At 44.6% G+C, this 268,781-nt stretch overlaps 6 protein-coding genes across 11 annotated transcripts; 2 read left to right on the top strand and 4 right to left on the bottom strand.

The window, feature by feature from the left end:
- Positions 1-531: 531 nt before the first annotated feature.
- LOC144504578 (uncharacterized protein C6orf118-like) lies at positions 532-41,403 on the bottom strand. Of its 4 annotated transcripts, XM_078230147.1 has the most exons (12): positions 41,246-41,383; positions 38,556-38,612; positions 35,937-36,669; positions 33,424-33,546; positions 25,049-25,108; positions 21,846-21,970; positions 16,950-17,008; positions 12,499-12,689; positions 9,875-9,928; positions 4,441-4,502; positions 1,192-1,284; positions 532-883 (listed from the first exon to the last, which is right to left on the bottom strand). In XM_078230147.1, exons 3-12 carry the CDS (start codon positions 36,648-36,650, stop codon positions 754-756), a joined length of 1,611 nt encoding a protein of 536 aa, XP_078086273.1. In that variant the 5' UTR covers positions 36,651-36,669; positions 38,556-38,612; positions 41,246-41,383; the 3' UTR covers positions 532-753. The 4 variants fall into 4 exon arrangements, with proteins under 4 accessions (XP_078086273.1, XP_078086274.1, XP_078086272.1 ...); XM_078230148.1 differs by lacking the exon at positions 38,556-38,612 and having other exon boundaries at positions 41,246-41,403; XM_078230146.1 differs by having other exon boundaries at positions 761-1,284; positions 38,264-38,612; positions 41,246-41,389.
- Positions 41,404-46,446: 5,043 nt separating this feature from the next.
- polr3f (polymerase (RNA) III (DNA directed) polypeptide F) lies at positions 46,447-68,751 on the bottom strand. Its single transcript, XM_078230150.1, has 9 exons — positions 68,097-68,751; positions 62,062-62,179; positions 60,797-60,864; positions 58,621-58,688; positions 56,201-56,313; positions 55,144-55,287; positions 53,158-53,265; positions 48,094-48,285; positions 46,447-46,963 (listed from the first exon to the last, which is right to left on the bottom strand). Exons 1-9 carry the CDS (start codon positions 68,150-68,152, stop codon positions 46,886-46,888), a joined length of 945 nt encoding a protein of 314 aa, XP_078086276.1. The 5' UTR covers positions 68,153-68,751; the 3' UTR covers positions 46,447-46,885.
- Positions 68,752-79,356: 10,605 nt separating this feature from the next.
- Positions 79,357-161,272, top strand: dzank1 (double zinc ribbon and ankyrin repeat domains 1). Of its 2 annotated transcripts, XM_078230151.1 has the most exons (21): positions 79,357-79,449; positions 81,582-81,709; positions 87,127-87,280; positions 91,098-91,227; positions 95,226-95,325; positions 97,727-97,848; positions 102,695-102,780; positions 105,087-105,204; positions 106,325-106,438; positions 106,931-107,023; positions 111,693-111,815; positions 113,874-114,038; positions 120,599-120,824; positions 136,761-136,864; positions 141,356-141,430; positions 142,627-142,726; positions 145,324-145,418; positions 156,737-156,817; positions 157,206-157,333; positions 160,035-160,109; positions 160,608-161,272. In XM_078230151.1, the coding sequence occupies exons 2-21, from the start codon at positions 81,601-81,603 to the stop codon at positions 160,771-160,773; spliced, it is 2,364 nt and encodes a 787-aa protein (XP_078086277.1). In that variant the 5' UTR covers positions 79,357-79,449; positions 81,582-81,600; the 3' UTR covers positions 160,774-161,272. The 2 variants fall into 2 exon arrangements, with proteins under 2 accessions (XP_078086277.1, XP_078086278.1); XM_078230152.1 differs by lacking the exons at positions 120,599-120,824; positions 136,761-136,864 and having other exon boundaries at positions 160,608-161,265.
- On the bottom strand, positions 161,264-206,398 carry kat14 (lysine acetyltransferase 14). Of its 2 annotated transcripts, none has more exons than XM_078230153.1 (10): positions 206,098-206,398; positions 193,096-193,217; positions 189,609-189,730; positions 183,598-183,779; positions 177,021-177,437; positions 172,311-172,876; positions 170,544-170,680; positions 167,753-167,928; positions 164,256-164,446; positions 161,264-163,366 (listed from the first exon to the last, which is right to left on the bottom strand). In XM_078230153.1, exons 1-10 carry the CDS (start codon positions 206,363-206,365, stop codon positions 163,193-163,195), a joined length of 2,355 nt encoding a protein of 784 aa, XP_078086279.1. In that variant the 5' UTR covers positions 206,366-206,398; the 3' UTR covers positions 161,264-163,192. The 2 variants fall into 2 exon arrangements, with proteins under 2 accessions (XP_078086279.1, XP_078086280.1); XM_078230154.1 differs by having other exon boundaries at positions 206,094-206,363.
- A 149-nt stretch (positions 206,399-206,547) lies between these two features.
- On the bottom strand, positions 206,548-219,436 carry pet117 (PET117 cytochrome c oxidase chaperone). The gene is made up of 2 exons (XM_078230160.1): positions 219,272-219,436; positions 206,548-206,712 (listed from the first exon to the last, which is right to left on the bottom strand). The coding sequence occupies exons 1-2, from the start codon at positions 219,365-219,367 to the stop codon at positions 206,548-206,550; spliced, it is 261 nt and encodes an 86-aa protein (XP_078086286.1). The 5' UTR covers positions 219,368-219,436.
- Positions 219,437-241,541: 22,105 nt separating this feature from the next.
- On the top strand, positions 241,542-256,475 carry LOC144504585 (transcription factor Ovo-like 2). Its single transcript, XM_078230159.1, has 4 exons — positions 241,542-242,197; positions 243,142-243,344; positions 244,211-244,397; positions 255,347-256,475. The coding sequence occupies exons 1-4, from the start codon at positions 242,098-242,100 to the stop codon at positions 255,658-255,660; spliced, it is 804 nt and encodes a 267-aa protein (XP_078086285.1). The 5' UTR covers positions 241,542-242,097; the 3' UTR covers positions 255,661-256,475.
- Positions 256,476-268,781: the final 12,306 nt, after the last annotated feature.

The raw sequence follows: 268,781 nt of genomic DNA on the forward strand, positions 1-268,781 counted from the left end.
GCCAATGGCTTTAGTATCCTGCCCATGAAAGTAGGCTCCATCATTTACTTGGATGAGGAGGATAGTGAGGGTCAACATGCGGAGGAGGAAGGGCCTCGGACGATGGCCAGGGCCCACGTGAGGCGCAGGACTAGGGATGCCTGCATAGCTTCTTGGTTTGGGGACAACCAGGATTAGGGCAATAAGACCTCTCCCACCATGAGGTCTCACATCTGCTCACCACTGTGGTGCCTGTGGGCCATCTCTCTGGAACAGCCAGCCACCCTGACAGTCACGTCTCCATAACCAGTGGCCTTGAACTTCCATACAGCTCATCCCTTCTGCCCTCATATTGATGCCTGCATGTGGGGGTTCATTCTCACTGCAGTCGTCCACCCCCCAGATAGAGTTTTCAGGCCTCATGAGGCAGGGAGCCACCACTTGTTAGTCCCCCACTCTGCCTATGCAGGCTGGCCTCTCATGGGACCCCACCCAAGGATCTCACAGTCACCCCCCCCCCCCCCCCCCCCCCCCCAACCCCATGCTGGCCTTCTGGATTCACCTGCTCCCACCCACTCTTCAGCTCCCACTCTGGAACAGCAATCCCTCAGTGGCTATATCACTACAAACGCAGCAAGGAGGACACAGGAGGTGCTGCCTGCAAGCCAGCCACCAGACCCTTTTAAACCTCGAGACGCCCAGACATGCATGGCCGCTAAGGCCTGTGAACAACCCCTCCCCCGAGACGCCAAAACCGAGTGTATTAAACTAAAGTCACCGGCCTTCCACAGCGTGTTTCTGATTACGCCGCCTGCAAAGGGGGTTGAGAATCGTGATCTCGCCGGTGAGAATTGCATTTCCCAGTCTTGTGCCTTCGTTGGCATTCCAGCTGATCGCTAACATCCTATTGGTAGCAAACATTAGTTGAAAATATTTCTGCGAAATGTCTTGGGGCATTTTACTATATCAAAAGGTACAATATAAATGTAAGTAATAGTTATTATCATTAGGAAAGAATTCTCAGAAACATATAGTACAGAGGATCGAATTTGGAAATTCATTGAGTGATGATACATATACATGATAGTTACATTCTCCCTCAAATTTTAACAACTTTATGCCAAAATGCATTTTCTCTAATCCTTTCATCGCACACACATTTAGATCAATAAAGGTTTTGTGGGAGTTGCAATATTATGGAGTATATTTTACTTGGGGACCCATTCGCAGACCCATTCCTTAGGGCTCAGGGCAGTTTTAATGTCAGCGGGATCCACAATGCCTTTAATCATGTTCCATAAGTGCCTGAAAGAGAGAGCAATGCTTGGATCAGAAAAATATTTCGCAGTATAAACTCCTACCCACATTATCCCCTCATTTTATTAACACTAACATAGTCTTAGTGATTCTACATCACATGGGATCCGGGGTGAGGTATCTAAATGGATACAAAATTGGCTTCGAGGGTGGTTGTAGAGGGTTGTTTTTCAAACTGGAAGCCTGTGACCAGCAGTGTGCCTCAGGGGTCAGTGCTGGTTCCACTGTTATTTGTCATTTATATTAATGATTTGGATGAGAATATAGGAGGCATGGTTAGTAAGTTTGCAGATGACACCAAGTTTGGTGGCATAGTGCACAGTGAAGATAGTTATCTCCGATTGCAACAGGATCTTGATCAATTGGGCCAGTGGGCTGATGAATGTTAGATGGAGTTTAATTTAGACAAATGCGAGGTGATAAGAACATAAGAAATAGGAGCAGGAGTAGGCCATCTCGCCCCTCGAGCCTGCCCCGCCATTCAATAAGATCATGGCTGATCTGATAGTGGTTTAGTTCCACTTACCCGCCCGCTCCCCATAACCCTTAATTCCCTTATTGATCAGAAATCTATCTACCTGTGACTTAAACATATTTAACGAGGTAGCCTTCACTGCTTCAATGGGCAAAGAATTCCAGAGATTCACTACCCTCTGAGAGAAGAAGTTCCTCCTCAACTCTGTCCTAAACTGACTCCCCCTTATTTTGAGGCTGTGTCCTCTAGTTCTTGTTTCCTTTCTAAGTGGAAAGAATCTCTCTGCCTCTACCCTGTCGAGCCCCTTCATTATCTTATATGTCTCTATAAGATCTCCCCTCAGCCTTCTAAACTCCAACGAGTACAGGCCCAATCTACTCAATCTCTCCTCATAAGCGAACCCCCTCATCTCCGGTATCAACCTGGTGAACCTTCTCTGTACTCCCTCCAAGGCCAATACATCCTTCCGCAAATAAGGGGACCAAAATTGCACACAGTACTCCAGTTGCGGCCTCACCAGTACCTTGTACAATTGCATCAAGACCTCCCTGCTTTTATACTCCATCCCCTTCGCGATAAAGGCCAACATTCCATTTGCCTTCTTGATCACCTGCTGCACCTGCAAACTGAGTTTTTGCGATTCATGTGATGCATTTTGGTAGATTGAACCAGGGCAGGACTTACTCAGTTAATGGCAGGGCATTGGGGAGAGTTACAGAACAAAGAGATCTAGGGGTACAGGTTCATAACTCCTTGAAAGTGGAGTCACAGTGGACAGAGTGGTGAAGAAGGCATTCGGCATGCTTGGTTTCATCGGTCAGAACATTGAATACAGGAGTTGGGACGTCTTGTTGAAGTTGTACAAGACATTGGTAAGGCCACACTTGGAATACTATGTGCAATTCTGGTCACCCTATTATAGAAAGGATATTATTAAACTAGAAAGAGTGCAGAAAAGATTTACTAGGATGCTACTGGGACTTGATGGTTTGAGTTATAAGGAGAGGCTGGATAGACTTTTTTCTCTGGAGCGTAGGAGGCTGAGAGGTGACCTTATAGAGGTCTATAAAATAATGAGGGGCATAGATCAGCTAGATAGTCAATATCTTTTCCCAAAGGGAGGGAAGTCTAAAATTAGAGAGCATAGGTTTAAAGTGAGAGGGGAGAGATACAAAAGTGTCCACAGGGGCAATTTTTTCACACAGAGAGTGGTGAGTGTCTGGAACAAGCTGCCAGAGGTAGTAGTAGAGGCGGGTACAATTTTGTCTTTTAAAAAGCATTTAGATAGTTACATGGATAAGATGGGTATAGAGGGATATGGGCCAAATGTGGGCAATTGGGATTAGCTTAGAAACTTTTAACTTTTAAAAAAAAGGGCAGCATGGATAAGTTGGGCCGAAGGGCCTGTTTCCATGCTGTGAACCTCTATGACTCTATCTCTGAGGCCTCCTAGGTCATGAGAAGCTATTTACTTATTAAGCAACAGTTCTATATCATTTTATGGCTGTGATACAGGTTTCAGCAACTGAAGATCAGCGGGTGATGGACACTTTCCCACATGACTTCTTTACAGAATAGCTGATTGCAAAATATGAATTGGACTAAAATGAAGTTATTTCTAAAACACAACACTGTCTGAGAATTTCGAGGGGAGGCGATGGCTTAGTGGTATTATCGCTAGACTATTAATCCAGAAACTCAGCTAATGTTCTGGGGACCCGGGTTCGAATCCCGCCATGGCAGATGGTGGAACTTGAATTCAATAAAAAATATCTGGAATTAAGAATCTACTGATGACCATGAAACCATTGTTGATTGTCAGAAAAACCCATCTGGTTCACTAATGTCCTTTAGGGAAGGAAATCTGCCATCCTTACCTGGTCTGGCCTACATGGGACTCTAGAGTCACAGCAATGGGTTGACTCTCAACTGCCCTCTGAAATGGCCTGGCAAGCCGCTCAGTTGTATCAATCGCTACAAAGTCAAGGGCGGAAAATGCTAGCCAGCCAGTGCTGCCCATGTCCCACAAATGAATGGAAAAAAATGTCTACTTTATGTATGTGGGCAGCTAGAAAGAGAGAGAGAGATCCTCCTCATATTCGACCTCAAGCCGCAACATCAGCTGGCCAGCGAAGAGGAACGAAATAGATTTCTTAAAGTTAATATGTTCCTTTTGGTTGAAAACTGAGTATTTTTGAATTGAATTTTAACTGGAACTGGTTGCTTTGCAGTGGGCAATTTATAATTGGATTAGAAGCCATTTACAGTGGTTTGTGATCAAACACCTTATTTCACATATTTAACTGTTACCATAACGGGATACAATTATGGCATCTCACTAATTACTTATTGCACAAAGACTAATGTAAAAGAATTAGCTGGAATGTTCTGGCCATTCCCACCAATGGGATCTTCCAGTCCCGCCAACTGCAAACCCCTGTCGCGGATTTCTCGGTAGCAGAGGGTGCATACAAAAGGAATCCCATTGATAGCGGCGGGGCCAGAAGAGCCCGCCTCTGTGAAACACACCACGGAAGGCACGGAAAATCCCACCCATCATATTCAATTGAAGCTAGTTCTATGACGTGACGACCAAATTTATTACCGGCAAAAAATACTGAGTTAATTCCACTGTACGAGAAAACATACAATGACAGACAGATACTCACTCTCTATCCTCTTTGTTCACTTTATATTTAATAAAGGTTGTCTCTATATCATTTTTCTGAGCCTGAAGACAGAAAGTTGGAAAATGTTTTTTATTTTTTTACTCATGAATAAAAAGTGATATAAACCATATTATAGAAAAGAACTTGCATTGTATACAGCCTTTCAAGAACTCCAGTTATCCCAAAGTGCTTTCCAGTGCTTTTGAAGTACAGTCATTGTTTTAACATAGGAACTGTTGCAGCCAGTTTGCACACAGCAAGCTCCCACAAACAGCAATTTGTTTTGGTGATGGGAGTTTGGGCGATAAAAATTGGCCAAGAGACAGGGTAAAACTCCTCAGGTCACCTTCAAGCATTGCTATGAGTTCTTTGATGTCCACCTGGGAGAGCAGATGGCTCTCAGTTTAACATTACATCCAAAAGATGGCACTCCTGACGGTACAGAGCTCCCTCAGTACTGCATTGGAATATTAGCCTGGCTTTTAGGTTTTTGTAATGGTACAGTTCTTGCTGGTTTAACCTTTCTTTGTGCTCAACAAAAGGAAGCAGTGGGGAAGTGCTCGTTGCAGCACGATCATCAAGCAGGTCAAACAAGCACAGGCCATAATGCTTCTTCTGCTTTGGTCAGAAAGCACGTTGCAACACCAACCTCAGAATAATCTCCAGTTGCACCAATGTGAGATTTTCCCATTCCTATACCAGCCAATTTTAAGAATGCAATGTACTGCTTATGTAACCCCTCTTTCATCCTTCTTTACCTGTTTCACTCAAAAAAGTCAACAACTCCATCCTTTTCCTCTGTCTCTCCTTTGTGTGCTGCCCTAGCATGGTTCCACTCCTACCTGAACCGGTGCAGCGAGTGCCTCTCCTGTATTGGTTTTTGGTCTATCTACAAGGCTCAATCAATAGCCCCCTTTTTTTTCTTTGGTCGCATAAATTCATAGGCATGATGTCAGTTTGCATCTATATGCACATTGATGAGTCATGTTTCTTTCATTCTGCACCACTCCTGACTCCTCACCCTCTATGCTGTTGTACGACGGCTTAGTTGATATCAAATAAATAAGAGCCTTGGGGTATTTTTCTCATTGATAATACGAACATATGAGTTAGGAGCATGATTAGATCACTCTGCCTCTCAAGCCTGCTCTACCATTCAATAGGGTCATAGCTGATCTGATTATAATCTCAACTCCACATTCCCATCTACCCCTAATAACCTTTAACCCTCTTGCTTACCAAGAATCTATCTACTTCAGTTTCAATAATACTCAAGGATTCTGCTTCCACTGTCTTTTGAGGAGAAGAGGTCCAAAGATTCACAATCCTCTCAGAGAAACAATTTCTCCTAATCTGTCTTAAATGGACAACAACTTACTTTTAAACATTGACACCTAATTATAGATTCTCCCACAAAAGGGAACATCCTTCCCACATTCACTTTGTCAAGACCCCTCAGGATCTTATATGTTTCAATCAAGTCACATCTTACTCTTCTAAATTCCAGCAAATACCAGCCTCAGAAGACAACCCTTCCATTCCAAGTGTTAGCTGAGTAAACCTTCCCTGACCTACTTCCAATACATCTACATCTTTCCTCAATTAAGGAGATCAATATTGTACACAGTACTCGAGATCTGATCTGATCATAGAATCCCTACAGTGCAGAAGGAGGCCATTCGGCCCATCGAGTCTGCACCAACCACAATCCCACCCAGGCCCTATCCCCATAACCCCATGTATTTACCCTACTAGTCCCCCTGACATTAAGAGGCAATTTAGCATGGCCAATCCACCTAACCCGCACATCTTTGGACTGTGGGAGGAAATTGGAGCACCTGGAGGAAACCCACGCAGACACGGGGAGAATGTGCAAACTCCACACAGACAGTCACCCAAGCCGGGAATCGAACTCGGGTCCTTGGCGCTGTGAGGCAGCAGTGCTAACCACTGTGCCATCATGCCATCCCCTGTGCCACCGTGCCACCACCATGGTCTCACCTTTGCCCTGTATAACTGAAGCATAACATCTCTGCTTTTATATTCAATTCTCCTTGCAATAAATAATCACTTTCTTTTAGCTTTCCTAATTACTTTCATGTACTAGGACATCCCAATCCCTCTGTATTCTCATTGCTCTGCAATCTCACACGATTTAGATAACATGCTTCATTTTTATTCTTTCTGCAAAAATGGACAATTTCACATTTGCCCACAATATACTCCATTTGCCAGATCTTTGTCCACTCACTTAACCTATCTATATCCCTTTGTAGTCTCATGTCCTTTTCAAAACTCACTTTCCTACCTATCTTTATAATCAGCAAATTTAGCAATCATACCTTCAGTCCCTTCATCTAAGTCACTTACATAAGTTGTAAAAGGTGCAGGTCCCAGCATTGATCCCTGTGGCACACCACACGTTACATCTTGCCAGCCAGAAAAAGACCCATTTATGCCTAATCTCTGAGTCCTGTTAGCTAGCTAAACTATCAATGTCAATATGTTACCCCCCCCCCGCCATACCATGAGCCTTCATTTTCCATAATAATCTTTGAAGTAGCAGTTTATCAAATGTCTTTCGTTAATCTAAGTACAGTACATCAACCAGTTCCCCTTTATCCATAGCATGTGTGACTCCTTCAAAGAACTCTAATAAATTGGTTAAACACAACTTAACTCTCACAGAAACATGTTGACTCTGCCCGATTACCTTGGAATTTATCTAAGTGTCCAGCCAGAACATCTTTAACAATAGCTTCTAACATTTTCCCTATGACAGATATGAAGCTAACTGGCCTATTCCTTCCTGCTTTCTGTCTCCCTACCTTTTTGAATAAAGGAGTTACATTCATTATTTTCCAACCTAATGGAACCTTCCCAGAATTGAGGAAATGCTGGAAAATTAAAACCAATGCATCAACTATCTCACTAGCCACTTCTTTTAAGATCCTTGGATGAAGTCCATCAGGACTCGGGAAACTGTCAACCCGCAGAGCCAACATGTTGCTCAGTACCACTCCCCTGGTAATTTGATTTTCTTGAGTTTCTCTCTCCCGTCAATTTCCTGAGTTCCAGCCATTTCTGGGACGTTATTTGTATCCTCTATAATGAAGATTAATGCCAAAGTACCTGTTAAATTCATCTGCCACCTCTTTATTTTCCTTAATCAATTCCCCAGATTCACTTTCTCTAGCATTGACGCTCACTTTACTGTTTTTTATATTATTTCTTGAAACTCTTACCAACTATAATTATTATTTTAGCTATCTTTCTCTCATGCTTTTCCCTCCTTATTCATCTTTTAGTTATTCTTTTCTTTTTTTATATTCTGTCCAATCTGCTGACGTGCCACCAATCCTTGCGCAATTATATGCTTTTTCTTTCACCGTAACATTTTCAGTTAACCAAAGATGGTGGGTCCTCCCCTTGGAGTTTTTCTTGGCCGCACAGTGGTTAGTACTGCTGCCTCACAGCGCCAGGGACACAGGTTCAATTCCAGCCTCCCGTGGCATTTGCACATTCTCTCCGTGTCTGCATGGGCTTCCTCTGGGTGCTCCGGTTTCCTCCTACACTCCAAAGATGTGCAGGTTAGGTTGATTGGCCTTGCTAAATTGCCTCTTAATGTCAGGGGGATTTGCAGGGTAAATATGTGGGGTTACGGGAATAATGCCTGGGTGAGATTATTATCGGTACAGGCTTGATGGGCTAAATGGCCTCCTTCTGCATTGTAGGCATTCTATGAATTTTTCCTTTTCGTTGGAATGTATCTAGTTTGTGTATTCTGAAATATCCCTTTAAATATCTGCCACTGTATCTCTATTGACCAATCCCTTAACCTAATTTGTCAGTTCACTTTGCCTACCTCTGCTTTCATGCCCTCATAATTTTCCTTGTTTAAGTTTAAAATACTAGTCTTGGACCCATTCTTCTCTTCCTGAAACTGAATGTATACTCCAATCATATTATGATCGTTGTTACCTTGGGGCGCCTTCACTTCCAGGTCACTGATCAATCCTATTAATTAATTAAATCAAATCATTGTTGCTGGAAGGTCAAACATTGCCTTGAGTTCGACAGATAAGATTAAATTATCAGTTTGCACCTAAAATTCTGAACCTTACCACTTCTCCCTTTCCCTCTCTGACAACTCCCTCAGGTGTAGCCTCACCATGTGCTGTTCTGATAGTCCTTTCGCTGAGTAAAGCCTCTAACCTGACCACCACTAAAACTACCTAGTGGCATTTCTGCACCATCATCCACCTCACCACATAGATACTTTTTTTCATTTTTGAGGGACTGCACCTTAATATAGTGGGAAAGTTTGAGAGTTGCTATAAACATGCAGACAGGTTAAATGATAGAAGCCAGATTGAAAGCAGTATACTGACCCCCTTGGTAGAGGGCTATGAGTCAGTCTAACGATCTGCCCATAAAAATGCCTTTCATTACAGAAACAATCCAGAGACAAGACAAGTGTTAGAAATATGTAAATATGAACATCATCAACAACAACATGGCCAGAATTCTCCGGCTGTTCATCCTGGTGGGATTCTCCGGTCCCGCCAGCAGCGTACCCCCGCCTGCGGGTTTCCTGTCGGTGTGGGATGACGTCAATGAGAATTCCTATTGACAGCGGCGGGACCAGAGAATCCCACCACTAGCAAACAATGCGCCAAATCCCGCCGGCGGGAAACACTCGACTGGGAGGTTGGAGAATCTCACCCCAACTATTTATATAGCACCATAACATAATGAAAATTCACAGAAACATTACAAAATAAATGATGACACTGTGCCACAGCAGGCGATGTTAGGTCAAATGACCAAAAGCTTGATCAAAGAGGTAGGTTTAAAGAAGTGTCTTAAAGGTCAAAGCGAGGTAGAGAGACAGAGAGGTGTAGGGAGGGAATTCCAGAGCTTGGGGTCTGGGCAGCTGAAGGCATGAACACCAGTAGTGGAGAAATTATGATTGGGAATGCATAAGAGGCTAGAATTAGTGCACAGATATCTTGAAGGTTATGGGGTTTGGGGAGGTGACAAAGATAGAGTGGGGCATGGTCATGAAAGGTTTTGAAAACAAGGATGAGAATTTTAAAATCAACTCTTGAAAATTGCAATTTGTTGGATTGGTGGTGGAGTGTGAATAATAATTTACTGACAATTAGTTCTGGACTAGGATGGTATTGTGACTGTTCCCACTAGGAGCTGGACTGAGGTCACCCAAACCCTTTCCAAAGGAGCCTTGCAGCCAACACCATGAACAGACACTCTGCTGAGTTCAAGTGCAAGATCTAGAAGTGCATTTGCCAGTCCTTCAGGAAGTTTTTCCACAGGGAAGTGAAACTGAGATCAGAGTACATTCAGGGAATCGGAAAATCACATTAAGAAATACACTGAAGACTTAACCAAAACTGAGAATAAAACTACTCACTTTTATTTTGCTGCTCAGAAACTCATTAGACTTCTTCAGTTGTGAAAGTTCACCCTGTTGTAGATTAGAATATTAGCTGCAATACTGTAACTCATCTTAACAAGCTTCGCAACCTTGTTATTTAATTCTTAATATGTACTGCTAGCTTGTTTTACAGACCATCGCAAACTGAACAAGAGGCATCAGAATTGGACTTTGGAGAATTCCCCTGAAACAGGGAGCAGAATTTTCCCAGAAAATGGTAAAGTGTCAGCTTCTAATTGAAAACTGATGTGTTTCTCCCTCGAGAAACAGCCAGATTTTCTCTCCAGATCTTCTTTGTCAAAAAAATTGTTTTGCACTATCATTCTTGAGGGATAGGGCCTGAAGATGCCTGTAAGCCTGGCTCCTTGAGATACAGGCCTCCCTCACAGACATCGGGAAACCCCCAACCACCCCCCCGCCCCCCCCCCCCCCCATTCATGATTGCCAACAATCTCCACCTTTCCCCCAACTCCCCATTCATCATCGCTGACAATTCCCCTCACCCCCATTCATCAATGCCAGCAATCACCCCCCCCCCCCGCCAATTGTGGCCAGTCCTCCTAGCCCCTCCCCCTTGGCAGTACAATTGGCACTGCAAAGGGGGCAGTGCCAGGGCACTGCAGTGCCATGTCCGACCACTCGGGGGCTACACTGGCCTCCGTGCCCCCAGCATGGTCAACCCAACTGCTGCAAGGGAGTAGTGATTCCCGCCGGCGTGACATCACTGGGTGTGAATCTGATTACGCCGCTGGCAGGGAGCGCAAGTCTCGTTATGGTCCTCTTGCAAGGGTTAGCAGCCATAACAGGAGTTGCGCCCACCGCAAACGAGCCTGGAAGATTGCGGCTAAGGATTCCTCTGATAACTTGTTATTTTTATAAACTCATACTTTATATTCTAGTAATTGAAATGCAATTCAACATTGTCAGTTGTATTTCCTCAAAAGTACACAATTAGAAGCGAGGCAGGGAGGGTGATAGAAGAGAAGAGTGCTGAAAATAATCAACCATCACGTCAAACACACAAACTGCACCAGAAGCAAAAATGGAAACTTACCCTTCCCTCATATACAATATTTCCAGTATGTGTGTTTGAGGTGGTGGGTGGGTGGTGTCATTGCGTATGTCTACAATATGGCTTCAAAATAAACAATAAAGCCTAGAATTTGCCGCGGTCTGTGTTGGATTGCTTCATCTCCCCTAGTTAGATGGCTGAGGCACAAATACTTACCTCGGGGCCCATGAGTTAAGAAGAATCCATTCGGGTTTCTACTCATAATCTTTACTCGATGGCTCTTTTGTAAGTGAAGACTTGGTGGACCATCAGACAGGGCTCAGCTATGATGCCTCCATGACCAAATGGTCTACTGGCATTCAATGCTCAAGCTCACACATGAACAACATATTTTATATCATAAATCTAATCCTGCATAAAAGCTGGAGGTTTTCATACAAATGATGGCCCTGCCCCCCTTGCAGTAGAGTCTGGATTGAGTCTGCCTTGACAGGGCTGGGAAGACACAGCCTGATTTAACAGCCAGCTGCCTCTTAAGTGGTTCTAGGGATGTCACACCTAGAGATGCCCAGCAATCAGAAGGCCATCAGCTCTTCAAGCAGTGCAATCGGGTGCGGTGGACTGCTGGGACTATAGCAGTCTAACACAAGTAGCAGCAATGCAGGCTGGATTCCAGGGCAAGTTGGGGGCAACTTCACCAGAGTCTGTTAGGCATGCTCTGGTGAGAGGGACAGGGTGAGTCACAGAGTGCCCAAAAAAAAGGAACTCCTTCACCCCAAGCCCATACACAGTGTGCCAAGGTTCATCCGGGGGCTTTGTCACGTGGCCTGGGCATCCTGCGCCACTGGTAAAATATCAGCAGTGGCAGCAAGAGGCCTTTAAGTGCCATTAATTTACCTTTAAGGGCCTCAACTGGCACAAGGAGAGACGGGCTGTGTAACCCATTCCTAGTTGCAGCAGATCTGAGTACACCATGGGGGTGGCACCCTCTACCTTGTCACCAGAGTTCGGTAGAGAAGACATGGCAATGGGGCGAAGGTGAGGGAAAATAAAAAAGATTTGTATTTATATAGGGTGGAATTCTTCCATTTTGAGACTAATTCCTGTGGGAGGGGTGGGAATGGAGAATTTCCCACTGTGGTGGCTGGCGGGCAAACCCTTCAAATCAAGAGGTTAATCACTCTCGGATTAAGAATTATTTCCTGAATTCATTATCTATTACTACTTATATTTCTGGCTCCTGGTTTTGGACTCTCCTAAAGGGGAGTCCTATGTCCATAAGTTTAAAGATCTTCCATCAGATCACCCCTCATTCTACTTCAGAGAAAAGAGCCCTAAGCTACTCAGTATTTCCTGATGGTTATGACATCTCACTCCTGGGGATAAGGCCTCGAGAAATATGTCAACCACAATTGGCAACCCCTCTGGCACAGATGGGAAGGTTATAACAATCACGACAAAAACCGGAAATTGCTGGAAAAACTCAGCAGGTCTGGCAGCATCTGTGGAGAAAGAAACAGAGTTAACGTCTTGAGTCCATATGACTCTCCTTCAGAGCTTTTGTTTTTAGTACAACAATAATAAATACCAAAGTGTCTCTGTAGGAGCTCTGCAGAGCATCAGTGATTATAGAGGGCACCATGGAGTGCTTCAATTCAGTCTCCAGCTCTTGAATCTTCACCGTTGTTTTATAAATACTGTCTCTCAATGACAACACCTGTTCCACACCAGACAGCAGCTGTTTTTTAGGTTTCAAGGGCTTCAGAGTAGATGGTGCTTCTACAATAAAGAGAGACTTGCATTTATATAGCACCTTTCACAACCCCCTGGGCATCCCAAAGCACTTGACGGATAAATAAATGTAGTCGATTTTGTAATCCAGGAAAAGCAGCAGCCAATTAGCACCCCCAAATAGCAGTGGGATACTGACCAGATCCCGTTACTTGTTGGTTGATGGGTAAATATTGACCAGGGGCGAATTCTACTTTTCTTCATGGGATCAATGGCCACCCGAGACTCGCCCTTTTAATGCCTCATTCAATAGACATCATGACATTATTATACAGCTCACAATTCTCATTGGGGTAGCTTTATAGACAAGCAGTACTAGGAAATAAGTAAAAAACCAAGCCATGCGTTAAATTAATATCTATTATTTTAAATATAAGTGATGTGTATACAGTGGAGCTACTTCCTCTGGTGGGGAAATCCAGAACAAAAATGGCACAATTTTAAAATTAAAGCCAGATCAAACAGGACTGAAATCAAGAAGCTTTTCTTTTACGTAAATAATGGTAGAAATCTGGAATGCACTCCTGTAAATTTAAATTTTCATGAACGTGGTTGATTGATAGGTATTTCTTGGGGAAGGAAAGTGGAGCACAGGTAGTGGAATTTAGATACTGATAAGTCCTGATCTAATAGAACAAATTCATGTGCCTGAATGATCTCCTATTTTCATGTACTGCAGCTGAGCAGTGATTATGTAAGTACTTCCTACAGTATTAGCTCAAATCTACACAATTACATACCAGGATAGAATGGTGCTCCACTATTTGATTTCCTTTCATAAGGAAATCATTTTATTGTGGGCTGCAAACAGGCCAGCAGGGATGATAGTTCATCTGCCAGCTTGCCAGAGAATGAAGTCATGGGGAGTAAGTTCTGCTACAGGGACTCACAGGAAGACTTGGATGGGGTAGCCTACAGGACAATGCTGATAAGCATGCACTGAGATGTTTGGTACATTGGCTGGACTGCTAGGCAGCCCCTTCTCACATTCAAGGAACCTGGAGAAATCTGTCTGCACGTGATCAATGTATCCCCAGGATACATTGATCACGCAGAGCTTGGAGTCCGTACTTTCCAGCGTGAAAGTGGTACCAGCTTCATGCCAGGACTTGTGGACTGTGCCATGATGCATCATCTGTTTGCTACTGTCTCAGTTCCCAATGCAGCAGAAGATAAAGCTACCCAACATCTGGGCAATAGAAGCTTTGATGCAAATCATGAGATCTATGCTTGCTGCCATGCAAGCGGACTGCTTCCAGCCTGGTTTCAGATATCAGTACTCAAGGGGGCGTGCAGGTTTTCACAACAGTACAGCAATCTGTTCTCTAATATATTACCAGATCAGTATCCATGCTGTTGGCTCTCAGTGAGCCAACCCAGTATGCTGCCACCATGCTGAGTTGTGTTAATGTTGCAGTAGTGGGTATGAGTATGGGTGTTACTCGCTAAACTACTATTTGTTATTTTTCCCTAATTGAGCAAGGAAGAATTAACCATGTTGTTGTTCAACATTCCCGTCAGATTGGGACTTTGGGACTATGTTTATCAGAATATTAGGTCAGTTGTCAGGTTTCTAGTGAGTGGAGGTTGAATGGCCACTTGCTCAATGAAACAAGAAAAAAAGTCCACCATTTGTTACCTTCTTTGTTCCTGTTCTCTCTGACCCCTCTAAATGAGGATGCATTTAGATTATGGGACTACTTTGTGTTGTCTACCTTGTTGTCCAACAGGATTTTGATGCTCAACAAACCTGTGGTGACCATGTCATCATGATACAAAATATATGCAATATTAAAACAAATGCATGATCTTTCAAAAGAGGTTTCGAGATTTTAAACTATTGGCAATCAAGACTGATACACTTCACTGGTACAGCCAGGAGGACAGCTTCAAATGGGTTCTGCAAGCCAAGTAGATCCCACAAAGCAAGCCTACTGTATCTACTCTCAAAGGGTGGTGACAATCTACTAACTGAAAAATTCTGTAGATGCATGCTTCCATTTATTTTAATAAACACAAATTTCTTCAAGGGTAAACAGCATCTATCTTATCAGAGTTGATATATAACGAGACTCAGGATGACAAGAAAATCAACAAAGCCCTACATGTTGGGTTTTGCACTCTAACTCTTGTCTTGTTTATTCTGTGTTGCCCATTTCCAAACACAATGTCCAGACACTGAATAGACCATTAGTCCATGGTCAATCTTCTGTAATCTTTCCTTTTGCGCAAACGTTCCCTATTCCTTTCAAGCATTTGTTCCGACAGATCTATTAAGATGAAGGTTGAGCACATTTGGATGTTGTTGCATCACCCCAGCTTGACAAAATTGCATATTTCAATCCTCGCTAGCAGTCATACAGCACTAACCATCATTCACGTACCTCAATGATTTGTGAGAACTGTCAACTACCAGCTATACAAAACTAAGTTCTTTAGTTAACATCCTGCGTCACTGGATTCCTGAAGAAAATTTTGAGAACAATCGGACCACTTTTCTTCCAAAGATCAGCCCTGTTTTCGCACAGTGCTTCAGAGAGCAGTCTCACAGATCTAACTGTATCGTCATCATCATAAACTGTGCAAGTGCAAATTATAGAACCATAGAATATCTACAGTGCAGAAAAAGGCCATTCAGCCCATCGAGTCTGCCCCGACTCCCGCCCTATCCCTGTAACTGCACACATCTACCATGGCTAACCCACCTAACCTACACATCTTTGGACACTAAGGGACATTTTATCATGCTCATTCCCCTAACCTGCGCATCTTTGTAACTCTGGGAGGAAACTGGAGCACCCAGAGGAAACCAATCCAGGCACAGGGAAAATGTGTAAACTCCACACAGTCATCATGGTTGGAATCGAACCCGAGTCCCTGGCGCTGTGAGGCAGCAGTGCTAACCACTGTGCCGCCATGCTGTCCCTCGGATGATGTGCCACGTGGGCCATGCCAAATGCAGTACATTTGTAATTCTTGGTAACTCCAGCTTTGTAACATAGGCCATTTGACTTGTATTTTAACTTCAACCATAAGAGTATCTCAGCTCCACACCCCCACCCCAAAGCCCCAAGTATGAATAACTGTACCTCCCACCATTCACCCTATGCTCTTTCAGAGTGAGATTGCCAAGCTTACACAAATGTCTTCCAAGCTATTGGTGGTTTTGTGCTGTTGTGCTAATAATAAATTAATTATTTATCATAACAAAGAAAACTTAAACATACAATGAAGTTGGAAAAATGATGTCGGTTGAGATAGTGGGTGAATACTTGCATTCGCAAGTAGTACATTTCCATATCAAAATATTCCAAAAGAACACATAATGCAGGTTATTTTGTCTTGGCCAATAGTGGAGTTTGCATATTCCCCCCACTCTGATTCAGAGCAGCCTAATGGCATACCAGCTATTGATTAATAACTATTCAGCACTTACACATCACATAACAGCTGAGGTCACTCCCACGTCTGCGTGGGTTTCCTCTGGGTGCTCCAGTTTTCTCCCACAATCCAAAGGTGTGGGGGTTAGGTTGATTGACCATGCTGAATTGCCCCTTAGTGTCAGGGGGCTAGCTAGGGTAAACAAGTGTGACAGGGATGGGCCTGAGTGGGATTGTGGTTGGTGCAGACTCGATGGGCCAAATAGCCTCCTTCTGTACTGTAGGGATGCTATGATTCTATGTACAATAGGTGATACCAAATCTCTCAAGTTTCATTTTGACTTCAATCGAAATTAAAATCAGTAGTGTGTGTGACAAGCTGCTAAGCTGATGTCAACTGTTTTACATTATCAGCCAAATTTAAAATTACCCCCATTAAGTTAGTGCAGTGGCAATCAAGAGTACTGAGTATCTATTAAGTTAATGAAATATAAAGAATTATGTCCAAACCTTTTAAAAAATAATTTTTGAAATAAGCAATTCTCAAACTTATAGAATAGCATTTTGGAAATATGCCGAATGGCCAGTTTCTGTACTGTTGGCATCCTATATTTCAAATACAAATGAAAAAGGGTGGAGGTGGGACTGGGTAAGATGCTTTTTCAGAGAGTTGGGGCAGACTCGATGGGCCGAATGGCCAATTTCTGTACTGTATGTACTCTATATTTCAAATATAGATCCATAAAGTGAAAAAACAACTTACTGTTATATTTATAACTGGATCCTCTTATATTCCCAGGTTGTTGGCTCCATGTCAATCCTGAAGGGTTGGACACCCTACTTAACTCTGAAGCAAAACTTGACTTACCTTGCTGCTTACATAGGGACTCCGCTTTTGAAAGTTCTCTCTCAAGTTCATCCCTTAGCCTAAACAAGAAACATGTTTACCAGATATGTTAAAAGCAGGCATCAGGGACTAGAGTCACAACAAGATGTGGTTTTACCTTTTACAAGCCCACATTGCTCTGACCATTTTCTATCCCAACCATCCCTACATCAATGGATCCTGAACTATCCATCCACCTGAGTGATCTCAGCTGTTATGTGATGTGTAAGTGCTGAATAGTTATTAATCAATAGCTGGTGTGTCATTAGGCTGCTCTGAATCAGAGTGATGGTATTTAACCAAACTTTCAATCCAATATATATCAGCTCATGAAACACAAGACTGAGACATGTGGGCTGCATGAAGGAATCGAGCGTGTGATGCATATGCGGCTGCCAATGGTTTGACGGGGTGATGGTGGCCAGGTGGCAGTGTTGGTGGAGAACAAAAACGGCAAAAGATAATGATAGCCCATCAACAAAGTTACCCCGTGTTGGATGTGTTGGCATTGCTTGATTGACATCTTTAAGTGGTTATAATCAATTTTTCTTTCTGGGATCTCTTCTGTCAATGTCTATTTACCCAAGATTAAAGGCTTTGAAATGTTTGGAGTCTCTGTTCTTGATACTTTAATTAGCTGTCAGATTGATACTTTTATAGAGTTGTAGGAATAACAGTCTTTTTTAAAAGATTTGTTTTGGTTGGGTTTTTTTCTGAGCAGTTCCACACATGCCATTGTTACTATATGATTTATTGGTTCTGCACATAGTGTATATTGGGTGAATGAGCATGGAAGGGCCCTGAGATGGCAAGGATGGTATCAGGGGCTATGAGGGGTTGGATGGTGGGCATGAGATGACATGGAAGTATGAGGGGTCATGGAAAATGCATTGGGGTCATGAGTTGGCATTGAGGGGGCATGAGCATGACCTTTTGAACTTACCTTTCAAAAGGTTTCTGAATCCAAACTATGGGCGCAATTTTTTTTAAAAAACGAAGTGCCCAACGGGCGAGAATAGGGGAGTTTTTCCCACTCATTGTTTGGGCAAGCTTAGTGGGATAAATTTTCAGCACTCTGTGCATCAAAGAGTCCTTGAGGGGATTTACGCCGGTGGGGGGCAGGGGGGACTAATCCAGCCCGAGAGACCGGCTGCAGAGGGGACTAACTCACAAGCGCTCCCCACCCCGACCCACCCCCCCACCCCACCCACCCCCCCCACCCCCCCGCCCCACCCTCCGAAGTCCGGCCTTCCAAAGGTTGGAAGTCCGATCCCCGGACCTGATCTTTGATCACTGGCCCCGGCCACGGCCTCCCGATGGACAGCACCAACTTCTGAACCTTTGATGGCCGGACCCGGCCTCCCGATGGCTGCCCACCCCGATGACTGGCTTCCAATTCCCCCCCCCCTCCCACACTTATCCCTGATGGCCAGCCTCTGATTCCACGCTCCGCCCCCCTTGCCCCGCCGGCCCCACCAGCAGCCCCCACCTCTCCCCAGGCAGAGTTCCCCCAACCTTGGTCTGGTTCTGCCCCCCTGGCTCCACCCCCTTGGCACTGCCCAGTGCCTGCTGGGTACTACCAGGATGCGAGGCTGGCATTGCTCAAAGTGCACACCCCTCCCCGCTCCCGATCTCCTGGGGGGGCCATTGGTGGCCTGATATCAGGAAAATTGAGAATGATAGGAGATGCCTATCTTCACAATGGAGCCGGTGAGGTTGGGTGTGCAAAATGTGGGTTCGCTACCCGCACCCTCATCCAGTGCTAATGAACATTCAGCTGCTAGGAATGGGGTCAAGGAACTGGAATCTCAGAATCAGGTCCCGCCTGCCATTTTTAAATAGCTCCAGAGTTGCTCCAACTTGGCTAAAATCCAGGCCCAAGTGTAGCCATTCAAGCACCAAGACTTAACTCTGCACGTGGTTGAAAATTCAGTGTCTATTCCTTGAATAATATTGAAACACATCAGTTATAAATTAACCTTTTCAACTCAGGAGAAGAAATTTCCCAATTAAACTTTCATTTCTATGACTACCAACAAGTCACAAGGGAACATGAATATAAATTTTGTCACATTTGTTTTATACATAGACAGTTTTACATACTGTAGCTTTATTCAGGTGAGAAGGGTGGCACGGTAGCACAGTGGTTAGCACTGCTGCTTCACAGCTCCAGGGACCTGGGTTCGATTCCCGGCTTGGGTCACTGTCTGTGTGGAGTTTGCACATTCTCCTCGTGTCTGCGTGGGTTTCCTCCGGGTGCTCCAGTTTCCTCCCACAGTCCAAAGATGTGCGGGTTAGGTTGATTGGCCATGCTAAAATTGCCCTTAGTGTTCTGAGATGCGTAGGTTAGAAGGATTAGCGGGTAAATATGTAGGAATATGGGGGTAGGGCCTGGGTGGGATTGTGGTCGGTGCAGACTCACTGGGCCGAATGGCCTCTTTCTGTACTGTAGGGATTCTATGATTCTATAAAGTTTTGATTCTGTTGAAGTCTGGTGAAATAGTAACTAGAAATCCTGCATTTAAAGAAGTACTGTTGCAATGAAGATACTAATTTAGCTGTAAATGTTTGGTAGGTCTCCCTTTTATAGTTTAACATATTACATACTTGTCTATTGACCTAGACACAGCCTCACATGATAATGGGGTTGGGATTAATGGGTTAAATAACCTCTATTCACATAAACTGCAAGAAATGTGTGCAAGCTGTAAATAAAAAGGGATTAGAGACAGCAAATTAATTAGAAGCTTAGCGTCACTTCACACAATCAGGACACCAGATATTGGATCCAATGGGAACATTGTGTGGAGGAGGAAATGTCCATTAACCGCACAAAATTTCAGGACATTTTATGCTGTTATCGAATCATAGTCCATAACGAAAGAGTTGGAATCATAATCCAAATTTGGGCAAAGTTCATTCCAATCTAACAGTAGAGGCACACCCCTTAGTGCATCAGTGTGGTCACCGTTTTGTAGCACAACTATCATCCATACAATGAACAAGGCTATGAATTAGTACTGGGTATAGACCACAAACTAATTTCTCATATGACCCTTCCAAAGGTGACATTGCCTTCAGTATTCAAATTGAATTTTAATTCAGGTATGAAAAGATGAAGGATGTTTAATCAACTGCACAACTCAGTTTTATACTTCTATTTAATATCTCTCGGGAGATTTGGACAAATAAAATTAAGCAATAATGTATTATGCTTCAAGGAACCAATACCCTTTGTTATCAAACTATATGGGATATTGCCCAAAATGCATTTAAACAAAATGCTACACTTGCAAATTTTATATGGTGACTTTAGTTTTCTTCAACGATCCATTAATTAAAGTTTTCCCAATGGCTTACTGGACTACCTGTACTGATCGTAAGTCATACATAACAGGATAGCCCCACGTTTGATCTTTGCCCTGTGCAAAGTTAGCTGATCTCAAGCAGGAGGGCATTATGAGCATAATTATTCTCAGCATACTGGAAAGAGGCAATAGCAAGAAAATCTAGTTCTAGGAGGTGATTATCCCAAAAATAAACTAAGTGCCCAGAGCGCAGGAATACGGGAGATTTTCCTGCCCGTTTTTTGGGCATACTTAGTCAGTTGAATTTCCGGCATTCTGAGTCCGCCAGGGAATCCATGCCAGTGGGGACCACAACTTTTCACAATATACATTAACGATTTGGAGGAAGGAACTGAAGGCACTGTTGCTAAGTTTGCAGATGATACAAAGATATGTAGAGGGACAGGTAGTATTGAGGAAGCAGTGGGGGGCTGCAGAAGGACTTGGGCAGGTTAGGGGAGTGGGCAAAGAAGTGGCAGATGGAATATAATACGGAAAGGTGTGAGATTATGCACTTTGGAAGGAGGAATGGAGGCATAGACTATTTTCTAAATGGGAAAATGCTTAGGAAATCAGAAACACAAGGAAACTTGGGAGTCATTGTTCAAGATTCTCTTAAGGTTAACGTGCAGGTTCAGTCAGAAGTTAGGAAGGCAAATGCAATGTTAGCATTCATGTCGAGAGGGCTAGAATACAAGAGCAGGGATGTACTTCTGAGGCTGTTTAAGGCTCTGGTCAGGCCCCATTTGGAGTACTGTGAGTGGTTTTGGGCCCCAGATCTAAGGAAGGATGTGCTGGCCTTGGAAAGGGTCCAGAGGAGGTTCACAAGAATGATCCCTGGAATGAAGAGCTTGTCGTATGAGAAACGATTGAGGACTCTGGGTCTGTACTCGTTGGAGTTTAGCAGGATGAGGGAGGATCTTATTGAATACAGGATACTGCAAGGCCTGGATAGAGTGGACGTAGAGAGGATGTTTCCATTAGTAGGAAAAGCTGGAACCAGAGGGCACAGCCTCAGGCTAAAGGGACGATCCTTTAAACAGAATTGAGGAGGAATTTCTTCAGCCAGAGAGTGGTGAATCTGTGGAACACTTTGCTGCAGAAGGCTGTGGAGGCCAGGTCATTGAGTGTCTTTAAGACAGAGATAGATAGGTTCTTGATTAATAAGGGGATCAGGGGTTATGGGGAAAAGGCAGGAGAATGGGGATGAGAAAAATATCAGCCATGATTGAATGGCGGAGCAGACTCGATGGGCCGAGTGGCCTAATTCTGCTCCTATGTCTTACGGTCTTATGGAGAACATTCTGGCCAACATAAAGAGAAAATATTGTAGATGCTGGAATCTTAAACAGAAACAGAAAATGCTAGAAAATCTCAGCAGATCTGACAGCGTCTGTGGAGAGAGAATAGAGCCAACGTTTTGAGTCAGGATGACTCTCATCCAAAGGGTCATCTGACTCAAAACTTTGGCAAAATTCTGGCCAGAATAAAGCACCAAAGTAATATTCTCATAAGCAAACCATGAACATACTCATCATTCCTCTGCAAAGCGTTTTTTACTTCCTGTTCCAGACTTAAAACTTTTTGTCGAACTTCCTCAACGTGGTGCGTTTTCACTGTCCTGCTATTCATACCTCGGAGCTGCGCCTGGAATATCTGTTGGATTTAGAAGAACCATTAAGCTTCTTGGAAACCCCTACCTGTAGATTTTTATCAGCAACGGTAATCGACAAAGTAGTGTATCTGCCCTGTCAAATCAGAGGTCACTGTATCTTTGCCCCATTATAGTGCTACAGCACTAAAGTTCTTCCTTGTCTTTAATGGAGGGAAAAAGACAAAGTGAAAGATATATATGGTGGGTAGTTTACATGAAACTAGATCATTCAACTACTGTAAGCAAGCACAGGTTATTCAACATGGGCCCAAAACTAACAAAACTAGATTTAAGTATTTTAGCTTCCTGATTAAAAAAGGTACAATATACATAATGAATTAATCAATGAAAGAGAGAACTGCACTTAAAAGCAGCATGACCTCAGGCGCTTTATTGGTAATTAAGTATTTTATGTTTAATCTTGTTGTATTTTAGGAAACATGGAAGCCAATATTTAAAACAGAAAGTTCCCAGACACAACAAGGAGATAATAACCAGACAGTGTGTGTTTGGTGTTGGATGGGATAAATATTGGCCAGAATACCAGAGCTCCACTGCTTATTTTTAAATATACCTTATTCCCCCTCAAAGGACAGATGGGGCCTCAGAATAACAGCATCTCTGAAAGTATAGCATTCCCTCAGTGCTGCAGCCTAGATAGTGTGCATATATCTCTGGACTCAGCGGTGAGAATGCAACCAATCGATCCAAAGCTGATGCCATATGAAAGGCGGCACAGTGGTTAGCACTGCTGCCTCACAGCGCCAGGGACCCAGATTTAATTCCTAGCTTGGGTGACTGTCTGTAGAGAATCTGCACGTTCTCCCCGTGTCAGCGTGGTTTCATCTGGGTGCTCCGGTTTCCTCCCACCATCTGAAAGACGTGCTGGTTAGGTGCATTGGCCATGTAAAATTCTCCCTCAGTGTACCCGACGAGGCGCTGGAGTGTGGCGACTAGGGGATTTTCACAGTAGTTTCAGTGTTAATGTAAGCCTACTTGTGACTAATAAGTAAACTTAAAACTCAGGAACACTTCTGAGAACAGTTTTGATTAACAGGTTTCTACAACTAAAGCACTCTGTTGACACTTAACCAAAATGCATAGGAGCAGGATTTGTTTGATATTGCCCAGATTCAGTAGCATTGTAGAGCCACTGAGCCATTTTCGGAATACTTTTTCTGATGATAGCCCACAAATTCTCAGAGTTGTTGAATTCAATTTCAGCACTTATCATAGAATCATAGAATCCCTACAGTACAGAAGGAAGCTATTTGGCCCATTGAGTCTGTACCGACCACAATCCCACCCAGGCCCTATTCCCATAACCCCACACATTTACCCTGCTAATGCCCCTGACACTAAGGGTTAATTTAGCATGGCCAACCTAACCCGCACATCTTTGGACTGTGGGGAGGAAACCGGAGCACCCAGAGGAAATCCACACAGACAGGGGGAGAAAGTGCAAACTCCACACAGACAGTGACCCAAGGCCGGGATTGAACCTGGGTCCCTGGCGCTGTGAGGCAGCAGTGCTAACCGCTGTGAGGCAGCAGTGCTAACCACTGTGCCACCGTGACATGATGGGATGTTTAAAAAAATCATTGGGATGTTGGTATTGTTGGCAAAGATTGGCATTTATTGCCCATCCCCTAGTTGCCCTGAGAAGGTGATGGTGGGCCTTCTTATTATTGAAAACTGTGTGGGTGTTGGTGCTCCCGCAATGTAGATAAGGATGCTTCCAGATTTTAATCCAAATTTGAACTCACAACTGCTGGGCCAGAACAATAACTGCCAAGGTTTGATCAATATTACAGGAGCAAAATGTGTCGGTGGGCAGATAAGGCTGAAGATGATTATTGAGGTAAGTGAGTCAAGATCATGAATGTGAGGATAAAGATCTTGAGGTTGACTTGCTGGGGCAGAGGGAGCCAAAAGAACCTGGCAACCGACAAGAACATAAGCAGCAGCATTCTGAACAACTCTTGTCTTGCAGATTCCTAACATTTAGCATTATGCAGCATTCAAATAAATTGAATTCCTTTTAACCACTAAACCACACAGAGATTAACATTTGCATGTGAGTATGCCATTTACACGGGTGGTTAAACACTGGATCATACCGAGATATATATAATATTTTTTTAATCCCATGATTTGTGAAGTAGAAATGGATAGTAAATCAAATAGAGAAGTGAAAAAGAAACAAACTTGGAAAGGGAAAAGCGGAGATAGAATATTCCAGAAGGGGAAACAAAGATAGAAGCAACTTTAATAAATAAATGCATTCATGTAGCCTTTCACTTCATTCTTTTGTTGGTGATTATTTAGTAGAATAGGTTTTATGTCTGTTGGTTGCTTCATTATCATTTATTGCAATTTCAGAGTTATAGGTTTTCATCTTTCAGACAAGGCTGCAAACCGATGCCACACTTGCCCTCTCAGGTTGCGCAAAGACAACATGGCACTATTCAAAGAAGAGCAACCGGGCGTTTTTCCAGTATCCTGGCTAATAATTATCCATTGACCATCATCAGTTAAGCAGATTAACTGGTCAATACCACATTGCTGTCTGTGGGTCCCCTTCTATGTGCAAATTGACTGCAACATTTCATGCATTACATCACTGGCTATATGTTATGAACTACTTCATTTGATGTAAAGTACTTTGGAACATCCTGAGATCATAAAAGGTGCTACGTGAATGCAAGTTTGTTCTTTCTTTTTTTTAATGGAGGTGTGTAATATACAATCATTTTGGTGATATCGTGCTGCATCTGCAGCATAAAAGGAACCTGTGGAAAAGCTGTACCACGTAAATTTATCACACTGCTCTACTGAATACATGATGTGGAGATGCCGGCGTTGGACTGGGGTAAACACAGTAAGAAGTTTAACAACACCAGGTTAAAGTCCAACAGGTTTATTTGGTAGCAAAAGCCACACAAGCTTTCGAGGCTCTGAGCCCCTTCTTCAGGAATACAACCATTTCCTAAAATACTGTTACATACAGTTTCACCTTTCATTCCCTTCCAGAAGTTTCCTCAACACATTCGAAGAGTTGCAATTTTTAAACACATTACCTTGTGTCGATCCATCGGCTGGGATTCCAGGAGTGACATGAGATACAGATCATATTCAACCTGAGGGATGCAGATTCAGAAGAGAAGCAAAGCAGAAAAAGTGAAAACAAAACAATACACAGCATTATTTAGCGATAAAATTGTAGTAACAATGCATTGCCTAAACCAACAATTTGAGAAGGGAAAGAAGAGAGGTGGGAGGAGTGAAAGGTGGGTGGGTGGAGCGGAAAATGGGTGGAATGGTGCATGAGAAGGAGAAAGGTGGAGGGTGTGCTGGAAAGGGAAGGAAGAAGAATAAACAGAGGGAAGAGGAGAAAGAGAATGTGCGTTCTCTCCCAAAGAGAGGGGCCTCTCACCCTCAATCTGTTTCCCTCCTTTCCTTTCTTCCTATCTGTTCCCCTCAAAAATGCTTTGATTATTTTCAAAATTCAGCTTTGTGTTTAAAAAAAAGGAAATTAGACTGCGAAAAGAAATGTCTTCCCTTTCTCGCTGTCTCTATCTGTATCTATCTCTTTGCTATTTTCCCTCCGTCTCACATGCGTATCCATATTACATTGATCCTTCCAAATTGTCAGAATTATAGGTGATAATTCATCAGCTTCAAAAAAGATCTAGGCTGCTTTTACTGAAGCAACTTTAAATAAAGAATCACAAACACACTTTCTTTTTCTAGGTCTTCCCAGTGGGTTTTTTTTTGGAAATTGAAGTGACATGAAATTAAGACATGCATTTTTCAGCTTAATATATTTTCTAAAATTGCCACATAAAAGCCACAGCGTAAGTGAATTAAGAACGCTATAATGTTTCCTCGCAAACACACCCTGCCTCAGTTTTAACAGAAATCACTATATTGATTTTTCCTTTAAAAAGGTTTTGAAATTGTCCCCTTTCAATTTTTCTTCAACATTATTTGAAGGAAAGCTACTGAGCAGAAAGTGCTAAAGGCTCGAAAAATAATCCATCAGCATAGCTGTAAATGGTGCTGATAAATTCTGAGAAGTTAGTCAGATGGCATAATCCAAATTCAGTTCACAGAATCAAAACTCTGGGCAAAAGTGTCAATTCTAAGAAACTGGAAGTTTCAGGTACTGAGGAATGAAATAGCAGTTTTTAAAAATCACAAAATATGTTTAAGCATTGCGTGAAACAGATGCCAAATTGTATAATCAATGTGAGGATTTAACATAGAAAATAAACGTCATAATTGCAGACATTGGAAATGATAATTAGGAAAAAGTGATAGAAAAAGATAGATAAATGTAACAGAAAGTGGTTACATAGGCAGAAGGCTCTTAATCAGATTTATATGTTCTCTTTAAATTGGTTACAGAGATTGATAATTAGTTATGGAGAATGGAGTCCTCTCTTCCTGGCGTTGCAGGTCCACCTCACATAGAGAGGAGAAAACGCGTGTTCCAGGTGTAGAGATTTGGAAATGTGAAGGAGAACTGTTTGGAGACAAGTCTAAAAACCCACAAGCTTGAAACAATTAGGTCACCATCTCGAACAATTAATCATTCCAAGCAGTTTCCAATATTGACAGGATGCAAAGGGTGTGCAGTGATAATATGGATGAGAAGCATTTTGGTGTAAACAGTTTCTTGACTTCTTAATGGATGTCACCCATCTATGAGCTAAAACAGACATTCGCTAAAAGAACAACATGGCATTAAAAGCAACATTTTTAAATAATTCTCATTTTAAAACTTTAAAGAATATATTCTATATGTCCTTTCAGATAGCTCTTCATACAACTATTACGATTACAGTGTGAGGGAATCTATATTTTTAAGTTCAATTTGTATGTTTGTAGAATCATAGAATCCCTACAGTGCAGAGGAGGCCATTCAGCCCATCGAACCTGCACCGAAAACAATCCAACCCAGGCCCTATCTCCGTAACCCCAAGTATTTATCCTGCTAATCCCCTTGACACTAAGGGGCAATTTAGCATGACCAATCAACCTAACTTGCACATTTTTGAGGCAAAAAGAACTGTCTGTAGTCTCTCAGGAATCAGGAGCAAGCTGATAGTGGGAAATTGAAGCTAACCCTTCTTGGAAAATATACATGGACACAGATCAGTGCAAGCAGTTGTGGAGTCCACTGATGCAGAACAGACAAGCTGAAGATTCAAGAAGAGGAGACAAGATCCAGAGCTGAGAACAAGAGAGAATAAGTTGCTGCAACTGTTTCTGTTCACTTCTAACAATTAGGGGCGCACAGTGGTTAGCACTGCTGCCTCACAGCGCCAGCGACCCGAGTTCGATTCCCGGCTTGAGTCACTGTCTGTGTGGAGTTTGCACATTCTCCTCGTGTCTGCGTGGTTTTCCTCTGGGTGCTCCGGTTTCCTCCCACAGTCCAAAGATGTGCGGGTTAGGTGGATTGGCCATGCCAAATTGCCTCTTAGTGTCAGGGGGGACTAGCTAGGGTAAGTGCATGGGGTTAGGGCCGGGGTGGGATTGTGGTCGGTGCAGATTCGATGGGCCGAATAGCCTTCTTCTGCACTGTAGGGATTCTATGATTATCCCAAAGGTGCCTTACCTCTCCCAAAGGCATCCCAGGGCCCAATCCAAAGGAGTACCTTACCTGTCCTATGGATACCCTGGTTATCCATAAGAATCTACTAAGTTCAGACCTTTTCTTAGCTGTTGTAATCTGCACACTTCAGACTCCACACTCCTGTTCTTCCAAAATCACACTTCAGTGGAGGCAACTGGTGATTTAAATGGCCAGCTGTCTCCATGAATCGTGCATACTGGCCAGCTTGACTCCAGACCCACCCCAGCGAAGCTACAAAATGCTGGGTTCAGAGGCGGGAATTAGAATTTCCGGGATTTGCGACACAATGGAGAGCCTCTCCAGCTGTTCAGTTGTCAACGAACAGTAAAAGAGCCTCTCCACCCTGGTGAATATCCAGGCCCGAGTTGAGTAGGTTCTGCAGATATTTGCAATTTGCAGTAAAGAGCATACCTGTGGAACTCGCATTGGTTGTGCACTGGTGTCAGCTGGGATTGGACTAGCTCCTAGAAGGATCGGAGCTCAAGTTCCTTGTGAAGAAGATAGAATTTGATGGACTTTGTGATTAGTGTGATTATTAAAATCTGAGTGGACTGCTGGGCCAATGCATAAGATCTCTGTTGGTTGTTAATGGCCCTTTATTATGCAATTTATAGTTTATCTACAACAACCTGTTAACTCATGCTTGTTCTGGGTGGTAGCATATAGGATAGATAATATTTAGTACTGATGGGGTAGATAGTATTGAGTGCTTGCTTTGTTGACTCTTGTATAGTAAAAATTATTTTGTTTTAATCCATGGAATCTTGTGGCTTCATTCTCCTAGTAAGTAACTGGAATTTCATATTTTGTCTCCTTTTAAAATGTTATCTGTCACTACCAAGATTCTAACAGCAGACAGTTAGTTAGCAGCCTCCTGATTAGGATAGATTAGACCCTCTTAAAACAAACTAGGTTCCATCTCTAGGGACTGTATGCAGGTTTAATTATAATGAATGAGGCTATTATGAGCTGTTTTCATTAAAATCGAAAAAGTCTATTTACACGCTTGATTGTATGCATTATTTGAAAAGCAAGCGAGTCGAAGGCAATAAAAAAAGGATTACCATCTCTCAAATGGCAGCCTCATATGTTATGCGTTAGTCTTTATTCACAAACCCTTTTAAGGGCAATGCAACATTTGAATAGTTATTGACGGAGAGTTATTATAAAGGAATTTCCACAAAGTTTCAAAGATTAGTAACTAATGGCTTTTGTGCTATGGTCAAGAATGTGTGGAAGAAAGAAAAACCATTCAACTTATCTAACTCACTTCTTCCAACAGACAGAGTGCACTTTATCATGACGGACTTGCACTATTTATTTAACCATCTAACAGAGGTGGACAAACATAGATCAAATCGATACAATGGTGCAGGAACATGTAACTATAAAATCACCTCAGGAGAAGATATTTTTGTGATATTTACTCATAGATTTATTTTACTGCCATGATATAACCACAACCATGGTACATTTATCAGGGCTGTGATGAATGTCAATGGTAACTGGCACAATATTGAAAACAAAGGGAGAAAAGGTTATCATAGAAAGGAACTTCATATCCAGAAACTGTTTCATAAGATTGGCTGTCAGGGGAATTTATCAGTTTATTTATTAGTGTCACAAGTATGCTTACAATAACACTGCAATGAAGTTACTGTGAAAATCCCCCTGTCGCCACACTTGGGCGCCTGGTTGGGAGGGCAAATTTAACATGGCCAATGCACCTAACCAGCATGTCTTTCAGACTGTGGGAGGAAACTGGAGCACCCGGAGGAAACCCACGCAGACACAGGGAGAACGTGCAGACTCCGCAGACAGTGACCCAAGCCGGGAATTGAACCCAGATCCCTGGCGCTGTGAGGCAGCAGTGCTAACCAAGATGAGGAAGTACCAAATAAGACATTTATGAGAAAGCAAATATATATACTGTGCTCACATTTTAGAAATGGGTTCAGATAAGATAAAGGTGGAAGGTTTCCCTCCTGAGGGTGGACAGGCACTAAGGAGTCAGGAGGTGAGTTACTCACCGTAGCATTCCTAGCCTCTGACTTGCCCTTGTAGCCACAGTATTTATATAGCTAGTCCAGTTTGTCTTCTGGTCAATGGTAACCTCCAGGATGTTAATGGTGGAGGATTCAGCAATGGCAACGCCATTGAATGTCAAAGGGTGATGGTTACATTCTCTGTTGTTGGAGATGATCATTACTTGGCACTTGTATGGTGTAAATATTACTTCCCAGCCCAGTCCTGGATATTATGCAGATCTTGCTGCAGTTGGACATGGAATGTTTCAGAGTCTGAGGAATCATGGATGGTACTGAACATTGTGCAATCATCAGCGAATATCCCCACTTCAGACCTTATGATGGAAGCAGGGTCATTGATGAAGCAGCTGAATGAGATAGTTGGGCCTAGGACACTACCCTGAGGAACTTCTTCAGTGGTGTCCTAGAACTGAGATGATTGGCCTCCAGCCACCACAACCATCTTCCTTTACGCTCAGCACGACTCCAACCAGTGGAGGGTTTTCCCATGATTCCCATTGAATCCAGTTTTGCCACGGCTCTTTAAGGCAGCATTTGACAGAATGTGACATCAATGTCAAGGGCTGTCACTCTTCACCTCTGGAATTCAGCTCTTTTGTCCATTTTGAACCAAGGTTGTAATGAGGTCAGCAGCTGAGTGACCCTGGCAAAACCCAAACTGAGCATTAGTCAGCAGATTGATGCTAAGCCAGTGCTGCTTTTAGTGCTGTTTATGACCCCTTCCATCACTTTACTGATGATCGAGAGTAGACTGGTGGGGAGTTAATTGGCCAGCTTGGATTTGTCCTGTTTTCTGTTGTACACATACATTGGGCGGCACGGTGGCACAGTGGTTAGCACTGCTGCCTCACAGCATCAGGGACCCAGGTTTGCTCTGCGGCTTGGGTCACTGTCTGTGCAGAGTCTGCACATTCTCCCTGTGTCTGCCTGGGTTTCCTCTGGGTGCTCCGGTTTCCTCCCACAGTCTGAAAGACGTGCTGGTTAGGTGCATCGGCCATGCCAAATTCTCATTCAGTGTACCTGGAGTACCTCAGTACCGGAGTGTGGCGACTGGGTGACTTTCGCAGTAATTTCATTGCAGTGTTAAAGTAAGCCTACTTGTGACACTAATACATTTCACACAAACATACCTGGGAAATTTTCCATATTGCCGAATAGATGCCAGTATTGTAACTGTTCTGGAACAGCTTGGCTATGGACACAGCAAGACCTGACGTACAAGTCATCTGTACTATATCCAGGAATAGCGAGAGGATCATATTCAATGATTCCTCTCCCCACTCCCATACCATTAACCCTGGTATCCCCCAGAGGCTCCTCCTATTTCTCATCTACATGCTGTCCCTCAGCACTATCGTCCAAAAACACAGGGTAAGTTTCCACATGTACGCCAGCTCTACCTCACCTTTACCTCCCTCAAAATCTTCTTTGTCTCTAGTGCGTCACTCTGCTTGTCTGGATGAGCAGAAATTTCTTCCAGCTAATTACTGCAAAGGTTGAAGTCATTGGGTGGGATTTTCAGGTTATTGTCCGGTGGTAGGATCTTCAGGTCCCATGGATATGACTCCTCCGGCAACCCCCCTACTCTCCCGGCCGCTGGTTTCCCGGCGGTGGTGGGTCGATGCAATGGGAAACTCCATTGAGAGTGATGGGAGCAGAAGACCCCACTGCCAGCCAACGGCAAGCCATCTCCCGCTGGCAAGAAACACACCGCAGGGGGGCGGGTGAAAATCCTGCCGATTGTCTTCGAACCCTGACCAGCAACTGAGTCCAACCCTCTCCCTTTTCCAGATAACTGTCTGAAGCTGAACCAGACAGTTTGCAAAGTTGGTGTCATAGATACCAAGAGATAAGATTGATACATCCACACCATCACCTGGACTTTAGATGTCTGAAGACCTTCAGATTCTGCCCTGCCTCAGCCGCTGAAACACTCCCCCATGCCTTTGTTACCTCAAGATTTGACTACCCCAGTACTGGCCTCCCAGGTTCTACCCTCCATAAACTTAAGTTAATCAAAACCTTGAGCCCACGTCCTCACTTAAACCAAGTTTGTTCACCCATCACCCCTGACATACATCAGCTCCCAATTAAAAAGTGCTTCGATTTTCAAAATTCTCATCCTTGCTGTGGCCTCATCCTTCACTTTCTATAATCTCCTCCAGCCTTAGAACCCACTGAGATAACTGCACTCCACTAGTTCTGGTCTCTTGAACACCTTAATTTTTTATCACACCAAGGCTGGTGGCCATGAGAGGCTGCCAAGGGGCTAAGATCCACAACTCCCCCCCGAATCTCTTTATTTCTCTATCCTCCTTTCCCCTTTTTGATCCAGCTTTTAGTCATCCCCCTAATATTTCCTTATGTGGCTCAGAGTCACATTTTGTTTGATATCGCTTCTGGGAAGCACCATGGGCTGTTTTGCTATGCTAAAGGTGCTAAATAAATACAAGTTTGTTATTTAATTATGAAGAGTGTTTAGAAAAAACTGATTATCTGTTCACTTTAAACCAAGAGAGTTACATGGGAATCTGATAAAGGCATTCAAAATTATAAAAGCGTTTGTTGAAATAAACAGAAAAAAATGCTACATCCACTGGTTAGTAACTCCTTCTTAGTTCCCTTCCTACATCTAGTGGCTTATGAGGCAGACAAAGCATGTGCTAATGTCTATTTCCATAGCCAACGCCTCTACTTTCTCAGGAGACTAAGGAAATTTGGCATGTCCACTCCAACTCTCACCAACTTCTACAGATGCACCATATAAAGCATTCTTTCTGGTTGTATCACAGCTTGGTATGGCTCCTGCTCTATCCAAGACCGCAAGAAACTACAAAAGGTTGTGAAAGTAGCCCAGTCCATTACTCAAACCAGCCTCCCATCCACTGACACTGTCTACATTTCCCGCTGCCTCGGAAAAGCAGCCAGCATAATTAAGGACCCACGCACTCCAGACATATTCTCTTCCATCTTCTTCCGTCGGGAAAAAGATACAAAAGTCTGAGATCACGTAACAACTGATTCAAGAACAGCTTCTTCCCTGATGCCATCAGACTTTTAAAAGGACCTACCTCACATTAAGTTGATCTTTCTCTACACCCTAGCTATGACTGTAACCCTACACTCTGCACTCTCTCCTTTCCTTCCCTATGTACGGTATGCTTTATCTGTATAGCTTGCAAAAAGCAACACTTTTCACTGTATGCTAATACGTGACAATAATAAATCAAATCAATTCAAAGCTAATTTTTCATGGAACAGGTCACTAGCCTGTTGCCAGAGCTATAGCTTGAGGGGCACCACTCTACATCAAACATGGCTGATCAGAAGCCTCTACTGCTCTTACCAACTGCCAAAGACATATTGGAAGGATTTGCAGGTTGACAATCAGCATTTTTGACCACATTATGAATGTTCGGTTAGTAACTAGAGGGCATCATATTACGATCATTGCCAGAGGGGTGAGGTCTGGTTTGGAGAACATAAATTTTCAAATGTAGAGCTTGTTGCGACTCAGAATGACCTACCAGGATCAGTGGTGGAAGCAAAATTTGTATTAATATTTGAAAGGAAGCAGGCAAATATTTGAAAAGAGCATTTATAACAACACAGGCAAAGGTGATTAAGAAGATAGCTCCTTCCAACAGACAAAATAGCATATGGCCCTCTCTGTGCTGTTAAGTTATATGATTCTGTGTTCTTGTTTCTAATTTGCATAACAACAAATATTGCCCAACATGCTTTGTTGCACATTAGTTAAAATTACCTTGATTTCTCGCAAGATTTCACAAAATATTGTTGATTCCTGGCAGACATCCTCAAAGATATCACTGAAAACCTGAAGACGTCTCAAGTTTGGTTTGGGGAGATGGTCTATCTGCATCAGCTCCTACATGGTCAATTTAAGAAGGAAATCACTGATAAAAACTGAGCTCAGTCATAAAAGAATCAAGGACACTTGTGTCATAAGGACACAAACAGATTGATATAGGTATAGGAGTTTGAATAATTAAGTTGCTGAAATTAACCATTGAGCAAACAAAACTAAATCAAAATATCAAATTATCAAAATTGCTGCCTCACAGTGCCAGGGACCCAAGTTCAATTCCATCCTCAGGTGACTGTATGTGTGGAGTTTGCACGTTCGCCCTGTGTCTGTGTGGGTTTCCTCCAGGTGCTCCAGTTTCCTCCCACAGTCCAAAGATGTGTGGGTTAGGTGGTTTGACTATGGTAAATTGCCCCTTAGTGTCAGGGGGATTAGCAGGGTAAATATGTAGGGTTACGGGGACAGGGCCTGAGTGTGATTATTGTCGGTGCAGGTTTGATGTAGGGACTCTATTGTTCTATGAAAGCAAAGTTGCTTAGAAGCAGGAATGTAAAAATATACATTATTTATCATTTAGTATACCTGCTTATATTTGGATATGGGATAACAACATTTCTGGTTTTAACCTTACAAGTTTATTCCCTATGTGGCCAGATCCTTTCCATTATATCTGCCAACCACCTTGTTCTTTATCTCCCCCATCAGCAACTGATTTCTGTTACCTCCTGCACCAGAACTGAAACTACTATTGATTGGTTCACTGTTTTACATTCAAAATTGTCCCGGTCCTCCATTCCTCTAACATTTATCAAAAGAGACTGAGATTTACTGCAATGTTTATTTATAATTTAATTTGTCAATGTTTTTTGCATCAACTCCCCACAACCTACCTCGATATACAGACTCTTTAAGCTAAACCCAGTCGCACGGAGAATGCTGTAAACACTCAGTAGATCAGGCACCACCCATGGAGAAAGTGTTAACGTTGGGCGGAATTTTCCAACCCTGCCATTGCGTGGCCCGCTGCAGGGGAAGTGGCAAGCCAGTCAAAAGTCCGTTGATTTTTGGTGGGGACTGGAAGATCCTGGTGGCAGGGCTGGAAAATCCCAGACAACGTTTCGGGTCAATGATCTTTCATCGGAACCTAGGTGGGGCCATCTATGCAACACAAAGGAAGATCGTGATGTTATGTTGCGCAGTTATGATATTACGAAACTTTAGAAAAACTGCTCCTTAAGGTGGCATTTTAAAACAAACCTTGCGCTGAGTTTAAAGACTGTTTCAAAATGGTTCCAAGCTGCCGAATAGAATTGCAGATTGCAGACTGCAACTCCTCTTCTGAGAGGACAAAAGATAATCTGTAATTTAATTATGATTCACTGTACTCTTCACCAAGAGATAACAAAGTTATGCTGATGTCTCATTGAAAGAATGTAAACTGTGCCTTTGCCAGGGCAAAAGCTAAGAGCCACAGATGGGAGAAGGGCTGTTTGAAGTGCCGATGCCTTATTTGGGCGATGACTTGGTATTGGTATGACTTGGACATGATAACAGCAGCCGTCTTAACTACTGCATAAAGCCTTGAGAAGGGCAGGTAGCTGAGAGAACCTTCTTATAATATCTGCAGAGAAGCAGACAAGAGCTTCAACACAGGGGAGAGAGAGCCTGTTCGATAAGTGTTAGGAGAATGGAGGACTGGAACTGTTTTGAATGCAAAACTGAAACAATTAATGACAGTTTCAGTTTCTGCTGTGGGGGGTAACAGAGATCAGTCACTAATGGGGGGAGATACAGAACAAAGTGGGTGTTTGATACAATGGAATGGATCTGGCCACAAAGGGAATTAATTTGTAAGGTTAAAGAGTTTGATATCTCATATGCAATATTGGCACGGCCATCAAACTGCTGCAAATCATTAGTTCCTTGAAAAGGAACTTCTCTCATCCTCTACCTAATTCCATTTACTGAGCTACCTGTTAAAGCAACCTCTGACAATTTGACAGTGGAAGGCATTGCAGCTGTAAAGAAAACCTCAAGATCTTCATTTCAGATAGAGTAACAACTTGATTTCAAACATATCAGGACTGTACTGAAAAACAGAGAGAATGAACCATTTTTATAGGTATTGGTTTTATCTTCTTCTGTAACTAATGTTGTCTGTGCCTATGTTTGTGACTACCTTTTCTTGAGTAACTTCCGGAGCAATAGTGTGAAAAAACTTTTAAAATACAAAGGCTTTGCTGCTGGGCTATTTTAAAAACTTAATTACTCCTCTAAGTGTAAAACACACGCACACAAACACAAAATTCTAAAGGTAAGTACTTTCACTGAAAGGTATGGAATTGCCTCATCCCCCAGTACAAACTTGTTTTCTCCTTGCCTGTACCCCCCATTTTGATCTTCAGATATGGTTTTGGACTTCACAGTAGACCCACAAAATGTTAGTTTCTTACATGACTTAGCTTCCACTCATGTTTTGCTACTGATTTATAACCAGACATTGCCTCCCTTTCTAGAAGGTCTTCCGTCATCAGGAATTTCTTCTCAAATTCAAGTAGACTAGTGAATTGGTCCTTCCTCGTCAGCCCAGCCAAGTAAGATTCAACAAACTGTATCTGGTCATGGCCAGTGAGAGATCTTGCACACTTCTGTGACTGAGGCTTCATGAGCATGAGGTCAGATAGTTTCAATTCCTCTTTGACAAAATGGTCAAGTGACGTTTGTGCTTCAGTGTAAGCGGATCCTGAGCAGGACTTGGTTTGTGGGATCGTTGAGTCTTCTGAGATATTCTGAGAAGCTCTGGCACGACTTTGGTCAAGGCCGCTGAGGGCAGGGCTGTAAACTGTAGGTAATGTTGGCACCATACTACTCATTAGGCTGAAGTCTACAAATGCATCAGTCATCTTCTTTACTTCGGCATCATTTGATTTCTGGATTGACCTGCAATGTTTTTCTTTCTTATAAGGGGGGGGCTTTTTTGCACCCTTCCATGACATTGAGGCTTCCTGATGCCTTGGTATTTTGTGCAGGTTCCTATGATTTAAATGTCCAAAACTGTAGGCAAAAATGTCAGCCTTCTGAGATTTTTCTAACTCATGGAGGAGCTGTCGGAGTGTTTTTTTCCTTGGGTCAGAGTACTCGCTAGGTTTATTCTTCGTAGATTTCATTGTTTCAGTGAAGCAAAGCCTGAAAAAATTAGAATCAAATTAAATTATTAACCTGATGTGGGGAAAGTGTATATTTTTCAAGATTCAGCTTGCAGATTATCTAACAACAAGTATTTTATCAATTCACCGCAATTTTCCTCGCGTGCCTTTTCATTATGATAGAACTTGTTTTTTGTTCCTCTATCCGTACTTACATTTATTTATAACAGTTAATAGCAGCGGGTTCCAATAACATATTCCCTCTTACTCATTTGCTTCCAACAGGCTATTTTTAAGCAGTCACAACCAATTAAAAAGTGAACTGGTTCCGGCAGTTAAATAACTTAGTTTAATACCTAACTCCACTTTAGATTTTCTCATTTGAAGGAAAGAACGCTACTTGATTCAGAGAGTCAATGTATTTTAACAATTATGTTGGACAATCAAAATGTAACTTTAGGGCTACGTAACTTCTATCCAACAGCCAAAATCCAAGACATTGGCAGATAATAGAAGCTTTTAGCAAGGATCTCTTAATTTGAAGATCCACCTGTTCTCTCCAATGTTCAAATAAAAAGAGGCAGAGCAAGACCCAGAATTTGAAGCAGGGTGGGGAGAAGCGAATGGAGGAGTATTAAAGGGAATTATCTGATGCTTTTCCGCAGTTAACTTAGCGAATTTAACTAAAACCAAAGCAGAAAGTGCTGGGAGCACTCAGCAGGGTCAAGAATAGGGTTGCCAACTAGGGTTGGCTATATTTCTTGAAATATTAACACATGACCTCCTGCCTCTAACTACCCAGGCCCCATGCCCCCACCACTGGATTGTGGAACAGAGCCTCTGGTCATTGATTAGCTCTGCGTTGTGACTGTATCTCGTGGAGTGCAGACTGAGTTACAACATTTTGTGCCTTGGTACCCAATCTGCAATTCAAATAAACCTGTGATTTCAAATAAACCTGTTGGACTATAACCAGGTGTCGTATGACCTCTCAATCTGTAACATGTATTGCTCCAAAGCTCATTTCCTTAATTCTTTATCCTCATCAAAAACAGTTTCATATTTCCACTGTCTCAGTTCACATATATTCAGAACATAAGGAATAGGACTGGCGATTCAACTCCTCAAGCCTGTTCTCCCATTCAGATAGATTTATCTCCCTTTGTTCCACATCCGATAACAAAATCTACCTCTCTTAGTCTTGAAAGCCCCATCGAGTCTGTATCGACTCTCTGACAGAGAATCTTACCCAGGCCCTCTCCCCCACCCTATCCCTGTAACCCCACACATTTACCATGGTTTATTCATCTAACCTACACATCTTGGGACATTAAGAGACAACTTACCATGGCCAATGCACCTAACCTGCACATCTTTGTACTGTGGGAGGAAACTAGAGCACCCAGAGGAAACCCACACAGACACGGGGAGAACATGCAAACTCCACACAGACATGGCCCCTGAGGCTGGAATTGAACCTAGGTCCCCGGCGCTGTGAGGCAGCAATGCTGACCACTCTGCCACCAAGGGAGTTCATTAAGAGAGGAAGTAAATGAAGTCCTTTATAATTTATAATCTAAAGACAGAGACAAACACATCTAAAAAATGTGCATCCAGCCAAAGTAAATCTTTACCTCCTTGCAGCAGTTTTAACTGCTGAGTTGCACTCTTGTAAGTTATATAAATATTTACACGACGTTTTATAACTAAATGTTTTCCAATAAAGTTGAACAACTTTAGCCATATGATTTCATCTGAAGATAGCATTATTTGCCACAGGAACACTCTCCTTATCCAGGGTGCCATCTCAACATTTAAAGGGCCAGGTGTGGAATGGTGATATTTTATTAGGTCAACTTGATCTAGCCACATCCTTGTGCTCCTTTCAATAGCAGGAAAAATAAAGAACTTGCATTGAAATAGTACCTTTCACGAACACTGGATGCTACAAACTGCCCTGGGACAATCAAGTAACACAGAAACCTAGAAACAGAAAATAGGAGGAGGAGTCAGCAATTCGGCCCTTTGTACCTGCTCCACCATTCAACACAATCCTCTACCTCAATGCCATTCTCCCCACGCCCTCAATGCCAAACTCCCCACGCTCTCCCCAGTGCCCTAGAGGCCTTTAGAGTCTAAAAATCTATTTCCTTCTTAAATATATTCAGTGGCTTGGCCTCCACAGTCTTCTTTGGTACAGAATTCCAAAGGTTCATGATCCTCTGAGTGAAGATTCTCCTCGGTTCAGTCCAAAATGGTTCACCCCATATCCTGAGACTGTGACCCCCTTCTTCTAGATCTGCCCCCACCCCCCAAACCAGAGGAAACATCGGAGCGGAGGGTGGGGGTCGTACAGTCGGAGGGGCAAATGGAAGGGGAGGGGAGGCAGACAGTCAGAGAGGTGGATGGAAGGGGAGGGAGGGGCGGACAGTCAGAGGGATGGGAGGGGGTGACAGTCGGAGGAGTGGGTGGGAGGGGGTGACAGTGGAAAGGGTGGGTGGGAGGAGAGGGCGACAGTCGGAGGGGTGGGTGGGAAGGGGAGTGACAGTCAGAGGGGTGGAGGAGGCGAATGTCAGAGGGGTGGGTGGGAGGAGGGGGGGGCGACAGTCAGAGGGTGGTGACAGTCAGAGGTGCGGGTGGGAGGGAGAGGGGCCAACAGTTGGAGGGGTGGGAGGGGGAGGGAGCTGAAAGTCGGAGAGGAAAGTGGGAGGGCCGCAGTCGGCGGGGAGGGTGGGACAGCTGCAGTCGGAGGGGTGGGTGGGTGGGAGGGGGAAGGAGTGACAGTCGGAGATGTGAGTGGGAGGGGGGAGGGGTGACAGTCGGACGGGTGGGTTCAAGGTGGGAGGAGTGACAGTCGGAGGGGTGGTGGGATGGGGAGGGGCAACAGTCAGAAGGGTGAGTGGGAGGGGAAGGCGCGACAGTCGGAGAGGTGGGTGGGAGGGGTGACAATCGGAGGGGTGGATGCGAAGCGGGGAGGGGCGACAGGTGGAGGGGTAGGTTCGAGGGGGGAGGAGTGACAGTCGGAGGGGTAGGTTCGAGGGGGGAGGAGTGACAGTCGGAGGGGTGGGGGGAGGGGCGACAGTCGGAAGGGTGAGTGGAACGGGGAGGCGCGACAGTCGAAGGGGTTGGTGGGAGGGGTGACAATCGGAGGGGTGGATGGGAAGGGGGAGGGATGACAGTTGGAGGGGTGGATGGGAGGGGGAAGGGGTGACAGTCGGAGGAGTGAGTGGGAGGAGTGACAGTCGGAGGGGTGGGAGGAGGGGCAACAGTCGGAGGGGTGAGTGGGAAGGGGGGAGGGCTGACTGTTGGAGGGGTGGGTGGGAGGGGGGGGTCGGCTGAGAGTCGGAGAGGAGTTGGTGAGAGGAGGTAGGGCCGACAGTCAGATGGGTGGATGGGAGGGCCGACAATCGGAGGGGAAAAAGAGTGGACAGTCGGGGGGAGGAGGTGGAAAGTCAGGGGGGGTGGGGAATCAGATGATCAGTAGAAATCGGTAAGTCACGGGGTCCAACAGTCAGGGGGGGCCTGATGGTCGGTGGGGGTATAATTGAACATAAATGGGGGGGGAGGGGGGGCGGGGATGTGGAGGGTATGGGCAGTCAGTTGGCAGGGCACGGTGAGGTCGGGCTGGGTAATCAGGGATTGGGAGAAGTCCAATGGCTTTGTTATTCAAGGGATTGTGGGAGACCCCTGCAGATTCAGGGGTTGGGGGACAGTTTCAGGGGGTGGTGTCCTCTGTGAAGGGGGACTCGGAGGTTGAGTTTTCGCATGCTGGGGGTCTATTGGGGGTTCAGAGGTTGGGGTGCAGGGTGGAATAATTGGGGGGGGTGTTCTTTGGTACATTGGCAAAGATTAGTCATGGTGTGGGAAGAGTCCACTGGGGGTTCTCAGCTCATTTGTGGGACACCTCCTGAGTTACACTGGAGCTCGGAAGTGACGCCCCAACCTTTTGTGTGGGAGGTCAGCCAGAAGGTGGTTAGGAATGGTCGAGAGAGACAGCAAATCTCAATGCCTCCCGCCCTGTCCAAACAGCCCCTTGAGCGAAGCAGGACTGGAAATGCTGCCAACCTGTGCCAAAGGCAGATAGTTAAAATTACTCAGCACGGCTTGTGGCGGTACGGTAGCACAGTGGTTAGCACTGCTACCTCACAGCTCCAGGCACCCAGTTTGGATCCCAGCTTGGGCCACTGTTTAGTGCGGAGTCTGCACATTCTCCCCGTGTCTACGTGGGTTTCCTCCGGGTGCTCCGGTTTCTTCCCACAGTCCGAAAGACGTACTGATTAGGTGAATTGGCCATGGTAAATTCTCCCTCAGTGTACCCGAACAGGCGCTGGAGTGTGGCGACTAGGGGATTTTCACAGTAACTTCATTGCAGTGTTAATGTAAGCCTACTTGTGACTAATAAATAAACTTTAAAACTTTTAACTTTACTCAGTACACCATTGTTAAACTGTATTTGTATAAATGTTACTTAAGTCATGATGCTTTTAAAAGTAGTAATGCCCAGTCCTCATGGAGGGAAGCGGCCATTGAACAATAATAAACAAATGGTTTCTAATGTCAACATCCTCAAGCTGACCCTGATCTTGAACTCTAACCCCTGCCCTCCGCCCTCTGACCTGTCTCTTTGCCCCCCCCTCCTCCGCCGACAATTCACTCCAGCGGGTTCATTCGGATTGATGGGCGCCGACAAACGGCGAAGGGAGCCCGGCCCGGTGACATTCCCGATCCTCCCTCTCTCCACTGACACCGCCGCCTTGGGTAGGCCGCACTTGCCGGTTACTAGGCAACCGCCACATCCGGTGTTGGCACAGGCACTTCCGCTGGCGGCTGAAGCCATCACGTGATGCTGGCCCCTGTCTCTCTCTCTGTCCCCCTGCAGAGGCTGAAAGCCCCTGATCAGGATCATAAAGGAATTGTCAGGCACATCACTTATCCCCAGCCTTGTCACTCATTAGAAAGATTTATCCCAACAAGTAAAATCACCAAAAATAAAATACTGGTGGAAATCTGAAATAAAAAGAGAAAATATTGGAAAATCTGAAATATTGTCCAGGATTCTCCAGCCTCGCCCATTGTTGGGATTCTCCAGCCTCGCCCACTGCTGGGATTCTCCAGCCTCGCCCACTGCTGGGATTCTCCAGTCCCGCTGCAATAAATGGAGTTCAGGCCAAGTGCCAAATTCTCCATTCTCACTGGCAGCAGTGGCGGGATGAACAAGACCGGACATTCCCGGCCATTATGTCAAATGTCGTATAAGTAAAATCACTGACAGCCCGTAATCAGAATCTAATCTTGACATCTCATTATCAGCCAACTATCCATTCCCTAACCTCCCCTGGAGTGCAGGGTCTATAAAATAATGAGGGGCACAGATCATCTAGATAGTCAACATCTTTTCCCAAAGGTAGGGAAGTCTGAAACTAGATACCATAGGTTTAAGGTGAGAGGGGAGAGATACAAAAGGGTCCAGAGGGGCAATTTTTTCACACAGAGAGTGATGAGTGTCTGGAACGAGCTGCCAGAGATAATAGTACAATTTTTCTTTTTAAAAAATTTAGTCAGTTACATGGGTAAGATAGCTATAGAGAAATATGGGCCAAACACAGGCAATTAGGACTAGCTTAATAGTTAAAAAGGGTGGCATGGACAAGTTGGGCCGAAGGGCCTGTTTCCAAGCTGTAAAACTCTGACTCTGTGGTTCTAAATTTATATTGCATCTTTTAATGTGCACTTTCTAGGAGCTTTGCCGAACAAAACTTGCACCAAGCCAGAGCAGATGACCAAAAAGGTTGATGAAAAGCATAGATTTTAAGGAAGAAATCATAAGAAGAAGAAAAAAAGAGAGGTTTAGGGAGGAACTTTTGGATCTTAGGACTTCTATAGCTGAAGGTACAGGCCCCAGTAATGAAGCGATTAAAATCAGGGATCCACAAGAAGCCAGAATAGAGGAGTGTAGATATCTTTAAGAGGGCTGTGGGGCTGGCCAGAGATAGAAAAGGGAAAGGGCATGAAACGATTTGAATACAAGATTGAGAATTTTAAAATCAAATGTAGTATAAACAGAGCAAGTGTAGGTCCGTGGCTGGGTGATGAGTGAAAAAGACTTGGGTGATTTAGGATATGGGCAACACAGTTTTGGATGAGTTTATATTTATAGAAGGTGGAAGATAAGAGGTCAGCCGGGAGCATGTTAGGAATAGTCAGGGGATACAGTGGCCTAGTGGTTATGTTACTGGACTAGTAATCCAGTGGCCTGGACTATGATCTGGAGTCATGAGCATTGGCATCTGGGAACTAAATTGAACTAAACAAAGTCTGAAATTAAAAACATAGTATCAGGAATAGTGATCATAACATTACTGGATTGGTGTAAAAACCCATCTGTTTCACTAATGTCCTTCAAAGAAGCAAGTCTGCCACACTTAGTCTGAGCAAGACCTAGAGCAGGTTAACTCCTAACTGTCCTCTGAAATGACCAAGCAAGCCATTCAGTTGTATTCAAGAAGGTGGCTCCCCTGAGGATAGTTTGAGATGGGGAATAAAATATTGGCCTTACCAGCAAAATCCATATCCTGTGAATAAATAAAGGTAAAAAAAGTAATATTGAGATAAATGGAGGTTTCAGCAGCATATGAGCTGAGGCAAGGGTGAAGTTAGATTAAGTTATGGAGGTGAAAATATGCAGTCTTAATGATGGCATGAGTTGGTCAGTAAGGTGAAATGTTCAAGACTGAAACTGGTGGATTTTTGTTGAGTTTCGAGCAATATGGAGAAAAGATCAACAAATGAAGCTGAGGTACAGACCGGCTATGAAGTGAGTGATGCAACAGGATTGAGGGACTAATGGCCTAATCTTGTTCTTATCTTCCTATTTTGAGAGAGGCCCCTTAGAATATGAGTTCTTTGTCAATACTCCAGCATCTTTTTTCATTCAAGGATTCCAGAGTTCACCATCCACTTTCTCTGCAGATAGCCGTTGGAATGTCTTATGCCTCCACTCAAACACATCATGCTCTGTACCTGCATCCTCTGGCTACCTTGTGCTCTGTCTTGCAATGTGTCAAATTCACATTGCAGGTGGTGTGAGTTATGAGCACACGTGAGAGGGTAGCTGAGTGAAACTGTGGGTGAATGAATGCAAATCAATGTCCTGAACTCAAACTTTTACGTCAGAAGCTTTTCTATCTTTTGCATTAAATAGAAACTGTACAGTGCAGGAGGAGGCCATTCGGTCCATCGAGTCTGCACCGACAACAACCCCAACTAGGTCCTATCCCTGTAACCCCGCTAATCCCTCTAACCTGTGCATCCCGGGACATTGAGGAGCAACTTGCCCTGGCCAATCCACCTAACCCGCACATCTTTGGACTGTGGGAGGCAACCGGAGCACCCGGAGGAAACACACAGACACAGGGAGAACGTGCAAACTCCGCACAGACAGTGACCCAAGCTGGGAATCAAACCCGGATCCCTTGTGCTTTCAGGCGGCGGTGCTAACTACTGTGCCACCCTCCAGCATTATTGGTGCCTCTCTGTGAAGGCCTCTTATTAGAAGGCCTTTGCTTTTCATAGCAGCTTGTGTGATCTTTAAACTTGTGATTATTAACCCTTTCACTCAGCAAGTTGGACGATGGATCATTTAGTGGTTAATGGCTGGAACATTTAAAAATAATTACCTCAGCTAAAAGAGACAATGGCTAGAGATGAGTCCCAGACCTGGAATTCACAATTAATTTTCTATTCCAGAATAAGGAGATCTACAAACTACTGTAGCAGCGCAGCTGCTTCAGTGAAGAACCAAGTCTGGACAATCAGTGTCTTTACTTCTTTTACTTGGCCAAGTTTAAACAATATTCCGTAAAGTTTTATTTTGTTTTACTTGCTTGGGAGTTGTTCTTTGCATTAAAGAAGGTGTATTTATACATTTTTTTAAAAAACTTAGTATTTTTACCTGAGTGGGTTTTAGTAATAAAACCAACTCCTTATGGTGTTATACTCAAGAATATCTGTCTGGCTTATTTCTTACAAAACTGCATTCAGTCAAGTACATGTTGAATTGGCAACATCACATCCTTTTTAAATTTAAGCTCTGTTATAACCAGAGTGGGAAGAGAGGAGTCAGTTCCTCCTTCCTCACCTTCTCGTAACAAGATATTCAGAATGGCAGAGTGTGCCCATCTTAGCAAGGAGCATCAACAGCACCAGAGATTGACCATTCACGGAAGAATTTCAGAAACGTACCAACATGTGCACAAATACAATGTGGCTTGACACCCATTGACAACTTGTTCCGATAGCTGTTCTTGTAAGTATTGTGAAATAATCTCCTTAATCCAGCAACAAATGCAAAGTTGCTTTCCCTGAAAATACCCCTCAGATTTCATGGAAGTGCAGAAGGAGCCCATTCGGCCCATCGAGTCTGCACAGACCGTAATCCCACTCAGGCCCTATTCCCATAATCCAACATATTACCCTGCTAATCCCCCTGACACTAGGGTCAATTTGGCATGGCCAATCTACCTAACCCACACGTCTTTGGACTCTGGGAGGAAACCAAAGCACCCGGAGGAAACCCACGCAGACACGGGAAGAATGTGCAAAATTCAGTGACTGGAATTGAACCCAGGTCCCTGGCAGAGGCAGCAATGCTAACCACTGTGCCACCGAGCCACCCAGCTGATGTTATCATGGACTGTCATGGACTAGGGGATTTTCACAGTAATTTCACTGCAGTGTTAATGTAAGCCTACTTGTGACACTAACAAATGAACTTTAAAACTCTTTCATTGAACACTTTAATCTTGCAGCTGGAACTGTCCTGGATGTACGCTGTGTAATCTAGTCCAAATTCTACACTTTGACTGAAGATCTGTATTGGTGGTGTGGAGGGTAAATGCTGACACACAATGTGGTTGGGCTGAATAGCCCATTTCTGTGCTGCAACTCTGCTGTCGATCACTGCATTCCTCCAATTCTAGCCTCTTCCGCATCCCTGATTTTCTTCACTCCTCCGGTGGCAGCCTCCCTTACTTGAGAAAGGATATACTGGCACTGGAGGGGGCGCAGAGGAGATTCACTAGGTTGATTCCCAGAGTTGAGAGGGTTGGCTTATGAGGAGAGACTGAGTAGACTGGGACTAGACTCATTGGAATTCAGAAAAATGAGGGGAGATCTTATAGAAACATATAAGATTATGAAGGGAATAGATAAGATAGAAGCGGGGAGGTTGTTTCCACTGGCAGGTGAAACTAGAACTAGGGGGCATAGCCTCAAAATAAGGGGGAGCAGATTTAGGACTGAGTAGAGGAGGAACTTCTTCACACACAGGGTTGTGAATCTGTGGAATCCCCTGCCCAGTGAAGCAGTTGAGGCTACCTCATTGAATGTTTTTAGGGCAAGGATAAATTTTTGAACAGTAAAGAGAATTAAGGGTTATGGTGAGCGGGCGGGTAAGTGGAGCTGAGTCCACAAACAGATCAGCCATGATCTTATTGAATGGCGGAGCAGGCTCGAAGGGCCAGATGGCCTACTCCTGCTCCTAGTTCTTATGCACTTTCAGCTCTCAAAGCTGCAGAATTTCCTTCCCAAATCTTTCCTCTCCTCTACTTTAGGACACTCCTTAAAACCTGCATCACAGACTAAGCTTTTGGCCACATCTCCTCATATCTCTTCATTTAACTCCGTGTCAGATTTTGTATGATAACATTTCTGTGAAGTACCTCGGGACTTTTTAAACGATGGTAAAGATGTTATATCAATGAAAGTTGTTATATCAGCACATGAAGAGTCGAATACTTGGCACAATCAGCCTCAAAAGCAGAGATAAATGTTTCTGAACAGTAAACATTTTATTAGATTTCCACAACTTTCTACAAATAAAATCTGAATCGAGAAATGTTTGGATACAAAATAAATAAAGGTTACTTAGAAAAAAAAAATCAGCTTTTGTTTTCATGGTCCTACATTGAAAACCCCTCGGCTCCACTTCTTGGGTGTCTTCTCATGTCTGGTAACTGTGGGCCTAGCTCCACCCGTCTGAGGGGAAGCTAGGTCAGCACGAGGGAGGAAAGAACAGAAGGGTTTGCTGAAGAGAAATGGCAGGAGTCCCGAGTGGAACACAAACACCAGCATGGACCACTTGGGCTGAATGGCCTGTTTCTGTGCCGCAGACATGGTGAAAATCCTCCCAGGCACTCTTATCTGCAGTTCTAAATGATCAAACACTCCAGGAAAGTCCTTTTTTGTGAACCCAACAATTAAAATTCTAGCCACTCTGTCATGTACAGGCAAGTCGCTGGAGAAATGTCCCCACCTTCATGGCAATCATCAAATACCTGGAAAATAAAATCACAATAAAAAGAATTGAAACCCCCCTTTCAGAACACATCAATACACAGTGGCAGCAAAATAAGCAAAGAGAGATAGCATCAAGTCGAGTGCTGAAGGGAAAATCCTTTTTATATGCTGTGTATCGGATCATTAAGTGTAATTAACTCTTGTAGCACCGGCCAACGGGGAATGTTTTAATAAGAGAGACTTGCATTTATATTGGGGAAATTTGCAGAGTTAGGTGACTAATTGGATAGCTCCATCAATTTAACATAGAGGGCGAGACACACAAATAAAAACTTGAACTCACAAACCAATCTAAATAGAGACACAGCAAAGGGGAAAATGTTAATTCCCTGAAACAAATCAACCACAGAAACACTTACAGACTAAATCTTGGATCCCTACAGTGCAGAAGGAGGCCATTCAGCCCATTGAGTCTGCACCGACCACAATCCCACCCAGGCCCTATTCCCATAACACCACATATTTACCCTCCTAATCCCTTGACACTAGGGTCAATTTAACTTGGCCAATCAGCTTAACCCACACATCTTTGGACTATGGGAGGAAACCAGAGCACCCAGATGAAACCCATGCAGACATGTGCACTTCAAACAAATGCACTTGCAAAACACAGCCTATAGAACTACTGTGTCGTCCTGATTTGACTGAATGGCGAAATGTAAAGATACTGTGCCACAGGGACGCCCAGCTTAGCATTGCTACCTCACAGCGCCAGGGATCCAGGTTCAATTCTGGCCTCGGGTGACTTTCTCCCAGTATCTGTGTGGGTTTCCTCCCACAGTCCAAAGGTGTGCAGGTTAGATGCACTGGCTATGCTAAATTGTCCCTTAGTGCCACAATATGTGTAGGTTAAGGGGATTAGCAGGGTAAATAGGTGGGGCTATGGGAATTGGGCTTGGGTAAGGTGCTCTGTTGGAGAGTTGGTGCAGACTCAATGGGCTGAATGGCCTCCTACACTGTAGGGATTCTATGATACTGGGTGAGGTGTATAGAATAATCAATAAATAGTTGATCCCTTGAACTACAATCATTTCTCTCTCTCCTGCCCTGGTTTGGAATAAGTAGCTGGAATGTAACACACAACTAATCCAGAAGAGAACACACTTACTGGACACATTCCACAAGGTGTCCGCATCAGGCCTGTGGGCTGAATGATGGGATTAACTGCTCGATACAGCTTCATTTGTCCATCCACACTCCCGACAGTACCTTCCTTTGCAGCAATGATAGTCATCTCCACCTTCCCATCATATATCAATGTGTTCAGAATAGTTTCGATGTCTTCCATAGAGAGTTCCACCTGAGATTGCAAAAGCCATCGCAGTTATTCACCGACTGTGCAATAGGAAAGATATACAGACACAACAGAAATCTCAACCCAACAAAATGTCACGATGTTTGTTGGAGTGACAACTGATTTAATATTGCTCTAACCCATCAACCATTTCAATAACTAGCGCTGGTGCCTTCTGTGCTGACGCAACCTATTAACCATTAGTGGTTCCTTTAAAAGAGGGTCTATAATACAATTCTCGCCATTGTAGCAACAATACCAGCAAGCTGCGAGACCAGAGGATGTTGCTGTTTAGTGCCAAAACATAGGTCATAAGTTTAAAGCCCAACAATAGGACCATTTAGTCCCTAGGGCCTGTTTTGCCATTCACTGCACTCAAGGCTGATCAGTGTCTGAACTTCATATACCTGCCTTTCCCTGCATCCCTCTGATTATAAACATCTATAAATCCCAGTTTTAAAGTTAACTGATCTAGCATTAATTGCCATTTATGGAATACATTCCAATATCTGCCACCTTTTGCATGTGGAAGCGATTCCCAGTTTCACTCCTGGGGGTCAGGCTCTAGTTTTTCAGACTTTGTCCCCCCCAGTCCTATACTCCAACTGAAATAGATTCCCTTACCTAACCTTATGTCCCTCTTAATATCGTAACCTTTTATCTTCCTGGGAATACATTCTTACTTTGTGTAATCTCTCTTTGTGATCAGACTATTGGAGTCAAGGTATTGTTTAGTACATCTCATGGTGGCACAGTGGTTGGCACTGCTGCCTCACAGTGCCAGGGTTCATTTCCCAGCTTGGGTCACTGTCTGTGTGGAGTCTGCATGTTCTCCCCATGTGAGTGGGTTTCCTCCAGGTGCTCCGGTTTCCTCTCTCAGTCTGAAAGACGTGCTGGTTAGGTGAATTGGCCATGCTAAATTCTCCCTCAGTGCACTTGAACAGGCACCGGAGTGTAGCGACAAAAGGGATTTTCACAGTAACTTCATTGCAGTGTTAATGTAAGCCTACTTGTGACACTAATAAATAAACTTAAAAATTTAGCTGCAATCCTTTCAGGACCAACATATCCTTCCTCCAGTGTGATGCTCGGAACAGCTTTTCACCATACTGAGTGTGTATAGTGAAGCACAACTTCTATTCACTTGTATCCTTGTCCTCTAGATATAAAGACCAGCATTTATTAACTTTTTTTGATTTAAGCATCGAGAATCGATACAGAAAATAATGGTCTCTGTACTTGTACCCTCCACCATTTAAAAAGTACCCTGTTCTATCCATTTTAGATTCAAAGTGGATGACCTCACATTTGCCACTAATCTATCATATCTCTTTGTTACCATATATGCTGCTTACAATGCCATCTATCTTGATGCAATTGGATATGTGGCTTTCTATCCCAAAGTTGTTGATAAATATGGTGAATGATTGAGGACCCAACCCAAATACTTGCGGGACACCACTACTCACATCCTGTCAATTAGCCTGCCCATTATCCCCATTCCCCATCTCCTGCCACTCAGCCAATCTCCTAATCGGGTCAATAATTTGAAGGGAATAGATAAGATAGAAGCAGGGAGGTTGTTTCCACTGGCGGGTGAAACTAGAACTAGGGGGCATGGCCTCAAATTAAAGGGAAGCAGATTTAGCACTGAGTTGAGGAAGAACTTCACCCAATGGGTTGTGAATCTGTGGAATTCCCTACCCAGTGAAGCAGTTGAGGCTACCTCACTGAATGTTTTTAAGGCAAAGATGGATAGATTTTTGAACAGCAAAGGAAATTGAAAACTTGAAATTAAGGGTTATGGTGAGCGGTGGGTAAGTGGAGCTGAGTCCATGAAAAGATCAGCCATGATCTTATTGAATGGCGGAGCAGGCCCAAGGGGCCAGATGGCCTACTCCTGCTCCTAGTTCTTATGTTCAATTCCATGAACTTCAAATTCAGCCAACAGTCTCTCAAAGGACTTGTATCAAATGTTTTCTGGAGGTCCATGTAAATAATATCCATTGACATTCCCCAATCCACTACTTTAGCACCTCTTTTAAAAAGATGTGACCAGATTTGGTAGATATGCTACCTCTCTCCAATCAGCTGAAAATTTAAGGTGTTTAATACAAATTTCCATTTTAAAAGGAGCGTTCCAGAAACTTGTGCACAGAATCTAGACTGACGCTCCAATGCAGTACTAAGGGAAGGTTGAAGGTGCCTCCTTTCGGATGAGATGTTAACCCAAGGCCATGTCTGCTCTCGCAAGTGGACACAAAAGATCGAATGGCACTACTGGAGAAGAGCTGGGGAGCTCCCCCCCCTCCACCTCCCGACATCCTGGCCAATATGAATTCCTCAACAATCATAGAATCCCTACAGTGCAGGAGGAGGCCATTTGGCCCATCGGGTCTGCACCGACATCAATCCCACCCAGGCCGTATCCCCATAAACCCACATATTTACCCTGCCATTTCCCCTGACACTCAGGGGCAATTTAGCATGGGCAACCAACCTAACCCGCACATCTTTGGACTGTGGGAAGAAACCGAAGCACCCGGAGGAAACCCACGCAGACACGAGGAGAATGTGCAAACTCCACACAGACAATCACCCGAGGCCGGAATTGAACCTGGGTCCTTGGCGCCGTGGGGCAACAGTGCTAACCACTGTGCCACCCAACAATCATCAATAAAACACACAGACTGTGATTTTGCAGTCAGTGGAATACTGTCACTCTGCATACGGCGATCTTGCAATGTGTGTGGCAGGTTTGTCCCATTTCTCAATGGCTGCTTAAGTCGGAGGGAAATTAAGGGATTGATTTGGTGTGCATTAGCAGTCGATGTCAGTTAAGTAGCCATGTCAATGGGACAGCCATTCACACTGAACTATTCGGACACAGCAAACCAGGAAGCTAAAAGTAGTAAGAATCTCACTTTTAATTTAAATTTTCAGAGAGCAAAATGGAAGACGATTGGAATAAGGTGGAAGCTGGAGCAAAAATAAACAAACTTGACTTTTTAAAAGATGTGGAACTCATAATGGAAAAATTTAACATTCAACAAGTACAAAACCCTGTTTTCTTTAGAGCTACTGAGAGTTTAGCAATAGTTATGAAGGTGTTAAAGCTCTTTTACATCTCAAGGTGTAACTTGAAGCTTTTTTTCTTTTTATTCATTGGTGGGACATGGGCGTCGTTGGGCCAGCATTTGTTGCCCATCCCTAGTTGCCCTTGAACTGAGTGGCTTGCTCAACCATTTCAGAGAGTCAACCACATTGCTGTGGCTCTGGAGTCGCATCAGCAGGTAAGGACGGCAGATTCCCTTCCCTAAAGGACATTGGTGAACCAGATGGGTTTATTTGACAATTGACAATGGTTTCACGGTCATCAGTAGACTCTCAATTCCGGATATTTTTTGTTGAATTCAAATTCTACCATCTGCCGTGGCGGGATTCGAACCCGGGTCCCCAGAACATTAGCTGACTTTTTGGATTAATAGTCTAGCGATAATACCACTAGGCCATTGCCTCTCCTTTTAAAGCAAGATCACCAGCGTGAGAGTGGAACATAAGAAATAGGAGCAGGAGTCGACCATTCGGCCCCTCTGGCTTTCCCCACCATTCAATTCAATGGTGGCTGATCTTCTGCCGCGTTACCATTTTGCCCACACTATCCCTATATCCCTCGATGCCTGTGCTATCTAGAAATCTAACAACATCGGCCTTGAACAAATTCAACCACTGAGCCTGAACAGCCCTGTGGGGTAGAGAATTTCAATGACTTACGAGCCTCTGGGAGAAGAAATTTCCCTTCGTCCTAAATGGCCAACCCTTATTCTGAGACTAGTCCCTGGTTCTAACCCCTGGGAAGGTCTCGTCAATTCAATTGACTTCCCATTTTTTGCAGTCTGTGGGGATGCCACACAAGTGCACTCACTTGGGGAGGGGTGTATTGCCACAATGAACATAGAACATTACAGCACAGAACAGGCCCTTCGGCCCACGATGTTGTGCCGAGCTTTATCTGAAACCAAGATCAAGCTATCCCACTCCCTATCATCCTGGTGCGCTCCATGTGCCTATCCAATAACCGCTTAAATGTTCCTAAAGTGTCTGACTCCACTATCACTGCAGGCAGTCCATTCCACACCCCAACCACTCTCTGCGTAAAGAACCTACCTCTTATATTATGTCAATAAGACATGAGAAGAAAGCAAAACTGTACAGTGGTGCACTTACTGAAGCAACGGGGGCACAACTATGCAGTCACTGGAAAAGCATAGAGTCACTCAGAAACCTGTTTCATTTTACATCAATGCTGCTGTCAATAGCAGTCGAGTAATGGTGAACATGGACAATTTCACTGTCATTACCACAAATCTAGTGATTGCCTCGAGGTTGTTTGGGAGAGCTTGCTGAGGCGAGCATAAGCAGTCAAGATATTGTTCTTGTGAACCCCTTGCAATATACAATTGGTACCCATCACGCATTCATTGCATGTGAAGCTTATTTATTTAGTGTCACAAGTAGACTTACATTAACACTGCAATGAAGTTACTGTGAAAATCCTGTTTTTATCTCACTGACTTGATTCAATGAAAAATATTAACCAGCTTTCAGTGCCTCCTGCTTCTCAAACTTGTATTAGATATAAAGGATGACAATATCCTGTAATAGACAAGAGCCATATGGTTATGATAATAATATCCTGTGTAAACCCAACATGGAAAGCAGACCCTATAGAAAACTGGCAGCAGGCACCACATGGTTAACCAAGATGGAAGGAGCTGATAAAACTTGACACCCAGCTAGTTATTTTCTAACCGAGCAAATTTACCAGACCCTCAAAGGCACAACTGGAACATGTGACGATACGGAGTGTTCCAATACCTTGCTGATACCCAATTCGCAGATGTATTTCCAGACTTCATGAGATGAAGCAAATGAACTATTCCTTTGAACCATCGGACTTTGTTTACTCTCTCGAGCCACCTCCGCCTGTAGGGAACACACGGTTATTTTCTGTATTTGTGATCAACTCTGTCTAATAATGTTCAATGCAATTAACCAAATTTCCCATTTACCACAAAACAGCGCAGAGCATTCCCCACAAGAGATTCACCGTTACCAGCTAATAAACAGCTTCACAATAAATACTGGACACTTGTGACATTGTGCAGGGGAATTGGGAAACTCAGCTATAAACTATGTTCCCAAAGAACAGTGGAACCTCTGGAAAAGGTTTGTGCCAATTCGCTGAATTCCTGGAAGCGAGAGCCAGGCTCGTGTCTGACTGGAGGAGGAAATCACCTCATAAAACGGATAAAGGGGGGAATTTTCCTGTCCCGCCCGCCACGACAATCATAGCGGGCGGGAGAACCATACAAAAGGTCCGTTGACCTCAGGCGGGATTCTCCAGTTTTGGGGCGCGCGCGGCTGGAAAATCCCACCCAAACTCTGCCTAGAGAGTTACCTGGGCCAGAGTGATTTCATGGACTAGTTTTGATCATATAAAAAGTTACCCTGTTCCTCCACCTCTTCCCCTAGGGGAATCTCACAGCAACTTCATTGCAGTGTTAATGTAAGCCTTAATTGTGACTAATAAATAAACTTTTAGTTTAATTTGTCCTGGATGTATAAAGCTGTTTCCTTCTTTGTCCCAGATCACATGACTTTCAGGTTGGGTGAGGACTCTATGGATTATAATGCACCAGACATCACAATTGTTGATGGAAGGCTGGATGGACCAGAAGGCAGGTCACTGTCCATATCATACTGGGCAGTATGTTGCAGCTTAGTGCACTGTGGCACTGAACAAATACCTGTCACTCACCTGAAGACAAATTTACTCCTCAGGATTCAGACTGCACCATGAACTGACCATGATTTGTGGATTTTATAACAATTTATTTATGGAATGTGGGCACCGCTGGTTGGGCCAGCATCCCCCATCCCTAACTTCCCTTCATCGGAATGGCTTGCTAGGCCATTTAAGAACCAACCACATCGCTGTGGCTCTGGAGTCACATGTAGGCCAGGTCAGGTAAGGACGGCAGATTTCCTTCCCTAAAGGTGAACCAGGTGGGTTTTTACAACAATCGACATTGGGTTCACGGTCAACATTAGACTTTAAGATCCAGATTTCTATTGCATTGAAAAACCTGCTGTGGTTGGATTTGAACTCGAGTCCCCAGAACATTGCGGGTCTCTGGATTACTAGTCCAGTGACAATACCACGAGGCCACCACCTCCCCTATTATAGAGTTTGAAAAAAAAAGGGAGGAATTCGCATGTATGTAAAGAAATGGAGGTGAGAAACAGTAAAAGGAGAATGTGTCTAAAGTGGAGGTAAAATGAGGTTTTGTACATGCTGATAATATGCAGCAAACCCAGTAGCAGAGACCCAAGCCCTCGCACTTAGATCTGATAAAGTCAAACCTTTTCAACATCATTCGGGCAACTGATTTGGTGGCAAAGAAAATGCAACCTTCCAAAACTTCTACACTGATCACATGGACAAATCACAAGTGTGAACCCCACATTCTTGGATGCTGCTGTTTCAACATGCAATTACACCTAACATTCTACCGACCAAGCGAGAGCGCACGTGAGAGCTCCAAATACTAAGCTGATGTCCAGTTGGGGTTCTTGCATTCGGTGGATGCAGGTAGTCTATCCCAGCCATTGTAAAGGTTTTGTCCAGCTGTTTAGCCTTTGTTGCCAAGGAGGGGTAGATTCTCCAAAGGCGAAAGCCACAAGGAAGGCAAGAGGAAATGATGTACGTATTCGTGTCTGTGTAGTCCTTGGGGTGTGTACACGACACATACTGTTGTACAATTTACAATATCACAAGAATAGCAACTCTTCACGTCTTACCTTATTTTGTAAGAATTTGAAACACTGCTGATTCAGCACTTCTACAAACTCAGACTCAAAATCCTGGTCGCTGTACCAAGCTCCACCGGTCACTGAGCGATCCGGCTGCAGGTTATACAACATGTATACCTTTTTCTTCGAAGCCTGGAAAAAGAAAGAGGAAAAATGAGAGTCAGAATTGTTTCTTGACATGCAGGCAGCACTGGAGAAGCAACCCTAGTTGTCCAGAGGGCATTAGGAACCAACCACAGAGGGTGACTGGAGCCACATGAAGGCCAGACCACTGACCGGGTGGACGCAGGGACAGGTTTACTTTCCTGAAGGACATTATGTGTCCAATATGTTTGCTGTGCAAACATTTACTGCGCAAACATTTACTGCCACATTTCACCATTACAACAGCGACCACATTTCCAAAGTGCTTAAGTAGCTGTAAAGTACTTTGAGGTGTTGAGGCTACAAAGCTGCTTTATAAATGTCTCAACATTCTGGTGCAGCCTAATAATGGCTGCAAACCCATGCAGACACTGGGAGAACGTGCAAACACCACACAGTCACCAGAATCTAACCCGGGCCCCTGGTGCTGCGAGGCAGCAGTGCTAACCACTGTCCCGCCCCATTATTAGGCTGCACCAGAATGTTGAGACATTTACATAGCAGCTTTGTGGCCTCTACACCTCAAAGTACTTCACAGCCACTCAAGTATTTTGGAAGTGCGGTCGCTGTTGTAATGTTGGAAATGTGGCGGGGTTCGATTCCACTGACTGTGTGGAGTTTGCACATTCTCCCAGTGTCTGCATGGGTTTACTCCGGGAGCTCTTCCCACATGCGGGTTAGATTGATTGGCCATGGTAGATTGCTCCTTAGTGTCAGGGGGATTAGCAGAATAAATACGTGAGGTTACGGGGATAGGGCCTGGGTGGGATTGTTGTCGGTGCAGGCTCGATGGGCTGAATGGCCTCCTTATGCACTGTAGGCATTCTATGATACAATGTTCTATGATCTAATAAGGTAGGGAACATTAACATTTCCAAACCCACACACCAAATGTACTCACAGCCACGGACTTGACAGCTTTAATTAGTTTTTTGCTCTCCATGTTCTTAAGAATTTTGTTGATCTCTGTTAGTGGGAGGTTGCTCTTGTATCGGATATCTCTGCTCCATATACCTACAAAAAAAAAAATTAATTCCTATCACTGAAACTCCACAATGAATTTTAAGCTGCACTGGTTTAGTCTTTATAAAAACTAGCTTCACATTTTGCAGTTATTACAACTTTAGTTGATGTACAGAGATTTACCTGTCATTTAATACAACAGGTACTGCAGAATCTTCTAAGCTAGGACTCAGTGGGTAGTACTGTTGCCTCAAAGTCACAAAGTTACGAGTTCAAGCCCTGCTCCATGACTGGAGTACATAAGAACATAAGAACATAAGAAATAGGGGCAGGAGTAGGCCATCTAGCCCCTCGAGCCTGCCCCGCCATTCAATAAGATCATGGCTGATCTGACGTGGATCAGTACCACTTACCCGCCTGATCCCCATAACCCTTAATTCCCTTACCGATCAGGAATCCATCCATCCGCGCTTTAAACATATTCAGCGAGGTAGCCTCCACCACCTCAGTGGGCAGAGAATTCCAGAGATTCACCACCCTCTGGGAGAAGAAGTTCCTCCTCAACTCTGTCTTAAACCGACCCCCCTTTATTTTGAGGCTGTGTCCTCTAGTTTTAACTTCCTTACTAAGTGGAAAGAATCTCTCCGCCTCCACCCTATCCAGCCCCCGCATTATCTTATAAGTCTCCATAAGATCCCCCCTCATCCTTCTAAACTCCAACGAGTACAAACCCAATCTCCTCAGCCTCTCCTCATAATCCAAACCCCTCATCTCCGGTATCAACCTGGTGAACCTTCTCTGCACTCCCTCCAATGCCAATATATCCTTCCTCATATAAGGGGACCAATACTGCACACAGTATTCCAGCTGCGGCCTCACCAATGCCCTGTACAGGTGCATCAAGACATCCCTGCTTTTATATTCTATGCCCTTCGCAATATAGGCCAACATCCCATTTGCCTTCTTGATCACCTGTTGTACCTGCAGACTGGGCTTTTGCGTCTCATGCACAAGGACCCCCAGGTCCCTTTGCACGGTAGCATGTTTTAATTTGTTTCCATTGAGATAGTAATCCCATTTGTTATTATTTCCTCCAAAGTGTATAACCTCGCATTTCTCAACGTTATACTCCATTTGCCATATCCTCGCCCACTCACTCAGCCTGTCCAAATCTCTCTGCAGATCTTCTCCGTCCTCCACACGATTCACTTTTCCACTTATCTTTGTGTCGTCTGCAAACTTCGTTACCCTACACTCCGTCCCCTCCTCCAGATCATCTATATAAATGGTAAACAGTTGCGGCCCGAGTACCGATCCCTGCGGCACGCCACTAGTTACCTTCCTCCAACCGGAAAAACACCCATTTATTCCGACTCTTTGCTTCCTGTCGGATAGCCAGTCCCCAATCCACTTTAACACACTACCCCCAACTCCGTTTCACTTTAACACACTACCCCCAACATAGTTTCAGCCAAGACTACGTGGTAGAGGAAACGCAGTACTATCTCTCTCTCCCCATAGCCCTATCACCATTTTTTGGATGAGACCTTAAACCCAGGCTCATGTGCCATTTCAGTTGGACCAATAAGATCCCACTTGCACCATTTGGAAGATGAACAAGGGAGTATTCCAATATGTGTCCCTCAACCGATATCACTGCAGAGCATGTGGTTAGTTATTTCTCTGCTCTTTAATTGGGCCTTGCTGCTTGCAAACTGGTGGCTGTGCTTACTATATTACAACAGTGCCTTCACTTCAAAAAGCACTCAATTGGTTGCAATGGGACTTCCTGGAGGTTCCAACAGGTGCTGTATGAACGCAAGTCTTTGTTTTCAGGTGAAAGACTAAAGGAGAATTAATAAAACAATTACACTTGCAGCAGCACAATGCGCTTCTGTACGGAAGATAATAAGACGATAGTTTAGGAGGTTGGGTAATTTCTCAACCCACTCCCACACAGTACATTCTTCCGCAACAACATTGGAGAAAACAGGCGGCTTAATGAAAATGAACCTGATTTAAAAGTGTCTCTGTGATTTGCTTCCATCATTGTAATCGAGTGGCAAATATCCCTAGGTACATTACAGAACCAAAGCTAGAACAGAAAGAGTGGAATTGTACTGTTACATCCAGATATAAACCATTCAGAGCCATCCAGTCTGGATCAAGGGACCTGCTCCCATTCGAAAGGATCATCCAGGAGTTGGGATCACTGTGTGAAACACTTAATGCAGGAAAAACTGTCAGGGAATTGGAGGGACAGGAGGCGTGAAATAAAAGGAGGAAATGAAGAAAACAATACTAAGAAAAGATTTTAAACAGTTTGTCAATTAATTTGCAGGATTTTAGTCACCGTACCTTTATTTCCAGCATCTTCTATGATTTGATAAACCAGTTTTTCCTGATTGTCAGATCCCTTCATTTTGCTGTTTAAAAAAAAACATTCACATATTTAATTAAAAGTGAACTAAAGACGGCAGTAATTCTAAACATCAGTTATACATTCTCACAAAGGCAGCAGGAATGCTGGGAATTAGCACTCTGTGCCCTGAAGTGGGGCCAGACACGCTGGGCAGGGTTTTACAGTCGCGCTCCAGCAAGGCCGGAAATTCCCGCCCAAAGTTAACGGACATTTTCAATTTCCGCCCCTCGCCCGCTCCAATTCAGTGGCGGGCGGGCTGGTAGTATCCCGACGACAGAGTTTGATCCGTGTTGCCAATTACTTTTATATAAAAATTAAACAAAGCAACAGTCCAAAGTGTAGGACACCAGGGTTAAAAAGAGCAAGAGCAAGAAGTGAGTAAGTGAAGAAATAGTGGTTACTTGATGTCAGGGCAGGGGAAGACTTGAGAATGGCAAGAGGTTTTGAGACCCTCAGAAAGAAACATAAGAGATTCTGTGACAACGCTTAAGAACATAAGAACTAGGAGCAGGAGTAGGCCATCTGACCCTTAGAGCCTGCTCAGTCATTCAATAAGATCGTGGCTGATCTTTTTGTGGACTCAGCTCCACTTACCCGCCCGCTCACCATACCCTTAATTCCTTTACTGTTCATAAATCTATCTCTCCTTGCCTTAAAACATTCAACTCTTGGAATGAATGCAGCAGGAACAGAGAGATCAGGGAGATGATGACTGATGACATTGTGTAAAAGAAATCATAGAAACAGAGAATAGGAGAAGTAGGTCATTTTGCCCCTCGAGCCTGCTCCACCATTCATCTGATCATTGCAGATCCTTTATCTCAGTGCCATTCTCCCCATTCCCCTTGACACTTTAGAGTCTAGAAATAAATCTACTTCTTTCTTAAATATATCCAGTGACTCAGTCTCCACGACCTTCTGTGGTAGAGAATTCACAAGTTCACCATCCTCTGAGTGAAGAAGTTTCTTCTCATCTCAATCCTACTACAAGACAGAATGTTGAGAGAAGCCCTTTCTAAAGTGGTAATGGTGAAGCAGAGGGGCGAGAAATTATGGGAGAGAAGCTGGAGCCTTGAGTCAGATAAATTGCTGGGGGGAGGGCAGGGGGGGGAACAGGAACAAAACTTCTTGGAATGTCAAATCGGGTTAGAGCCTGCAGTGACTCCCAGCAGTGGGATAAGAATCTTAGAGGTCACAAGGCAACAGAAGGCAGCTTTAAGCTGGGTCATCTTTCAGTTAGATCATGGTTCAATTGAATCTTGACAAAATTTACCCACCTTAGCTCCTTACAAGGAAGGAGGCATTCCTACAAATCCCATGACAGTTTGAAGAGATATTAGCCCCATAGACCCAGCAGGTTTTGGAAGCATCCTTTGTGCTTGCCAAATAGCAAGTGGGATGATGGGAGGAAGAGAAGGCAAGACAATTTGTCCAACAGCAATACCCGATGGGAAAAGAAATCTTTGAAATGCTGAGATTGTACAGGATTCAACTATTCCTGCGGCACCCTTTGCAGTTACTAGGCATTTGTTAAACGACTATCCCTGATAATCCAGTCTGGCGGTGGCATTTCCAGGCCATTCCTGCCGGCAGGATCTTCCAGTCCCGCTGATAGTGACTCCCTGCTACGGATTCCCTGGCGGCAGAGGGTGTGAACAACGGGAAAACACGGTGACGGTGGCGGAACCGCAAGGTCCCGTTGGCAGGAACAAGCAGAAAACCCCACCACGGCGGGACCTGGCCAGCGGCATGCCACCTTCACCACCACAATACATGCTGGTGGGGGATGAAATCCTGCCCTTAATGTTCAGTCTCAGTGTAAGTAAATGCTTCCTATCACGTGTTCCAGGTTTTCCCTTCACATCCTTAAACTTGTGACATTTATTAAAGAGAATGAAGATAAAAATTTGGTGTAACTTTTTAACCGCTCTGCCCTGCCCTATAAACACGTATAGATGAGTGGATTAAAGATGCAGTACAGGTCATCCATGATCTAATTGAATGATGGAATAGCTTCTTCCTGCTCCTATTGGCTTCCCACAATCCAAAGATCCAGAGTAGTGCAAAGCTGGTATTCTCAGAGGATCAAACGGGGTCACTGAAGTTGCTCACCTTGCAGTCTGGGCATCCTTTATTCGATAAAGGAGGCCAGAAGTTCCCCTCAGCAGATCCAACTGGCCCTGAAATGATTCGGAAAAAAAAACTTTACTTCCAAAACAGGAAGGAGGACAATCCAGCTTCACTGCTTTGACAGACTATTCAACAACATTACTATAGCTAGATATTGATACGTTGTGTGCTTCAAGCTAAGAAGTGGAGCAATTCCCACCCCCACCCCCACTTACTTGGCAAATTGTTTTTTCTTTCTTTAAAACTATGAAACTTAAACAATTAAACACCAACATAGAACACACAGAATCGAATTGAAACATAAGTTGTACACTTTACAACTAACTAAGCCTGCACTGACAGCACCTTCCAAACGCATGACATTTATCATCTAGAAGGCCAAGGATAGCAGATGGATGGGAACAGCAGCACTCACAAGTTCCCCTCCAAGCCGCACCCCAAGCTGACTTGGAACTATATAGCCATTCCTTCACTGGGTCAAAATCCTGGAATTCCCCTTTTGAAAGCACTGTGGGTGTATCAACACCAGTTAAACTGCGATGGTTCAAGGAGACAGCTCACTGACACCTTCAAGGAGACACCGTGGCACAGTGGTTAGCACTGCTGCCTCACAGCGCCAGGGACCCCAGGACGTTCACGAGAAAAGACTGAAGTACACTCTCCAGCTAAGGTATTAAACATTGCTCGGTCTTTCCCTCTCAGGCAAACGCGAGAGATTCCAAAGCATTATTCAAAACAATAGCAGGACGTTCACCTCAGGGGACTGGTCAACATTTATCCTTCAGTCAATACCTAAAATATACAATTTGGTTCTCATATTGGCATTTGTGAGGCCTTGCTGTGTAGAACTGCATTTCCTACATTAATGACCACACTTCAAAGATGTTTCATTGATTCTATAGCACTTTGAAATGGTCAGAGGTCAACAATTGTATTGTATAATTACAAGTCTTTCGGCACAGTGGTTAGCACTGCTGCCTCACAGCGCTAGGGATCCGGGTTCGATTCCCAGCTTGGGGTCACTCTCTGTGCAGAGTCTGTACCTTCTCCCCATGTCTGCCTGGGTTTCCTCCGGGTGCTCCCCCACAGTCCGAAAGACGTGCTGGTTAGGTGCGTTGGCCATGCTAAATTCTCTCTGTGTTCCCGAACAGGCGCCGGAGTGTGGCAACTAGGGGATTTTCACAGTAACTTCATTGCAGTGTTAATGCAAGTCTACTTGTGACACAACTAAACTTAAAACAGCTTACTATTGAGAGAAGCCTGTTGATGGCCATTGCCCTCTTCTGCGGATCCACTTGTGGCATGTCGTTCTGAATAACTTGGTCCGTGATTCCTTGTGGGAACTGCTGGCAGAGTTCTAAAATTCTAGGAATAAAAGAGAAAGGATAATTGAGTGAAGTAGCAACTACCTGTGGTCTTTCAAGTGAAAAGACACCATGATATGCAAGCTTTAGCTTCACACACCTCAAGAGTACTTACGCTGTCCCAATATTTGATTGGAAAAAATTTCTGCTCATTCAGAACTGACGTCAAACAAACAGACCGATAATCTAGCAACAGTGGAGGAGTTGAGAGATGGGATGAAGCATACAAGTGAAAATCAAAGCTAACAGATGATGTCTCGTAGGGGCAACATTGTAGACAAGAACTAGGATAGATCACTGGGATAGAATTATTCTGGTACTACGTTTCCCAATGCAAAACTATCACAAAAGTATTAATACTCTATGATGGAACTGAGAACATACAGTTTACAGTATATGGCAGTAAAGGTAAATCCAACACAGTCCCAGATGGCCAGAGGCTGCTCTCCACTTTGAGGGGGGAGAGCTGACTGGTGGTGATTTAACACCTGGATCGCCACACCACAGGCGAGGCTGAGAAGGCAGGGCCTTCGCAAATACCCTCAGCCTGTACAGGAATTGAACCCGCACTGTTGGCGTACCTCGGCATCACAAACCAGCTGTCCAGCCCACTGAGCTAAACTGGCCCCCTCAGCACACAGAGGGACCGATATTACCTCATAAACCACAAGCACAAAACTAGTTGGATTGGCAAATATGTTACATCTGCAAAATGCAGTCCATCTGTCTAACTTTTTTTAAAAATTAGACATTTACAAAGTTAACGTTATGCTGATTACAACTGACGCAAAGGCAAATCAGTCTGAATTATACCCTCTAAAAGTGCACTTGATACCAAATGAACTTCAGAGAGCTAGCACAGATACAATGGGCCGGATGATCTCCTTCTGTGGTGAAAAAGCATTCTGCAATTCTGTAATGCCAGTTCAGCTACTTATACTGCTCATCTTCCGTTACTACAACACAGAAACCACATGGACATTGCAGCAAGAAATGGTGAAACTGGTTAGTCACACCACACTCTTAAACATCTGTCTGTATCAGTAAATCGTACAATGTTATATTAATGGCCATTACCACTCATCAAAGTCTCAAATGACGTGCTATGTGAAACTAGGTCCCCTCGAACTCTATAGTCATTGAAACAGTTGACCACACCATCTTCTCCCAACACCTCTCCACTGCAATCCAGCCAGATGCGACTGCTCTTGCATGGTTCCATTCTTATCTATGTGAATGTAGCCAAAGTATCACTTGTGACGACTTCTTTTTCTGATCCCACAAGGTACCTCCCGTGTCTCCTCACAGCAATTTATCCATAGGTCCCCTCCTAACTTCTTATCTACTGCTACCCCTTGGCGATCTCATCCATAAGCTCAGCATTCATTTCCACTTGCACGCTGATGACATCCAGCTCCACCTCACCATCACGCCTCCTCCAATGCTGCTAAACTATCAGACATCCAGGATTGGATAAGCAGAAATCTCCTCCAGTTAAAAATTGCGAAGACTGAAGCCATTGTTCTTGACTGTACCGATTTGAAAATTCTCATCCTGGTCTTCAAATCCCTCTCTATCTAGCCCCAATTCTGTAATCTCCTCCAACCCCACAGAAAAGACAAGAAATAGGAGCAGAAATAGACCACCCTATCGAGCCTGCTCTGCCATTCATTATGATCATGGCTTCAACTCCACTTTCCCACCCACTCCCCATATTCCCTGATTCCGAGAAACCTACAATCTGTTTATCCCAGCCTTAGATGTACATTCAAATTCGGAGCATCCGCGATCCTTTAGGATAAAGAATTCCAAAGGTTCACAACCCTCAGAAGAACTTTCTCCTCATCTCAATCCAAAATGATCAGCCCCTTATCCTGAGGCTGCGCTGCCTCCACCCCACGGTTTAGGTTCTCCAACAATCTCTCAGTGTCTACTCTATCAAACCCCTTCAAAAACTTAACATAAAAGCAAACTACTGCAGATGCTGGAATCTGAAATAAAAAACAGAAAATGCTGGAAAATCTCAGCAGGTCCGACAGAATCTGTGGAGTGAGAATAGGGCCAAGGTTTTGAATCTGGATGACCCTTCGTCAGAGCTGACGACAATATAGGATGAGATTTATACTGTCAGGGAGAGGAGGGTGGATTGACAAAGATGTCATAGACAGAAAGACAAGGGGAATGTGGTGATCGTGGCCAGGAAGGGTGCTGATGGCGGCCATTAAGAGATCAGAATTTGTAAACAGCAGAACAAAGGTAAGCAGAGTGTCAGAGGACAACTTCAAACATGTAACAGATGTCTCTAATTGGGTGGGGGCAGAAAAAGATGGAAAGCAAGATTTAAAAAGGTGGAAAAACTAAGTGATGGAGAAATGAAAATAATTAATAAATACATTATTTCATTTCATTTTGCCATTTATCTAAATGTAAAGGGGTGAAGGCGGAGGAGAGAGTTCATCCTCTGAAGTTGCTGAACTTAATGTTCAGTCAGGAAGGCTATAAAGTGCCCGATCAGAAAATCAGATGCTGTTCCTCCAGTTTGCGCTGGGCTTCGCTGGCACATTGCAACAGACCAAGGACAGACATGTGGGCATGAGAGCAGGATGGTGTGTTACAAATGACAGAAAGGTCTGGGTTATGCCTGCGGATGAACTGAGGTGTTCTGCAAAGTGGTCACCCAGTTTGCGTTTAGAGTAGACCGCATTGGAAGCAGCAAGTGCGATAGACCAGATTAAAGGAAGTGCACGTTAAGTGCTGCTTCACCTAAAATTAGTGTTTAGGCCCTTGGAATGGTGAGCAGGGAGGAGGTAAAGGGGCGGGTGTTGCACCCTCTACAATTGCATGGGAAGGTGCTGTGGGAAGGGGGTGAAGTGTTGGGTGTGATGGAGGAGTGGACAAGGGCATCTTGGAGCGAACAGACCCTGCAGAACGCTGGCAGGGGAGTGTGGAGAAGAACATTCCCCACTTTGATTTTTCTTTGGGGTTTTAGTTCAGTCGGGCAGCATGGTCGGTGCAGGCTTGGAGGGTCGAAGGGCCTGTTCCTGTGCTGTAATTTTCTTTGTTCTCTGTGTGTTTGGTGGTGGCATTATGTTGGAGTTGGCAGAAATGGCAGAGGATGATCCTTTGAATGCAGAGGCTGGTGAGGTGAAAAGTGAGGACAAGGGGGACCCTATCCTGGTTCTGGGAGGAATGGGAGGGGCCTTGTTGCTTTTAATGAGATTGCCTTTGATTCTTCTAAACTCCAGAGAATATAACCCCAATTTATTCAGCTTTTCACTTCCCTCTCATCCCAGAAACCAATCTAGCGAACGTTCGCTATACCACCCGCTAAGCAAGTGTATCCTTTCTTTAATGACACCTGTAGCAAGACTTATTCATTCTGGTTCTCAAATGCACTTGCAATAAAGGCCAACATGCCACTTGCCTTCCTAATTGCTTGCTGTACCTGCATGCGAGTTTTTTGTACGAGAAACCCAAGCCTCTCTGAACAACAATATTTACAAGTTTCACACCTTTCTTGTTCTTGCAACCAAAGGGAATAACTTCGCACTGTCCCACATTCTACTCCATCCACCATCTTGTTGTCCACTTGCTTACCCTGTCGATATCTCTTTGCAGCCTCCTTCTCCCAGCATACTTTTTCAACTAGATTTGTATCATCAGGAAACTTAGATACATTACTCTCTGTCCCTTCATCAAAGTCATTGGTATAAATTGCGGCGTGCCACAAGTCACAATCTGCCAACTCGAAAGGGCCCCATTTATGCCTATACTTTGCATCCTGTCCATTAACCAATCCTCTAAGCATGTTAATATGTGTAACTCCATGGGCTCTTATTTTGACTATTAACCTTTTATATGCACCTTAATCAAATGCTTTTTGAAGAACTAGATATACTTTCCCCTTTATCCACCCTATTACTTCCATCCTCAAAAAACTCTAATAAATTTGTCAAACAGGATTTTCCTTCCATAAAACTCCTGAATAATAAATTGCAGCATTTCTCCAGTGACTGACACCAGGCTAACTGACCTGTAGTTCCAGGTTCTCCCTCTCCCTCTCTTAAAAAGCAGTGTTACACTTGCCAACTTCTAATATAATGGGATCTTTCTCAAATCTAAGGATTGTAGCCAGCACATCCACTATCTCTGCAGCCATGTTTTTCAGAGCCCAGGATGTAAGTCATCAGATCCCAGGGATTTGTTGGATTTTGATTCTATAGTATTTTTTCCTCTGCTGATATTATCTAATTTCCTCTTTTTTTAATGCCTAGGTTGCCATCAAATTGAGGGTTCTTGTGCATTCCTAATTATAATCGCTCACCATTGCTAGTCAGGCCTTCAGTTGTTCAGGTTTAAAGCTCTGGAATTCTCTTCCTCCAACTCTCTGCCTCTCCACTTCGTTTCCCTCCTTTAAGATGTTCTTAAAGCATACTTTAATCAAGTTTTTGGTCATCATACATTTTTTCAAATAATGTGAGCTGTCTTGGGACATTTCATTACCCAAAACAAGAGGGAGCACGGTGGCACAGTGGTTAGCACTGCTGCCTCACAGAGTCAGGGATCAGGGTTCGATTCAGGGCTTGGGTCACTCCACAGAACACTGCGGAGTCTGCACGTTCTCCCCATGTCTGCATGGATTTCCTCCGGGTGCTCTGGTTTCCTCCCACAGTCCAAAAACAGGTGTGCTGGTTAGGTGCATTGGCCATGCTAATTTCTCCCTCAGTGTACTCGAACAGGCGCCAGAGTGTGGCGACTGGGGAATTTTCACAATAATTTCACTGCAGTGTTAATGTAAGCCTACTTGCGACAAATAAATGTTTTATGGCATAAAATGACCCTTCATCACGTCTGCACCAGCCATCAAGTATCTACCGACTATAATCCCATTTTCCAGCGCTTGGTCTGCAGCTTTGTATACTGCGGCGTTTCAAGTGCTCATCTAAATGCTTCTTAAATGTTGTGAAGCTTCCTGCCTCTACCACTCTTGATGTGGAGATGCCGGCGTTGGACTGGGGCAAGCACAGTAAGAAGTCTCACAACACCAGGTTAAAGTCCAACAGGTTTATTTGGTAGCAAATACCATAAGCTTTCGGAGCGCTGCTCCTTCGTCAGATGGAGTGGATATCCTATCCACTCCATCTGACGAAGGAGCAGCGCTCCGAAAGCCTATGGTATTTGCTACCAAATAAACCTGTTGGACTTTAACCTGGTGTTGTGAGACTTCTTACTGTGTCTACCACTCTTTCCAGGCTCCCACCACCCTCGGGGTGAAAAAGTCTTTCCTCAAATCTCCTCTAAATCTCTTGTCCCTCACCTTAAATTTATGCCCCCTGGTTACTGACCTCCCTACTAAGGGGAAAGTTTCTTTCCTATCTACCCGATATCCCTCATAATTTTGTGCATCTTGATCAGATCCCCCTTAAAACAACCCCAACCTAACCCGCTTCTCTTCTTGGTGAAACCCTCCATGGGTAACATCCTGGTGAAGCTCCTCTGCACCCTCTCCAGTGCATTTAGCATGGCCAATGCACCTAACCAGCTCATCGTTTGGGCTGTGGGAGGAAACCGGAGCACCCGGAGGAAACCCACGCAGACACGGGGAGAACGTGCAAACTCCACACAGACAGTGACCCAAGCTGGGAATCAAACCCGGGTCTCTGGCTCTGTGAGGCAGCCGTCCTAACCACCGTGCCCACCCCATGCAATCACATCTTCCTGCTCAAAAGCAAAAAATACCACAGATGCTAGAAATATGAAATAAAAACCAGAAAATTCTGGAAAGACTCAGCAGGGGCGGCAGCATCTGTGGAGAGAGGAACCAGCGGTTAACAATTCAGGTCAAGGACCTTGCTTCAGCCATTGTAAACTGTTGACCCAGCAACGGGTGTAGGGGACAAAACACGCACAAACTTTACCTGCTTTCCAGCCCCAAAGGATCTACAGCTTCTTGCTTCACTTTCACGTCGGCCATGGTTTCATGGGTTGAGCATGACGGTCTGAATGCGGCTCCAAAGGGCTGGTTTGCAGAGCCCGCCTGTTGTCTGAGTGCGTTCTAAACTGTATCAAACATCAGCGTGGACGTTCCAAATCCAGCGTTCCACGTTCCAAATTATATCAAACATCAGCGCGAACGTTCCAAACTGTATCAAACATCAGCGCGGACGTTCCAAATCCAGCGTTCCACGTTCTAAACTGTATCAATCATCTGTTCGGACGTTCCAAATGGCAAGCTCGCGTTCCAACCCCCAGGCTGAGGATCTACACTCCGTTTACTTCTAGCTCCTGAGCTGGGGGCTTTCCACTCTGCCGGCTCAGCCTCTTCTGCTCGGGGAGTGATACCAGATATTCGCCAGGCGGCACCCCTCTCTTCCCGTCGTCAGTTGCAAGCAGTGAGGGGAAGTTGTCTCCGCGGTGCATTGCAAGGCAATTCTAAAAATAATGCAAGACCAACGAGACAGCTTATTACAGCGACTCCCCCCCCATGTCCCTTCCTCTCCGGCAATCTTACAGAGCAGCCTCTTGCTTTGAGCGGGGCCTGAGCAGTATTGGGCGCATGGTGCTATTATCACTAATATCGGTGCTCAAAATCTCTGGAGAGTCATACGGACTGGAAACGTTAACTATTTATCTCTCCACGTTTGCTGCAGGACTTGCTGAGTCTTTCCAGCATTTTCTGCTTTTATTTGATATCAAGGAATATAGGAAGTGCAAGAGGGAACTAAAGAAACAATTAGAAGAGCAAAAAGGGGGCACGAAAAGGGACTTGCCAACAGGATTAGGAAGAATCCTAAGATATTTTATAATTACATTAAAGGGAAGAGTTTAGCCAGGGAAAGACTCGGGCCTATTAGGGACCAAGGGGGCAATGTATGTGTGAAGCCACAGGAAGGGTGTTAAATGAATACTCCTCTTTGGTCTTCACTCAGGAAAAGTTCTCAGGAAAACTCACCTGATGAAGGAACAGTGGCTCTGAAAGCTCGTGATTCTGAATAAACCTTTTGGACTTCAACCTGGTGTTGTGAGACTTCTTACTGTGCCCACCCCAGTCCAACGCCGGCATCTCCACATCAGGAAAAGGAGAACATAGGTACGGAATTCAGGGAGAGGGACTGTGAGGAACTTGCACGGTTTGACATAGGAAATGGGGAGGTATTGGAGGCCCAGATGAGCTTAAAAATGGAAAAGTCCCCTGGCCTGGATGAATTGCTGCTGTAGGAAGCGAGGCAGGAAATTGTAAGGGCTCTGACACAAATTTTTAACTCCTCTCTGTCCACGGGAGGCGTGCCAGAGGATTGGAGGACGGCTAATGCGGTTCCACTTTTCAAGAAAGGTGGTGGAGATGATCCAGGAAATTACAGATTGGTGATTCTCATGTCTAGTAGGAAAGCTATTGGAGAAAGTTCTGAAGGTGAGAATTATTGTCCACTTGGATGACTCTTCATCAGCTCTGACGAAGAGTTATCCAGACTCGAAACGTTGGCTCTATTCTCTCTCCACAGATGCCGTCAGACCTGCTGAGTTTCCCCAGCATTTTCTGTTTCAGATTCCAGCATCCGCAGTATTTTGCTTTTATCTGAGTGTTTCACTCACTGCCACTTCTCTTCCAGGAATGCCTTCTCTGAAGTACTGCTGCTCTTCTCTCTGACAGAATTTCCCTTTGTCTCTTTCACCCTGTGCACCGTCGCTGCTTTCCATTTCCCTTCTGGTGTTCGACAAGGTTTACCAAAACTCGCTTTCACAGTCATATTCCCTTCCTCAGTGATTGTCTCCGTCTCACCCCACGTGGATTCCAGATGAAGTTCCACCCCTCATCTTTCGAATCCACCAGGGTTACAGGTATCTCCAGGATATACAACGCTCCTCAGACTGCTGTTCTCGCCGCATCCGGAGATCCACGCTCAGTGCCTTGCGCCGCCATATGCACACTCTTGAAATCTCTCTCCAGCAGCACCGGCTCACTCTTTCTCTCCTTGTCCCCAGTTTCACTTCATTCTTCATCTCATCTGAAAGATTAACAAGAAACTTTTTCTCTTCCTTTTTGTTGTTAAGGAACGCAAGCTCCAACAACTCATCGATACCAACTTCCATCCAGGACCCTCCACCTCCTTCCATCCTCGGATCCCATCTCTCCTAACCCCAGCCCGTGCTGCTTATTCACCTTACCCTCTGACCTTCCCCTCTCTGAGGCAGAGCGTGCTATACTCAGCAAAGGATTTGGCTTCGCACCCTTACGTCCTCACCTGAATTAATTTCGGGCTCAACATGATGCTGAACTCTTCTTCTGCTGCAGCTCTGACGAAGGATCATCCAGACTTAAAATGTTGGCTCGATTCTCTCTCCACAGATGCTGAGTTTCCCCAGCATTTTCTGTTTTTGTTTCAGATTCCAGCATCTGCAATATTTTGCGTTTATCCACTTGGAAAGGCATGGGTCAATTAGGGATAGTCAGCATGGCTTTGTCAGAGGAACCCGGTCACGCCTAACAAATTTGTTACAATTTTTCAAAAATGTGATCAAGTGTGTGGATGATGGAAGTTCAGTTGATGTAGTTTATATGGATTTTAGCAAAGCTTTTGACAAGGTCCCACATGGGAGACTGATTGAGAAGGTTAAAGAACGTGGAATTCAGGGAAACTTTGGCGAGATGTTTCAGAAACCGGCTTCGTAATAGGGCACAAAGGGTAGTGGTAAAAGGCTCTTTGAGTGACTAGATGCCGGTGTCCAGTGGTGTACACAAGGATCAGTACTGGGAACCTTATTCTTTGTTATATACATAAACAATATAAATGCAAATGTGGGGGGAATGATAAGCAAGTTTGCAGATGACACCAAGATTGGTAGGGTGATTAATAATGAAGATGGTTGTAGGTTACAGGAAGATGGATTGGTCAGATGGGCAGAGTAGTGGCAGATTGGTTTTAACCCTGATAAGTGCGAGGTGATGCATTTTGGAAGAAGAAAAAAGACAAGGGAGTATTTAATGAATGGCAGGACACACTGGGAAGCAGAGGAACAGAGGGATCTTGGGGTAATTATTCACAGAACCCTGAAGTCGGCAGAAGACGTGAATGGGATAGTTAAGAAGGCATATGGGACACTTGCTTTCACCAGTAGAGTATAAGAGCAAGGAGGTAATGTTGGAGTTGTAAGAGCCTTGGTTAATCCACAGCTGGAGTACTGTGTGCAGTTCTGGTCACCTCACTATAGGAAGGATGTGATAGCGCTAGAGGGGCTACAGAGGAGGTTCACCAGGATGTTGCCTGGGATGGAGCATTTGAGCTGTAAGGAGAGACTAGATAGGCTTGGATTGTTTTCTTTGGAGCAGAGAAGGCTGAGGGGAGGACATGATTGAGGTGTATAAGATTTGAGGGGTATGGGCAGGGTGAGTAGGGAGCAGCTTAGTTGAGGAGTCAATCACGAGGGGACGTAGTTTTAGGGTAAGGGGCAGGAGGTTCAGAGGGGATTTGAGAAAAAGCTTTTTCACTCAACAGGATGGTGGAAATCTGGAATGCACTGCCTGGGAAGGTAGTGGAAGTCGGAAAGCTTACAACCTTTAAAAAATATTTGGATGAGCAATTGAAATATAATATTCAAGGACATGGGACAAGTGCGGGAAAATGGGATTAGCGCACCTTTAGTGGTAAATATTGTGGGTGCAGACTCGATGGGCAAAGGGCCTTTTCTGCACTGTATGACTCTAAGAGCGGTTGGCTGTGTACAGACCGTGTGTGTTTGAGCTGACTGGTGATCCCTTGATTGTAGGAGGTTTACCAATCCTCCAGAAAATAATCATTTAGCTGCAGGAGGAGCAACCTGGGAGAACACAATTAAAAACTATTGGCCAGGCTTTGCTGCAGCAGGCTGTCCAATGGCATCTCAATTGACTTTAGACTTGCCCCGGTTTAGGTTTTAATTATTTTTGCACAGCAAGTTGCCGTAACGTACAATCTGATAATAAGGAGAACTGTAGATCTCCTTAACCAGTCAGATTGAAGGAAGGGTGCTTTTAATCTCAAATCAGTAGAAAGAAAAATAGAGAGGGAAATAAATATTAGATTAAGAAAGACAAAGTAAAAGAAAATGATTTTTAAAAAATCCCTCAATATACAAACTGAAAGTAAGAGACTCTGGCTGGGTTCTCCTGGCCCGCTGCACTGCTCAAGCAGGCCGGGAGACACCGGTCTCCCGAGGGTGGGGGGCCTTTAGCGAGGTTCCCAGTCGCGAGTCTCCCGGTCGCGAGTCTCCCGGTCTGTAGAGAGAAGAATGTAGTTAACGTTTCAAGTCTCTATGACACTTCTTTGGAGCCCATTGTTTCTGCCAGACCTGCTGAGTTTTTCCAGCATTTTTCTGTATCTATCCTAGTGGGTAATAGTTAATTTTCAGTGCCAGATAGTTTGATGGCAGTAGTTAACACTGAACATACAGACGTGGTAATGGACTGATTTTAGTTTTCAGTGGCGAGTTTAGTTCGCAGCTACTGTGCAAATGCAGCAACTTCACACCATTCAAAATCCATTTCAGTGGTGGGGAGACAGCTGCTCAATGCTATTTCACAAAACTAACAGTGGAGCGTAACAACTCAAACAGCAGGCTTTCGATTGTTGAATTTACCTCTGCATCTTTTCCCCCCCACCTAAAATTATTATTCTGTTTGTGCAGAATCCTGCAATTTTGTTTCATTATATTTCCAATTCCTTTTGAACGTTTAAATGTATTAAATCTGATTCTACCACCCTTTCTGGCAATGCATTTGGATCATAATTCTTTCGACATTATGTGTAGAGGAGCAAAGATTTTGGGAAATAAAAATAAATAAATCTATAAAAATAGTAACAATTTGTGCTTTTAATGTAGTGAAAAATCACAAAGCATTTCATAGGAAAAATTGACATCATCCCGTAAAATGGGGCACGGAGACACAGTGGTTAGCACTGCTGGCTCACGGCAACGTTTCAATTCCACACAGGCACGTTCTCCCCATGTCTGCGTGGGTTTCCTCCGGTTTCCTCCCACAGTCCAAAGACGTGCTGGTTAGGTGCATTGGCCATGCTAAATTCCCCCTCAGTGAATCTGAACAGGCGCCGGAATGGCGATTAGAGGATTTTTACAGTAGCTTCATTGCAGTGTTAATGTAAGCCTACTTGTGACTATTAAATAATCTTTATATGAAGGTATTAGGACAGGTGGTCGGAAGCTGAGTCATTGAGGTAGGTTTTAAGGTGTGTTTCGAAGAAGATGGGAGAGATTTTTAGTAAGGAAATTCCAGACCTTGGGACCTAGACAGCTGCAGGCCCAGTCGCCAGTGATTGGATAAGGCTAATCAGGGATGCAGAGGAGGTGAGAATTGGAGAAACGCATGGTTCTCAGAGGATTGTAGGGCTGGAGGAGGTTAAGTTCTCAGTACAGCTTGTAAAGACCATGAAGAATGCAAACAAAACACGGAGGAATGGAATACTAAAGGACGTATTGTTACATTTATATAGAATCTTGCTTGATGTACTCTCCATTTCCAGTCTTCACACCACAAAAAGGGCAGTGAAGTACAGGATAAATGCAGAAAAGACGTACAAGGAGGTGAGGATTTATAGAATATAAGAGGATGGGAATGTGAGATTGATCAGGTACAATGGAAAAAACAGGACTAAGATTTTGATTTGATTTATTATTGTCACATGTATTAACATACAGTGAAAAGTATTGTTTCTTGCGCGCTATACAGACAAAACATACTGTTCTTAGAGAAAGAAACAAGAGAGTGCAGAATGTAGTGTTACAGTCATAGCTAGGGTGTAGAGAAATATCAACTTATTGCAAGGTAGGTCCATTTAAAAGTCTGACAGCAGCAGGGAAGAAGCTGTTCTTGAGTCGGTTGGTACGTGACCTCAGACTTTTGTACCTTTTTCCTGACGGAAGAAGGTGGAAGAGAGAATGTCCAGGGTGCGTGGGATCCTTAATTATGCTGGCTGCTTTGTCGAGGCAGCAGGAAGTGTAGACAGAGTCAATGGATGGGAGGCTGGTTTGCGCAATGGATTGGGCTACATTCACAACCTTTTGTAGTTTCTTGCGGTCTTGGGCAGAGCAGGAGCCATACCGAGAGGAGACCTGATAATCTTTAAAATTGTGAAGGGGTTCAATAGGGTAAATGTGGGGAAACTGGGTGAGTACAGAGCAAGGGGGCAGAAATATAAGATAGCCATTAACAGATCAAATAAAGAATTTAGAGAAATTATTCCTTTACACTGCAAATGTACAACTAAGAAGTCTCACAACACCAGGTTAAAGTCCAACAGGTTTATTTGGAATCACGAGCTTTTGGAGCACTGCTCCTTCCTCAGGTGAGTGAGCAGCACTCCAAAAGCTCGTGATTCCGAATAAACTTGTTGGACTTTAACTTGGTGTTGTGAGACTTCTTTCTTGTACCCACCTCAGTCCAACGTCGGCATCTCCACATCATTGCAAATGCAGGACTTGATGCCACTGAGTCAGATTGTTATTTCATCTCCCACATCTATTGGTGAACAAGGCAGAATTTCATCTGTCCCCATAGTGAGGCTTTCCCTGGAACAGGTTACCAGCTTGCCAAAGGGCTTATAGCTTGAGGGGCGCCACTCCACATTAGGCATGGCTGACTAGGAGACTCACCCGCCCTCACCACCTGCAGGAAGGATTTTGCAGGTTGATCTCAACCTGTTGACCACATTACAAATTCACTTTCCTTGACCATCAAATCCTCGGGTGGGACTCAACCTCGGAGCTGCTGGCTCAGAGGCAGGGATGCTAGCCGCTGTGTCACAAGACCTCCTGATCGAAACCAATAACATTGATAAATTTAAAGGCAGTCTTAATGCATACCTGAGGTGCAATGAAATACATGGATTATGGGGACAGTGGGAGGAGGCTAGACTTGAGCCCAAACACTGGTATAGATCAGTTAGGCCAAGTGGCCTATTCTCACACACAAACATATAAATTAGAGCAGGAGAAGGCCACTCAGCCCCTCGAACCTGCTCTGCCATTCAGTAAGATCATGGCTGATCTGATTATAACATCAACCCCACATTCTTGCCCTTCATCCCCTTGTTAAACAAGAAACTATCTCTGCCTTAAAAATATTCAAAGACTCTGCTTCCACTGCTTTTTGAGTTCCAGAAATTCAAAACCCTCTCAAAGAAAAAAATTCTCCTTATCTCCCTCTTAAATGAATGACCCCTTATTTTTAAACAGTGACCCCTGGTTTTAGATTCTCCGTCAAGCGGAAACATCCTCTCCACATTCACCCTATCAATACCCCTCAGAATCTTAAAGGTTTTGATCAATTCGCCTCTAACTCTTCTAAACTCTAGTGGATACAAACCTAGCCTGTCCAGCCTTTCCTCATAAGACAACCCACCCATTCCTGGTATCAGTCAGGCAAACCTCCGAACTGCTTCTACCGCATTTACATCTTTCTTTAAATAAGACCAATACTGTACACAATACTCCAGATGTGGTCTCACTAATGCTCTGTACAACTGAAGCATCACCTCCCTACTTTTGTAATCAGTTCCCCTCACAATAAATGATAACATTCTATTAGCTTTCCTGAAGTAGGTTCTATGTAATTGCCACATGGAGGGAATTTCAAAGTAAAAAGGAGCAGGTTGGAATCTACAGCCATGGGATGCGCATTGTTTTGATGCCACCTAGTACATTCTCCCGTTGTCAGATACTAAGGATAATAGTAATTGGAGCAAACACAAGTACGGAATGGCACAAAAATATTTCAATTATGTTGTTACCATACTGCAGAGAGAATACTTCCTTTTGTTTACCCTGCTGTTACTGATCCTGGAGTGTACACCGACTTCAGAAAGAAGAACTGAATCAAAGGAATGTCCTACATTCTCCAGAACTCCTTCACAGATATCCTTCATACAATTATCTTCATATAAAATTATATGATTGTCATGTTTCTTCTTTTCACTCATTTCACAATTACATTGTAACAAAGTTTTTAAAAAAAAGTTTATTAGTCACAAATAGGTTTACATTATCACTGTAATGAAGTTACTGTGAAAATCCCCTAGTCACCACACTCTGCGGCCTGTTCGGGTACACTGAGGAGGAATTTAGCATGGCCAATGCACCTAACCAGCACGTCTTTGGACTGGGAGGAAACCAGAGCACCTAGAGGAAACCCACACAGACACAGGGAGAATTTCCAAACTCCACACAGACAGTGACCTCAGACTTTTGTATCTTTTCCCGATGGAAGAAGGTGGAAGAGGGTACGTCCAGGTTGCGTGGGGTCCTTAATTATGCTGGCTGCTTTTCCAAGACAGCGGGAAGTGTAGACAGAATCAATGATGGGAGGTTTGCGTGATGGATTGGGCTACATTCATGTAGCTTTTGTAGTTTCTTGCGGTCTTGGGCAGAGCAGGAGCCAGACCAAGCTGTGATACAACCAGAAAGAATGTATGTGAAGTTTAAGTTTCATTTGTGATTTGTTTTTGTTAAGTCAGGTCCCTTTTGAGGGGCTGTCCTTCTTGCTTTATCCCTCAGTTTATTTAATTTAATTGGTTAACTCAAAAGAGTTAGACACCAGAAGATAGGACTTTGTCAAAATGGAGCTGGCAGCATTGTCGGTGTTAACAGGGGGTGATTAGGCTACCAGCTACTTGAGGCTGTTACTGCCTCCCCCAATTACAGGTGCACACTTTCAATTCCTCAATTTCCCAGTGGACTCCCCCAATTCCTGCATGTAACAGCTCCACCTTTCCGCTCCTACAGTTGTTCAAACAACACATTCCGTCTCCTAGTGCATCATGTTCTCACACCAGTCAGAGAGTGAATGAATTATCCAGTACCTAATTGGATGATACCGTTTTAAAGCAAATTGCCTTTTTATATACTGGGGAAAAAAAGCTATCAGGAATTCTTGAATTTTAATTGTGGTTTCTGTAAACACTGCGCAGAATATTATAGCCATTGAAGCACATGAGGCTAAGCCCTCATTCTTCATTTTTATTATATATGTATCATCATGGCTTTAATTTCTAAAATGTTAAAAATTGGACAAAGGCTTTAAAATGACTCAAATCATGGCTGATGATGATGAAGAGGTGGCCATGACTCAAACAGAAGGAATTTTCCTGCATTCAGAACACTTGCAACCTAGTCATCACAACCTACTGCCTACAGAAATAAAATTCTAAGGGAATTGTACAAAGGCCATTTACATTTCCAAGACCAGTTCTGGTCAATGAAGATAACCAGTCTAAAGGACCCTGAAACATTTTGAAATCCTTAATTGTTGAAACATTACCAATCTCAAGAATCCAAGAAATTCTTTGCCTGTCCAAAGTGGGGGTCATCTGACACTGGAACAGTTAATATTGCCTTGAACCCATAACTTCCTGACTCAGGCAAGATTTCTACTATCTGGATCACCCTGGGGTGGCACAGTGGTTAGCACTGCTGCCTCACAGTGCCAGGGACCCAGGTTCGATTCCCGCCTTGGGTCACTGTGTGGAGTTTGCCCCATGTCTGCGTGGGTTTCCTCTGGGTGCTCCAGTTTCCTCCCACAATCCAAAGATGTGTGGGTTAGGTGGATTGGCCATGATCAATTGCCCCTTAGTGTCAGGGGGGACTAGCTGGGGTAAATGCATGGGGTTATGAGAAAAGGCCTGGGTGGGACTGTGGTCGGTGCAGACTCGATGGGCCAAATTGCTTCCTTCTGCACTATACAATTCACCCCTCTATGTGTTGTCAGAAATGCTGTATTTTGGATAAAAAGTTTAATCCAAGCATTATCTACCGTTTCAGAACTTGTGGCACTTTATGAAGACCCATTGGGAGTTTCCCTAATGTGGTTAACATTCATCCCCTCAACCAACACCACCAAAAGTAAAACCTCTGCTGTTTTTGGTTCTTGTTGTGCACAGTTAGCTGCTGCATTTGTTTACATAACAGCAGTGACAACTCTTGAAGGGTAATTAATTGGCTGTGAAATTGAGATATCTTGGGGTTGTGCAAAGAGGTGGAAACAAATTTTTCAAGTGACGGAAAGGAAAAAGTGACACAAATCCACTGATACTCATCCACTGGCTTTTCGTGGATATCAGGAGAGGAAGGGAGGGGGCTCAGCTATATCTTAACTTATTTACCTGTGATCAATCAGTGGGCTAATATGAGGAACTACCATCTCCTGTTCAAAGTGCTGCAGGGCAGCTGGCATCCTCAGCAAGAGTCAGCGCCTTCAGCAGAGGAGGTTCAAGGGTGGAGAATAAGTAGACCAATTGATGTGACCTCTGCAGCTACAATAAATGTTGCACTGTTTGTGGGAAACTTTGAGGATGGGGCACTGTGCTTCATCAGGTTGGTGTGGAAGACTGGTCAGCTCTGAATCACAGGCATCCTGCATATTCTTGACCTCTGCTGTGACATCCTGTGGCCTAGGTTTGGGAAAGAACAGAATTAAGTCTAAGCCTTGGACAAAAAAAAACAGAATTGCTAGTGACAAAAGCCAGCCAGGTCTTGGGGAGGGGAGGGGGGGTCATCTCTCCCTGACCAGAGGAGGAGGTCCCCCAAACTGCCATCTCTCTTTGACCAGGGGAGAGGGAGCCTCACCCTGGCATCCCTCCCTGACCAGGAGAGGGAATTCCCCACCTTGTCATCTCTCCCTGACCAGAGGAGGGAGTTCCCCACCCTGCCATCTCTCCCTGACCAGGAGAGGAGTCCCACCCTGCCATCTGTCCATGACTAGAGGAGGGTGTTCCCCACCCTGCCATCTCTCTCTGACCAAAGGAGGGAGTACCCCCCTGCCATCTCTCCCTGACCAGAGGAGAGGGGTCCCCACCCTGCCATCTCTCCCTGACCAGGAGAGGAGTCCCACCCTGCCATCTGTCCATAACTAGAGGAGGGAGTTCCCCACCCTGCCATCTCTCCCTGACCAGGAGAGGAGTCCCACCCTGCCATCTGTTCATGACTAGAGGAGGGAGTTCCCCACCCTGCCATCTCTCCCTGACCAGGAGAGGGAGTTCCCCACCCTGTCTACACACAGCTTTTCCCTCACTGGGGGTCAAACACTGACTGCGCACGCGTCGTCGCTAGGCACGCCGTTGCTAATGTAGCCGGATGCGTCGCTCTGATTGGCCCCCGGCGGTTACCGGGCAACAGCAGGTAGCCAATGGGAGGTGCCGCCGGCGGGCGGTGCGGTTGCTATTGGCAGCGGAGCTGTGGTGTTTGGGCTGAGCGGCTGGAGCAGCAGAGGGAGCTGGGAGTGAGCGGGTCGGCCTCTACTTATAAAATATCACAGATAGAACCAATTAATAATCATGGAGTTATTGATTATTAACATGGGACCGTGTTGTAGTGGTTTTGTTATTGGGCTAGTAACCCAGAGGCCTGGGCTCAGCCAGAGACATGGGGCTGAATTTTCAGCCCAACATGGGGCGCAGACCAGAGGCAGGTTGGAAATGCAGTGCCAGCATTGTGGCGCCCTCCTGCCCCTGGGCCGTTTTCCTGCAGGTAAGTTTGGGGACAGAGGGGCTCCCCTGCCCACAAGTGGCAGGCAGCTGGTTAAGGTAAGCAAGAGAGGAGGTAACCCATATCAGGGGGAAAAGGGGGTATCAGGATATTGAATTTGATGATCAGAAAATGATCAAAATGAGTGGCAGAGCAGGCTGGAGGGGCCGAATGGCCTACCTTTACTTCTATTTTCTATGGAAGAGGCCAGTTATCAGAGGCCAACAGGAATTTTCCTGTCGACGCACCCCCCCCCTCCACATCATCAGGAATAGCTTAGTTGCCTGGTTGTAGCCTCCCCTAGGAGGTGGCACAGTGGTTAACACTGCTGCCTCACAGCGTCAGGGACCGGGGTTCGATTCCCGGCTCAGGTGACAACCTGTGCAGCGTCTGCACATTCTCGCCGTGTCTGCGTGGTTTCCTCCCACAGCCTGAAAGACGTACTGGTTAGGTGCATTGGCTATGCTAAATTCTCCCAGCGTACCCGAACAGGCGCCAGAGTGTGGCGACTAGGGGATTTTCACAGTAATTTCATTGCAGTGTTAATGTAAGCCGACTTGTGACACGAATAAATAAATAAACTTTTTTAAAACTTCCCCAGTGATGGAGGGTTGGCCAAGGCAGACTTTGTGGCCCTTCGCTGCTAAACAGGTCACAGGCCACCCAAACTCCATGACCATTTTTTTTTTGTTTGAAAATTTTTTAAATTGCTGAATGGTTGCCTCAAGACAAAAGGAATCTTTTCCCTTACTTGCAATGGCAGGCTGCGACCCCTTCCATGCTGGAGGCCTGAGTGCCCACATCTCAAGAGTTTGGTTGATTACCCAAGCTAAATTGCCCCTCAGAGTCAGGGGGATTAGCAGGGTAAATATGTGGATTTACGGGGATAGGCCTTGGGTGGGATTGTTGTCGGCATGGGCTCGATGGGCTAAATGGCCTTCGTCTGCAGTGTAAGGATTCTATGATTCTGATAAATGGAAAGCAAGAATGTCCTCTGGCCAGTTCAGGAAATGCCAGGGACCCAACCACAAATTCTTGCTTTTGAGTTTAAGTCTCATCAGGGCAAGTACTTAAATTCAGTTAATTAAATAAATCTGGAGGAAAAAGAACTAGTCTTAATGATGAGGACAATGAAACTACCAGATTGTATAAACCTATCTGGTTTATAATGGAAAAAAGTCTGCTGTTTTTACCTCCAATGTAGTTCTGCACGGTAGCACAGTGGTTAGCACTGCTGCTTCACAGCTCCAGGGTCCCGGGTTCGATTCCCGGCTCAGGTCACTGTCTGTGTGGAGTTTGCACATTCTCCTCGTGTCTGCGTGGGTTTCCTCCGGGTGCTCCGGTTTCCTCCCACAGTCCAAAGATGTGCGGGTTAGGTTGATTGGCCAGGTTAAAAAAAAAAAATTGCCCCTTAGAGTCCTGGGATGTGTAGGTTAGAGGGATGAGCGGGTAAAATATGTGGGGGTAGGGCCTGGGTGGGATTGTGGTCGGTGCAGACTCGATGGGCCGAATGGCCTCCTTCTGCACTGTAGGGTTTCTATAAAATTCTATTTCTATAAAATTCTATATCGAGTTCAGACACACACGCACAAATGAGGTTGACTTAACTACTCTATAGCAAGCCACTCAGTTGTCAAGAAGATGGCTTGTCATCTCCTTCTGAAGGACAATGAGGAATGGACGATGAATGTTGATGTACTCACATCCTGAAAATTAATAAGAAAAAGCAACAGGATTTGTTTCCATTAACAGCTTCCTACGTGACCTTGTCCTTTCCTCAGGCTTTGTTCCCTTTAGCTTGGCTTTCTGACTGGAAGTAATTGTAGTCGTGTCACTGACTCCTGTTCAGCAGGTCCACTCTCCTGTCAAATGTTGTCTCTGGTCTCTTTCTGCAGGTGGTTTCCCTCTGGAGGCATGACGGCCGGTTCCATTGCAGTCCCACAAATCATCCCCCTGAGGGTCCCGCTCCCTGGCAAACCCAAAAGTGAAATCGATACCAACACTCTTATCGGAATCAAGTCAGGTAAGAAAACGGCTTATTACTTGACCACAGTGGGTATAGGATGACTCTAACATTGTGAATGTTTGAGGGGAAGCTCAGTAATCTAACCAAGGAAATATACTTGCCTCAAGATGCAAAGGACACTACTTTAGTCAGTCTCTGAGAGCTCCTGCAGCTCCACGACAGATCTCATTAGGCTCTTGCAGGTCCCCGACATTCCAGCATTGATAGCTGTGCTTTCAGCTGCCTGGGCCCTAAGCTCTGCAATTCCCTTGCTAATCTCTCTGCCTCTCTTAAAAACATGGGGCCCGATTTTACTGGCCGTTCGCTCCATGCTCCTGCTACAGTGAAGTCGGAGAATTTGGAGCCCAGCCAAATCTCCATTCACTGCAGTGAGCTGGGAAAATCCCACTGGCATGAACGGCCGTAACACTCCAGCCTACAAATTTGACCTGTGTTTTGATCACTGGTCCTGATATCTCCTTCTTTGGCTTGGTGTCAAATTTTGTCTGATTACATTTTTGTGATGTGCCTTCAAATATTTGACCACATTAAAGAACAGTACAGCAGAGAAGTAGGCCATTTGGCCAATAAATCCTGTGCCAGCTCTTTCATTGAGTAATCCAGTTAATCCCACTCCCCAATTCTTTCTCTAGCTCCTTGCATTTTGTTTAATTTTTCAAATATTGATCCAATTTCATTTTGCAGGCGACTATTAAATCTTTATCTTCACCCTATCCTGGTGTAAATATACTTTATTAATCGGTTTTTGTATTGCCTTGCACCTCCAAAGATTTAGACGAAAGCACACACAGGTCTCTCTCCTCTTGCGCAGCTTCTAAAGTTGCACAGTTTGGCATTTGGTGCCACTTCACATGCTTTTTACCAAAATGTAGCTGCTCACACACATCTCCCATATTGAACTTCATCTGTCACGTTTCACCAGCCCTCACTCTTTACTATATTTTGTGTCATCTGCAGATTTTGAAATGATCCTTTGTAACGCCAGTCCAATCATTAATGTATATCAAAGACAGCAGTGGTGTGAATTCAGACCGCTGGGGAACTCCACTGTGTAACTTCCTCTGATACTGAAACAACCATTTGTCGAAGCTCCCTATTTTCTATCCCTGAGCTTTTTTTTGTATCTGAGCTTTGACCCCCCATGGGCTTTGGTTTTTGCTAAAAGCCTCATGCGGTACTCGATCAAATATCAGCTGCACTACCCTCACCCACCCTCTCTGTTAGCTCATCAAAAAACTCAGGAGAGTTAGTCAAACACGGTTTACCTTTAAGAAATCTGTGTTGGTTCTGTTTTATCAGTACCTGCTTGTCTAATATAAATGTAAATTGTTGTAGACTCATGCCATTTCTGAATGCAAACTGCAGTCGGTGACAAAGATTAATGGCTGGTGATGGTTGCATTATCTGTGCAGGCCAACAGTTTAATTTATGTCTTGCATGTTCACACTTGTTCCACTAACGATGCTCATTAGTTGCCCAAAATGTTTTTGATTTGATTTGCTTTGACTTATTATTGACGTGTTGGGATACAGTGAAAAGTAGTATTTCTTACAAAACATACCGTTCACAGAATACATAGGGAAGAAGGAAAGGAGAGGGTGCAGAATATAGTGTTACTGTCATAGTTAGGGTGTAGAGAAAGATCCGCTTAACATATGGTAGGTCCATTCAAAGGTCTGATGGTAGCAGGGAAGAAGCTGTCCTTGAGTCATTTACGTGATCTCAGACTTTTGTATCTCTTTCCCGACGGAAAAAGGTGGAAGAGAGTATGGCTGGGGTGCGTGGTGTCCTTAATTATGCTGGCTGCTTTTTCGAGGCAACGGGAAATGTAGACAGAGTCAATGGATGGAGACTGGTTTGCGTGATGGATTGGGCTACCTTCACAATCCTTTGTAGTTTCTCGCAGTCTTGGTCAGAGCAGGAGCCATACCAAGCTGTGATACATCTAGAAAGGATGCTTTCTATGTGCACCTGTAAAGATTGTAAAGGTGAATATTTATTAAACAAGATGTCAGCTGTGGCTCAGTGGTAACACTCTCACCTCTTGAGTCTCAGGGTTGTGTGTTCACACTTATGGAGTAGGGTACTCCACTGGAGTGTCAGCACAAAACCTAGGCTGACATTTCAGTGCTGCACTGCTTGAAGTGCCAGTATTTAGATGAGGTAAACTGAGGGCCCTTCAAACCTACTAGGATGTAAAAGATCCTATGCCACTGTTGTGAAGAAGAGCAGGGGAGTTCTCCTGGCCAATATTTATTGCTCGACTAGCATTTAAGCAAGATTGATCTGGTTATTATCATACTACTGTTTGTGGGATCTTCTGAACTATATATTAGCTGCCCTGTTTTCATACATCACAGCAGTCTTTCCCTTCAAAAATAAATTCCATTGACTGTAGAGTGGGAAGGTCTGAGGTTGTGAAAGCCACTATTTAAATGCAAGTCTTTTATGTTTGAAATACCATCTGCCCTAGCAATTATACACCAACATTGGCAGAGGAATCAAAACATAAAACAGAATTAAATCAGAGGGTAGTGTCTCTTTTTGGTTGTCATTTGCAACCTTTAACTTTAACTGATGAAAAGGTCATCCAGACTCGAAACGTTGGCTCTATTCTCTCTCCACGGATGCTGTCAGACCTGCTGCGATTTTCTGTTTTTGTTTCAGATTCCAGCATCCGCAGTCATTTGCTTTTAACAAATAAATCTCTCAAGTCATCATATCAGCTTTGCTCAGTTGATAGCATTCTCGTTTGTTCGCTGAAAGGGCATGTTTTCAAGATCAGCACTCGGCATTGAGCATGTAACCTCACGTGTTATCTCAGTGCCATATCAAGAGTCCTGCCATTGGAGTGCCATCCATTACGTGAGAACTTGTTCCATGCAAAAAGTCTGCTGTAATTATTCACCCAACAACAGTGACCTCCCTTCAAAACATAAAGACAAACTTGCAATTATTTGCCTTTAATAATGTCAGGAAATGTTAAAGTGCTTAATGGCTAGTGGAGTAGTTTTCACCTTTGTTGTCATAGAGAAAATAAATACAGCGGCTAATTTGCTCAAGCAAGGTCCCAGAAATAGAGGTGGGATTGGGGGTGGGGATGTTGTGGTAATATCACTGGAATAGTAATCTGGGGGTGTGGGTTCAAAGCTCACCAAGCTCACCAAATTCAGTTCATAAATCTGGAATATAAAGCTGGTCTCGGTAATGATGGCCATGACAGTCATTGTTGATCGCTGTAAAAACCCATCTGGTTCACCTGCCATCTTTACCTGGTCTGTCCGATATGTGACTCCAGATCCACAGCAATGTGGTTGACTATTAACTACCCTCTGAATTAGCCTAGCTAGCCCATTCGGTTCAAGGGCAATTAGGGATGGGCAACAAACGCTGGCCTTGCCCACAACATGACATCCCCTCACAGAATGTTTGAAATGGATGATGATCAGCTAATTTGTTTTCTTTTAGGGTTGTTGGTTGAGGAATAAACATTGGCCAGAAGAACTCTGCTGCTGTTCTTTGAAAAAGTGGCACGTGATCTTTTACACCCACCTGAGAGGGCAAGTTTAACATCTCATCTGAAAGACAGCACCTCTGACAATGCAGCACTCACCCAGTACTGCATTGGATTGTGTGCTCAAGTTTCTGGAACAGTGGGCGTCACAGTGGTTAACACTGCTGCCTCACAGTGCCAGGAACGCGGCTTCAATTCCGACCTTGGGTAAACTCTGTGTAGAGTTTGCACGTTGTCCCCATGTCTGCCTGGATTTCCTCCGGGTGCTCCAGTTTTCTCCCACACTCCAAAGATGCGCGGGTTAGAATGATTGGTCATGGTAAATTGCCCCCGAGTGTCAGGGGGATTAGCAGGGTAAATACATGGATTTATGGGGATTGTTGTTGGTGCAGGCTCGATGGGCTGAATGGCCTCCTTCTGCACTGTAGGGATTCTATGAACTCACAATTTTCTGACTATGTGTAAGAGTGCTCTCCACAGAGCCATAGGTGGCATTGAAAAAATACTTTATGGCACTAATCATGTTTTCATTTCCTCACTTTGCAACGTATGAAAGAGACGGCTTCCACAGATGGAGATGAGGTGATGTGTCTGTTTAGGCCTGGTTTCTGGCTCCAAAATATAAACGGTACTAATAAAATCAGAACACAGAATTACATTCAAAACAAGAGCTTCATCACTCAACAGATTATATTCCATTTGAAGTAAAGTGGATTGGATTTTTTTTTAATTAAGTCTGTGTGCGCAGCATGTTGACACACGCAGAAAATATTAATTCAGAGGCAGGAATGTTGCTCTCGGATATCACTGAATTTCAGCCAATGTGCATACGTTTAAATGCTACTTTCTATTCAGGAAACAGCAGGTCGACTGACTCTGAATAGAGCAATATTACATTCTGTGAAATAAGCACCTGCAAGGAAAGGTAAACCAGTACAGCTGTTTAAACTTTATACCATGTTACACATACCAGCTGTAACGATGCAGTTATTGTTCTATCAGGCCAAACACTCCACCATTGTTGAAGGGAAGTTGTTTCCATGGTGACATGCCTGCCACTTGTTTGTACTCAGGGATGCCTTGCCCTTCCAACCAATCAAAGAACCTTACAACACAGTCGGAAGCATTCAGCTCACGTTTCCTGTCCCAGCATTTTGAAAGAGCAATCCCCCTGCTCTTTCACCATAACTCTGCAAGTTTTTCCCTCTTAGAGAATTTATCCAATTCCCTTTTGAATGTTGCTGAGGCTGGCACAGTGGTTAGCACTGCATCCTCACCGCGCAAGGGACCCAGGTTCGATTCCCGGCTTGGGTCACTTTGCAGAATCTGCACGTTCTCCCCGTGTCTGCGTGGGTTTCCTCCGGGTGCTCCAGTTTCCTCCCACAGTCCGAAAGACGCGCTGGTTAGGTGGATTAGCCATGCTAAATTCTCCCTCAGTGTATACGAACAGGCGCAAGTGTGGCGACTAGAGGATTTTCACAATAACTACATTGCAGTGTTAATGTAAGCCTACTTGTAACCCCAATAAATAAACTTTAAACTTAACTATTGACACTGCTTCCACAGCCTTTTCAGGCAGTGCATTCCCAATCAGAATAACCTGCTTTGTAAATCCAATTCTTCTCATCTCACCTTTTGGTTTGTTTGTCAATTATCTTAAATCTGTGTTCGCCAGCTACTGACAGTCAAAACAGTTTCTCCTGATTTACTGTGTTGAAAGCCTTCAGATTTTGAACATCAGTGTTAACTCTCCCCTTAACCTGCTCCAAAATGTACCATCCCAACTCCTGTACTTCACATACGTGGACATTAAGTAGATGCAAAACATCTTGTGGGGATTTGTTTCTAACGAAAGCAAGCTCCTTAATTACATTTTTATTTTATCCTATCTATTTGACAGACACCCCTGATGTGGATATATACTACACAACCAATGGCAGCAGACCTCAATTCTGGAAGAAATCAAATGATGGGGAAAGCTGCACCTTAAAGTACAGGAAACCATTCACATTGCAGGCAGGCAAAGGGACTATTAAAGCTTTGGCTGTTTCTAGGTAAATCTCCCAAATGTCTGTGCATGAAAAATTTGAGAGTTTTTTATTGGTCAAAATGAGAAATCCAAGAATCATACAACACAAAGCAGGCCATTTGGCCCATTGTGCCTGTGCTGGCTCTTTGCAAGACCATCCCATTAATTCAACTCCCCTGCTCTTTCCCTTTAGCCTCACACTTTTGCTTTGGAAATATATATCCAATTTCCTTTTTAAAAAAATATGAATGAATCAGCAGCCAGCACCTTTTCAGTCGGTGTATTCCAGATCATAACAATTCACTGCATTAAAAACTATTCATTCCCCTCTCATTCTTTTGCCAATTATCTTCAATTTGTCTCCTGGGTTTGCTTATCCTCCTGCCAGTGGAAACAGTTTCTCCCTATCTACCATATCAAAACCCTTCACAATTTTGAACACTTTTATTAAATCTCCTCACGGCACGGTGGCACAGTGGTTAGCACTGTTGCCTCACAGCGCCAGGGACCCGGATTCAATTCCAGCCTTGGATGTCTGTGTGGAGTTTGCATGTTCTCCCTGTGTCTGTATGGGTTTCCCTGGGTGCTCCAGTTGCCTCCCACACTCCAAAGATGTGCCGGTTAGGTGGATTGGCTGTGCTAAATTGACCCTTAGTGCCAGGGGGATTAGCAGGGTAAATATGTGGGGTTACGGGGATAGGGCCTGGGTAGGATTGTTGTCGGTGCAGACTCGATGGTTCTGCACCGTAAGGATTCTATGATTCAACCATCTCTGCTCTTTCTCAGGAGAAGAATTCCAGCTCCCCTAGTCTCTTTATGTAACTGAAATCCCCCATTCCTGGTAATATTCTGCAAAACCTCCTTGGTATCCTCTCCAAGGCTTTGATATCCCTCCTAAGATATGGTGCTCATGATGGAATTTCAACTGAGTCTTAACCAGTCAGTTATAAAACCTTAGGGCAAAATCACTCCCACGTCCCACTCTACCCTCCCACCTGCCCTGCCATCAGTGGGATTCATGGCAGCTGATGTGGTGGGGAGCAAAATATCAGTTTCCCCATATCAGGCAAAGAGGTCAGGATTGTCCTCCCACCATTCATGGCGGGTTGATGCCAGGTCGTGTCTTTAGCTGAAGCTCGGCAGGAACCCACCATGCATCTCATGCATGTTCATTAAAAGCACGATGTGGAGATGCCGGCGTTGGACTGGGGTAAACACAGTAAGAAGTTTAACAACACCAGGTTAAAGTCCAACAGGTTTATTTGGTAGCAAAAGCCACACAAGCTTTCGAGGCTCTGAGCCCCTTCTTCAGGTGGATTAAAAGCACATTAAAAGCACAACAGACTGGAATCGTGCGCCCTGTCCAATCTCAGCCCCTGCCAGCGGGAATTCACGCTGTTCTGAAACCCGAACGGACATTCATGACGTGTACCCAACGAGGGAGAATTTTAAAACTCTTACCTGGAGTTGAAGCTGGTTGCAGGAACGATGCATTCGAAAGACATGAAGGTGGGAGGTGGTGGGTGCAAGACACAAACTGGGAATGCAGAGGAGAAGAAGGGTGGGGGAGTTTGAATGAGAACAAGAGAGGTTGACAAGATGTCCCGTTGAGGTGTGGGGGAAAGGAAAGCATGAAAAGGGAGGGAGGTGGGTGGGGCCAGATTACTTCAGAGGGAGGAGTAGGTCGAGTGAACGTTGGGATCCTGGGAGGAGAACTGCTGGTGATATGAGAGGACAATGACCCCGAGAGGAGGAAGTGTGATGTGGCAAGGTTGGGGGGTCAGGTTCCTGGTGTGACAGGCATAGTTCTCATCTGGGGTGTCACTGAGGGGACAAGGATAGTGGTGGCACAGATCGCAGGAGTGGGGAGGATCATGCTGGCCATTGGAACTGTGACTGGTGTACACTAAGCTGGGAAGGAAGGCATGCACATTAACAGTGATAGAGTCCAGGGTGACGGAGGGTGGCTCCAGGGTAACTGAAGTAAGAGTGAAGGTGACATGGGAGGGTCAACAGTGATGGGAGGGGGTCAATGATGACTTAAATCATCACCACCCAAAATGGACTGCAGTGGTTCAATAAGGCAGGTTGGTGGGTGACGGAGAGGATAAAAGGAGGTGGAGACTGTTTGAAATCCTAGAACAGAGCCAGCTCCAGATCTAGGCAACGCCGCCAATGTCCAAATGCAAAACATCGCTAGGGGGAAAGTCTGCTCAGGTTGATGGAGTTCAAGATCAGCACAACTGAATAACTAAAGGTAAACCCGAATAAAGATGTGGAAAATAAATGAGAACTTCCTCATTTGCTATTCCTCACTGTTTGATGAAGGCAACATGGCAGAAGGTTTGGCCCAGAGGGCTCTCAATGACCACGAGATCCCAGCAAAGTGTAGAGTTGCTGTTCACTCTCAGCCATTGGCCATTTCTCCGGGAAGAGTTAGGGAAGAAGGGGGTCCACCTGAAATGCCTCCTCCATTTGATTGGCACCCCATCCACCACTTTAAACATTCACTCCCTCCACCACCAAAAGCAATGGCAGCTGTGTACCATCTACAGGATGCACTGTAACAACTCTCCGGCTTCTTTGGTAGAGCCTTCCAAAGTAGCCACCTGCACCCCCTCGATGGGCAATGGCAGCAGGCTCATGGGAACACCACCACCCGCAGGTTCCCCTCCAAGCCATGTACCATCATGACTTGGGGCTGTCCCTTTACTATTGCTGGGTCAAAATCCTAGGAGACCCTCTCTAACAGCACTGTGGATGTACCTACTCCAAATGGACCGCAGTAGTTCAGTAAGGCAGCTCACCACCACCTTCTCAAGGGCAACTAGCCAAAATGCTGGCTTAGCAACACCCACATCCCATGATAGAATACCAGAAATTCAGTGTTGATGTGAGTTTGAAGTGAGTGGAAGGTTCGCTTGCCTTAACGGAGCAGATAAGGTCATTGATCTGTTTCTTGCACTGTAGGGCAGCCCTCCTTTAAAACGCACAGGCGCTTGACCACCCTGGCAACCTGCTGCCAGGCTGCCGTGGTCAGACAGGGTGGCCTCCTGTGACTCTCCCTTGAAAAGAGGACCTCCCACCTTTCCTCAGCAGCCCAGAGGAGAGTCTCCAAGAAGACATCGCTGAACTGGGGTGCTGGAGCTTGCACAACATGGTCCCCAAAGATCCTGGCACATTGAGTGAATGGCTGTCTGGGTGCCTTTTAACCAGGTTGTCCACCCATCACGAGATTCAACGTCAACCTTGTGACTGCATAATTAATTAGCAAGACATTGCATGATTCAGTGGGTTTATCCATTACCTTTTTGGTAGCGAGTCCCTCTGACTTCTCGCCCTACCACACGAATTAGTCCAGGAGTGGAAGATTCCGCCCTCAGTGTAACTTCCTTCATTATGCACTCTATGCCTCTTTTTAAAGTCCAAGATCCTGTACGCACTTTGAGGGTGGAATTTTCCCGTCCCGCCCGCCATGGGAATTGTAGGGACGGGACAGGACCATGCAAAGATCTGTTGACCTTGGGTGGGATTTTCCAGTCTTGGGGCAAGTGCAGCCGGAAAATCCCACCCCTACCCTTTCTCAGCTTGTCCTGTCACATTGTAAGATCCATATTTGTAAACTCTCTGTTCTTGCATCCTTTTTGAAATTGTACAATTTTGTTTATGTTGCCCTTCCTCATTCTTCCTATTAAAATCTATTCTTTCACACTTCTCTGTATCAAATTGCATCTGCCCATTTTGCCTGTTTGTCTGTCGTCCTGAAGTCTGCTGCGGTCCTCCTCACAGCATGACACTTTTCTAAGTTTCGTGTCATCTGCAAACTTTCTGTTGACTATTAGAGATGGCCGCGAGAGTGGTGTGGTGACCAAGGTATTTCTTGTGGAGTATGTGCAGCCCAATACACCGGAGCTACTGGAAGATGATGACCAGAATTTCCTGCAAGATTATGCAAAGGAGCTTTCTAGACAGGTGAGTGGGTCTAGTCGGGTACAGTAAGTATGTTGCATGTACCAAGTGTTGGAGTGCGAGCTGGGTATCCCTGAACATAGAAATTAATTGATCCCTGTGGGAGTCAAAAAATAATCTAGAGAGATTCTCCTAATGTCAGCTTCCTGTTTGTTCACATTCTTAAAGTTTATTTATTATTCGTCACAAGTAGACTTGCATTAACAATGCAATGAAGTTACTGTGAAAATCCCAAAGTTGCCACACTCCGGCGCCTGTTCGGGTACACGCAGGGAGAATTTAGCACGGCCAATACACCTACCCAGCACGTCTTTCAGACTGTGGAAAGAAACCGGAGCACCCGGAGGAAACCCACGCAGAACAGGGAGAACGTGGAAACTCCACACAGACAGTAACCCAAGCCAGGAATCGAAGCCGAATCCCTGGTGCTGTGGGGCACCAGTGCTAATCACTGTACCACTGTGCCGCCAGGTGAGGGCAATACATAGATAGCTGTATCATTCCTGAATCTAATATATCAGAACATAAGAACAAGGCCATTCAGTCCCATGCACCTGTTCTGCTATCCTGGAAGGTCAGGGCTGATCTGTACTTTAGCTCCATTTACCTGCCTTCCCGATTGAAAATCTATTGAAAGGTCTTAAAAAGGTCTAATTCATCCAATATCCCCAGCCTTTTGGGGTAAATTTCCCTTTGTGTGGAAAAAGACTATTGTAACAATTTCAACAGCCTTGATAATGGAGATTGTAGAAACAGAGTTAAGCGTGGAAAACATCCAAGTTTTTTTTTCCAAGTTGAATCCAGAAGATTTAATCAAATGATTAGTTCGACCAAAACATAAACACTTTGCATCCAGAACCAATTTGTGTGCACTATTAACAACAGATAAGGAGCACTGTGGAGCAATGTAAACAGATCTTTACTCCAGCTTATACCACGGTTTAATGAGACCATGGTTGATTTATATCCTAATTCTACACCCCATGGCTCCATGTCAATTAATACTCTTGACGAATAAAAATCTGTTGATCTCAGACTTAAAACGATTACCATATATAATCATGTAAAAGTCAAGTTTTAGAAACCAAATTTTTAGGCTTACAGAAATCAGTGTTCCTGGGTACGACGAGGACAGAACCACACTCAATTGCCATATTCCACTTTGAGCTACAAAATATCCACAAGGTTTTAAGATTCATAAGGTTTAAGGCGGCACGGTAGCACAGTGGTTAGCACTGCTGCTTCACAGCTCCAGGGTCCCGGGTTCGATTCCCGGCTCGGGTCACTGTCTGTGTGGAGTTTGCACATTCTCCTCGTGTCTGCGTGGGTTTCCTCCGGGTGCTCCGGTTTCCTCCCACAGTCCAAAGATGTGCGGGTTAGGTTGATTGGCCAGGTGAAAAAAATTGCCCCTTAGAGTCCTGGGATGCGTAGGTTAGAGGGATTAGCGGGTAAAATATGTGGGGGTAGGGCCTGGGTGGGATTGTGGTCGGTGCAGACTCGATGGGCCGAATGGCCTCCTTCTGCACTGTAGGGTTTCTATGATTTCTATGATTTCTAAGATTAGGGGCGGCACAGTGGTTAGCACGGCTGCCTCACAGCACCAGGGACCCAGGTTCAATTTCAGCCTTGGATGACTGTCTCTGTGGAGTTTGCACGTTCTCCCCATGTCTGCACGGATTTTCTTCCAGGTGCTCCAGTTTCCTCCCACACTCCAAAGATGTGCAGGTTAGGTGGATTGACCATGGTCATTGCCCCTTAGTGTCCCAAAATGTGTAGGTTAGATGGATTAGCCACGGCAAATGTGTGATAGGGCCTGTCAGAGAGTTGTTTCAGACCCGATGGGCCGAACGGCCTCCTTCTGCACTGCAGGGATTCTATGATTCAATGGCTCACTGAAGGTCCTCTCTTTCTGCACAGTATTAGCTAAGCTCATCTAGGTTGTCTCTTTTAATGGTAGCTGTGCACTTTATTTGCTGGCCTCCCAATCCTAGTGTGGTACTGCCAATAATGTCACTGACTCAGAGGTTATCTGCACATTCGGCACCAGGGCCGATGCAGCATGCCTGACCTGATCTGTGCCATTTAGGAAAGAAGGGAAGCAGCAAGAGAGTCTGGCAAGAAAGATGCGAGAGAGTCGGTAGGAAAGTGACGACAGAGAGATTCTGCTGCGGAAGTGGCCAGAGAGAGAGAGGCGGCGGAATTTTCCCATCCTGCCTGCCACGGGAATCCGAGCAGGTGGGACACGGATCATGCAAAGGTCCATTGACCTGAGGCGGGATTTTCTGATATTGGGGCGAGCACGGCCAGAAAATCCCACCTCAGAGAGTCCGTCAGGGAAGTGGCGAGAGACAGAGTGACTCGGGTAGTGTAGCAGCGAGAGAGAGAGTCTGGCAGGAAAACAGAGAGTTGGCGAGAGGGAGGGACTCGGCCTATGGAAGAGGCAGCGATGCAGTGGGAAGTAGAAAGGGTTCATATTTTCCGACCAAAACTTAAGCCCCAATTTGTACACAAAATATATGAAAAAATAGGATTTTTGGCCAAAAGGCAAACTGTATGCTTTCAAGAAATCCATATAAATCCAACGATAGGTTACTGTACTTGCCTAGTGAAATAGTTATTCAATCAGGTTTATTAGACATGAATAGCCCTCTACAAATCCATAATAAAAAACAGAATATGCTGGAAGTACTCAGCTGGTCAGGCAGCATCAGTGGGGAGAGAAACCAAGTTAGCATTTCAGTTTGATGGCCTTTCATCAGAACTAGAAAAAGTCAAAGTTGCATATTAGCAAGTATAGAATCAGGGATCTATAATTCTTTCCAATCAGCTCAAAGTCTTTTCGTGTTCAATCATTTCATAATTAATTATAGTTTCCAACAATTTATTTCTCCACAACCATTGTTAGGCTGACATGTCTATAATTTCTTGTTTTTTATTCTCTCAACTTTCAGAATGACCAGTGTGATAACCCCTGGAACTTGCATGGGGGAATCACTGATTGACCTCCCTGTAGGACTCGTCGAATACGAGCTCCCCGATGATTGGTAATTAACTCACCAGGTGGAGCTCATATACCGAGCCCTGTATAAAGCAATACCCTGAGTGGTTCCATTATTGCACTGTCCCAGTTGGAACCTGTTTGTGTTCCCCACAGGCTTGCGGTTTTGCTTTATTTTGTGCAGTAAAGCACAGTTCCTTTACAGCTGACTCTGGAGCTATTGTAACCAGTTAATATACTTTTGGTGTAGGTCAGAGGATAAACATTGTCCAGGACACTGCAGGAACTGAACTGCTGTGCTTTGAAAAAGATGCCATAGAATTCTCTTTTTGTCCATCGCAGAGCATGTACAGGATCAACATTTCATCTGAACTGTGGCATTTCCAACAGTGCAGCACCTCTGTGCTACCACACAGTAGTGTTAGCCTAAATTGTGTGTTCAAGTTGCTGATGGGGGATTTAAACCTTTGACTTTCTGACTCGGGTGGGAATGTTACCATTGAACCATGGCTATGTGGTAAACATGCTGCTGTCAGTTAGGCCATTAAAGCTCTGCCATTAGCCACAGGATACCTGGACACAGGCAGCATTCCTGCTCCTAATACGTTAACCTCAAGGGGAGTAGGTGAGGACTGAATGTAAACTCACTATGATAGTTCCCTTGGTCAAGTTGCATGAGAACACTCCTTGTCAATGCTAAGACTTGAAGCTTGGATATCTGAGCAAATTATTACAGACAGTTACAGAACTGTACCCTTGCATGGGTCACCGCCTTTAGGTGGTCACCATAGTGTCATTCATTTCACAAAACCTGAGAGCTGTTGATTTATAAAGATTTGAAACGTCATCCTTCTGCACAGGCAAGTTGTACCACCTGAGTGTGGCGACTAGGGAATTTTCACAGTAACTTCATTGCAGTGTTAATGTCAGCCTACTTGTGACACTAATAAATAAACTGTACCATAACTGTGTATTTTTTTAACAAATAATCTTATTGTTTTAGGAAACTCTAGAGGGGTTGGGAGCTTCCACAGCCATATTCAGCACAATCCTGAGCAAGGAAAGAAAACCTGCCTGGGAAGAGGCAACACAAAAAATTCCTGGTAAGCAATCTCAGGAATTTAATGGTTTAATCTTACAGAGCTCTTTTACGTAGTAGTTTATTTGTTAATTCCAGTGCAAAGTACTCAGAGAGTGCTACACTGTTGAAGATGCTGTCTTTTGTTTGAATAATTTGACAACAGCACCAAATTGTGTTTATAAAGCCCCTTTCACACAATAAAAAGTATAATAGCAATAGCTGCTTAACAGGAACATTATATAACCAAGTTTGACAGCGAGCCAGATAAAGAGATATTAGGGCAGATGAAGAGCTTGTTCAAAGAGGCAGGTTTTAAGGAGTGTCTGAAAGGAGGACAAGGTAGCGAGGTGAAGAGATTTAGGGATGGAATTCCAGAGCTTTGGACCTTGCCAGCTGAAGACACGGCCATCAATGGTGGAGCGATGAAATTCAGAGATGCTCAAGAGCCCAGAATTAGAGGAGATCCTGATGAGTTGTAAAGATGATGCAAAATGAAGTGATTTACAAACAGGGATGAGAATTTTAAAATTTTGGCATTGCTTAACAGGGAGGAAGTGGATGTCAGTGAGTACAGGATAACGGGTGAATGGAACTTGGGGTGGGTTAAGACATGAGCAGCAGAGTTTTGGATGACCCCAGTGTATAAGAACAGTGCAAGGGAGGCCAACCGGGAGTTAATTGAAGTAGTTTTCCAGAGGTTTCAAAGGAACCGATGAAGACTTCAGTAGCAGACGAATTTGAGGCAGAGGTGGAGTAAGGTGATGGGCGGCACGGTGGCACAGTGGTTAGCACTGCTGCCTCACAGTGCCAGGGACTTGGGTTAGATTCCAGGCTTGGGTGACTGTCTGTGTGAAATTCGCACATTCTCTCTGTGTCTGCGTGGGTTTGCTCTGGGTGTTCCGGTTTCCTCCCACACTGTGCAGGATAGGGTGAATTGGCCATGGTAAATTGGCCATGGTAAATTGCCCCTTAGTGTCCCAAGATGAGCAGGTTAGGTGGATTGGCCATGCTAAATTACTCCTGCTGAGCAGTACAGGCAGAGGAAGAAGGATTGCTTGAAGATAGTGATGATGATGCATTCTATGATATTCTTTGTGGCTCTTGTTGTAGGCCTGCCGCTCACTTGTGCATGAATTCCAGACCAGATTCATGAGCCATGTTATAAAGGGATAATCCTTGTCACTCCAATAGCTAGTCTTTGACTTGTCATGGTGGTTCAAAAATGCAGATGGATCAGAGGACAACCACTGAATGAAGGAATTGTGACTGTTGTTAGGAGAATAGCCATTCAACTGCATGAAATACTGCCTGTGCTTGCACACCATCTGCACATTGAAGGTCTGGTTCCCTTTCCAGGGAGGTGCTGCATGGCAATGTGCGTGCAGTCAGTGACATTGTGCCACGGGGAAGCCTACAATTCATGCAAAGCCTCAACCTCCTTGTCAGGGAAGAGGGATTGGGATGTTTCTCTTTGTAGAGAGAACTTCAGTCACCTCCCTCTTACAGCAGCGCACTGTAAATCGGGAGATGTTGCTTATATTTCCAGCAGCTGCCTGAAAAGAAGCAGCTGCATCGATGTTTGAACCATGGGGCAGAATTTTACGGTTCTCCCCCGGATGGCTTTGCAGGAGCGTGGGCCTGTAAAACCCCCCGGAGGCTAGTCCACCTGCCCTTGTCCCAGTTGAGCCAGGGGAAACATGCTTCCTGCATTCGCCTGTTAGAATTTTGTTTATTTCAATGAGATCACCTCTCATCCCCCTAAAATCTAAGAGAATACAAGTCCAGTCTCCTCAATCTCTCCTCATCAGACCAGGATTCAGTCCGGTGAACCTTCATTGCTTTTCCTCCATGGCAATTGTATCCACCTTTAGGTAAGGAGACCAAAACTGTACACAATACTCCAGGTGAAATCTCACCAAGGCTTTGTACAATTGCAGCAAGATTTCTTCACTCCTGTACTCAAATCCTCTTGCAATAAAGGCCAAATGTACCATTTGCCTTCCAAATTGTTTGCTGCACCTACATGATAGCTTTCAATGACTTATGAACAAGACCACCCTGGTGCCTTTGAACCCAATCTCTCCCCATTTAAGAAATACTGATGGAATTGGCTCGTTTTACACCCAGCCCAATATTATTTTCTATTGAAGTCATTGGAAAGTTATATTGGAATAGATGCCAAGCCAGTGTCCCACTCGACCCGCTGTGTTTCCCATAAGGTTACTTAGGTACAAATTATCCTGAATGTATCTGCAGTGGACTTCTGACTAACACATCTCAGAGTGATAGAAATAGATACAGGCTTTACTGAGAATTGACTGAGAAATTGCTTGTTAAAAGTGTGAGAGAATTTTAAATGAATTGTCTGCATTAACGATAGATGGGAAGGGAATGCAGATTTTCATTGTACTTTTTATTACTAGAATTGAAGATAGATGACAATGGCCTACACAAATCATTTAATAGTCCACGTTTCCTGAACAGCCGATTAGGAACTTTAGTCCCTGGACGTGAGCTAACTGCAACACCTCAGTCCCACAGGCAGGTAAATACTCTCTCAGTTCACTTTGGAATTCTACAAATAGGAATAATTTTCCTGCTGTTAAGTACAAGTAAGGGATTTCTGGAAATGATTTGCAAAGCAGTATTATTACACAGATCATGACAAAGATTGAATGGTTTATTGACATCGCTTGTGTCTGTCAGCCATTTTAAAACTTTAAGATCATAGAATTGTTACGGTGCAGAAGAAGGCCATTCGGCCCATCTTGTCTGCATCGGCCCTCTGAATTAGTATTATGGGTGGGATTTTCCACGTCCCCGCAGCATGTCTCGCAGAGAGTGCCCACCATTGTCAGGTGATGGGATCTTCTGATCCCGCTGCTATCAATGGGGTTTCCAGTTCTGTGCACCCGTGCCACAGGGAAATGCATGGCAGAGATTCACCATAACGAGAACAGCCAGAAAATTCCGGACTATGACTTCGTCATTCTCCTGCCTTTTCCCCGTATCCCTATAGATCTTTTCTATTCAAATAATCATCTAATGCCCTGAATGCCTTGATTGAACCTGCCACACTTCTAGACAACACATTCCAGACCCGGACCACTCGTTATGTAAAAGTTTTTTTCTTACATCGCATCTGTTTCTTTTGCAAATCACTTTAAATCTCAGCCCTTTTGTTCTTGATCCTTTTATGAGAAGCAACAGTTTCTCCCTATCTACTCTGTCCAGCCCCCTCATGATTTTGAACAGCTCTATCAAATCTCCTCTTAGCCATCTCCTCTCCAAGGAGAACAGACCCAATTTTTCCAGTGTATCTGAGTAACTGAAGTTCCTCATTCCTGGAACTATTTTTGTAAACCTCTTCTGCACTCTCTCCAATGCGTTCACATTCTTCCTATAGTGTGGCGCCCAGAACTGTATGTAATATTCCAGCTGAGGACTAACTAGAGTCACCGCTGCCATTAATAATTCATAGATTGTATCATGTGATGTTCTTCGTTTAGATTACATTAGCTGTAATGGTCAACAACAGTACACGGGTTTCATTGTTGCCAGGCTAAAATTTCATGACAGCTGGGTCAAAATTGCAAGATGACCTCCTAACAGCTTTGTGTGAGTACGTTCAGAACACAGGCTGCAACAAATGATTGATAAAATGAAGTAAGGGGGATTGTGCACCCATCTTCACCCCAAGCACAAATAGTGACACGGACACAAAATCCTAGGGCAGCTTGAAAATGAGAATCGTGCCGGTAAGATCTCATTTTCCAATTTTCCCAACCCCCACCAGTGACATAACGAGGTTCCCATCCAAGAAAGTCAGGAACCTCATTTCAATACATTAACATCCCATTAGTGGGCTTCCCTGCCATATTGTGTCCCCCCCCACATTACGAATTCCCCAATGTCGGCAAGCTTCACAGCCAATTTTTAAAACCGGATCAAAGGCGAAGGGAACCCACCAGGAACGTGCATGTAATTACGGTCCCCGGAGGGAGGGAGAGGGACATGTCTGGGAATTGGGGGGGTTCCCAGTGTCTGTGAGGAAGGGGGAGGCCTTATGGGAGGTGTGGACGGGGGGGGGGCAAATCCGGTAGTCTGGCTTTCTCGAATGTCCTGATAAAATTAACAATAAGACACAGTTTTGATCTCTCACCAGGCTCTCCGGCTTCTTGGTAGAGCATTTGGCACATTATAGTTAAAGCATCTACAATATTCTCACCTTTTTTTAAAATCCCAGGATGGAAACCAGTAGGCCCTGGGCATTTGTTGCTTTACAGCAGTATTATTTTTCAATTACTGTTATCTGACGTGTTAATTTTGTTGAGGCCTTACCCCTGATTCAATAATAATTTTCTCCTGATGTCTGGCATGCTGGCCTCTTTGCCTACCTTAAGTACTGATGCAAAGCATGTCCGCCATTTCCTTAGTTTCATTGATAAAATCACTGACCAGTTTGTAAGGGAACCACATTGCTTCAGCCTATCCTTTTTAATAATCTCATTGTAACAGTGTTTTGCATTGATTTTGATATCCTTTGCAAGTTTATTTTCAAACTCCCTATTTTGTAACTCTTGCTATGTTTGGTCAGCCTTTCATTTCTTTCTCAGTTGTCAGAAACTGGTATTTTTGCACTTTTGTTGGCTTTTTTGAGTTTTATGTCATCTCTTAGCTGTTTAATTGGCCATTGCTATTGTCCTTCAGAGGTATAAACTGGTTGTGAATCACCTTAAATTTTTTTTGGAATCACCTTAAATTATTTTATGAACAGTTCCCACTCTTCTTCTGTTGTTTTACCCACTAACAAATTTGCCCAGTTCCGTGTCCGTATCATCCTGTTGAAGTCAGCCTTATCTAAATGTAGAATCTTAGCAACTGTTTTCCCTTTCTCCCTTTCAAACACTAAATTAAATTAAATTGTATTATGACTGCTATTAGATGCGCATGCAGCATTAGGCTGTTAACTAAATCTGGGTTGATTGCTAAATCTGATATGGCCTTCCACCTTGTTGGTTCTTGGACATGTTGTCAGAGGAAACTATCCCCCAACACACTCAAGGAATTCACTACCTTTCTGATATGTGCTCGTCTGCTTATCCCAATCTATATGACCATTAAAATCCCTCATTAACACCATTCTGCTTTGCTACATGCGTGTCTTATCTCTGCATACAATCCAACACTCCACGGCCATGATCAGGGATCCTGCTGCAATCTTAAATCCTTCTCTATATCTTAATTCTACCCATAAAGTCTCAATTGCCTGATTACCTCTCACTATATACTCTTATTGAAGTGATTTCATTCTTAATCTTTAAGGCTATTCTTCTCCCTTTACCATTTTCCCCATCTTGCCTGCAGACCTTCTATTTAGCACCAGAACTGATGATCTTGTCACTACAGTACAATTGTTCCCATGTCTTACCCGCAAACTAATAAGCCGACAAGTTTGGCAATCTAATTACAAATGATTAGATCCTGAGATTCCCTTGCAGATATGAGATTGAATGGGTACGATGAGAAAGGAGGTCCCATTGTTTGGTGTGAATTCTATTTGCTGCTGCCAGTGCATTCTCCATTTTCAGGCACCTGCAAATTATTTTCCTGCCTCTATCAGAGTGGATGAAGGTGAACATGCACACGCATTGTAATTAGCTTCACTTCCCCCACTGCACACGCCCTTCTTCCCAAATCCCCCTGCCCCATTCATTCAGCAACCTCCTTTTCTAACTATGTTCCCCTTGCCTACCAAACCCCTCAGACTCAGACTCTGCTGCTTCCCACCCAGCATCCTATGAACCCCCCAGCCCCCCCGAGTGTCAGACTCTGCTGCTCCCTCCGCCTCATTGAACTCCTCCCCCCCCACTTCTCCTCCGAGACTCGGACTCCACTGCTGCCCCTAACATGCGCCTACCAAACCCCTGAAGACTCAGGCTCCACTTCTATCCTCTGCAATCCTCTGCCTTCCGACCCCTCAGAGACTCGGACTCTGCTGTCTCACTCCACCACCCTGTCAACTGCCACCCCCCCACCAAGTCTTGGACTCCACTGCTCCCCATTACCCCACTGAACCCCCAAAGACACAGATTCACAGCTGCCCCTACCCTGGGCATACCAAACCCCTGGTGATTCAGGCTCCATGCGCCACCCACTTGCTGAACCCCATGGCTCCACCAAGCATGCAGCAACAGAGCACACCCTCCCAGTGGGATGAGCAGCGACTTCCCCAAGGCTATTGGCCGAGATTTTCCGGAACTTCTGAGACTCTCTCCTCCTGCCTTTGACCTTGTTGGAGGCTGAGGGAAGGCAGAGGTCAGAAAATAACTAGAAGGGCAGAATTCCATTCTCCAAAAGTTAGAATTCCACCAAATGACAGAAATTTCTCACCCTTGATAATCGGTCCACAGGAGGGGTGTTTTTAGGAACACGAGTCTGCTCTGCCATTTTTACCTAGACTGACTCTGAAACAGGCCAAGCTGGTCTATGCCAGTCTTTACCTTAATACAAATCTGCTCCCACACTAATTCATCGGACCTTGGGAACAAAGGGATTTCTACATTTTTAAAAAAGACCCAAGATCTATCCAGCTCGTCCTGGTAGCTGCATGTTATAACAATAACTGTTAGCCAATCATCGCAATCAATCCTTATCAGTTAGTCTACTACATACCCAGACATGACATGGGGGAAGGCTCTAGTAGTGTACCATAGGCCCAAAGTCAGCCTTTGCCTCCCAAGGACACTACATTGTGAAACCCAACTCATCATCTTCAGTACTTTGAATTCCTTTCTCCCTACATTGATTTTAGCAGAATTAAAATGGAGGATCTGTACAACTTAAACCTCTGGAAATTTGTATCTGGAAAGTTAGCTACATTTGCACATATGACTCATTTCCATGAGTATGAGCGTCAGTTGGTCTCTAAAACTTGGTGAGCTGGGTTTATTGGAGAGTCATATGCCCTTCCCTTTTTCATCTAGACCATTCGACTGGAATTCTCTGCCTCAAAGGGTAGTGGAGGCCGGATCATTAAAAGTATTTAAAGTGTAGATGGATAAATATTTGATAGATCAAGGACTTGAGGGCTATGGGGAAATGGCACAGAAAAAGAATTGAGGTCAGCACAGATCAGCCATGATCATATTGAAAGGTGGGGCAGGCTTGAAGAGCCTGGTGGCTACTCCTGCTTCTATTTCTTGTGTTCTTATGACTCATCTAGTAGATGGACTAGAAGTTACAGAAAACTAATAACACAAGGAAGGAAATCGCAACTTCCAGACCTGGGATTCCTTCACAGACTGTGATTTGGGAAAACATTTTTTTAATGTGTTTTATGTATGTGAATTCTTACGTCTTCTCATTTGTACCCTTTCTGTATTCTCCAGTTGGTTGCTTCGATTGATGCCAGTCCTCCAAAGACCCTGAACAATACCCAAACCATGAGAATTCAGAGGGAGACTGACTTCCTGAAGTATGTGACTGTCTTACATACCAGATCCTCTGATATCAGTCTTCATTTGTGTTACATGAACTAAATTACATGGTAGAATGAGCCTGGAGACAGTTGATTAGGTGGAGACACACAGTCAGAAGGACCAAGCCTCCTGATGGCACCCAGCTCCAGTTCTGTTTCAGACTTGTTTTCATTGTTACCTTTTCTTCATGGTTTTCTGAATACCTTTCTGCCTTCTTCAGGTATGGTTTAGAGAGATTTACAGACCAATATCATTTTAAATCGTCAACAACTTGAGGGCAGAAGGCATTCAATTTTTTTTACTGAATTTGATCAAATGCAATGCTAACTATATCGCCAGGGGGAAAAAACATTAAAGCAACTCTTGCTTCTGCATGTTAAAGGCCCAGGCTGACCAAATGATTCTCTGCCCTAAACAATCTTTCATTAGATGGGCTTTTGGAGTTCTTATTGCGATTTAAAGGACTGCAGCAGCGAAGTGCCTGCTGATTTCTTCCCAAGATAATGTTGCAGGCCTTTAAACCTCACCTTCATCAAGAACATTTAAGATTCAGTGTGAGAGGGGAAAACAGACTTCCGCTTCCATCGTGCCAATAGGACTGCAGGATACCCCAAAATGTTTTACAACTAGTGAAGTACTTTAGGATGAAGTCAGTGTTGGAAATGTACTAGCTAATATGCGTGTAGTAAAGGTGCACACATAGCAATGGGATAATGACCAGTTAACTAGTTTGAGTGATAATGATTGAGAGATAGACATTGGCCAGGACACCAGTGAAAAACTCCTGCTCCCCTTCAAAATAGTGCCATTGGATTACAACAGATAGGCCCTCGATTTAAACTTGCATCCCCAAAGACCAGCACCTCCTGAAGTGCAGTATACCTTCACCTCTGTGCTAGAATGGCCCTCTTAGATTTTGTATTCAAATCTCTGGAGTGAAATTCAAACCCACAATCTGATGCAGAAGTGCTACACTGAACTACAGCTGACCCTTGCCAGCGTGGCTGAGGGTAACACTCTCCTGTTGGAGAGATGCAATTCAGTCCATGCTCTGTCGCTGTGTGTGTTGTAAGTTCAGGACTTCATTGATATTGGCTGGGATTGTGGTAGCCATCATGGTTTTTGCATTTTGTTTTGGAAATGTTAAATCACAGATGTCTTATGCTTATTGTGTTTTTTTCTTTTCATACTTTCACACACTTTCCCCTGTCTTGCTTCTTTCTGCATGCCTGCCTTCTGCCAATGTACAAAGTGAACCAAGGATAGTAAGTCTATGCAATTCAGCTTAAATTCCTGTCTGCATTCAAAATAAAAGGTTGCTTCAAGTTTTCTTACCCCTCTCACAATTGCTTACAGTTTGTATGGGTTGAGATTAAAGTAGATAATGATGCTGACTTGTTTTATCCACTGGGGATTCTGATTTATAATCTAGTGCTATATTCTCTCGGATATGCTGTTCTATAAAATGTGTATTTTCAGTATTGTAGCCATATGTAATCCTTTTTTTGAAAGTGTGTATACAAGGGAAAAAGATTTTCAGCTGAATAGCACCATACAAAATACTTAGGATGCATCCCAAAATGCTTTATAGAAATGAATTACTTCTGAAGTGTTGCCATATAGCCAAATTAGGAAATTATGTTGAGACAAATATAATTATAGGAGTGTGTAAGGAACATCAGAGTGATCAAGTGGGGGAGGTGATGGCCTAGTGGTATTATCGCTAGACTTTTAATCCAGAAACTCAGCTGATGTTCTGGAGAGTCGGGTTCGAATCTCACCACAGCAGATGGTGGAATTTGAATTCAATAAAAAAACCTGGAATTAAGAATCTACTGATGACCATGAAACCATTGTCGATTGTCGGAAAAACCCATCTGGTTCACTAATATCCTTTAGGGAAGGAAATCTGCCATCCTGGCCTGGTTTGGCCTGCATGTGACTCCAGAGCCACAGCAATGTGGTTGACTCTCAACTGCCCTCAGGCCACCAGGGATGGGCAATAAATGCTGGCCAGCTAGCGACGCCCATGTCCCACGAATGAATTTTTAAAAATTAATCCATTAACAAACTATATTAATTGCCCAGCTAGACTTAGTAATTTACTTCATTTACAGTAAGTCACTGCATTGGCCTTCCATTATCAATGGGTAGCACAGGCCAATGCAGTGACTTACCGGTAAATGGCCTCATGTACTGTGTAGAATCTTCAGTTTGTTATAATTTCTTAGTGAGTGATGGTTGGCAATGCGGAAAGTATATGGTTTGTTTCTCCCATGTGTCCATTGTAATTTATTTTTAGGTGTATGTGCTGCCTTGCTCCTCGCCCATCCGATCCTTTTGCACGTTTCTGTCAGGAATGTGGATCACCTGTTCCTCCAGTGCCTGGCCGTAGACTTCCACCACCCGAAGGAGCTCAGGTTGGTAACAACTGAAACAATGAACTAATCTTACTTATGTAAAGAACTTATATTAATGTAACATTATTCATAACCTCAGGACAGTGCCAAGTGCTTTATAACCAACAAGTACTTTTGGAGCGTGCTCACGATTGTAATCATAGAATCCGAACAATGCAGAAGGAGGCCATTCAGTCCATCGAGCCTGCATCTACAATCTCACCCAGGCCCTACTCCCGTAACCCCATATATTTACCCTGCTAAGCCCCCTGATGCTAGGGTCAATTTACCATGGCCAATCAACCTAACCCGCACATCTTTGGACTGTGGGAGGAAACCGGAGCATCCGGAGGAAACCCACGCAGACACGAATGTGCCAACTCCACACAGACAGTCACCCAAGGCTGGAATTGAACCTGGGTCACTAGCGCTGTAAGGCAGCAGTGCTAACCACTGTGCCACCGTGCCGAAAAATTTGTATGCAGCAAGGGCCTACAAGTAGTAATATCAAAGAAAATACTGTGGATGCTTCAAGGTCCTTCAAACAGTATTGTGATAATGACCAGCTAACCTTTCTTTATTGGTGGTGTTGATTGAGGGATAGATGTTGGACACAGAGAACTCTCCAGCTTGTTTTTGAATCGTGTCATGGAATCTTTTACATTTACTTTAGGTTAAACAGGGTCCTGGTTTGATGTCTCATCTGAAAGAGGGCACTTCTGACAGTGAAACACTTCCTCAGTACTGCATTGAAGCCTAGATTTTGTATGCAAATCTGTAGGGTGGGTTAGTCCTCTGAATCTTCCACCTTTGTGACTGAGAGGTGGGAATACTGCCACTGAACAATGACTCACACTTGGCCTCCATGTTTAGGGGCTGAATTTGAGAAAGAGAAAGATCAGTTTCAACTAATCTGAGAGTTCTGCTGGAAAGTTCACATACGTTAATGTGGATTGGAGGTGGGGAATAGATTCAGTTGTGTGGAGTTCCTACAGCGAGCCAGTGAGCCAAGAAGGCAGCTGGCACTTTGAACAGTATCTTAATGCCTCCTAGACAAAAGGGGTGTACAGGAAGAAAGCAAATTTGTTGAATTATGCTACCCATGCTGAATGATAAGGAAAATGCTTGTGTTGTTTTACAGATGGGGCTCTGTGTGGAATGCAAGACCATGGTCCCATTGAATACGCCAACATGTATTGTATGCGAGGCCCCTATAATGCCTCAACTAAAGCCTGAGGCCAGCATCCGTCTCAAGGTAAATAACATGATTTATGCTGGGCGTGTGAGAATTAGACACACGAGGCAAGCCTTGCTGATTTGGAACAATGACATTGATTGAAGGAGATTATTCATTGGACATTGACTTTTCAATTAAGCATCACAAAATTCAACGCGCTGAATTTTGGCCAACAAAATGAAAAGTTTCTCTGGTACAGCCAATAAGTGTCACTAATACATATGATAAATGAATTGCCATATTTCTTAAATAATGTTTAAAAATATTTGGGAGCATATCTCGCCTTGCAAAACAATAATGTTACTGCGCGAGGTTTTTCCAGGGGTAATTTTCAACATCAGTGGGGATGGAGAACTAACACTAGAAGATTTTTCTACTTGGGCATGAGAGGTAATTTACGAACATTGTTCCTCCTTTGTACAGGGGTATGGTCCATTGGACATTACTACATCTGATATGTGCATTTTTATGTAGCAAAGGCTATTAAGTTATTAAATGCTTTTTAAATAGGACAAGATTATCTGTCGATCTTGTGGAACGGGCAATCCAGCTAATGTCCAGCATTGTCTAACCTGTGAGACCAGGCTGTCGGGATCACTGAAAGTAAGTAACTGCCATTCTGTTCAATGAGTTTTGGCATGGGATTGAGAAACCTATAATTTTCCCTGCTGCAGTGCTGAGAGAGTGCTGCACTGTCAGTGCTGCCTTTCGGATGAGGACTAAACTAAAGCTCCATTGCCCTTGAGAGTTGATATAAAAGATCCCCTGGTATTTTAAAGAAGTGATGTGGAGATGCCGGCGTTGGACTGGGGTAAACACAGTAAGAAGTTTAACAACACCAGGTTAAAGTCCAACAGGTTTATTTGGTAGCAAAAGCCACACAAGCTTTCGGAGCTCTAAGCCCCTTCTTCAGGTGAGTGGGAATTCTGTTCACAAACAGAGCTTATAAAGACACAGACTCAATTTACATGAATAATGGTTGGAATGCGAATACTTACAACTAATCAAGTCTTTAAGAAACGAAACAATGTGAGTGGAGAGAGCATCGAGACAGGCTAAAAAGATGTGTATTGTCTCCAGACAAGACAAGACAGTGACCTCATCCGAAAGACAGTGTCTTGTCTGGAGACAATACACATCTTTTTAGCCTGTCTCGATGCTCTCTCCACTCACATTGTTTCGTTTCTTAAAGACTTGATTAGTTGTAAGTATTCGCATTCCAACCATTATTCATGTAAATTGAGTCTGTGTCTTTATAAGCTCTGTTTGTGAACAGAATTCCCACTCACCTGAAGAAGGGGCTTAGAGCTCCGAAAGCTTGTGTGGCTTTTGCTACCAAATAAACCTGTTGGACTTTAACCTGGTGTTGTTAAACTTCTTACTGTATTTTAAAGAAGAGCAAGGGAGTTCTTCCCTGTATCCTGACCCATAATTATTCCTCAACCACCATCACTCAAAAGCCAGAGTATCTGTTCATTATCACACTGCTGTTTGTGGTGCCTTGCAGTGTGTACCGGGTACCTTCCCAGTTTCCTATGTTGCAACAATGGCTACCTTTCAAAGCTGCTCATTGGTTGTAAAGTCCTTTGGGACTGAGGGTGTGAAGGCGCAATAAAAATGCAATTCTTTCATTTTTCTTTCTAATTCAGGTAGGGCCAGTCTGACTGTTATGGAGCAACAGGCTGTACAAGAATCCCATAGATTCTAGGAAGAGCCAAATTGAGTTCGGGTTTGGCATAGCAAATGGGAATTAGCTGAGAGCTAGAAATATTTCACCAGATAGTGGTTCTCCAAGTGTGCCATTGAAGTCTGTTTGAAATCACCCAGGGCTTTGCACTTCCTAGTCATGGGAAGGGAGAGTTAACTGTAATTGTGTTGTCAAAGATGTATCATAGAAGATGTCTCTTTGGTAGCATTGTTCTGGAACTTATTGATCTTCGCCAGACAGCTTAAAAAGCTGTGCTTTCTAGAGCACTTCTCAGTAGCTTATGGACGCTGAGGTACATCTTTACCTTTTATGATGGTGTAACATTGGTGATATTACGTCAGCAATCCATTTTACACATCTTCCGTTGAAGCTTGTGGGAAGTAAAAATGTAGTGAGGTGTCAAATGTGCTGCTGACTCGCTATCGCCCAATTTACAGAGTCGAGAGTCAAGATCTATCTCACTCAGCACAAACTGGTGAACAGAGGGCAGATTGGGGCATTTAGCCAAGTGCAAGGCCCCCGTCTCTTTGACATAGGAGAAGCAACAGCTTTGATCAAGAGGCCAACCATTAGCAAAGGAATCTTGCACATGACTCAGAGTAGCTTGTCAGTGTGCAGCAAGCAGCTGCAATTGGCTAATGATAACACATTGCAAACACAACACATTCTGTCATAAATAGAAAAATAAAATTGGATTCTCTGTATAAGCTACTTTAAATTTTGAAGACAAAAGAAAATAATTATTTAAATACTGAGTACAGCATAAGAAATTGAATAAAATTTCACTTAATCATCTGATGTACACAAAGGTTATTGTGAGGTTTTTTTTAAAGAACTACCTGCTATCATTTGCAGCTATCATAATTTTCCCCCCAATGCGTATAAATTTTAAATTTATGTAATATATCAGGACCAGTCTTGTTTTATATTCAACAATACAAATTAATTGTGGGATGCATTGTTGGGTTAAAGTTTTATTTATTTGTCACAAGTAGACATTAACACTGCAGTGAAGTCGCCACACTCCGGTGTCTGTTTGGGTACTCTGAGGGAGAATTTAACATGGCCAAAGCAGCATGGTTTTTGGACTGTGGGAGGAAACCAGAACACCCGGAGGAAACCCATGCAGACATGGGGAGAATGTGCACAGTGACCCAAGCTGGGAATCGAACCCGGGTCCCTGGCACTATGAAGCAGCATGGGAATGAAAATGTTGTAGATCTACAGGGATAAAGCTGGAAAGTGGGATAACAGAATATCTATGATGCACAGGCACAATGGGCCAAATGGTCTTCAGCACTGTACGGTTCCATGGACGTAAGAACATAACATAAAATTGCTCAGAATATGGAACTGAGTTGGGGTTTCACCCAGGTGCCACAAAATGGCTGGTACGTGAAACAAAATATAATATTGGAGAATTACAGTGAACTTGGCTGTAGCTGATCAAGTCAGATTTGTTAGGACAGAGCAGAGGAGCACTCCTTTCTATTAACTAGACCCTACCTTAGCTGAAAATATTTCACACAGATTTTGGGTGTCAGATGTAAAAACGTAAATGCTCTAACTTTAATAAACACAAAAATAAATTTGCACCCTCAGTCAAAAATATGTGGCGCCGCTTCCCCAAAAAGAAACTAAGTGCCCAAGGTGCAGGAGAATGGCAACTTTTACTGCCAGTCTTTTGGGCGAGCTTAGTACAGTGAATTTGCGGCACTCTGTGCAGCATAGAGGCTGTCAGGGGATTTACACTGGTGAGGGGGGGGCGGAAAGAGAGAGAGAGAGCCTAATCCTGTCTGAGAGACTGACATCAGAGTAATGAGGGGACCATTGTGCATGCGCCAGTATACTGGGAGATGAGTTGACAGATGCTTTCACTGCCCCCATCTCGGGCATTGCTAGATTCCTGACCCCCTCCACTCCTGACATCGCCGGCCTAGGCATCCCACCCCCTCCAGTTCACCAGCACTCTTTTCCACCCCCCCCCACCCACAATGGCCGGCCTCCTCATGGCTGGCCCAACATCGGCCCTCATCACTCAATGCATTGTTCCCTCCATTCCCTCCCCTCCTACCTTCCCCACCCCCCAACATGGCTCCACCCCTGTCTGGCCCCATCCCCTCTGGCCTGCCCCCTTGGCATAGTGCAAGTGTGCCAGGCTGGCAGTGCTAGGGTACCCAGTAGGCAGTGCCAGGATGCCAGGCTGGCACTGCCCAAGGGGTACCCCGCCCTATTCCTGACCTTCTAGGGGACCTCAATGGCCTCTGATCCAACCAGCAAGGCCATTACACACTGTTCTCCATTGCTGGGGACCATATGTGATCCCCGCTGATGTGGACCTCCATCGGTGAGATCAGAAACTTTAGTGAGCCGGGGTCATTGCATCCCGAGCTCGCTAAATAGATGGAAATGCTGATTACGTCAAAAAAACGTCTGGGAGATTTCTGTTTTTGACCACCGGGTGACATCTTCCGTCCCGCTGTGCTACTCGAGCAGTGCAGTGGGCCGGGAAAATCGCACCCAAATTCTTTTGGCTTCATTCATGAGATGCAAACAAAGGAAAATGAGCACATCTTTCAGCTCTTTGATTCTGCTCCACTGTTCAATTAGATCGTGGCTGATCTGGTCCTTAAAATCCATTTCCCCTTTGTGCAGGCAGTCCTCTGACTTGCGACACAATTTGTTCCCGAAAACTGCGTCTTAAATTGAAACATCTTAACTTAGAACTGATTTCCCCATAAGAACAATATTATAAATGGGGGATTGGTTCCTGAACCAAGACCCGAAATATTTTCACCAAAATAACCTAAATCTTGTACTCAATAAATTATAGACGAGTAATATATCAAAATTAACCTTTTTATTGACATAAAAAACATTGAAATGCAAGTTCTGATATGACTGTCCAGTACTATACAGTCAACTGTACATAGGTTTGGACAAACAAAGGCACCAAGTACTGTCAAAGTGTGATGGAGCAGCAACAGGAACGTTAATACGCATGTATAAATGCCACTGGCGCAGTGTCGTAAAGTCAAAACCAATGTGGGAAAGTTGAAACACGATGTCAAATTATAAATGCCAGAAACGCTGTTCATCGTAACTCAAATGTTGTAAAGTCAAGGATGGCCTATACCTTGCCCTTACCAAAATCCTATTAACCTCGGTCTTGAAAACCCCAATTATACCAACATTCACACCAAATTCTACGCTTCTACTATTTGCACGAGAAAAGGTTTTCCTTCATTTTATCCTCAATGGCCTAATTCTAATTTTAAGGTTATGTCCCTTTGTCCGAAATTCTCCTTTTGTGGGAAGTAGTTTCTCTGCCTCTATCCTGTTGTACCCTTTTTACCATTTTAAACACCTCATTCAGATTAATCTTCAATCTTTTAAACTCAAAGGCAAAGAAGCCAAGTTTATGCAATAAAAATATGAACAGAAGTGATATAGGTTGGTCCGTTAACCACATTGAAATAACAGTTACCATTTTGTTCTGCATTACACTGAAATTGTTTCTGAATTTAGTAGGTACAGTAATTTTTTTCTCCCCTTCGACAACAGCCTCATTTTAATGGAGATTCCAACCCGCCATTACCAAGTCGAGAAGGGAAGATGCTGGCATGTTCCAAATGTGGCCGGGTTAACAACACTAATGCTCGATTCTGTGACTGGTGTGGAGCCAAGGTATGCAACAAAACAGATAGACTTGCCATCAGAACTTTCACCTGCCCTCGTGCCCTTATGTGGCTCAGTGTCAAAATTTGTCTGATAACACTCCCATGAAGCTCCTTGCAATGACATTTCACTACATTAAACACACTATATAAATGCAGGTTGTTGTTAAAAGGCTTTCCTAAAGCAAGAGAAGGGAATACTAGATGATGAGTCAGCCATCCACTCTTGCATAAGACGGCAGACAATGCTGTGGCAATCTTAGGTGCCCATTCCACCCTCTCTGACTCTTCTGTGTTCTTGTTCTGAGTCCAAGTGCAAATGGAAGCCAGGCACCTTCTCCCAACAGGTACTCGGGACTCACATAGGCAAAAATCCAGTGCATCAGCCTGAAAATGGAAATGCTGCACTTAGATCTTCACTGACACAGCCCACACTCCTGATGGGCCTGTGATATATTGAACAGTGTGAAAGGTTAGTGGAGCAGTGGTAGGAGATGTAATTTGAAAATGCAGTCACTGACCTTGATTATCCGTGTGAGATCATTGAATTTCCTCAGGCACCACAGCCAGATCCTCATGGCCTAACTCTGGAATTGACTTCCTGCTCCTGTTCCTTCACAAGGTGTGCCTTGAGAACCCCCTTGCCCTCAGTGTAAATATGGCCTCTCTCTTCCTTCTGACCTCTTCTGGCCTCCAGTGTCACATCCAAGTATCCGAGAGCCCTCTCTCGGTGCTGCTGCCCCATTAATAGTTCTCTTCCTTCCAGCAAAGCCTTCTGGATACTTTTCCCGCAATTGCTGTAGCCTAAGTGAACTTCCCCTTTAAGAAGTACAGATTAGCTATTCGGTAGCCACGCACACTGCTGGGCCCCCTGTTTCGCAGTCAGTCAGCAGCATATTTCCTGGTGAACTGCACGCTAGAATATGCTGATCACCAGGCAGTATGAGGTTTAATGAGACCAGGGGTAATTGCCCACCACCATCCCTGTTCTCTATAACATGCCTTTCTTCTGTCAGTGTTTCAGTGGTTGACCCATTACTCAGAATAGTTCTTGACTAAGGGAGGCAACACTCAAAATAGAGTTATTTACTGCAAAAAAAGGAGGCCATTCAGTCCATTGAGTCCATGCCAGTTCCAGTCAGTCCCACTCTCCCACTAGGTCCCTGTAGTCCAAGTTTATTTCCATCAAGTGCCCGTCTGGTTTCTTTTTGAAGCAGTTGATTGTTTTCACATCCAGCAAGTTCCAGGTCATTACCGCTCGCTGGTAAACTCTTCCCCTGCATCTTTTGCTAAATGGTCAGGTGCTCTCTTCACAGATGCTGCCCAACCGGTTCAGCATTCCTGGTACAGTATTTTCTGTTTTTGTTTCCGATCTTCAGCAACTGTAGTTTTTTTAAATATTTGTGACACTGTCAGGGGTGTCAATTCATATGAAACATTAAACTGAGGCCCTGTCCACATTCTGAGGTGAATGTAAACGATCCAAAGGCACTAGTTCAAAAAGATAGAGAAAAAGATTTTTCCCTGATTTCCTAGTCCTTCAACTACTAGGTGGCGCAGTGGTTAGCACTGCTGCCTCACAGCGCCAGGGACCCAAGTTTGATTCCGGCCTTTGGTGACTGTGTGGAGTTTGCACGTTTTCCCTGTGTCTGCGTGAGTTTTCTCCCACACTCCAAAGATGTGCGGGTTAGGTGTATTGGCCATGTTAAATTGTCCCTTAGTTTCCAAAGGTGTGTAGGTTAGGTGGATTGGCCAATGGTAAATGTGCGCGTTTACGGGCATAAGGTGGAAGGAAGGACCTGGATGGGATGTTCTTCGGAGGGTCAGTGCAGACCTGATGGGCCACATGGCTTCTTTATGCACTGTAGGGATTCTTTGGATCTATGGTACTATCACTAAAATTGTCACACTTGTTTGGAGGACTTGTGTTGTGTGCAAATTGGCCACTACACTTCCTAGATTATAATATTGACTACAGCTCACAGAGCACTTTATTGGCTGTGAAGTGCTTTGGGACATCACGAGGACATAGACAATATTAAATAAATGTAATTTTCTTTTCTTCTAGCCTGGTCCCCCTATGAGCTACCTGAGCTGCTTAAAGTGCGGAGCAACTAACCATCCATACGCTCGTTTCTGTGGCTCCTGTGGCCTCTACTTGGAGCCCCCTATGCGGATGGATTCTCGCAACAGTGCACTGTTTGGTTCTGGCCAATCTGCAGTCCTAGCTGAGGTAGGTTCTATTGAATGATCCCCCCTTCATCCCCATCAAAAACCAGCCAGATTCCTGCACTTCTTATTTGGTTAACTTGAAGACCAGGACTGAGTGCACCTCCATCTAAATTCACTCGTAAAGTTACACGTAGGGTCATGCAGGATTGCATTGGACTCTCCAAGAACTCAGGGTTAACCTCCAGGGTTAATTTGCTGCAAGCAACCAAAGAAAGAAAAAATCATTAGTATATTATAAAAAACACTCTCTTCTTTTTCTTTGAAAACTTTTGTTTATACCAGGCTGAATATAGAACGTTCAGGAGGGAAGTGAAAAAAGAGAGTGTATGAGAAGGGACTGGCAGCTAACCTAAAAAGAAATCCAAAAGTCTTCAACAAGTATACGAATAGTAAATGGGTAGTAAAAGGAGGAATATGGCAAGTAGAAACCAGAAAGGGATGGAGCTAGAGAGGGCATGGTTGAAGTAATAAATGAGTGCTTTGCATCTGTCTTTCCCCAAGGAAGAAGGTATTGCCAAAGTCATATTGAAAAAGAAGGTAATGGAGTCCTGGATCGGCTAAAACTTGATCAAGGGGTGGCATGGTGGCACAGTGGCTAACAGTGCAAGGGACCCGGGTTCGATTCCCGGGTTGGGTCACTGTCTGTGTGGAGTCTGCACGTTCTCCCCTTGTTTGCGTGGGTTTCTTCCGGGTGCTCCGGTTTCCTCCCACAGTCTGAAAGACATGCTGGTTAGGCGCATTGGCCATGCTAAATTCTCCCTCAGTGTACCTGAATAGGCACCGGAGTGTGGCAACTAGGGGATTTTCACAGTAACTTCATTGCAGTGTTCATGTAAGCCTACTTGTGACACAAATAAATTAACATTTAAAAAAAAGGAGGGATTAGGTAGGCTGGCTGTACTTAAAAGTTATCAAGTTGCCTGGACCAGATCCAGATGCATCTGAGGATACTGAGGGAAGTCAGGGTAAAAATTGCAGAGGTGTTGGCCCTCGTCTTCCAGTCCTCCTTAGAAACAAGGCTAGTGCCAGAGTATTGGAGATTATAAATGTTATTCAATAAGAAAATACAGGCCAATTGGTTTAACCTTGGGAGAGGTTTTAGAAACAATAATTGGGACAAAATTAACAGTCACTTGGAGAAGTATGGATAAATTAGTAAAAGCCAGTATGGTTTCATTGAGGGAAAATTGTGTTTAATTAGCTTGCTTGAGTTTTTTGATGATGGTTGGGGTTCATGAATGTAATGTGTTTATTGTGGCATACGTGGATTTCCAAAATGCTTTTGATAAAGTGCCGCCTAACAGGCTGGTCAGCAAGTTAAAGTCCATGGAATAAGCAGGCCAGTGGCAGCATGGATACAAAGTTGGTTGAGTAACAGGAATCCATGTGTGGTGGTGCACAGTTGTTTTTGACCTGGAGGAAGGCATATGGTGGGTATTGGGACCACCACTTTTCTTGATGTGTGCCAATGACTGTGACTTGGGTATACAGGCCACAATTTCAAAATTTGTGGATGATCCAATCTTGGAAATATTGTGAACTGTGAGGAGGATAGTGATAGATTTCAAGAGGACACAGAAAAGCTTATGGATTGGGTGAACAGGTGGCAGATGAAGTTTACTGCAGAGAGGTGGAAGTGATTCATTTTAGTAGGAAGAACGAGGAGGCAATATAACACAAAGGATACAATTGCAAAGGGACTGCAAGCCCTCAGTTTAATATTCCAGCTCTCAGTCCTGCCCTAGAGTGTCAGCCTAGAGTGTGTGCTCTGGACTGGATTTGAACCCACAATGTTCTGCACTCAGTCATGAGTATGCTACCACCTGATAAAGATGGAAAGTCACTGTACTTCAGCAACGATATACGCATACATTTCATAAATGTTAAAAGCCAATCAAATATCTTCACATTAGTAAGGAATATCTGCTTCCTTTGATCAAGAGGTTGTGAGTGTCCTCCTCCTATTCTCGAATACAGTGTTCTTGGCTCCACGTCAGAAGCTTGTGGGCTTGAGTCCCACTTGAACACAAAGTCTAAACTGCATTTGCAGTATTGAAGGAATCCCCACACAGTCAAAGTGATCTTTCGGATGAGATTTTTAACCAAGGCCTTGTCAGTCCTCTTAAGATGGACATGAAAGAATGCACAGCACTGTTCCGAAAAGGAACAGGGGAGTTCTTCCCAGTGTCTGAGCCAACATTAATGCCCCAAACTATACCACTATCTCATTGCTGGTTGCAGGAACTTGTGCATCAATTGGTTGTGTTTTTCCTACATTACAACAGTGACTACACTTCAGGACTTCATTGGCTGCAAAGTTCTTTGGGACATCCTGAGGCTACAAAAGGCACTGTAAAGAAACAAGTTCCTTTCTTTTCTCCATCCGCAGGGTGATTGCCTGTTTTTTCTCCAGCATTTGTGTAAAATGATGGACCAGTAATTGTGCCAAAGTATGTGTCCTTTTATTAGCCTTACTGTACAACTGCAAATGTCAAACTGACTGCAAACTTAGCTGCCAAGCTGCATATCACAGAATCATAAAATTCTACAGTGCAGGAGGAGGCCATTCGGTCCATTGACCCCTGCACCGACAACAAACCCACCCTATCCCCGTCACCCCACATATATATAGATACCAATTTAAAATGTCTACAGTTACTTTCAACTCTGGAAATATGTCTAGAATTTGAACAGTGTTTCAGTGCTGGTGGATAATTTCTGTTTAATGCCACAGGATGGCAGACTGTACATTTTCAAAAAAGATTAGTTATAATTTTCAGAGCCTGAATAACTGCAGCTGCATATTATGCTAAACAAGAAGCAGTTGTAAACTAAATTGTTTGTGTTCCTACCCTGCGCTCTTTAGCTGGCTGAAGTACAGGAGACTTTACTGTTTTCCTGTCCAGTGAATTAATTCTGGAGCAGTTTGAGTTTGGTTTCTTGTTGGTTACATAACAGCAGGAAGACTTAACTGAGGAAGGATTAAGGAAAATTTTACAAATACTGTGAACCTAAAATATTGAAATAAATCAGAAAAATACACAATCAATCTGTTAGCATCTGGAAGATAAAGGTATATTTTTTTAAACGATTTCTCCAGGTGCTGCAGTTTACCTTCCCAGTCCTGCTGCACTGGCTGTGACCAAGAAAGACAGAGGCACTGTCGTCAGAAACTGTGGCACTTGCAGCAAATTCTCCCTTATTTGGCCTCTATCGTAGCAAAGTAGGACTTGCCTCAAGAAAGAATTTTAGGAAAACTGCTGAAAGTGCTGCGAAGTTGATGTTTGTAGAATTATTTTTAAAATTATAAAATGCTAAGAGGTGTTAAAATGCACGGTCCCTTTGAAAGGTAGTTTTTTTCTGTACTGGAGAACTCAGACTGAAACATTTATTCAAAGGACAAGCAACAGGGTTGCCTCAGTAACAGGCTTCAGGCATTTGAATCAGAACAGGCTTTTGAATTTTAACCAATCAATTTAAATTAGGCACTGACCTGCCAGCAGCCTATTAGATTTAGATTTGATGTTTGGGTAACCTGACAACCAGTCCTATTGTGGGGATGTTGGTATGTCATCAGGGGTATAAGGGACAGCTCTCAGCTCCAGAGAGAGACAGCAACTGTTCTCTGCCACAGCTAATAGCTTTTAGCTCAAAGCCTCATCTGAATAGCAAAGATACCAGAAGATTCCGGAAGACGACAAACTTGGTTGAAATTTTGAGAGTGGCTAAAAATTCTATTTTTTTTGCGAACAAGTGGGAATTGTATTTATCTGAACAGCATTCCAATAGAACAGTGTTTTATTCGGTTTGTTAATAGTTTAGTTAATCTGTTCACTGCTGGTTAGATAAATAAAGTGTTACTTGTTGATTTTACAGAGAGAGTGTCAGGTAGTTATTTTGATTTGACCAATAAAAGTTGCTGAAGAGCAGATCGTGCTACTTCTCTCACTTTTTAACAGATTATGAGGCGAGGAAACCCCCTTTGAGTGGTTAAGTGTTAGTTCTCAGAGAGGGGATCAACCTCCGCTTCATGACATAGTTCAAACCCCCAAAACTTCCCACGTTACATAGAATTGTATAGAATTTGCAGCACATGAAACAAGCCATTCAACCCAACATGTCTATGCACTGTTCATACTGCACGTGACCTTCCTCCCACCTTACTTCATCTCACCCTCCCAGCATCAGTTAATGTTTAGTGATAAAGAACTCAATTGAAGGCATTGAACTATTAGGATTAATGCTCATTTTTGGTATAACTACTTTAAGGAAGGCCAAGCTCTTGTACTATAGTGATGTGACCATTGATTTTCCCCAATGGCAACTGCTTAGGGTTTGACATTTTTGGAATCCTAAATCTCAACATCAATTCAATGGTTTTAGTGCTAAACTCCAGGATTGAGCAGGATTGGAGGGTGCTGGGAGCAGTTGGATTAGGCTGTGTCAGGAGGTGACAGTACAATTTCAACTCATCCAAAAAGCACAATATGTTTAAAAAGCAGCCCTGACCTATATCTGTGTTAATTATCTTTAGATACTGTAAAGGTAGAAAGCACAATTATGTGAATTCTGGCACTATGTTGCCTATAATCGCTGTAATGAGCATCTACATGCATCTACTCTTGGTAAAAGCCTTTCACTGTCTAATTACAGAACCTAATTACAGTCTGACTTGTATTCAATCTTTCACCTTTGGAATCCAAGATACACTTATCTCAAAGTCCAGTAACGGCAAGTTTAAATTACCTAACTGAGCGTTGGGTATATTATCAGATCAATTCCACCATATGTTTTATGTAGCATTGTAACTGTCTGTCTAGTGATACAGTCAAAGTCTAACATTATTAATTAAACCATGTCAATGTAAAAGTTGATTTTGTGATTAAGTTGACTGATCAGCAAGATTGATACAATACGAATGATTATAATTTGAGGCACTGAAGCAGTGTAGTTTTATTAGTTTAGCCTTTATTAAGTGTTAGCCTTGGCTCAGCAGTAGCACTCCCTCCTCTGAGTCAGAAGGTTGCTCAAGTGCCATTTCAAAGGTTTGAACACAAACTACTGCAGGAGTGCTGTATTGTTCAAGGTGCCGTCCTTTGGCCAAGAGAGTAACCTGAGGCCCAGTCGACCCTCTTGCTCGGACATAAAAGATCTCAAAAACATCATTCAAAGAGGAGCAGTGAGTTCTCCTTGGTGTCCAATCACTCAGCCAACTTCAGTAAAGAACAGATTCTCTAGAACAGGATTTCCCAAAATTTTCCAGCCGCTGAACACTTCATGACCTCCCAAAGAGCCCCAATGTGATTTAACCCCTCACATGAATCCCCTGCAAAAGCCTCCCTCCCCCCCGCAGGAATTTTCTGTCAAACCCCCCCACCTCATGTGAATCCCCTGCCAAAGCCCCCACCCCCATGAATCTTTCCCCAAAGCCTTCCTCCCGTGGTCCACTCACACAGAATTTAGTTTATGTGCCAGGATTTACATTTTTTGAAATGTGTTGTCAGGATGTGGTTGGCACTGCCAAGGTAATAATTTCTCCTCTGAGTACTTATTCCACCATAGGGGCCGCCGCTGCTTCCCCACAAACCCACTCGCTCAGCCACCTTCCCCACAAACCCACTCGCTCAGCCACCTTCCCCACAAACCCACTGGCTCAGCCACCTTCCCCACAAACCCACTCGCTCAGCCACCTTCCCCACAAACCCACTGGCTCAGCCACCTGCCCCACAAACCCACTGGCTCAGCCACCTTCCCCACAAACCCACTGGCTCAGCCACCTGCCCCACAAACCCACTGGCTCAGCCACCTTCCCCACAAACCCACTGGCTCAGCCACCTTCCCCACAAACCCACTCACTCAGCCACCTTTCTGCCCAACAACAGAAAAAACCAGTGTGGCCAATCGGAGCAATGGCCAAAAATCAAAGAGAAAATAGAATTGGCCAATCGGAGCCCTGCCTCTCCAAGCATTGGCGGCTGAAAGGCTCACCAATGAACCTATCACAAGCCAATGCTCAGGGAGGGCAGGCTCTGATTGGGTGATTTTTTTTTTGTTCTTTTGTTTGTGGTCATTGCCCTCTCTTGAATCTTTGTTTCTTCAGCTGAGTTATCCGCGCATTTTAATTTGTGCACTCTATTTGGGGGTTTAAATAAACCTGACTTTTGTCACATAGTTGCCAGAACTTCCGCAGACCCCCTGGAGGCCTCTCTCAGAACACCGGGGTTCCCCTGATCCCAGTTTGGGAATCCCTAATCTAGTCATTTTCAGGTTGCTGTATGTGGAACCTTGCTGTTCGTAAATTGGCTGTCACCTTTCCTTGGGTTGCAATGGTGACTACACTGCAAAAATACGTCATTGGCTGTAAAGCAAATTGTAATTTTGTGACAGGTACGGTATAAATGCAAGTTGTGTTTTCTATCCCTGTTGAAATAGCGTGGAGCTGAACCTGACTTGAACATATTAAATGTTGTACAGTAACATTGTAATTTCGCTCACATGGTTACAAGCTCCTAAAGATTTGACTGTTCAATCCACCACTCACTCATTCTTTTTGTCCTCAAGACCACAAATGGACACACTTCAGCAACCTGGCAACCTTTGACCATCCCATTGCCAGTGTTCAGAATGGAGTCCAACAAAGAGGACCAGGGCACCCAAACCATTGGTCTATTTTACCCATCCTGCAAGATGCTGGAGAAGAAGGAAATGGAGGTCACTGGTCAACAAGCAAAACAGCAGAAGACAAGCGATCGGCGTCCCCTGTTAACAGCCATCAGCCCTGGAAAGGGTGCGTAACATTTCTTATATACTTGAAATCCAGCATTATCTAGGTGTGGCCATCCAGTCGCACAGGTGTGGCTACAACAACACCATCTTAGCTATTTTGCACTCATTTCAGCAGAAAGGCCCTTGCTTACACTCACACAGCACAGGTAAATGCACTTCACTTTATTTGTTGAACAAACAACCACCACCAAGTAACCAAGGCTGTAAGAAACTCACAATGATCAAAAACATTCGCACACTGCTTTTCATCTTATTTTCCAGATTTCAGAAAAGGTTCACGTGCAAACAATATGTCTATTATTCTTTATTTACGAATCAGAAATACCCCATCCAGCTTCCCAGTTACCCACAGGTAGCTGGTGGCTAATACATTCAACATTTAATAATAAAGCACGATTGAGAACACAGCCACCGGGTCTGTGTAATTGTAACAAGCAAACTAAGTGGCATCACTGTACAGCACACAGCCAGGCAAACGTAGTGTTCATTGTAATCGCTGAGTAACTACAGCTGGATGGCCTCCACCAAACGCAGAGTTTTGGTGGGGTACTGTTTGAACAGGGTGACCAACTAATAGCTCCTGGATTGGATCACTTTGGTAGATTTAGGTATGACTGAGAGTAATTCCCAGTCTCGAGCTTCTCGGGTGAGGGGTTAATGGTAAGTGGGCCCTAGTCTCAAACAGATGGGTAGAATAATGCACTGTTGTGAATGAGTCCTTGCTTAGAGTATTTGGGAGGGTGAGGAATTGCTGTGAAAGGATCCTAGAGAATCGTAGAATCCCTACAGTGCATAAGGAGGCCGTTCAGCCCATTCGGTCTGTGCAGACTCTGACAGGACACCCCACCCAGGCCCTATCCCTGTAACCCCAGGTATTTATCCCCCTAACGTACACATCTTGGGACAATAAGGGGCATTTTGGCTTGGCCAATCCACCTAACCTGCACATCTTTAGACTGTGGGAAGAAACCAGAGTACCCGGAGGAAACCCATGCAGACATGAGACGCAAAAGCCCAGTCTGCAGGTACAACATGAGACGCAAAAGCCCAGTCTGCAGGTACAACAGGTGATCAAGAAGGCAAATGGGATGTTGGCCTATATTGCGAAGGGCATAGAATATAAAAGCAGGGATGTCTTGATGCACCTGTACAGGGCATTGGTGAGGCCACAGCTGGAATACTGTGTGCAGTATTGGTCCCCTTATATGAGGAAGGATATATTGGCATTGGAGGGAGTGCAGAGAAGGTTCACCAGGTTGATACCGGAGATGAGGGGTTTGGATTATGAGGAGAGGCTGAGGAGATTGGGTTTGTACTCGTTGGAGTTTAGAAGGATGAGGGGGGATCTTATGGAGACTTATAAGATAATGCGGGGGCTGGATAGGGTGGAGGCGGAGAGATTCTTTCCACTTAGTAAGGAAGTTAAAACTAGAGGACACAGCCTCAAAATAAAGGGGGGTCGGTTTAAGACAGAGTTGAGGAGGAACTTCTTCTCCCAGAGGGTGGTGAATCTCTGGAATTCTCTGCCCACTGAGGTGGTGGAGGCTACCTCGCTGAATATGTTTAAAGCGCGGATGGATGGATTCCTGATCGGTAAGGGAATTAAGGGTTATGGGGATTAGGCGGGTAAGTGGTACTGATCCACGTCAGATCAGCCATGATCTTATTGAATGGCGGGGCAGGCTCGAGGGGCTAGATGGCCTACTCCTGCTCCTATTTCTTATGTTCTTATGTGCAGACTCCACCCTGTCAGTTGGCCAAGGCCAGAATTGAACCTGGGTCCCTGGTGCTGTGAGGCAGCAGTGTGCCACCCTGGTTTAGATCACTCTGATAGGTGAGGTGGTGCTAATAAATGAGTATTCCCCATGTCTGCTTTGAATTAATTTGATAACAGGCAGTGGGTGAGGAAGCAGCATTAGTTCTTGTCCACTCCTTTTCTCTCAGCAGGAGAGACTGAGGTAATTTACATATTTCCTTCATAAGACAAAAATATGCACTGCTACCTGTAAAGTCTTTATTGCCTGTGCAGCAAAGATGATGATAGGTAGATGCACAGTCAATTATATTTCAGATATTTACGTTAGTTGTTGAAATACAGAATATAATAAAGAAGGAGCTCAGACTCCCTTTACATGGAACATAAGAATAGGAGTAGACTATTCAGTCCCTCGATTCTGCATTTCAGCCGGATCATGGCAGACCTGGATCTTAATTGTATCCAACTTAGTTTCCTATCCCTGAATACATGTCAGTGTTGACCATTAACACATTTAATCTCTCTTTCTAAACATTATATTGTTTATACAATGCTGCAAATGGGCATACACCAGAGGTACCCCAGAATACACCCTGGGGGGCTGGTAGTCCCAAACTAAGGACACTGCAGGAATTGTCTTCCGATGGGCAATTTCCCTACATCTGGAACGCTGCAAAATCTCTGACTCTAACTCAGAGTTGGAGACTTTTTTTTGGGTGATTCAGACTCGGTTACCTGCATAGCCAGCCAGAATGTTAGACAGAAGGAAACCATGTCTGGTAAACTCCTGGTAACTATACACTTGATTGCCCCTGACTGCCCCTGACTTACTACTGACCAACTCCCGACACCCTTCCTCCCGACACCCTTCCCCAACAGGCATCATCTGACCATCGGCCCAACTCTCGGGCTCCCCGCCTCCGACCCCCGGGCTCCCCGCGCCCCCCCCCCCCCCCCCCCCCCCCCCAACCAACCACTGGCTCTTCAACTTCTCAAGAAGGTTGCAGCTCAAGGGATCCTCCTTGATTGTGTCATCAGACCACGTGCTGGCCTTCACTACGAGAGGAGATGGCAAAAGAAAGAATTTATATGGCATCTTTCATAGCCTGAGAACGTATCAACATGCTTTACAGCCAATGAAGTATTTGTGTCGTGTATGTTGAACTTCCTACAGCCAGTTGGTGTAGGAGGAGATCGAAAGCCAATCTATACTTAGTTTGAGATTTATTCACAAGCTAAGTGTCCAGCTAGCTAGTCCCGAGCGTGAAAATGGGAGAGTTGCAGGTCCATTTTTTGGATGAGTTTTTACTCCCATTCTTATGCACTAAGTGCATGGAAAAATGGGCTAGACTTCTAGTTACTACAGGCAGTGGGCGGGGCTTAATTCACCAGCTGCCTTGTTCAGGCAGAAGAGGGAGCTATTGCTCATGTGCAAACCTCTGCGTCAACACGTGCGCAATTCCAACAGCAGAGGTCTGACAGAGAGAGAGCTGTCAGACCTCTGCTGTTGCAGCCGGCCTAAACACAGCCCCTCCCTCCGAACCCCACACCACCCAGAAATAACATCCCCTCCGCACCCCCGCCCAGATAAATCATGACCCCCCCCCCCCCCCCTGCACTCACCCCATACTGATCACAATGCAGAGTGGCAGCAGGCCCAACATGGGCAAGGAAACCTCCTGCTGATTACAACATACACCCCTCTCAGCTGATGAATCGATGCTCCTTCATGTAGAACACCACATGGAGAAATCAGCGAGGGTGGCAAGGGCACAGAATGTACTCTGGGTGAGAGATTTCAATGCCTACCACCAAGAGTGGCTGGTCAGCACCACTACTAAGTGAGCTGGTCGAGTCCTAAAGATAATGGGTCTGCAGCAGGTATGAAGGAACCACCAAGAGGGAAAGATATACTTGACCTCATCCTCACCAACCTGCCTGCTGTAGCTGCATCTGTCCATGGCAGTATCAATAGGAGTGACCACCGCAAAGTCCCGCCTTCACATTGAGGATACCCTCCACCATGTTGTGTGGCATGAGAACTGTGCTAAATGGGATAGATTTCGAACAAATTTAGCATCTCACACTGTGGGCCATCAGCAGCAGCAGAATTGTACTGAACTACAATCTAAGCTCATGGCTTGGCATGTTCCCCACTTTACCACAAATCCCGGGAATGAATCCTGGTCCAATGAAAAGTACAGGAGAGCGTGCCAGAAGCAGCACCTATAAATGAGGTGTCAGCCTGGTGAAACCACACGTATGCCAAACAGCATAAACAACAAGTAATGGACAGAGCCAAGTGATTTCGCAACCAATCGAAGGATCAGATCTAAGCTCTACAGGCCTGCCACATTCAGCCCTGAATGGTGGTGGACAATTAAACAACTCGCTGGAGGAGGAGGCTCCACAAATATCTCCACCCTCAATGACCCAGCACATCAACGCAAAAGGTAAGGCTGAAGCATTTACTACAATATTCAGCCAACAATGCTGAGTAGATGATAAATCTTGGCCTCCTCTGGAGAATCACAGATGCCAGTTTTCAGCCAATTCAATTCACTCCAGGTGATGTAAGAATCAGCTGAAGGCGCTGGATAATGCAAAGGCTATGTGCCCTGACAATATTCCAGCATTGGAACTGAATAACTTGCTGCACCCCACGGCCAAGATGTTCCAGTACAACTACAACACCCAGCAATGCGGAAAATTGCCTGGAAATATCCTGTACACAAAAAGCAGGACAAATCCAACCTGGCCAATTACCACCCATCAGTCTACTCACGATCATCAGTAAAATGATGGAAGTGATCAGCAGCAGTCTACAAAGTAGCACTTGACGCTTAGTTTTGGTTTCCCCCAGGCCACCCAGCTCCTGGCCACACAGCCTTTGTTGGAACTGAACTCCAGAGGTGAGGTGAGAGTGACAGTCCTTGACATCAAGGCCGCGTTTGGCCTAGTTGGCATCAAGGAACCCTAGCAAAACTGGAGTCAGTGGGAACCGGGGGGAAACTGTCCACTGGTTGGAGTCATATCTGGCACAAAGGGAGGTGGTTGTGGTTGTTGGAGGTCAGTCATTTCAGCTACAGGATATCACTGCAGGTGTTCCTCAGGGTTGTGTCCTAGGCCTAACCATCTTCAGCTGCTTCATCAGTGACCTTCCTTCCATCAGAAGTGGGGATGTTCGCTGATGACTGCACAATGTTCAGAATTATTTACGATTGCTCAGATACTGAAACGGTCCATGTTCAACCGGACAATATCCAGGCTTGAGCTGACAAGTGGCAAGTAACATTTGTGCTACACCAATGCCAGGCAATGACCATTTCCAACAAAGGAGAACCTATCCACTATCAACATCCTGGGATTGACCAGAAACTGAACTGGAAGAACCAAATGAATACTGTGGCTACAAAAGCAGATCAGAGGCTATGAATCCTGCGCGAGTAACTCACCTCCCCAAAAACTGTCTATAATCTATAAGGCACGTATCAGGAATGTAATAGAATACTCTCCACTTGCCTGAATGAGTACAACACTCAAGAAGCTTGACACCATCCAGGACAGAGCAGTCTGCTTGATTGGCACCTGATCCACAAATATTCATTCCCTCCACCACTGACGCATATGTACCATCTACAAGGTGCACTGCACGAACTCATCAAGGCTCCTTGGACAGCACCTTCCAAACCCATGACCACTACCATAAGGACAAGGTTAGCAGACATATGGGAGGTCCAGCACCTGGGAGTTCACCTCCAAGCCACCCACCATCCTGAATTCAAACTATATCACCATTCCTTTACTGTCACTGGATCAAAAACTTGGAACTCCCTCCCTAACAGCACTGTGGGTATACCTACAGAGATAGCAGCTCACCACCACCTTCTCGAGAGCAATTAGGGATGGGCAATAAATGCTAGCCTAGCCAGCAATGCCCATGTCCTGTGAATGAAGAAAGAAAAGAATAAAACACATTGGAAATCTTGAAACAGAAGGAAAGGAGGAAAGGGCTTTTGGCAGCCATTGTTTTATTTGTCGGTGAGGTGGTGGCTATGGTTGTGTTGATGTGTGTATGGTGGTGGTGGGCACACTCATGGGCTGGAAGTAGCAGCAGATGCAGAGATCTCAGTGTGAATTTGCTCCTGATGAAGACATGAGTCTTGGCAAATAGCTGGAGGAGCCAGAAATTGCTTGGTTCAGCATCTATGGACATCTTGCAGCCCGCTTTCCCTCCTCTCCACAGCCCTCTTGCTCCCCCACCTCTGTGAGTTCTGTTTCAGGTCAGGCCGTCTATTGATTGTTTCTTTCCATTCTGGATAATCCCTTGTGAATGAAGTTGATTTTCTATTCTTAAAGTGTTGAAGATCTGCTCCAGAGAATTCATTTCTAAAAAGAAAAGGAATACCTGAACTATTATCGGCACATTGTTGAAAGGATGTGATTGCACTGGAGGGGGTGCAGAGGAGATTCACCAGGATGCTGCCTAGGATGGAACATTTAAGTTATAAAGAGAGTTTGGATAGGCCTGTGTTGTTTCCGTTGGAGCAGAGAAGACTGAGAGGTGACCTGGTGAGGTGTACAAGATGATGAGGGGTATGGACAGGGTGGAAAGGGAGCAGCTGTATCCCTTAGTTGAAGAGTCAGTCATGAGAGGACAAGTTCAAGGTGAGGGACAGGAGGTTTAGCAGGGATGTGAGGAGAAACTTTTGTACCCAGAGGGTGGTGATGGACCGCAATGTGCTGCCTGGGTGGATGGTAGCGATGGGTTGCCTCACATCCTATAAAAAGTACCTGGATGAGCACTTGACACATCATAACATTCAAGTTCTGGGCCAACTGCTGGTAAATGGTTGGTCAGGTGTTTCACACATGTCAGTGCAGACTTGATGGGCTGAAGGGCCTCTTCTGCATGCTGAGATTCTGTGATTCTATTTACAATGCCTTTCACAACCTCAAGATGATCCAACTTGTTTTACTGCCAATGAAGTACTTTTGAAGTATAGTAATGGAGGAAATGTGGCAGCACTCTCTAGGATTCTGTCTTGGAGCGTCAACCTGGATTTTGTACTGAAGTCTCTGAAATGAGGCTTAAAATCCAGGAGTGAGAGTGCTCTCGTTGAGCCATATCTGAAACTAATCTGGTGAAGGACAGCTAAGATGTAAATAGAAAAAGTAAACAATGAGACCAAGGGCAGAATTTTCCCATCCCACGGGAATCGTTGCGGGCGGGACACAGACCATGCAAAGTTCTGTTGACCGAGGTTGGGATTTTCCGTTCTTGGGGCGAACGCGGCCGGAAAATACCGCCCCAAGGGTTTAAACGTGAGAACAGACTTGTGCCAGCACTAAAATTCACTTCCCGTTTCCAGGATTTTCACAAGACTGATTTTGGATTCCAAAATGCAAGTGTTGGAAACACTGTTTTGTCAGAGAACACATGCTCCCTTTTCTCTATAATTAACATGCCGGATTTGGGCTCAGCTCCCAACATAAGCCAAAACAAGTCAGAAGTTAGGAATGCAGAACCACCTTTCAAGAACTTCACGGAACCACAATCATTGCTAAGATGTAGCTGTCGTCAGCTAATCACAGTGTAGGCTTATCTGCCTTACAGAGAAGGTGGTTCCTTCAAATGGAGCCAAAAGCTGACTCTTCACTGCAGAGTTGCAGTTTTTTAATGCTTATTGCACAAGTCTTCACATTTCAGTGAATTGTCCACCACAAAGGGTTGGGCACAGATTTGCACCAGCGATTTTCTCCAATGTTGAGTTTGTGTTCTTCACACACTCAGAGTCAACTCCAAAACAAAGGCAGGCTGCTTTGTGCCGCTGTGAAGGAAAGTTGTGGCTTTAAGTCTCACTCCAGAGACTTGAGCATAATAACCCAGGCTGACATTCCAGTAAATACCAAAGAAATGACCTTTTGAGGTTTATAAAATCATGAGGGGTATAGAGAAGGTGAATAGCCAAGGTCTTTTCCCCAGGGTAGGGGAGTCCAAAACTAGAGGGCATAGGTTTAAGGAGAGGGGAAAGATTTAAAAGGGACCTGAGGGACTGCGTATATGGAATGATCTGCCTGAGGAGGTGGTAGAGGCAGGTACAATTACAACATTTAAAAGACATTTGGACAGGTACATGGATAGGAAAGGTTTAGAGGGATATGGGCCAAACACAGGCAAATAGGACTAGTTCGGTTTGGGAAACCCAGTCGGCATGGACGAGTTGGGCCGAAGGGCCTGTTTCCATGCTATATCTCTATGACTCTAAGTGCTGCTCTGTCAGATAAGCTGTCAAACCACTGTTCCATCTCCAGGACACTATTTCGAAGAAGAGCAGGTAGTTCTTCTTGGAATCCTGGCAATATTTATCCCTTAACCAACTGCACTAAATCAGGTTATTCGGCCATTATTTCAGTGAGCAAATTGGCTTCCACAATACCTCCGTCAGAACAGAGATGATACAGCATTGGCTGTAAAACACTTTGGGAAATCTGGAGGTTGTGAAAGCATTTCATAAATTACGAGTCTTCCAAATGTGACAGATTCTGTGCCCAAAATCAGGACATTCGCTCCCATCCTGTGTTGCACAGTCAAGGTCAGCTGTCCCATTGACTGATGCTGCCAATCCTGCTGTATTTATTCTAGCAGGTTATGTATCGGCTCCAGTGGCTTCATGTGCTGAGTGTATTCTTTCCCGATTTGCACTAATAGCACATGTTGCAAATTTGCCATCTGACTAGAACCTTCCCTGGTACTGGGGAAGAGTACGTGTGGGCCAATGGTGCTAAAGCTGTTCTGGTGCTGTCTGACCCAAAATGACAGATGTTGCCTTCATGCCACCAGGGGGCAGAAGCACTACACTCAAGCCCCTCTCCAAGGGAGTCTTGTACCTCTGACAGCACAGGTGTCAGTGGGGCTCATTTTAATTTGGGGTGATAATCTAAAATGGTTCTCGGTTTAGCCGCCCATGAGATATCTCTGCCGTTTTTCACTTCCATTGAAGTCACTGTAAATAAAATGAGGGGAGGAGTGTATCAGCCATTTTACAATATTGCCCAAAGTCATAATGACGTATTTACATAATTATCCCCGATGGCAAATTTGCCAATAAAAAAAAAATGTCTCCAAAAGGAAAGTGAAAATATGAACCTTTCTCCCTTAAGTGTTTGTGGATGCTGGGTGGGGGTCCATTGAAACTTTCAAGAGTGGGATCAGCGTTATTTTTTCGGATAAGGGTATCAAGGGACTGGAGCAGAGATGGGTAACTGGAGTTGAGCTACAGATCGGCCATGATCTGACAAAGATAGAGAAAGCTCAAGGGGCTGAATGGTCTCCTCTAGTTCTTATGTAAAGTAAATGGAACGTCAGGTATGTGCGGTGATGAAAGTGACTAACCTCAGCTCTTAGAAGGTCATGCATGATCAGTTACAAACAAACTCCAACAGGTTGGTGTGTGGCCAGAATTCAGACCCACATAGTCATTTGTCACGACTGTCCAGTTTCAGAATAAGACAGAATCTGAAATTGTCTAAGACCTCGTCCCTGAAAAGCAGTATATTGCTTCAATTTGCTAAACCTCGGTTACATCTGTGTATCTTCAAATAGCAAAGTTATTTCCATAGGGACTCTGATTTTATCCAGTATCTAGTTACCCTGGATTGAGTTGCATTGTATAAGCTTTCGATTCTTTTTGTACCATGGAGTTTATAGACTTTAAAAATAGCAAGGCCACTCCCAGTGGTTATTTGCAGCCAGTTCCAAAGAATGCAGATCTAACTCAAATTGCTCTATCTCTACCCTGCCCCTCAGTACCTGCCGGTGCTTGTGAGATACAGGCCAGTGCACGAGCTGACTCAGAGAAAGGTGGGGCCCTTTGTTAGTCACTGCCTTTGGTTTCAAACCCTTCCTGTAACCCTCCACACAGTACACTGAGTTCTTGTGGTCTCAACAGGCATTTACACGTCGTCATGCACTTCTCTGTATGATCTGCTTTGCAGTGTTATATCAAAATGGCCCGTTAGTCATCCACCTTCCAACTCTACTTGTGGCTAAATGTTTTTTTTTTACTTTTATTGAGCCCTGTTGAATCTGCGAGTATTCAAGGTTATCTATGTTGAACATTAACCAAATGCATGCAATGTACCTCATTACAAGGGATTTATCTCTGCATTTTACTTTATTTTTGTGAAGTATATTGTTTGACCAAGGATTTTGCATCTTCCTTTTGTATTCCTTATGGTTGAGAAGTAGTAAAGAAAGCTGGTATTGAATGAAACTCAGTATAATTGCTTGCACATTCCTGTGTCTTTTTATATTTGGGAACATAATTAGCCACAGGCAGTTATAGGTTCTTATTTGTTTTAGAGTTCAACCCTTTCGGTGATTAACCTTGTGAGTGCTGTTTTTGTTTGCAACCATACCTGTAACTCCTTCCATTTGCTAAATTTCTCTCTCAACATTTTGTGCTTAACCTAAATTCCATTCCCCTGAAAACTGTCATGACAGTAATTCGAATGCTCACCTCTTAAAAGTTGTGTCAAAGAGCTGTGTACTTATAGTGCTTGGTGCTAATCCTGTGCCAGTGTATTTGAAGTACTGCATTCAATTTTGGACACTGTACCTCAGGAAGGATATATTGACCTTGGAGGGGTGGAGTGCAGATTCACCTGAATAATACTGGAGCCAAAAGAGTTAAATGATGAGGACGGTGGATAGATCAAGGGGTGATCTAATTGTGGTGTTTAAGATGTTCAAAGGGATTTGCTGAGGTAGGTTGAGAGAAATCTTTTGCTCTGGTGTCCAGAATTGAATTTAAAATTATAAAGTGTCATAATTTTAGAATTAGAGTTAGGCCACTCAGCGATGATGTCATGAAGCATTTCTTCATGTAAAAGGCAGCAGAAATTTAGAACTCTCTCATCCAGAAAGCCGTTGGGGCTAAGATCAATCGAAAATATCAAACTGGGATTGATAGATTATTGTTAGGCACAGCTATCAAGAGGTATGGAACCCAGGCAGGTAACGAGTTAAGATGCAGATCAGTCATGATCTCATTGAATGGCAGAACAGTTTCACGGAGTTTGAATGGGCTCCTTCCTTATGTCTCTGGGCATGTGAAGCTGGGATGAGTCTAGTCAAACATTTATGTGTGCCTGTGTGTGTATGTGTGCCTGTGTGCATGCCTGTGTGTGTATGTGTGCCTGTGTGTGTGCCTGTGTGCATGCCTGTGTGTGTATGTGTGCTTGTGCATGCGTGTGTGTGTGCTGTTCATTTTGTAAATGGTGAAAAGTTAAAACTCAACATTGTGGGACCAAGGGATTTAAAGTGGAAAGATTAGGAAATAATCACAAGTGGATGAATTATAGTTTCCGAGATTAGCGTGAAGATATCCTTGAATTTCATCCATTTCCTTGGAAGCATGTAAAGCAAGCTTTAGATGTTTACTAAGATGCTGTCTGTTGGATTGATTGGGGGGTTAAAAATCTTTATTGTGCATGGTGCTAATCATACAAAATAGTTCCGTGCCTGACAAACCTGTTAGAGTTCTTTGAAGAGATAACAAATAGGTTAGACCAAGGAGAGCCAAAGGATGTTATCTATCTTGACTTCCAAAAGGCCTTTGACAAGGTGCCTCACGGGAGACTGCTGAGTAAAATAAGGGCCCATGGTATTCGAGGCAAGGTACTAACATGGATTGACGATTGGCTGTCAGACAGAAGGCAGAGAGTTGGGATAAAAGGTTCTTTCTCAGAATGGCAACCGGTGACAAGTGGTGTCCCGCAGGGTTCAGTGTTGGGGCCACAGCTGTTCTCTTTATATATTAACGATCTAGATGACGGGACTGGGGGCATTCTGGCCAAGTTTGCCGATGATACAAAGATAGGTGGAGGGGCAGGTAGTATTGAGGAGGTGGGGAGGCTGCAGAAAGATTTAGACAGTTTAGGAGAGTGGTCCAAGAAGTGGCTGATGAAATTCAACGTGGGCAAGTGCGAGGTCTTGCACTTTGGAAAAAAGAATAGAGGCATGGACTATTTGCTAAACGGTGACAAAATTCATAATGCTAAAGTGCAAAGGGACTTGGGAGTCCTAGTCCAGGATTCTCTAAAGGTAAGCTTGCAGGTTGAGTCCGTAATTAAGAAAGCAAATGTAATGTTGTCATTTATCTCAAGAGGCTTGGAATACAAAAGCAGGGATGTACTTCTGAGGCTTTATAAAGCACTGGTTAGGCCCCATTTGGAGTACTGTGAGCAATTTTGGGCCCCACACCTCAGGAAGGACATACTGGCACTGGAGCGGGTCCAGCGGAGATTCACACGGATGATCCCGGGAATGGTAGGCCTGACATACGATGAACGTCTGAGGATCGTGGGATTGTATTCATTGGAGTTTAGGAGGTTGAGGGGAGATCTAATAGAAACTTACAAGATAATGAACGGCTTAGATAGGATGGACGTAGGGAAGTTGTTTCCATTAGCAGGGGAGACTAGGACGCGGGGGCACAGCCTTAGAATAAAAGGGAGTCACTTTAGAACAGAGATGAGGAGAAATTTCTTCAGCCAGAGAGTGGTAGGTCTGTGGAGCTCATTGCCACAGAGGGCTGTGGAGGCCGAGACGTTGAGCGTCTTCAAGACAGAAATTGATAAATTCTTGATTTCTCGAGGAATTAAGGGCTATGGGGAGAGAGCGGGTAAATGGAGTTGAAATCAACCATGATTGAATGGTGGAGTGGACTCGATGGGCCGAATGGCCTTACTTCCGCTCCTATGTCTTATGGTCTTATATAAAGATGCTGACTGATTAGTATTTCTGAAAGATTAACTTAATTATAAAATTATTTATAATTATGAATACCATAATAATATTATTACAAAATGTTATTATTTTGAAATAAGAATTCAATTTGTCTATCTTGATTTGAATCACATGCTGTCTGGCATGATTCGATGTGAAGATGCTTTAAAATAATTGAATTTTTGCATTTGCATTTCAAATTCATATAGTTAGTACCATAATAGCAATAAAGTGAAGTATCAAGTTTAAAAAGCACTTTATTAAGTGATCTACTAAAATTTATCTGTACTGCTGATTATTGTCAGAAAAACATGACATTTATCTGAAAGGATAATATTGAAGGTCGTGCTTGTGGATGGACTCTTGTGGCCTTTGTTTTTGCACTAATGGTCGGGCCAGGAACTGGACTTTAACCTGGTGTTGTTAAAACCCTTACCGGGTCAGGAACCCCAGACACACGACCGCAGGCCTTCTTTGAACTTTCCAGAAAGTGTCCAGTGAGAAACCCACCCCCTGGATTGCTCTCTAATTAGGGATGGCAGGTGGAATGATGAGTCAGAGTGGCGATTGAACATGTGAGGTTTAAAGAGCCACCACGAACCTTCACATTGTGCACAGAGCATTGGAGCAGTGTCTTCAGGAGCAAAAGAGAGGGAGGCAGGGACGGTGGACAACCCTGTTGAGTTGTGAAAGTCTCCTACAAGAACCGTCAGCAACTTCCTCACCAAGACACCATCATTAATATCCACCTCAGTCATCTGCTCCTGTCATCACAAATGTCTGCCTACGGCTGATCTCAGATTTACCAATTCCCCCTTTACGGTGCTGTCACTTGTAGGTGTCAATGACTTCCTGCTATATATTTGCCTCTTTAAGCTGTTGTGTTGTGCAAGTTGCTTGTGGCCTGTCCAAATAGCCATTTCAGGTGGAAAGTCTCTCAACTGCCTCTTTAAATATTTTAATTGCCTTCCCGCCAGTGCAGCGGGAAGGCAACAAGACTCCCAGTCAGCCCCTGAGAAAGACAAATTTTCCTGTCCCTCCAAATCTGTATTCAGCAGCCTGGGAGAATTTCCTCTCGGATGTCAACCATTACTAGTGGGAGCATTGTTCACACTAAAATCACAGGTTCTGGGTTCCATCTTTACTCCAAAGCCTTGAGCATCTAATCCAAGCTGATAACTCCCAATAGATTATTGAGAGGGGCTGCATTGTTGGAGGTAATGTACTTTGGGGTGAGATGTGAAATTCAAGCACTATCTGCCATCCCGGGTGAATGTTACAGCAGAGTTCAATCAATTAATTTATTAGTTGAACTTTTAAGCACTCTGGAAGAGGTTGCAGATCCCGATTGGGTCTGAAATTGTACTGGCCACATTACACTTTAAGTTTTCCCTAAAATTAATTTACATAATCACAAACAGAAAATCTGCAATGAACCAGCACATCTGGACAATGTAACCTTTTCCATTTTCAGCATTCTATAAAAATGTATTCCTTGATGCCTTTATGCAGTTTTATTTAATAAAGCTAAAATGGGCTTTTTAGGGAAAAAAATCAGCTTTTTGAAGAGTGCCCAGTCTTTCTCTGTCTACACTTTCCACTGCCTCGGCAAAGCAGCCAGCATAATTAAGGACCCCACGCACCTCGGATCTTCTTCCATCGGGAAAAAGATACAAAAGTCTGAGGTCACGTACCAACCGACTCGAGAAGAGCTTCTTCCCTGCTGTTGTCAGACTTTTGAATGCCTTGCATTAAGTTGATCTTTCTCTACACCCTAGCTATGACTGTAACATTACATTCTGCACTCTCTCGTTTCCTTCTCTATGTACAGTATGCTTTGTCTGTATAGTGCGCAAGAAACAATACTTTTCACTGTATACTAGTACGTGTGACAATAATAAATCAAATCACTGAAAATTACTATAAAGAACGATCCTGAACCATTTAATAGTTTAATTGGTGTACACGTATCAGTTTCATAGTAAATTACATAGTTTTGATATGAATTATCTTTGAAAACATGCCCGTGCTCCACGAAAATGGACACAATTCAAAAAACCTTTCAGAACCTGTGCAGTTGATGGAATCTTGCAACTTTGACCAAGGGGCTCAGTCAAAGTTGTCTTATTTGAATGAATTGAATATTAAACTTGTGCAATAGATCTCCAAAAACACAACCAGAAGTGCTTTTGGTGTAACTCACCCAGGTTCCCCAAGCATTTGCACTGGTTCAGCTGATTTTTCCCGGATTCCTTTGATATAACAAACAGAACATCGAGCCCTAAATTTCCACCTTATTTTAAATTACTTCAGCAATATAAAATTACATGATCAGGAATTGACTGCAGTCCAGATTCTAATGATCCAACCTGTTTCATTAGCTCCACACTGTCCCCTTTCCAACTATATATAGACATTGACCTCTGTGAAGCCAAAATAATAATAACATAATAGTAGGCCATTCAGTCCTTTGAACCCACTCTGCCATTCACTGAGATCATGGTAGATCTTCTACTTCAACACCATTTTCCTGCATTATGCCCGTACCTCTTGATGTTTTTAATATGTAGAAATCTATCGATCTTAATCTTGAACATCCTCAATGACCAAGCCTCCAAAACGCTCTGGGGTAGAGAATTCCAAATATCCACCACCCCCTGACTGAAGAAATTCCTTTATATCTCCGCCTCTTATTCTGAGGTGATGTCCCCTAGTTCTAGATCCCATCCCAGCCAGGGGCAACATCCTTCTTGTATCTAGTTGAGCCCTGTAAGAATTCTGTATGTCTGAGTGAGATCACGTCTAAACTCCAGAGAATAAAGTCTGTCTAATCCTCATAGGACAATCCCTTCATCTCAGGAATTAGTATGGCAAACCTAAATGCACTCCCTCCATGCCAAGTATTTCTTTCTTTGGATAAGGGGACGAAAACTGCACACAGTGGCTCTATATAATTGCAATAATACATCTTTACTCCTGTAATTCTCTTGTAATAAAGGCAATTCACAATCAGCTACCTAGTCCCTAAATTCCCCCCCTGAGCAGCTCTATCTCTTTGCTGTTATGACACCCCTTAAAACTTCCGACCAGGCTTTTCATGCTCTGTCGTTATATCTCCTTCTGTGGTTAAGTGCCAGATTTTGTTTGATAACGCTCCTGTGATGTATCTTGGGACATTTTACGATGTAAAAGGTGCTATTTAGATGCAAGCTGATTTGTCATTTTTAAATGTGCAGATATTTTGTTTCTTTTTAAATGTTGACTGTTGTTACTAATTTTCAGATCTGATGCTAAATATTTTGTCAGGTTTATTACCACCGGTTACTACACCCAACTTGGGGGGCAAACCAACTGGGTGACCATTTCTGACTGCTCTCTTTCCATTGCAGGATATTGGAGATTGCAGTTAGATCACATCTGTGCACATCTGCGTAGTTACACACAGAACAACACTGAATTCCGGGCCCTTATTGGAGAACCTCAAATGGGAAAGGTAATTGTGGAATTTCATTCTGGGTCTGGAAAAGTAGATTGGAAGGTTACACGAAGATTATAGTTTAGACAATGCCTTTCACTTCTTTGTGAATCACCATGGGCTTTCTTGCTGACAAAGGCCTCAACTGAAAGACGGAAGACTGGATTTTATGGCCTCGCTCATCCCAAAACCATAAAATCCCGCCCAAGGTCAACGGACCTTTCCATTGCCTGCTCCGATTCCCATGGCGGGCAGGGCGGTAAAATTCCAGCCGGAATCTCTAATATTACAACACCCTTTCAACACTGTACTGAAACGTCTGCCTGAATTATGTGTTCAAGATCTTACAGTGGACTTGAATGCACAACCTTCTCACTCAGTGGTCTCTTGATGGTCCAGATGTGCTTAGTAGAAACCTGATGAAACTTTTTACTTTTATATTTTCAAAAAAATGAATGTTTAAGGTTTATTATTGTCACATGTAGGCTTACATTAACACTGCAGTGAAGTTACTGTGAAAATCACTTAGTTGCCACACTCCGGCGTCTGTTTGGGTACACTGAGGGAGAATTTAGCATTGCCAATGCACCTAACCAGCACATCTTTTGGATTGTGGGAGGAAACCGGAGCACCCGGAGGAATCCCATGCAGACAAGGGGAGAACGTGCAGACTCTGCACAGACAGTGACCCAAGTCAGGAATCGAACCCTGGTCCCTGGCGTTGTGAGGCAGCAGTGCTAGCCACTGTGCCGCACTAAAGAGGCTATTGGGCCCATTGCACTTTTATCATGCTGTCTAAAACCAATCTCTGCTCTTTTAGAAACATAGGACTTAAGAGCAGGAGTAGGACATTTGGCCACTTAAACCTGCCCTGCTACTCACTAAGATTATGGCTGATCTGCTTCTGGCCTCAACTCCACCTTCTTGTCTACTTCCCATAACTGTTGACTCCCTGTTCTATCAAAACTCTAACTCAGCCTTGAATAAAATCAATGAGCCAGCCTCCACGGCTTTCTGGGGAAGAGAATTCCGCACACTAATGAACCCCTGAAAGAAAAAAATCCTTATCTTCGTCTCAAAATACCTCTTATTCTTAAACTGTGTCCCCGGTTCTAGTCTCCCCCACAACTGGAAACATGCTCCCAATATCTACCCTGTCAACTCCCCTCAGGATCTTGCGTTTCAGTAAGATAACTCTGGTTTTTCTAAACTCCAATGTATGTCGGCCCAACCTGTTCATCCTTTCTTCATAGATATGAAGCCCCTCATTCCAGGAATGAGTCGAGTGAAACATCTCTGAAATGCTTCTGATGCAGTTCTATCCTTCTTCAAATACGATCAGAACTGTACACAGTATTCCAGCTGTGGTCTCACCAAAGCCCTGTACAGCTGCAATAAAATTTCCCTACTTTTATATTCCATTCCCCTTGCAATAAACACCAACATTCCATTTGCCTTCCTAATCACTAACTTTTAGTTAGCATACTAACTTTTTTGTGATTCATGTACCAGGGCACCCAGATCCTTCTGCGCCGCTGAGTTCTGCAATCTCTCCACTTAAGTAGTATACAGATTTTCCACTCTTCCTTTAAGTAGTCAAGTTCACATTTTCCCAACATGATTTTTCCCACTCGCTTAATCTGTCTGTATCCTTTTGCGGATTCTCAACCTACCCTTGACAACCCACCTGTCTTGGTGTCATCGGCAAATTTAGCATCCAAACATCCCTTCATCCAAATTGATGATTTGTAAATAGTTGAGGTCCCAACACTGATCCCTGTGGCACTCAACTAGTTACATACAGCTTGCCAATCTGAAAAAAGTCCCTAATCACTGCTTCCTGCTAACTAATCAATTAAAATGTTTAATTATTTATGAATTTCTCTGTTGAACAGTGTACACATTCTGCTTCCAGGCGGGTCACTGACAGCCTAACAATCCTCCTTGCGAGGAAAATGTTCCAATCTGTCCCTTCAATTCACTTTACTTAAAATCCTAACTATCTAGTCTTTGGCCCTCTGTTCACCACATTTCTACAGCTTTGATTTGCACAACTGCACCCTCACCATGTCCTAGTCTCCACTAAAACGATGACATTCTCTTACCTGGACATTTTCCTGGTGTGGACTTCACCTCCACTCCCTTAAGTCTGAGGGACGTGGTCGTGAACAAATATCGTAGCCAGTCAGCTGGTTTAGCCATTCACTGCCAGCCCTGGCTGGACCACATAAAGCACTGTCAGATCCTGCCCTCGTTTGCAATATTTCATTGATAATAATGGTGATCTCACTGGAAACTTCAAAATACTTGAAGGAATAGACAGGATAGATGCAGGTAAGATGTTTCCTTTGGTTGGGGAACAATCTAGGACACAATCCAGAACAATCTAGGACGCAACTACAAAATAAAGAGAATGTCACTTTGTACCAAGATGAGGAAAAATTTCCTTACACAGAGGGTTGTGAATCTTTGGAATTCTCTAACCCAGAGGGCTGCGGAAGCTCAATCATTAAGTATGTTTAAGATAGAGATTGATAGATTTCTGATTAATAATGATTTTATTTTTAAGTTTCAGATATTTATTAGTGTCACAAGTAGGCTTACATTAACAGTGCAATGAAGTTACTGTGAAAATCCCCTAGTCGCCACACTCCGGCGCCAGGTCGGGTACACTGAGGGGGAATTTAGCATGGCCAATGCACCTAACCAGCACGTCTTTCGGATTGTGGGAGAAAACCCACGCAGACACGGGGAGAACGTGCAGACTCTGCACAGACAGTGACCCAAGCCGGGAATCGAACCCAGGTCCCTGGCGCTGTGAGGCAGCAGTGCTAACCACTGTATCACCGTGCTGTTCCGATGTGAAGGGTTATGGGGATGTTAGTAAAAGCATTGAAGTGTCCAATCAGCCATGACCGTATTGAATGGTGGAGTAGGCTTGCTGGGCTGAATGGCCTACTCCTGTTCCTATGTTCCTACTCATTATTCCAGAATCATCCTGAATGTAAAGATAATCCTCAGCTTCTCTCCTCTATTGCAAACCACCTTCTTAAACCCTTTCCCTGTCTCCTCACCTCCAACAATAGTTATAGGGAGATCATGATCTTCTTTGTCAATAAGATTGAGACATTGCAATCAGCTGTAAGCCTCCCTTCCACTAACACACCTGGCCAACTTCTTCTAAAGTTACCCACCGCCCTAGCCCTGGAACCACATCTTTCTCTAGTTTTTCTCCTATTTCTCTGATGCTCTCTCCAAGCTCATCTTGTCCATGAGACCAACCTCCTGTTCCCTCAACTCTATTCCCACTAAAGTGCTAATCACGCAACTTCCCTTCCTGTTCCCCATGTTAGCCAATATCATTAACAATTCGCTCTTTTGTTGTCCCTCTTTCCTTTAATCTTCCATTGCCATCTCTCTCCTCAAAAAACCGACCCTTGACCCACCATCCTTACCAACTACTGCCCAATTTCCAACCTCCCTTTCCTCTCCAGCTTCTTGAACATCTTGTTGCCTCCCACCTTTACCAGAACTTAGAATCATAGAATCCTACAGTGCAGAAGGAGGCCATTCAGCCCTTCGAGCCTGCACTGACAACAATTCCACCTAGGCCCTATCCCCATAACCCCAGGAATTTACATTGCCAATCCCTGACACTAAGGTGCAATTTAGCATGGCCAATCAACCTAACCCGCACATCTTTGGACTGTGCGAAGAAACCCAGAGCACCCAGAGGAAACCCACGGGGAGAACATGCAGACTGCACAGGCAGTCACTCAAGGCTGGAACTGAACCCGGGTTTCTGGCACTGTGAGGCAGCAGTGCTAACCACTGTGCCACCATGTCACCACTTCATATTTGGTTCCCTGTAATCAGTCTTCCATCCCTGCCAGTGCACTGAAACCACTCTTATTGGAGTCACAAATGACACCTTTGCATTTATTTAGCATCTTCCACTACCTCAAGATGCTTTAGTCAATTCAATGCTTTTCTTTAAGTGTGGTTGCTGTTGTAGTGCAGGGAAAGCAACAGCCAATGTGCGCAGAGTGAGGTCTACCAAAGGGCAGTGTGAAAATGCAGTTAATTTTTTTCAATGATTGGCTGAGAAATATTTGCCTGAACATCAGGGAGAACACTTTGCTCTTCTTCAAAATAGTGCCATTGAATGTTTTTCTCCGACCTGAGATGCCAGACAGCACTTCAATTTAAAAAATCTCATGGCAAAGGCGACACTCCATAAGCGCAAAAGTCCCTCTGTGCTGCATTGGAGTGTGAGCCACGATGCTGCATTGGGAATTGAATTCACAACCTCCTGACTCAGGCAAGATAGTTACCAACTGAGCAACAGCCCACTCTGTAAACTAATAGTGCTTTCATTTGATTTTTATCCTTTCATGGGGATGCAGACATCACTGGCAAGGCCAATATGTGCTGCCCATCCCTAATCTAAAGAGAGATTAATTTGTTTCATGGTGTAGGATTAATTAGCCTATTCTTTTGTCCTGGCAGGTCATCTCGGCTACGGTCCATGAAGATGGATATGAGCTCAGTCTCCAATTGAACTTTGTTCTTGCAGGAAACAAGGTCTGTTTGCTCTAGATGAAGATGATTATCTGCTGGTTATGAGGTGCTGCAAAGGCCTTCAGTGCTGTTGTTTCTGACTGCTCTCGTTGGTATCAAATCACTTGAAACATTTAGAATGACCCAGATTTTTTAAAAAATTGTAGGTTGCAATCATTTTTTAAATGAGGCTTAGTGATCAAAACTGAAATTTACTGCCTACATCACAATTCCCAAAATCTGGAACACCTCTCCAGTCACAATTCCCGATGTGTGAAGCACCTCCCCATTGCATTCCCATAGTTTCACAGCTGTCGCCTCTTGCTGCTGTTCTCAGCGTCCAGCTGCCGGCCAGGCAGTCCACGTGGACCGTTGATGGCACTGATTCATTTAAGATGAAATTCTACCCCCCCCCTCGCCCCGCAATCAAGAGGGCCTACGTGTCCCCACCCATTCCAGCTTCATCATCTGCCGCCAAGTCCCGCACACTCTTTCTGACTTGCTCCTAATCACAAAACCTTGCTTCCAACTGTCCCTAGCACTGTAATATCCTCAGGGGAAAAAACAAGATGAGAGATTATTACACTGATAGCTGGGAGGGACGGGGGGAAGGTCCAAGGGTGGGTGTTGTTAGTTGTGAATTGAATTGATGGTTTCCCCCAAGCGGTTTGAATCTATTGTTTCTTTACAGAGACTGTTTTTCTTCAGGGTAAATTGAATATTAATCATGTGTTACACATTAATTATGGAAGACTGGAACTGCAAATGAATCCCTTGCAATGACGAATATTTAGCAAAGTAACAACATTCATAGAAATCATAGAAACCCTACAGTGCAGGAAGAAGCCATTCGGCCCATCAAGTCTGCACCGACCACAATCCCACCCAGGCCCTACCCCCATATCCCTACATATTTTACCCGCTAATCCCTCTAACCTATTCATCTCAGGACACTAAGGGGCAATTTTAGCATGGCCAACCTACCCCGCACATTTTTGGACTGCGGGAGGAAACTGGAGCACCCGGAGGAAACCCATTCGTTCAATAAAGTTGATCAAACATATTCAGAGCCCTGCAAAAGTCTACATTTAACTATGGACTTGGAAGAAGGTCAAGTTCATTGACCTTGGTCGCGTTTATTGACCTCGGTCGAGTTGTCTTTGTTGCGATGAGAAGTCACATGTTCAATGCACCTCTGCATTTTGGTTTCACCCCAACAGAATATACTGGCTGGAAAGTCGGCAAAGCTTTCTGAGAACAACTTCCTCAGTAGTGTGACTGAAGGGGGAGAGGGTTACCACGGCAGCCTGACCAGTTTGGGTAAGTTCCAATGGTGTAGCATGAATTTGATGGAATGGGTGGCAGGCAGTGATATTTGGAAGACAAAATTCCTTCTGTTTGTAAATGTCATTGAGAATAAAGTCGGTGTAAGATCATCCTGTTTGTGCTTTGTTGCTAAAAATATCAGCAGGAGGAATGTGTACCAGGCAGACGTGCCAGCGCAGAAACCAGTTCCACCTCAACAACGTGAGAAAGTGCCTCTTTTTAAAAATCAAATTCCAGAACTTCTCAACTATTAATCAATTTGTGTTGTGGATTGCAATATATTCCAACCGTATCTAGAATATGTGTTCATTAAAAAAGAGACCTGGTAGAATAACTACAAAGATGTGGGAAACTCCATTACAATGCAAAGTTAATTCCTTATCTCCCCTCCCCACCCCTTTTTTGGTTGCTTTCAGTACCTCAGCAGTAACTCGGCCACATAAATTGCTTTGTTCCTCCACAGCTCCTAGTCTGTCATCGTTTAGAAAATATTTAATAATTCCAAAGTGAATGGTCTCACGCTACTCCAACCTCATCTGCCATAGTTTTGCCCTCTCAGTTAATCTAGAAATGGCCCTTTGCAGCATCCAGTTTGCAAGATTTACTGTGGCCTTTCATCTGCCAACCCGGATATCCAACTCTCTATTCCTTCATCCAAGTCATTGCTATCCTTAATCCATACTCTCATTCCCAACTAATCGCCAAGCCAAGTTATAAAGTTACTTCCAATTTTGTGTGCTTTAATTTTGATAGTCTCTCGCCTGGAACCGTACCAAATTCCTTCTGAAAGTTCATAAAGACAACATCAACGGACACTCCCCTATCCAGCATACTCAAAGCCTCCTAAAAATATTCAACTTGATGAATCAGCCGTGACCTACCTTTCACAAATCCACACTGACTCTCTCCTATCAGCTCATCACTGCTTGTCCCTGATGATAGATTTTAGTAACTTCCTCACTGATGTTAAAAACTGTCTGATCTCTAGTGATCTAATCTCTCCCAACTTCTTCTTAAATAATGAAGTGATATTTGTAATTTGGTTTCATGCTAGAACAGAGGGCGACCTGCTTGGTGTTTTGCTCTTTATACCTTTTGAGGAAGGGAGAATATCAAACTATTTGGGAACTCTGGACCAAACTAGCTTGTTCCTTTTTCGGGTATCATGAGAGAGTTTTGGATAAGGGAGGCCATTTGGCCCATCTTAATTCATTCATCTATCCTAATGCCCTGCCATTGCATATTCAAATTACAATCTATGCCTCTACCCTATCGAAAGTTTTTCCATATGATCACTCTTTTGGGAGAAGAAGTGACTGATAGCTGTCCTAAAATGACTCTTTACTGTTTCAATGCTATATCTTACTCCTGCAATTTAATATAAAAGTGAATCTTGTGGCCCACCATCTCCTTCCATCAGCTTTATTTAAAAATATAAAATTGTTGTGTGCAAATTACAGTTACAGAGGGACAGAGATAGGATGCAAGACTGGGCGGAGAAGTGGCAGATGGACTTCAACCCAGATAAATGCGTAGTGGTCCATTTTGGCAGGTCAAATGGGATGAAGGAGTACAATATAAAGGGAAAGACTCTTAGTACTGTAGAGGATCAGAAGGACCTTGGGGTCCGGGTCCATAGGACTCTAAAATCGGCCCCGCAGGTGGAGGAGGTGGTTAAGAAGGCGTATGGTGAGCTGGTCTTTATCAATCGAGGGATTGAGTTTCGGAGTCCGGGGATAATGATGCAACTATATAAGACCCTCGTCAGACCCCACTTGGCGTACTGTGCTCAGTTCTGGTTGCTTCATTACAGGAAGGATGTGGAAAAGATTGAAAGGGTGCAGAGGAGATTTACAAGGATGTTGCCTGGATTGAGTGGAATGCCTTATGAGGATAGGCTGAGGGAGCTCGGTCTTTTCTCCTTGGAGAGACGTAGGATGAGAGGAGACCTAATAGAGGTATATAAGATGTTGAGAGGCATAGATCAGGTGGACTCTCAGAGGCTTTTTCCCAAGGTGGAAATGGCTGCTACGAGAGGACACAGGTTTAAGGTGCTGGGGGGTAGGTACTGGGGAAATGTTAGGGGGAAGTTTTTCACAGAGGGTGGTGGGCGAGTGGAATCGGCTGCCGTCAGTGGTGGTGGAGGCAAACTCAATAGGGTCTTTTAAGAGACTCCTGGATGAGTACATGGGACTTAATGGGATGGAGGGTTATAGGTAGGCCTAAAAGGTAGGGATATGTTCGGCACAACTTGTGGGGCTGAAGGGCCTGTTTTGTGCTGTAGTTTTTCTATGTTTCTAAATTCCGGGGGAGATGAGCAGCAGATACGTTTTAGATGCAGCGGGGAAAGGCTCAAGTTTTGTAGGTCTTTTGGAAAATGAACTGTTTGAGATTGGAATAATTTTGGCAGTTTTTGTAATGTAGAAATTTCAGATACCGATTCAGCACAATGAGATGAATTGGCGTCCTGTGACACCAATAAACACAAGGGCATTTGATACTAAACTGCTGGCATTGCTGAAAGGGTTAGCTGTGCTGGAGTCTGATATGACAGTGATGATCCTCCTTCTCTGCCATGGTTCTGTGTGCAGCCAGTGAGTGTCATTCAGCCGAAGCAGACACCAGCAGGAAATCCAAAAAATCAAGGAGGAAAAGACAAGTGACAACAAAGGAAGCCAGACTGCCGGTTAGTATTCCTTATAACATCCCTTAAATACCGTGCAATGCTGACACCAGCCTGTGAGAAACACTTGCTCTTGATTTTATTCCCCTTTTAATTTGTCTAATTAGATGTACCAAAAAGTTACACAAAGCGGTTCCAACCTTGACCATGTCACATACTGAAGCTACTCCTTTGCCTTAAAGTTTTAAAGTCTAAAGTTTTAAAGTTTATTCATTAGTGTCACAAATAGGCTTACATTAACACTGCAATGAGGTTACTGTGAAAATCCCCTAGTCGCCACACTCCGGCACCTGTTCGGGTACAGTGAGGGAGAATTTAGCATGGCCAGTGCACCTAACCAGCACGTCTTTTGGACTGTGGGAGGAAACCCATTCAGACACGGGGAGAACGCGCAGACTCCACACAGTGACCCAAGCCGGGAATTGAACCCGGGTCCCTGGCGCTTTGAGGCAGCAGCGCTAACCACTGTGCCACCTTAATATCCTCATCTAAGAAAAATCTACCCATCTCAGTTTTAAAACCTCAGCTGGACCTGGGCATTTGGAAGAGTGAGTTCCCAATTTCTACTACCCCTTGTGTGAAAGCCTGCTTTCTGTCTTCACCTCTGTACGAACGTTTGCTCTGGATTTTTCCATTAGAGGAACTAGTAATTCCTCTGCACCCTATCAAATATCTTCCTCATTTCCAATTTTCTAAACTCAAAAGGATACGAGTCAAGTTAATGCAGCCTGTCCTCACAATTTAATCCTGTTAATCCACATATCATTTAACCCGAAATAAAAGTGAAACACTGCGGATGCTGGAAATCTGAAATAAAAGCAAAAAATGCTGGATAAACTCAGCATGTCTGGCAGCATCTGTGGAGAGAGACGGAGTTGATGTTTCGAGTTTGCATGACTCTTCTTTAGAGCTCTGTTTTTATATCATTTAAGCTGAATCTTCCAAGGTCAGTGTTCCCTGAATTAAATGCCGTACTGCTGATGGGGTCTGACCAATGCGGTGTGGAACTGAGGACCACTTCCTCCTTTTGAATTCCAAACTTCTGGAGGTAAAGTCTCCAGCCCCAGTTTCTGCCCCTCAGAGTCCTCACTGCAGTAAATCTGCAGTAGGTTTCTGCCCAGACCTATCACCTTTATATGTGACATTGTGGGCTTGTAAAACATTAAAGGTTGAGTTGGTAGGAGGTGAGAATAAAGGGCAAGGACGTTTTCAACAAGCAGCTCTCTCAGATTGTGAGGAATCTTAGAAGCAACAGGTAAACGATCAGCAACTTACATTTATAAAGTGCGTTTAACATTTTCAGGAGCACAATCAGACAAAGCAGCTGAACACACGCTGAATTTGCGTGGAGCAGAGTATTAGAGCAGTCTTCTCATCGAATTCAGCACAGCGTACTGGGAAGAAACCCTCTGCCACTGCTTCATTCATTCAGATCCAGTTTCTGTGCTGGTTTCAGATAAGCCCAGTGTCTCCATTCATATTTCATGAGCCAAGCTCATTTTCACTGCAGGCTGGCTGCACGAAGCAGATGGAGGAATTGAAATAGCTGCCTGGACTCTTTAACCTCCTCTTGTACACTCAGCCTTCTGTTTCCTATCTCATCTGGCGCAGGGAGAAAAATTAAAGCTAAAAAAAATTAATTCAAAAAAGAAAAACAATGCGAGGTGAATTCCATTTTTCTTTTGACACTTTTTTTTCTTGTCACACTTCTCTCTGCAGGACAGCAGCAGCTGAGTATTGTAATAGCTGCTGCAGGAGAGGGGTTGTGACGAGGCAGTGGCAGTAGTTACTTGAAGCATTTGGCATTTTGAGTCGCTAATTCTGAAGCCATTCAAAGTACAATATTATTCTCCTGACATGGCAATCTCATTCGGAGGGACAGTCGTACCCATACAATTCTTGACTTGTATGCTGCTGACACCCGAACCTAGAAATTGGTCCCTCTTCTGGCACTGTTTAAACTATGAAGGCCCTAATATGATGGGCAAGAAGAATACACACATGTCCAATTTGAAATCCACCGACATTATTGAGACAAACCCTGTTCTTTGCCTACTCCTGAGTTAAAGGTTGGCTTGTCCTGAGGGAGAGCAGTCCGAGCAATCACCTGTAACAAAGAAGGTAGGTAAACTTACCCGAAGGTGGAGCTGAAAAGAGTCAGTTGCTGCCAACTTCTAGCCCAATCCTCCTCCTGGCCTACCATGATGCCCAGTTCATGCCTCCATTCCGATTCTTGACTCAGGCCCTGACCTAGCCCTTATTTTGATTTCAGGCCTTGACCTATAGAATGGTTACAGCAAAGGTGGCTTTTTGTTCTGTTGAGTATGTGCCAGCTGTCTGCAAAAGCAGCTTGACTAGACCCAACCCACCATTCCTACTTCTTAACTCTACAAACTTTGTCCCTGAATCCACTTCCACCACCCTTTCTTCCACATTCTAACCACTTAGTGTATGGAACAGCTTTTCCTCATGTTGCCTTTGATTCTTTTGCCAATCATTTTAAATCTTTGGTCTTAACCCTTCTGCCAATGGGAACAATATCTCTCTATCAAGACTCCTCATGATTTTGAACACCTCTATCAAATTTTCTCTCAACCTTCTCTAAGGAGAACAGCCCCAGATTCTACCGATCTATTAACGTAACTGAAGTTCCTCATCTCTGGAACCATTCTTGCAGATTTTCTCTGCACCCTCTCTAAAGTCTTCACATCCTTCCTAAAATGTAGTGCCCAGAATTTAACACAGCATTCCAGGGGAGGCGGACCAGTGTTTTACAAAGGTTCATCATAATCTCCTTGCTTTTCTACTCTATGCCTCTTTTTATAAAACCCAGGATTCCCTACTACATCTTTGTAATGGTTTTCTGAACCTGTCCTGCTATCTTTAACAATGTATACCTGCCAAGTCTCTCTATTCCTGCAAACCCTTTAGAACTGTACCCTTTAGTATAATAAATAAAAGCAAATTACTGTGGATATTGGAATCTGAAACCAAAAGAGAAAATGCTGGAAAATCTCAGCAGGTCTGGCAGCATCTGTAAGATGAGAAAAGAGCTGACGTTTCGAGTCCAGATGACGCTTTGTCAAAGCTTTGGTAAAGGGTCATCTGGACTCGAAACGTCAGCTCTTTTCTCTTCTTACAGATGCTGCCAGACCTGCTGAGATTTTTCAGCATTTTCTTTTTTGGTCCCTTTAGTATAATGCATTTCTCTGCAGTAAACGTCATCAGACAGGTGCCCACCCATTCCACCTCTGTCCCCTTCTATCACTGTCCTCACCACACATCACTATCCTTCCAAGTTTTATGTCATCTGCAAATGTTAAAATTATGCCCTATAAACCCAATTCGAGGACATTAATAAATATTCAGAAAAGTAGTGGTCCGGGTATCAACAGCATAGTATACCCTCCACCAGTCTGAAAAACAACTACCCATCACTACTCTCTGCTTCCTGTAACTCAACAAACTATGTATGCCCCTTGTGGCAAGTCTTTCATGTGGCACTTCATCAGATGGCTTTTGGAGGTCCATATACACCACATCAACCACTTTACCCTTAGACTTCTCTTTTACCTCATCAAAAAACTCAATCAAGTTAGATAAACATTTGTCTTTAACAAATCCGTTCTGGATTTCTTTAATTAGTCTATACATCCAAGTGATTGTTAATTTTGTCCCAGATTATCATTTTTGAAAAGCTGAAGTTTCCAAATAGCAGGATTGTAGTTTCTGGGTTTATCTTTACAACCTTTTTTGAACAAGAGTTATGGGGAGTGGATGACAAAGTTGAGAAATCAGCCATTATTTTATTGAATGGTGGAGCAGGCTCAAAGGGCATCCCAAGTCCTATGTTCCTATGGGTGTTACATGTTCAATTCTCTGATCCTCTGGTACCACCCGTCTATTGAAGGAGGATTGGAAGATTATAATAGGAATCTCTGCATTTCCCACCCTTACTACCCTCAGCATCTTTGGGTGCATCCCATCCAATGCTGATGACTTTAAATACAGCCAACCTTTCTAATACCTCCGTAAGCAATTTTTACTGCATGTGCTCCTCATGGTGCCCCTTCTTTTATTGTAACTTTGGCAGCAGTTTCTTCCTTTGTAAAGCCAGTGCAAGATATTTAGTATCTCAGCCTTTCCCTTTGCCTCCATGCATATGCTTCCTTTTCGATCCCCCAGTTGGCCTCATTCATCCTATTACTACATTTTACGTCGATAGTTAACTTTTGGATTCCCTTTCACGTTAGCTGCCCGCCTCTTTTCATGCTCCCTCTTTGCCCTTCGTATTCTTTTTTTCACTGCCACTGTGAACTTTCTAACTTCAGCCTGGTTTTCACTTTTATTATCAACCTGACACCTGTAATGCACAAAACTTTACTGCTTCATCTCTCTCGCTCTCTCTCTCGTGTCATTCAGAGAGCTCTGGCTTGGATTGGCCTACCTTTCCCCTGATGGGAATGCACCTTGACCCTTGAAAGGCAGTTCATTGTTCATTAACAGTTTTGTCTGCCAGTCTTTGATTCCAATTTATCTGGTACACATCCATTCTCACACCACTGAAGTTACCACTCCTGCAATTAAATATCTTTTACTCTCGATTGCTCCTTGACCTTTTCCACGGTTAATCTGAACCTTGTGATACCGTGATTATTGTTCCTTAAATGTTTCCTTTCTGACACTGGGCCTCCCCTTTCCCCAGAACCAGTTCCTTCCTGGTTGAGCCAGTAACATACTGATCAAAAGCACATCTCCTGAATGCACTTTAGAAACTCCTCCCTCCCTCTGCCCTTTACACAGTTACTATTAGGATAATTGAGGCTCTCTATTGCTACTCTACAGTTTTAGCATCTGTCTGTAATTTTCTTACTAATTTGTACCTCTGTATTTCCCCCAGTTGGTGGCCTAAAGAATATACCCAGTAGTAGCGTAATGGCACCTCTGTTGTTTCTTAGCTCTGACCAAATCAATTCTGTCTTTGACCTCCTCCAGGACATCTTCCTCCTGCACTCTCTCTCCAGCCATGCATTCATCTGTTCTACAACCGTGCGGCTCTGGAAGAAATTTGAGGTCCTGTTTGGGATCATATCTCTCTCTTTCTCCCTATGTTGTCGGTACTGATATGGACTATGTTCTCTGACTGTTCACCCTTCCTCCCTCAGAATGTTCCTGACTCCAGGGAGGCAGTCTGGAATTAGTCAGCAGATACAGAGAATCCTGTACTTGGGGGAGCTTATATCACTATTGCTGTCCTGATTTCCCTCCTGCCCCCATAAACCACTCATGGTATCACAGACTTTGGCTGACTGCACTCCCCAGGGGAGTCGACACCCTCACCAGCCTTTATAACTGAATATAGTTGGAGAACCCAATGTACTCAGGGGACTCTTGTAATACCTACCTGGTCCTACTTGACTCTCTAGAGGACAACCATATCCTCTCTGCCTGCACACTCTGAAGCTGATGGTGGGCACCTCTGGAAACATGTCATCCACGGAGCTCTAAGCCTCATGGGTTGAATGTCAGCTGCTCCTCCAGCTAACAACACAGGCTGCACATGTGGCTGCCCAGGAGAAAGAAGGCTCCTCGAGTTTCCACTCGAGAAGTGCAAATTTACGGGACTGAGGTGTACTGCCAGGCCCTGATTTATTGGACAATTAACTCAACAGAGATAAGTCCTAAAAGTAAAACACCAGGTTAACAAAATAATAAAAAGCTGCACCTCCTTCTGTACCAAATTCCCACGTGTACCAGATTCCTGACTTTAGCATTTTGTTAATTCTACACTCTGTATAAATAAACAGTATTTTCTACTACACAGAGTTGATGACTCACTCAAGTTATAACTGCTAACTCAGCTTCCAGCTCACATTAATCACCATCTATTCCGCTGATTGACAGTGAACTGGTCCAGCCAGGCAGTTTCTGTTAAGTAGTTTGCAGGTTCTTTTGCAGTTTTAAAAAAAAACTTTAAATCAAATTCTCAATGTTAAACTAAATTTCAATTTGGGAGATAGCAGAAAATTCACACGTGCACTGAATTCCTGACTTTAGCACTCTGTTAACATTGCTCCCACTGCGAGCACTCTATGTGATAGCAAATACTTGTATAGAGTTTATGACTCGCCCCCAGTTTACATGCTGACCCACCATACTATCCTTAGGCCTAGCCCAGCCTTCTGCAACCTTCGCTAATGCCCCAAACCAGCCTTGACCTGACTCATTCTCCCATCTTTCTTGGTTAGAAATACTCACTGTGTAGGTTGAGTCCTGTATTCGCTGACTGTGTTTTTGACACTTCCACTGGGACCTGGTGATGCCCTTAATTGTCCACATGCACTCTGAATGCAGTAAGTTTGGCAGCAGCTTCTTCCACTGCAGCAGCCCCCAGAGCTCCTCGGCATCAAGTCTTCAGCCTCCACGACACCCAGCAGGGCTTGAGGATCCCACCTCTTGCTGCCAAATTGGCCCAGGGTAGGAAATAGGAATGTGGTTCTGAGACAATCTCCAGGACAACTGGAAAACACACTCGCGTCATTTTACATCACCCGAGAGCCCCGCAGTGGAAAACCTCCTCCAGCCTCGCACTCCCCCGAGATACCTAAAATGAGCCTCTTGAACACCTCTCATTTTAATAGTTCCACTATTCATCTGCCTTGGCCCTAAGCTCTGGAATTCTCTCCTTAAACTGCTCCAGCTCTCTAAGCTCTTTTTCATCATTTAAGACACTCCTTAAAACCTACCTTTGACCAGGCTTTTGGTAATCTGTCCTGATAAATTCTGATGTGGCTTGGTGCCATCTTTTTTATAATACTCTTGTGAAACACCTGGAGACGTTTTATTATAAATGCAAGCAGATGATAATATCTTTAGAAGCGTTTCTAAATCCTAATCTTTAGCAGTTTCCACACTATTGCTGAGCCTACTGTTGGAATGCTCACATTAAGTTTTAATTTGCTCACATTAAGTTTTAATTTCTGCTCTTGATTATCTCTTCAGCTAAAATTTAGCTGTCCAGGATTTAAAAGAAAATGACTATCCTGGTCTCTGCCACCTCCAAACGCATCTTCACTGTCTCTGTATCTCTGTTCAAGATGTTCCAATAGAAAAACTTTAGCTCAGTTTTGTTAGCACGTTGCTGTCTCAATCACTGCTTAGTTACTTCCATCTACAAGCTGCATTTTTACAGTGCCTTCAACAAAGAAAAACATCCCAATAACTGCCACCAATGATAATGGATGCGAGGCCAAAGATGGAGATCCTTCAGGAGAGTCTTGAGGAAGGAAAGGGAGGTGTTGAGGTTTAGGGGGTGCGGGGTGGGGGGGGGGGGGGGTGGAATGCCAGATCTTGGGGTCTTGGTGACTGAAGTCATGGCCACCAGTGATGGGATGAAGTGAGCAGATAGTGAGCCTGGATATTGTGCTGCTGTGGCAGTGGGGGCAATGGGCGAATAGCAGGGCAGTACAAGATTACAGCGATAGGGAGGGGCAAGGCCAAGAAGGGATTTAAAGAAAATGATAAGAATTTTAAATTGGAGGCATTGATAACCAGAAGTCAGTGTGGGTTAGTAATGGTAAGTGTAATGGGTAAACAGATCCTATAACATAGAAAAATTGACCAAAGCAAGTCACAGAAAAGAAGAAAGAGGTATTTTCAGATTGGCGAGCTGTGACCATTGGAGTGCTGCAAAGATCAGTGGAAAAGACAGAGTGTGATGTATCTAAATTAGCTGATGATGCAAAGCTGGGTGAGAATGCAAGCTGTCAGGAGGAAACAGAAACTAGAAGCAGGAGTAGGCCACTCAGCCCTTTGAGTCAAAATCAATATCCTGATTCCGTCTTCCCCCTGTATCCCTTAATCCCTTTAGCCCCAAGAGCTATAGCTTATTTCTTCTTGAAATCACACAATGTTTTGGCCTCAACTACATTCTGTGGTAGTGAATCCCATACATTCACCACCCTCTGGGTGAGGAAATTTCTCCTCACCTCAGTTCTAAAAGGTTTACCCCCTTACCCTCAAACTATGACCCTAGTTCTCGACTACCCCACCATTGGGAACATTCTTTCTGAACCTAACCTGTGTAATCCTACTAGAATTCTATAAGTTTCTATAAGATCCCCTCTTACTCTTCTAAACTCCAGTGAATACAATCCTAACCAAATTAGTCTGTCCTTATATGACAGACCTGCCATCCCAGGAATCAGCCGGGTAAACCTTCACTGCACTCCCTCCATAGCAAGGACATCCTTCCTCAGATAAGGTCACCAAAACTGCACACAATACTCCAGGTGTGGCCTCATCAACGCCCTGCCACAAAGACTCTGCAAAGAAATATAGGTTAAGCAGGCAATAAGATAGAAGTTGGAGTATGATGTGGGGAAGTGTGAAGTTCCTTTGATCGTAAGAACAGAAAAACAATATTTTTAAAAGGCGTAAAACTTGTAAATGTTGATGTTCAGAGAGACTTGGGTGGAACAAGGAACACAAAAAGCCAGTATGCAGGTGCGGCAAGCAATTGGTAAAGAAAATAATCGGTTGGCCTTTATTGCAAGGGGATTGGAGTGCAAGAATAAAGAAGTCTTGCTACAATTGTACAGGGCTTTGGTGAGGCCACACCTGGAGTACAGTGTGCAGTTTTGGTCTCCATATTTAAAAAAGGATGTTGGCTCTTGGGAGGAGATGATTGCCCAATGATGAGGTTGAATGAATTGGCTCCATATTCTCGGAAGTTTATAAGATTGAGAGGTGATCTCATTGTAACATTCTAGATTATGAAGGGAATTGACAGGATAGACACTGGAATGTTGTTTCCCCTGCTGGGGAATTCAGAGTAAGGGGCACATTCTCAGGATAAGGGGTCGATCATTTAGGACAAACATGGATAAACTTCTTCAAAGGGTTTTGAATCTTTGTGGAATCCTCCTACCCAGAAGGTTATGGATGTGCTGCAATCGAATATAATTAAGGCTGAGTGGACAGAAATTTGGTCTTTCAGGAAATCAAGAGATACGGGGGGGAGGGGTGGGAAAGTAGAGTTGAAGCCCAAGATAAGTTATTGCATGTAACAGGCTGGATGGCCATATGGTCTTTTCCTGCTCTTATTTCTTATGTTCGTATGTTCAATCATTTCTGGAGGTTTTTAACGTGGAGCATAAAATGGGTTTTGAGAAACTTTTTCGAGCAGAATACTATAGGAGCAATGCTCCTTTTTAACTTCTGTTTGCTGAGCGCAGTTGACTTGTTGCATTGCGTGATCTCTTTAAGAGTGACATGCTTAAGGAACATGGTCTATGTGTGACCTGTTTGTTCCATGCACACACATCCCTGATTGCTGCATAGTGGCACATCCTTGTATCATAAAGGGAACATTGATAGGGAGCTAGTTTGAGAGAGTAGGGCTATTGCATATATATCATAGAATCATAGAAACCCTACAGTGCAGATATGTAGATCCAAACTACAGCACAGAAACAAGCCTTTCACCCAGTTAATGTGTTAGTGTTAATGCTCCACATGAACCTCCGCTGAACCCCTTCATTCAACCCCATCAGCATCACCTTCTAATCCTTTCTCCAGCTTGTTATTAAATGCATCCTGAACGACTTCTAAATACTTTCCAGTAAATAAGTTTCTTTTTTATCATTTCATCCTCTGCATCAGTGCTTTGACAAAGGGTCATTTGGACTTGAAACGTCAGCTCTTTTCTCTCCTTACAGATGCTGTCAGACCTGCTGAGATTTTCCAGCATTTTCTCTTTTGGTTTCTTTTTTTTTGGATTTATTCCTGACTATCTCATATTTATGATCCCTTGGTTTGGATTCTGTAGAAGTGGAAATATCTTCTTTATGCTATCAAACCTCTCCATAATTCTAACATGTTCGATTGGGTCATCCCTCTGCCTTCCCTGCATCCCCAGCCTATTCAGGCAGGTTGTTATAATCTCTCAGCTCTGTTATCATTTCAGGTTGTATCATTTTTTTTCACATTAACCAAACATATACTCCCTGAAGTAGGAAAATACTCAGTACTGAAATGCAGTACACACAGTTTGTGAATCATGGTAGGCAAAAGGCACATTACTCAAGGTTAGTTTATTCATATACACTTTTTTATTGTGTCAGAATAGGTTTTATGCACAGATAATTTATCATTAAACTGAATGTTGATCACTATTGTGATTCTATCAGCAAAAACAAATCCCATAATCCTTCTTATCCAACAAGTTAGTATGGTTTGATGGCAGTACAGAACCAGTCCCACAACTGACTTTTACATTACAATACCTTGTTGCAGTGTTGGTCGAGTCAGAACTCCAAGTGGACAGAGCCATGGAATCTTTACATCTACTTAAATGGGTAGACCTCTCTTTAGCTGTGGGCTGATAAGAGTTAATTGGCTAGATTGGTTTTATCCGACTTTTTGTGGACAGGGCATACCTGGTCAATTATTCACTTTGTCAGGTGAATGTAACTCTCCTGGAGCAGCTTGGCTAGAAGCACACTAGTACCAGAACATTAGTCTTCAGCACCACACCCCACGATTGACATGTCATGAGACTTCATGGAGTTTGGAATTAATATTGAGGACTTCCAGTGCCTCCTTCCTGACTGTCTGCCAATGTGTCACCACTTCTGGTGGGGCCGTCCTGTCTGAGGGAAAGGACATACCCAGTCACCTGACTGATAGTCGTACAGAATCATAGCTATGTCATTCTATGTTAGACAAACCTCCAATTACATAGTGTTTACGGCACAGACACTGGCATTCGGCCCAACCAGTTCATGCCAGTGTTAATGTTCCACCAAGGTTCCTCAACTAAATCTACTCTCAGAGCCAGTTATTCCCTTCGATTTTGTCCAGCTTCCTCTTAAACCTACTATTCTCTTCAACCATTCCCTATGCGAGTGACTTTCACAATTTCTTCTTGAGGGAAATTTTGCAGGGCGTACCTTTGAAATGTCTGCATTGATGCCAAATAGTCTGTCCAGTTTTATTCTTATTAAACACTTTGTTTGTAGTGGTTTGCTCAGCTTTGGAATCAGATGTAGGGCAGAATGGGTAAGGATGGCAGATTTCCTTCCTAAAAAGCATTAGTAAAGTAGTTAGATTATTACGACAATCTGATAGTTTGATAAATACCAAAACTGATAGTAGTCGATTTTCCAGGTTTATTTAATTGAATTTGAACTCTGGATTATTAGTCCAGACCTCCAGATTACTAATCCAGTAACATAATCCCCATGCTGCCATACCTGTGCTTAGAACATGTGGTAAGTCCCGAATGAATTACCTGGCAGTATTGCTCTCTCTTCCTGCAGCTCAATGACAGACAGTTACTGAAGGAAGTGGGACCAACTGGCTTGGGGAGAGTCTCAGAGATACAGCAATTGCTCGATGAAGTAAGTTACTACCTCCAGTACCATTTGATCAATGAGAATGCTGAGCTTTGTTTAATAGTGGGTGTTAGCAGGCCAGAGGAGCCAGATTTATAATAACTGGTGCCAGAGGAGAGATGGGAATTTTTATGCACTGAGTTATAATGATCTGGAATGCACTGCCTGAATAGGTGGTGGAAGTAGATTCAATGGTAACTTTCAGAAAGGAATTGGAATAGAAAATAAATTGCAGGGCTATGGGGAAATTCAACAGATCTTTCAAAGAGGCAGCACAGACACGCTGAGCCAAATGGCTTCCTTTGTGCTCTTTGATTCCATATCTGACTACTGACGCTGTTACTTTTACCATTTAAAAAAACTTTGTGCTCTCTGCATTTGTGACCTTCCCCAGGGAGCAGATCCAAACTGCAGCAATAATGATGACAGGCCAGCCTTGACTGTGGCCGTTATGAATCAACATCACGAGGTGGTCCCGGTTCTGGTGCAGAAGGGAGCAGACATTAACCAACAGTCAGGGCCGTAAGTAGAAAAAACAGAGGCTCAGATTTTCCAGAGCTTTGAAGAAGTGGAACTGTGTGATTTGCACTTTTACCCTTGGGCAGTGCTACTAGGCTGATTACCAGGATGAAGGGGTTTGTCTTGTGAAGGAAGATTGGGCCTATACTCATTGAAGTTTAGAAGAATGAGAAGTAATCTTATTGAAACATAAAATTGAGTAGACTTGACTTGGTAGATGCTGGGAGGATGTTTCCCCTTAGGGGGAATCTAGAAAGAGGGGGTACAGTTTGAAAACAAACCATCTTCCGCGCTGGCCGGGTGTGCTCCCTGGGCATTGCCACCTTGGCAGTGTCAGCCTGCGTCCCCTAGCACTGCCCAAGAGGCAAAGTGTCAATGACCAGGGGACACCTTGGCACCGGCCATCAGGGCATGGGGTGGGGCCTAATGGGGGCAGAGCCTAATGAGTCAATCGGTAGGGGGTCCCGCTGCCACTCTGCAGTTGAATTGGTGGGTGGAGGGAGGCCAGTGATCGGGGCTGCCCATCGGAGGGGGGTGGGAGGGATGCAGCCTGCTGGGGTGGTGGTGGGGGAAATCGAAGAGGGAGGGATCAGGGGTGGGCCCAGACATGTTTGGGGAGTCAGCGATTGGGCTGTGAATGGGGTGGGGGGGGAGGGTCGGTAGGGCAGCGATGAGGGATTGCAGGGCTGGCCAGCGATCGGGAAGCTGGCAGACAGGGGCCATTGCGCTTGCGCCGATCTCCACTCTGACAGATCGGCACATGAGCAGTGGCCTGCTCAGTGCTATGCTGCCGTCCTTTCCAGTGGGAATAGACCCTGCCCCCGATTTTCAATGGTATTCACGCTAGTGCATTCTGTGTGGGAGATTCATTTTGGAAAAACCCGCAGGGTTTACTCTAGTTTTTACACGAATTTGACACTTAGAATTTTTTTGGGAGAATCCCACCCATCTTCTCTGAGGGTCATTAGTCATTGCAGTTCTCTTCCCCAGAGAGCAGTGGAAACTGGGCCATTGAATATATTCAAGGCTGAGTTAGACAGATTTTTGATCAATGAGGGAGTCAAAAGACTCGGGAGGCAGGCAAGAAAGTGGAATTAAGAGCAAATCAGATCAGCCATGATCTTATTGAGTGGTGGAACAGGCTTGGTGGGCCAAATGGCCCATTCCTGCTCCTATTTCTTATGATCTTATCATGAGACAAATGATATCTACCTGTCATTGAAATATTGAAATGTTGGGCTGCAGTACCCACAGTGTTATGAGGAAAAGTCTTCACTGTCATAACTTTTAGCTATTCAGATTTTAAACAGGGCAGGGATTTTCCTGTCATTTGTGAACTTTAAAGGTGTTCTGCTTCACTCCAAAACATTCTCAAGAATTTACAAACAAAACAAAGCTTTGTCGATTTTTATTTGAAAACATCTGAATTTATTCCAAAATGTTTATGAACGGGTCTGGTAAAGTACTTTCAACAAAGGCAGTTTGCTGTGGATTTTAACTTGAGATGGGATCAGTGCATGTGAGGGCAGGGATTGGTGAGTAGCAAGCTCTTGTGCTGATCCCCCAGTGAGATTTTGATTCCTGGATCCCGATTGTGTCAGATCAGAACGTCAGGCGAACCAGGCAAGAATTACTTACTGCCTGGCCCGTGGACATAAACAGACATTTGGAATTCAGGATGCCACCCAGAGGAAAGGAAGGGAAATCTCTATCAGTGGGAAGTGGGTGAGGATGTTGTTTGGACAAATGGTCAATGTCCATGCTAAATATTTTTCACTTTTTGCAGCCTGAATGTGTGGTACCCTTAATATTTTTTGCATGGCTGTGTGCGTACAGCTTACAGGGAACATGTTTCCTTGTACTCCTGGTCCAGCTACTGTTCCCAGCAGATTTGGCCTATGGGGGAAACCACCACCGCTCTCCTACTCAGCTTAAAACAGCAAATTGGCCCAGGGCTCATAATCTACACCTTCAAAGATGCCCCTGCCGGCTTCGGAGAATGGATTGGAGCATCGGGGAAAGAGAGTTAAAAATTACAGACTGAGTACGATCAAATGAAGAGTTCCTGGTTTTTGCCACACTGTTGAAGTAGAGTTTTCAGCACGGCCATTCAGCTCAACAGGTCTATTTTGGGATTTATACTTCCTTCGAGCCTCCTCCCATTCAAATTGGGTTCACCTCTGACTCTTCCCTGACTTCTGTCTCCCATTTCTGGAGATAGATTATCCACTAGCATTCATTACGAACCCATGGACTCCCACAGCTACCTTGACTACACTTCGTCACACCCTGCATCCTTTAAGGATTTGATTCCATTCTCCAGTTTTTCTGTCAACTGTTCTGATGAATCAACCACATCCATCAGGTCACCGAGACACTAAACATGAGGCCAACCAATCCTTGCAGGAAATAAGACAGTCAAGGAGTAAGACACCTCAGGCAAATTGATTTTGCCTATGCAAATAGGTAGTGCTGGAGTTGAGTATAGTCCCATCTAGTTTGTCCTGTTTTATGCTAGTGATTACAGACTTGGCGATGTAGCGTGTGTGTGTGTCCAACTTATGAGAACCATTTACCTGTCACCGTGTAATCACTAAAGACTCATTCAGATACACTGCTTTGCTATTAAAACTTGTGCCCCCTATTTTGATTTCATAGCTCGGTTTGAAGACACTAATCCAATAAATATTTTCTTCCAATCTAGTCTGAATAACACTGCTCTTCATGACGCTGCTGAAATGGGAGCTCAGGGAGTGAAGTGTGCGGCTGTTTTACTCGGGTAGGTTTCCTTTTTACAATCTATATTAAATTATTTTCCAATGACAGTTTGATGGGAGAAAGAAGACTGTAAGACTAATTGGATACCACTTTCAAAGCGCCAGCACAGGCACGATTGGCCTGATGGTCTCTTTTCATGCCAGATTCGGTGACAGGAGATATAGGGAGTAAGTAGTTACAACCCAGTGATTCATGGAATAAATGGGCATTTAGTACCAAGGGTCTAAGTTTTAATTGTCAGGCTGAAAGACAGAGCACTAACCTGGGCCTCAGAAGAAGGGGTGCAGGTGGATGAGGTGTATTAGCCAGAATTCACCGACCGGTTCACATGAGAAATGGTCATATGGACAAGGGCTAGCAAAAGCAGCTGGAAAACTGTAGCTAAGCAAAAGGAAGTTATTGGGCAGTAGTGAATGCAATATAGGCTGGTCATCAAAGTACTGTATTCAATAAAGATATATGGTTAATTCAGTCTAATAGATTTTTCAATTCCTTCCAGCTGCAATGCAAGTATAAAGAAGAAGAATGATAAAGCATTAACAGCATATGATTTAGCTGTGAAGACTGGCAATGACCAACTAACCTCATTGTTTGCTGCAAAAATGGGGCAGGGAATGTTGGATAAATTTACCAAGACCAAGCAGGTCAGTCTGGATGTCTTTTAATGCTCCCGCGAAGGTTCAGACACATTCGACACCAAAGGTTATGAGGCATTCAGTGCATATGCTTTTAAGAAAGCTTCAATATCCAAAACCCACACTTTGTAATCGGATGTGAGAACATCTCCCATAGAGAAAGCAAGCTCATCCTGCAGCTGTTTCTGAAGACTCTCAATTCTATCCCCACTTCTCACCAAACTGAAAATCAGCTGATGGTCTGAAAAGATGGAGCTCCGAACCAGATGTTTTACCAAGGAGAGTGAGAGAGAGGAATCCATTTTCCTGTTCTATCGACCTGGTTTATCCAAAAGACAAGACCATGTATTGGATCCTCAGTTGCCAGTTTTGTTCCAGCAAGTCTTTGGTAAGTGGCATGAGAAAATTGGATTGTGAATCCAAGGATTACACTCCTTCACCACAGAGCTCTGTAACAAATAATTTATAATGTAGCTTCAGATGTGCAGCTAATCTAAATCAAATAAAATAAATACCTTCATCAAATTTGATTCTTTTATTTTCAGAAGTGTGTTTTCGGAAGTAAAGTTGAAGTACAACAAAGTGGTTTCCAATCTCCCTATAGAGTATCCACATTGGGCTTCTCAGTTACACAAGCTAAAACATCAAATACACTGCTTCCCCAGAAACCCAGAGTTAACCTCTAGAATGTGGCAAGAGTTTGGTCAAATTAGCAGGAAAATTCATTATGGAAATGAGTTCTCAGGTGGTACCTTGCTAAAGTTACTTGACACCTTTCCAACACTGTTGTCGGATACATTTTTACCTTAGCCAAGTGTGAGATTTTATTCCAAAGCGGAATACAGATACTGACACAAATTTGTCCTGAAAATTTATTACAAGTCAGTTAAGACAATTACTTATTTTAACAGCTCTGCAAAAATTTTGAGAATCAGTGAGTCACACTCTCATATCTGTCAGAAGGTTGTGGGTTCAAGTCCTACTCCAGAGAGCTGAGCAGAAACTCCAGGCTGGCACTGAATGCAGAGGCAGTGCTGCACCATCCAAGATGCTGTCTTTCAGATGAGATGTCAAACTGAGGCCATCTGGCCTCTCATTTGGATGTCAAAGAACCCATGCCACTATTTTGAAGAGTGAAGACGTTCTTCGTGTCGAGGCCAAGACTTATCCCTCGATTAACATTACTGAAATAAAGTATCTGATCAGTCACGGTGCTATTTGTGGGTTCTTGCTGTACAGAAATTGTGCACTTCCTACAACTGTGGCTACACAAAGTAGTTAATTAGCTTAAATATTTGGTATTTGTATCCCAAAAATATTTTGGGATGTCCTAAAGTTGTGAATAGCATGACATAAATTGCAAGTACTTTCTCTCAGTTACTGCCTGAGCTAACCTACAGGTGATGTGCTTTGTTAGATGTGATTAACAGAGCAGCAGTTACTTTGGGAGCAGAGATGTTGCAGATTTACCTGTCCAAACTTCCTACCTTCACGCCATCGTATCAGACAATTAAAGAGGGATTGCTGGCGATGGTAAAGTGAAGAAATGTGACCCTATACATTATCTATTGAAGACAAAATACAACTATTCCTCCCTTTTAAGGACCTTGCTGACACCAAACACAAAAACCTGGATAATGCTGATTGCAACTGGCTGCAAAGTATGTAAATAATTATTTGTTATTCTAGTGCATTTCTGGATGGCACCCCATCCATCACCTTAAATATTCACTCTCTTCACCACCGACACACAAGGGCAGCAGTGTGTACCAGATGCACTTCAGCAACTCAGCAAGGCTCCTCCAACAACACCTTCCAAATCTGTAACCTCTACCACCCAGAAAGACAAGGGCAGCACATGGGAACACCACCAGCTGCAAGTTCCCCTCCAAGCCACACACCGTCCTGACTTGTAACTATATCACTGTTCCTTCACTGTCACTGGGTCAAAATCCTGGAACTCCCTTCTGAACAATATCAATGGCAGAGGTTCAAGAAAGTGACATGTCACCACATTCTCAAGGGCACTAAATGCTGGTCTAACCAGCATCACCCACATTCTGTGAATTAATATATTTTAAAAACTATTTCCACGTGCCTCACCTGAAAAAAGTACAAATACTCATTTGTGTTCTTTCCCTTTATTAGTTCTGCTGATGGCTCAGAATACTGCAGCACATTACACAGGTTTAATGGGAATGCTTCATTTGCTGCTGCCAACTGTGACTTTTGTGTAAAATTTGCAATGATTTGTGCCAGAATGGCTTTGCAAAACATATTGTAGAATTTCTTCAAAAGGAAATCTAAAAATGTGATGGGAATTGTGGACATTACTCCTGCTTAATTGTCTGTGCTTTGTAAGTTCACATCAAAAGAGGGTTTGTCAGGGCCTGACCTTTCAAAGTACAAGGTCTATTCTTTAATTTGACATCAACCGAATTCCAAAAAATCATCTTCGCAATCGGAGGAGAAATGCGTGTTTGCATTGCTTGCTATCCAAAGGATGATATTTGTCATAGAAATCCAGGATGTATTCTTCAGCCTTGAATCCAAACTTCTGATACAGCAGCATAGCAGAGTTACTGGCAGAGACATGGAGAGTCACATCCTTCCCCATACAAGTCTGTAAAGCAGTAGAAGAGTGAGTATGTGGGTAAAGAAGAACCTGCATTCAAAATGAATAACTGCAGTCTAGAATCATATGCTCCACCTGACAAGGGATAAAGTGTGAGGACAGTGGGGATATATTTTGCAACAATTCACTCACTTGTCCACCACAGCCTCAACACAAAAACCATAGAAAACAAAAACCCAAGAAAAACCCTAAAAAATGCATGCTTCACTCTCACCTGAGTTAGGGCAGGCGAGCAGGAACATCCATATAAGAATTCACCTCTTAAGAAATTTAAGCAAAGTTGCATATTTCAAATGATTTTGCAGGAAAACAGACTCCATTAGTCCAGCACTAAGACACTCTTGATAGTTGGGTGACTTTATCTGCACAGAAACCGAACTGATAATAATGTGTGCATAATGATGCCGAAACATCAGGATTGGCCAAGGATAACTATACATAGATAACTATCACTCAGCTCCAGGGATCCAGGTTCAATTCTGGCCTGGTGGGTGACTGTTTCTCCGTTTCCTCTGGGTGCTCCGGTTTCCTCCCATGCTCCAAAGATGCGTGGGTTAGGTGGATTAGCCATGGGAAATGTGTGGGGTTACCGGGATAGAGCGGGGGAGAGGGCCCACTCTGATTAGTGATACACTCCAGGCTGCGACATGTTCCATGGCTACATATAGTAATACGAGTTATATTTTTGAGAGACTGGATGTTATAATTTCTACCTTGAACTGATGACAAAGTTCAAATTTTAAGCCTTTTTGACTGAACAACAGATGTTAAAAGTTCAGGGGCTGGGGAGGGACTTCTAATCACCAAGATGAGCTATGATACAAATCCATTAACTGTGTGACACCATTATACAGTTTAGGTGGTGTAACAGCCTAACCTGAATGAGGTGGTAAATCATGAAGGTGGCAATCCCAGCTCTCCTCCATTCTGGGTGAACCAGCAGGAAGGATATATAAGCCTGGTTGTATTTCACATCAGGAACCATGAAGCCAAAGCCAACAATAACTTTTTTGTAGAGGACGACAACACTGAAGTCTGGGTACTGTAGGCTCTCCGACAAGTCGATGCCTGTGAGGGTTAAAAGTGAGATTACATCAGTAAATGTTTAGAAACTAGCTTCCGGTTATACACAGCACATTCACATTTTAGGCAACAGCAGTGCTGCACAGTAATAGTCTTGGTATTTCCAAAATATTAAAATTGGAAAATATTACATCTGCTCATAGAGCATACAGATAACAAGGAAATAATGTGTGAGGTATCACTATCGTCAGATTCCTCAGTAAAATTATGCACAGGTCTTTCCTTCACCAACAAATCATACAAGAACAATCTCCTTATAACTTGCCTTTCCCTGGCTCCACAGTCTACACTTCAGAGCAGGTAATGGCCGTCCCAAATATAAATTTATACTTTTATCCCCTTTAAAGGATTAGAGGCTGAATTTTCGTGGCAAAGGTGAAGCAAATCTTCCTCCCAAAAAACCTTGGTCTCCTTAGGGACTGTGGTCATCAGCACAAGTTCATTCAGAGTTAATTTCTCTAAATGTATTCAGCATTAGAATTCAGCAAACTCCCTTTCTAAATAGATTAGAGCAAGGAGGACAGTCAGGACTTAAGATTGAATTGTTTAATATTTAGTTTACTGTGTTTACAATTCTTTTCCTTTCACTCTCCAATTCTCAGGTATTCAATACAAAATCTTCTTGCCAACAAGCAGAGATGTGGTATCAGCACTTTGGTGAGCACATCTCAACCAACTGGTGTGAGATATGTGAAAGTTAGGAGGCAAACTCATGATAACTGATACCAGGAATTCACTATTGACAAAGGTTTAATCATAGAATCCCTACAATGCAGAAGAGGCTATTTGGCCCATTGAGTCTGCACTGACTCTGACAGAGTATCTTACCTAGGCCCGCTCTATCCCCGTAACTTCACCATTTCCCATGGCTAATTCACCTAACCTACACATCTTTGGAGCGTGGGAAGAAACCGGAGCACTCAGAGGAAACCCACACAGATACGGGCAAACAGTCACCCAGGCCAGAATTGAACCCGGGTCCCTGGAGCTGTGAGGCAGCAGTGCTGACCATTGTGCCACCGTGCTGCCCATGATGATTAAGTAAGCTTGATTAAGAGTAAGCTTGAGATCATCCAAAACTCTGCCGCCTACAGCCTTACACACACCAAGCCCCGTTCAACCATCATCCCTTGTGCTCGTTGACCTACACCCCGGCTCCTGGTTAAACAACATCTCAATTTTAAAATTCTCATCCTCATTTTCAAATCTCTCCCTGGCCTAAGCCCCTCCCAATGTCTAATCTCCTCAAGCCCCACAATTTTCCAAGAGAACTGCACTCCTCTAATTCAGGCCTCTGAGCTTCTCTAATTTTAATAATCCATCATTAATGGATAGGCTTTTAGCTGCTTAGGCCCTGAACTTTGGAATTCTCTCCCTAATCCTCGCTAACTCTCTTTCCGCTCCTTAAAAACTACTTCTTCAACAAAGCTTTTTGGTCACCTATAATATCACTTTTTGCGGCTTGGAGTTAATTTTTTGTACAGAGGATAGCATTGCATAAACTTACCTGAATATCGGTTATTTATTGTGAAATTTTCTTCACCTTAACAGAAAAACCTCACAGCTAACAACGGATCCAAAATAGACAGCTGAAAATGGCACAATTTTTCCAAGAATCAGAATATAAGTAACTTTCTCAAGTCACTTTGTTGCTGTTACAATAGTCAATAGAATAATTGTGATGTACAGATATTGCATTATAACTTACTACACTCTCAAGGTATTAATGGAAAAAAGAGCAAGGGTGAGCCTGAATGATGACTGTCATGGCAATCGTGATTAAAGATGCCACACATCAGTTAACAAAATATCTTTCTGTTCCACAATTGCAATTTGTGCTAAGATTCATCAACATAATAACAGAAAAACAGGAGCTGGAACAGGCTATTCAGTCCCTTAAACATGCTCCATCATTCAATAAGATTGTAACTGAACTTCTGCACCAACTCCACTTTTCCACTTTATTGTCATCTCCCGTTTCTATTAGCGTCAAAATTCTATCGATGCCAGTCCTGAATGTACTCATCGCCTGGGCATCCACAGCTCTCTGGGGCAGAGAATGCCAAAAGTCCTCAGCTCTGCAAAGAATGAAGACACTTCCAATTTTCTCTGTCCTTAATGACTGTCCCCTTATCCCGATTTCTAGTTCAATATGCTTCAGCCAAGGGAAACAACTTCTCAGTAACTACCTGTAAAGCCCTGTAAGAGTTTTATAAGTTTCAGTGAAGTCACCCTTCGTCCTGCTAAACTCGAGTTTAACCTTGCCTCAGAGAACCTTCTCATCACAGAAAACTATCCAGTGAACCTTTGTTGCACTCCTTTTAAAGCAAATGTATCATCCTTAGGTAAGACTTAATACAGTACCCCAGATGTGATCTCACCAAAGTTCTACATAACTGCAACAAGACTCCTTTACCCTTACATTCCAGCCCCTTGACAATCAAGGCTAACATGTCATTTGTCTTCCTAATTGTTTGCTGTACCAGCATGTTAACTTTGTGATTTGTGTACAAGGGCACCCTAATCCCTCAGCATTAGTCTCTTTTAAAAATAAAATCTGTTTTTCTATTCTTCCTACCAAAATGGATTAAACTTCATATTTCCTTACATTAATCTTCATCTGCCACCTTCTTAGTCTATATTCCTTTGCAGCTTCTTTACATACTCACCATTTTAAATGTTGACTATGTCTTAGTTGGTAGCATTCTTACCTCCGAGTCAGAAGGTTGTGGGTTCAAGTCCCCTTCCAGGACATCAGCACAAAAATCAAGGCTAGCACTCCAGAGCAGTACACTGAGGGAGTGCTGCAATGCCAAAAGTGGAGTCTATCAGATGAGACTTTAAACCGAGCCCACATTTACCCCCTCAGGGATGCACTCGTGTCCTGGCCAATATTTATCCCCCCAATCAATATCATAAAAAATTCTCTATTTAATATCACACGGGCTGTTTATGATATCTTGCTGAGCATATATTGGCAATAAAACATAGTGATGTCCCATGGTCGTGAATAGCACTATATTAATGCGAGCCTTCTTTCCCTCCCCATCAGTTAACAAACCTGGAGACTTGCACTTCATTTCCTCATTAATATAGTTGTAAATAACTGAGGACCGAGCACTGATTCTTACACCACTCTCTCGTTACAACTTGAAAATGAGTTTATTTTGTTCCTACTGTCCATTTTCTGTCCCGTACCCAATTCTCAATCCATGCTGATATATTACCCACAATCCCATGAGTTCTTGAAGCTGGATAAGATTTCACTGTCTGGAGAGAAAATTTAAGTACCTGGCCAGAAGAATTCATGGCACATCGAGTTTATTGTAGGAATAAAATTTGGGCAGACGTAGCAGTAATCAACAGGGGCTTCAGCTTCTGCTTTCCAGTTAGCGTCACCCCGGTGTGGATAGGCCCGAATCTCAGACAGTAGTTGTAATTTCGGTGGATTACATTCAAAATCCCGCCTAATGAAGCAAAATAAGAAGGCAAAAACAAATTATGCGGATGCTGGAATCTGAAACACAAACAGAAAATGCTGGAAAATCTCAGCAGGTCTTTTGATTTGATTTATTGTCACATGTATTAGTATACAATGAAAAGTATTGTTTCTTGCACACTATACAGACAAAGCATACCGTTCCTAGAGAAGGAGAAGGTGCAGAATGTAGTGTTACAGTCAGAGCTAGGGTGTACAGAAAGATCAAAAGAGTTAGAATAGAGTTTTAAAAGCGTAGAAAGAAAGTAAAAGATAGAATTAGAAGGTCTGCTGGGCCCAGCTTGCAAGAAATCGCCACCTTCCAGCACCATCTTGGATCCGCGTCCTGACAGCATCCATGGAGACAGAATAGAGAACGTTTCAAGTCTGCTGCCGAAGAGTCATCCAGACTCAAAATGTTGGCTCTATTCTCTCTCCACAGATGCTGCCCAACCTGCTGAGATTTTCCAGCATTTTCCGTTTAAAATAAGACGACAACTCAATTTGGGGAAAATACAACCATAAATAATTGTTCTTCCAAAAGTTTCAACTGGCAAAACCATGAAAAATCTAAATAATATAATATACTGACAAGAAAAGCCATAAACAGCTCCCTGTAACAGTGAAACCATCACCATTCAATACTACAATGATCTAGGTGGTTGAATATAATCTTTCTTGTCAAAAGGCATCTAATCCGAACAAGTCAGTCCATTTTCCAATGGGTCAGTTGAACCTATACACCACAACCTTCGATCCTTTCTCCAGAAACACTTCTTACCCCATTTATTCTGTCACTTTAGCCGAGAATCGCAGAAACTTAAAAGGAGCCCTGTCGACCAATCATATCTGTGCCGGCTCTTTAAAAGAGCAGTCATTGCTGAGATCAACATCCCAGCTTTCTGTCCATAACCTTTTTGTGTTTTTTATCCTCAACTGACTGTCTGATCATTTAGAATTATTGATGGAATAAACTTTCATCACCTTTACAGGTAGATCCCCAGCAATTCAGTGAAAATAATTCTCCTCATCATCAAACAATGATTGTAAATCTGACTTCCAGTTATTGACCCACTTACCAGAGGGAATATTTTTCTTTATCTATTCCATCAAAATCTATCATCTTGGAAACCTCTATCAGGTCCCCTCTTAAGTTTCCAACCTCTCCTCATAACTGAAGTCCCTCATTCTGGTAAAACTCCTCTGTATCCATTCAAAGGATTTTACAACCTTTCTTGAAGTGTGGTATCCAGAATTGTTCACAAAACTCCAGGTGAAGTCTGATCAATGATTTATAAAATTTGAGCACAATCATTTTGCTTTCGTATGCCAAATTCAAACCCTAATTGTTTAGCTCATTACTCTTTAGATGAATATGCCTTGGGATTTCTCTTATTTCTCCCAAATGCCTTGTATTTAATTCACAGCCTGGATCAACTGTTGCGATCTCCCCATAAGCTCCATAGGGTCCCGATTAAAACTGTGCACAGAATTTGACCTTTGTGATGGCAAAACCACATCGAGCTTTCTAGTTCCTATGTTCTGAGATTCCTCACTAAATCTTTCCATCTTTCTCCTCCTTTAAGACCAAAAGCTTGGTCAGAGATTGGTTGTGTAGAGTATTTTTTGAAGGATAAGGGAGAGGTGGAGGGATGCAAAGTTTGAAGGGAATGTGGGAAGCACATAAGACACAGCATCTCGAATTTTTGTTCATGAGTTAGTGTTGCATGATGCTCTGCTCACAGCTGTCCTAAGTGCAGCTAACTAATGTAAACTGCTTTTGTGGGGACATTCGTGAGGCGTTGATAGCCTAGTGGTATTATCACTAGACTATTAATCCAGAAACTCAGATAATGTTCTGGAGACCCGGGTTCAAATCTCACCACGGCAGGTGTTAAAATTTGAATTCAATGAAAAAAAATCTGTAATTAAGAATCTACTGATGACCATGAAACCATCGCCGATTGTCGGAATAATCCATCTGGTTGACTATTGTCCTTTACGGAAAGAAATCTGGCCTACGTGTGACTCCAGAGCCACAGCAATGTGGTTGACTCTCAACTGCCCTCGGGCAACTAGGGATGGGCAATAAAATGCTGGCCAGCAAGCGATGCCCATGTCCCACGAATGAATAAAAAACATTTTGAACTTTAAACATTATGTTACTAAATTGCAATTGCAATGTATGTCCTCATGCATCTTTACAAGCAGCTAATGAAATTACAATCCAACTGCTTCAGCAAAACATTAACTGCAGTTAGTAACCCAGAAAACTAACTAAATGACTGTGGCTGCTCAGAGTTGAAACCCAATGATTAATTCTGTACATCACTTTCATACAGTGAAATGTAATACACTTAACTCACGGCACATGCAATCCAGGCTGCCAATGTTCCATTCCCACTCTTTGCGCTGCTACTCAAACCTGATCCAAACATTAAGCTGTATTGTTACAGGCTGGTTTTCTTAGAAACGTACAGCCCGTCAGCCCACGATTTTAAAAAGGCTTTAATATAAATTCAAGTTGCAGTAGCATCCAGGCCTGTTTGTGCGTCTCTGTAATAAAACAGCTGAGCCATTGGTTTATGCAGAGGAAATCCATACCTGATGTATGGTTTGAGCACTCGTGATGTGTACGGGCTGATGATGCTTTGACTCATTAACATGTCTCCCGATCCAGTCAGTCGGTGCATAAACTTGGTTTTTTGTTGCTGATATCCTTTCATGTGCAAGAAGGACATCTGCAAAGAGGCAACAGTGACAAAAAATTAAAAAGATTCCTGTCAAACATTAGCCCCCACAGTCCTCGAGGGCTTAAGCAGTGAGTGGCACTGACCTGGAAGGTTCCTGGTCTACATGAAATTAGCTGACATCAGCCAGATTGTTGGTGGGAGCCCTGCAGCCTGCTAGTGTACTCAAAATCTGGGAGAGAGGAGGACGGCTGCTATTTTTCACTTCAACAGCCCCCCCCCCACTGGAATACATGCACATACATACCGGGATTTTCCAGTCCCGACAGCGTCGCAGGTAAGAATGGAAAATTTGGAGAGCGGCCAAAAGTCAAAAAAGCCACATTTTCCCAACCCGCCTGAGACAATGCCTACCACTGGCTGGACCGGAAAACCCCACCCAATGAGTTGGGAAAGAATCAGACTGTGCTGAAAGAACTCAATGTCCAGACTCTCAGGGAATATCACTTGCAAGAGCTACCAGAGATCACCTCACAAAAACATATCCCAGCCAGGTGTCAGCACTTCCTTAATGGAAGAGGAAGGGAGGAAACTGAGGGGTTGGAGGGGTGAGGCAGCAGGAAACAATCTTGAATAATTTCATGACTAGCTGTTCAGCCATTAACTCGTTGGAGAATGGCGGAGGATCCAAGTCCAAGTGGATTACAGAGAATGAAGGAGAGCTATAATGTCCCATTAAAGAAGAAGTTCAGCAAATCATTCCCATTTACTCCAACCAATTGTAGCACAAAGTATGACATCAATCTGTGCATTGATATTAAAAAGGGGTTTTATACTCAATACAACAAAGATCCCCAAAAATATAAAACCATATTTATATTCAAATAAATTCTCTGTAAGAAACAAAATGACAACACAAATCCCTGTAAAACAGTGTCTTCACACCCAAAATATCAGGTTGGAAAGTGGTGTGCTTGAGATGAGGTGATTATAAGGCTGCCTTTGGAAAAGCTATTCAATTAGTCCCACTTTCTCTTCTTACCCGACATCATTATTAAGTAATGAAGCTAAATCAATAAGTGATACGTCACAGACATTAAGACTGTGGCCTCTGAGCCTTGGCAAGTTACTCTTTTGAGCTGAAGTTGATTGAAATTCTCTCATTTAATGTTATGTTATTTGAATTGCATAGGTCAGGAAGTTTGGAAAGCGCTGCTTTTAAACCGAAGACCTCACTGGCCAATAAACCCAAAAATCAGTGTGTCATCAATCTGGGCAAGTTAATGGACCCCTAGGTTTAACCTTCATGAGTGTCCTCTAAGATACATATCAATCTGACTCCTGGGTACAAAAATATGGACTACCCGTCTGACTCAATTACCTCCCCTCAAAATTGCTACAGCGATCATTGCTATGGTACCAGGGCAGTCACGAGCAGAAAGTGCAATTTATCTCTTGACACCTCAGCCAATTAATCTGGATAAACTGGAAGAGAGAAGAAAATGGAGGGAATAAAATGATTCTGTAAATGTGTTTCTCAAAGTGTTTGTCCTCTCATGCCACCAAATGTTCTCACTGCTGATAATGATAAACAGTTATCCTTTATCACACATTCTCAACACTTGACAATATTGAAAGGAAAGGGATTTTCGCCCAGAGTCTTATTGCTTTTCTCACTCACCTGGTATCGGTCCAGGATCCGAAAGTCTTGACTGGTGGTCCGAAAGGTCCCAACACCCACGGGCATCTGGGCACGGTCACCTTCCTTGCTTCCACACACCCCGCCAACCAATGACACTGCGGCTTCAACAGCTTGATCCAGGTCAAAAAGGGGCAAACCACGTTCCCTCTTGGCCTGTCTCACGAGCAGCTTGCGGCGCAGTCGCTTGGCCTCTACACTCAAGGCGACTGCATGGGGGCAAGATTCCAGTCTCCGGAGTAAAAGTCTCTCATCGTACAGACTGAGAGCGATACACTTCGGAGCAGGTGCTTGCACATCCCTCTCTGCCTGGATTTTCTTCCTCTCTCGAACATTAATTTGAGACAACTCAATGGCATCCTCAGGCTCTTCAATATCAGCCTCCATTTTCTCGGCTCTCTCCTCATCCTCCTCCACATCACACTTGATTTGTTCGGCTGCCTTCACTTTCTTTCTACTTATGATCATGGTGCCAGTGGTCACACTAGGAGGTGGCACATACTCGATCCCAGGATCAATAACACCATCCACATCTCCTTCTTCATCATCTGAGCAGGAGGAAATGAAAAATATTCACTTCCAATACAAGTTGTCTTTTTCTCTTGAACTTGCTTTATTACATTTGCACAATACTGCAGTTATTAACTCTGCAATTATTTTTTTTAAAAGCATGCACATTTGAAATCTCAAACAAAAGCAGAGAATGCTAAAAACTGCACCTCCGACACTTATTCACAACTATCATCTTGACTTTACTGTTTCACATGGCCTTCCCCTTACTTTCATTTTAAACAAGCCATCCCCAGCAACTGCCTTGCACCTCTTAGTACTCACATGCTCTTGCCCTCTTCCAAGCCCCACTTCCTTTCATGCCAATCCAAGGGAAAACTCTTCCTCATGTCATTTATATGGAGTTTCAAACTCCCAACTGCCTTCATATTTAAGTAGTGATGGATTTGCTGATCCACTCTCTCACCTCAATTTGATGCCTTTTTCCAAAGGAAAATCTTTACTCTCTCATATCCTGGTCATTTGTCCAGGTATGGTGATCAAATGAGGCAGCTATGCAACCAATATTTACATTCCAAACAGTGCAGTAAGTAACATAAAGGCATAGTACAGAACTCTGTACTGCCATGTCACACCCAGATGTGCTCAGGACACTTACAGAATCTGTTCTAAATAGATGCCGTTTCACGGCAGCACTGGGCAGTTGAAGAATTTGTTGTTGTCTTTTCACCTATACCATTGATTAGATGACACACTATCAGTGTCAGCCCAACAAACAGATCCACATGTAAAATACAATTGCTCTGTCACTGACTTTCAAGATGTGGAGATGCCGGTGTTGGACTGGGGTGAACACAGTAAGAAGTCTCACAACACCAGGTTAAAGTCCAACAGGTTTATTTGGTAGCAAATACCACTAGCTTTCGGAGCGCTGCTCCTTCGTCAGATGGAGTGGAAATGTCATGAAATGAAAACTCGACCTCGACCCTTCTCTCACCTTCGTAAACCTAGTTCTTTGACCATGCTTGTAGGCCTCTGTCTCAGCATCTTTTTATGTTGTCTGATGATGCTCCCATGAAGCACATTGGGATTTTTTATTACACTTATGTAAATCCAAATTGCTAAAATTCTACTTAAAGATTCACTTAATACATTGGATCACAATTTTCTGAGGATATATTACCTTGTAAAGATGCCACCTACCACATTTCTACCCTTTGAAAACTCCCGGCCCTGCCCCACAGCAAGCAATGAAGGTGATTGGGCAGCTTTGAATTTTCAAACAATGTCTGTCCTACCAAGCAAGGACAGTATGGTGGGTACACCATATCTGGGTGCTGTCTGGCATCTCTCCATTCTTCACCCTTCATGAACTATGGCAGAGATTAAAGCAATGCTCAGTCACTTTGCACCAGGCTTTGCCTGTGTATAGATGAACCCTCTCTCCAGTTTACTTTGCACTCTTGTCTGGTCCCTTACATTTATTGAACAATGGGTTGCATTGTTAAGCAGCCAATCCGTAGGTAGATTTTCGATCAAAAGAAAAATACTGCAAATTGTGTTTGAAACGCTTAATAAAAAATGAGGTGGCACTCATTGAGCTTGTGCTGGGTTTCAGTGGATCACTGCAGGAGGCTAAGAATACAGAGCTCCGTGGAAGTGAGATGGAGTTTTAAAGTACCTTATTGAAAGAGGAGGCGCTGTTCTTATTTTTTTCTTATTTTGTGAAAAACATTATCTGAAAACAGTGGCAATTAACTGCTCTGCAGAGACTGCTGGCTGCCTTTGTCACCTGTTTATTGTCACAACGCACACTTGCATTCCCAGCCAGTAAATGTTATGAAACATTGCCTGGTAACAAGGGCCAAGACCAACCTCCCTAAAACAGATAAAGCACCAGCACCGGGTAAAAGAAGAGAAAAAAGTACCTGTGAAATTATTCCAACAAATGAAACTGGAAAAAAAAATCACAGACTGGAAAAGGGAACAATAATCAGCAAATAACACCGACACTAAAATGGAATAGCAAAATACTCTTGTAAAGAGATTCCTTCATAAACGTTACTAAAACAAATTACCTGGACATTTACTTCATTGCTGTTTGTGGGACCTTGCGATGCTTTCCTACATCAGAGCTTCAACAGTACTTTCCAAACCCGCAGCCTCTAACACGCAGAAGGAGGAGGGCAGCAGGCACACAAGAAGCACAAATCCCCCTTCCAAGTCAAACAGTACTCTGACTTTGAAATATTTTGTGGTTCTTTAACTGTTGCTGAGTCAAAATCCAGGAACTCCCTCACAAACAACAATACTGTGGGTATAAATACACCACATAGACTGCAGTGGTTCAAGATGGCAGCTCACCACCACCTTCTCAAGGGCAATTAGGGCTGGGCAATATATACTGATCTTGCCAGCAACAACCATGTCCCAAGAATGAATACAAAAAAAATACATTTCAAAAGTGATTGTAAAAGTGCTTTAGGACATCCTGAGGTGGTGTAAGGCACTAAATAAATACAAAGTTCCTTTTATAACTTTAAGCACATTCTTTTTGATTTTGTCATATTTTCATAACAACTTCTGTTTGAAGTCAAAAGGGCAGTTTAACCACAGCTGTCTTTACTCATTTCACTATTTATTTACTGACTAAGGTTTACTGTGATACACCATCTATTATGGGGAAATTGAAATGTCCGACAGTCCAGCCTCACGTTTAACTCAAATAGTCACTGTGATAATAACTTAAAGTGGAAGAGGACTCCAGAAATAAGTAGCCATACTGTCTATTTTAATAACTTACATCAAAGCTGTGACCCACATTACGAAGTCTCCTTGCCTCCAGGCTATTCCATGAAGGGGGCTCCATCTTTCCTAGATTGCAATAGGAGCCACAAAAATGAAGCTGCCCGATCTATCCCAGGAAGCACACCGTTAAACTCCCAGAAATGTAATCAGCTTGGCTATTGGGCCGGGGGGGGGACACGGGACGACGACAATTTGTACAAATTATGCTCTTCTTAGGCTTTTTTGTTCTAATGAAATATAACAAAGCTCTTCCTGTTTTAAAAATATTAAATCAAAGACCGATGTGCATTTAGATAGCATCTTTCACTACCTAGAACAAAGAACAAAGAACAGTACAGCACAAGAAACAGGCCCTTCGGCCCTCCAAGCCTGTGCCGCTCCTTGGTCCAACTAGACCAATCGTTTGTATCCCTCTATTCCCAGGCTGCTCATGTGACTATCCAGGTAAGTCTTAAACGATGTCAGCGTGCCTGCCTCCACCACCCTACTTGGCAGCGCATTCCAGGCCCCCACCACCCTCTGTGTAAAAAACATCCCTCTGATATCGGAGTTATACTTCACCCCTCTCACCTTGAGCCCGTGACCCCTCGTGATTGTCACCTCCGACCTGGGAAAAAGCTTCCCACTGTTCACCCTATCTATACCCTTCATAATCTTGTACACCTCTATTAGATCTCCCCTCATTCTCCGTCTTTCCAGGGAGAACAACCCCAGTTTACCCAATCTCTCCTCATAGCTAAGACCCTCCATACCAGGCAACATCCTGGTAAACCTTCTCTGCACTCTAACGCCTCCACGTCCTTCTGGTAGTGCGGCGACCAGAACTGGACGCAGTACTCCAAATGTGGCCTAACCAGCGTTCAATACAGCTGCATCATCAGACTCCAGCTTTTATACTCTATACCCCGTCCTATAAAGGCAAGCATACCATATGCCTTCTTCACCACCTTTTCCACCTGTGTTGCCACCTTCAAGGATTTGTGGACTTGCACACCTAGGTCCCTCCCTAAGGAGACATCTCAGAGTTTTACAGCTGACAAAGTACTTTATGAAATGTAAACTCTGTTGTAGGGAAATACGATAGTAGATCTGTGTATAGCAAGGTCCTACTAATAGCAACACGGTTAGGACCAGATAATTTGTTTAAGTGATATTGATTGTGGAATGAATATTGATCTGGACACCTGGGGAATGTCCTCTGCTCTTCTGGGATCTTTTATCATTTACTTGAGAGGGCAGATGGACTTTGCTTTAAAAACCTCAACTGAAAGACAACACATCCAACTGTGTGACATCCCTCGGATAAGCTTTCCTATCAACAGCCTATAACCAAGTAAAATCATTATAACCCACCGCAGCCAAATGAATTCTTACCATGAAACAGTGCTTGGGGGGGCATGACATCAGGAATAAGGTCAGCCTCAGACAAGAGACTAGGAGTGGCTGAATGAGATAGTGGGGTCCCAGGAGCAGAGAAGTCCAGTGAGGGGGATGGGGAAGGGCTGGTAAGCGGAGTCCGATCGGACGAACTCAGAGAAGAAAAGTCGATCACTTCTCCTTTCTCCAGGATCAGTTCTGACCTGCGAGTCCGGCTGGAGAACTTTACTGGGGTCGATGACGTGCTCCTGTCAATGAAGGTAGCAGCTTCCTTCTGAGCACGCCTAATGTCCTTAGCTTCCTGAGTGCGGGAGCGTTTCTCCTTCAATTCCATGGCTGTTTCCACAGGGTTGCGACTCACTCGTTTCCGAAGCCCTTCCACTGTAATAATTGGATCCAAGGGCGGTTTGGCAGCTGGGAAGTGAAGTAAATCAACACATCACTTGATTAAATAGTTCATCTCGACGTCAACTAACATTAAATTAGTTTCCCATACGATTGAAAGAAGTAACCAAAGTTTTGACCACAAATATCAGGTGCAGAGCAAGAATAAACAAATGGTAAAGTAGATCCAAACGCAATATATTAAAAAAATTAAAATGGTGTACTGATACACAGAAAAGGTGTCAAAAGGGAAAACTTGACTCAAAACTTCAAAATGACAATTTGAAATTGGTAAATTTTCACTCTTGGTGATGAGACTGACGTGGAACACAAATGGAAATGTTTTAAAAGCAAGATAATAAATGTGCAAGACAAATTATGGACCTAAACAAAAGAAGGGAGTGTGCTAAGGAAAAGCCAGTAAGATATAACCAAAAAATTCTATTAATTGTAGGCATTTAATACTCAAATAAAGAGAGTTAAGTACAAGGGAAAGCTAACTAAAACAAAAGCTGCTATTATTAGCTGACAGGATAATAGCAGACGGTCTTATCATTTTAGTAATCGGAAATACTTTTTCAGTTATTTGATAAGAGAACTGTCAAAGACTATTTGGCCAATGAAGATGATTAAGGACAGGTTAAAGACTCATTATGTATGGTAAAAATATTAATTGAGAACTTTGCATTGGTATTCACAATCATGTTTAACTGTTAGAATTTAATGATTTTATTAATAAAACTAGAAATATTAACATGGGTGAAAGCATCATTTTAGATAAAAATAGGTACCTGAAAACAGATAAGGGTAGCTAGGCTCTCAGTGAGATGGGACATGTACCTTCAGCCAGCATTTTAATGACTCACTGTACTTTGGATCAGTTCTTGTTGATTAGAACGCTAATGAAGCACCATCTTTAAAAAAGGTGACAGGACGAACCAGAGATGTATGCCTATTAGTTTGATGTCCCTAATAGGAAAAGTACTTGAGGGAATCACTGAAGATGCAATGCTTACATTACCTTATTTAGAGAGGGTTATATTAGAAATACCCATCAAAAAGGTCATGTCTTATAAATTTGATCATATTTTTTGAAGAAGTGCAATAGGGCAACACAGTAGACATGGACTTGAAAAATGCTTTTGATAAAGCACCACGAAAAAATCGAAGCTCTTCATGATAACATATTGAACTGGATTGAGCACTGTCTGGAAGGACACAAGCAGAAAGTGTTTATGGATAGATTTGGATCAGTTTGGAGGTTTGTTACCAATGGTGTCCCACAGGGATCAATGTTTGGGCCTTTGCTCTTTATTATTTTTATTAATCTAGATGTTGATGTTAGGGGCAGCATCTGCAAATTTGCTACTGATACTATGCGGATACAGGTCTTCTCATCTGCTTCAAGTGGGTCATGATGTGTTGGGTGATTAAGCTCATGACTGGTAAATTATTTAATAATTTAATTTGGAATTGTGCAGTACTATGCATGTGGGTAGGCATATATCCTTCAGAGGTAAACATGAAAGATAGAGATATAGAGAGATCTAGGCATTTTAGCGCGTACATCTCATACATTCCATAAGCATTGCCATGAAGTGATGGCACCAGCAAACAGGGTGTCGGGATGCAGTCATTGGGCAATTGATTATCAGATAAGGCATACTATTTTACCACTGTACAAGGTCTCAGCCAGGCTTCACTTGGAATACCATCTCCAGTTTTGGTCTTTTCACACAGTGGGTGATATTGAGGCTTTGCAAAGGATGCAGAGGTGAGCTATTAGACTAATTTCCAGTTTAAAGCAGCGTAGTTAACAAGTTCAGCCAAAAGAGTTAGAATTTACACTTTAGAAAAGTGAGACTTATTGGTAATCTGATTGAGGTTTCTAAGGCAATTGATTGTATTACAGTTGGCAGTGTGTTCCAACTAAATAGGGTGATGGACCAGAGGTGAGAATTGTAAGTTTTAGAAGACCAGATCTAGACGTCAAGGGACACATGAGGCTACAAAACGTGCAGTTGGATTAAATTGCTACTGTTGCTGCACAAAGTCATTGTGTACAACTTAGCACAATAAAGAACAGTTCAAGACTGAATACCTAATGGCATATTTCACTTTCCATTGGGTGGCCAACCATCACCAGATAGAAGGGGGTTTTCCTTTGGTTATTTAGTAGCATCTGGGGGATTTGCTGTAGATGTCAGGGTGTGCTTTTTTTCTGGAGGATAGTGGGACTCTGGAACAAGCTGCTGGCTCATGTGGTGGATGCCAATTCAGTGAATTCCTTCAAGCTAGAAATTGGATCTGGTTTGAGTTGGGGTAGAGATTACATCTTACAAAAGGGATTCAGGGCCAGACTGACCTCCTGGGCTAGTTTTGATCATCCAGATAGGCTAGGGAGGAATTATGAAGGCTTTTGTCTCTCTCAAGTGGAGAGTGTATTTATTGTGAGAAAGAAGTTGAATGGACCAGAGTACTGTTTGCTGTCTGTCATTGTTTGTTTATTTCTATCATTATTACACTCAACATTTGCATTATAAATTCAGAGATATTCTGAAATAACACTAAGTAATCTTAAAAATATGATCCAATTGCTGGGTTTAGCTCTGTAATGTTTTAAAAGGAATGTTCAGCATAGGATGGTAGAACAATCTATCCTTTGAATATTGCTCAAGACCTATTTCCTCGAGGTATTTAATTTTTACTTATGACCACAGACTTCTAAATAGCTAAAGCCTCTTCTAATTCAGTAAAGACTGACCTCCATAATCATTGAAAGGTGAAATCTGACACCTGAGCTTTCAGTCTCAGCTATAAGCGACTGTCTTCTGCTGTACAATACTGTACACAATCAGTTAGAGTAGCAGCGGCTTCATCCATCTACAAGTTCTGTTTTTGGTCACTATTTTCCTTACACATCAAACTTAGAGTTTATCTTTTCAATGGTGTTAGGTGAGTGTTTACTGATTTGCTGTTGGGAGGGCCTGGGCGGCACAGAGGCATTTTACACAGCACACTGAGGAGGACAGAGTTGGGAAAATTGCCAGAGGGAAAAGAATGTTGTGAGGAATGATCATTAGAGGAAAAAGATTGAGTGGGAAAGATTGCTGTGGAAACAATGGAAACAGGATCAATGTGACAGAAAACAAACATGAAAGGTTAGCTGAGACAAATTAACAAGGAAGGAAAGAGGGAAAGTGTGACAGATAAAAATGAGTAACAGATAAGCAGGACAATAGGAACAATGAAAAGCAAAAAATAAAGGGAGACACAGAGAGAATTATGAAAGAAAGGGAGACTATCAGAGACATTGGAAGTGTAGTAGATTAACATAAACAGGGAGAAGTAACAGGACACAATAAAAGAGTATTGGAGAGAAGAGAGAGAGTTACAAACAGAATCAGCTAGCAGACAATGGGAGAAAATAGGGGACTGAAACAAAGAGAAAGGAGGGCAGTAAGACACATGAAGAGAGCAACAGAAACAAGGGGGGGAGAGTAACAGAAGTACAGTCAGAAAAGGAGAATAGTAACAGAGACAGAAACACAGAAGGGAATACAAAGATCAGAGCACAAACAGACACTTTTATTGACTTCATAACTGCCAGGACTGATTAGTTTATCATCTAGACCTCAATAAAATGATGAATGCAGCAAATCCACCTTGTCCAAATAGAATTCAGAATCTCTGACTAATGCATAAAGTGCTGTCCTAAATAATGAGTGAATCACTAAACAGAATTGGGAAAAGCAACAAACCATACAATTTAAAATTTCAATATATTTTTATGCAATTAGATTCCCTACAGTAAGAGACCACACCTTCAGCACTTGATTAACAACCTATCAAGGTGGGGGAAAAATCCACTCAGCTCTCCAAACCTTCTTGAGCCAGCTCCGAGGGAGGTGCTTAGAGCTGCCACTATGTCCAGCAAGTGAAATAATTGCGCAGAGGATAGCAGCTTCCACAACCTTAATTATTACTAGATAAATAATGTTGAAAGTTATAAATAACTGGAAAGTTTAAAAACAACATTTTAGGACTGATCCGAAGGACAACAATTAAAGAACTTGCTAACAGATGGCAAAGTACAAAGCTCCAACAGTTGCGAACAGATCTACTGTGTGGAATGCAGTGTGAATGTGTGCACTGCTGTTGTTTTAAATGGCAAACACAATCAAAATGACTCATTTTAGTAGAACCTCTGCTTAAAGTCCTACCTTTGACAGCAGTATTTACACCAATAGTTTTGTTGCTTTGGTATTTCTGCTAGCAGGAACAGCTGAAGCACTCTTCCCCACCCCATTCAAATCAATCAACCAGTGTTCAACCATTAAATTATACAGACCTCATCTTGCCACCGGACAAAGTACTACTGCTAGATAGTCATAAAGCTATCCCAGATCAGCAACACATGACACAACGGGTTAATTGATTACTTCTAAATCCCCATTGTTTACCAAAAATCACACTGTGCCACATATTAAGAGCCTTGCTGATTAGTGATAAAATATTCACTGAATTTCAACTACCAGCTAATAAATATTACAACTTCAAATGGTCCCCTAAGTAGGGCTCATTTTATTGCTTTAATTTTGTAGCCAGGGGTTAGGGGTAATTTTTACTTTGAGTAATAGTGTAAATCAGATGATATTGGATCAGCTGCTTGTTATCCTGATTTTCATTTCTATTAATGTCAGTACTCAGCCAGTGGGACAATAAAAGACCAACGTTGTTGATTACAGCACACTGGGTTCGAAAGAGTAAATTGGCTACGGCTGCTACTCCCTGTTTTCCACCAATGCCCAGTGGGTATAGACATCAAGTGGGCGTACGTTTGGTTTCTGCTGTGATGTCCCCCATAAGAAATTGGCCTGCTGACAAGTCAGATAGATGAAAAATAACTGAGTGAGGTCAAGCACTTCCGTGGAACCACACCCAGAGCACGGCCAATAGTTTAGAACATGGTTACGGCCCATTTTCAAACACATACAAAGTGAAGTGAAATGAATGCACACACTGCAATTGGGTGCATGGTGGCACAGTGGTTAGCACTGCTGCCCCTCAGCACCAGGGACCCTGGTTCAATTCCAGCCTTGGGTGACTATTTGTGTGGAGTTTGCACATTCTCCCCATGTCTGTGTAGGTTTCCTCTGGATGCTCTGGTTTCCTCCAGTCCAAAGATGTGTGGGTTAGGTTGATTGGTCATGCTAAAATGTCCCTTAGTGTCAGGATGATTAGCAGGGTAAATATGTGGGGTTAAGGGTATAGGGCCTGGGTGGGATTTTGTTGATGCAGGCTCAATGGGCCAAATGGCCTCCTTCTGCACTGCAGGGTTCTATGATTCTACAATGCGGGAGGCCATCCCAAAGTCTCCTCCACCAGCAGTCTGGAAATTTAATACAGACTGCTGAGGCAAGTGGGTCAAAGTTAGGTTTTGCAGGAGGAAGGGCAGAGTGGCCAGGATACTGTGGAATGAACAAACACACTCCCACTGCTCCTGGATCCAAAGGAATATTTTAAACATTGATGACAGCCACTGCTTAGCCTTCAGCTCGAAGTCCTGCAAAGGGCCCAAGACCTGTTTTAGGCAGCTGCCACTGAAAAATGTGGAGGGATGGGGAAGATAATCGAAACCTCTTCTACATAGATTTTGTTTTGTTTTGTATTAATTTTTTTAATCTGGGTGTTAAACTTGACATAAAAAGCAGAACAGACCATTCTAATGAATTACACTGTTGCATCCCAAATATTAAAGGAGATATAACTTGAACAATCACAGTTGCCTGTGCTGCTGCTTCTTCGAGTCACAGCTCCAAATGCTATTGGGAGATAACATTGGAAGTAGGCATTTATCTCTTCTTATATTGGTCATTCATGAATCCCTGATGTAGACCTTTGTAACGTATCAAAGGGGAAGTTCTGCACAACATTTCAGCACTGAAGCTGTCTATAACTCACAATTCTGAAGCTTAACACTGAGTAACATTAGGCACAAAATATCATCTGCTTTCTGAAGAACTATGAACTCGCTCATCAGGTGACTATGCACTTTATTATTGTCTACAACATGGTTATAAAAGTTTCTATGCACCTAATGTATCTATCAACTTATTAGTGAAATGTTAGAGGTACATTTTGGTTCCACTTCCCTTACAATCTCATCAAACATCTTGTACAAACCCACCTCTTGCCTTCAGCGTGGTGCTGGATGGCCTCTCCCCTTCTGGCCTCATGACAGGAGGCTTGTTGTGGACAAGCTTCCACCAGCCTGGCTCACCAAACTGCTGAGCACCCGAACGGAAATACATGGGACTGCCCACAGACAGGCAGCCTGCCACGGTACTCCACCAGGTCGAGGTCTTTTTCCTAAAACACAATGAGTGCAAATATAATTAAACATAAAGGTCCCTGGCGCTGTGAGGCAGCAGTGCTAACCACTGGGCCACCATGCTGCCCATAATTATCCAAAGATCACTTAACATTCTTGTCCTCTTTACATATTTCCTTCCTACACGAAGACAGTCACTTGTGTGCGCTGAAGTTCACCTGCTCTTGTGTGGATCTTATTGCATTTGAAGAATCTTCAATTAGGCAGTCTGGTCACACACTTACAATATATCTGCCTGAACTTTCAGTTGTTACACATACTTCCCATCAGAGTGTCATAATTTTGTCTCATCCAGACTCTGATGGATAAAGATAAGTGTAGTCCTCAAGTTAAGGTGCTAAATTGGGGGAAGGCTAATTACAACAATATTAGGCAGGAACTGAAGAATGTAGATTGGGAGCAGATGTTTGAGGGCAAATCAATATCTGGCATGTAGGAGGCTTTCAAGTGTAAGTTGATAATGATTCAGGACCGGCACATTCCTGTAAGGATGAAGGGTAAGTATGGCAAGTTTTGGGAACCTTGGATAACGAGAGATATTGTGAGCCTAGTCAAAGAGAAAAGGGAAGCATTTGTCAAATCTAAGAGGCTGGGGACACACAAAGTAAGTGTGGAATACAAGGAAAGTAGAAATAAACTTAAGCAAGGAGCAAGAAGGACTAAAAAGGATAATGAAAAGTCTGTCAACAGGATCAAGGAAAATCCCAAGGCTTTTTATACATATATAAAGAGCAAGAGGATAGCCAGGGAGAGGGTTGGCCCACTCAACGGCAAGGGAGGGAATCTATGCGTGAAGCCAGAGGAAATGGGCGAGATATTAAATAAATACTTTGCGTCAGTATTCACCAAAGAGAAGGACTTGGTGGATGATGAGTGTAGGAAAGGGGGTATAGATAGTTTGAGTCATGTTGAGGTCAAAAGGGAGGAGGTATTGGGGTTCTTGAGAAACATTAAGGTAGACAATCCCCAGGGCCTGATGGGATATACCCCAGAATACTGAGAGAGGCAAGGGAGGAAATTGCTGGGGCCTTGAGAGAAATCTTTGTATCCTCATTGGCTACAGGGGAGGTCACAGTAAGAAGTTTAACAACACCAGGTTAAAGTCCAACAGGTTTATTTGGTAGCAAAAGCCACACAAGCTTTCGGAGCTGCAAGCCCCTTCTTCAGGTGAGTGGGAATTCTGTTCACAAACAGAGCATATAAAGACACAAACTCAATTTACATGAATAATGGTTGGAATGCGAATACTTACAACTAATCAAGTCTTTAAGAAACAAAACAACGTGAGTGCTTTGTTTTTTAAAGACTTGATTAGTTGTAAGTATTCGCATTCCAACCATTATTCATGTAAATTGAGTTTGTGTCTTTATATGCTCTGTTTGTGAACAGAATTCCCACTCACCTGAAGAAGGGGCTTGCAGCTCCGAAAGCTTGTGTGGCTTTTGCTACCAAATAAACCTGTTGGACTTTAACCTGGTGTTGTTAAACTTCTTACTGTGTTTACCCCAGTCCAACGCCGGCATCTCCACATACAGGGGAGGTCCCAGAGGATTGGAGAATAGCCAATGTTGTTCCTTTGTTTAAGAAGGGGAGCAAGAATAATCCAGGTAATTACAAGCCGGTGAGCCTTACATCAGTGGTAGGGAAATTATTGGAGAGGATTCTTCGAGACAGGATTTACTCCCACTTAGAAGTAAGTGGATGTATTAGCGAGAAGCAGCATGGTTTTGTGAAGGGGAGGTCGTGCCTCACTAACTTGAGGAAGTGACGAAGATGATTGATGAGGATAGGGCAGTGGATGTTGTCTTCAGTAGTGCCTTTGACAAGGTCCCTCATGGCAGATTGGTGCAGAAGGTGAAGTCGCATGAGATCAGAGGTGAGCTGGCAAGGTGGATACAGGACTGGCTTGGTCATAGAAGACAGAGGATAGCAGTGGAAGGGTGCGTTTCTGAATGGAGGGCTGTGACAAGTGGCATTCCTCAGGGATCAGTGCTGGGACCTTTGCTGTTGTATATATATATAAATGATTTGGAGGAAATGTAACTGGTTTGATTAGTAAGTTTGTGGACGACATAAAGGTTGGTGGATTTGCGGATAGCGATGAGGACCATCAGAGGATACAACAGGATATAGATCAGTTGGAGACTTGGACGTAGAGATGGCAGATGGAGTTTAATCCGGACAAATGTGAGGTAATGCATTTTGGAAGGTCCAAAAGATAGGAAATATACAGTAAATGGCAGAACCCTTAAGAGTATTGATAGGCAGACGGATCTGGGTGTACAGGCACACAGGTCACTGAAAGTGGCAATGCAGGTGGAGAAGGTAGTCAAGAAAGCATATGGAATGCTTGCCTTCATCAGCCGGGGCATTGAGTTTAAAAATTGGCAAGTCATGTTGCAGCTTTATAGAACCTTAGTTAGGCCGCACTTGGAATATAGTGTTCAATTGTGGTTGCCACACTACCAGAAGGATGTGGAGGCTTTGGAGAGGGTACAGAAAAGATTTACCAGGATGTTGCCTGGTATGGAGGGCATTAGCTATGAGGAGAGGTTGGAGAAATTTGGTTTGTTCTCACTGGAACGACGGAGTTTGAGGGGCGACCTAATAAAAGTCTACAAGATTATGAGGGCATGGACAGAATGGATAGTCAGAAGCTTTTTCCCAGGGTGGAAGAGTCAATTACTAGGGGGCGTGGGTTTAAGATGTGAGGGGCAAGGTTTAAAGGAGATGTACGAGGCAAGTTTTTTTACACAGAGTGGTGGGTGCCTGGAACTCACTGCCAGGGAAGGTAGTGGAGGCAAATACCATCGTGACTTTTAAGGGGCGTCTGGACAAATACATAAGTAGGATGGGAATGGAGGGATATGGTCCCTGGAAGGGTAGGGGGTTTTAGTTCAGTCAGGCAGCATAGTCGGTACAGGCTTGGAGGGCCAAAGGGCCTGTTCCTGTGCTGTAATTTACTTTGTTCTAGGCTTAATTGGCTTCTCATCCCTGCCTGCTTCCACTGACTCTGGTTTCCTCTTCTTAGGATCTCCAGGGCCAGTCCTCCTCCTGTTCTACTGCCTCCTCTGTCTGACCATGAGTCTCCAAATAACACTCTTGCTCAATGGCTTTCATCTGTTTATAACTTTGAAACAAATACATTCCTCTTATCTACATTTTGGTGTTGCACACAAGTTTGCCTTTTGAATCCTTTGGAGTTGCCCTGGTCGGGCCTTGACATTAGACAAAGTGGAATAGCAAAATGAGGCAGAGGCAATGGGGGAGGATCAGAAATAAAGTAGGGGCTCAGGAATATACCAGGCACGTGGAAAATAAACAAGATGATAAGGAATAGCTGATAAGTTGGAAATAAGTTTAAAATTTATTTGTTAGTGTCACAAGTAGGCTTACATTAACACTGCAATGAAGTTACTGTGAATATCCTCTAGTCGCCACACTCCAGTGTCTGTTCAGGTACACGGAGGGGGAATTTAGCATGGCCAATGCACCTAACCTGCACATCTTTCAGACTGTTGGAGGAAACTGGAGCACCCGGAGGAAACCCACGCAGATATAGGGAGAATGTGCAGACTCCACACAGGCAGTGACCCAAGCCAGGAATCAATCCCGGGTCTCTGGCGCTGTGCGGCAGCAGTGCTAACCACTGTGCCACTGTGAGATGGATGAGATGGGGAGAATACAGGAGGCGAGGCATTCATTGCAATGCAGAGGTAACGGCAGCAAGATATTGATGGGAGGATGAAGAAATAAGAACAGAAAGAGGAAGGGAGGCAAAGCTCCTTGGCCCAAAATCCAAGGCTGCTGCAAATGGAAAGGTGTAGGGGAGGGGAGTGGTAAAAGTGATGGCGGGGGGCGGGGGTGATGGCGCAAAATATTAGGGAGCATGGGGGAAAGAAGATAATAGCAAGTTGGTCAGCAGTCATGGCATAGGAAAAAGATGTGATGGAGAGGGTGTACAATAGCAGAACAAGAGTCTGGGTAGCATACAGGACAGTCAGGCACAGATTGAAAGGGTGCGATGCAATATTAGCAGACTGTGATGCAAAGGGGTAGAGCATAAAATAGTGTGCGCTCTGGTCCTTGCTCCTCCAATTCAAAACATAACTGGGACCCGACCTATGGGACCCATAGGTAAAAGAGGTGCCATGTTTTGACATCCAGTAAGCAACAGTTAGGGAGATTTCACTCGTGTTTAAGAAAAAAAATCACAAGACTTTCTAAAAATATAAAAAATGATAAATGATTGTGGTTCCTGAGGGGAAATACATGATCTTTCTTTCCAACATACTGCTGAGTTTGCCATGCTAACAAACAGGCAGCAAATAAAAGGCATCTATTTTGTGCTGATAAAAGGAGGAACTTCAGTATATTATCATCCCTGACTGTTGTTACAAAAGAACATAAGAACTAGGAGCAGTAGTAGGCCATCTGGCCCCTCGAGCTTGCTCCGCCATTCAATAAGATCATGGCTGATCTTTTTTGTGGACTCAGCTCCACTTAGCCACCCGCTCACCATAACCCTTAATTCCTTTACTGTTCAAAAATTTATCTATTCTTGCCTTAAAAACATTCAATGAGGTAGCCTCAACTGCTTCACTGGACAGGGAATTCCACAGATTCACAACCCTTTGTGTGAAGAAGTTCCTCCTCAACTCAGTCCTAAATCTACTTCCCCTTATTTTGAGGCTATGCCCCCTAGTTCTAGTTTCACCCACCAGTGGAAACAACTTCCCTGCTTCTATCTTATCTATTCCCTTCATAATCTTATATGTTTCTATAAGATCTCCCCTCATTCTTCTGAATTCCAATGAGTATAGTCCCAGTTTACTCAGTCTCTCCTCATAAGCCAACCCTCTCAACTCCGGAAACAACCTAGTGAATCTTCTCCATACCCCCTCCAGTGCCAGTATATCCTTTCTCAAGTAAGGAGACCAAAACTGTACACAGTACTCCAGGTGTGGCCTCGCCAGCACCTTATACAGCTGCAACATAATCTTGCTGTTTTTAAACTCCATCCCTCAAGCAATGAAGGACAAAATTCCATTTGCCTTCTTAATTACCTGCTGCACCTGCAAACCAACTCCTTGAGATTCCTGCACAAGGACACCCAGGTCCCTCTGCACAGCAGCATGCTGCAATTTTTTACCATTTAAATAATAGTCCATTTTGCTTTCATTCCTACCAAAATGGATTGCAGGGTTACAGAGTGAGACTAAAAGTGTTGCAGTGTCAGAAGGCCTGTAGATTACAGAGAAGGGACAACAACTGAGCTGACTTGAGAGGTAGGAATGCTGAATAAAAAACAGGAATAAGAGAACACACAGCAGAACTGGAATAAAAACAGCAAGCACAAAAAACTTCATCCAAAAGATATGACTCTCACTATGATTTGCCAGAATCATTTCTAACAAAACCTACCATTTCATCATCTCTTTTTACTGCAATTTTCATGTTCACGCCTAGCCGAGTAGCATAATATGAAACGTATAGACTTGTACGAGTGTCAAGATGACCTATGTTTAATGGACAACCAATAATGCAGCAAGAATCAACATTTGACGAGTGCCTAAACGGAAAACTAAAGAAGTACAAATGGCAGTGTATAGATCTGTACTATTTCTCCACTTCTACAATGTTTAAATGTTGCACCTTTTGGTTGGAATTGGTTGACTAGCAGTTACTATACTGCTTCATAGACCAATGAATGCGCTAGATAAGAATCAACATTGTAATCAACTCAATTGTTGCATACTGCATCAGAATTATCATTTTCCAGGCACTGTGTATTGCTTGCATTTTACCTGTTTCCCAATAAAAAGGCCCAATGTTTGTCAATAAAAGCACAAATATCTTCCTTCCAACGGAAGTAGCCTTGGCGACCAGTTCCTTCCAATGACAAATTGTACATGGCCAACATCACAACCTGAGAAAGGCAGAAAGTAAAGGTTTATATCAATTAACACTCCACAGAGGAACCTATGAGAAAAAGGAAAACTTCAATTTATATCACACTTTTCATGACTTCAAGATGTCCCAAAGCATTTTACAGCGAATCACAGAATAATACAACACTGAAAAAGGCTATTCGATTTGCAAGGGCTCTTTTGAAGGGCAATCCAGTTAGTCTCACTCCATAACCCTGCAATTCTTTTCTCCTTCATAATGTATCCAACTCCTTTTGAGGGATACTATTGAACCAAAAGATCTTCCAAACGCACATTAACAATAAAAGGGTTGTCAGAGGAGCAATGAAGCCAAACAGGAATCAAAATGGAGGTCTGTTGTTGGAGTCAGAAAGCCTATCGAAGATACTAAACGCATACTTTGTATCAGTGTTTACCAAGGAAAAGAACCTGGTCAAAGATATTGATCGGAATTTTCAGGCTGTTCACGGGAATTTTTGGTCCTGCTGTAGTGAATGGAGATTTGGCCGAGCGCCAAGTTCTCCGTCCTTGCTTGTAGTGGAAATGGGGCATGAAGGGCCAGAAGATTCCGTCCATGGAAAATGAGGCTCCTGGAATACTAGACGAACTAAAATTCGTCCTAAACTAAAAGCAACACTAAAAACCAAGTACGTCATCCAGTCCAGATGGCATGTATCCTAGGTTGCTGAGGGAAGCAAGCGTAGAAATTGCAGAGGTGCTGATCACAATCTTCCGATTCTCCTTAGATACAGGAGTTGTGCATTTCAATTCATTTTGGTAGGATTTCCTCTAACCTCATGTTTAACAATCATTTTGGAGTCCAGTTCTATAACCCTATTCATTCACTGTAACAATATCCTCCCTTACTTTGTTCCCCAGTACAACAATTTGGGGAGTCCACTATACCTCCTGCCAATATCGTATCTACCCTCCTTTTATAGACATTACATTTTATATTTTTTAAGCTGACTCTCAAATGTGGTACTGAAGGAGTGCAGCACTGTCAGAGGTGCTGTCTTTCGGATGAATCATAAACTGAAACCCTATCTGCCCTCTTAGGTGGATATAAAAATTCCTTTGGCAATATTTCAAAAAAGAACAAAGGATTTATCATTGGTGCTGCGTCCGGCATGTCCTCCTGCACAATTCATTGAACCAGGGTTAATCCCTTGTCTTCAGGCAAGACTGAGGGATATGCTGGACCATGACTGTGGTTGAATATAACTCTGCAGCTGTTGATGCCTAAAGCACTTCATGGTCGCCCAGTTTTGAGCTGTTAGATTTGTTCTGATCCTACTTTGAACAGTGGTAGTGCCACACAACACAATGGCAGGTAAGCTCAGTGTAAAGTTGATACTTTGTCTTCACAAAGACTATGAGATGGTCACTTCGACCTAGACTGTCATGGACAGAGGCATCTGCAACAAGTAAATTAGTGAGGACAAGGTCAAGTGAGTTTTCCCCTCTTGTTGATTCCCTCTCCACCTGCTGTAGGCCTAGTCTGGCAGTTATGTCCTTCAAAATGCAGCAGGCTTGGTCAGTAGTGGTGCCACTCTTGATGATAGTCCCCTAGAGTATGTTCTGTCCCTTTCCACCCTCACTACTTCTTCCAAGTGGTGTCCAGCATGGAAGAGTACTGATTCATCAATTGAGAATGATATCAATAGAAGGTTTCCTTCCCCATATTTGCCAGTGTTGTACTCCCCATTACTGCACTGGAGTCTCAGCATCAATTACTTGTTCAAGTCTCTGGAGTGGGACTCGAACCAGCCACCTTCTGACTAAGGGGTTCAAAGGAAAAACTAAAGTTTGAAACCAGAGGCTACCTAACTGCCTGCTGGTGCTAAAGTTACTTCACAAGTTGAGGAATTATTTCTCCTGCCTTTGTCTTGCTGAATCATAAACTCAATTTAGATCACATTGTGCCATCTTTTACAAAGATTTGAGAAATATTAGCAAAATAAATTCATTTTGAGATGAGAAATCATCATTTGTGGACAACTGAAATGATACACAAGCACAATTAATTTTTTTTAAAGCAGCTAACTGTTCTGACAAGACAAACAGACATGAGGGTCCATTTGGTGTTTGGCAAATAAATTTAAGGAAAATTGCATTCGCAAATTAGAAATTGGTTTCCTTTCTGACTCCCAGAATGACTAGATAACAGGTTTCTGTTCCTCTTCTCAGTAGTGAATAAGTTGTATTCGCATTAAACAATGAAATGCTTTGAGGAACACTGCTCAAATTCTCAGTGTTCACCTTCAATATCCTGGGTTCAAATACAGCACAGGAAAATGAAAATGAATGCTTGCTGCAAACATTGTGAATTTAGATAGGACATTCTCATGGGCATGGACTTGCACACAGAATATTTGAGCTCTCACCTCTGTCAATGGCACGCTAAATCCTTAGGTACAGTGAGGAAGCAATCCGAGATGGTTTTACACCATCGCAATTCTCACTCTCCTTACCCCTCCACAGATGGTGAAGTAATATTACCATCGTTCTGTAGCATCATTCCTTGGGTTGAAGGGTACAATACCATCATGCTACAATTTCACAAATGTCAGAATTCTGTCCATTTTATACTGCACAATTGAAAGTGTTTTTCATTTAATGAAGAGATAAGGTCTGCGCCTCAACTTTCTTTAGCTGCCTTAGCTCCATATTCTTCAATATCCCCACCAAAAATCTGAATCCTGAAAGATGCCATTGTTCCGGCATCCACAGCTTTTTGACTGTTGTGAGGGGAAGAGTTCCAGATTTCTACTACCTTGCCTGTGAAAATTTGCTTCCCCATTTCCTTCCCCAGTGGCTAGCTCTAATTTTACGATTGTGCTCATCATTCTTGATCTCCTCACCAGAGGAAATAGCTCCTCTGCATCTGTCCAATTGAATCCCTTCATTATTTCAAATGCCTCAAAACAGATCAACGCTCAAGGGCACACAAGTTTATGCAGCCTGCCCTCATCATTTAATCTTCTAAGTTATTCTGGCCCTCTTATTAGCATTTCCTTGCACCGTTTTCTGAAACAGCATTGGTGAGTCCCTGCTTAGTCAACATCCTCTCAGTTAGCCAGGCTGTGAACAGAGACGCAGAGGTATATGGAACATTAAGTCTGATTAGTGAAAGGAGATGGCCCATATTACAATGAGTAGCCCACATCATGGTGCACAGCATCAACAAATAATAATCTAATAAACTCACAACTAATGTAGAACATCAGACAAAGATATAGGAACAGACCTAAACATCCAAATTAACAGGTAAGTTGATTGAGAAGATACAACCTATGCCCATGGGTATATTTTGTATTTGTATATAAAATACATTAAATGTGGTTTCAACAATAGTACATACTTGTTGCCATGTAAGCTTCAGTCTCTCAAAGTGTTCCTTCCCATCTTCTACACAGTCTGAACAACTAAATCGGAAGAAGTTATCGCCCCGCAAGTAACTGGGATGCTCTCCTCTCAACTGAGCTAGAGAGAGAAGAGAAAAAAGTGCAGTGAGGTTGAAAGAGAGAAAGAACCTGATTTACATCAAAACTAGAAAAAAATGCAATCGTTTTCACAAGGTCATGAAATATTCAAGTCAATAGATGACATAAAATATAGGATAGGCAGTAACAAGCTCTGCTATAAGTGAAGCTGATGTGATGTTTTATGCTTAATGCCACATAATGTAAGCCTCTCGAAAGTGCTTTGTCCCATTTTCATTATGGTCAACTTCACAAATTGATTTCATGCCTTATTCCTGACCAGAATTAAGGCAAGTGATTGTTTTGAACTGATCAGAGTGATGATCAAAATCTGGTGTTTTAATTTGCTGCTGCCTTTGGCACCGGGCAGAGAGATCTTTTCATGTAAAAGCTCCAACAGCCAGGCAGGCTATGTAAGTATGAATATTCATGGATGAACAGGAATATGTCATTGAGCCTATTGAGACTATTTAAAAATTCAGATAGATCATGGCAGATCTGTACATCAACTCAATTTGCCAACCTTACCTCAAAATCCCTGGACACCATTAATTAACTCCTTTTGGGAGAAGAGAGTTCCAGATTTATACTACTTTGTATGAAAATTATTTCCTGATTTCACTCATGAGTGAACTAGCACTAATTTTAAAATTATGTCATAGGTAAGGTAGATAGTCAACATCTTTTCCCAAAGGTAGGGGAGTCTAAACCTAGGGGGCATAGGTTTAAGGTGAGAGGGGAGAGATACAAAAGGGTCCAAAGGGGCAATTTTTTCACTCAGAGGATGGTAAGTGTCTGGAACGAGCTGCCAGAAGCAGTAGTAGAGGCGGGTACAATTTTGTCTTTTAAAAAGCATTTAGGCAATTACATGGGTACGATGGGTACAGAGGGATGTGGGCCAAATGCGGGCAATTGGGACTAGCTTAGTGGTAAAAACTGGGCGGCATGGACAAGTTGGGCCGAAGGGCCTGTTTCCTTGCTGTAAACTCAATGGGCAGAATTTTACCAGCACGTCCGCCCGAGGTTCGCACAATCTCACCCGAGGCCAACGGAGAGTGCCATTCTCTGAGCCTCGCCCGACCCCCGAGTTGGGGCAGGCCTGCCAGTAAAATTCCGGCCTATGACTCTATGTCCCTTTGTTATGGGGTTCCTATGAAATTAAATATTGACTCCATATTTTCATATTTTTTGAAATGCATTTGCAAGACCACCACTATCGCTATTTACATCAATGAGATTATCAAATTACATATGATATAAAGCAGCAAAATAATAAAATAATACTGTTTTGCTTGATGAAAATTCTATCAAGCCAGCAATGTAAGCAGTGACAGACATTAGTAATATTGCATTTTAATCCTTGCATTATTTTTTGAAACCTTTTCCAGTGACTATGTATAAGTATAAACATTACAAAGGTTGAATATTTGGCAGCCATCACTTGCTCTGTGGCACAAGGATCATATTGTTAGAAAGAAAGAATTTGCATTTATTAAGCGCCTTTCACAAGCTCAGGACGTCAAAAGTGTCTCACAGCCAGTGAAGTACAGTCTGTGCTGTAAGGTTAGCCAATGGTCAATGTCACAAGTTACAACCACAATAGTTGGTGCCCTGCCAAAGCAGATGCCACAAACAGTAATGTGAGGACAGATTATCCGCTTTAATGATCATTACAACTTTCTCGAATCCCAAGTCCCTGACCGTACCTCTGTTTTACCAATTTGGAACTTTCCTCATTAATAAGTGACAGAGCCTTCAGCCACCTTGGCCCTAGTGTGGGGCCTTACTTCTCCCCACCGTTAGACTGTCCTCCTTGTGCCTTGGGACATCACACTTTGTTGAAGTGTTATACAATTACCTGTTAAAAGGGCACAAGAAGAGAGACCTGGGGGTGTTTGTGCACAGACTTTTGAAGGTGGCAGGACAGGTTAACATAGGAGGCATAGAGTACAAAAGCCAGGAAGTTACAATAAACCTATATAAAACATTAGTTTATCCCCTGCTGCAGTACTGTGTACAATTCCAGGCATCATACTTTAGGAGGTACATGAAGGCTTTGAAGAAAAAGCATGAAAGATTTAGATGAAGTAAATAATATTAAACTGTTTTGAATGGCTGAAGGGTCGATAACCAAAGGACACCATGGGGAAAACCTTTATGTGATGAGTGGTTAGGATAAGGAACACTGCCAGCCTGGGTGGTGGATACAGGTTCATTAGGGGCCTTCAAAATGAAACTGGATAAATATCTGAAGGGGAAATTAATTGCAGGGATATGGGGAGAAAGCAGGGGAGTAGGACTAATAGGATTGTTCTGTGAAAGAGCCAGTGCAGATTCCAAATCTGCATAGTCTCCTTTTTAGCTGATTCTATTCTATGATTTTTGTTCATTTCCTGACCTTTTGAATAAAGTTGACATCAGGGATCAGAGATTTGAGCGTATATTTCCGGCTAAGGGAATGCTGCACTGTCGAAAATGCGGTTTTTGTATGCAACATTAAACAAGAGATTCCTAACTGCCTCTTAAGTGGACATAAGAGATCTCTTGCATTATTTTAAGACGAACAGAAGAGTTCTCCCCCAGTGCCCTGTTTGACTACCTTCACAAATACAGTTCATAAATTTGTGTCCTCTGGTTATTGAACCTTCCGTCAGTGGAAACAGTTCCCTTCCATCCCCATTACTCTGCCAAAATCCCTAAATTTGAAGACTTTTATTAAGTACCTCCTTAACCTTCACTGTTACATCAGTGTGTTATAAATGCGAATCGTGCATATGATGAAATATCCTGCATTTTCTTGTTAATAGGAGCTACCACAAACATTACATGAAAAGCGAAGATGGATACTTACAAATGGCCTGTTCGACCATTTTATGAGCCCCAACAAGCAAACAAGGACATTGACAAATTATTACCTCATGCAGGTCTGCACAAGCAGCACCGATCCTATTTTATCAATATTTCACTACAGAGACTCAGTTCATGCTCAGCAGAGAATAACTTAGTTTTTGGCTTAAAAGAGTCCCCCAATCCAAATTCTGCAAAATGTACTTGCTGAGGGTGAACAAAGCACCGGGATGAAGGACCTGCTATAAGATATCCTCAAAAAGGTTGCAGAGTAGACTTTTCAAAATGCCTTCCTCAGACGTACCTGAAATCTTAGTCACTAAGAATCTAATATATTACGTAGTATTACACCATATTTACAACAGAAGCAGCACATTCAGCACAACAGACCTATCCCAGTGTTTCTGGTCAACATGAGTCTCCTCTCATCCTTCATCTATCCAGCATATCCTTCGATTCCTTTTGTACCTCGTGTGTTTTTGCAGCTTCCCCTGAAATGCTACTATACTGTTCATCTCAACTACAACTTGTGGTAGCAACTTTTGCTCTGGGCAAAGAAATTTCTCTTGAATTCTTGACTGAACTGATTAGTGATTATCTCATATTCGTGTCCCTCATTCTGATTTTGCCTGCAAATGGAACTATCTTCTCCACATCCACCATATCAAACCTTTTCATAATCTTATCAGATCAGATCACCCCAGTCTTCTCTTTTCCAGAGGGATCTTTCAACATAGTTATAACCCGTCAGATCAGGGATCATTCTAGGAAATCAATTTTAATAATAATATGCAGACTCCAGGTGTGATCTTCCCATGGTTCTGTACAAGTCTAATAAAGCTCCACTGGTTTTCAGTTATAATGTGCATCACTGATTTCTGGATCTGTGCCCCCCCCCAGATCCCTTTGCTCTTTATCTCAAGGAGACTTACTTCCAAGGAGTATGGGACCTCCTTATTCTTCCTACCAAATTATTACCTAACTATACTATTGGTTCAATCTACAAGCTTGTCTTGTATTTTCTTTTGTCCTGTATTTTTAACAATCAAACAAAAATGAACTGACCTCAATCACAGGTGTCTGCATCCCTTCAAACACTACTTCATACCAGTGCAATCTGTAGTGTGCTTGCAAAGCCATGTGTTATGCCCCAGCTGGTGTTGCTCTTTTAGTGACCTATTCTTTCAAAATCTGTGTTCTGATGTCTCGTGGGTCCGAGCAATGTCATCACTAGGGAATGGAAAATATCTCCACTCCAGTGTCTGCATCAAGTACTTCCACATGTGGTACAACATGGACAAATGCAGAGTAGAAGAGCTTGCATTCATCTCGCACCTTTGTTGACTTCAGGTTGTCCCAAAGTGCTTCACAGCCAATGAAGTACTTTTGAAGTCATTTCTGATCACAGGGAGCACAGCAGCCAACCTGTACACAGCAAAGCTGAATAAATGGCACTGAAATAAATATCCGATAACCTGTTTTTGTGATGGTGGTTAAGGGACAAATATAGGCCACGACAATCACGCTAACTCCCCTGTTCACCTTCAAAATAGTGCCATTTGGATCTTTTATGTCCACTGGAGAGGGCAGATGAGAACTCTGTTAACAGTCAGCACCCAAAGACAGCATCTTTAACGGTACTGTCCCTCAGTACTTCATAGGAGTGTCAGCAAAAATTGTGTGTTGAGGTCTCTGGAGTGGCCAGTGACTTTCTGACTGAGAGGAAGAGTACTACCTGTTGACATCCTTGCCAGAAGCATTGAATAGCTGATTCAAACAGACCAAAAAAGGCAGAAGGTTCAATCCTTGGTGAATATTGAGTTTGAAACTATCGCCTGGGTAGCCTTGTGTAGCACTAATTGACATGTGAGGCCTTGATATTGGGAGGCAGAAACAGCCACAGCTCCTGTGCTCCAGAGTGTCTTCTGGAAAGGTGAAGAAGTGAACACTAGGGTTCGGCTTTTCCGCTTCCAATCCTGTCGGGTGGGTTTGATGATGGGAGTGGAGAATCTCACGAGAACAGCCAAATTGAGTTTCATAGGAACATGATCGCAATTGTCTTTCTTCCCTGTCAGTGACAAAGTGTGTTTCCTGATGTTCAATGCTGGATACACCATTTGGATTAATTAGCATATCATTATCAGGCCTCTGTGCTTGAATCATCCTTTCAACCACCACCATCAGAAAAACCAACCAGTGTGAGGGCAGAACGGAGTAAAGCCCAACTGGTCTCCCAAGCTATGCACCACTCAAGTGGGTGGTGAACCTTTGCAATTCTCTATCCCAGCGGGTTGCGGATGCTCTGTCACTGAGTATATTCCTGACAGAGTTTGGTAGATTTTTCGATATTAAAGGTATCATGGAATAAGGGAATTGCGGAGGAAAATGGCATTAAGATGGATGATCAGCCATGATCTCGTTGAATGGCAGAGCAGGCTCAAAGGGCTAAATGGCCTTCTCCTGCTCCTATTTTAAGGAATATAGTTCGTTAGTGTTAGATGCTGAAAAAAGAACCAATCCCATGGAAAATGTACCCAGCAAACGGTGACATCAGAAAAAATGCAGTGCAGGAAACAGAAATAAGAGAGGAAACTATGCATACTTCAATTTTTAAATATTTTAAAACAATGTAAATCTTCAATATTTTATGATAAATTGATTGATGTCAAATGCAATCACCTGATTTTTGAAATATACATAGATCATTTGAAAAATGAGGCTAATAATAGTTGTCTATACCCATCGAAAGGGTTTGTCAATAATGGACAATCCAGTGTCCCTGATCCTGAACTCTCAGCTGGCTTGTACAAGCAGTCACCACCTAGTTTTGTTCATTGTTTGAAGTGGGTGCAAAGGATATCTTTGTTGGTATTTCCTTCCACACCCTGAAACCATTGCACTCCTAATGATGCTAAAGCTGTCAGGATGGGATGTTAAGTTTCTTATACAAATGTTCAGTGACATCAGATTAAATGAATGGTTAATACGAGATATTCAAATTATGAAAAGATATAACTAATATACATACATAAGAGTGCTATTCAACGTACATTTTAACAACTTTATCAAACTATTACATAAAGCACAGTAAGCGATTATTCCTAGTGTATCAGTATCTGGTGACATTGAAATAGGGTACTGCACAGGATACAGGAAGGTTTCCAGTAGCAACTTGACAACAGGTTGTACTGCAAGAGCACAATGGTGCAGTGAAAAATCATCTGCCATCAGCTTGTGGTACTATTTCAAACATGCTCTCAATGGGATTTCCTTTGCACACACCTCCTCCTTGAATTTTATTATTTTGTTAAAAACTGCACCTGGTAGCATTCTATCACATCATTTAACACATTCCTAAGACTTAACAAATAATTTATGACATAAAAATGTTGCTGTGTAGAGAAATGCAGCAATCGCTTTATGCACAGCAAAATATCACTAATAACAATGAAGTGATTTAGGTTTGCTCACACTAGTTGGGAAAGGAATTCGAGCTGGAATACCAGAAGAAATCATGTGCTTTTCTTACTGAATACTGAACAGTACAGGCTGATCTTCAACATCCATCTGAACAATCTCAGTCTTTTTCACTTAAATGGCACTTCAATGCAGAACATTCCCCTGGAACTGCACTGGAGCATCTGCTTAAATCATACAAAGCACGCTAGAGTGAAATAAATTGAACCGTAAATAAATCCAAAATACTAAATTAAAAAACTAAGTTTGCACCACTCACAGCCGTAGCTCAACCCAAAGCACTTCACATCCAATGAAGTACTTCTGAAATCTTTTAATGTAGGAACACGGCAAACAATTTACACACAGCATGGTCCCACAAACAGCAAAGAAGTAATTACCACAATCTATTTTAATGCTATTGATTGAGCGATAAGTGTTAGTAGAGACACCTGGGCGAAGTGCTTTCCTTTGAGTGGCGCCATATCTTTTACATCCACCTGAGGGGGAAGACTTGGTTTGACCATTTCTTTTGATTTGTTCGTGGGATGTGTGCATCGTTGGTAATGCCAGCACTCACTGCCTGTACCCAACTGTTCTTGACAAAATGGTGGTGAGACACCTTCTTGAACTGATGCAATCCCTGAAGTGTAGGTACACCCACAGTGCTGTGAGGGAGAGAGTTCCAGGATTTTGACTTAGCAACAGTGAAAGAACAGCAATATATTTCCAAATCAGGATGGTGAGTGACTTGTAGAAGCACTTCCAGGTGCTAGTGTTCCCAGATATCTACTGCCCTTGTCTTTCTAGATGGTAGCCATCATGGGTTTGGAAGGTGTTGCTGAAGGAGCCTTGGTGAATTCCTGCAGTGCATCTTGTAGATAGTACATACTGCTGCCACGGTTTTTTGGTGGAGTGAATGTTTGTGGAAGGATGACCAATCAAGCAGACTGATTTGTCCTGGATGGTGTCAAGCTTCTCGAGTGCTGTTGGAGCTGCACTCATCCAGGCAAGTGAAGAGTATTCCATCACACTCCTAACTTGTGCCTGTGGACAGGCTTTGGGCGTCAGGAGGCGAGTTACTCACCACAGGATTCCTAGCCTCTGACCTGCTTTTGTAGCCACAGTATTTATATACTTAATCCAGTTAGGTTTCTGGACAATGGTAACCCCAGGATGTTGATAGTGGGGGATTAAGCAACGGTAATGCAATTGAATGTCAAGGGACAATGGCTGATCCTCTCTTGCTGGAGATGGTCTTTGCCTGGCACTTGTGTAGCATGAATGTTTCTTGCCACTTGTCAGCCCAAGCCTGGATATTGTCCAGTTCTTGCTGCATTTGGACATGGACTGCTTCAGTATCTGAGTTGTAAATGGTACTGAACATTGTGCAGTCATCAGCAAACATCCCCACTTCTGACCTTATGATGGAAGGAAGGTCACTGATGAAGCAGCTGAAGATGGTTAGGCCTAGGACACAACCCTGAGGAACATCTGCAGTGATATCCTGGAGCTGAAATGACTGACCTCCAACAACCAGAACCACCTCCCTTTGTGCCAGATATGACTCCGACCAGTGGACAGTTTCCCCCCGGTTCCCATTGACTCCAGTTTTGCTCGGGCTCTTTGTTGCCACACTCGGTCAAATGTGGCCTTGATGTCAAGGGCAGCCACTCTCACCTCACCTCTGGAGTTCAGCTCATTTGTCCATGTTTGAACAAAGGCTGTTGAGGTCAGGAGCTGAGTGACCCTGGGGGAACCCAAACCGAGCATCAAGTGTTACTTTGTAGACTATTGATGATCCCTTCCACCATTTTACTGATGATCATGAGTAGATTGATGTATGGTAATTGGCTGGATTGGATTTGTCCTGCTCTTTGTGGACAGGATATACCCAGGCAATTTTCCACATTGCTGGATGAATGCCACTGTTGTAGCCGTCTTGGAGCAGCTTGGCTAGGGGCGCAGCAAGTTATGGAGCACAAGTCTTCAGTACTATTGCCGGAATATTGTCAGGGCTCATAGCCTTTGCAGTGTCAAGTGCCTTCAGCTGTTTCTTGATATCACGCGGAGTGAATCGAATTCGTTGAAAACTGACATCTGAGGTGCTGGAGATCTCCAGCAGAGGGAGAGATGGATTATCCACTCAGCACTTCTGGCTGAAGATTGTTGAGAATGCTTCAGCCTTATCTTTTGCACTGATGTGCTGGACTCCTCCATCATTGAGGATGGGGATATTTGTGGAGCCTCCTCCTTCAGGGAGTTGTTTAATTGTTCACCACCATTCACAACTGGATATGGGAGGACTGCGGAGCTTGGATCTGATGTACTGGTTGTGGAATGGTTGAGCTGTCCATTACTTGCTGCTTACACACAAGTGATCCTGTGTTGGAGCTTTACCTGGTTCACACTTAATTTTAGGTATGCCTGGTGCTGCTCCTGGCATGTCCCCTGCACTCTTCATTGAACGAGGGTTGATCCCCTGCCTTGGTGGTAATGACAGAGTGAGAGATTTGCTGGGCCATGAGATTACAGATTGTGGTCGAGTACAATTCTGTTGCTGCTGATGGCCCACAGTGACTCATGGATACCCAGTCTCAAGTTGCTAGATCAGTTTGAAGTCTATCCAAATTAGCACAATGGTAATGCCACACATGATGGAGGGTATTCCCAATGTGAGGATGGAGCAATGCTCACTCCTACCAATGCTGTCATGGACAGATGCATCTGCAGCAGACAGGTTGGTGAGGATGAGGTCAAGTATGCTTCTTTCCCTTTTATTCGTTCCCTCACCATCTGCTGCAGACCCAGTCTGACAGCTACGTCCTTTAGAACTATGCCAGCTTGGTCTGTGGCGGTATTACCAAGGTGGTACTACATGGTTTCAGTAGCACACAGCCGCCAGCCATCTTGAACTGGTCATTGGTCACCTCCTTAAACCATCAAATCATCTCCAGCCTGGGAGAATCCACACGTCCCCAGTGAATCCCTGTAAAGGTTTGAATGCATTAAAGTGGAGTTGATTCTCACGGATGTCACCAAACCCCACAGATCTCAGCCTGACCTGCAACATGCTGCATAAATCAGTGATCACTTCCCTGGAGTGCATCAGTCTGCACTGATGCTGCTGCTTGGATATCTGCAGGTAGTTGAGGTGAGCCCGACACAGACTATTCTGCAGATAGGCCATTCCTCAAACGGCAGACTGTTGTTTATCCCCTACTCGCTTTGCTCCAGAGTGCCCACCTGAATGCTGGCCCACATGCTGCAGTGGACAGCAAGTGCCTGATTCTCCCTCTCTATATGCCATTCTTCTTCTTCACAGAGGGTCACTACAACTGGTGGATCAGTCCCATGCCAGGTAAATGCTTGCGCTATCTTTGCAACCCAGCTTCCCTGGGACTTTTCCCTTGCTACTGGGAGAAAGTGTCACTGCCCCTCTTTGTCCCCTGTAGAATGCAAACCTCTACCCACTGATGTTGGTACCCTTAAAAAAAACCCACAAGTTGGTGATGGCACCCTTAGAGGCTTTCTACTGTTAGCCGGCAATGGTTTTTGTTCCCCATGCATCCACTTCCAGAGCAAGTTGCCTTTTGGAATGGCTGACAAAGGCAGCACTGATGCCTCACCTCAATGCCACAACCTTTAACTGGTCTGAAGGCCTGTTAATCCTGTGTACTGCTCATTGCACTGTAAAATTCCAGTCAATTGTATTTAAAATCATGCTGATTACATTCTAAACAGGTTAAGTTGATGGCCCATTGCATCTTAGCATGACGTTCATCTATCTTTCCCACTGCTTGTAAAATTCAGAAGCAAAGTCACACTTCCCTACAAGCACTTCCTGTCCATATTTCTCAGATGCCTCATTTCCGTCTCCTACCCCACTCTACAGGCCTGGTAAACTTCCAGTCAGAGTCCTTCATAACATTATGTACAAGATGTAATAAGAGCATTGTGTGAATAATAACATGAAAATGTTTGCTTAAGAGCAGAATCTATCCAAACCTTCCCCTTAATATAAAATAAGACTGGCCTCCATGTGCTGAACATTTGTACATACTCCCATTCGATTCCCTGGTTAGATAACTGGAGGAAATACATAAAATTAATAGGAGACAGGATGTGCTGGGAAATGTATTGATGTAGATTTTGGTCCAAGGGTATTTTCATCCCAGACTTTGGCAGACAGCACATGCCCAAACCAAGAGGTCTGTGGATCAGCAGGAATTGGTCCTTGGGTCTTACCTACACATTCAGGGGGAGCTGTCAGCACGCACTGCACCTCCACAGATCGTTCAGCCCCATGAGAAAACTTATTTCAGGCTACCTGCCTTGCCTGCAGCAGCCCTCAAGTAGGTTCAAGAAGGAGCAGGGTAACTGCCAAGTCAAGTCATAGTGCAGAGGGAGGCCATTTCGCCCATCGGGTCTGCACTGACCACAATCCCACCCAGGCCCTATTCCCGTAACCCCACATATTTACCCTGCTAATTATTAATTATTGCTAATTATTAATTATTCCCACGAAACTCATCTCCAAACTCCGTGGCCTGGGCTCCTCCCTCTGTGACTGGATCCTGAACTTCCTAACTCACAGACCACAATCAGTAAGGATAGGCAACAACACCTCCTCCATGATCATCCTCAACACCGGTGCCCCATAAGGCTGTGTTCTCAGCTCCCACTATACTCCTTATACACCTATGACTGTGTGGCCAAATTCCCCTCCAATTCGATTTTCAAGTTTGTTGACGACATCACCATAGTGAGTCGGATCTCAAACAATGATGAGACAGAGAACAGGAATGAGATAGAGAATCTGGTGAACTGGTGCGGCAACAATAATCTCTTCCTCAATGTCAGCAAAACGAAGGAGATTGTCATCGACTTCAGGAAGCGTAAAGGAGAACATGCCCCGTTTATATCAACGGGGACAAAGTAGAAAGGGTCGAGAGCTTCAAGTTTTTAGGTGTCCAGATCACTAACAACCTGTCCTGGTCCCCCATGCCGACACTATAGTTAAGAAAGCCCACCAACGCCGCTACTTTCTCAGAAGACTGAGGAAATTTGGCATGTCAGCTACGGCTCTCGCCAACTTTTACAGATGCACCATAGAAAGCATTCTTTCTGGTTGTATCACAGCTTGGTATGGCTCCTGCTCTGCCCAAGACCGCAAGAAACTACAAAAGGTTGTGAATGTAGCCCAATCCATCACGCAAATCAGCCTCCCATCCATTGGCTCTGTCTACACTTCCCGCTGCCTCGGTAAAACAGCTAGCATGATTAAGGACCCCACGCATCCCGGACATTCTCTCTTCCACCTTCTTCCTTTGAGAAAAAGTTACAAAAGTCTGAGGTCACGTACCAAACGACTCAAGAACAACTTCTTCCCTTCTGCCGTCAGACTTTTGAATGGAGCTACCTCGCACTAAGTTGATCTTTCTCTACTCCCTAGCTATGACTGTAACACTACATTCTGCACTTTCTCGTTACCTTCTCTATGAACGGTATGCTTTATCTGTATAGTGCGCAAAAAACAATACTTTTCACTGTATGCTAATACATGTGACAATAATAAATCAAATCAAATCAAATCCCCTGACACTAGGGTCAATTTAGCATGGCCAATCAACTAACCCGCACATCTTTGGACTGTGGGAGGAAACTGGAGCACCCGGAGGAAACCCATGGAGACACCTGGAGCATGTGCATACTCCACACAGACAGGTGGATACTCCTGATCCTACTGAGGAATGTTTTGCTTTTTTAAAAAAGCAGGAAAATTAAAACACACCTAGTTCGATATCACAGGGCCTGCTGAAGAATTCTACGTGGGGAGAGACTGGTCAATGGTAAGTAACTTTATACAGGGGTTCTTTAAGAGGCAGCAGGCTCTTAATGAAGTGATTCAAGAAGCCAATTGTTTTAGGTTTTCACCCAGCATGCCTAATAAGCGGATCCCACAAATTCAGAAGTGTGCAGATTGGATGCAGGTTGTCTCACTGAAATTGAAATGCTTTGCACTCATTTTAAGCCTCAAGAATCGTTGTGATACATACCCATCTCTCTTTTCAAGAACACAAAACAACCACAATGTCTCTCACTTATTTGGGAGATCTGGAATTTTATAACAAATTTCCAAACCTTGTAGGAATCTTTCATTTTAGACTTAAGCTACACTGGTAGAGTCAGTTATTGAACCAACCAGTGGTGTCGGAGTCACACCACTGCAGACTAATAGTACACGGTAGTTATTTCAGGCTAAAACACCCCATTGACAAACAGCACTTCATTTTGCCTTACCTTCTGTATTTTGATACCATTTATGGATCATATGACTCAATTTTTACAATCCCATTTTTCACAGTTGAATTTTGAGTGCACAAAACATGTTAGCTCAAGAAAAGCAAATGCCTCCCATTTTCCACTGAACTGTACCAGTAATTTCCACATAGTATCAACCAATTTGCCTCTGTAACTCTGAGAAAGATTGGGGAAGCTCAACTGAGATTCTGCTCCCCATATATCAGAATAACAAAAGATATTACACTTAGATATTTTAGGAATAACATACGTACTTGAAGGTATCCACTTCTGACATTTGTCACAGTAAAAGGACATCTCTTCCGTCCAGGACCCTTCCCCTTCATCACCCAGCTCACTGTTCAAGGAATCCCCACTCTGATCGTGGGACAGGTCCACCGAGGCTTGGTCTTCTGACTCAACGATCAGTAGAGTTTCTCCTTCAACCTCTCCTTCCTCCAAGCCTTCAGAAGCAGTCATTCTTGCACACTCATCCTCCATTTGGCGAGCAGTTAAGCTTTTTGTCTCCTCGTTTTCTTCCATACTCCCAAACCTCTGGCAATGGTTACACTAGAAAGGGTCAACAGCTAGAATAGCATAGCAGTTATCCAAAGAGCAGCTTTATTCATCTTAAATTAAATAATTCTATCAAGTCTTTTTCTACAATTCTGAAGGAAAAAAATATCCGTCATCTATTAAACATCCAAAGTTCAAAAGAGATGAGGCTATTGTTTTGCAGATTGTCGAGAACTCTCTGGGGTCAAGGTGTCTCTCTGTAGTCGATCTGCTTCCAGTTTCTTTGTCAGACTAATTTGTTCCTCTAGGATTCGAAGATTCTCCTTTTTGCGCGCCTGCCGTTCAAGATCTCTGAAAACTCCTTCTCGCAACCTCTATGGAAAGAAAAAAAATGTAGCTTAATTCAAACATTTGTCTGGTGATCAATCCAAAAATATTATGTTAAATTGCTGAATATTTCAAAGCAGCTTTAAGATTAAAGTTTATTTATTAGTGTCACTAGTAGATTTACATTAACACTGTTCGGGTACACTGAGGGAGTATTTAGCCTGGCCAATGCACCTAACCATCATGTCGTTCGGACTGTGGGAGGAAACTGGAGCACCTGGAGGAAACCCACGCAGACACGGGGAGAAGGTGCAAACTCCACACAGACAGTGACCCAAGCTGGGAATCGAACCCAGGTCTCTGGAGTGAAGCACATCCCAATATTTCAAGTGACTGAAGGTTCAAACCGGGAAGCCCAAAAATACAACTTCTCACTTGAACTCTTTGATATTAACCGAGTCAGTTTAACTAATTGATATGCTACTGAGTGAGAGACTTGGACATCATAAATCATACTTCATGCCAATCTATGTACAGAAGGTCATCAAAAGCTGATCCAAAAGAATAACATCACAATTGACATTACAACCCCCCTAGATCTGGGATGTGATCCAAGTATAAAATATTCTTTAAACATCCATATTAAAGAGGTTACCGATCAAGGTCAAAGCTTGCCTGGGTATTAGCAGCATATTTTGTAGTGCAAATATTATGATACACTTTCCAGAAATGCAATAACTAGTGTACAAGTAGTTAATTCACTAGGTCATATCTGATTTGTTAATGTTAAAAAAGAACCAACTCTCCTGCTGCATCTTACCAGTGGCAGTCAGAAAGCAACAATCAGGGCACTGTTTCTGTACTTAACCATTTGTATGCAAAGCTTCATTCACCCAATAATGGAAGCAGAAAACAGAATTTGGTGTTGCTTTCATGAACCAGATCCCTTCATAGAAAAGGAAACTCAATTCTAAATGTGGTTAGCGACAGAACGCATCAGTTATAGAGTGGGCTGTACTTTTTAGTCAAGTTGCAATAGTTAAGATTGCAGAGGCTCACCGCTGCTTCAGTTTTGGAACTATGTGTGCTTCTGGACCTCAGAAGCTTCCCCAAGAGCTGAAAGTCAAGATACAAGTCTTTTCTCTCTCTCCCATTTCTTGTATTCCAGCAATGGACAAGAACCAACCACTCGGAGATAGCAATGTTATCCCACAGAGGCAGAGGGGTTGGACAGAACAGAACTGGACACAAGGCAGAGATGGAACACCACAATGCCAAGGAAAGATCTGTACATGAGAAAGGATTATGAATTCAATACTAACAGAAGAAAGAAAAAAGTTTAAAGTTTATTTATTAGTCATAAGTAAGGCTTACATTAACACTGCAGTGAAGTTACTGTGAAATTCCCCTAGAAAAAGAATTGAAAAATGATATCAGGGCCCGAGGGAATAGCCTCAGAGTAAAGGGACAATTCTTTAGGAGATGAGGAAGAATTTCTTCAGCCAGAGGGTGCTGAATCTGTGGAATGAATTGCCCCAGAAGGCTGTGGAGGACAGGTCACTGAGTATATTTAAGATAGCAATAGATAGGCTCTTGGTTGGTAAGGGGATCAAAGGTTATGGGGAAAAGACAGGAGAATGGGTTTGAGAAACATATAAGCCATGACCAAAAGGCAGAGCAGACTTAATGGCCCAATTCTGCTCCTATATCTTGTAGTCTGATGGAAAGAAGAATGGCTCGAAGTGGTTTTTTTAAAAAGGGCAATTATAAAGGGAGGAAGACAGTGGCTAAAGTGAACTGCAAAATTAGGTTAAGGGTAGGTCGGTAGAGATGCAGTGGGAGACATTTAAGGAGATGTTTCACAATGCTCAGCAAAGACACTTTCCAGTAAGAAAGGCTACAGGGGATGGGAGATTAACTGTGACTATCTAAGGAAACTAACTATAGTATCACTTTGGAAGAAAAAGCATACAATGCTGCAAAAGTTAGTGAAAGATCAAAAGATTGGACAGAATAAAAAAGCAGCAAAGAGAGAATATCAAGGAGTGAGAAATTAGAGCACAAGAGGAGTCTAGCTAGAAATTTTAAAACAGTAAGAGTTTCTACAGGCATTTAAAAAGGATAAAAGCAAAGTGAGCATTGGTCCTCTAGAGGGAGAGTCGGAGGAGTTAGTCATGGAAGATATGAAATGGCTAAGGAACTGAAGAGAGATTTTACATCTGCCTTCACTGTAACGGATACAAATAACAAGCCAGAATTAATTATGAATCAAGAAGTGACAGAGATGGGGAAACTAAAAAAATTGCAATTCGGGAAAAGGGGACTGAGAAAATTATTAGAACTAAAAGCTGACAAGTCCCCAGGTCAAGATGGACTTCATCCTAGCGGCTTAAAGAAAGTGGCTGCTGAGACAGTAGATGCATTGGTTTTGATTCCCTAGATTCTGGAAAGATCCCATCAGTCTGCAAAATAGTGAATGGAACTCCTCTATCCAAGAAAGGACGGATACAGAAAGCAGGCAGCTACAGGCCAGTTAGCTTAACATTTGTCATAGGAAAAATACTGTAATCTATTGTTAATGAGGTCATGCTGGGCACCTAGACATTTTCAGTGCAATCAGGCAGAGTCAACAAGGTTTTGTGAAAGGGATGTCATGTTTGACTAACCTACTAAAGTTATTTGAGGAATTAACTGACAACTTGAATAAAGGGAATCCTATGGATGGGGTATATTTAGATTTCCAGTAAGCATGTGACAACGCGCCACATCAAAGGCTACCATACAAAGTAAGAGCTCATAATGTAGAGAGTAATATCTTAGTATGGAGGGAGGATTGGTTAGGTTGGTTGCATTTTTGGGTTAGCAGGATGTAATGAGTGGAGTGCAACAGGGTTCAGTGCAGGGAGCTCAATTATTTACAATCTACATTAATAATTTGAATGAAGGAACATAATCTATAGTTGCTAAATGTGCCGACGACAATAAGATAGCTGGATGGTAAGTTGTGAAGAGGACACCAGGGGTCTGCAAAGGGATACGGATAGGTGAAGTGATTGGGCAAAACCTGGCACGTGGAGTATGACATGGTGAAATGTGAACTTGTCCACCTTGTGGGGAACCTGGAGGATGGGGGCAGGGGAAGGGTGGAGAAATCCAGAGGTAGGGGAAATCTGGGGGGGGGGGGGGGAAGAGAGAGAGAAATCCACAGGGAGGGGGAGAAATCTAGGAGGGGGGGGAAAGAAATCGGTTGGGGGGGGGGGAGAGAGACATTCAGGAAGGGGAGGGAGAAATCCTGGGAGGGGAGGAGAATCTGGGGGTGGGGGGGAGATCGGGGGGGAAAGGATATGGGGGGAACAGATCCCAAGGGGATCCGGGGGGTGATCGGGGGGGGGGGGGGGGGGGGTGGGGGGAAGGAGAGAGATCCAAGGGGGAGGAGGAGAGAGATCTGGGGGGTGATGGAGGGCTGAAATCCAGAGGGGAGGGGGTAAATTCAGAGAGGAGGGGGGAGATCCCGGGGGGGATCACTGGGGAGGGGGGAGGGGGAATCCTGGGGGGGGGGGAGGATCCCCAGGAGGGTGGGTGAGGATCTCGGGAGCGGGAAGAGGCGAGGGGAGGGGAGGATCCTTGGGGGGGGGGGGGCAAGGGTCCCTGGGCTAGAGGGGGAGGATCCCTGGGGGGGGTGGGGGGAGGGGGGGATCATGGGGGAGAGGATCTCTGGGGGGGGGGGGGTGAGAGGACAGGATCCGTGGGGGGGGGGGGGGGGGGTGGGGGGAGGGGGGGATCCTTGGGGGGTGGACCAGGGTGGAGGTGGTGGATCTGGGGTGGGGGGGGGGGTGTTGATCCCAGGGGGGCGGCTGATCCGGGGTGCGGGGGGGGGGGCAGTGGATCCCAGGGGGTGGATAGATCCCAGGGGTGGATCCCAGGGTGAGGGGGGTGGATCCTGGGGGAAGATCCCGGGGGGATCCCGGAGGGGGGGAGGGGGGAATCCAGGGGGGATCCCGGGGGGGGGGGGGGGGGGGGGGGGGGGGGTGGTGAGGATCACGGGAGGGGGAAGGGGGGAGGGGAGTATCCAGGGGGGGAGCGGAGGATCCTGGGGGTGGGGTAAGGATCCCTGGGCGGGAGGGGAGGATCCCGGGTGGTGGGGGGGGAAGAAGGATTCCTTGGGGGGTGGGGGGGGAGAGGCAGGATCCCTGGGTGGAGGGGAAGAGGAGGATCAGAGTGGAGGGGAGGGGAAGAGAGGATCCCTGGGGGGAGGGGAGGATCCCTGGGGGGTGGACCAGGGCGGAGGTCGCGGATCCGGGGTGGGGGGAGAGCAGTGGATCCCGGGGGGTGGATCCTAGGGTGAGGGGGTGGATCCCGGGCGTGAATCCTGGAGGGGGTGGGGTGGATCCCGTGGAGGGAGGATCCCAGGGGACGGTGGATTCCAGGGGTAGGAGTGGATCCCGGGGGAGGGGTGGATCCTGGGGGGAGGGGGTGGATCCTAGGGACGGGAAAATCCTGGGGGGAGGGGGTGGATCCTGAGGGGGTAGTGGATCCTGGGGAGGGGGGGGGTGGATCCCGGGGGGGGGGGTGGAGGATTCCGGGGGAGGGGTGCGGATTCCAGGGGGAGAGCAGGGTTGGATCCTGGGGGGGAGGTGGGTGGATCCCGGGAGAGGGTAGATCCCAGGAGGAGGAGGAGAGGATCCCTCGGGGGGGAGGATCCCTGAGGGGTGGGGGAGGCGATGATCCATGGGGGGTTAGGGGACAATCCCTGGGGGAAAGGGGAGGATTACTGGGGGGGAGGGGAGGATCTCGGGGGGGGGGGGGGGGGGTGGAGGATGATCCCTGAGGGGTGGGGAGGAGAGGATCCCTGGGGGATGAGGGGAGGATCCTCGGGTGTGGGGGGAGCCCTGGGGGTTGGATACAGGGGTGAGGAGTGTGAGTCCTGGGGGGAGGATACCGGGAAGGGGAGGGGGGGGGGAGGGGGGGGGGGAGAGGGGGGAGGGGTCCCAGAGGGGGAGGGATCCTGGGGGGGTGGATCCCAGGGGGAGGAATCCGAGGGGGGAGGGATCCTGGGGGTGTGGATCCCGGGGGAAGAGGGTGGATCCCGGGTGGGATGGGTTGATCCCGGGTGGGGGAGGGGATGGGTCCCGGGTAGGGGAGGGGGGTGGGTCCCGGGTGGGGGAGGAGGGTGGGTCCCAGCGCGGAGGGGGGTGGATCCCAGTGTGGCAGGGGGTGGATCCCGGGGCGGAGGGGGGTGGATCCCGGCGCAGAGGGGGTGGATCCCGGCACGGAGGGGGGTGGATCCCGGCGCGGAGGGGGTGGATCCTGGCGCGGAGGGGGGTGGATCCCGGCGCGGAGGGGGTGGATGCCGGCGCGGAGGGGGTGGATCCCGGAGCGGAGGGGGGTGGATCCCGGCGCGGAGGGGGTGGATCCCGGCGCGGAGGGGGGTGGATCCCGGCGCGGAGGGGGTGGATCCCGGCGCGGAGGGGGGTGGATCCCGGCGCGGAGGGGGGTGGATCCCGGCGCGGAGGGGGGTGGATCCCGGCGCGGAGGGGGGTGGATCCCGGCGCGGAGGGGGGGTGGATCCCGGCGCAGAGGGGGGTGGATCCCGGCGCGGAGGGGGGTGGATCCCGGCGCGGAGGGGGGTGGATCCCGGCGCGGAGGGGGGTGGATCCCGGCGCGGAGTGTGGTGGATCCCGGCGCGGAGGGGGTGGATCCCGGCGCGGAGGGGGTGGATCCCGGCGCGGAGGGGTGGATCCCGGCGCGGAAGGGGGTGGATCCCGGCGCGGAGGGGGGTGGATCCCGGCGCTGAGGGGGTGGATCCCATGGGGGAGGGGAGGATCCCTGGGGGGGAGGCGAGGATCCCTTTGGGGAGGATCCTTGGGTGAGCGGGGGTGGGGGGAAGGATCCCTGGGGGGGGAGGATCTCTGGGGGGGAGGGGAGGATTGCTGGGGGGGAAGGGGAGGATCCCTTTTGGGGGGGGAGGAAGATTAGGATCATGGGGGGGGGGGGGGGAGGGGAGGATCCCTGGGGGGGGGGCAGGACCCCTGGGGTGGGCGGGGGAGGATCCCTGGGGGCGGTGGGGGGGGTGGGGAGGGGAGGATCCCTGGGGGGGAGGGGAGGATCCCTGGGGGGGAGGGGACGGCAGGATCCCTGGGGACGGGGGGGACGGAAGGGGAGGATCCCTTGGGGTGGGAAGGGGAGGATCCCTGGGGGGGAGGGGAGGTTCCCTGGGGGGGGGGGGAGGGGAGGGGAGGATCCCTGGGGGGTGGGGTGGGGAACCCTGGGAAGGGGGGGGGAGGAACCCTGGGAGGGGGGGAGGGGAGGATCCCTGGGGGGGGAGGGGAGGATCCCTGGGGTCGGGGAGGATCCTTGAGGGGGGGGCGGAGGGGAGGATCCTTGGGGGGGGGGAGCGAGGATCCTTGGGGAGGGGGGGGGCGGAGGGGATGATCCCTGGGGGGAGGGGAGAGGATCTCTGTGGGGGCGGTGGGGCGAAAGGATCCCTGGGGGGGCGGGGGGGGAGGATCCCTGGGGGGTGGCGGGGGAGGATCCCTGTGGGGGGCGGGGGAGGATCCCTGGGGGGGTTGGCGGGGAGAGGATCCCTGGTGGGGGAGGATCCCTGGGGGGGGGAAGATCCCTGGGCGGGGGGGGGGGGGGGGAGGAAGAGAGAGATCTGTGGGGGGGGGGGGGGAGATCTGTAGGGGGTGGGGATCTGTGGGGGGGGAGGGGGGAGGATCCCTTTGGGGGGGGAATAGGGGTGGATCCGGGGGGGGGAAGAGGTGTGGATCCTGGGGGGGGGACGACGAGGGGTGGTTCCCGGGGCGGGGAGAGGGGTGGATCCCAGGAGGGGTGGGGGGGGGGGAGAGGGGTGGATCCCGGAGGGGATAGCAGGGGGAAGGTGGATCCCGGGGGGAGGGAGGAGGGTGGATCCTGGGGTTGGAGGGATGGACGGAGGGAGGGGGTGGGTGGGTGGGGATCCTGGGGCGGAGGGGGTGTGTCCCGGGGAGGGCGGGAGGGGGTGGGTCCCGGGGAGGGCGGGGGGGGGGGTGGGTCCCGGGGAGGGCGGGGGGGTGGGTCCCGGGGGGGTGGGTCCCGGGGGGGGGGGGTGGGTCCCGGGGGGGGCGGGGGTTGGGTCCCGGGGAGGGCGGGGGGGGGGGTGGGTCCCGGGGAGGGCGGGGGGGTGGGTCCCGGGGGGGGGGGTGGGTCCCGGGGGGGGGGCGGGGGGTGGGTCCCGGGGAGGGCGGAGAGGGGGGATCCGGGGGAGAGGGGGGATCCGGGGGAGGAGGGGACGGAAGGGATCGGGGAGGGAGGGACGGAAGGGATCGGGGAGGGGGGGACGGAAGGGATCAGGGAGGGGGGGACGGAAGGGATCGGGGAGGGGGGGACGGAAGGGATCGGGGAGGGGGGGACGGAAGGGATCGGGGAGGGGGGGACGGAAGGGATCGGGGAGGGGGGGACGGAAGGGATCGGGGAGGGGGGGGACGGAAGGGATCGGGGTGGGCGATACGGTGGGGGGGGGGGGGGCTGATACGGTGGGGGGGGGGTGAGGGGGGAGCGGGGATACGGTGGGGGGGGGATGCGGTGGGGGGGGGATGCGGTGGGGGGGGATGCGGTGGGGGGGGATGCGGTGGGGGGGGATGCGGTGGGGGGGGATGCGGTGGGGGGGGGGGGGGGGGAGTGGGGATACGGTGGGGGGGGGATGCGGTGGGGGGGGATACGGTGGGGGGGGGATGCGGTGGGGGGAGATACGGTGGGGGGGGAGTGGGGATACGGTGGGGGGGGGGGAGTGGGGATACGGTGGGGGGGGAGTGGGGATACAGTGGGGGGGGGAGTGGGGATACGGTGGGGGGGAGTGGGGAAACGGTGGGGGGGATGGGGGGATACGGTGGGGGGGAGGGGGGATACGGTGGGGGGGAGGGGGGATACGGTGGGGGGGAGGGGGGATACGGTGGGGGGGAGGGGGGATACGGTGGGGGGGAGGGGGGATACGGTGGGGGGGAGGGGGGATACGGTGGGGGGGAGGGGGGGGATACGGTGGGGGGGAGGGGGGATACGGTGGGGGGGAGGGGGGATACGGTGGGGGGGAGGGGGGATACGGTGGGGGGGAGGGGGGATACGGTGGGGGGGAGGGGGGATACGGTGGGGGGGAGGGGGGATACGGTGGGGGGGAGGGGGGATACGGTGGGGGGGAGGGGGGATACGGTGGGGGGGAGGGAGGATACGGTGGGGGGGAGGGAGGATACGGTGGGGGGGGGAGGGGGGATACGGTGGGGGGGAGGGGGGATACGGTGGGGGGGGATACGGTGGGGGGGGGGGAAATACAGTGGGGGGGGGAGATACGGTGGGGGGGGATACGGTGGGGGGGGAGGGGGGATACGGTGGGGGGGGGATACGGTGGGGGGGGAGGGGGGATACGGTGGGGGGGAGGGGGGATACGGTGGGGGGGGGATACTGTGGGGGGGGAGGGGGGATACGGTGCGTGTGAGGGGGGATACGGTGGGGGGGGGATACGGTGGGGGGAGATACACGGGGGGGGATACGGTGGGGGGGGAGGGGGGGCTACGGTGGGGGGGAGGGGGGATACTGTGGGGGGGGAGGGGGGATACGGTGCGTGGGGAGGGGGGATACGGGGGGGAGGGGGGATACGGGTGGGAGCGGGGATTCGGTGGGGGGGGGATACACGGGGGGGAGTGGGGATACGGTGGGGGGGAGTGGGGGATACGGTGGGGGTGAGGGGGGATACGGTGGGGGGGAGGGGGGATACGGTGGGGGGGAGGGGGGATACGGTGGGGGGGAGGGGGGATACGGTGGGGGGGAGGGGGGATACGGTGGGGGGAGGGGGGATACGGTGGGGGGGGAGGGGGGATACGGTGGGGGGGGAGGGGGGATACGGTGGGGGGGGAGGGGGGATACGGTGGGGGGGGAGGGGGGATACGGGGGCAGGAGAGATCTGGTGGGGGGGGGAGATCTGGTGGGGGAGGAGATGTGGTGGGGGGGGGAGATGTGGTGGGGGGGAGATCTGGTGGGGGGGGTGGGAGATCTGGTGGGGGGGTGGGAGATCTGGTGGGGGGGTGGGAGATCTGGTGGGGGGGAGGGGGGATACGGCGGGGGGGGGAGGGGGGATACGGTGGGGGGGAGGGGGGATATAGTGGGGGGGAGGGGGGATACGGTGTGGGGGGGAAGGGGGATACGGTGGGGGGGAAGGGGGATACGGTGGGGGGGAAGGGGGATACGGTGGGGGGGAGGGGGGATACGGTGGGGGGGAGTGGGGATACGGTGGTGGGGGGAGGGGGGATACGGTGGGGGGGAGGGGGGATACGGTGGGGGGGAGGGGGGATACGGTGGGGGGGGAGGGCGATACGGGGGCAGGAGAGATCTGGTGGGGGGAGATCTGGTGGGGGAGGAGATGTGGTGGGGGGGGAGATCTGGTGGGGGGGTGGGAGATCTGGTGGGGGGGTGGGAGATCTGGTGGGGGGGGAGGGGGGATACGGTGGGGGGGGAGGGGGGATACGGTGGGGGGGAGGGGGGATACGGTGGGGGGGAGGGGGGATACGGTGGGGGGGGAGGGGGGATACGGTGGGGGGGGAGGGGGGATACAGTGGGGGGGGAGGGGGGTACGGTGTGGGGGGGAAGGGGGATACGGTGGGGGGGCGGATACGGTGGGGGGGGAGGGGGGATACGGTGGGGGGAGGGGGATACGGTGGGGGGGAGGGGGATACGGTGGGGGGGAGGGGGATACGGTGGGGGGGAGGGGGGATACGGTGGGGGGGAGGGGGGATACGGTGGGGTGGGAGGGGGGATACGGTGGGGGGGGAGGGGGGATACGGTGGGGGGAGGGGGGATACGGTGGGGGGGAGGGGGGATACGGTGGGGGGAGGGGGGATACGGTGGGGGGGAGGGGGGATACGGTGGGGGGAGGGGGGATACGGTGGGGGGGGAGGGGGGATACGGTGGGGGGGGAGGGGGGATACGGTGGGGGGGAGGGGGGATACGGTGGGGGGGAGGGGGGATACGGTGGGGGGGAGGGGGGGATACGGTGGGGGGATACGGTGGGGGGGAGGGGGGATACTGTGGGGGCAGGGGGATACAGTGGGGGGGAGGGGGGATACGGTGGGGGGGAGGTGGGATACGGTGGGGGGGAGGGGGGATACGGTGGGGGGGAGGGGGGATACGGTGGGGGGGAGGGGGGATACGGTGGGGGGAGGGGGGATACGGTGGGGGGAGGGGGGATACGGTGGGGGGGAGGGGGGATACGGTGGGGGGGAGGGGGGATACGGTGGGGGGGAGGGGGGATACGGTGGGGGGGAGGGGGGATACGGTGGGGGTGAGGGGGGATACGGTGGGGGGGAGGGGTGATACGGTGGGGGGGAGAGGGGATACGGTGGGGGGGAGGGGCGATACGGTGGGGGGAGGGGCGATACGGTGGGGGGGAGGGGCGATACGGTGGGGGGAGGGGGGATACGGTGGGGGGGGAGGGGGGATACGGTGGGGGGGAGGGGGGATACGGTGGGGGGGAGGGGGGATACGGTGGGGGGGAGGGGGGATACGGTGGGGGGGAGGGGGGATACGGTGGGGGGGAGGGGGGATACGGTGGGGGGGAGGGGGGATACGGTGGGGGGGAGGGGGGATACGGTGGGGGGGAGGGGGGATACGGTGGGGGGGAGGGGGGATACGGTGGGGGGGGGAGGGGGGATACGGTGGGGGGGATATGGTGGGGGGGATTCGGTGGGGGGGATTCGGTGGGGGGGATACGGTGGGGGAGGGAGTGGGGATACGGTGGGGGAGGGAGTGGGGATACGGTGGGGGGAGGGGGGATACGGTGGGGGGGAGGGGGGATACGGTGGGGGGGAGGGGGGATACGGTGGGGGGGAGGGGGGATACGGTGGGGGGGGGAGGGGGGATACGGTGGGGGGGGGAGGGGGGATACGGTGGGGGGGGGGGGGGGGATACGGTGGGGGGGGGAGGGGGGATACGGTGGGGGGGGAGGGGGGATACGGTGGGGGGGAAGGGGGATACGGTGGGGGGGAAGGGGGATACGGTGGGGGGGGGAAGGGGGATACGGTGGGGGGGGAAGGGGGATACGGTGGGGGGGAAGGGGGATACGGTGGGGGGAGGGGGGATACGGTGGGGGGAGGGGGGATACGGTGGGGTGGGAGGGGGGATACGGTGGGGTGGGAGGGGGGATACGGTGGGGGGAGGGGGGATACGGTGGGGGGGAGGGGGGATACGGTGGGGGGGAGGGGGGATACGGTGGGGGGAGGGGGGATACGGTGGGGGGAGGTGGGATACGGTGGGGGGGAGGGGGGATACGGTGGGGGGGAGATACGGTGGGGGGGGGAAGGGGGATTAGGGGGGGAGGGGGATTCGGGGGGAGAGGGGGATTCGGGGGGGGAGGGGGATTCGGGGGGGGAGGGGGATTCGGGGGGGGGAGGGGGATTCGGGGGGGGGAGGGGGATTCGGGGGGGGGAGGGGGATTCGGGGGGGGGAGGGGGATTCGGGGGGGGGAGGGGGATTCGGGGGGGGAGGGGGATTCGGGGGGGGAGGGGGATTCGGGGGGGGGAGGGGGATTCGGGGGGGGGAGGGGGATTCGGGGAGGGGGATTCGGGGGGGGGAGGGGGATTCGGGGGGGGAGGGGGATTCGGGGGGGGGAGGGGGATTCGGGGGGGAGGGGGATTCGGGGGGGAGGGGGATTCGGGGGGGAGGGGGATTCGGGGGGAGGGGGATTCGGGGGGGAGGGGGATTCGGGGGGAGGGGGATTCGGGGGGTAGGGGGATTCGGGGGGGGAGGGGGATTCGGGGGGGGAGGGGGATTCGGGGGGGGAGGGGGATTCGGGGGGGGAGGGGGATTCGGGGGGGGAGGGGTATTCGGGGGGGGAGGGGGATTCGGGGGGGGGAGGGGGATTCGGGGGGGGGAGGGGGATTCGGGGGGGGGAGGGGGATTCGGGGGGGAGGGGGATTCGGGGGGGAGGGGGATTCGGAGAATACGGGGGGGGAGGAGAATACGGGGGGGGGAGAATACGGGGGGGGAAGATCTGGTGGGGGGGGAGATCTGGTGGGGGGGGTAGATCTGGTGGGGGGGGAGATCTTGTGGAGGGGGGGGGGAAGATCTGGTGGGGTGGCAGATCTGGTTGGGGGGAGGAGATCTGGGGGGGGAGGAGATCTGGTGGGGGAGGAGATCTGGTGGGGGGGAGATCCGTGGGGGGGGGGTTCAGGGGGGGGGAGATCCGGGGTGTTTGGGGGGGGAATCGGGGGGAAATCAGGGGGGGAATCAGGGGGGTGGGTGGGGGGGGGATCAGGGGGGTGGGTGGGGGGGGGATCAGGGGGGTGGGTGGGGGGGATCAGGGGGTGGGGGGGGAGGGATTCTGCGCCTCGCGCTCAATTAAATTCCCCTCCCCCTCATCACGTGTTTGAAGGGTGGCCTCACCCCCCCCCCCCCCCCGGGGTGACAGTAACGGGCCGGCAGTAACCGCTCATTCTCCCTCTCACCACAACCTCCCGGGCGGCGGGGCCGGAGCTTCACTGTGCGCGGCAGCGGGCTCCAAACTCCAACGCGAGGCTCCACCTACTGTGGGCCTGGGATCCCGGGCCTCACCCTGCGGGTCGAGCCCGGCCTGAAAGAACCCACCTCCCGCTCCAGGTGCTGCCCGAGGTGGACCCCGGCCACCGTGCCCACTGTCAGCAGCACGGACACTCCGAGTACCGCCCGGGACACCGCCGACATCCTGCGGCCTGGAAACCCGGCCCGTCACCATAGAGACCCAAACCCGGGCAACCGAGCGCCGGCAACCAGATCCCAGGCCTAAGCGGCCGAGCGCAGAGAGTACCGATCATCATCACCATGGAAACGCTGGCCTCCCAGACTGGAGTAGCAGCACCAGAGGAAAGAGTTGTTTTTAGTTTCATTATTGATGTCAAAAGTAGGCTTACATTAACACTAATGAAGTTGCTGTGAAAATCCCCCAGTCACCACACTGCGGTGCCTGTTCGGGTACACTGAGGGAGAATAACCAACATATCTTTCAGACTGGGAGGAAACCCAGGCAGACACGGGGAGAACATGCAGATTCCGCACAGACAGTGGTCCAAGCCCTGGAATTGAACCCGGGGTCCCTGGCACTGTGAGGCAGCAGTGCTAACCACCGTGCCACCCCTAGCTGCATTTAACTGAATTTGCAAAATAACCAGATCAGAGTTCACTTTTTTTTAAATCACGTAGTCAGATTTTATGGCAATTTGGAAAATCACTGATTGAGCTAAGTTAACGTGGGAGGGAGTGGAGGGTATATTTGTATTTTCAGAAAGCATTCGATAAGGTGTGATACAGGAAGGTATTATACAAGTTTGCGCTCATGAATTGAAGGTTAGTCAGAGAGCAACTAAATACAGGACACAAGAATGCTGCAAGGGGATATTGATCAATTCAGTGGCAAAATGGTCTAATATGTTGGACTGGCTTGAGGAATGATTGCTGAGACATTGGTAAATCTAACAACTGGTTTATTGGATATGACAGAACTATATAAAGATATACATGACTGGGTGTTACCTGACTAAACTGGAAGCATTTTCGTACTCCACTCTTGGTCATGTATTTCTTATATTATCATAATAGGCGGTGATGCTGACATAGTCCCACGCATTAACCATTTCAACCCTAATCCAACATTTTCTTTTCTCTCTCTCTATATCTATCTCATCTCTTTCCCCTCCCCCAAGTCTCTTGACATTTGATTTGATCTGTCAGGAGGCTTCACCACTCTCCCTGATCAGGTTTTTGTCACATTTGGAAGATCAGTAGTTTCTCTTGCAACTTATTTTTCTTGACTCGGTTGGTCTCTATTGAGAATTGTAGCATCTCGTTCTTCCAAATTTCTGACTCAACATATAGTTCTTCCAAATGTATGACTGATGGACACCTTTCAGGAATGGAGATGAGATTTCTCCAGTTTCTTATAGTACCTTCTGAAGTATGTACTACATAAGATCTCTGACTGTCATCCCTCTGGACAATTACTTTTCTGCCTTGGTCTCTTGCCTGGACCTCCAACTTGATTCTTTTCTTTCCCTCTTTGCAGTTATGTTTGTCTCGATTACTTTTCTCCATTGGGTTTTGTAGATTAATCCCACTCTTAGCATTTCACATGTTCCCTCTCCTTCATTGTTGAGTTCACCCTGGGTGTTACCTGTCTAAACTGGAAGCATTATATCCATTTTACACACTACCCCATCTCTTTCCCCTCCCCCAAGTCTCTGACATCATTGATTTGATCTGTAAGGAGGCTTCACCATTCTCCCTGATCAGGTTTTTGTCAGATTTGGAAGATCAGTAGTTTCTTTGGTTCCTTTGGCTGGTGTTTTCTGTCATTCCTTACTTCTGTAGTGATGAATCCTTTCCAGTACTCGTTCATGAACTCTTTCATAGTCCTGGGCTTCTATCTTTGGAAATAATTGTCTAGGTAGAATATAAGCTGCAAGGAGTCCACTTGGTCAATATCTTGCTTTCCCTCAAAATTCAGCAGGTCTGGTGTAACAATAAGGTCGGTGTCTTCACAAGTAGAACAGGCAGACATTGCATGCTTTGATTCTGGACATGTTTGACTGCTAGCGTTCTTGACTGCCACTTTTGGAGGATGGATAGGTGCAGATGTATTTTCTAGAAGACCACCACTGTTGGATAAATGTGGTATTGGAGCAAAGTATTCAGGCACTTGAGTTTTATCTTTCACCTCCTCAGCAATACTACAAAGTGATGAAGGATCATTGTCATACTCATGTACGCTTTGGTCAAATTAGTTTCCTATGCCTTCAGTGAGAACATGTTCGCTCACTTCCTTATGGACGTATTCCTGGAAAAGGGCTGGATTATCACTCTCAATAAAAGGTGTCAAAAAACCACCCAAACCAGGTCTTCAGAGCAGTTGGATAGTTTCTGAGGGTATCAGTTCTGAGGTTCAGTTCTGAGGGTATCCACCGGATGTTTGTTGATTGATGTCCTCCACTGTCCTGATGAGGTTGAGTTCTACGCAATCATTTCAACTTCGAAGAGAGAATTCCTGATTCTGTAGAACATACAATGTCACCAGCATCTGCTTTCCCTTGTATTGGAGCATTGCCTGTAATGTCCCTTTGACTTGTAGTTTGATTCCTCCTAGACCACATAACTGGGTTTCTGTTGGCTAGAGGCATTGTGTTAATAACCACAGTTCTTTGTCCGGTAAAACCGTTACACTTGCTCCGGTATCCAGTTTCAAGTTGGTGATGTATCCATTGACATAAACATCTGCATTCCAGAATGCATTCCTGGGGTCTTTTATCTCATCCAGGAAATATTTTTGTTCCTTTTCTTGTTGAAGTTCCTCAACTTCCTTAATGGCCTTGTGTGTGAAGACTCTCCTTAACACCTGTAAAGTTAGAGGCTGTACTTCAGCACACCTTTCAAAAATGTCCAATTCTTCTGCAGAGAAAGCATTCTGCCGTGTTTGCAAGACACTTTGTGGCCTGTGGATCCTTTTGGCACCACAGCGCTGGCATGGTTTGAGGGCATCTTGTGCTTTGCCTCCAAATGATAGCTTCTTTGAGGTTTCTGGTAGATTCCAATGCTTAATGAACTGTACGGTCACTGGAGGTTTCCTGTGTCAAGGTTTTTCTTCACCTCTCAGTATTGTCCTATTCTCTTTACATACCTGTTTGTCTCACAAGCTGAATTGCTTTCTCTAATGTTAGGTCTTCTTTAGGTTGCAATAGGTCTGATAGTGTGTCATTAGTAACTCCGACTACAACGCAGTCTCATCTTAATTCTGTTTTAAGGGCTCCATACTTGCAGTATGGAGTATTCAGCCAGTTTGTAAAGGTCATTGATAAAACCATCCACTGGTTTCTGGACACTTTTGTTTAATTTGACCCTCTTCAATATCTTGTTGCTCCTCGAGCTGAAATAATTATCCAAGGCTTTTAAGACTTCTTCAAATTTGTGAGGTCTCGTTGATGCCATGTCTTGCAATAATATCATCTGCCTTTGTTCCATTGGAGTAAAGTAATATATTGACTTGTTCAGCTTCAGGTTTATTGTCCAACCCTGAAGCAATTCGGAACCACAGGAATCTTTTTCTCCAAAGTGCTCAATTCTGGGTTTGATTTGATCCTTTCATATGTCCAAATCTCTCGGGTATTGTAAATTTGGAATCCATGGCTGCTCTAAGCTTCTAGGTGGTTTGTCTTCATTTTTAAACTTTTCTTACAGTAATTGCAGTTTTCCTATGCTGATCAGCTTCCGAGACCCGCTGCAGTTGTTTTTGGTATTTGCTTCTTAAACTCTGCACAGCCTTTAAAATTCTGAGCTTGAAGTTATTGCCATACTCTCTTCATTCCTTTCCCGCAGAGCACCGAGTATTTGCAGCTATTTCCTTTCAGTTTGCTACCTCGCTGTCACCACGTGTAATGACACTGACCTCGAAGCTAGACTGCAGGGTCTATCAAAACCTGCACTAGCTAAGAATATGATTTGGCCAGTGCTGCCTGCCTGGTGTCCCATTAAAAGCTAGTTTTCTACCCTTTTTAAGGGTTGCTCACCAGTTCTGTGACCTTTGCTTGGTTCTTTGACTCTAGCACTGGGATTTTCTTCACAGACCAATATGTGCTGTGGTGCAGTCCTTAATGAGGTGAACAGTTCTGACTCTTTCTGCCTCCACTTTATCTATGGAGTAGCTTTTGGAGTTCTCCAACTGTCTTACCAAGTTCTGTAATTTTGGCACCACTTTTCCAGGTCAAACTTGTAAAGCAGACTCTTTGCAATTTTGGGGTCTATCATGTCTGCCATCAACGTGACCACCATGTTGTATGTTGGTTGGCCTGACTAAGAAATGATTACTGACATTGGTATGTCTAACGATAACTAGCTTGTCGAACAATAACTAATGTATTGGATATTACAAAACTATACACAGACACATGATTGGGCGTTACCCTGTCTAAGCGTTATTAAGTATGGATCGGGAATGTCTCAACTTGTTGAGACTCTGAATTGGACTTGATTTGATTGAATTGGAATAAAAATACTTGGTCATGTGTCTCTTACATCATCATTATGGGCAGTGCTGTTTACACAGTCCCACACATTAACCCTTTCAACCCTAATACAACATGCCAAAGGGATAAACAGAATAATTTTAAAAGCAAGTAACTATTACGTTCAAGGAGATTTTGAAATTCTTATGTACAAATCATAAAATATTCACATTCAGCCATGAGGAAGGCAAATGATATTGTAAGCGGGTTGAAGTATAAGAGTAAGGGAATCTGGCAGCAATTATATAGGCCTCTGATGAGAACCTACCTGGAGTACTGTGCACATTACTGGTCTCCTTTCCGAAGAAAGGCTTCAAGGGGTGCAATAAATGTTCACTAGATTGATTCCTGCAATGACTGTGCTGTCCTATGAGGAAAGAGGCTTCAAAGTGATTTAGACAAGTTGAATGAGTGGACAAATACGTGACAGATGTAGTATAACATGGACAACTGTGAACTTATTCACTTCAGTAGGAAAAACAGAATGGCAGAGTAATATTTAAATGGTGGTAGCTTGGGCAGTGTGTGAAGTTCAAAGGGACCTGGATGTCGTTGTACACCAGTCACTGAAAGCAAGCATGCACTGAAAGGGTGGCACAGTGGTTAGCACTGCTGCCTCACAGCACCAGGGATCCGGATTTGATTCCAGCCTTGGGTGACTGTGTGGGGTTTTCATGTTTTTCTCGTGTCTGCGTGGGTTTCCACCAGGTGCTCCAGTTTCCTCCCACAATCCAAAGAAGTGCAGGTTAGATGGATTGGCAATGCTAAATCGCCCTTAGTGTCCCAAGATGTGTAGGTTAGATGGTTAGCAGGGTAAGTACATGGGATGAGTTGGGGGCAAGATGCTGCTTTGGTGCAGACTCAATGGCTGAATGGCCTCCTGCACTGTAGGGATTCTATGCATGTGCAGCAAAAGTTAGGAAGGCAAATGATATGTTGGTCTTCATTGCAAGGGAATTTGAGTACAGGAATAAGGAAGTCTTACTGCAGCTGCATAGGGGCTTGGTGAGACCACATCTGGAGTACTGTGTACAGTTTTGGTCTCCTTACCTAAGAAAGGATATACTTGCCAGGGAGGGACTGCAGCCAAAATTCATTAGACTGATTCCTGAGATGGCAGGATTGTCGTATGAGGAGAGATCGGGTCAACTGGGCCTGTAGTCACTCAAGGTTAGATGAATGAGAGGGGAACCAATTGAAACGTATGATAGGCTGGATGCAGGGATGATATTTCCCATGGATGTGAGGTCCAGAAATGGGTCATAGTCTCAGGATATGAGGTAAGCTAATTACGACTGAGATGAGGAGAAACTTCTTCACTCGGAGGATAGTGAACTTGTAGAATTCTCCACCACAGAAGGCTGTGGAGACCAAGTCACCTGAATATATTTAAGAATGAAATAGATAGATTTCTATATACTAACTGGGAAGAGAGCAGGAGTATAGAAACATAGAAAAACTACAACACAAAACAGGCCCTTCAGCCCCACAAGTTGTGCCGAACATATCCCTACCTTTTGGGCCTACCTATAACCCTCCATCCTATTAAGTCCCATATACTCATCCAGGAGTCTCTTAAAAGACCCTATTGAATTTGCCTCCACCACCACTGACGGCAGCCAATTCCACTCGCCCACCACTGTGTGAAAAACTTCCCCCTAACATTTCCCCTGTACCTACCTCCCAGCACCTTAAACCTGTGTCCTCTCGTAGCAGCCATTTCCACCCTGGGAAAAAGCCTCTGAGAGTCCACCCGATCTATGCCTCTCAACATCTTATATACCTCTATTAGGTCTCCTCTCATCCTACGTCTCTCCAAGGAGAAAAGACCGAGCTCCCTCAGCCTATCCTCATAAGGCATGCAACTCAATCCAGGCAACATCCTTGTAAATCGCCTCTGCACCCTTTCAATCTTTTCCACATCCTTCCTGTAATGAGGTGACCAGAACTGAGCACAGTACTCCAAGTGGGGTCTGACGAGGGTCTTATATAGCTGCATCATTATCCCCGGACTCCTAAACTCAATCCCTCAATTGATAAAGGCCAGCACACCATACGCCTTCTTAACCACCTCCTCCATGGTGGTATGGTGTTGAGATATAGGATCAGCCATGATCATATTGAATGGCAGTGCAGACTCGGGGCTGAATGGCCTGCTCCTGCTCCTATTTTCCATGTTTCTATGCCTTGTCTACTTGAGGAGGATCAACAGAAGGAAATCAGTGCAGGTTACAAATGATTTTGCACTAGCAGTGGAACAGAAGAATAACACAAAACTAGATGGTCATGAACTATCTCATCAGTAAGTTGACTTGCTTTTCCAAGGATGTTAATGATGGTCTGGCAGTGTTTAAACTTCCTCTGCATGGTAACAGGCAAGTGACTTTCAGTATACATGCTCTGGTCATCACCAACCCTGAGGAAGTAAAGAATAATTTCTGTGATGACCTCCGTATCTTGATTGCTACTGTGCCAAAGTCAGACAAGCTAATCATTCTTGGTGGCTTCAGTGCAAGCATTGTTGCAGATCATCAGGCATAGGAAAGGGTCATCAGAATAAATTGAGTTGGCAGTTGTAAAAGTAATGGTCCAGGGTGATCATGTTTTTAAAAGCTTCAAGCTCTATCTCCCGAACTAATTCCAGGGCATGGATGTCCAGAATTATTTCAGAGTCTCAAGGTTCAAACAGGCAGTCACGAAGGAAGCTCTCTGAGAAACTCTTGTGTCACCTGTATACAAGGAAAATGGACCCTCACTGCTTTGAGGATGACTGGGCAACTGTAAGGAATGTAATGTATTCCAACACTCTAAAGGCCTTCAGTCCCAGATCTCGTAAGCATCAAGATTGGTTCAGTGAAAACAATGAAGTAAATCAGAAACTACTGGAGAAGAAACATAATCTCTACAGGGTTTACAAGCCATCACTATCCAAGCATTATGCCTACCAAAATATATGCAATGCAAGCTCAGAGTGATGCAAGACACTTGGCTGAATCAGAAAATAGACAAACTTATGCAGACCACAAAGACTGGAAGAGATTCTACGATGCTGTGAAATCTGTCCACAGGCCCCAGTTTACAAGTTCATATGGACATACGATTTAGGAGGATGAGTAGGCCACTGAGCCCTTTGAACGTGCTCTGCCATTCAATTGGATCGTGGCTGATCCGATTATAACCTCCTCCACATTCCCACCTACTCCTGATTAACCTTTTACTCCCTTGCTGATCAAGAATCTATCTAGTTCTGCCTTAAATATATTCAAAGGCTCTGCTTCTACTGCCTTTTGAGGAAGAATGTGTTATAATTCAGGTCAGAAACTCCAAAGTGTTTTATGAAGTCCACCTGGACCATAAGTTTTGCAATTTGAATTTGGCTAGGGTAAGCATGAGATGTTTCACTTCAGGTATGATTCAACTGACCCACTAGGGAGCTTTTATAAAACAGTTTATTTAAGAATACAGTTAACAGATAGCAATAACTTCAACCAATTATAAACAAGGAAAAAAACAACCATAACATTGTATAACCCTTGACAAATATATGAAATGTTCCAACCAAACAAACCTCCTTAAACAAAGCCCTTGCCACAGGCTTAGCACAAAAAATACGAATGCTCACATGATGGAACTTAGTCCTTTGGTTGGAGAATTGAAACTCTGACTTCCCAGCCTTGTAACTTCCAGCAGCCTTCTTGATATATACACACAGACAAGCTTGAAGTCAGAACAGCTGCTTCTAGCTAGCCAGCAGAATTCACAATACCAGGGAGAGAGAAAAACAGAAACACCGCTTTTAGTCTAAACTAAAACCCCATTTAAACCATTGAAGCAACAATAAAAGGACTTTTAAGCAGACAGCTCAGCAACAATTAAAAAAACCTGCTTACAAACTGCAAAGAACATGATTTCAAACAAAATACATTTCTTAAAGGTACGCTATTGTCACAAGCGTTCCAAAAGCTCACCACCCTCCAGAAAATAATTCTCATCTTTGTCTTAAATGGGCACCCCCTTATTTTTAAATAGTGACCCCTAGTCCTCTCCATATCCACCCCGTTAAGACCCCCTCAGGATCTTATTTTTCAATAAAGTTGTCACTTGCTCTTCTAAACTCCAGGGAGTACAAGCCTAGCCTGTCCAATGTTTCCTCATAAGTCAAACCTTCCTGTTCCACGTATCAGTGTCATAAAACTTTCTCTGAACTGCTTCCAATATATTTACATCTTTCCTTAAAATAAGGAGACCAAAATTGTACACAGTGCTGTAATATAGTCTCACCAGTATTCTGTACAATAGAAACCCTACAGTACAGAAAGAGGCCATTCGGCCCATCGAGTCTGCACCAACCACAATCCCACCTAGGCCCTACCCCCATATATTTTACCCACTAATCCCTCTAACCTACACATTTCAGGACACTAAGGGGCAATTTTTAAGCATAGCCAATCAACCTAACCTGCACATCTTTGGAACGTGGGAGGAAACCGGAGCACCTGGAGGAAACCCACACAGACACGAGGAGAATGTACAAACTCCACACAGACAGTGACCCGAGCATCGAACCCGGGACCCTGGAGCTGTGAAGCAGCAGTGCTAACCACTGTGCTACCGTGCCACCCTAACTGGAGCATCCCAACTGGAGCATTACATCAGTTCACCACTAATCCTCGGTGCCAATGGTCAACACTACTCACAGAAAATGTCCAGATGGAAGTAAGTATGCAGAGTAATAGCAATTTGGAGAAAAATGCCCTGGTTCATTTTTTTCTTTGTGAGTGTTGAATTTTTCTTTGGGCTTTTCCCTCTCCCAGATGATTATATGGTTGGGAGAGAGAGATAGAGGGGAGCTAGTTATTAGTGGGGGCAGGCTTGATGGATCCACTCCACTCGTCTTTTCCTGCTGTGAATTTAATATATTCATAGTACTTGGAATGCTGATGTGTGCCTGGAAGTTTTAAGCTGTGAATGTAAAGCTGTACAATTATTTAATAAGTGAAAATATTATCCAAAGCTTCCCAAGTAAATACTGTATATTGCATTAAATAGGAATGGGCCCACCCACTAATTTTGCCTGAAGTTAGATTGAGGAGCTGTAATTATCTTCAGAAATGGAAATCAGCTGCATGGTTGAAATATTTTTGTAATTACTTTTTCTGCTTTTCAATTAACTTCAATGAATATTCACCTATTGAGAATGAGTTTTTTTCATCACAGCTGAGCACTTCCCAGCTAATAGTCTTTTCCAGTGACTCTCCATTGGTACGACTCTGGAGCTGAGCGTTGGTTGAGTGGTGATGCTTAGGTAACTTACTTTCCCAAGGAATCCTCTTTATTCATTCTTAAGGTGCCCCAGCCAATCGAAAGTGCTAATGCCTGAAACCAATGAGGTCATTGAACAAGAGATATCCTAAGAGACACTGGTACCTTGATCATGCCTGAGGCAAGATGGTGAATTTTATCAGGGTATTTAACTGTGGAGAACATTGCAAGTGTGCCCGATCCCACAATGTAAATTTCGTCTTTATCATCAAGCCAAGGTATTTCCATCTCGGTGTTTCTAATCCTGACTTAGAGCCATTACATTGGTCTTTGCTTCATTAATGATCAGTCCAAAAGACTCACTGTGTCTTTTGATGAGACCTGCAATGGTCTCTAGCTCTTTCTTTGTTCTGAGTGATGTTGTCCATACAATGTCTACAAATGGGCATTTTCCATCAGGGAGTGAAGCAGGGAAGGTGATTATACACAGGAACCTAGTTCCTGTTTCTGAACTGAACACCAAGCAGCCCAGTGGGTGTCCATATGAAACCAACTAACTGAGTAGTCTATTCATTTGTTTTCGCCATAGCCTTAGTGGGACTGGTGACATCCTCTTGCCTCTGTGGCTTCCTTCAAGCCTGATTGAGGCCACAGCTCAATGTTATCCTCCCATCTGACTTTTCTTCTCCCTCTTCTGTTTTCACCATCAGTTTCTCCTTCAGTTGTTGCCAGGGCAAGGCTGTCGATTCGTACTTGGCTAGCTTTCTCTCTCTCACTTAGTAACCCTTCCACCAGGTCGATTCTGAGCATCTTCTGCCAAACCCACATTGCAAAAGCTGTTATCCCCTTTCTTCAGTGTCCAACTCTCACATCCATGGAGCGCAACACTCCACTCCAGTGATTGTACTAGAGGTTTTTTCAGCTTCACGCTGATGGTTTGGAACTTCCAGATGTTACTTAAGTCACTGGGAACACCGTTTGCTGTAGCTAATCTAACCTGGACTTCATTCCTGGAGGTAACTTTGCTCTTTATCATCGAGCCAACATTGGTCTTTGCTTCATTAATGTTCAGGCCAATGGACTCACTGGGCGGGATTCTCCGGCTGTGCTCACTCCAAAACTGGAAAATCCCACCCGAGGTCAACGGACCGTTGCATGTTATGTGTCCCACCTGCTACGATTCCGTGGTGGGCGGGATGGGATAATTCCAGCCACTTGTGTCTTTTGATGAGGCCTGCTATAGTCTCTTTGTTTGTTCTGGCTGTAAATGTGATGTTGTTTGCAGTCTGAGGTTCCATATGCAATGGCCTTGCATGGTGCAGTCACATCTCTGCATGATCCACATGATCGTCTCTCCCACAGCATTAAACAGCATGGGTGACAGAAAACACCCCTGCATGACTCGCTTTTCAGACTCCTGATGCATTTCTATATAGCTCTTAATTAGCCACACAAGATATTTGGATACACCAAAGCCTAGAAGTAGAGAAACATGCTGGACAGTGTTGAAAACTTTGGCATAATCTATTAATGTGAGCTAAAGCTGCTCATTTTCACATTTTTTCATGGGATTTCTGAGCACAAGAATACCATCAGTTGTGCCCTTTCCAGGAATGAAGCCAAACTGCTCCTCTGTCACTTCTCTGTTTATGTAAGGGTGTGACTCTCTGCCCGATGATGTCAAGTAGTACTTTAGATTTATGACTAATGAGTTGTGGTGTGCAATGTTTTGAACACTCCTCTGTGCCTGCTATCTTGGGCATTGTGACCATCTCAGATATGGTCCACTCACAAAGCCATCCAACTGTTGTTCATATTGATTTGATTTGATTTATTATTGTCACATGTATTAATATTCAGTGAAAAGTATTGTTTCTTGCGTGCTGTACAGACATAGCTCATCAGCAACTGTTTTCCACCTCCCATAGCGCTTCTCCTGGTATTTGATCTGTCCTCCAGACTTTTCACCCTTAATGTTCTTTTCAGCTTATCTCATCTTTCAGTACCTCAGGTTCTAGTGCTTTTAGCTTCCAGTTTTCATTGTTTAGCTTTTCTGGCTCCTTCAATACAGACCAGCATTGAAACTGGGAATTTCTTTCTCTCAAGCTCAGTCCCACAGTAGGCCGCTTGTCTGTCCACTGTAAAAATACATTCGGATGGGTAACGTTCCAGTATTTTTCACCACAGTGATGTGACATAGCTTTGTGCTTGTGATTCTTCTACCTTGCAGCATTTCATGTTATCCTTGTGTCATGCTAGGTAAACCAGATACCCCTCTACAGAGAAGTAAAATCTGAGAAGTCACTGTATATTGTCAGGGAACTATGACCTAACCCTGTATATTTTTTATAAATTGTATATAGCTATCCTCATGGCTGATTCCTAAACTTTAAAACTGGACAAAGACCTTTTAAAAGGGCTGAAGCTATGTCTGACTGTGCCCCTCAAACAAAAAGAGCTGCCATGGCAGTATCACAGAATCTTGCACTGTTACCTCTGAAGAGACACTAACCACCCCCTGTAGGCTGCAGAGACCAAATTCAAAGAGAACTATACAGAAGCTTTCCTAACCCCCAGATGGCCAACCAGAGCCTGTTTGGCTGCTAGGACAAAGAACCCCAAAACCTTCCTTTCCAGTCTTAATGGTTGGAATATTTAACCATCATGCAAACCCAGGGGGGGGGGATACATTGTCAAAGACAATGTGGAGAGATAGGAATTATGTGACATGAACCTCTAGCTGATGGGACCAGTTATATTGCCTTTGGAACTGCAAAGTTCAGTTTGTCATCTACAAGCAGCAGTGCAGAAAAAGGATTCTACACGGATATCCCATCAACACTGTTTCTGCTGGAACTTTGGTACCATCACCTACGAGACTGATTCATCACTGTGTGCCTATCTACTCGTGTGAAGTTAGCTCCACTGGAAAAGAGAATTATACAGCATTGGTTTCAGCCATCCAACCTCAGTGAAGGAATACCTCATTGGACTTTGATTCTGGACTTTGAACTCACATAAAACAATAATTATTTTTTCTGTGGTCTTTGCCCTGTAAATCTCTTTTCTCCATCCAGTTTTTACTGCATGAGTTCAAAGAAGGCAAAATTGATATCCTCATCCCGCATTTGTGTGTGTGCAAATAATCCACCTCTTTGTGTTCATCCTATCTCAAGTTTGCTGTGGAGTTGTTAGTAAAAGTTGGATCACTACAAAACTGAGGGGTTGGAAAACACACCACCACTTAAAAGGGGAGAAAGAAATCAACTTCCAAACACGTTTCTGATTATGGATGGGTGGTGAGAGGAGAAATCAGGGCTTTTTGAATTAAACCCCCTCCTGTCCATAATAATCTTCTCTTGTGGGATCCTGAATTAGATTCAATTTGAATCAGTTTTTGGAGCAAGCAAGAAGCTGGATTAAGGGTTTGCCCGGTCCACTCTGCACATCGGCTTTGTAACTTCATGAATAGAGTAAAATTTTAAAAATAAAGAGAAACAAGATGGCTCAAAGCACTGTGCAGCCAATGCAGTAATGAAGGAGAGAGACAGCAGCCAATGTTTACACAGCAAGATCTCACAAACATTGTAATAATGACCAGGTTATGTCTTTATTGCTGTTGGCTAAGGGGAAAATATTATCCAGGACACTGCCCCTCAGTTATTCACTGAAATAGTGCCATCTTTTGCATGCATCTGAAAGGCCAGACAGGGCCTCGATTTAAAATCTCATTGAAGGAATGTTGCCAATCTGCCTGGATTATGGCTAGAGTTTCTGAAAGCTAGATTTTAACTTGACTTTCTGATTCAGAGATCAACATGCAAACAATTGAGCCACAGCTGACACTAAGTGACTAAGTCTGTATGTAAAGTTGAGACAATGGATGCTACTTGGATTTTAAGCAGAACACAGTTTAAAAGGCAAAAATAAAAAGCCATTGGGATTGCTAGATGTACTTAATTAAATATAAATTCGACTAATTCTCTATGATTCTATGATAATTGAAAGAAAACTATGCTTAGTAGTAAAGAAAAGACAATGGATGCCATTGTTAGTTGGGTGTCATGTAGATCATTGTCAGAACTGCAACTGTCTAAATTACTTTAAGGCTCTGATTAAAGCTGTCAAAACTTGGTATCGCTGTTGTGTAAATGATTTGGGGATATTGGGGGGGCGATTCTCCCAAAAAAGAGTGCCCAGCGGGCGGGAATAGGTGAGTTTTTCCCGCCCATTTTTTTGGGCGAGCTTAGTGGAATGAATTTGCGGCACTCTGCACTACAGAGTCCATTAGGGGATTTACGCCGGTGGGGAGGGTGTGAAGTCTAATCCCAACTGAGAGGCCAGCATCGGTTGACAAGCAGTTCCCCCACACCATTGCCGAACCTCCGGATGGCTCGACTCCCCCCCCCACCCCTGCCAGCTTTGGCCTCCCAATGCACCCCCTCCTCCCCCCCACACACACACAGATGGCCAGACCGGCCTCCGATTCCCCCCCCCCCCCCCCCCCCCCACCCCATCCCCAATGGCCAGCCTCCACCAGCAGCCCCCATTCCCCAATGAAGAGTTTCCCCCACCCCCAGTCTGTTCTGTCCTGTCTGGCCCTGCCCCCTCAGGCCCAGCTCCTTGGTACTGCCCAATGCCTGCTGGGTGTGATGGTCTCGCTGGTGGGACCAGAGGCTATTGAAGCCCTCCAGGAAGTCGGAGGATTGTCTATTGGGCAGTGCTAGCTGATTTACGTTCTAACAAATTGGATTGGGAAGATCCCGTTTTTCAACTGCTTAAATTTCCTGGCCCGCTCTGCTATTCGAGCAGTGCAGCGGGCAGGGAAAATCGTGCCCAGTAAGTGCTGGAAGAGAGTGGAAAATGGCAGGTCCAGATTAATGCTAGTAAAGACGCCGACACTCAGTGGATACATACTGACGGTACCCAGGGATCTCTATTAGTGAATCAGTCACCAGCACCCATTCCATTTGTCTGTGTGCTTACTTTTGTAGCTGATTACCACATTTTAGTGATCTCTTTGAAACACCACTGTTCCTAGCTTTTCGCCCTTTAAAAAACATCAGATCAATCTTCTTCTGATCCAAAATTCATGACCTCAGACTTGTCACAGTTCTATCTACTTATTACTGTGTGCAGTATTGGTCCCCTTATTTGCGGAAGGATATATTGGCCTTGGAGGGAGTGCAGAGAAGGTTCACCAGGTTGATACCAGAGATGAGGGGTGTTGATTATGAGGAGAGACTGAGCAGATTGGGTTTGTATTCGTTGGAATTTAGAAGGCTGAGGGGGGATCTTATAGAGAACTATAAGATAATGAAGGGGCTGGATAGGGTAGAGGTGGAGAGATTCTTTCCACTTAGAAAGGAAACTAGAACTAGAGGGCACAGCCTCAAAATAAAGGGGGGTCGGTTTAGGACAGAGTTGAGGAGGAACTTCTTCTCTCAGAGGGTGGTGAATCTCTGGAATTCTCTGCCCACTGAAGTGGTGGAGGCTACCTCGTTGAATATGTTTAAATCACGGATAGATGGATTCCTCATCGGTAAGGGAATTAGGGGTTATAGGGATCAGGCGGGTAAGTGGAACTGATCCACTTCAGATCAGCCATGATCTTATTGAATGGCGGGGCAGGCTCGAGGGGCTAGATGGCCTACTCCTGCTCCTATTTCTTATGTTCTTATGTTCATTTATTGGTATCTCTTTGTAATATACCGCCAATCTTTGTGTCATCAGCAAACTTGGATAAATGTTTCTGTGTTATGGTACCTAAGATATTGATCCATTTAGTGAATTGTTGAGGCCCCAGCACAGACCCTTGTGGGATCATTTCCTTCCCATCCAAGTACACACCCATTATCCCTATTCTCTACCTTCTACTGCTTACCCACTCTCCTAACCAGGTTGTTCATTTCCCTGCTATGCCATGAGGTTTAATTTTAGCTAACAGTCCCTAATCTGGAACCTTTCCAATGTTTTCTGGAAGTTCATATAAATTACATCCATTGGCAATTCCCCATCTGTGGCTTTAGGTGCTTCCTCAAAACATTAATTGAGGTTTATTAGACTTGACATACCCTTTACAAATCCATGTGGTCGCCCTTTAATCAGCTCAAAATGCTCATCTATTCTGTCCTTTTTTTAAAAAATGTACTTTTTCACGGGATGGGGCATCATTGGCTCGGCCAGCATTTACTGTCCATATCCAATAGTGAGCCGCCACCTTAAACTTCCACAATCTATGTGGTGTATTTGCACCCATAGTGCTGTTAGAAAGGAAGTTCCAGAATTATGACCCAGCGGCAGTGAAGAAACGATGATAGAGTTCCAAATCGGGATGGTGTGTGGTTTGGAGGGGTATTTGCAGGTGGTGGTGTTCCCATGAATCTGTTTCCCTTGTTCTTCCAGGTGGTAGAGGTCACAAGTTTGGAAAGTGCTGTCAAAGGAGTCTTGGTGAGTTGCTGCAGTGCATCTTGTAGATGATACACACTGCTGGCACAGTGTGTTGGTGGTGGATCAAGTGATTAAGGTGGTAGATGAGGTGCCAATCAAGCCGGCTGCTTTGTTATGGATTCTGTCTAGCTTCTTAAGTGTTGGAGGTACTCTCATCCAGGAAAGTGTATAGTATTCCATCACACTCCTATATTGTACCTTGTGGATGGTGGAGAGGCCTTGCGAAGTCATGAGGTGAGTTACTCACCAGAGAACTCCCAGCCTCTGACCTGCTCTTATATCCATGGTGTTATATGACTGGTCTGGTTCAGTTTCTGGTCAATGGTAACATACCTGTATTGAATACCTCACAGTGAGTTGAAGCGCCTCACCGTTCTCGCCCAGACATTACTGCACAAAGCTCATGGAGTTGGTGATGGAATGCAAGTCTGCATGCATCCAGAGTGGAATGCTGGATCTGGCTCTTCATGAGGATCACCAACCTTTCACAGGAGGAAACCAGGCAAGCATAACCTAGGAACATGGTGGCACTCATGTCCTGGATAGATCCTCCCATCGTCTGTGCCAGGGTGCCCATGACCTAATGAAGCTCTGCCAAATGTTCCTTCACCTTCACGTGTGGGCGGCACGGTAGCACAGTGGTTAGCACTGCTGCTTCACAGCTCCAGGGACCTGGGTTCAATTCCCGGCTTGGGTCACTGTCTGTGTGGAGTTTGCACATTCTCCTCGTGTCTGCGTGGGTTTCCTCCGGGTGCTCCGGTTTCCTCCCACAGTCCAAAGATGTGTGGGTTAGGTTGATTGGCCATGCTAAAATTGCCCCTTAGTGTCCTGAGATGCGTAGGTTAGAGGGATTAGTGGGTAAATATGTAGGGATATGGGGGTAGGGCCGGGGTGGGATTGTAGTCGGTGCAGACTCGATGGGCCAAATGGCCTCTTTCTGTACTGTAGGGTTTCTTTGATTCTTTGACCTCGTGCTGTAGCTCCAGCATCGACCCTTGCTGATCAGTAACCAGGCTTTTCAGCAGCCTGAGCTCTGCATCTCCCTGGCCTCCCGAAGTCCTCGGGAGTGTCATTGGTCTCAGCCTCAATCAGCTGCTTAGGTACATCTGTGCTCAGCTCACCAGGTTCCTAACCCCACTAGTTTATGCACTGGTGGAAGGTGCAAAGGAATGATGTGACAGGGCACCCTCCGAGGCCACCTCCTCTTCAACAGTTGACAGCTGTCCCCCAGTCATTGGGGCTAACTTCTTGTCTTTGAGTTGTGTGATAAAGAAGAGTAATTCATGGTTAATGCACATTCCATCACGTCCTTTAGACTATTAGTATGGAGCTCCATGTGACCCTAGAAACATAGAAACTAGAAGCAGGAGGAGGCCATTTGGCCCTTTGAGCCTGCTCCATCATTCATTTTGATCATGGCTGATCACCGAATTCAATATCCTGATTTCCCCCTTCCCCACATATCTCTTGATCCCTTAGAGCTATATCTAATTTCTTCTTGAAATCAGACAACTTTTTGGCCTCAACTACTTTCTGTGGTAGTAAATTCCACACATTCACCACCCTACGCGTGAAGAAATTTCTCATCACCTCAGTTCTAAAAGGTTTACCCCTTATCCTCAAACTATGACCCCTTGTTCTGGACTACCCCACCATTGGGAACATTCTTTCCGAATCTACCCTGTCAGAATTTTGTGAGATCCCCCCTCACTCTTCTAAACTCCAGTAAATATAATCCTAACCGACTTAGTCTCTCCTCATATGACAGACCTGCCATCCCAGGAATCAGCCTGGTAAACCCTCTATGCCCTTCATCAGAAAAGGACACCAAAACTGTACACAATACTTCAGGTGTGGCCTCATCAATGCCCTATGCAATTGCAGCAAAACATCCCTATCCCTATACTCAAATCCTCTCGCTATGAAGGCCGACATACCTGCATGCTTATTTTCAGCGACTGATGCATGAGGAAACCAAGGTCTTGCTGAGTATCCACCTTTCTCAATTTCCACCCATTCAAGTAATAATCTGTTTTCCTATTATTGCTACCGAAGTGGATAACCTCACATTTATCCACATTATACTGTATTTGCCATGCAAATGCCCACACACCCAGCCTGTCCAAATCACGCTGAAGCATCTCTGCATCCTCCTCACAGCTCACCCTCCCTCCCAACTTTGTATCATCTGCAAATTTGAAGGTAATACATTCAGTTCCCTCTTCCAAATTGTTAATATATAATGTGAACAGTTGGGGTCCTGGCACAGGTCCCTGCAGAACCCCACTAGTCACTGACTGCCAATCAAAAAGGCCCATTTATGCCAACTCTTTGCTTCCTATCTGCTAACCAGCTTTCTATCCATCTCAAGACATTACCTGCAATCCCATGTGCTTTAATTTTACACTATAATCTGTTATGTGAGACATAGAATCCCTACAGTGCAAAAAGAGGCCATTTGGCCCATCGAGCTTGCACCAACAACAATCCCACCCAGTCCCTATCCCCACCATTTACCCTGCTAATTTCCCTGGAGACTAAGGGTAATTTAGCACAGCCAATCAATCTAACCTGCACATTTTTGGAGTGTAGGAGGAAACCGGAGCACCTGGAGGAAACCCACGCAGACACAGGGAGAACATGTAAACTGCACACAGTGATCCGAGGCCAGAATTGAACCGGGTCTCTGGTGCTGTGAGGCAGCAGTACTACCCACTGTGCCCCCGTGCCAACCATTGCCTGCCTGTAGTTATCACCCTATACCACCACCACATTTGAGGATTAGTTAATTGAAACCATTCTTCAGGAATTTACAATACAGTTTCAGATCAGCATGTTGGAGTTCTATCTGCCAGGTGCTGCATTCAATGTAGTGATAAGTTCAAAGTGTTTAGAACATCCTAAGGTTACCCTTATTCTGACATGTCGACTATTCAATACCAATCATGTACTTTGTTAAAAATAGCTGAAATTGGAAGTGCATCAAACAGTCATTTGTTTGCAAGTTGTTCACTGTCCTGATATTGCTTTCTACACAACCCAATAAAATATACAGTAAAAGCAGAAAATGCTGGAAATACACAGCAGGCCAGGCAGCATAGGAACATAGGAGGAGGAGTAGGCCATTCAGCCCTTCAAGCCTGCTCTGCCATTTAGTAAGATCATGGCTGATCTGGTTGTGCTCTCAACTCCACTTTCCTGTCTATGCATCTCCATAACCCATAGACTTCCTGGTCTATTAAAAATCTGTCTAACTGCCTTGAATAAATTTAATGACCCGGCCTCCAGGGAAGAAAATCGACGTACTAATGATCCTCTAAGAAAAAAAATCCTCAACTCCATCTTAAAGAGCAACCTTTTACTCTTAAACTGTGTCGCCTGGTTCTAGTCCCTCTCACAAGGGGAAACATTAATATCCACCGTATTAATTCCTCAGAATCTTATATGTTTCAATAAGATCACCTCTCATTCTTCTAAACTCCAATAGGTGTAGGCCCAACCTGTTCACCTATCTTCATAGGATAAGCTCTTCCCAGGATCGAGTTGAGTGAACCTTCTGTGAACTGTTTTTAACACAATTATATCCTTTTTCAAATAAGCAGCCGCGATTGTGCACAAGTATTCCAGCTGTAATAAAATTTCCCTATTTTTATATTCCATTCCCCTTGCAATAAATACAAACATTCCATTTTCCTTCCTTACCACTTTCTGTACTTACATGCTAACGTTTTATGATTCATATGCCAGGATGCCCAGATCCCTCTGTACCATTGAGTTCTGCAATCTCTCTCCATTTACATAGTATACCGCTTTTCCATTCTTCCTGCCAAAGTGAGCAAGTTCACATTTCCCCGCGTGATACTCCCCCCCATCTGCCATTTTCTACCCACTCACTTATCTGTATCCCTTTATACTCTCTACCTCCTTTTGACAACTTCCTATCTATCTTTTGATTTGATTCATTATTGTCACATGTATTGAGATACAGTGACAAGTATTGTTTCTAGAGCGCTATACAGACAAAGCATACCGTTCATAGAGTACAGAGGGGAGAAGGAAAGGAGAGGATGCAGAATATGGTGTTACAGTCATAGCTAGAGTGTAGAGAAAGATCAACTTAATATATTCAATTTTCAAAAGTCTGATGGCAGCAAGGAAGAAACTGTTCTTGAGTCAGTTGCCATGATGTGGAGATGCCGGCATTGGACTGGGGTGGGCACAGTAAGAAGTCTCACAACACCAGGTTAAAGGCCAACAGGTTTATTTGGAATCACGTGTCTTTGTCTATGTATGCCGTGTTTATGAAACCTACCTCTCCACTCACCTGATGAAGGAGCAGCGCTCCGAAAGCTTGTGATTCCAAGTAAACCTGTTGAACTTTAACCTGGTGTTGTGAGACTTCTTACTGAGTCGGTTGGTATGCGATCTCATACTTATCTTGGTGTTCTGCAAAATTTAGCTACCAAACATTTGGTCCCTTCATCCAAGCAGCCTGGAGAGGGAGTGAAACAGAGTTAACATTTCAGGTCTCTGATTTTTTTTGCAGAACTCCTCATTGATTCTGATGAAAGGTCACAGACTTGAAACATTAACTCTGTTTCTCTTTCTCCACAGACCTGCAGAGTATTTCTCGCATTTTATTTTTATTTCAGATTTCCAGCAGTGGTAGCATGTTGTTTTCCAATAAAACATGTTTTTAAAATTCATTTTTATCATTAGTTCAATAAAAATTCTGGCGGGAGACTCTTCTGCATACTGGAAGATAGTTTTATGTATGTTTGATTAGCTTAGCCAAATACAATGTTGTACTCACGGTTTATGCGTTGCATGTTATATTTTTGTGTATTTGTACAACATTTTAAAATGTAGATGAGCTAACTGTTATAAGAAAACAATATACGATCCAACCATTTTTTGCCCCCAAAGAGATGATGAAGAGCAACACGAGACAATCACTCCTGGTCAGTTGGACAGAAAGACATGTATAAGAGCATGTACACTTTAGATGCAAATCTTACATGCAAATGGACATTTCTGAACCCGTTACTAGGTGGAAGGCAGTGGGGAAGGGATGCTTTTAGTCATTAGTGAGTCAAAATTATTTGCATTCAAGAGATAAAAACGATTTTAGAAAATATAGGTCGAGTCAAAACCGCATAGATACCAACTTCTTGGCGTATACATTTACCAAACAATCCAGTCGATACCGGGGGGCGGGGGGTTGTACACGGTATTCTAGTTGAGGAAAGCAACCAAATGCAGGAACAAACTCAGGATATTTGCTAAGCAAATCAGCCATGTGTCCATCTCCAAGAAGAAGGGAGCCTCTCAGCCTTCGGCTAAGATCAAGCATCAGGTCAAGCCCAAGATCAGATGTAATGTATTTTCTGGTCAGTTTGGATCTTGTATGTCTCTCTTGAGGGGGACCATGAATTCGAGTCAATTTGAATTATTTTTTGGAGCAAGTAAACGGGATGGATGAAAGGCTTGCCCTGTCCGCTCTGCACGTTGGCTGTAACTTTAAGAATGGGATCATTGCTTTTCATTTTTAAAAAAGGGGACCGCTTTTTCAGCGAAAGCTCCAGAGAGAGATTGCATATTAAGAAATACACACAGATGCATTTACCTGAAGGACGTGCTGGCAGTTTTATTTTTAAAAATAAGATGCATTAACAGATACGTTTTACATGGAGGCGCGAATGTACACGGTTGAAAACTTTGCAGGTGATCCTTGGCAATGGTGTTTCAGAGTAAGATTTTTTGGGAGATGTGTGGGGGGGCGGGTGGGGTGCTCACATACTGCCAATATTGTCTGCAGTGAACCGTTTTCCTGCCTCGGAATGAGCCAACCCTCGTACAAGAGGTGACATGATCTCAGATTTCATCTTCACAGGAAAGCCCTCCAAGGCATTTTTTAAAAATCCAGGTATGCAGCTCTCTCTCTCTCTCTCTCAGTGCTCACACTCCCCATCTAAAGTGTACAGCCAGCTTCCTTGAAACACCGCAACTGGGGAAACTAACGCAGAGTTGATTTGAAACAACAAGCAGAGCGCCTAGGAAAGAGAGAGGGAACTTTGGAAAAAACAAAAGGGTGGAGGGCAAAGAAAGTTTACTGATTAGACGTTGGCATTGTGCAGTCGATTTATAATCGATTCTGTGGCTTGGAGAAGCACATTCTCGCATCTAGAATCTAGAGAAACAACAGGAACAACAAGAGATGGTTGGACGTTTGGCAAACATTCATGAGCGAGAGGGGCAGGGACAGCAAGGCAAAAGCTGCACCAACCGGTCCAACAGGTACCCGGGCTTGTTGACACCGTTATTTTTTCAGCACGCATGCGCCCTCCCAAATTTCCTGTTGTATTTTCAATTACTGGAGCAAACTTTTTCCTGTTAGGGCGAAAGGTAGCTCGCCAGGTGAAAAGTGGCTCTCCAACAGACACCGGATTCCCCCCTCCCACAGCCGCCTCTCCCCCCGAAAGTAAAGAGCAACAGGTTTGTTACAGAGACTGCCAGCAACAGCCTTTCTGTAAAATACCTGGAACTTTGCTGGATCCGGTTTGGATGTAAAAAAAGACAAAAAAAAAGGTGGGTGGTGGGAAATCAGGTGGAAGCCAGGAGGTGAATTCCCGGCTTCTTGTTCATCTGTAGCAGCGCCCAGGGTCCGCCTGCAACATGCCCAGAGCCTTCCTGGTGAAAAGGAAAGAACCGTACCCGGAGATCCGCGACTGGAACCAACTGCCAGACGAGGAGAGGGCCGACACCTACATACCAGGTGAAACAATACAGGGAGAGCCAGAGAGCGAACGGGTTAGACCGGGTAGGGAGAGAGACAGGGTGGAGGAGAAAGAGTGGAAATGAGTGAGTGAAGGTGGAGGCAACAGTGAGAGAGTGTGGAGGTGAGAGAGGGAGAGGAGGGAGAGGGGGTGTAGGTGAGGGATTGCGAGAGAGGGTAAGGTGTGGGGGAGGGTGGGTGTAGGTGAGGGAGAGGGAGGTAGAAACACATGGGGGACGGGTTGGGGGTGCAGAGAGACACATGAAACTGGAATCAACCAATCCCAGAGAAGAATAAGAGCCTCTCCCCCCAGCAGATCGCACTTTCGGGCACATTTGCACCCAACACCTTTTTGCAAATCCAGCCTGGGGTGCTGCAGGCACCTAATCTCCCAGTGATCCGACCGTGCGGACCAAGTCATCCGCTCTGAATCGCAAACCCTCTGCTCATGTGAACACCACTCACTCTCCCGTCTGGATAGAGGGGAAAGGACGCTTTATAAAAAAGGTCGTGTATTAAAAGTGCTCCCGGATTTAGGAATCCTGTAAAAAGGCAGCCCGTGTTTACATTACAGGGTGTACTCTGTGTTCTCTGATTCCATCAGTCATCAACCTGTTAACAGCACCCATACAGATTCCCATTCTCCCCCCCTCTCGCCCTCCCCCACCGCTTTGTGCAAATATAACGGAACCCGGGCTCCTACTCTCGCCCCGCTGCCGCCGTTTAAAGGATTCAATCCATTAGGGGTATCAGGTTGCATTCCTCACAGTCAAACACTGATAAGAGAGAGAGCAGCAGTGCCAGACAACACCCCAAACTCAAACAAGCCAAGGGGAAAAACACACACACAGCTCCGTCCATTGTTTAAACTGGCCTAAGATTCAAACGGTCCATCCATAGACCCTGCTGTTGTGTAAAAAAAAAGGTTTATTTTCTATTCCCAGTTAATCTGAGCTGCTTCTTGAGTTACCAAGAGGAAAGAGCGAGCGAGGATCCAGCACCCGGAACAACTGGTTTGGACAAACTGCTGAACGATTCAGAGGAGCGCCGCCTCCCCTACAAGACCGAACCGGACCAGGAGAATGCGGAGGAGCAAGTTCTGGGATCGGAATTCAAAAAGCGCAGCGTCTTGCGAACGAAAATCAAGGTGAGCCGGTTCCCCTTGCCCCTCTAGACTCCGCTTAACCATGACTGGGAGAGACCAGCAGCCAGAGAAAACTTCACCGGTGCACCGACTGGGACAGTGTATTTGTAAAATACACAGGTGATAAGTCACTCAGTTCAAGGAAGATCCTATTAGGTGCCCTTCTTAGAACAGAATAAAGCAAACATTGCTCAGCAAAAGGAAGTGATTTCAGATTATATTTCATTATTTGAAAAACAATGCACATTTGATTTCAGATCTGCACTATACCATATATCTGAAATATGATTAAATACACACTATTTTAGATTATGCTTGCAATCTATTGTCATACACACAAACATTACAATTTCATACACTGCATTATATGTTCATATGAAATTAAAGTTTGCGATATTTTATATATTATGTTGGTCCTAAGAAAGCTTTAAAGACCCTGTACAATTTACCTTATTGTACACTTCCACCTTACTTGAGTGATAAAAATGATAAAATAAATGAACCCTTTTAAAATGCACCACTGGCATTGAAAAGAGAGTTCAGGTACTGACAGCAGGACCCACTTATTTGTAGATTTTTTGGGGGATGAAGGAAGACAAGATGATTCCTGCTGTAAAAAGGCAAAATGATTCAGTACGCTGTTGGTGTAACATTTGGTATCTAAATGTAGTCAAATTTAAACGTGTTCGGTTAAGCAAAGTCTGAAATCTGGCAGAAGTTTGCCACGGTTATTATTGTTATCTACAGGGTGTTGGGGGGGGGGGGGTATTTTAAAGGCAAGTGGAGTTTCATTGAGTGCGTGTTTGGGGGCTCTGGCGGTGTACAGGTGCTGAATGTAACGGTGTCTCTCTCTCTCTCTACTCTGACAGATCACCAGCGGCGAGTGCAGCGACGCCACCTTCCGCTGCCAGGTGTGCAGTAAGGGCTTCCGGCTGCAGCGCATGCTCAACCGGCACCTGAAGTGTCACAGCCAGGTGAAGCGCCACCTGTGCACCTACTGCGGCAAGGGCTTCAATGACACCTTCGACCTGAAGAGGCACGTCAGGACGCACACCGGTACGTCAGCCGCAAACCCCGCCCGCGCGGCGAGGGGGCGGAGCCCCTCTGCAGGGAGGGGGCGGGGCCTCACCTTTATTATAGAGAAGGAGCAGGAAGAGGCCACGAGCCCTTCCAGCCTGCTCCGCCATTCATTACGATCATGGCTTATGAGCCAACACAATAGCCTAATCCTCAACAGCCTAATAATTATTTAATAGTTGCACTCCCTGTCCCTAAAATGTGAGAGAGCTGTGGGCCAGATGCATGACTTATTTGTTTTAAGTTTATTTATTAGTGTCACAAGTCGGCTTACATTAACACTGCAATGAAGTTACTGTGAAAATCCCCTAGTCGCCACACTCCAGTGCCTGTTCGAGTACACTGAGGGAGAATTTAACATAGCCAATAGCCAAAGTGTCTTTTGGACTGTGGGAGGAAACCGGAACACCCGGAGGAAATCCACGCAGGCACAGGGAGAATGTGCAGACTGTGCACAGACAGTGATCCAAGCTGGGATTTGAACCCAGGTCCCTGGCGCTGTGAGGTAGCAGTGCTAACCACTGCGCAACTGTGCTGTCCTTGGATCTTGTTTGTCTCTCTTGTGGAGCCAATGAATTGGATTCTACTTGAATTTGGGTTTTTGGAGCAAGCAAGCAATGGATTTGGATTTGCCCAGTCCATTCTGAGTATTGGAACATAGGAGTTAGGGGCAGAAGTGGGGCAGCAGGGTGGCACAGTTTTGGCACTGCTGTCTCACAACACCAGGGACCCAGATTCAATTTTGTGATTGACTGTGTGGAGTTTGCAAGTTCTCCCCGTCTGCGTGGATTTTTTCCGTGTGCTCTGGTTTCCTCCAACAGTCCAAAGATGTACGGGTTAGGTGGATTGGTCATGCTAAAATTGCCCCTTGGTGTCAGGGGGATTAGCAGGGTAAATATGTGGGGTTTTAGGGATAGGGCCTGGGTGGGATTGTTGTTGGTGCAGACTAAATGGGCTGAATGGCCTCCTTCTGCTCTGTAGCAATTCTATGAATCTATGATGATCTATTCCAATTCAGCCCTCAAGCTTGTTCCACCACTCAATCAGATCACGGCTGATCACTCCCTGGTCTCAAATCCACCTCCCTATCTGTTCCCCATATCCATTAACCCGTTTTTTAAAAAATCAGAAATATATCTATCTCCTTTTGTAACTTTAAGGATAGAGTAAAATTTTAAAAGACTTACTTGTGAAGGGAAGAGAGGTAACTCCTAGTTTTAGCAATGACTGCAAGTTACTGGTATGTGACACCATACCAAATGAAGATTAAAAGTGCGTGGAAGTTACAGTAAGAGATCAGTTGATTTGGGGAAATTCTGTCCCCCAAGACATGATTATAAAATGAAGGTAATCTGACGTATACAGATAATTGGTCATCACAAGTGGACATGTTCCAATCATATGTTTTCGTATGTTATGCATATTATGTACCTTTCTAGAACAAGGGGGCCATTAAACAGAGGGGTCTCCTATTTTAGATGGAGATGAGGAGGAATGTCTTCTCTGAGCATTGTTAGTCTTTGGAATTCTCTTAGAGAGCAGTGGAGGTGGCTCATTGAATATATTCAAGGCTGAGTTGCACAGATTTCTGATCTACAAGAGTCAAGGGATGTGCAGGGCAGGCAGGAAATTGGAGATCAGATCAGCCACAATCTTGTTGAATAGTAAAGCAGGGGTTAAATGGCAAACTCCAGATCCTATGTTATGTTAAACTACATTTATTTAGTGCCCTTCACAACCTCAGAATGTCCCAATGCATAATATGACAGTAATGACTGTACTTCTTTGGTTGTAAAGAAAAGGAAATAAAATCAAGTAACGTGTCAGAGAAGATTCATTTGACTCATGCCTAGGATGATGGGCTTATCTTATGGAGAAAGGTTGAATAGGTTGGGCCTGTATCCAGAGGAGTTAAGAAAAATGAGAGGTGATCTTACTCAAACAGAAGATCTTGAGGAAATTGCTTATGTTGGATACTGGAAGCTTTCTTCTTGTGGGGGAGACTAGAACTAGGAGACACAATTTAAAGATACACGTTCTAAAAATAAGAGGTCTCCCTTTTTCGACAAAGATGAGATTTTTTTTGTTTCTCTCAGAGGGACATTAGAGTGTGGAATTCTCTTAAGAAGTGTGGTGGCACAGTGGTTGGCATTGCTGCCTCACTGCGCAAGGGATCCAGGTTCAATACCAGCCTTGGGTGACTGTAGTTTTCACATTCTCTGCATGGGTTTCTTCTGGGTGCACCGGTTTCCTCCCACAGCCCAAAGATGTGCAGGTTAGGTGGATTGGCCAAGGTAAATTGCCTCTTAGTGTCCAAAGATGTCTAGGTTGGATGGACTAGCCACGGTAAATGTGTGGGATAGGGTGGGGGAGAGGACCTGGATAAGATATTCTGTCAGAGAGTCGGTGCAGACTTGATGGCCCAAATGACCTCCTTCTGTGCTGTAGGTACTCTATGATAAAGAAGCTAGTGGAGACTGGGTCTTTAAATTTATTCATGGCTGTGTTAGATAGATTTTTGTTGGACAATGGAGTCAAGGGTTATGGGGTGCAGGCAGGAAATTGGCTGAAATCACATCCAGATCACTCATGATCTTATTGAATTGTGGAGCAGCGTTAAAGGGCCGAAAGGCCTATTCCGACTCCCAAGTCCCTACATAGGGAATGTGGCAGCTAATTTGCACACAGCAAGGGGAAAAAAAAATGGAGAAGCTTTCCAACAAGTCAGAAACACCTGCTGGAAAATGTCTGCATGTGAGTGTACTCGTTGGAGTTTAGAAGGATGAGGGGGGATCTTATGGAGACTTATAAGATAATGCGGGGGCTGGATAGGGTGGAGGCGGAGAGATTCTTTCCACTTAGTAAGGAAGTTAAAACTAGAGGACACAGCCTCAAAATAAAGGGGGGTCGGTTTAAGACAGAGTTGAGGAGGAACTTCTTCTCCCAGAGGGTGGTGAATCTCTGGAATTCTCTGCCCACTGAGGTGGTGGAGGCTACCTCGCTGAATATGTTTAAAGCGCGGATGGATGGATTCCTGATCGGTAAGGGAATTAAGGGTTATGGGGATCAGGCGGGTAAGTGGTACTGATCCACGTCAGATCAGCCATGATCTTATTGAATGGCGGGGCAGGCTCGAGGGGCTAGATGGCCTACTCCTGCTCCTATTTCTTATGTTCTTATGAGTGCTGTATAAGGGCTAGAGCAGACTGGATGAGATGTATATCACTGGCTAACTCATCATCAAAACTCAAAATCAATAACGGATGTAAAAAGTGTCATATCCAAGCCTGACTTATTTTACTCCAATAAGAAGTGAAAATTGCTTAAAGGAAAATCAGCTGGGATGCATGTTCACAATCATTGAAACTTACAGAATACTGAAAGGCCCTGATAGAGTAGAGTGGATGTGGGAAAGATCTTTCCATTAGTAGGTAAGACTAGGATCTGAGGGCACAGCCTCACAATAAAGGGATGACCCTTTAGAACAGAGATGAGGAGGAATTTCTTCAGCCCAGAGGGTGTGAATCTATGGAATTCATTGCCACGGAAAGCCATAGAGGCCAGGTCATTGAGTGTATTTAAGACAAAGATAGATAGGTTCATGATTGGTATGGAGATCAAAGGTAATAGGGAAAAGGCAGAAGAAAGGAGCTGAGAAATTTATCAGCCATGATTGAATGGCGGAGCAGACTCGATGGGCCGAGTGGCCTAATTCTGCTCCTATATCGTATTATCCTATAAGTATGAACTTCAGTGATCATGAATATTTTATAGCAGTAAAATGAACATTTTGTAATTTAGATAAGCTGTTCTGTTGGATTCAACATTTCTAAATTGTTTTTACTGTGCCTAAGGATATTCCCACACTGTGTTTAAAAATGCATTTGGTTAACTTGTTACCATAACGTCACCAGACATTCCTGCCACAGAAATAAAGTACACAAATACAAGCAAAAAAAAGTATTTTACAACAAAGCAAACTCTTACCACAACATTTAATAACGCACAATACAGAATGAAAGGTCAGTAACAAACGAGCAATCTTGTAAAACAAGTCAATTCACTTTCATGATATATCAGTTAGACTTCACAGTATGTCATTTACTCTATATGAATATCAGATAATATGAATGGATTGCATTAGCCTTAATTAAATACCAATCAGGCTGTTGTGAATCACTAGGAAGGTTGAAACAAACTCAAAGAGACAATGGAATCAAAATTTAGTAATGTAGTGGAATACTCACCACTGCAGCAAGGCTCACCTTTTTTGGTCAGTGTCCCTGCTATTCAACATAATATCCATTCCTCCATTGCCCATGTACCATGGGTGCATAACAACAATTCACATGCTGATCTTCCCATCCCTGCAACTCAGGGGTGGCACGGTAGCACAGTGGTTAGCACTGCTGCTTTACAGCTCCAGGGACCTGGGTTCGATTCCTGGCTTGGGTCACTGTGTGGAGTTTGCACATTCTCCTCGTGTCTGCGTGGGTTTCCTCGGGTGCTCCGGTTTCCTCCCACAGTCCAAAGGTGTGCGGTTAGGTTGATTGGCCAGGTTAAAAACTGCCCCTTAGAGTCCTGAGATGTGTAGGTTAGAGGGATTAGCGGGTAAATATGTGGGGGTAGGGCCTGGGTGGGATTGTGGTCGGTGCAGACTCGATGGGCCGAATGGCCTCCTTCTGTACTGTAGGGATTCTATGATTCTATGAACTTCCAATATAGGGGATGAGAGCAGCAATGTTACAGGAAACATCAATTTAAGAAAGAACTTGGAATTGATATAAAAGTGTATTCCATGATTCGGAAACTTCACAAAGCAACTCTCAGCCAATTAAGTACTGTTGAAGTGTTGCCTCTCATATAATGTAAAAAATTACAGTAGGAAATTTGTTATTCAGGTGTCCATTTATCACATCCTTTTTAACAGATTCCAGCATTTTCCCTATTACTGACGTAAGACTAACGGACCTGTAGTTTCACATTTTCTAACTCTCTCTTTTCCTAAATAGTGGGGTGACATTTGCTACCTTCCAATCTGCAGGAACCATTCCAGAATCTATAGAATTTTGGAAGATGATCACCAATGCATCCACTATTTCCATAGCTGCCCCTTTCAACAATCTGGGATGGAGAATATCAGGTCCTGGGGACATATGAACATGCACATTAGGAACAGGATTAGGCCACTGGGCCTCTCGAACCTGCCCCATCATTCAATAAGATCATGCTGATCTGATTGTAAGCTCAACCCCAAATTCCTACTTATCCCTGATAACCATGCAACCTCTTGTGAATTAAGAATCTATCCAGCTCTGTCTTAAATATGTTTGAAGACTCTGCTTCCAATGCTCTTTTGAGGAAGAGACTTCCAGAGACTCATGACTCTCAGAGAAAAATTCTCTTAATCTCTGTCTTAAATGAGTGACCCTTTATTTTTAAAGAGTGACCCCTAGTTTCTCTGACAAGAGGAAACATCCTTTCCACATCCACCCTGTCAATACTACTCAGGATCTTCGATCAAGTCACTTCTTACTCTTCTAAACTCTAGTGAATACAAACCTAACCTCTCCAACCTTTCTTCATAAGACACCTCACCCACTCCTGGTATTAGTCTAGTAAATCTTCTCTGTACTGCTTCTAATGTATTTACATCTTTCTTTAAATAAGAAGACCAATACTGTTCATAACACTCCAGATGTGGTCTCACCAATTGTCTCATACAATTGAAGCATCACCTTCCTACTTTTGTAATCAATTTCCCTGACAATAAATGATAACATTCTATTAACTTTACTAATTACTTGCTGTACGTGTATAGTAGCCTTTTGTGATTCATACACTAGAACACCCAGATCCCTCTGAGCTCTGCAATCTCTCACTATTTAGATAATAAGCTTATTTTTAGTCTTCTTGCCAAAATGGACAATTTCACATTTACCTACATTATACTCCGTTTGCCAGATTTTTTCCTCACTCACTTAACCCATCAACCTTTAGTCCCATTCATTTCTCCAATACAATCTTTTTACTAATATTAATTTCATTCAATCCCTCATTCTCTCCAGTCCCTCAGATCTCTAATTCTGGGTGTTTTCTTGTATCTTCTTCAGTGAAGTCAGACAAAAAGTAATCATTTAGCTTCTCTACTATTTCTCTATTCCTCAATATAAATTCTCTTGTAACAGACCCACATTTGTCTTAAACAAATGTTTCCTTTTTACGTACCTGCAGAAGCTTTTTATAGTATCACCACAGTGCAGAAGAGGCCATTTGGCCCATCGAGTCTGCAACAACTCTCTGACAGAGTATCTTACCCAGGCCCTCTCCCCTGCCTTACACCCGTAACCCCACACTTTTCCCATGGTTAATCCATCTAACCTACACATCTTGGGACAGTAAGGGGCAATATAGCCTGGCCAATCTACCTAACCTGCACATCTCTGGACTGTGAGGGGAAACCGGAGCACCTGGAGGAAACCCATACAGACACAGGGAGAACGCACAAACTTCACACAGTAAGCCAAGGCTGAAAATAAACCCTGGTCCCTGGCACTGTGAGGCAGCAGTGCCACCATAGTGTGCAGTCCCTTTTTGTTTTTTGCTACTTTACATTTATATTTTTTTCTCCCTTTTTTTAATCAATTTCTTGATTCTCCTTTGCTGTATTCTAAAATCCTCCCAATCCTCAGGTTTACTATTATTTCTGGCAAATTTCCCTGCAAGGATATTAGTCCCAGTCCTGTTAAGATGTAATCTATCAATCTTGTGCAGGTTCCACTTGCCCCAGAAATATGATGCTCTCCCTCTTACACCAATTTTCCAGCCATGTGTTCATTCCCCCTATTCCTGTGCACACTAGCACGTGGCACTGGGAGTAATCCAGAGGTCACTGCTCATGAGGTCCTGCCTTTTAATTGCCATCCTAACTTCCTAAGATCTGCTTTCAGGACCTCATCCCACTTCCTACCTCACCACCAGCTTACCACCACCTTCTGAAGGGCGACTAGGATTGGGCAATAAATGCTGGTCTAGCCAGCAAAGCCCACATAAATGGTAATAAACCAATATCATTGGTACCAATGTGAACCATAACCTCTGACTGTTCTCCCTCCCTCAGAAGGATGCCCTGCAGCTGGTCCATGCCATCTTTAACCCTGGCACCATGGAGCCAGTACACCATCCTGGAGTCACAGCTACTGCTGCATAGACACTTGTCTCAATTCCCTGGCTATCGAATCCCCTATCACTATTGCTCTTTCGTTCTTCTTCCTCTCCTCTGAAGCTGAGCCACCCGTGGTGCAACAGACCTGGCTGTGACTGCACCCCCCTGATGGACTATGCCCTCACCAATATCCAAAATGGAAAACTGATTAGGAAAATGGACTCAGGGGACCCTTGCAGTGCCTGCCTGGTTCTCTTAGATTGTCTGCTGGTCACCCATTCCTTCTCTGCCTGCACACTCCTAGCCTGCAGTGTGATCACCTCCCTAAAAGAGCTTTCCACATAGTTCTCTGCCCTGCGGATGCACCACAGTAACTCCAGCCACCGCTCAAGTTCCATGGCCCAGAGCTAAAGCTTTTGCTGCCAGTGACAGATGCGGTCACCTAGGGATACATGGTCGGGTTCATGGCTTCCCACATACCACAGGATGTAAATCCCACTCGGCCGAGGTGACCTGCCATACCGTAACTTTAAAAACTATTTATTGCAACTAGAATAAGTGCACTAATTTACCAGTTACTCAACAATTAGCTTTTTCCCCTGTGCCGAAGAGCCAAATACCAGAGGCTGAAAACGGCAATGATAAAGGAGTACCTCGCTCGCTAAACTCCCTCCCTGACCAAACTCTGAAACTGAAGTTCTGTGCACTCATAGAGTCACAGAATCCCTACAGTGCAGAAAGAGGCCATTTGGCCCATCAAGTCTGCACCAACCCCAATCCCAACCAGGCCCTATCCCCATCACTCCACTTACTTACACTGCTAGTGCCCCTAACACCAAGGCGCAATTTACCATGGCCAATCCACCTAACCCACACATCCTTGGACAGTGGGAGAAAACCAGAGCACCCGGAGGAAACCCATGCAGACACAGGAGTGCATGCAAACTCCACTCAGACAGTGACCCAAGGCCAGAATTGAACCCAGGTCCCTGGCGCTGTGAGGCAGCAGTGCTAACCACTGTGCCACCGTGCCACCCAAAACATCAATCAGTGCATGTTAATTCCAATAATTATGAAGGAATGAGTCTGAAGCTTACCTTTTACCCTAAGCAAGTTTATTCTCAGCTTGGTAGCCAGCTCCATCTGCTTCCCCACACCCATCTGTTCCAGCTGTGCCCATTTATACTCTTCTGTAAGTTGAGTCAATGATCACTTTAACAATGTCATTGCCAAAGGATGCTGATACATTGACAGTGCTGACCCAGCAGCACTGAGGGACCCTGCTTTTTATACTTTCTGAAAAACCAAGAATCAAGCTCTGAAAACCAGTTTCAGTTTTACTCTACCTCATTAACTAGCTGTCGTTGCTCTCAGAGGCTTTGTTCCTATTTATATTTTGTTCATGCCCTGTTCACATTTAGAATAGACTTAACTTAAGGAGTAATTTTTAGTTGATTGCTAAGTTCAAGAAAAAAACTTAGCTAGAAAACCTTTGATAGAAATTAACCCTTAAAACAGCCTCACTCAGCAGCTCTCAGTCCAGACTCATCTTCTTCCAGTCACCAGTTATAGGAATGTCCAGGATTCGTAAAGACCACATGAGTCTGGCTAGTCCCAGAGTTTTGAAACAAAATACACAGTTCACACACCTGTATCTCTTGTATCCAACACTGCATAACATCCTCTTCGTCAGTGTTCACCCCCCTCACCCCCAAAAACATTCACCACCCCAACAATTGTCACCCTCTCACACCCCTGCAAAGTTTAATTCCCACTCCCACAATGTTCACAGCCTCATCCCCCGAACAACATTCACTTCCTGACAGTGTTCATCCCTTTCAACATCCCCTGAAAGACTGACTCCCTCCTTCACGACCACACACACACACACACGAGTGGAAGGTTGTAGCAGGAGTAGACCATTCAGCCCACCAAGCCTGCCCCACCATTCAATCAGATCGTGACTGATCATCTACCTCAACACCATTTGCCCACGCTATCTTGTGCTAGGGGGTGAGCATTGCTGGGATGGGGATTGAACATTGTTGTGGTTGCCATGGGTGCTGGAGGTTGCAACATTCCAGCTGATTCACTTTTGAGCTGCTCTCAGCATGCTTTACAACTACTAGGATAAAAAGTGTGTAAAAAACCAGGGTAAATATAGGGCAAACAGCCCAAGTGTCCGAGGATCTGGTCAGAGGTTTAAATGTACTGTCCACGTACTTTGCATGTCCGCGCCTTGGGACTTTCTCAGGTCATGAGGTGCATCAATGTCTTAAGTTGGGTCATTCGCCGTTCCCCATATCGTAAGATTCATGAGCAGAATTTGGTAATCCTCATTTAATGTTGATTTGGTCAACAGTTTTTCATTACAACATCGCTGATAGAGTAGGGAACAATAAACATTGCAATGTTCGATATATCATTATTTATCATCATTGGGGTTGGTCAGCTTAGTTGGCTGGATGGTTGGTTCGTAATGCAGAGCGATGGCAACAGTTTGGGTTCAATTCCTGTATCGGCTGAGGTTATCCATGAATCTCAATCTTGCCCCTCGCCTGAGCTGTGATGATCCTCAGGTTAAATCACCACTAGTCAGCTCCCCCCTTTGATGGCCTATGGTCATCTGGGTATATGGCAACTTTACCTTTATCATCATTTACCAGCAGGCCACAATGAGAATTGAAATGTACTGACCAAATCAACTGTTTAAATCCCTGTGACCGCTGAATTCGATAAAAGTGCAGTATTTAAATAATGAATTACCATCAGTGAATAATTGATTCCATTATGTTTTTGTATTCAATCTGTAAGTGAGAAAAAGGAACTTCCTCCAAAACAGACCGAGGACCCAATAGGGATACACACACAGGCAGCAAGTTCCACAATAAAACTTACCAAAACTGACAGTTTTGGTTATAATAACTTCAACTCTCAGTTTTAACAATTGTTCTGGACACTTCAGCAGTTTATCCTCATGAATTATTTAGGCAATTCAGGCTTTTCTCCCCCTCTCTCCCAGCTCCTTCCATTCCTTTCTCACACATTCTCTCTCTGTCAGTAATAATCTCCACGTATCCTTTTCCCATCCAATTTTAACCCAACATCCTGTACCTGCATTCTGTTCACCAGCCCCATGTTTAATGATGCCATTCTCACTCTTGATTTGTTCAATGGTGAAACCTCTTGTAAATTGTTCAAATTTATATTTCTTTTAAATTTAGATAAATGTCTAAAAGAACAAGATTTTCACTTTAGTTGTAATGGGAACATCTGATTTGCTCAATATTGTTCTGCTCAGGAATACAACCACAAAGCTCCAGAGACCCAAGTTCAATTCCAGCCTTGGGTCACTGTCTGTGTGGAGTTTGCACGTTCTCCCTGTGTCTGTGTGGGTTTCCTCTGGGTGTTCTGGTTTCCTCTCACAGTCCAAAGATGTGCAGGTTAGGTGGATTGGCCATGCTAAATGTGTAGGGTTATGAGGATAGGGTGGCCCGGAGGGGCCGGGGTGGCATGCTCTTTTGGAGATTCAACGCAGACTCAATGGGCCAAACGTCCTTCTTCTGCGCTGTAGGGATGCTATTTAAAAAATGTTAAATAGAGGAATTGTGTAGTGGAGGGGAGGGCCAGGACTTCTTGTACTACTCCGTAACTTGAATTGGTACTTTCAGGAGGGGAGATTATATAATTATGGAGAATGATCAGGTTTGTAGCACAGATGATTAGCTAAAACTTAAGTGTCATATTCATTTTTCACATGCAGGAATCCGCCCTTATAAATGCAGCCTTTGTCACAAAGCCTTTACGCAGAGATGCTCTTTGGAATCACACCTCAAGAAGATCCATGGAGTGACACAGAAATACAACTACAAGGAGAGGAGGGCAAAGCTGTATGTCTGTGAAGAATGTGGGTTCACAGCCATGAACCAAGAGGACCTTTACCTTCACATGAAGCAGAATCACCCAGAAAACCCACTGCTCAAAAAGACTTCCAAGAAAGTAGCTGCAGCTTTGCAGAACAAACTTAACAATGATGAAAATAAGGATTCTGAACAGGAGCCAAAGAAGAGGCAGTAGTACCTGCGTTGCGGATTTGATCCTTACCCTGCTGGATAAATAACACTTCTGGTCAGCATCACCAAATGAAACACAGCAAGAAGATTCCCTTCAATTGCTAATGTCAACCAACTTCTTTTAAACTTGTTTGCCAGATATAGTGATGGGAGTAAACAGTTACACTGTTGTACTGATCGAGTCTTAAAGGGCTACACGTCAGAAGAAAATTCTCAATACTTGGGTTTTGCTATCAATGTTAGAGTTTATTTCTCATTCTTCATTGCCCTGAAAAGGTGGTCTTGGGATTCCTTCTTGAACTATTATTGTTTTGTATTTGATCTAACACCGCCAGTGATTTGCTAAGCTACTTCAGGTGGCTGCTAACCAAAGGACTAAGTGTACAAAAGGTGCTTTGGGATTTTCAACACTTCTCCATAGATTTTATTCTTTGAAGATATTTCTTGTTTATCATTTTTCTTGTTTTTTTTTAATTTGTTGGTTCCGGGTACATTTTTGGTCCTCAGTGGAATATACTTCATTAATTTGTAGCCTTCTGAATTTGAAAAGGAATTGAAAAGGAATTGTGCATCAAGGAAAAATAATGTGAATTTCCAAAATTCCAGATTTCTTATTTTAGTATGAAGAATTTAGTAAATATTAAATACAGATAATTTAATGCTGAACAGTCCAAAAGAGAGTCCTGTATAAACTTTGTAAAAAAAAACTTTATACTATTGGAAGGAATTGAAATTTATGGTATACTGTTTTCTACCTGCCCGTTTATTTTTTTAAAATTCCATGCGCTTTTAACTTTTTTAAAGCCGGTTCTTAACCAGATTTCAGAAATTGCTTCATTTCATGACCAAATTAGATTGTTCTTGAAAATCAGCCAGTCTTAACATGTTGCACAGCTAACACCAATTTTATCATTACAAGACAAGAATCCCATCTATATTTGGCCTTTCATTCAGGTCTGCAGATGCTGGAAACCATCACTACACCTAACTTGGTACCTGTGAAACGTTCCATTTTGGTGTGGTATGGTGGCATAGTATTGTGATTTGCAAGTGAAAGAAGAAAGGCTTGCATTTATATAATGCATTTCATGGCCTCGGGACAACCCAAAGTGATTTACAGCCAGTGAAGTACTATTGATATGCCGTCACTGTTCTAAGGTAGGGAAACACAATATGGAATTTGCATACAGCAAAGATCCACAATCAATGAAGAGATCATGACCAGATAACCTGTTTTAGTGATGATGGTTCTGCTGAGGGAATACCAGGAGTTAGGAACTAAATTAAGCCGTACTTTGAGACTACTAATCTCTGGATTATTACCTGAACCACATGCAAATTAGCATTAAGACTGACAGTTCAGCTCAGTTAACTTGTGGCTAAAGGACTGCTGAGGGCAAGGCATGTTCCTTTTCATGGGATACTGAAAGCTGTACTGAGTCAGGAAGGAACTATACCGATGAGATAGGCTCTATATGAACCAGACCAGTATCCTAGTGGAAAGGGAAGAATAGGAAGTTGACAAAGGCTTTAAAGTTGGAAGATTGAGGGAAGGAACTACAAGAAATTAAACTTGCTTAAAAAGAAATGTAACAGGAAAGAAGATGAAATAGGCTATCCTATGGGAGAACATAAATTATGTGGAAATGCCGGCGTTGGACTGGGGTAAACACAGTAAGAAGTCTCACAACACCAGATTAAAGTCCAACAGGTTTATTTGGTAGCACAAGCCACTAGCTATCGGAGCGCTGCTCCTTCATCAGGTGAGTGGGAGTTCTGTTCACAAACAGGGCATATAAAGACACAAACTCAATTTACAAAATAATGTTTCGGTATCTTGTCTGCTTTCTTGCATCTTTTGTAAATTTTGTAAAAAAGAGCATTATTTTGTAAATTGAGTTTGTGTCTTTATATGCCCTGTTTGTGAACAGAACTCCCACTCACCTGATGAAGGAGCAGCGCTCCGAAAGCTAGTGGCTTGTGCTACCAAATAAACCTGTTGGACTTTAACTTGGTGTTGTGAGACTTCTTACAGAACATAAGTGGTCAGGGAATAAATAGTAATTGTTCAGGAGTATAAAGATGTTTCAGCATAAAATGAGGGAGCTTCTATTAAAGATAACTGAAGCTGAAGCAAGGCACAGTATTTGTAATAAAACAGGGGAACTGGAAGCAATATACATTGCAAGGAACCAGATCTAGTCAGAATTGAGATATGGCATACAGAGATACAGAAAAATCAAGACTAAGAAGTAAACATTGCAGAACGTATGGTATTTAGAATAGGCAGAGAGGGTAACAAGGGAAGTGGAGTAGTTGTACTTATAGAAATAACATAATGACTGTAGAAAATGTAACACATTTACAAAGCAGAAATAGAATACAACTGAATGGAGATAAATAGAAAATGATCAACTATAATGAATCAGGGTGGTCTACAGATCAATATTGAAAGGTGGGTAGAAAAAAGAATATGCAAATAAATGAGGGAAATGAGTAACAAAACATAGAATAATAATCACGAGGGAGTTCAACTACCCCTGGAAGAGGTAAGTAAAGGCAATGTGTATGGAATTCCTTTCTGACCCAGTGTGTACATATCATATCTGTAACATCACAAGATGTTTTACAGCAATGTTAAGGAATAAAATTTGACACCAAGCCACATGGGGAAATATTAGGGCTGATGACCATGAACTTGGTCAAAAAGGTTGGACTAAAGGAGATTCTTAAACGAGATTTGTGTGGACATAGGAGGAGAATTCCAGAGATTGGGCCTCGACAGCAATAAGCATAGCTGTGAATAGTGGATTGTTTAAAACTGGAATTCTCAAGAGGCCAGAATTGATGAATTGCAGAGTTTTAGTGGATTTATACATAGGGAGAGGCCATGGAAGGATTTGAAAATAAGGATAATAATGCTATTATAGATTAAAGAGATGACGGTGGATAGGCAATGGCAAACATTGAAAGAGCATATGGATGAACTGCAACAATTATTTATTCCTATCCGGTGCAAATGTAAAATGGGAAAGGTGGCCAAACCATGACTTACAAGGGAAATTAGAGATGTTATTAGATCCAAGAGGCATATAAATTGGTCAAAAGAATACCAGACCTGAGGATTGGGAGCAGTTTAGAATTCAGCAAAGGAGGACCAAGGAATTGATTAAGAAGGGGAAAATAGAGTACAAGAGTAAGCTTGCAGGGAATATAAAAACTGACTGTAAAAAAGTTTCTATAGGTATGTAAAGAGAAAAGAAATGGTGAAGACAAAGTAGGTCCCTTACAGTGAGAAACAGGGTCATTTATAATTGAGAAGAAGACATGGCTGACCAACTACATACATACTTTGGTTCTGTCTTCACAAAGGAGGGCACAAATAACATAGCGAAAATGTTGGGGTACACAAAGTTTAGTGAGGGGGAGGAACTGAAGGAAATCCGTATTAGTAGAGAAATGGTGTTGGGGAAATTGATGGGATTGAAGGCCAACAAGTCCCCAGAGCCTGATAATCTACATCCCAGAGTACTTAAGGAAATGGCCCTAGAAATAGTGGAAGCATTAGCATTCATCTTCCAAGATTCTATAGACTCTGGAACAGTTTCTACAGATTAGAAGGTAGCTAATGTAACCCCACTATTTAAAAAGGGAGGTAAGGAAAAAAAAGAGAAATTATAGACCAGTCAGTGGGGAAAATTCTAGAGCCCATTACCAAAGATTTTATAGCAAAGCACTTATAGCAGTAAATAGTGGTAGAATCAGACAGAGTCAGCATGGATTTAGAAAAGGAAAATCTACTGGAATTATTTGAGGATGTAATTAGTAGACCAGTGGATGTGGTTTATTTGGACTTTCAGAAGGCTTTTGACGTAGTCCTGCAAAAGGGATTAGCATGTAAAATTAAAGTGCATGGGATTGGGGGTAGTGTATTGCGATAGATAGAAAACTGGTTGGCAGACAGGAAACAAAGAGAAGGAATAAATGGGTCATTGTCCAAGTGGCAGGTATTGACTAGTTGGATACCTCAAGGATAGGTGGTAGATCCCCAGCTATTCACAATATATGTTATTGAGGGAACAAAAAGTAATATCTCCAAGTTTACAGATGACACAAAGCTGGGTGTGAGCGTGAGCTGTGAGGAGGATGCAGAGATGCTTCAGTGTGACTTGACAAGCTGAGCGAGTGGACAAATGCATGGCAGGTGCAGTATAATATGGATAAATGTGAAGTTATCCACTTTGGTACCAAAAAAGACCGATTATTATCTGAATGGTTGTAAGTTATGAGAAGGGAATGTGCAACAAGACCTGGGTGTCCTTGTACATCAGTCACTGAAGGTAAGCATGCAGGTGCAGCAGGCGGTAAAGAAGGTAGACAGTATGTTGACCTTCACAGCGAGAGGATTCAAGTACAAGAGCAGGGATGTCTTTCTGCAATTATACAGGGCATTGGTCAGACTACACCTAGAATAGTGTGTGCAGTTTTGGTCTCCTTACTGGAGGAAGAATGTTCTTGCTATAGAGGGATTGCAGGGAAAATTTACCAGACTGATTCCTGGGATAGTGGGGCTGACATATGAGGAGAAATTGAATCCGTTAGGATTATATTCTCTGGAGTTTAGAAGAATGAGAGGGGTCTTATAGAAACCTGTAAAATTCTAACGGTGGGGATGTCCAAAACCAGGGTCATAGTCTAAAGATATGGAGTAAGCTTTTTAGGATTGAGATGAGAAATTTCTTCACCCAGAGTGGTAAGCCTATGGGATTCGCCATCACAGAAAGCAGTTGAGGCTAAAACATTGTTTTTTTAAGAAGGAATTAGATATAGCTCTAGGGGCAAAGGAGATCAAAGGATATTGGGGAAGGTGGGATCAAGCTATTGAGTTGGATGATCAGCCATGATCATAATGAATGGTGGAGCAGGCTCAAAAGGGCCAAATGGCCTACTCCTATTTTCTATCTTTTTATGATAAGAATTAAAAATTGAGGCAATGCTTGACTATAAGCCAATTTGGATCAGCAACACAAAGATGATAGATGAATGGAACTTGGTACTAGTTAGGCCACAAGCAGTAGAGATTGAATGACCTGAAGGTTGTACAGGGTAGAACATGGAAGGTCGACCAGATATGCGATGGAAGTCAAGTCTTAAGGCAAACAGTAATGTGTGAGTGTTTCCTGTTCCTGTAGTGCTTAATGTACAATATCTGACTGTACTCTCTTATTCACTTCCCTTTGTTTGTTTTGTAACAATAATACATATATCATTTCCACCTGAGCCATCATCTCTCCCTGCCTCACCACCAATTACTGTCTAATGTCCTTATGACCACCCTATTTATATTAACTGCTGGGACCCTGGTCACAGCCCAGTTCAAATGAAGCCTGTCCCAACTGTACATTTCCTTGTTGTTCCAGAACTGGTGCCAAAGACCCATGATATGAAACACCTTTTTCCCACACCACTCCTTCAGGCTGCTTTTCATCTTCCTAATCTGCTTATCATATGCTCATTTGCACATAGTTTGTGTAATGATCCAAAGATAATTCTTGAGGTTCTTTAATTTAGCTCTTCGGAGCTGGTACTGTTAAAAGAGGATCTCTTGCCTATTCTTCCCTACGTTGTTTGTTCCAACATTCAACACAGGAGGGACAGAGAATACACGGGACTACAGGTCAATTATCCTGACATAAGTCATTGAGAAAATCTTGGAATCTATTCTTGTGGAAATCTTAAATACATTTAGAAGATCATTGCATGCCGAGACAAAATCAGTATGATTTTATGAAAGGGAAATCATGTTTGACAGATTCATTCAAGGTTTTTGAAGATGTGTGTAATATATATAAATGATTCTGTTTGTAATATATGTATAAATGATTTGGAGGAAAATGTAACTGGATTGATTAGTAAGTTTGCGGACGACACAAAGGTTGGTGGATTTGCGGATAGCGATGAGGACCATCAGAGGATACAGCAGGATATAGATCAGTTGGAGACTTGGGCGGAGAGATGGCAGATGGAGTTTAATCCGGACAAATGTGAGGGTAATGCATTTTGGAAGGTCTAATACAGATAGGAAATATACAGTAAAAGGCAGAACCCTTAGGAGTATTGATAGGCAAAGGGATCTGGGTGTACAAGTACACAGGTCACTGAAAGTGGCAATGCAGGTGGAGAAGGTAGTCAAGAAGGCATAAGGCATGCTTGCCTTCATCGGGGTATTGAGTTGAAAAATTGGCAAGTCATATTGACGCTTTATAGAACCTTAGTGAGCCCGTACTTGGAATATAGGGTTCAATTCTGGTCGCCACACTACCAGAAGGATGTGGAGGCTTTGGAGAGGGTACAGAAAAGATTTACCAGGATGTTGCCTGGTATGGAGGGCATTTGCTATGAGGAGAGGTTGGAGAAACTTGGTTTGTTCTCACTGGAGCGAAGGAGGTTGAGGGGAGACCTGATAGAAGTCTACAAGATTATGAGAGGCATGGACGGAGTGGATAATCAGAAACTTTTTCCCAGGGTGGAAGAGTCAATTACGAGGGGGCATAGGTTTAAGGTGCCAGGGGCAAGTTTTAAAAGAGATGTACGAGGCAGATTTTTTACACAGAGAGTGGTGGGTGCCTGGAACCCATTGCCGGGGTAGGTAGTGGAAGCAGATACGGTAGTGACTTTTAAGGGGCGTCTTGACAAGTACATGAATGAGATGGGAATAGAGGGATATGGTCCCTGGAAGCGTAGGGGGTTTTAGTTAAGTAGGGAGCATGGTCAGTGCAGGCTTGGAGGGCCGAAGGGCCTGTTCCTGTGCTGTAATTTTCTTTGTTCTTTGTAATTACTTGGATAGATAAAAGCGGAAATGGTAAATGTAGTACACTTGGATTCCTGAAAAGCATTCAATAATATGCCACACAAAAGGTTAATAAGCATTACGGTGCATTGAATGCATTAGTTGTAATTTATCAAAATTCACTGGACTCTGGGGAGGTGTCAACTGATTGGAAAACAGCTAATGTAACGCCACTGTTTAAAAAAGGAGGTAGACAAAAGGCAGGTAACTACAGGCCGGTTAGCTTAACATCCATAGTTGGGAAAATGCTGGAATCTATCATTAAGGAAGAAATAGCAGGACACCTGGAAAAGAATGGTTCAATCAAGTAGACGCAGCATGAATTCATGAAGGGAAAGTCATGTTTGACTAATTTACTGGAATTGTTTGAGGATATAACGAGTGCGGTTGACAGAGGGGAACCGGTGGATGTGGTGTATTTAGATTTCCAGAAGGCATTCGATAAGGTGCCTCACAAAAGATTGCTGCATAAGATAAAGGTATACGGAGTTGGGGGTAAAGTGTTAGCGTGGATTGAGGATTGGCTATTTAACAGAAAGCAGAGAGTCGGAATAAATGGGTGCTTTTCCGGTTGGCAATCAGTGACTAGTGGCGTGCCGCAGGGATCGGTGCTGGTGCCTCAACTATTTACCATATACACAGACTATCTGGAGGAGGGGACCGAGTGTAGGGTAACAAAGTTTGCGGATGACACAAAGATGAGTGGGAAAGCAAATTGCGTGGAGGACACAGAGTCTGCAGAGAGATTTGGATAGGTTAAGTGAGTGGGCAAGGATCTGGCAGATGGAGTATAACGTTGGTAAGTGTGAGGTTATCCACTTTGGAAGGAATAATAGCAAAATGGACTATTATTTAAACGGTGAAAAATTACAACATGCTACTGTGCAGAGAGACCTGGGGGTCCTTGTGCATGAATTACAAAAACTCAGTTTGCAGGTGCAGCAGGTGATCAAGAAGGCAAATGGAATGTTGGCCTTTATCACGAAAGGGATGGAGTATAAAGGCAGGGAGGTCATGCTGCAACTGTACAGGGTACTGGTGAGGCCGCACCTAGAGTACTGTGTACAATTTTGGTCCCCTTATTTAAGAAAGGATATATTAGCTTTGGAGGGGGTACAGAGAAGGTTCACCAGGTTGATTCCGGAGATGAGGGGATTAGCTTATGAGGAGAGATTGAGTAGACTGGGCCTGTACTCATTGGAGTTTAGAAGGTTGAGGGGAGATCTAATAGAGACATATAAGATAATGAAGGGGCTAGACAGGGTAGAAGCAGCGAGGTTATTTCCACTTACAATGGAAACAAGAACTAGGGGGCATAGCCTCAAAATACGGGGGAGTCAATTTAGAACAGAGTTGAGGTGGAACTTCTTCTCCCAGAGGGTAGTGAATCTTTGGAATTCTCTGCCCAATGTAGCAGTAGAGGCTACCTCGTTAAATGTGTTTAAGTCACAGATAGATAGATTTTTAACCATTAAGGGAATTAAGGGTTATGGGGAGCGGGCGGGTAAGTGGAACTGAACCCACTATGAGATCAGCCATGATCTTATTGAATGGCGGAGCAAGCTTGAGGGGCTAGATGGCCTACTCCTGCTCCTATTTATTATGTTCTTATGAACTGGGAGTAATTTAGCAAAAAATTTATTTATTAGTCACAAGTAGGCTTACTGCAATGAAGTTACTGTGAAAATCCCCTAGTCACCACACTTTGGCACCTGTTTGGGTATACTGAGGGAGAATTTAGCATGGCCAATCCACCTAACGTGCACATTGTTGAACTGTGGGGGGAAACCGGAGCACTCGGAGGAAACCCACGTAGACACAGGGAGAACATGCAAACTCCACACAGACAGTGACCCAAGCCGGGAATTGAACCGGGTCCCTGGTGCTGCGAGGCAGTAATGCTAACCACTACACCACCATGCCTACCCATGCTTGCAGGATTGGTTAATGGACAAAAAGGTAGAGAATCGGGATAAACATGGTGTTTTCAAGTTGGCCTACTCTAAGGCTTGATGCTGTGGCTTCAGCTATTCCCAATCTTTATTAATGACTTAGACGAAGAGACCAAGAAGAGAGATCATAGGGAGCAAGATCTAATCTTCTGATGATTTTCACCGTAACTTCATTAGCGTTAATGTAAGCCTACTTGTGACACTAATAAACAAACTTTTAATTTTAAAGCTAAATGGGAATGTAAGCAATGAGAAGTGCACAAAATGCTGCAAACAGATATAGACAAATAAGAAAAACATCAATAAAATAACCAACAAAAAAAAAGTCTGAATAAGGATCTGTAAAGGATTGGAGACTTTGTGCTGCCCATCAAGGGAAAGAGGAGTTGTGCAATGCAACCTCCCATGTGGTGAGAGACAATCATGTGAAGCATTGTGAAGTTTGAGGGTTGCCAATCCGCCAGGAATTTTCAGGCATCAACTTTAAAAAAATATTCATCCATGGAACAAAAAATTATTTTTTGCTCATCCCTAATTGTCCTAGAGAAAGTGCCACCTTCTTGAAATGCTGCAGTTCATGCACACCTACAGTGCTGTTAGATACCATAGATAGTTCTATATTTTGACCCAGGGCACTGTTGGAGGAACACAGGAGAAAAATCATAGGGGCATTACAAAAAAAAATTCTCTTTCAATGCATTCTGTTGTAATTGAGAAAGAAAAGGTTGTTTGCCAGTTGCAAATCATCCAATTGGATAATGAGTATTCACTTTCTAATTGGTACACAAGAACTAGGAGCAGGAGTAGGTCATCTGGCCCCTCGAACCTGCTCTGCCATTCAATATCATGGCTGATCTTTTCGTGGACTCAGCTCCACTTACCCGCCCGCTCACCATAACCCTTAATTCCTTTACTGTTCAAAAATGTACCTATCCTCGCCTTAAAAACATTCAATGAGGTAGCCTCAACTGCTTCACTGGGCAGGGTATTCCACAGATTCACAACCCTTTGGGGTGAAGAGGTTCCTCCTCAACTCAGTCCTAACTCTGCTCCCCCTTATTTTGAGGCCATACCCCCTAGTTCTAGTTTCACCTGCCAGTGGAAACAACTTCCTTGCTTCTATCTTATCTATTCCCTTCATAATCTTATATGTTTCTATCAGATCCTCCCTCATTCTTCTGAACTCCAGTGAGTATAGCCCCAGTCTACTCAGCCTCTCCTTATAAGTCAACCCTCTCAACTCCGGAATCAACCTAGTGAATCTTCTCTGTAACCCCTCCAGTGCCAGTATATCTTTTCTCAAGTGAGGAGACCAAAACTGTACACAGTACTCCAGGTGTGGCCTCACTAGCACCTTATACAGCTGCAACATAACCTCGCTATTTTTAAACTCCATCCCTCTAGCAATAAAGGACAAAATTCCATTTGCCTTAATTACCTGCTGCACCTGCAAACCAACTTTTTGTGATTCATGCTCAAGGACCCAGGTCCCTCTGCAATTTTTTAACCATTTAAATAATAGTCCATTTTGCTGTTATTCCTACAAAAATGGATGACCTCACATTTACCAACATTGTACTCCATCTGCCAGATCCTTGCCCACTCACTTAGACTATCTATATTCCTTTGCAGTCTTTCAGCGGCCTCTGCACACTTTGCTCTGCCACTCATCTTAGTGTTATCTGCGAATTCTGACACACTACACTTGATCACCAACACCAAATCATCTATGTAAATTGTAAACAATTGCAGTCCCAACACTGATCCCTGAAGCACACCACTAGTCACTGATCACCAACCAGAAAAACACCCATTTATTCCCACTCTTTAAGATCATAAGACATAGGAGCAGAATTCTCATTCCCACTCTCTTGCCTTTTCCCCATAACCCCTGATCCCCTTATTAATCAAGAACCTATCTATCTCTGTCTTAAAGACACTCAATGACCTGGCCTCCACAGTCTTCTGCGGCAAAGAGTTCTACAGATTCACCACTCTTTGGCTGAAGAAATTCCTCTTTATCTCTGTTTTAAAGGATCGTCCCTTTAGCCTGAGGTTGTGCTCTCTGGTTCTAGTTTTTCCTACTAGTGGAAACATCCTCTCCACATCCACTCTATTCAGGCCTCGCAGTTTCCTGTAAGTTTCAATAAGATCCCCCCTCATCCTTCTAAACCCCAAAGAGTACAGACCCAGAGTCCTCAACCGTTCCTCACATGACAAGCTCTTCATTCCAGGGATCATTCTTGTGAACCTCCTTTGGACCCTTTGCAAGGCCAGCACATCCTTCCTTAGATATGGGGCCCAAAACTGCTCACAAATCGGGTCTGATCAGAGCCTTATACAGCCTCAGAAGTACATCCCTGCTCTTGTATTCTAGCCCTTTGCTTTCTGTTAGTTAACTAATCCTCTATCCATGCTGATACGTTACCCATAATACTGTGCGCCTTTACTTATGCAGCAGGTTTTAGTGTGGCACCTTGTCAAATGTCTTCTGGAAATCCAGATACACCATATCCACAGGTTCCCCATTGTCCACCGCGCACATAATGTTCTCAAAGAATTCCACCAAATTAGTCAAACATAACCTGCCCTTCATGAACCCATGCTGCGTCTTCCCAACGGGACAATTTATATCCAGATGTCTCCTCATTTCTTCCCTGATAGATTCAAGCATTTCTCCCTACTATAGAAGTTAAGCTAATCGGCCTATAGTTAACTGCCTTTTGGTACGGGAGATCAATGTGATGAAACCTTTAGGATAACTGTCAGTTTTGGAAATCCTAGGACTGATATTGTACTGCAGTCATTCATATGCAAGTCTGTAATGCAGTACAGTACCTGGGCCTCTTAGCAACTGTCTGTGCACCATGAAAACTGGAAAAGTGGGGAGGTAGAATTTCTTCTCAATTATAAGGAACAGGTGATGTCTTCAGAGACCTGCTTGTTGACAGTTCCAAGACGAACATGTAAATTTATTTTTTTTAAAGTCCCAGGTTAAGTCTCCTGCACAGAGGTCAGACGTGTTGACTGTGTTCCCACCCAAAATTACAGGGATAGGATGATTCTCCAACTTTAGCTGTATTTAGCGTGTTTCCTCCAGGTGCCCCGATTTCCTCCCACTGTCCAAAGATGTGCAGGTTAGGCAGATTGGTCATGCTAAGTTGCCCCTTAGTTTGCAAAGATGTGTGAGTTAGATGGATTAGGCATGGTAAATGTGTAGGGTTACAGGGATAGGGTGGCAGAGGGTAAGATACTCTGTCAGAGAGTTGGAGCAGATTCGATGGACCGAACGGCCTCTTCGCACTGTAGGGAATCTATGATTCAGAAAAACCCATTCTCCAGTCCAAGTATTCATTTATAGAGCAAACACAGAGTCACCACTCCTGTCTTCACACTAAGTGGGAAGCATCAATGATTTATGTTCTCCTTGGCCTCCTTCTTGCTCATAACCTAGTAGAGAATGAAGACTTGCTAGATGAGGGACTATGGAAGCATTTCTTTTCCTTGGAGTAGTTTGTCAATCCATTAAACGTACCTGTCTCAGTTAACCTTTTTCTTCAGCTTTTTTGAACTTTAGAAACTTGCTTTACAGCACCAACTGCAGAGCCTCCATCTGCATCATTGTAGGCAAAGGGTGAATGTTGACCTAAAAGTAAGGCCAAGAACTGAGACAACAGGAAGTTAGACACAGTGGTGTTGAAGTCATCACTGTTCTCAAGTGCTTTTGTTGCATCTAATTACAGGACAACACTGATATCTGCCAATATGTTGTTCATATGTGTAGCAACAGCTGGCAGCAGTACAGGCCAGCATGGCCAACATATTCATCTCCCTTCCACTGGAGAGTAACAGAGGTACCTCACTGGGTACATTTCCCTAAGGTCAGGGCTTCACTGACGATCATACGCAGCCTGAAGTCCACTCAAGACGTCAGCCAGTCACCATTTCCAATGCTTTTGGAAGACATAGGTATGCATGAGGAATAATAAAAGGGCTCTTGTGATCGTATGAAGATATTGGCATAGTGAGGAGGACCTGTGGGAGTTTGGGAGAAAATATTTCACAGCACAAAATCTTGGACCGTCTGCCTAATATATAGCAATGTTGGATAGTCTTACCTTGCCAGGTTCCTTAAAACAATTTTCTCCCGCGTCTGTTCTCAGTACTATCCAATGCGGAATCTGGGCACCCAAGGTCATCTAGTGGAAGGCTAAGGTTCTTGGAATGCCAAACAGGGCACACTTTCTGGCACCCATCTATGTACCACCAGTTCAGGAATCAAATGCATGCCCTGGTGTTGTATATCTGCCAAAGCTGACAAAA

This window comes from Mustelus asterias, chromosome 15, assembly GCF_964213995.1.
Source record: "Mustelus asterias chromosome 15, sMusAst1.hap1.1, whole genome shotgun sequence".
NCBI lineage: Eukaryota > Metazoa > Chordata > Chondrichthyes > Carcharhiniformes > Triakidae > Mustelus > Mustelus asterias.

Coding starts and splice junctions, on each gene's coding strand:
- polr3f (XM_078230150.1), bottom strand. CDS start 68,152: ATGGCCGACGTGAAAGTGAAGCAAGAAGCTGTAGATCCTTTGGGGCTG. Junction 62,180..68,096: donor CCTTTGGGGCTGGAAAGCAG/GTAAAGTTTGTG, acceptor TTTTATTCCTAG/AATTTTAGAACTCTGCCAGC. Junction 56,314..58,620: donor AGAAGATGCTGGAAATAAAG/GTACGGTGACTA, acceptor TTTTTTTTGTAG/GTATATGGAGCAGAGATATC.
- dzank1 (XM_078230151.1), top strand. CDS start 81,601: ATGACGGCCGGTTCCATTGCAGTCCCACAAATCATCCCCCTGAGGGTC. Junction 97,849..102,694: donor CACCTCAGTCCCACAGGCAG/GTAAATACTCTC, acceptor TGTATTCTCCAG/TTGGTTGCTTCGATTGATGC. Junction 141,431..142,626: donor TTGTTCTTGCAGGAAACAAG/GTCTGTTTGCTC, acceptor TCACCCCAACAG/AATATACTGGCTGGAAAGTC.
- kat14 (XM_078230153.1), bottom strand. CDS start 206,365: ATGGAAGAAAACGAGGAGACAAAAAGCTTAACTGCTCGCCAAATGGAG. Junction 183,780..189,608: donor GCCTTTTTATTGGGAAACAG/GTAAAATGCAAG, acceptor ATTGTGTTTTAG/GAAAAAGACCTCGACCTGGT. Junction 170,681..172,310: donor GGATCCTGGACCGATACCAG/GTGAGTGAGAAA, acceptor GCCTCTTTGCAG/ATGTCCTTCTTGCACATGAA.
- LOC144504578 (XM_078230146.1), bottom strand. CDS start 38,373: ATGGCTAAAGTTGTTCAACTTTATTGGAAAACATTTAGTTATAAAACG. Junction 21,971..25,048: donor AGCCGATGGATCGACACAAG/GTAATGTGTTTA, acceptor TAAATCCAACAG/ATATTCCAGGCGCAGCTCCG. Junction 9,929..12,498: donor GCTCCTACAGAGACACTTTG/GTATTTATTATT, acceptor AATCTACAACAG/GGTGAACTTTCACAACTGAA.
- LOC144504585 (XM_078230159.1), top strand. CDS start 242,098: ATGCCCAGAGCCTTCCTGGTGAAAAGGAAAGAACCGTACCCGGAGATC. Junction 242,198..243,141: donor GGCCGACACCTACATACCAG/GTGAAACAATAC, acceptor TTCTATTCCCAG/TTAATCTGAGCTGCTTCTTG. Junction 243,345..244,210: donor TCTTGCGAACGAAAATCAAG/GTGAGCCGGTTC, acceptor CTACTCTGACAG/ATCACCAGCGGCGAGTGCAG.
- pet117 (XM_078230160.1), bottom strand. CDS start 219,367: ATGTCGGCGGTGTCCCGGGCGGTACTCGGAGTGTCCGTGCTGCTGACA. Junction 206,713..219,271: donor GGCAGCACCTGGAGCGGGAG/GTGGGTTCTTTC, acceptor TTCTTTCCATAG/AGGTTGCGAGAAGGAGTTTT.